Here is a 253,308-nt window from a genome sequence, read left to right on the forward strand (position 1 = left end):
TTCTAGGGAACCCACACCTAGATGCAGGACTCCAAGTGGGACCTCACAAGGGCAGAGCAGAGTGGCACAACCACCTCCCTCCCCTGCTGCCCACCCCTCTGTTGATGCAGCCCAGGATGTAGTTGCCCTTCTGGGCTGCAAGCAGCACTGCTGGCTCATGTCAAGCTTTTCATCCACAAGAACCCCCAAGTCCTTCTCTGCACGGCTACTCTCCATGAGTTTTTCTCCCAGTCTGTGCTCGTGTCTGGGACTGCCCTAGCCCAGGTGCAGCACCTTGCACTTGGCCTTGTAGAACCTCATTAGCTTCACATGGGCCCACTTCTTAAGCTTGTCCAGGTCCCTTTGGATGGCATCCCTTCCTCATGTGTCATCGGCACCACTCAGCTTGGTGTCATCTGCAAACTTGCTGAGGGTGCACTCAATCCCATTGTCTACGTCACTGATAAAGACGTTGAACAGCACCGGCACCAAGACAGATGCCTGAGGGACACCACTTGTCACCAGCTCCCACCTGGACATAGAGCCACTGACCACAGCTCTCTGGCTGTGGCCCAGACATCACCACCAAAAAGCTAAATCCCTGTTGTGTTTTCCCTCTATTTCACATGTAGATAATGTATGTGTGTGTTTACATAAAAACAAAACTCCTTAATCAATTAACTTGCATAAAACACACTGAGGGAAGATCTCATTAGAATCAAGGAAAATGATGTTTTGTAATGTATTGATAACATGCAAATTAGGAACTGATTTATTTTAACATTAAAGTGTGTGCACTGTAATTAGCAGCAATTTTGCAATGGAAAATGGTCTCCCAGGATACTGTAAAGCAACTCCTTATGTCTGCATTTGCAATAAATGCTACTCCAAGAAAAGAGATTTAAGTAGGGACCTGCCTCTGTTAGGCAAAAGGAGATGTATAAACTTGATCAAGGTAGAGCGTGTGCTGTGAGGAGGAACTGCTAGGGTAATCTTTCAAGATCTCACAGAGAAAGGTCTACTTGACCTGCATTCAGTGCTTGCCAAAAATAAGCAAGGTTCTCTTTTCTTTTACAGCTATTCACATTGCAGCTTCCCGTTACTGTATGGAGCTCCCCCTGGCACTAAAGATATAATTTACATACAGGGCAGGCTTTGTGGCCCACCTTCTGCACTCCATTTTCCATTTAATCAAGAAATACTTAACCAAGAACTGATTTTTATGTGCAGCCCTCGCAACACTTTGACACCCTTGTTTGGCACTTTTTTCCCAGACATGACCCAGTGCAAATGTACAGAGATTCAAACGTTCCCTGGCAGAGGAGCAAGTGAAATGCTGGTGGGTGCAACAATTCCCTGGGGATGAAGCTGCAGGGACTTGGGTCCTAGGAACAAGCAAAGCTTCAGCATTTTAATTCAGGTGCCATTCCACTGCTTTGTTACCTGTATTTCCCTTGTGTCTGTACATGGCAACAGAGGTAGACTGCAGGAGAGACGAACTGACTTCTTGAACACTGAAGTTTTTATGTTGCAACTGGTGACCACCATTTAAATCAGACACGTTTTTCTCCACGTGTAGGATTGGGTCTTTGACAGCCACAAATCATCTGAACATGCAGGGGCTCAAAAGAAGATGCAGACATTGGTTGCATTATTAGGATGAGGCTGTATGAAGTTAGGGCACTGAGGTGAGCACTGCCTCACGAGAGAAGCATTTTGGCTCCCATGAACTGCAAACTCCCACCTGTCTCGAGGCAGTGACCACATGTGGCTCAGAAGTGCAGAAGATCCCCCCGCTATTTGTTTCATGCAGAGGCATTCATACAACCCTGACACATGTCAAGATAAAACGGTTAGATAACACGACATGCCTCTACATCGCTAAAAGGAAAAATATTATGGATAACATAAGTGAAATGCACACAGCTCGTTCCAAGGAAGCAAACCCAAGGTTATCACGTACATCTGCTGACAGTAACAGATGGCAGCACTAATTGTTGTTCACAAAGTTCATGTTGTTTTAATTTCCTCAAGGGCAATGCCTGGACGTGGACATGATGTGTTTCCATATTACCACATTTGTGCACGGCATAGGGAAGCGCTGCTGTTCCCAGCCCTTGCTGGGGTGTCCTCAGGCTTCTGCTGCAGGCAGAGGGGCTCAGCTGAGATCCTGCCCCATGGCTCCCCTCTCCCCTGCCTCTGTTTGCTCTTGCTTGGCGTGCAGCTATCCCTGCAGCATCAAACGCTGCCTTGACTCCTCAGAAAGGTAGCTCAGCAGAAAACTATTCCCTTTTTTAATTTTATTTTTATTTTCTGCACAAGGTTATTTTGCTGCCAGGCAGCTGAACTGAGCGGTCCCCCTGAAGGGGAGAGGATCAGTCCTGATGGCAGAGGAAAACAGGAGACTGCATTGGGAACGAATGTGGGGAGAAAAAAGGGGGAGAATAGGATTGCACTCTCCAGATAAGCACACCGTCGATGCAACCACAAGAATTCTTTTAATAGCGGAATACAAATGGAGCAAAATGCCAGTAATCTTCAGTAATGATGCTTGATGCTTCCTCGTAGGGTGGAGAGCAGCTACAATGGCATGGATGCAGAGAGGTTGCCAAGGAAACAGACGTGTTTTTCCTCTGCTGTGCAGTGAAGCACATACTCCAGACATCCATACAGCCTCATTACCACTGCATCTGAATACCTCACAGTCATTAATAATGAATTTTACCCTTGTAACACCCCTGTCATAGAGAAGCATTTTGTCCCATTTTTAAAGGAACAAGGGTGAACGGAGTGACCCACGTGCCCTGTCATGCCTCCACTCTCAGCTGACTCAGACGCCTGAAATCTGAGCAATGTCAGAACAGTTGTACCGGCCATCCCACCAGTGTTGTGACTTGCACATGGGCCAACTCTTAGGGAAGAATGGGTAGATAACAAAATGTCAGCTCCTGGTAAACTTGGAAGAGCCCAGTCACAGGTAAATACATGTAGATCACTCGCTGTGTTACCTAATGCTCAGGCTGCATTTTCCTCACTCTTTGTTTTCATTGTATTTTCTACACTATCACATGCTCTGAAAACTTTGTTCTTATTAGAAAAAAAAAAAAAAGTTAGTACAAATATGATTTCTTATTATTCTTACAGTAGAAATCGCTGTGCTGATACATGCACTGTTTAGATTCCTAGTGAAGATGAAATGATGGGGATCTGGTGATGTAAGCTGCAGAGGAAACATTGTACCATGAAAACACAGGCTCTCGGTCCCTTTTAGGAAACCTAGAGTTAAGTAGCATGAGCACCAGAAAAAAGTAAATAATGTTCCACAGTGAGAAAAGCAGTCCATCATGGTTTCAGGAATTACGATAGGTTCAAAGTCGCTGCCTTGAGTTCTGTGTGTCTAAGCATGTCTGAAAAGCTGCTTTAAAAGCCTACCAGCGTGGCCACAAAACAGGAGAGTTCCCTCAGATGAGGCTGAATTGCGTACTGCGAGCTGTGGAAAGGAGGAACAGCATGTTACGTTCTGTCAGGATTGGGCTCGTTTGTCAGAGGTACATTAACGAGGGTAGATTGTGTGGTTTGGACATACAGGTAACTAAGCCTTGATTTGCTTACGTGGTTAAAGATGGCACTTTCATCATTATTACCACAGACTTGACTTCTATAGGCCTCAGAAAGGGACAATCACTGCTTCTTAAAACCATCTTTGAAGATATCCACTGTCCTATCCCACCTTTTTGTATAAGTGAACTTATTCACCTGCCTCTAAGATCTCAGGTTGTTCTCAAATTTAAAATATGACCAAGCTGTAAAAAGAGAAATAAGTAAATAAATAAATGTCAGAGAACAGAATCACATCTAATTTGCCTTTAGAAACACTTTTAAATACTTCTGCCATGAAAGTTTCAGCTCCCAAATGTTTTCAAATAATATGACGTAGGAATTCCCAGATTTGTTCCCACATACGCACATTTTTCTTCTAATAAAACTGACCAACATATCCCATTGTGTCAAATTAGGTTAATGGTTTAGCTAGGATCCACAAAACTGGAGGGGATACTGTGACTGTGACCTCCTCTGTTTTCCTTCTTATACCCTCAGTGTTTGCAATATTTTCTTATGTCAGATAACTCAGTCTTTGAAGACTTCAGTGTTGACTTCAAGGCTGCTATGGTAAGTCAGTGTGGATGTTCAGATTCAGAAATTAACTGTAGTCCAAAAGAAAAGCCATCTGAAACACAGCATGCATTTTTACAGTGATTTGATCATTCAGAAGTATGAGGGGAGAAATATAACAAAATCTTTATTGTTCACAGCTTTGTATAAGGCAAACTACAAACAGGCTGTATTTCTTTCCATTTGAAAAGGAGTGTGTATGGGGGTTTAACATTCAATTACTGTTCGTCTAATTCTATACAGAAATATCTAACAAATGGTTACAGTGAATATCAGCTGATTCACATTGTGAGACACTTAAGGAAACAAAAAAGACAAAAATTTTTAAGAGCAAGGACTGAAATGAAAATCTATTATGAACTAATTGCAAATCAGAAGCCCATGTAACTTGCAACAAAACAATTTGGAGCAAAGACTTGTCACAAACACAGCTGTTTAATGTATGGCACAAAAATCAAAAGACATCCTTTTCTTTGTGCTCAAAGAGCTCATTCATCTCTCTGGTCTCTGAAGAGCTCTTTAAAAGAAAAATGAGTTAACTATGAAGGCAAAGATGCCAACCGCAGATGAAGAGATTGTTTTAACTACCTCAACTACGCCTATAGTAATTTCTCTGTCATTTACCTGCCGCATTACCTACATTCAGCTGATGAGCCCATCTGTCTCCAGGCCAGCAACATCTCCATTCTAGTGAGCAGCCATTTGTCAAAACCTTCCCCGGGGTTAGAGACCTGCCTTTTTACTTCCCTTATCAGCTAACTATTATTGCCACTTTTATGACTGCTAAGCCAAGGCAGTGATAACTAAGACCTTCCCCTGCTCAGAGCTCTGCACGCTCAAGAAAAAAAGAGACTCTGTGGTAGTCAAATTTGCTACCAGCAGCAGTGAAGGGCACAGAAACACCAGGGCAATATGAACATGGGGCAATATGGGGCTATATGAACATGGTCAGCCCTCCTGGTGTTGTAGAGACAGTCGGTGCTACTGCCCATCTACTGCAATGGTGTTGTTAATAGGGCTGCAGTGCTACCTTGGTGATCAGTCTGGGTATTTCAGATAGCTGGAAAGAAAACAATGATTGCAGAAGAGACTTCATAAATTTCATTCCCTAAATTCAGACGCATGTGAGTGAGAGCCCTTAGCACTTTGCCGTCGGCGAGACCCAGTGAACTCAACTTGCTGCTTTCCTGGGAGGCACCGAGGTATGTAGTACATGCTGCCAATGTGGGGAACTGAAGCACACACGGGGTGGGCTGTCTTCATTGACTTTTGTCCCAAGCAGTTTTTGTTTATCATTCATGAGATTGAGGACTATATCCACACCATTACCCCAATCCTTAACACAAATTTAGGACTGGATGCTTGCATGGTTCAGTATGCCATGCTCTGTGCTGCACCCAAGGCAGCTCTTGGCAAAACACCTTGCAGAACAGTGAAAAACGGGGATTCAAAGAACAGTCAGGAGGCTGGACAACTCTTTCTTTAAATCTGGTCTCTCGGGCACCTTAAACAAGATTACACGTAAACAAGCACATTGCCACAGATGTGTCTACATAAAAACTCAGAACGACAAAATGTCCACCTACTAGCTATTTCCTGGTTCAGCCTCAGAGGGCACATCTATACTACCAAATAAAACAGAGCTCAAGACCAAATGGTGCAGATGGCTTTGTATTTGCAGTGCTTCATGTGAGCTTTCTCTAGTGAAAGTGGCTGCAGTCACACTAGATGCACAATGGTAGAGATATGGTCGCTGACCTTGGGTGTGCCCTGGGTGTTGTGCAGGGTACCTGTGACCCTAAGAGAGGTACCTGTTGAAGGCTGAGTTACAGTCCCCCAGAATTGCATTTTTAGAGTACAAACGTGGAAGGCATATATTACAGTCCCAGCCTAAGTCTCACTATTGTCAAATGTCCCATGTCCCCAGTGACTTGTGAAAACTCAGCCCACTTCAGGAAGATCTCTGTGCTATCTATTTTCTAGGTGTTTTTTTCAGACATTCAGACCAGGCTGGGAACAAATTTGCCTTAAGTTGCAGTTAGACAACACTGACTGTGGGCAGCCTTCCAAGTAAAGCATTTCTTACCCTCAGGGGTACAACAATCAACAACAGAAATGCTACACAGAAAAACAGCCTAACACACCCCAGCCACGCCTAGAGCTTAGCATTTTCTGGAGGTTGGTCAGATCCCACCTACTTCTGCTCCAGGGAGAGCCATGCCACAGGAGGTGATGCCATCTCGCCAACTCCTGAGCTCCAGCAATGGGTCTCTCTTGCAGAGCCAGCCTGGCCTGTTCCCTTGCTGTGTCTACGTACTCTGACCTGTTTCTGATCAAAAAATATAGTGCCCAGATTGGACAGAAACAAAACTTAAACAACATTCATACTTGGCTTGTCAATTAAATAATGCCTGAAGAGTTCACCAGCTCTTGTGACTGCAGGTGAAGTTACAAAAAGTACATTAGCACTTTGGTGCCTTTTTGGAAATAACCTTGTCAAGCCGATAGATCAAGGGTCACAGACCAGTCATTAAGCATCATACACCTTCTGTATTCGCTTTATGTACATAAAATGGGAGCACTTCCAGCTCAAGTCACCCAGATCCTAACTAACGGCCACATTTAATGTACATATGAGTTTCCCTTTACTTCTAGGACTTACACTTCTATACTTCTACAAACCGATACCTTTTATGTAAACAAACTCTTCATAGAATCAAGGTCTGTATTTAGTATCTTCTTCATAACATGAAGTTCACTTGAAGGGACTTTGCTCAGGGCATATTTCATGTGAAATAACTGTCCAACCACTGTTGACAGGTACCAAGAATTGTTCTGTTTATTTTGCCCAGTGGAAATCTTAAATCCATTTCAGAGTCTCATAATGCTGTCAGATTTATACCAGATGAGCTGTGTGGAGCAGCACAGGTTGGTAGAAAGAGAATTTTAATCCAGTTATGCACTTCTGTAGCCCTAAGAGCAACTAGAAGTAAAATGGCTTCTGGCATAACTTCAGAAAAAGCCATAAACTGTTCTACATTATGTAGCTGCCACAATCCCCAAGACCACATCTAAGTAAGTGGGGTTGGGAGAAAGGGCATCTTTATGACAGTTTTCACCATATTACCTTTTTAAAAACTGTGCCGTGAGCTAAAATATTGTCCATTTCCTCAACTGTGTATTGCAAATCTTAAAGAACTTGTATTTCTTATTATTCAAAATATTAACATTAGTATTAGGACATTTGGAGTGTTAACCTTAGAGTCATAATTAAACCAGCTGAAGTACCTGATGATTGGATTATATTTAACTTAAAGATTATGAATTTTGAAATATTTTATAAGTAGCACACCTACAATACTGTAGGTATTTATTAAAATATTATATGCAGAATAGCAAACACAATGCTTTGTGTTTGGGCCTCTGGAAATCAGTTGCCAGGAAGACTGGATGAAAGATCTTTTCTGTATAGTTGACTTTTGGAGCAATTGAAAAGATAAGGAAAGAAATGTATCCGTTTGGTTCATGTGCCCACACACAAAGCTGAAAGAAGTTTTCACAGACAGCAGTTTTTCCGCAGTCTTGGAGCAAAGATGTGCAAAACACTGAAGAGCACTGTCATTGAAACAGGTCACTTCTAGGTAGGAAAAGCAGAACTGTGGAGATCTGGTATGAATTTATATACTTCCAGAAGTGGGAACTGAGAAAACGAAAACCTCCACTGAAAACAGCCTATTTGTGAGTGGTGCACCCAAGTCCACTCTGGATGTTACTCCAAGCAATGGAGTAGATATGACTGCTTGCTTTGTCAATCAGCAAGCACACTGTAGGCTCTGGATTGACCTTCACGCTTTCTTCACCAAATGTCATTTCCATAAAAACTTACTGCTTTTAGGAGCAGAATTAGAAAATGTTGATGGATAACCTTAAATTGTGCATGTGATTTTTCCCCATTTCATTTTGGACTCTGACTTCTTCATTGCTCCCTTTTAACACATTAAGTACCAAAATTCATAATGCCTCAGCTGGGAACACATATGGCTACAGACGGATTCTCCAAGGTCCACAGCAGGCTGGCAGGATCAAGCTTGTCAAAATGTTCTCAAAGTTTGCAGCATGGAGCACAGTGACACTTTACAGAAGGAAGTAAGCTGTTTGCTGCCTTAGGTTGAGATACACAATTGTTAGAGAGGAAAGCAGAGAAGAAAAAATACATGTTTTTTCTCATCATTAGAAGCGTTTTTAACCTGTACTGGTGCACTTAATTCTCTAGAGTCACTAAAACACACAATATCAAAATCTAACCTTGGCTGGAGGAGGGATTTTGCGTGGCTTAACCACCATGTGCTCTTCACAAATGTTGCTGTAATGACTCCCACTGTACCTGAAGAATGCCACCACCCTCATCTTCCAGAGGTGTAGGCAGATCCAAATGGGACAAAAAGTCTCTGGTTACTTACGTTTCAGTCTCTCTGGGGTATGTGGTGTGTATGTGTATATGCTGTTTTACAGGTGAAAATCGGTTCAGCCTACAGACAACAAAACAGTTATTCAAAGTGCAGTTATACACCGAAACGTGACAGCAGAAGTGGTGGTGCACATTGGAGGTAGAGCTGTGGGAACAGTGGATTTTCAGTTGCATGCTGAACATCAAAGGAGCACGGAAGGCAGAATAGCAGAAATCAGAGGAAAAAAAAAAATCTGGCCAATACAAAACAAACACTTGCAGTTTCCCAGGTGAGAAAAGCTGTCACTGCACCCCTCTAGCAACACCAAAAGGTGAGGGAAAGTTCACCTTGAGACAGGGCTTCAGGAGGATGAAGCAGTCGAGGATAACAACTGCTACCTCAGCTGGGATCACAGGGCTTGTGTCTCTGGGGAGCCTGGCAGTACTGGGTACTATTTTTGAAAAACTGAACAGATGTGTTTGAAATGTATTATTTTTGTCTGGGATTTAAGCATATGATGGGAAAATATTCTTTAAGAGGTTTTCGCATGAATCAAGTCTATGTTAAGTCACTGATACTAGTCTGAAGTAATTGTTTAAACAAATATAGGTATGTGTTCAAGAAAAAGTGAAGTGCAGATCACTTTCAGCCATAAAGGCATCTTAAGCAATTTGTCTTGCCTACTTGGCATAAGGCACACGTTTTTATTCTCCTCTACTGATAAAAACAACAAATGTACTTCTTCAACAAACAGAATATTTTACAATATATACTAAATCTTTTACTTTTTTGACCTTCTGAGTAGAGTAAGGGGCTTTTATTTGAGTTTTTGATGCAAAGCATCTCCAGCTCTTCACTCAACACCTGCATTTAATCTATGAAGTCTCAGAAGTCTTTTATACTCTGCAAAAAAAAAAAAAAAAAGGCTGCAATCATGCATCTCAGATGTGATTATCAGTTTAAATCACTCACCAGGTCACATTTGCTTTGAAAGCCCGTATCTATCATATGGAGTCCTGAAAAAATTTCAACTTATAATTTAAAACACTCAAGCAAGTCAGGAAAAACTAAGACAAGAACACTCTGTTGACATCTGACACGTACAGAGGTCCTGAAGACACTTAGTACAGGTCTGTATTATTCACTGCAGTATAATAGACAAATACCTGAAGGTAACTTAAATGAGCAACATTTGGTACCATCAGCAGCCAGGTCATGATAACGTGGAGCTCAGAGATGGCTCATTTATCCAATGAGAAGTAGTTCCCAATATAAACATACTTAAAAGGTAATGATGAGTTTTGCATGCCAAAACCCACAAATATATCCAGAGGTTTCACAATATATGTTGTCGTGTAATTACTCAATTACACAACTTAATGTTCCAGCTCAGCAAAATATCTAAGCATATTTAGCATACTCTAATGTTACTGAGGTTTACAGAAGTTTGTAGATGGGAAGTGGTTTAACAAAGAGAGACAGAAATGAAGACAAACACGATAGAATTTGTTTTTAATTGAACACATTTTCAATTACAACTGGTTAAACACAAACAAAAAACAAACAAACAAAAAAAAAAAAAAAGAATTTCTTTCAGAAGGTTCTGAAGAAATTCAGTTTAAAGTCTTCTGCATTAAACACTAGAGTATGTTTCTTCCTTCTCCCACTTTTCTCACCTTCTATCTCCATTTTCCCTACTTTCACTTTCTAGTGTTCCTTTCTATCTTCTACTTTTCCAGTTGAAAGATGGCAAAGTGGAAAGTTGGAGAAATTGAAGAAGAGGTAGGAACTTTTGAAAATCCTTTTTCCACAATTGCTCCTTTAAAGAAACTGATATTTAACCCAAGGACATATATATATATATAAAAACATGAAAGGCTTTTACTTCAAGCTTTCGCTAAAACCAGGAATTAGCACCTGGTTAGTGAGGAAATTACATCCAGCCTTTTAAGGCTACTTTCAAGAGATGCCATTTAGCAAGACTGCACTAGACTGAGAGAATGATTAGGTTTTATTCTAAAGAGTCCATAAACAAAAGATGCAATCCTGCAGGTCACAACATGACTGCAGAGCTCCAAGGAAGGACTGAAGAAAGCTACACAAACTGCAGCTGGGCAAGAAACTCTTTCAGCAATAACAATTCAGCTACTTAATGCAAACAAGAGATTCTTGAATCCCTCTTTTCTGGTCATTCTGTTTTCGTGCAGCTAGACTGTGAATCATTTCTATAGATAATAGATACAGAGATCATAGAATCACGGAATGGTTTGGGTTGGAAGGGACCTTAAAGTCCATCCAGTTCCAACCCCCTGCCATGGGCAGGGACACCTCCCACCAGACCAGGTTGCCCAAAGCCCCATCCAGCCTGGCCTTGAGCACCTCCAGGGATGGGGCATCCACAGCTCCTCTGGGCAGCCTGGGCCAGGGCCTCACCACCCTCTGAGTGAAGAACTTCCTCCTAACATCTAATCTAAATCTCCCCTCTATTAGTTTAAAACCATTCCCCCTTGTCCTATCACCACAGCCCCTGACAAAGAGTCCCTCCCCAGTTTTCCTGCAGGCTCCCTTAAAATAATGGAAGGCCTTCGTAAGGTCTCCCCAGAGCCTTCTCTTCTCCAGGATGAACAACCCCAACTCCCTCAGCCCCTTCATAGAAGAGGTGTTCCAGGCCTCTGATCTTCATGGCTCTCCTCTGGACCCACTCTAACAGCTCCACATCCTTCTTGTGCTGAGGGCCCCACACCCAGACGCAGGGCTCCAAGTCAGGTCTTACAAGAGCAGAGCAGAGGGGCAGAATCCACTCCCTCCCCTGCTGGTCACAGTGCTTCTGATGCAGCCCAGGATCTGGATGGCTTTCTGGGCTGTGACCACACATTGCTGGCTCATGTCAAGCTTCTCATCAACCAACACCCCCAAGTCCTTCTCCTCAGGTCTCCTCTCAATTTATTCTCTGCCCAGCCTGTATTTGTGCTTGGGATTCCCCCAGCCTAGGTGCAGGGCCATGTGCGTGGCCTTGTTTAACCTCATGAGGTTAAACATCTCAGGCCTGTCCAGGTCCCTCTGGATGCCATCCATCCTTTCCCTCCTGCGTGTCAAGTACACCACACAGCTTGGTGTCAGCAGCAAACTTTCTGTGGGTGCACCCAGTCTCACTGATCAGAATAACCCCGCACAATGCTGTTAAATTTCCCATAAATGACAGAGAGTCTATGAAGTATCAAGGCAGTACACAATTCTCCTTTAAAATACTGTATTCTCACTTCTCATCTCTGCATTGCTAATGGTGGTTGTGATGGACCAAGACAAGCTGTACTACTTTTCTGATACAAGTATTTATTGGTGTAGTACCATCAAACGCAATTTTCATCTTCTCAGATCTACAGTGACAACAATGGGAACAGAAAAAGGGTAGACGATCTCTAGAAATGTGCATTATTGCTCTTGTTTAAAGTCACTTCAACAGACATAGGTAACTAACTCAGATAACATGAAATCCTGTCTCCAAAAGTCAGTGGTAAAAATTGCAATGGCACCAAAGAAGCCTTATCGTTTTATTTATTTCAGTAAAGTTCTCTTAAAACATTGCAATATAATATTAACAGAGGTGTCTAAGCAGTATTTTTAACACAAGGTAATATTTCAAAATAGGAAATTTCATAAAAAAGCACCACTTGAAACTAGTGTAGTTTTCACAGTGTACTGCAATCTGCAGAGACCACAGAACAAAGGAATCATCCAAAATATTAAATTAAAATAGACTTGACATATTCTGCCCAGTTTTGACTTCATAGAAAGTATAAAAACATATAGGAAATGAGAAATATTCAGGTAAGATCTTTGAATTTTCAAAATGTCTCATAATACAAAATGATTCATTTTTTGTAAACCAGATCCTTTCTCCTCTCACAATGGCAGCACTTTTCAACCTAAATTATTTTCCTCCTGTAATGGTCAAGTTTTTCATAACCACCTGTTGCTGCAGGTATCTGCATCAAATAATTGAAATAACCACCTGACTTTCTAGATGTATTAATTGACTATACGACTGGATTTTGCTAGCCTTATACTTCCTCTACAAAACCTTACTTTATAAGTAACCCCATTAGAAACACTGTAAGCAGTGGGGAAGTGGGAAGACTATCTCCAGGTTTTTAAAGCATAATCATAAACTTGGTATCAAAAGATGAAAAAAAAAGTTTTAAAATGACTTCTGTACTTCACAGCATTATATTGTGCTACTAAAAGAAAGAAATGGTATGAAAACTTGAATAAAAAAGTTCAAAGCTGTAAATATAATTAATAGGATATACCTGTCAAGAATAAAGCATGCAATTAATTACAGCAAATGGGATAAGTGCCATAAAATGAGCATTCATTGTAAATTGTCTGATTCCTTTTGAACTTTATCTTACTCAGGATCGTAGTGCACCACTTAACATTGCATGGTATGAGGTAATATATATCATTTTCATAGAGACAAAGGCTATATACTATGCTGTTAGTTAGACTACCATAAATCAACACTGATTCAAGCACACTTGCTCCAAATTCATGTTACTGTAATCAAGGTCAGCAAGTGGCTCTGGATTCAGGCTTCTTTTTTTTTTAAGGGAGAGATGCAAAATAGGATCAAATAAACAGCCTTTTCTTGCTTGAAATAAGGCTAAGCTTGCTGTAAATTGCAATTTATTGCAATTTACATGTATTTAGTAAGAATTTTTTTTTCATCATGTGAGTACCTTATCACAAGTGACAACAGCAAAACTGTATTAGATGCATTACCATTACCAGATGGGTCCAAAATACCACGTCTGCTCTTGTGAATCTAAAAATCTACTCTTAATTTAAGGGCAGTTATGGACACTCCCTCAAGAATCCTCAGAAAAGATTTACTGCATTTAAGAATCCATAGACTGAATTCTCTCTTAGCTGTAATAATGTTCACTTGTACCTCCCCAGTAGTTTCTGCATCCTTTAATAATGGTGAATTTAAATGCAAGTACCACCAATGTGTGCATAATACAGGAACTGAGCATCAGTCTCTTCTTTATTCAAGCAATTCCACTAGCCACTCAAATCAAGCATATATAACAAATCTAATGGTATGATTTGTATGTATGCTATATATAGGCAAATGCTTATTATATTCAAGTAACATCTGCACTTTGCTGAAGATGTATTAGATTATGTCTAGCATCAGATTCTGATTATCTGCTACACAGGTTTAAATCGAGAATGACTCTTAAGTTCTCATTATACTGGGGGCTGACAGCCTTTGAAACAACTGCATATGGCAAAGCAGCAAAAAAAAATAAGGGGTTACATCTGTGAGAAAGTGACTTTCTTAACTTTTTCTAAAACAAAAATACAAGCATATCATTTCAAGCCTTCTCTAACATTGTATTCTGCTGGAGTTTTATCTTAGAAATGCCTTGTCCTGCTCTCTGCAGAGCTCCCCTTACAGCACATGCATCCTTTATACAGCAACGAGCTGCCTTCTGAGAGGAAGAAGCCCTTTGACCCACTCCTCACAAAATCACCTCTTTGTAGGGTTGGGTTTGTTAGAGAAGATATGATGGTTTTGATACCTCCTAGGAATTATTTGATTAGTTTGCCTTACTAAGCAGTCAGGCAGATCAGAAAACTACAACCCCTATGGTATTTAATCTTTGATCAGTCTCACTAGACTCCCAGGGTAAAGAAATCAGAAAAACTGCTCTGTTCTTTAGTAAGGCAGCCCTTCAAGCACTCTAATCTCAGTAATCTTCCTTTATCACTATAAAATGTAATCTGTAATAATACCAGTATTTTGCAAATGTTGAACATGTTCAGTATTATCTTTAATCCGTCCTTCCGTGTGTCCTTGAAAGTATGAATGAAAAAGGCACAAAAAGACCTCTGTCACAGACTTCAGTGACACCAGGACTGATCTTACTGTGGTTTGCAGTTATGCTGGCCTCAACACAGCATCCAGTGAGGTATCTTGTGATGGGCTGCTTGGACCTTACAGCTGAAAGCAAGGAAAACCAGTGTTCTCCGTTTGGAGCAGGAGAACAAGCTGTCCAAAGCCTGCACATCTTTGAATATAAACCTGAAGAAAAAGGATGAGGGAAAGGTAACCACAGGTCGTAATGACAGAATTGGAAAATTACAATTAAAAATGGAACCACCAGATAGAATTCTAGCATTAAGGTTCATGATTTTATAGAAAAATCTAAAAAAACTCTAGTACAGGTGAAGTGCACAGGAAAGAGCATATATTTAGATACATGCTCAGGCAGACACCTACAATAAAGCTGTACCATGCACAGTAGTCTCACTTTCAAGAAGGTTGATGTAAGGCAGCCTGTGAGTGCCTCATTAATCCCTCTCCCATAATTACGTGTGTGACATACAAACACCCACTCTTTAGCAGGAATGGTGAGGGATGACTGGAAAGAGTCGAACTAGATGCCAGAGCATGCTACTTGCTCCTAACAAAAGAAATAAGAACAGAGAGTGAAGCAGTATTGATGGAGAAAGGATAAAATGAGAGAAAATGCTCTTCACAGATCAGATAGAGCAGTTTGCTGTAAGAGTTGGTAGAAGAAAAAAAATCAGTGTCATTGAATACATTGTTTCTTTTTAGAATTAATGGAGTGATTTAACCCCCCCCCCCCCCAAAAAAAAAAAAAATAAAAAAATTAAACATTCAGCAAAATAAATATGCTTGTGAATGGTGTTCCTTTTTGGTCAGGAAAATATTTTGCCATTTGTAATAAATGGAATAAATATTTGTTTCATTTCAAAAAGTTTAATTTCTAACACATTATTTTCATACTTCATTCCTTCTTATCATGCACCCTTTCACTGGAAAAAAATGGGAAAAAAACTTTCCCAAATTACTTAAAAGCAGACAATTTCAAAATTAAATTAGAATGATCATTAGTTCCAATGATTTTGTTGAGAAAAAATATTATATTTTGTAAAAACAATGTTCTATTTTTGACCCAGGTTCACTTCAAGAATACTGTGCACGTATACTTGAATGTTACCATACTATCACTTGTAGCCTGTGGCATGTTTGAGGCACTTATAGAAAGCACATTTTATAAGATGTAGACAAATTAGCCTCAAAGTGCATTTAGTCTTCTTGTTAGCCTGCTGCAGTGAAGAAAGTGAAAGCAGGTTTCCATTACTTGGCTGTGCTGCTTTCAGTTCCAGCACTAAAAGGTACGTGTTTATCCTCACCTGCAATTTTTGTGGGTCCAGAAATAACTGATTTTAAAAGACAGCTTTTTTACAAATAGGTTTTGAGCTGAATTCATGGTTCCTCTGACTGAAGATGTTAACAGAAGTAACATCTTGGAACACTGAAAGCTCTCTTTTCTTTAAATACTGATCATTTAATTAAGATTATCTTTAAATATTCCTAAAATTTAGTGGGACGGTATGTTCATGTCAACACACAGTAAAGTGTCAAATACAGACATTGAATCAGAGCAGAATCCAAATCCAATTTAAACCCCAGTTCTGTGCTAACACCACTGTACAGAAATTACGATGAAATCCATAAAATCGATATGCTGGTTCCATGTTCATGAGTGATCTGATTGATCCTTCCACGCACGCAGTCAAGAGAAACTGATATCAGCGTTCCGTTATGTACTTCAAAAGATGCACGGAGAGACACACTGGTCCATATGCTTCCCTCTGGCATCTGACCTCCAATCTGCTGGGCTATTGCTGTGGGTTGCATGTGATCCATGGTCAACTGGTTGAGAGTCAGTTTAAGCATGTTGCATGAATGGATTAGCTTTAAGTTAAATGCAAGGCTGGCAACTCCCTTTTCAGTAAAAATGAAGTACTTCTGAGCAAGCTGTCCAGAAGAAACCAGCTGTATCTGTTTCTCACTGGATGAAACCTGGGTGAAATCCAGTAATTTGTTTCTCACAGCTCCAGTAGGCAGACCCGTAACAGAAACTGTGGCTGATATGGCACTAGAAACTGCTGAAGGTATCCAGATGAGGCTAAAAATGCTAATTCCAGAACTATCTCCAAAATACCGAACATTACATTGTGCAGGAGAAAGTATCTCAAAGCTAATCAGATCTCCGGCAGCAACTTTTGTGGCCCCAGAAGCAGATATTGACGTGTCTCTGTAGTTTACCCCAGATTTAAATACATTCATTAATTCTCTGTTGGTGCCATTCCTGTTTATGTAAGAAATTAAGGAGAAACCCTCCCGGACACATGTATGACCCATGGAATACAATGCTTGGTGGAACACAAATTTGACAACACCGGTTTCAGTGAACTTTATAGCTCTGCCATCATGAGATAAACTTAGCATGTAAGGGTCGGAAACAGAAATTATTTTAAAGGTAGGCCGATAGTTGGTTTGGTAATGCATTGCTGTTGACATCTGTGCACTGATTGCCACAGCACCCGTGTCATGAGACAACCAAAACAAACTTAGTGGTGTGTTAAGATCATAAATATGTAAGTCTTTACTTTGATTGCAGAACTGATTTGGGCTCCTTAAAAACACAGAAAGAGTTTGGCTGGGTTCCACTTCAGCAGCACTGCTTAAACTAGTGCTCTGGAAATATTTTCCTTCTGGTTGTTCAATGCGAACACCACTCAGTTCATAGCCTTCCTCACTGCCATTTAGCTTTAAGGAAAGTTGCAAAAAATTCCTGCAGTTGTGTTTTACTGCAAAATTTAGGTCAGTCCACAACAAACCATGTTGCCTGAATACCAGGCTGGTATCTTCAATGGACAGGATTTCACGGTGAAGCTTTTCCCTTATTTTCAAGTTCAAACCAGAGTAGACCTGAGAGATGCCAGACTTTACAGATGGTAAAACGATGTTTGCAGCCCAAGACTCTGAGAGCTTGTTTTCAGTGGTTGCTGAGCAAACTGTATCACTGACAGTGGAGCAAGGCATGGCCACCATTCCATCTTCACATTTCAAACACGCCTGGCATTCCTGCATTTCCTTATTAAAGAAATACTCCTCGCCACACAATCCCAAAGCGGCATCTTTCTCAGCAATTCCAAGGCATCGGAAGCCACCTGTTCACAGGAAATGGGCAATTTTTATCATTAAACCTTTAAAACAATAAATATAAGAACTCTACAGCTCTATATATCAAGTAAGTTTGATAACATGTCTAATCGTAAGAGAGAAAACAGAAGACAACCATGATGAAAATGAAGATAAATGAAGATAACCAGGAAGAAATTCTGTACTGTGAGGGTGGTGAGGCACTAGAACAGGTTGTCCAGAGAAGCTGTGGCTGCCCCATCTCTGGAGGTGTTCAAGGCCAGGCTGGATGGAGCTTTGAGCAACCTGGTTTAGCAGGAGGTGTCCCTGCCCATGGCAGGGGGTTGGAACTGGATGGGCTTTAAGGTCCCTTCCAACCCAAACCATTCTATGATTCTACGTTAGATCAGTTTGCACTACTAAAGGATCCTTGCTAGCAAACAGAGGAAACACTACAGGTAACTCACCTTGTCCGAGCTGAATCCAGTGGTTTTGAGTATGAGGAGCAAGGAGAGAGAAGGGACTGCATAGGGGCAATTCTAACCAAAACCTCTAATGGGTCAGATACAACGGCACTGCTCCAAAGACACTCTTTCTCTTAAGTAAAAGGCATAGTACACTAAGCAGATAATATACTTCCAACAACACAGAGTTCCTCTAAACAAGAAAAGCCCACTGTCTGCCCAGTCATGTTTTGGGGCAGCGCTGCTATAGCTGTGATTTCTAAAGCAGTGCTTTTCAACCTGAGGGATGTGGACCCCAGGCATTCTGTGTACTGTTTTTAAAGAACCTGCAAGAGACAAGTAGGAAAAGCAAAATGGCAATCAGCAGGCTTAAAGTCAATATGCAGATGTCCATGCTGTGAAAGGCAAAAAACTACAGCCTTAAGACACAGGACAGCAGTGGTCTTGATAGTTTAAAGTTAGAAGGAATAATTAATTTAAAAGAAGGCAATTTTGTGCTGCTGGCCAGCATACCATGACCTCGGTGGATCAAAGAATGCACACCCGAAGAGCAGGTTTTAAAAACAGCCTGTAATTTTCTATGGCAATTTTCCAAAGAGCACTGCCAGCTGCCACTGCCTCCAGCTGGAGCAGCTGGTGCCCAAAACCTTTGTGCACAGGGCCTTCAAGACCTAAATCATTGCACATGATTTGAGACAACCAAAAGAATAACCACTTGCAGTTTGTGCCTCAGTTTAATCACCAAGGCACTTGCTTCTGCTTTTTGACCACACATAATCAAACTCAATAATCGTCTTTCTTATAGCTCTTCTTAAATATCCTTCACTATCTAACCACTGTGCTATTTTATTCACAAGCGTTTTTTAATCATATACATTTGCTATGCTCCTCAGCTGGAAAGTTGCTGTATCTGAGCAGGGATTTGCTCCAAGACTGGGACTACAAGCATTTGACACGGAGCCCAGCAGGCCAATTTTCTCCATTGCTAAACCCAGGGTGGAGCTGGCTATCACCAGACTGCTGTTGCAAGCAGAAAAGCACACCACACATACTGAGGACTGCAAGACAGAGCAGTACCTCTGCACCTGGCACATGAGGAAGGTCTGAATATTGGCTAAAATTCACTTCTGATACAACGTTATTCAGCTGAGAATACCAGACACTGTATTAATTTATACAGACTTCATATATTCACCCTCATATCTTTGCCTATTCATGTTTCATTCACTGAAGAGATGATTCTTCACTAACACTGATATGTAGGACTACATAATTTATGATGTGAGAATATTCTTTCAGAGACCCTGTATGGTTTCCTCGAAAGAGCTTGTTAAAGAAAAGTAAGATTTTTTCCATTTGAAATAAGTTAAAAGAAATTTATCGTTTTATTCCCCCTGAAAGTGTTGAGCTTTTATTTTTACGAGAAGCAAATACCAAATAAATAAGATCACATTTTTCAGCTATGAATATTCAATGGGGAATATAAAAGAATATCCCTTTGCTTTGCTGTTGAAAATAGATCAGTGTACACCATAGCATAACTATTCACATGACACCTTTTAACCAGTTCTACTGCTCATATCAATGGCTCCCACGACAGTCAAAAATACAGGATGAAATGCTATTGAATAGACAAACACAACTGTTTCATAGAGCAGAGACCTGCAGAAGTGCCTAGAAATACTTTTCTTGCTATTTGCTTCTTTAAAATATTTGCATTTATATTTAAGGATTTTTATAAATACAGAGTTTTACACATATATGTGGTGACTACCCTTATCAATTTGCTGTCTAGTTTTTGTCAGTTGAGGCTGCAGCTGGTGTTCCCCCTTAATGTACTTTAAATAGGGGACTTCAAAGCAGCACATGGGCTCCTTTACACTATGGACACAGTAGCAAGAGCAGCATCCTACCCTCTGCTAGCCCAGAAGAGGTTGAGCAGCAAAAGATAGCCCAACATCAGAAAGCCAGCAGAGCAGCATGCTGTGACTGCTTCCTATTTCTCTCTGACAATCTCTCCCATGTCTTTCTGGGCACTGCTGGTTTTATTGTGAGCAACCCAGCTGTAGTCGAGCTGTTTTTGTGAAATTGGGTATCTCTGTAGCACATCCACCAGCCCTCACAGTTCCTGAGGGCCAGGCAATTGCAACACAACTAGAGTAGCCATGCACCTATGGTGCTGCTGGGACTATTCATAGCTGCAAACGTGATATTCAAGCAGAGTACAGGAATCCATCCTCTTCTTGAACCCTCTATGTCAGATTTCAATCATTACAATTCAGCATAGATAATTACAAGTCAGCACTATTTAAGTTCTTGTTATTCACCACTTGCATTCACATTCCTGCTTTTGCAGTATTTCATCAGTTTCCAGGGTCTTTCCAAGTGCTGTCCTGCAGAAGACAAACCTGCAGTGTCTCACTTGAGGGGAGGACTCTACATAGCCTGGCTGCCAAGCTCAGATTGACTTACTCTGAGAGCAGAGCTCTCCTGTTAGATCACTGAACCTGCTTTGAGATCCAAGGGAATACACCTCTCTGACCCAGATAGCATGACCCAGATAGTGGATAGCATGGATGGTTCAATCCTGTTCCTCTTCTCTAGATGCCTAGGACTGAAGGCCACTAGTGGAATATCCACACACCATATGGGTCACTCCAATAACTGGTCCTACATTGTCTGGTCTCCTCCAGTTGCTGGCATCTGAACCTAGGAGCTCCCAGAAGTCTAAGGTCATGATATAGTTGCTGGTAGTCAGACCTCTTATCCTACTCACCAGCTAGTCCAGCTTGAATTTTGCTAGCACTCACTACCTTCCCCTAAACACCTGTAATAATTTTTGTATATTCCCGTATCCATTTAAAACACTGCATAATAGGTCCCGTGCAATTCTCAAATCCTCTCCCTGCATCCCACAGTAAGTTCCATTGCAAGTCCCCTTTAGTTTGCCTGGCATGGTGGGGAGAGTGCCTTTGGTCAACTCCACTTAGTGGGATCACACCAAGGACAACAATCTGTGAAAAAAGTGAACGGGTGAAGAAAGAGAGTCTCCTACTTGCATGTTTATTTATCATTATTTGCTGTGCCTCCCTTCACACTGTCAAGGGAACATGAGCTGCTTCAGATCCAACAACCTTTGCGTGCAGCTCAAGAAACCACATACAGCATCTGGAACTCATACATCAGATCACAACCCCATATACCCTCTATTACCCAAAACAGACATCCAGTTTCAGCCTCCCTTTTGATAAGTTGTATACATGTAGATAATGAGCTACCATGAACAGGCTGAAAGTAGCAGTCTTCTCTAATAAAAAATAAGAGAGCGCACTCTCTTCCATGACAGATGGGAAAGACAACAGGACACTGAATCCTGATCCAAGTGACAGAGAGAGCTTGCCTTTGCATCTTTATAAATTACCATTAAAAATGTGAGAAGAGAAATCAGGTCTTGCTTCTTCTTTCTTAAGTCTGATGGTACCTCATCTACAGCATCTGCCAAGTAAGGCAGCACTAGGTGCTCTCTTCTAGTCATTTCCAGTTTCCTATGGTGTTTTTGTAATACCATGCAACCCACCACAGTTCCTGCCCGGATAAAGGACAATGTACACAAATACAAGTCCTCTTTTAACCCTTTCCTAGGATCAGTTCTCTTCCACTTTTTTCTTTACCAGTGGTAGGGCAGAAATAGTACAAAATCACTCATTAAGAGCAGAAAACAGCCTTTGCCTCTCAGAGACACCACTTTTTCAAGTAAGAAGATCAGAGGAGGAAAAGCATATAAGCTGATGAAGTCTTCTTTTGGTTATTCTACTGGGAGCCCTACAACCACTGAAATTCTTTGTTTGATCACACAGTTCCTTTCAAACTTTTTGGCCAACCAGAAGTTAGACATGTAGAAAGAAAACTAGCACCTTAATACATTTTGCTCAATACATCTATTAATTTTGCTCTTGTGTGTCTGACTGCCATGAGAAATAATGAAGCCTAAGCCTGAAGTGCACAATACCATTCAAATCTGTGCCTGAAAGTTCCCCCGTGCACCCACAAATGATGACAACTATTGGTCGTTCCTCAATATTTGACAATATTATTGCTAAAAGAGAGTAAGATTGATGAAGAAAGGCTTTATAAGAACCTTCATTAGATCAAATCAAATATCTACCACAGCACAGCAGAAGGAAAATGACAACTATTTTTCTCCATTAGGAATAATATCTGTGATTTTCACCCCATTTGCACCAGCATAAACAAGGTCAGGTCATCAGTGAAAATTAAAATCAAAGCATATAAAAACCCATGAAAATAAGGTTAAGAGGACCATCCAAAGGTCCTAGGGGATATTGTGTTCTAAATAGACCATATTATGTTCTAAATAGCACACGAGAACTGCTATCAACTTAGAGCTGAGTGTTTTTCAACCCCTTTGATTCCAGCAAGCTGAGCATGTCATTACTCACAAACACACAGGCCTAAGTCTTTATCTATCTCTTCAGCCTGTTCCCGAAGATCTAATTATCTTCGTTCTTTAATTACTGGAGAATATAACTTACCTGGAGTATTCAGACACTTTATCCTCTCACCACAAATGCTTGGAGATTCAGTACATTCATCTCTGTCCTGTAAATCACAAGAATCATATTGAAACACTTTAATGCCATCACTTGAATTTGAAACAGGCACTTCTTCAGGCTCTGTGACACCCAGACATATGTGGGGAGGAAGAGAGGAGTGATTGCACAAACATGCTGGAGCAAGACAACCTGTTTTGGATTTGTGACCTGTTCTAGCAAGGTATAAAACAGACTCTGTGGTCTCCACAGAAAGCTAGCAGCATACAGACCACAAACTAAATGGGTAGGTTGTTCTATTAACACTTTTTACAGCACATAATCTGTGACACAGTACCAACTCCATCAATCAGTTGACCTTGAGGACGTTGTAACAACCAAGAAAGCATTAGGAAAAGCTCTTTAAGACATTTAGTCTGGGAGGAAGGTGCTAACTGAAAAACATCCAAGTGAAATAAATTAATCTTTCCTGCCAACAAGCCCTACCCTCACCCTACAGCAGGTAGAAGGGAAAGAACAAAAAACTAAATTTGCCTTCAAACACTCACATTAAAGACAAGTGAGACTAGCAAAGGGAAAAGCACAGATTTTCAGTTTCTTCTCAACAGCATGGGCTTAGGTCTCTAGCTGTTAAGGTTCACATTAAGCCAAGGACTGGGAGCACCACTTGGCAAAGATACTGCTTTAAATATTAAGATCCTCACATATCCTAGGACTTTTAAATAGAAGTGACCAAAGAGCCATCTCATTTTCTTTACATTCTGGTTTTGTATAATAAAATGTATTTAATACTAAAAATATCAAGGTTAAACATATTTCAATGTTTACATGTTGTGTTTAAGCTAGAACTAGATTTTACATTTATTTTAACTGACAACTTTTGTTTGCAATTTAAAAACAACCACCTGACCTTTCTTTAGTTTTACTTAATAAAGCTTTCCTCTGCTTTTCCAATGTGTCTAGCACTTCATGTAGACTGGACTGCGATTAAATAAACAAATTTAGCATGTATAAGTGTATGTGCTTTAGGATGTCTTTTCCTACCAGGATGAACAGAATTGACCAGCTCTTAGCCTTGGGAAAGCTTTACATCCAGCACTCACAAACTAGTGCCCATTTACACCAGCAAATGGTAGAGAAAACCCACAGAAAACTCCAGGCAAACTTTGAAGTGCCACAGACCTATTCAATAAAACACAGTAACTAGCTCTCTGACTAGTTACTTCCAGAATGTCACCCTTGTTTGTCCAACACAATACTTCATATACAATAACTGAAAGATACAGAATGATATTTCACCTGGCAAATCCGATCAGAGTTTGCAGAACACTCAGCCATTTGGAAAAAACCAGCAGGACACAATGTGCATTTTTCACATTGTGAAGGTGTCTTTTGGAAATTGCAAAATTCATCACTTTCACAAAGACCACAGTCCAGCAAAGACTCCCCAACATTAATCACTTTTGCATCCACTTCTACTTTATGGACAGAATATGACTTCTGGAGATGATTCCTGACCTGGTTCTGAAGTCCTTGAAGATGACTTTCAAAATAATTTTGAATATCTTCTTGCAAACTCTGAAATGACATTTGTTTCACTGTGTCAAAAAGCATGCCATACTGGACTTTGATCAGATCCATTTGCTCATACATTTTTCTTTGCTGTTCAAGAATCTCCTTTTGCTGGCTAACCAGTATGTGCTGCTGTTCAGCAAGTTTTTGCTGCAAATCCACAATGATTTGCTGCTGGCTTTTTAGCATTTCAGTAAATTTCTCGTGTCCTTTTGCAAGGTGCAGCTGTAGTATTAGGGCATCTTCAGACGGAACTTCGTTTTCTCCTGAAATACAATTGACTGATTATTATCCAAGAAAAATGATTTTCCAGGTTGCTGTATTATCTCTTCAAAGGCATTCACATTTTAATAAGTTAATGAAAAGTCTCGTTAAATTCAGGTCATGATTGTAAGGCCAATTCCTTTACTATCTTTATAGCTCCTTCATGAGACTGCAAGCTGTTCCATTTCATAAGCAACATTTATAGCCAGAGACACTAAAAAAGTCATAATCAAACCCCATGCTTCAGGGCATAAATTAATCATCACTTGGGGTCAATAACAGATTAATCATTTCTATGTACATGTTCAAACAGTAGAGAGAAAAGGGTCAATTTTCACTGTAAAGGTGATAAAATGAGGTGATAAAACTTGTTGAGAACACTAAGCTATTTAGGGTAGTAAAAATAAGGGTCAATTACAGAGAACTGCAAAAGAAGTCTATGATACTAAGGACCAGTAATAAAATGGCAAGAAGAAACTCAAAGAAGATAAAGGTAAAATGATGCACTCACCGGGAAAAAAAAATATCTTATTCTTTCATAAAAAAAAATGCTGTGCTTGTATATGATTATTAGCACTCCGAAATGATCTTGAGCTAATATAGCAGGTCTAGATACAGATCTTGGGCTACAAAGCCCAAGCATCAGTTCAGGGTCCAAAAGAGGTTAAAAAGGCAAATAAAATGTTAGGAGTAATTAGAAGAGGAATAACAGAAGAAAACATATAATTACAACATTGTATTAATCAATAGAGCATCTTTAATACAGTATACAGTCCTGGTTCCCCGTGTCAAAAAGGGCACAGAAAAACTCAACAAGGTTCACAGAAGGGCAATAAGGAAAATTTAACATACAATACCCCTACAATATGAGACAGTAGATAGGACTTTTCAGGCGGGTAAAAACAACTGTGTTATATTACAGGAGTCCTAAAGAAAGCAGATATGGAAAGACACTCCACTCTGTCTTGCAATACAAGAATTAGGTGGCATTAAATGAAGGCAGCAGGTTCAATACATGGTAGTAGTTCAGCCATGTCAAGAAGTTGTTGACCTCCTATGAAGTTTATACAGCCTTGCTTATTTTTAATACCTCTACCCCTTGTCAAGTTTGCATGAAACCAGCCCATAGGTTCAAGTTACTGGGCAGCAAGACAGTTACATGCATGCTGTGATTGGATATCGGGAATTTTCATAAACCTATATGGATTCCATTTGTGCTTGAGGCTGGGAAGACATACACAATTTCCTTTCCGTAAGACTTGTGCTCTCAGAAGTCTGGCTTACATTTGTGAGTATGGGCAGAAAAGCACAGATCTATGCCAAGTATTTTGACCATGCAAGTGACAACACGGTGCCAATGGACCACACCACATAGAAGCAAGAGGCATGCCTTCAAAGCAAATGGAAAGGTAAAGGGCAGCCCTGACCCGGGCAAATGCATTCCCCTAGGGAACTGCTTCATAGATTAACAGCCATTGGACTTACTGTCAGATGAGTTTGCGTACATGTCTGCCTTTATCAGTAACTACAGAAAGAGATGATCTTGACTTTATGCTTAACAAATAACATTAACAAATGCAGGTTTGTAAGAAACAAATAGGAATGAAAATTAACTATACAAAACCGCCCCATTCTAGGCCTTTTGACCCTCTTAATGGAAAAGGAAAGAAGAGGTGAGGAAAAGTCCAACTGCATCATTTAAAAGTCAGTCCAGGAAATTGGGAAACTATGAAAGGCAGCGAGTTAGTCAAGGATGCATTACAAAACTTCCTTTTTTTTTCACAAAACTACTTTTTCTCCAGCTCTTGTTTTTAGCCATTACCAAGCTATGGACAGGAAGAATACAGACTCTTCTAAAACAGGGTTATTGTGTTGTAACCTCCCCCTCTTTGAATCTGGTCTTTCATCACAAATATGAGCAGATCTATCAATGCAATGGTTAACTAAAGCCCTGATTCAGTAAAACACATCATGTACAGCTTATGTTTAAGCATGTACTTGGGGAGCATCATCTCCAGCCAGTAACTGGCAAACTTGCTGACTGCACTGAAACTATTCTTGTAATTCCGTCTCCCCACAACAGGCTTACAGAACTCCGTAACAACAGCAACAACAGCAGCATTCCAGTCTGTCAATTTACCTTTGCTCCTTTTGGTTGTCTAAAGCTCAGCCGGTGACAATATGAGCCCTAAGAAATCCTTCATGACTGTTTTTATCCTCATTTTAATTTTACAGTTCTATGACAAAACTTAGTTTTATGCCAGTACAAGAGACCCTCCACTGCACATTAGCTGGTGCTACAGGTAGTTCACAACACCAGAGCAACAAAGAGTATAATAAAACTCTTGCACAAAAAAGAAGATTACTAAAAAGAAATGAGAAAACATTAAGTGGAGGAGAATCGTGTTTGCCAAAAGAATTCTGAAGTAAAAGTTTAAAATAGCTCAGAGGTTCTATGCCCTAAAAATGGCCCTGTTTCTCTCTGTTAACTACATAAAGGTAACCCACAGTGAATGTCAGATGGGGATGTCTCTATCACAGTCATCTAAAATTATACAAGAATTCCAGTGCAAGAGATCTTTAGAAATTGGTACACTCCCACAATCCTACTGAACTACCTTTCCCCATTCCCCAGACAAGAATCAAACAGGTAAACCCCCTTGCAACATCCAGACGTTCTCATGACCACAGACGTAATATTATCTTTCTTACACACACACGCTATACTCAACCATGGTAAGGTCTATTTTGCAGCCACCTGCTCCGCACTTCCAGGATCCATGGTGCAAACACAGTACCTACCTATGACCTGCTGCTACATTTCTCTAGGATGCCTTGGAAAGGACATGTCATCCTGAGGGTGTGTGCTGCGAGGACAATGTAGCCCTCAGGCACAACCTGGCACTGCAGGAGGTCAAAGACTAAAAGCAGGCAGTCTGTAAGGAAGGCCTGCAGAAAGACTAACCCCTCTGAGATCTTCAGTGGGTCCCAGGGGCACGGAGCCACCTGATGGTGCCACCCCCTCCTGGTAGCCACAGGAGATGAGAGCAGAGGGTTGCAGGCACTGCTCGGAAGAGTGCAACAGCATGAGAAGCTACAAACTTGTTCACTGGGCTTGGCAGGTATGAGATATGGCAGCCGCACATGAACTGCAGAGAAGTCTGTCCAAAAGAAAACAGAAAGATGGGTTGGATGGGAAAAATGAAGGATTTAATGGCAACTGAAGAATGAGGGGAGAAACACAGAGGAATACAAGATAAGACAATGAAAACAGGCTCTGTACAGTCCTTCTTTTGGCATGCCTGTCTTTCATCTGGAGTAAGGTGTACTCAGGGAGGTGCTGAGGAACAGCAGTGAAAATTCTGCAGTGGAATGGTCTCATCTGACTGAAATGGGAGTTCAGGTCTGCACTCTAGTATCTTCCTCTCGCCACAGGAGCCTGGCCAACAGAAGTGGTGGTTCAGCTGCAGTTCACAGGAGCCTTCTAGATCATATCTATGGTGCTGGTGATATTGGATGGAGAGATGATGAATATGTTGGTGTGATCTCCACAGCAGGGCTGTGCCTGCTCTGTCAGGCAGCTGGTGAAGAGTGAGAGTCACCTGCCTCATGCAGATCAACCTGCAAACACAGACATTGGGCTGGGAATCAGCTAGAGCCCCTGGTACTGGCCTTTATCTTGGACATCTGGTACTAGGCACTGTCTTCAGCAAGCATTTGAGTGCACCTCACATGAATGGTCACCAAAACACAACCTTCTCTATCAGGCAAACTGGAGGGAAGATTTCTCTCAGTGAATGAAGAACCATTGTAAATCTGCTCGTGCACTGTTGTAGAGCTGGCAGTCATAGGCTGGGGTGGGCCAAGAGATCTCCTCCACCTGTGGATGCTGACAGTACAGGCAGAAAATGGCCTTAGGGTCACCTGGGTATTCCACGTGTATTCCAGCTCCCCTGCTGTTTGAGAAGAGGTCAATGGTAAGCACCCCATGCTGCTGGTCTCAAAGTAATGTGCTAGCACAGTAACCAGACAGGAACATTCTCCTAAAAATGAAGGAAAGACAGAAACAGTCACTGATCCATTTCTTCTTGTATGGATGGTTTCCTCAGTTTTGAGCTACACCATCTCAAATTTGCACCTAAAGGGCCAGACAGCTTTCTGTTTCTTTCAAATTATACTTTCATACTTGATCTAAAACTGACAGAAATCTCCCAAGACAAATTCTCTGCATGTATCTGACAAAGAAACCTCTTTTAGGGTGATTAATTTAGGAAGAATCAGGAGAATGGGTGAAGCTATAGAAGTGGCAGATAATTTTGTCATACGCCTGTGCTCTTTCCAACTGTGTTGGCGAGTTCCTGGAGCCTATGTAAATGTGTGATCACCTGTGCTGTCTGCAAAACGTACAGACATCACCCTGTAGTTATGCAAAAGTTGTACTTACAGAAAAAATACTTGGTATTTTCTTTGCTCCCTGCTAAAGCCACTTGCTGAGCACATGCAGCAGCCTCATCTCAAGACACTGAAATGAAAACTTGGAACACAGCAGCTACTCTGGTACTGGATGCAACTCTGTATACTCTAACTACTCCTGGAGCTCAGCCAAGCCTATATGCAGTATATTCACTGCTGCACTCAAGAGGTCCCTACATTTCCTCCCGAGGCCTTCTTTCTGACCACACTATTGACCAGCATGGCTAATTCCCCCTGCATCTGGTCCTTCTCCATGAAGTCACATCTGTAGTGCACATCTGTAAGCCTAACTGAGACAGGTTCCTGCCATTCCTGCACAATAAGATTCACTCATACAATTTCATGACAGGAAAGCCACCATCTCCACCAAACAGACTGGGCACACCTCTTGCATGAGCTCTCAGCCTCCTCTATCATGGCTCTTTAGAAGACTAGAAGCAAAGGATGTTATTCATGACATTTACCTGAATTTGCCCCATCATGTTCTCTGCGTGCTGTTTGAGTAGCAGCTCTCTCCATACAATGGCAAATGCATTTCCCCAGCTTCAAGGTGTGATTACCACACTTCATTGTTCTTTTTTTTTCTAGCAGGCAGGCCATGCTGGAATTGCTATGTAGAACCACGCTCGTTTCCAAGACCCAGCTACAAATGGGAGTTGAAGAAGGCATGCTCTGCACTACTGCAGAAAGTCCACTGATCTGGCCTCAAAAGGAAGGTCTCAAAGGTCTTAGGCATACACAAAGAATGTTAGAGGCACAGCAGAATGCTAGATGCTCGCCTGTACACCAGCTTGAAGGAAAACAAAGACTGTAGATATGGCTTGTTTTGTTGCTCCTGATGCCAAGTGCATGAGATTTCTGCTAGACGTTGATGAATGCAGTATGATTTTTCTTCCACCTTTGAGAAAGAAAGCTGCCTTGTGAAGGACTGGGTCCAGCGTTTGGAATGGACAAAACATGCATACAGGCCCTTGGTGCAATCCGGACAGAAGTAAGTCTTCAGCCCAGGTCTCATCCACACCAATTGCATGATTGCTGCAGTGGTCTTGGGAGTGGGCTGCTGCCAACCTATGTCACTCACAGGATGCGAGACAAAAGCAGTGAGAAGGGAATTCCTCTGTGGGTGCAGTTGTCCTCATCTGGAAATTCAGACACCGAAGCTCACGTGTTATCACAGGTTTGCTCACTGTGTGCTTCCTTGCTGACAGCGCCTTCCACTGTACTAGGTGGTTTAGTGGGCAGTGCTGTTCACTGCTTTCCCTCCAACATACAGGATGCTGGTCTCTGCCACAGGTGAGAATGGCTGGGACCAGCGAGGCACGTGAAGGAGGTGAATGCACAAATCCATGACAGACATTGGCCATAATAAGTATAATCCATTCTTGATGGCTTGAAGAGCTTTAAGGGAAAAATGATACTGCTGTTCCTCTCAGACTTCACCCAGCACCATGCCTGCAAAGAGCATAAAACTGAAAGATTACAGTGAACTCTTGTGTCAAGTCTCAAAATCCCCAGTGTCTTCACCGTCAAACCCCTCTGCTTTACCTTCCTTTATTCTGTTTTCCTCTGTCCTGTGTCAGAGAGGACAGAGGACCTAACCCTATGGCCTAGGAGATGATGGATAAATGCAACTCACCATGTAAGTTGATGGCACTGGAGACCGGGCAGCAGAGACTGATCTCGGTCCTCTAAAAACCGCCATGGAATAAGAGGATGTTTGGAGAAACAGGTTACGCTGGGCTGGATTCTCTTTGTTAGACCTTCAGGAAGGTATGGTGTGTCTGCTTTCAGCACCATCCAAGAAGTGTGAGTCTTTTCTGCCTGTGCAGAATGACCTTATCATTTACCACAACTTGTATTACATGGAAATGGATCTTGGTGAACACAAAGAAAATGCAAAGATCCTAGGTCCTTTTGCAAAAGGGAGGTATGGTAATCACTATGAGTGTGTAAAAAATATGCACAGAAGCAGAAAAAAAAAAAAGGTTGAGCATACTGTCTTCTCAGTTTTCTGCACACCTTTGGTCAGGGGGCATACAGAGGTTCTGTAAGACATCTGGGAGCACTATCAGGGAAGATGAAGGCACACAGCATCACGGTAATATGCAAAGGGGGGTTAAATCTCTGCCCTGTGTCTGGGATCACCACTAAGTGCTGCAGCCTAATTAAGAGGAGGTGACGCTTCACCAATTAGTTGTCCAAAATGAGGCTTGACATGTGCTCTGCTGTCTGGAGCAGCCACTGCCCTCAGATTGGCCACAAGGACGTGACAAAGTTTAAGTCTCCTTATGCTTTCCATTAGCTTTGACCACCAATCAGGGATTAAATAAATCACTCTTCCTCATAAACTTTATATCTTTCAAATAAGGCATTAAACCAGAACCCAAACTGCTCTGCGGTCATTAAAGTTTGGCTGATGCTTTTAATGTGGGTAAATCCACATATCCCGGGCAATTACACAGCGTCTTTTGCTGACCTGTGAGTACAACCATGGACATTTCTGGCTTTCTACAGGGATACCAAACTGATGAGTGCTGTACCATGCTCTGAATTAAGTGCAATAAGCAATGCCCTGCGATTCTTTTTCTGCTGGCTATCACCGTAAGCCAACTTGTCAGCAGCAGCAAGTTTCACAGCACCAGCCCATTCATTCAGGGTGCACCTCTGAGGCCTCGTAGGATGCTGCTGTAAACCAAAGCCCTGAGAAACACCAGGCTGTGAAGACAGAGACTTAGTCTTATGCTTGCTTTAAAATAGCACTAAAACGTCCCCGTTTTGCCATGTCCCATCCATTGCTGGAGTCTCATGAGCGTGCACCCACACCTGTGTGTGTGTGCGGAGGGGGAAGAAGGGGCCGCACACCCCCGACGTGCCCCACAGCCGTGCCCCAAACCTTCCCCCCGAGCCCGGCTCAGCACCCGGAGCTGCTCACTCGGGGGGAGCTCCCACCAAACTCCGGGTGCGAGGAGCAGCCCCCCCCAAAACCCACCTCCCCCCGGTCCCCTCGGGCCACCCGCACCTGGCTTCACGTCGCAGGCCAGCTGCACCCCCAGGGCGCCTCCTCCGCCCAGCTCGGGCCCCCCGTAGGCGAAATCATCCCCGGCGAACTGCGCTGCCCGCTCGGCGGCTCGGAGCAGGGCGGGCTCGGGGCAGCCCTCGCCGGGGGCGGAGGCGCCGCAGCCGCCGGTGCCGCGGGGTCTCGGCCGCAGGCGGGGGGGCAGGCGGCACTCCAAGCCCTGGCAATCGCGGCGGGTGCCGTTGGAGGAGCAGCCCCCGGCCGGGCAAGCCTCCGGAGGACCCCCTCTGGCTGCGGGGGGTTGCGGCTTGCCCTGCGGGGCCCGCAGCGGCGTGGCGGTGTGCGGGAAGGAGCGGGCGGGCCGGCCGGCACGGGCTCCGCAGCGAGCCCCGCGGCAGGGCGGCGGGGGAGCCTCGGCAGGGCACGGGGGCAGGCGGCAGGGCTCGGAGCCGCCGCCACCGCCGCCGCCTCCGCTGCAGCCCCCGGCGCCCAGCAGCGAGAGGCAGACGCCCAGCCAGCAGCGTGCCCACCACCGCCTCCTGCCCGGCATCTCCGGCAGCGCCTGCAAGGGAAAAAATAAATAAAAAAATAAAAAAGTAGCCAGAAAGAAAAAATAAGTTTTGAACCCGCTTCGCCACCCCCCTCACGGTGTCTCCCGGTTGAGGAACCTGCGGGGCAGAGCCCGGAGAGAGCGTGCGCGGCCTCGGGGCTCGGCGGCGGGGACTGAGCCGCTCCGAGAGCCGGAGGGGAGTGGGAAGGGGCAGCAGCATTCCTGGGGCTCCTCAGCATCGGATTTCCCAAGCGCCTCCCTTTAACTCCTTCGCTCCTCCGGGCCCCTGCCGGCGGGGCGGCGGGCGGGGAGCCCGCGGGGGCCTTCCCGTTAAAAAAAAAAATAGGGGAAAAAAATCATAATAATTACCCCAAAAGTCTAGGAATAAAGCGCACGCACCGCGCGGCTACCGATAAGTAAGTTTGGTGCAGTTGGGCCGAGCTGGTTGGATTTCTGGCTTCCCGCTTTGATCGCCAGAAACTTGCATCAAAGATAAAAGCAAGCTCACCAGCTGCCGCTTGCTCTGATAATACCTAAAGCCTAAGCTGGAGCAGAGGGGTGATTTTGACTTGAGTGCATTACTTTTTGGTAAAGTGACTTCCCTAGAAGTGCTCACAGTGGTGTGTGAGAAGCAGCATACCTTCCAGGGGCTCCGGAGCAGGAATAAACTCCCCACAGCAGGAGCCACCTCGCTTATCTAATCTCTTCCACATGTTACTGGTGGAAGGCGACACCACGGACGTGGCCGCTTCAGCACTAACTGCAGATGCCGCATTTTGTCTTTGGGAAGTTGGCCAGCGCAGATTCAACAGTTATGGACAGACGAAAAAATACTGAAAATATGATTTATTGATTCATTATCTTCGGCTTCCTTCCATCCATCAGCTCACACACATGTAACCTCATGCTCATTATCTTTGCAATGCTCTCACACAGTGCTATTTGCTATCAGTTGTGCAGAAAAGTGGAGAAACAGCACATTTCCCTTCCCTTCCCTTCCCTTCCCTTCCCTTCCCTTCCCTTCCCTTCCCTTCCCTTCCCTTCCCTTCCCTTCCCTTCCCTTCCCTTCCCTTCCCTTCCCTTCCCTTCCCTTCCCTTCCCTTCCCTTCCCTTCCCTTCCCTTCCCTTCTCTTCCCTTCCCTTCCCTTCCCTACAACTTTTATGTTAAACTAGTTGGGAATCTCAATTTTTTGACCCAGTCTGGCTTATCTGATCTTTCCCCTTGCTAACGAAAAAGCATACCAAATGCACCACTTACAACTGGCTGGCCATTTTTTGACTCATCATGATTTCATTTGAAAATGCCAGCTTGTTAGAAATGTCTTGCAGCATCAGCAGCAAAGGCTCCAGGAGTACAGAGGCATGGTGTCCCCAGCTGATTTCTGTGGGGCTAGTGATCTGCCACATTGCAGGGCTCAAGCCTGGGAGAGGGAAATCTGAAAGCCCTGCCAGACCAAGTCCTACATGAAACTCCCCACATTTTCTAGAATCTCTACCTTCACCTCCAACTGAAGTAGGATTCCTGGATCAACTACTTCTCAGAGATACTAGTTTTCCTTCCTATGGTGTCCAGTACCTCTGCCACAAAGGGCCATGGGCTAAATGGCAAGAAACCTCCAGGATCTGTCCATCCAGGAAATACTCATCAGCAGAGTGCTCTTGGAAGAGAGTTGAGAAGAAACAGGTGTTCAAAACAGGCATCTATCAGGAATGACATGGGTATAATTGTCTTTTCTCGAGATAGGAGCCAATTGACCTCAAAGTCTCTTCTTGACCTGTTTTCTACAACCATAGCATATGTTTCTTCCCAGTCACACTACGCGGCTGTCTGAGCCCTCAGGAACATCATGCATAGGTACCTCAGGGACATATTGGAAAGCAGTTTCCAATTCACAACAAAACTTCAGTGCAATAATTTATATCCTTGGCTATAATTAGAACAGAATTTGGCTGTTAAATTTATTCTTCAGCAAGATCCTGTAATTAGTGCGGTTCTACATCTGTTCCTGTCCCTGCTCCATCAAAGGGGATATATACATATATACCATCGTGTCCATGACTGTGCAAGTAAGAGTACTGCTTCATGCTTGTGTTTTGACTTTGGAAGTGCCTGTACTGCAGAGTGCAGTAGGGTGAAATTCTACCATCAGTTTGACAAGCAGCATAAAACCGTGTATACACTCCTTATGACTGAAAAAAAAGCATGTAGCAATTAAATAGACCCCCAAAACAAACAAGAGAGCTATTCTGCTGATGTCTAGTTGCCGATGTCTAGTACACAGTATACAATCTATATGACATTTGTAGATACTGTCTGTAGAAGTATATAGGTGCCTCAGAGTCACCAGCAAACCTGCCAATGATGCATACCTCTGTATGTTAATAAACATAAAGCAGTAAGTACCCTACTCTTGCTTTTTTCATCAGCATGAGCTCTGTGTAAGCAGGGAGAGCCAGTCCTTCATGTGTTCGCAAGATGGTTTGGTGCCGTGCGTTTTTCTTCTCTTCACAGCATTTTTCGGTTTGGCTGTGTTCACCAGCACAACAGGAGTGGCTCAGATCAAAGAAGTAGGTGAGGAGGCCCTGACATCTATACTACGTGCAGTTTGGAGCGGGTTACCTCAGACTTTATGGTGATTTGAATTCATGCAGAAAACCAGCCATTGCACCCCTACCACCACACTTGGGTGCCAGTGCCCATTTGGTGTCTGTCCAGAAAAGAGTTTATGTTAGGTTCCTAAGAAAAGGACCTCATCTGCAAGCACCAAAACTGACCGTCATAAGAAGAGGGAGATAACTGCTTCAAAAAACACCCTGCTGCTCTGAACCAGCACACAAACCCAGGAGAAACCCCAAATCGTCACACCACCTTCAAGGAGCCACAACAACCCCAGTGCCCCCCTTTGCTCAGCCCACATCCCTCTCCCTGAGGCCATGGAGCCCCTTCCCAGAAGCCCAGCAGCTCCTCCAGGGCTGCCAGAGCTCGTCGGGGGCCGAGGGGTCGGGGAGAGGGGTCGGCAGCCAGCAGATGGCAGCAGGACCCCGTGCCTGGCCCCGGCCCCACAGAGGGGTCGCCCCCCGGTGCCCCCCGGGCCCGGTGCGGCAGGGTCCCCGCGGGCCGCACGGCGAGGAGTTCACCCCGGCCTCCGGGCGGGCGCTGCTCGCCGTGAAAGTCGGGTTGTTTTGCCAAAAGCTGACAAACGGCACAAATTTTCCGCTTTTGCCTTGTTTTAAACCGCTTCAGGCAGTTGGATGCTTTTAAGGACTTTTTGTGTGTGTGCGTGCTCTCGGCATGAGCCAGTGCTTTGCAAAAGTCGGGACAGCCCGTGGTTGGTGTCGGAGAATTTTGTTGTATGTGTGATGTTGGACAATATTTTGTGATGTGGCTAACAAAAAACACACAACACAGGTACACCTAAGTATGATTGCTTAATATGATTCATGTTTCTCAAATCCCTAGTTTAACCATGCTGCAGCTTTGGAAAATTTCCATGGCAGGTGCGATCTAAGCCCCGTTTTGTTTTCCTGACTTTCACAATCTTTTATGAGAGATTGAGTCCTGCGATTATTTGATCCTACAAGCTTTACAGACGTGCTTAGATAGCAATCTGTAGTACTGCTACAACCCTCAGGACTGCTTACAGTGCATAACTTTCAAGAAATGCATTTTTCTTTAATCAACACTCAAAAGTATTTCTTTTGTCTGGTCATTTTCAATTATTTATTTTTTTCATGACTTTGTTTTTCAGGCTAAAAAAATGCTTATTACTGTCATTTTTTTGTAAATGTTGATTCCAAAGAAGGATTGATCAGTTAAGTAAAGAAATAATTATAAACCAGATGAAAAGCACTGGAATAGCTTTGAGTTTTTCCATTAAAGCTATTGTGAATTTTGCATGGTTATTATCTAAGAAAGGAATGGAAAGAAAATAAGAAGAAATAAATCCTGCTGTAATATAAGTAACTCAGTACCAACCAGCATTTTACTCAACACTTTGTACCCTTCACTGGTTTTCAAAGCATTATCAAGTTCATATTCCAAGGTGCTTTCGGATTTGCTGAGTTTCCTGTTTAAAAATCATTTTTAATGTCCACAAACCTTCAGTTTTTATTTCTTGATTGTCTTTCAAGCAGTGTATTCTGTACATTGTAAAAGGATTGCTAATCAAAGTACTTTTGAGATGATTAATGGTATGTGCTTAGGGATTGACAAGTTTCTTCTGAAAGAGCCATCACCTAGAGTTGCAGTGTGGATAGACTTCAAGCTGTCATTCCTTCTTTCCTTGAATGATTTTATGTCATGCAAAATGCCACGCAATGATAGCTGCAATGACTAATTTGCCTGTAACCATGCCTTACAAGACTGAACAAGTAGATAAACAGGGGAGAGAGCCACATCAATGAAGCGGTGCTTCTCTCTGTTATGTCCTCCATAAAGAATTGTCATCAAATTTTACGAGATAGCCAACTTCCCTTAGACGTGGAGACTGTCATCGCCTCATGGCTGACAGATCACTTCTAGTTGGTATAGGGAAAGAAATGTAAACTCATGAGTGTCCAAAGGGAGAAGATGCAGAAACCCCCTACTGAACAATGACAGTAATAAAACAATAGCTCCACAGAGATGCTAGGCTTTCATGCAAATAATAAAACCAGGAAATAACATAGTTCAAAGGATATACTTTACCATTGCTCAGTCACACACAAGAAGTCAAGTCACCTCAGCATTTGGGTACTAAGAGTCAGAAAAAGGGAGTGTACAGTTATTTTGTGTTAGAAGGTCAATGCCATAGACCACAGATGAGCCGTATCTACACAGAAGCAATAGCATCCAATGCTGCAGCATAGGTCCAAACGAAAATGAATCCCCCTTTCTAAGCAATTTTGAGAATGATATGATTATTAAAACAATTTAAATGAGCATCTAAAATATTATTTGTGTAAGTTGGTTAAAAAATAGCATCATTCAGATGCTAGTACATGTTTAGTCTTTGTAAGTTATATTTCTTTTCAACACAGCGTGGTTAAAATACTACATAAAAAAAATGAAATACAAACTTTCTTCTTCAGTTACTGAGAGAAAATCAAATCCTATCAACAATATAATTCTTTCTTGTATTATAGTTGAGTGGGCAAACGCACACACCAGAGCTTGAAAAGCAGTAGATGCAGGTGCTGTTTATCAGCACAGCACCATACCGGAGCCAGTATGCTTTGTTAGGAAATAGTTACTGCAAGCACAGTTCTTCACTGTTACTATTTCAGTGTTTCCGTAACCCTATGTAGTTTTTCTGCACAACAGCGTGCTGCATCATATTGCTGTGCTAATTTGCTCAGCACTGGCTCACCAGGCTGCATACAGCTTCACAGACACGCTCTGTGTTGCAACTGCTTCCTCCAAGCAAACTGCACGTGCCCTGTGGGAAAGCCTTCAGGCTCTGAGACTCTGCCTGTACTAAGATCTTTCAGTACTTAGAAGTTGCAGATGGTTAGAACAGGTTACAGATCAGAAATCGCATTTTCTGAGAAATCTCACACACATCTCAATTTGCTCCCTTTTAGAATGAAAACTATTATAATACTGCCTGGGAAATAGGCATTCCAGTAACAATTTCATTTGGGAAACAATGATTCACAGCACTCCAAAAAAGTAACAGTTTTGTCCAGTGCACTGGAGCCCTGAGCCCCAGGAGGTCCCTGTATTCCCTGGGTCCCCAAGACAAGGAAGAGGTCACCATACAGGAGAAGAGCTGACAAATGGAAAACTGGCAGCCAACCCACCTAACAGAGACCCATCAAAAGTTATCTGTATTGCATTATAAGGCTTTCTAAGATAAGCTTTCATGAAATGTTTCATTCTCAACGAACCAGCAACTTTTGACAGAAAGCATTCCAGCTGAATGGCGTTTCCAAAGAGATGCATTTGGAGCTGATGAAAGCATCTCAGGCTTGGCTAGCTGATTGGCACTAGTTAGGTACTACAAATCACCCTCCTAATACAACAGCCCTTGGGTCACCTTCTTCTGATCTCCCAATTGCAGCTTGCACTTGCTTCAGCAACGCCACATGTGAACACTATGATCACAGCTACTTGTTAATGTATTCGTGCTTGGACAGAGAGAAGCTCTTGGACTGAGATTTTTGCCTTCTATCTTGAAGGCTTATAGTTAAATACAGATTACCAGGCTGCCCAGAAATTCTCCTGAACTAACAACCTCAACAAGGATTCTGTCTTTTTCCGCACAGTCCCTACATCATGGCAGTGGACACTGTGCAAGCTGTAAGAAAAGATTTCCCCAGGCAATTCAACAATTCAGTTTTGGAAGACCTGTTCTTTTCAACAGCCTCATACAGGTCTTTTCTTACCAGAGGAAGGTGTGCTTTAGGTACATCACATCAAAAGTACTTTTGGACTACTCTGAACTGTGGAACAGGGTCCCTGCACATCTTTTAAATAAACTTTATCTAGTGCAGGAGATACCTAACCAATCCTTATTAACTCTGTGATTCCTCCCATATATTTACTCTAACAGTCATCCTCAAATCTAGACTGTTGTCTTTCTTTTTCATTACAGAAGTAGCAGACAGTATCACTTACTAGTAAAACTGTCTCCCTTTTTTTTTTAATTTTTAGATCTGCTTTGAGTGCTTTGTACTTTTGCCAGTTTTTAACTGTTTGGGCTGATATATACTATGGTAGGTGTTTGCCTCTGGCAGTGGTTTATGGAAAAAAGTATAGAGGCTATATAAAAAGCTGTATACTGTATGCAAAGAATGTGACAGAAATGAATTCACATAGGCAGTCTTAATTCTGGCATTTTCTAAGTCATGAAAGTTTTATTTTTCTGCCTTAATAAAGCTTTGATTTTGTGTATGCTTATGTGTTAAATATTTCGTACACAATAAATCACTGGCAGGTTACCACCTACCAAAACTCCATGGCCCCTACAAAGGTAAACATTTGTAAGTATGGTATAGGTTGGACTAAAATGTTGCAACTACTCTTGGTACATCAAAGGGCCTTGAGGGAAATAAGATGGTGGTTAAAGAAAACATTTTTAAAAGCTAACACAAGTGAAAAAAAAAAAAATGAGGAAAAAGTTCTGGATACACTAAAATCAATGGTAAAGCACACAGAGTTATAAATGGTGTAAGTATTTCATGTAGAAAACCAAAGTAGGAAAAAAATCTGGAGCTAGTTGGGTGCATGTTTAGATTCTTTACCTTTAGAAGTCTTCAAATGTTTTTATTTTTTTTAGAACAAAAAACATATTTGGGTTAGTAGAGTGCATTTGTGTAGAGGTTTCTGATTTGTGCTATAAACAAGATCAGAATAAGAGATCTAACATCTACTTCCAAGCCTCTTCCTTGTCAATATGGAGGTAGGAAAAAATGGGCAGCTTTACATGTTGCTTCAGTTGCTGGATTCTGTTAAGATTATTCTTCCTGAAACAAACAACAACAACAGAATTATATCAGAAATCATGTACTGAAGATTTTGGAAAGTTTTGAGGAAAGTTTCTTCCCCTTATCAGTTTATGTCCACCAGTCAAAAACAATATGTCAAACACTGGCCAACAATGAAGAAATGAAATCTAACCAAGATAAACTTAGTTTTAGACAAATGTACAGCTACTGTTAAAAATGTGGACCTGAACATGAAATTCAAAATTTCAAAAAATTTAGTATTACCTGTATTTTACTAATGCTGAAAAAATCACCATTCAGTCTCGAGGCTGTCAAAAAGAACAAAAAAAAAATATTTTTTTTTCCACACAACTTATAGTAATACAAATCCAAAAAGAAAAGCTACAGAATTGTAAGAAAGACAGGAACGCATCTTGGTTCTTTTGTGTTTATTTATTTATATATATTTTTTAGGGCAAAAATAGGAATAATTGCTATGGCCATGCTTTTCCTCTCTTTTAGTTCATGAGAATTTCCTGGTTTCCAGACTAACAAAGGGAGAAACAGCACAAGAGTGATACCATGGAGCATTTATGTGTTTCCAGTTCATCTAAGAACAACTGAACACACCATGAAGTGCTTCTGCAAAGATAGTCACCATTGTACCAGCTGACAGGTAAGACCTGTGCATTTCTGAGTACAAGCCTAGATGATGATGATGATGATGATGATGATGATTATTATTATTATTATTATTATTATTATTATTAAATAGAGAGTGAGGGCTATTCTGGAAAAGACAAATAAATTAAAACTATTTAAGCTGCTAAATACTGTAGACTTCATCTTCATTTACACCATGTGAAGGAGGTTTACTACAGATGTGAATCAATTGTTTTGAAGAACACAATATATATTCTACAAAACCACTTGCAACAAACAGATCTCGTATTAGCTTGTCTTAGTGCCTTTCTGTCAAGTAAGGAGAATTCAGTTTTCTCTTCTAGAGACAAACTACACTCTTGCTGTATTAAAGAAAAGCAAATTAGCTTCCTCAGTTAGTAGTTTAGATTTCTGCACAGGAACTCAAAAAGTTATTCTCAATAATGCTCCAGTGTCTGGTGGTCTCTCAAATACCCTTTGTAAACAGTTTACATTGATCTTTGCTCCAAGCTGTGAGATGTTTATGGATCTTTTTTCAGTATGGCTATTTGCCCACCATCAAGACCCAAGGCCTTATTTTGGTAATCCTAAAAATAGTCTAGGATCAATTACAAAGACTTTTCTCAACAATGTAGTTTTAAAATAAATTTAAAGGCTAGGATTTGGGAAAAAAAAAAAAAAAAAAAAAAAAAAAAAAAAAAAAAAACACATTAACAGTCAAACTGGAAATGTTTCAAACACCGATTGATCAAGACCCAGCTGAGTTTATTCTACTCAAGATAGATTTTCATCAGATAGTCCAAGAAGAGTGTTTGTTTTGGCCTCTGTTTCTAGAAATAATATTAACCTGGCAATAATGCTGTTTCTATAAAGAAAAAGGCCGTTGAGCAGGCTAAGTATCTATATCTTTCCTCTCATGTAGTACATCAGTTTCCCTTACATCCTGTGTTTGGTCTGTATTTTCAGGAGATGTGTTACAGTTTCTGTGCTGTGGTTCAATAACCTATCTAGTCCTTAGAGGTACTTCCATGGCCAGAGTTTGTAAGAAGGTCATCGTCTTATGCGCATGTGCTCAGAACACATCTCTGACCTGCAGCAGTGCTCCCCTTCCTCTACTTTTCACCCATAAGGATCTGAATCATAGGCAGCTAAGGCGCAGATTTCCAGGAGTTTGGGAGACACATATCCTTTTACACTCTGAGTTGACATTTAGTTCTTTTGATATTTTTAGGTGGCTTTAAATGTCTAGCAACATGGTTACAAATGTCCAGTGGCAGACTTGGAAAACCAACTGAGATCTTCCAAACCCTAGTTTGACTCCTTCACCTCACTCTCCATTGCTTAAATACCAGTCTTTGTAGAATGTAAGACCCACGGTTACTAGAGGAAAAGAAGCCTATAAGAGAATAAACCTATGGAAATTTTCATTTTTAATGTAAGAGGATTACACTTTTTATTTCATATGAGCTTTAAAGAGGAAAAGTTGAATATGGTGTTGTAAAACAAGACTATCTTTGCTTTATTAGACAAGAACATACTCCCAAAATTGCAAATGTTCCAGGTTTCTGAAGTGTGTTCACATAAATGAGACATTCCTTTTGTATGTCTGCATTCTTGTCAATGAATTCTTTCTGCATAGGAAAGAAAAAGAAAACAGAATATGGGGAAAAATATGATGATTAAGATACTAAATTATTCTCTGAAAGTTCTATTACGCTTTCAACACTTCTTACCACTGGAACAAACCGTAGAGTTGGGTTTTCACTAGTAACAAATCAAATATGTATCATGTAAGTGAAAACAATGACTGCTTCAAAAATCACTGCATGCCAGTTGCTGAATTTACTTGGAATGTATATTTATATGTTTCAGAATTGCTTTCAATGTATGCTTTTCAAATTGTCTCTCTTCCAGCCATCAGCGTAATTTCAAGTTGTCTCAGTTACGAGAAAGGTGAACTAATGAAGAGATTTAAGAAAAAATGTGCTTTTATGTGCTTTCCTTCTGTGTTGTGAATTGGGCATAATCTTTGACTCAGTCATACATCCACATCCTGCCAGATCAGCTGTATATAGAGCTTGCTGATTCATTCTTTGAAATAACTCTAAAATAGATACCATTTTTCTATGCGTCAAAGCTTGAAGCAAGGCTCTCACTTTGTATCCTTATCCTTGGTCTCAAGATGTGGTCTTTCCCCTGACATTTATTCCTTCTGGCTCAGAAGTTGGTTATTGCTTTGTTTGTTTGTTTGTTTGTTTCTAGGCCTGATGGTAGGTGATTTTGTTATTGTTACAGCTGTTTGTTTGTTTTGTTTGTTTGTTTTTATCACTATGTCTCTGCATTCCTCAGCTGGCACTGGCTTCACACTTATATCTAACACAAGCTGTTCCTCTTCACTTTCAGGACCCTCCAGGGACTCTCCATATTTACCATGACCTCTCTTTATGGCCTCATCAGCTCCCACCCCCTCTTTGCCCATTTATTAAAATTTCCAAGAGCCTTCATGTCTTATTCTTCACACCTGAAACTTCTAAAAAGCTTCTTCAAAAGTTGTTACTTTTTGTTGTTGTTTAATCAAATACAGCGCAGTACACGTACTTACTATTCTACTAGTGCTACCAGTATTTAGAAAGGTACTGTCTCTGACAGCTGGGGATAATCTAAAAGCCGCTGCAAAGAGATTTCATTTGAAAGTGAGCAAAAATAATACTGAAGAATGAAAAGAGTACACAAAGAATTTGAGCTGTGTTCAGAGATAACGTGAGAGACAAGAATAATTTTAGAGGTAAAAAGGGAGCAGAAACAGAAACCTCAGCATGAACAAGAAAGCTCAGAGTATAAACACCAAATTTCTTTCAGATACATTCACTTTGACAAGTACCTTATTTTGTAATTGTTTTTCGTTCAGGGAAAGGTCATGAATGAAAAGGTCAGCCTACACATGTAGTCAAGTGCTATGAAGAATAAGCAAGGGTACTGAAACATGGACAGGAGTAAGAAGATATCCTCTGGATCTCACAAAAGAGTCCTGAAATAAAATGCAAAATGGTAAATCAAGCAATTTTGTGTCACCAGTCATGAATCTCTATGTATGGAAAGGCAGCCTCCTCTCCTTGCTACATGTGCTAGTCCCTAGCACTGACATAAACTGAATTTACCCACAGCAAGTCTCTTACTGCTCTTTTGGTAGTTCTGACACCCTTTTATGTCGTACCTGAATGAAATACATCTGCAGTCTTTCTAGTGTCTCTCTTCACATTGGTCAGTAACTTTAAGGAGAACAGGTGCTCATTTGCAGGTTGACAGCTTCTGGTCCTTGTCCACTAGGGGCTCCAATGTACGAGAGCCCAATGTACAGACTCCAGCTCTGTTCCATATTGGAAGTAAAAAAAGAGAAAAAAGAGAGACAAACACAGAAAAACTGTTTTTGAATAGAATTAAAAACTGAAAATATAATGTTTCTTCTATTCCAAAGGGTAAAAAATAGCTTTTTTGTTTGTTTTTCTCTTTTTGTTTCTTCATTAATTTTTTCATATGCACTGAAGAAGTTTTTAAAATTTTAGTGGGCATTTAGAATGTTTCTACAAACAGTTCAAGAATAAAGGCAAAGTCTTTTATTTCTTTTTTAATTTTTATTTCTATTTTGACATTAACATTGCAAACCATTTTTGATAGGCTCTGTTGCTTTCAGAGAATAGAAAACCCTTCCTAATTCACAAGCCCTCTCATTTCATTAAATGTACCTACACTGTGTTTTTATGGAGACCAATGAGAGGTGCTCACTTTTGGTTGTTCCAAATCTCCAAGCACAATCACAGATGTAACTCTGTCCAAGCACTACGGTGATTTGGGACACCACCTGGACCAGGCGTGTTTTAAAAAGCAGGTAGGTGAATAAAGTAATTGATAACATTTACAACTGCTACCACAATCACGTATCAAAGAATATTAATACTAAGCTTCAGTCTAAAGAAGCATATTGAACTGAACACAGGTATGGGACAAGTACTTCCTTAAATGCTTTGCTGAAATAGAGCCATAAAACAGAACATACCCCTTTTCCAGAAGGTCCTGGACAAAATTGGTTAAGAGCTTCAAGCTATTTAAGCCTATTTGAGAAAATAATCTTCTCACCTTCAGAGAAAAAATACCAACCAAAGGGTCTATCATGCCTATCACATTTTTAAACTAGAAGAAACTTTTTTTTTTTTTTTCAAAGGTAAACTACGCTATTTGAAATACTTCCTGCAAAAAAATTCACCGAGAAAACCAAAGCCACATCCTGCCTTAGTGTGTCCTGCAACAGCTCTCATATTACTACTGACATAGCTAGTACATGGGAACCCTCATCCCCAGGAACACCAAAGACTAGTAAAGCATTTTTTTCTGGCTGATACACTTTAGCTGTTGAATGATTGTGACTTCTGCTGATGAGTGAAAGCTTGTTTTTCTTTGCTGTCACAGGAAGCCCTATTGTAGCCAGTGGAAGGTTGTGTCACTGGTCAAGAATACAAATGTTTTTTGACAACTGGACATTCAAGCTATCATATAAAGAAAATATGACAGTATTTAATATATTAATTATAATCATATTCTAAAAATAATATGAACTGTACATTGCAACTGTACAATGTAGAAACTTGAGTTATTCAATGGAAGGGGAAGTGAGAATTCACTTCCTCTGACTAAAGTTAAAAAATACTAACAAAGCTATTCTAAAGTTCCTCTTTCATATATTATTGATTCTATTAAATTCAAATACAGCTTATATTCAACTTGTATTTTTCGGGAAACTGTACTGTCAACATCATCTGGAAAACATTGTTAGCTTAATACATCTATCTATCTATCTCAGTCGACCACTCACTGTCTTATGTTCTTGTAAATCATGTGAGATGCTAGTCTTGAGTAAAAGTGATGCATGCAGCCAAAGGTGGGGTGATATCATTCCTCTGCACAGTGGAAGGAAAGTCTCAGCTTGGCTCTTGCATGGCTCACAGACATTTTGTTGCAGTCCAGCACCAACTACAGGCCATGGAGGGCTGCAGAAGAAGAGAGAATAGGTCAAGGTCCCCAGATTTTTCATAGCAATATTCAGAGCTCAGCTGTACCGTACTTGAGCAGGGTATGTACTACCATTCAGATAACCTACAGTTTCATGGAGGAAAAATTGTATGGACTCAAGTGAAATTTAAAAGTTCCTCGGGAACCTTATTTATCAGTAGCAGTGTAGACTGCGAAGCATGAGCTGAGACCACAGCTGCAGTGTGTTAAGCTCTAACACGAAGCTTTTATTTCAGAATTTAACAAACATTGTGGTAGGGGAGAAATTGATGAATGTTTCTTTGTTTAACTATTGCCCTTTCTCTTACACAAACCTAACACTGTGTTCTTAGCTGGCCAATAAAGGATACCTGTATGGTATGACAAAGCCCTTAGCCTCAATTTTTAATATTACGTGGACCTTTTCTGTTGACTCAACTTGCACTGCTAAGCCATAAGTTGCTTAGGCTCATTGGGACCTATGAGAAAGGACTGTCTGTGTACCCAAATTCCAAAACACTGATGCTCGTTTCAAAATACAATGTATTTTAATACTAACGGAGATCTTAAAATAGACATATGGCTTCCACTATTTGTTGCAGATATTTATTCTAAGGTATCATGAAACAGATACGTTTAAGGTTGAGCAATCCTAGAATATATTAAAAAGCAATAGTGTGGCTAAAGTGTTGTGTTTGTTGTTGTTGTTGTTTTAAGTTTGTCTAGCACTGTACGAGCTTTAGCGTGGTTTTTAAATATCTATATTATAGCAGAATTTAAATGCTTCATACATTCAAAAAACTGAAGGTGAAGTTATAACTGTGCTGCCCCCAATTGTAGCCATGCTAGGAAGAGGTTAGTAAATATTTTGCTTTCTGGGGTGTTGATATTTGTGCTGTCTCCACGCACACACCCCCTCAGAAGACAAGAAGCCTCACCTTCCTGCCTTTTTGCAGAAGCCTTAAATAAGGCCTGAAGGTATCTGGGTTAAGATGGTTGAGCAATCTCCATCTAAGTCTGCACTTTTCAGAAGCGTGAGCTGCTCTCTGAGTGCTCCAGACACTAATTCTGGTACTTCAGAGACAAATACTATTAGCAGCTTCTTTGGTTTCCATGAAGGTTAAAATTAGGACAGTGAGAATCATGATGGTGAGAAAATTAGGGCAGCGAGAATCATGAAAGTGAGAATCAGTCTGGGGGTTGAAACGGGATGATCTTTAAAGTCTCTTCCATCCCAAACCATTCTGTGGTTCTGTGATGGTCTCTGCAACCTACTGACTGACTGCTTAGATGGATACAAGTGGATGGGCATGTTAAGATCACTAAATACTGTTTTCAAACAGGACAGAAACTCAGCAGATATCTCACGTTTACTGAAGAAAACCAGTGCCATGGAAGTCCATGGGGATATCTGAATCCTGCTCAAGAGAGTCATCAGAACTTCAGTTTGTGTCCTCTGTGTCATTGCTGTCTACCAAAAAGCTTTATTCCATCGTCCTGTGTAGGTTAAGTTGATGTGGTGGTTGGCACTGTGAGACACGTGCTCCCTGTGAGTCTCCCTTCCTTGTGCTGGATTTCTGTCATTCCTTGGAACAACTGATAAGCAAGAGCCAGGTCACAGAGGACAAACAGCTACTAATTATAGCGGATACTGTAACTGCATATTGTGTAACTGTACTCTTCTGACTGTAATAATCAAAACTTTAAAGCTAGCAGGCAGAGTGGAAGACACATTAAAGGAAACAAAAAAACAAACAAACAAAATACATTTCTTAAACAAGATCCTGATGTCTAGAGGATGTCTTATGGCCATGTACCACTCCAATTCAAGCCCTAAGTATGAAAAAAGCCTGTTGGGAAACCAGTTTCTACACCAGCCATGTCTATAGTTTTCCATCCTCCAATGATCAGAGGCACAAGCTCTTGGACTGGCATTGGATTTGGAAGGTAAAGTAACAGCATCAGCCAAAATTACCTTTCTCCATATTTACCTCATCAGAATACTGTGCCTCTACCAAATGCCATGCTAGCAATAAATATTTGCTTCGGTCATCTACCAAGAGGGATCAATGCAGCATATCCTACCCAAAACAAATCCATTAAACAAACCAAATCACTTGTTAAATTCGTATGACTGAGCTAACTTCATATTCACTTCCCTTTGAGATGGAGCAAGAAGATGAAACTCCATCCATTTTCCCCAGTTTGCTTCCAGATTTAGTGAGGGACTTGAGGCAAGTTCTGTTCCCTACCTTGGACCCTTCTGAGAAGTAAGAGCCATACATCTACAACACACTCTGCAGAAACTACCAGGATCTTCTGCTGTAGGAAAAAAAAAAAAAAAGGTCTAAAGACTATTTCTTAAGTTTTCCATCAGTTTGTTAGACACACAGTTACGCTGATGGGAAATAAGTTGAGATTGTGCAAAACCTCCACTTCTCACTTCTTCATGTTATAAAAGAAAGCCCAGCTGGCATATAGTGCCACTTGCTTCATACTGTCCCTCACCCTGCACACACACTGCAACTGGCTGAATGCAATACAGTGCAGCTCTAAGCAACAGACATACTCACATAAACCACAGAGCCTCCTGTTGGCATGCAGTTACAGAAAAGCAAATGTATGTGCAAAACGATGCAGCCTAGCATCTGCACCTGAAAATGAAGGACAAGATTTTACCAGCTGCCGGAGGATTTTTTGGTACAAATGGCTCTGCACTGCACTTTATACTTTGTCATGTGGTTATTTAAATTACTGCATCTATAAATTAGTCCTAAGTTAAGGAGAATTGCCCATCATTAATAGTCCTTAGGAAATGTTAGAGAAGTATTCACAGCCCTAAAAGTAAAACACTCTTCTCATTTTACTTACAAGGCAAGTGTTGGACTAACTACTGAGAAAAAAAAAAAAAAAAAAAAAAAAAAAAAAAGAGTAAATACACATTTGGACATTGCAGATACTTTCTGACAAGCAAAAAATCATGACAATTATTTCCATGAATCTTACTGTAAAACACTGTAAAAGTATTTGGGAGGGGCAGGAGGGAGGATGTGGACAGATTTATTCTGAATCCTTAACAGCAGGGGGGGAAAAAAAAAGTGAAATCTCAAAATAAAATTATGAAGTTGCTTTCTGACTTTTCAGTCATTTCAGCTTGAGAGATACAGTGTCTCCTCAGAAGAAGAAATAGTTTATCTACTATTATATACCCAAAGTAAGACCACTAAGAGTTTCAAAGTCTTTTGATAAGCCTCCAGGCAGTGGGGTAAATATTACTGTTCATATGAATGCAAGCAAACAGCCAACATGGATCAAGTAAAGAAGAAAGTTTAACACAGGTACAATCAGAAGAGCTGTGTCAGAAAGGGCTCACATGCAAGTTATGCAAATTCTCACAGCTTGACTTTTGAAGGGAATAAACCTCAAATGAACATTCTTCTGTGTAAATCACATCTACAACTTTTTAACAATCAGGAAAAAAAAAGGGGGGGGGGATGTAGAGAAATAAATCATAGAATAAAGAAATGAGCAAGAAAAGGATTAAATGGCTAGAAATGAATAAAGTGCATAAGTCATTTAATTCTGTTAACAGAGCCAGGTAATCCCATCTTCTTTTGTCTTCAGATACCCTTTATATTCACTTCAGTAAGAATCTTTGCTTATATCATGCTCATTTTGTCATACATGTGAAATCTAACACACGGTATTAATAAAATCAAATGTCCAATTTAAAATGATGCTTCTCATTAAGCTGACTTTTGTACACACTGCTCTGAGCAATAGCAAAAAGCCTGTCCTGTAAAGTTGAAGAAATAATGTTAATAATAAATGCTGGCATTTTCAAATGAAAACCCTCAGGTTACCATTTTTGTTAATAACAAGTAGCATTCTCAATAAGTTAGATGATATTTCAGTTTTCTATTTAACAACATTTACAGTGCAGACAATTTCATTTTATCATAAGATTAATAAAACTAATAAACAAGATATCACTGTGCTTTTCCTACCACAGTTGGAATTTTTGCTAGATGCCCAGCTCTTGCTGGGAAGAAATGGGCCAACCTGAATAGGTAATTCTGAAGAACAGAAAAGAATAGGTAACCCCTACGTATCAGCACTCGCAAGAAATAGGGATGTACACAGAGTGATACTTAGATGTGGGACCTGGAAAATTGAGACCAGATCAAAAACTCATTGAACCAAGGGAAAAAAAGCATCACTGGGTTAAATTAAAGCCTTGGAAAAATGAATGGCATAAAGCCTAGACATGTAAATCATTGCCTGAACATATGGAGAGGGAAGCCACTGACTAACATGAGCCTCTACTGTACATAAAGGAAATACATAAAACAAGAAATTATCTTCAAATCCTCATAGTGTGCAGAATTGCAGTAATTAAGCTGTGATCATAAACTTTTCAAAGGTACTTCTGTCCTAATTTTCTGCAGTTAAAATTGTGAATTTTCTAGCTCCACTACTGACATTTTCAAATAGCCTGAGAATCTATTCTTCAGATTTTCATCCATGTACATGTTGTGTTTTGCTTTTGTTTTTTTTATTTTAAGAACAAATTCATGTAAACTTTCCTAAAAAGAGTTATGGAGAGTAACTCTCAATTCTGAATGACCAACAGAAACCATTTAGTTGCTTTAGAAAAACAAACTTGCAGAGTAGCTCTACTGCTTCTTATACTTTCTTGTCTTTCACAACACAAGATAATTCTTGACTTTAGCTCACTCTGATACCACTAACTGCATCTCAGCTTCAGCATTCCTGATAACGCAGTATCTCTGTAAGTGGATTTCTCTGGTTAGCTGGTGCATTGTTCCCTCCACTAAGGCAAATAATTATATTCCTCTATCCGTTTAACTGCGGTCTCCTAAATTAAAAATTGTATATAAGAATCAAAAGGACAGAAAGATAGATGGACAGAAGGGCTGTTCTTCAGCCCTTGAGTTTCTACTTCTTCCTTATTTATTTAGTTGGTTGTTGTGTTGGTTTTTTTTTTCATTTGAAGATTTATATGATGTACTTGTTAACAAGCTTCTGCATCCAATCCAATCCAATTTACTTAAATTTGTTTTACTGTGATTCTTCAAAAGCTATTTCTGGTAATTGCTTACATACAAACTCTCAAATGAGAGCTTTCCATCTTTCTCATAGGAAATTTTAATAGTTTACAGTTTCTCTGCATTACTGCATAATCACAAAGGAATATATATATATATATATATATATATATATATATATATATATAACTGCAATAGAATTAAATCCTAATGGAAGAACACAAGACCTGTACTTGCTACTTGATTATCTCTATACCTTCTGCTTTATCATCTAGGAATATCCCAAGCAGAGATACAAAAAATTCCAAATGCTCTTACTTGACATCACAGTCTGATGTGGTGCTGTGATTCATTTTGCACAAATTGCAACCTCTTCAAGGTTTCCTGAAAAAAGAAAAAAAACTGCTGTCTTAGTGAAATCTGGTATACTCCAGAGGATATTCCAATCACCATGCTAAAGATCTTCAACATGTCTACAAAGGGTTACTTCAAAAGAGGATACTCCATCATTTAGATGATTAATGTATATATATATTTTTTTATTTTTATTTTTAAATGTTGGCCAGTGGCACAGTGGCTTGGCAATATCTTATACTTTTGCAGCCACCTTCACATTGATAACAATGAGGTCTATGGGCTGATCATGCATTACTCATGGCAGGTAAGATCACAGTCAACACAGTGTCACATTTGCCCCGTGAGAAAATGAAGGTCAGCCTGAAAAGTGCAAAAAGTGACGTTAATGAAACTTAAAGAAGTGCACCTACACTAAAATATTCCATTTTTGCCAGTGGAGTTTTGGTTTCCCAACATTAAAAACATTTCTCTTTGTTCCCTTTGAAAACAGATGTTCTGCTTTAACTCTAATTTATCTTCTGCTTAATGGAAACTTACATTACAGTAAATGCAATCCACAAGGACTCTGCAGATTAACAACGCTCCCAGAGCCGAGGGTGTATAATGACAGCATATCTACCCAGCGATCTGCTCTCCAGTGATAAGAAAAGGAAAAGAGCAATTTGCAATTGCATGCGTTAAATCTTGAGTCATGCAACTGCTGTGAAACACACAATTGTTATGTGGGTGGGGAGCGTGCCTCTTCTTTCCATTACAAAACAAAAAGCATTTGGAGAAGAGCAGAAGGCAGAGTTGGAATTCGGGGGAATGATTCTGCTACGTGTTCATTTTAGCTGAGAACAGAGAAAACAAATTAGGAAGCATTACATATCTCCACCTGCTCTTGCCACAAACGTTGTCTTTCTCTAACCATATCATTAATCAGGTCCATATCTGCTGCAGCGTTTCCCTCACCACATTTCTTCCTTATGAACACATGATGGCCTCCACCCATCCCACTGGAGCACGATGCTCGTGCTCCTGAACGCAGCCCAAAACCTCAGACAGCATTCAAGATTTTCTGGGATTTCTATTATTTTCTCACTGTTCTCTCCTTATTTTTCTTTTCCTTGTGCTCTTCTCATCTCCACTGTTCCTCTCAGGGAGAATGATGCTCATCTGTCATAGCTAGGTAAAAGTAGAGCAGGAAAATACTAACGTTTGGCTTTCTCAGCTGTATTTCATGACACTTAGAGAAGGTAGCAATGAACAAAACAACACAGAGAGGAAACAAAGGCTCATTTGCATCACCAGAATAGATTTTTGTACATTATCATACAAATAACTTGGTCGTGTATCTTGGGAAGATTAAAATAAGTGAGAAACCACTAGTACGGTCAGGGTGTGGCCATATTACTGCTAGGTCACACGTAGAAGTGAAGTAACACTTTTTGGCAACAAAACGCACCATCAGCTATAATTCTAACACATGCGAAGCGTTTGCTCCAAGGTGCAGATTCCAAAATTGACCTTGGGATGATTTTAAAGATAAATATTTAATTGCCAATCTGCATTTTTAAATTACCTCTTTCCTTGGCACCGTAGTGATCCCAACAGGCAAAAGAGCAACTGCGAAGAACATCAGCAAAGAAAAAAATAAAATATACACTATCCATGGGATCTTAGACTCCAAAGCTGCTGAACTTATATGAGTTTATTAACTTTGTGCATGATTTTTCATATGCTAGTACGTTTGCAGATTTGGATGTATTTTTTGGCCTGGCCCAAGATTTAGTTCATAGTTCAGCAAAGTCTCTGGTAAATTTTAGCCAGCTTCTCAATTAAACAGTGCATGGTGGTTTGTTTGTTTCTTTGTTTGTTTTTTGGGGGTGGTGTTTTTTGTTACTTTTTGCTTGTTTGTTTTTAAATAACAGGAGTAGAACAATGTGCTATTCCTTAAATGCATTCTTAAGTATGGCTGAACTGTCTCAGCTGGATTTTTTCAAAGCAATTACTCCTTAAAGCATTGACACATATTCACTGTGCAGAAGTGGGGGTAATTTAAAATGCTACCATCTTTCTGCCATAATTATCTTACCTCCAGCAGTACTGGAAGAATCTAACAAAGGATTCCTTCACTGATTTGGAGCAAAATCTGGTGTTTCAGTATAAATGGCTTCGGAATTATTAAGCTAAACTACCTGACAACAAAGATTAAGCTAAAGTACCTGACAACTTTTCTAAACTGACTTTGAAGTAACAAGTTCAAGATGGAGACATTCCCCTTTTTTGGGAGGGGGTATTTAATGTGGTATACAACTATTCCTACTCAGTGAAGGAAATTTTAGTACACCTCAAAGCAGCACTTTCACAATGCCACAGAATGGTGCAGAAATGCCATTAAAGCAACTTTTTTGGCTTGAGGCAGCATTATTAAAAAAATAAGCTAAAAAATAGACGGTCTTTCCAAACGCAGGGGGAAGAGAAGTCACCTTTCTGCCTGAGCACCACCCGGCCTCGCCGTGAGGTGACGAGGGGCAGGAGGGGAGCGGGAAACGCGGCGCCTCCCGCCTGGGCTTTCGGGCTCCATTTTGTGGGTCCCCCCCCAGCCTCCAGCGGGGACCTCGGCTCACCACAGCCCTCGGGCCGGCCTCTGGCGGGGAGTCCCCGCGCGTCCCCGTCAGGGTGAGCCGGACCCGGGCTCTGCGGGCCGGCTGCCCCCGGCGGGTGAAGGCGGAGGGCGGCGCTGCGAGCCCCGGGGCGGCTCCCGCTGAGGTGGCCGCCCCGGGGAGCCCGGCAGCCGGCCCCATTTCCCCCCTCAGGCGGTGCCGCGGAGCCCAGCACGCCTCAGCCTCCTGCTCGCAGCGCCTCCGGGAGCCGGCGGCTGCCGTCGCCCTCCTGCCAAGGTAAAACCGGGGGGTGAGGGAGGCTCTGGCCCTAACGGAGCGGGGTGGGTGCGGTGCTGATGGACCAGTGATCTAAATACCCGTCCCCACAAGCTTGGGGTGTTGTTTCAACCCAGCGCGCACCGAAAAGGAAAGTTCCTGCATCTGTTCGATGTCGCGCTGGGAAGATGTACCTGGTAGGGGCTGCTGAGCCTTCCTTCCAGCCCGGTGCTGGAAATTTGGGTGCTGAAATACAGCCCTCGAGCAAAAGATGTGGGATGCCACCAGTCTGGGACAGGCGGCTTGGTTTGGCTTGCTGAGGTGCCTTCTGGCGCAGGTTTTGCTGATTCTGGGGCTGGCAGGGCTCCAGCTCGAGTCTTCCCCCTCATAACCTCTCTTTTCGGTTTTCTGGCAGTAATTTTTCCTCTTTGGTGCTAGTTCCCCTTTGTGAATTACATGAAATCCGTGTTTTCTCAGCTGCCCCTAAATAACTTCTAAACAGTACCCGTTTCACATAGGACTCCTGCAGCATCGCTGTCCATCGATTGCCCCGTAAATGTAGTGTTTTTGGGACTTTGGTTAGCACACCTGCTTCAGCACAGACAAACACACAAACCCCAGTGTTTCAGAGGGCTGGCTATGCTACACGACCTGCTTCACCTGTATATAGCCTCCTACTCATTTGACTTCGCTAACTTTACTTTTTTTTTCCAGAAACTTTGTAAAGAATGTGAATCTAGGTTAAAGCTCTCTTTAATTTTTTTGCTGAACCTCTTGTTTTCACCTTTGGGCTTGCTAACAAGACTATTAGTTTAATTGTACCTCATGCTTTGTGCAAGGATTAAATGGAGACAATTTGGCTTGAAATATGGCTTACAAATGTCTTTGGGAGGTTTAATCACCGGAGCATTACAGATAGCTGAGTGATCCTTGAGTGATATTCTCAGGGAATTTGGATCTATCTGGGAGAGTACGTAACTGGAGAAATGTACTGCCTCTGAAATGGTATTTTTAATCATTCCCTGCGTCTTCTTTTTCTTCTTTAAATATCCCCTGTGGGTACTATAGATACTTCTGGCATTTGGAGGCAAATATGACCTCAAAGTAATAATTGAATAAATCGTGTTTTAATTGTTCAAGTTGGAATTCATGATTATTTGGTTTGCTGTATCTTCAAGCAGAATATGATGCCTTTGAAGTGCTGATTTATATTGTTATCAAATGTTTATTCCAGTTTAATTTGTTTTTTTACAGATTAAAAGACTGATTCTTACTATAATTGAGCAGTGTGTACCAGATCACACGTTCATGCATCTGTGAATCGATATAGAGGCTTGGTCCTGAATAAAGCTTTAGAGACTAAGATATTTGGGAGTGCAGTAAGCTGCATAGATGGGCAGAAGTATGGACACAGGGGCCAGTTGGGTCTTGTAACCTCTTAACTGAGCACATGTGAACATGGCCTGAGATTTCTTAGGTAGCAATGAATTTCCCTAAAGCAGTAAAATGTTGTATTTGCTGTGTTTCATTTTTTTTCTGTTAGCAGAAAAGGAACTGCTGTCTTACAGCAGTGAGAGGAACAAGAAGTAGAAAGCCTTCCTTCTATTCTTCTGCAGTATGTAGCAAAGGGGGAGGTAGGGCTGGTGGAGGGATCAGCAGTTACGTCTGGCCCTACAAAATGTCTGAGAAAACCAGCAGCAAGGAGTGCTGCTGGGGCTGAGAGGAGAGAGAACCTGTCTGTCTGCAGATTCACAAACATCTGTCTTTCAAGGAGGAGATGTGTGAACATGGATTTTCTCGAAAGAACGGTTATGTTTCAGTGGGGGCTTTACAGGAATGTAGCCAAATTTGGTTTTACCGCATATCACTCAGGACCCTGTCCTTTCTCGCTGTCTCTGTGAATACAGGTGCTTTTCTTTCCCACAGACCTTTTTTTTTTTTTTCCATCTTTCACTTCAGTGTGTCTTGAGTTGTTTTGTTTTAGGCTCATCTGACTTGTTGTGATGACAGCTTCTCTTTGTCAGGTTTTGATTTGGAGCGAAAGTGAAAATCAGACCTTTTGTTTGCCTGCAACATTATAGAAGCTTTAGCTTGTCTCTTTTTGAAGGTTTCTAAGGATGATGACAACTTGCATCCATGCAGACCTCCCAAAACACGTGGACTTCAAGGCAGGATCCTCCTCACTCAGCTTTAAACACGACCATTTCCGTTAGTCACCAGAGGTTCTTAGTCACCTTTGTCGTCAACAGAGAGAGATACTTATCAAATTGGTTCCACTGCCCAGTTTTAGACAGCTACTCATCATGCTCTATAAAATTGCCCTTCTTTCTCTTCATTGACTAAAAAGAAGAGTCTGGGATGAAGTCAGATGCAAATTTCACAGAAACTCTGCCATATGTCTCTTCATGATTAGGAATGACCCATGGTACAGTAAAATTGCTCTTGGAAATGAAAATGTTTTAGCCAGTTTTCCTTATCATCCAGCCTGTTGATTCGTGGCTACCCTAGATACTACCAGCTCAGCTGCCAGAGTAGAAGGTAGCAGCTGCAATTTGAAGGAGACCAGGGTGCCTATGTCCTCCCTAAGTTTCTGTGGGAGACTTCTGAGCATCTGCATGAACATCTATTCCTCGCCACCCCTTAATATTAATTTATAGAATTGCTTCTGACCTGTGAATGAAAAGGAAACAGAAATAACTTAGATCTGACTTAGTACTTTAACGTGGGAATTCACAAACCAGCTTGATAATGACTGTTGCAAAAGTGTAACTCTGTCATTAGTTTCAAAGCCTTTCTTCCAGTAAAGTGACCTTTTAGATCTGTGGCTAGCTAATTGTTATCATAACTTTTGCTACCAGAAGTTATGTCAGACTGTCAGACTGAAGACAACCAACACTTTTTTTTTTTTTTTTTCAAGCATGGATCCAGTATTTCAAGAATTTGGCTTCAAATAAATCAGGGTCACAGTTATTAAAGTTAATAGGAGTATTTGTGGGAGTAGATGCATTATGAATCCTAGAAGAAAAAGGAGCTTCAATAGATATGAACCCATTTTTCTGTGTTATTCTGTTTAGAAAATATTGTTTAGAAATGCCTAGAGACATTTCTGATACCAGTTTTGCACTGAATGCATCTCCTTGGTGTATTTCCATTTTTACTTTCACTCTGTGTATTTGCTTGTAATCTAAAGCAGCGGATGTGAAAGCATGACTTGTAGCACTAGTATTAAAGGATGGAACTCCCTGTGTAGCTGCTATCAGCCGTGGGCAGACCCCATGTGGCTGACATCACCAACAACGGAAAGTTCTCAGTTGACCTCAGACAATCAAACTGATATCATAAAAAATTTGGTGAAAATTTTGTCATCCTACCCACTCATACCAGGAAGAGGGGGTTACACAGGGAATAAATCTGTTTTTAGCAGCACTGCTGGTCTATCAAGCATAGAGAGAACAGATAGGAGTCAAAATCATAGTGGCACTAACTGGATGCCTTTGCTATAATAAAAATTGCAAATGACCTTCTGAGTCTGCTGATATAGGCAAAATAACATGTCTGCTAGGAGGCACCCCACCAAGAGAGCAGACCAGCTCCTCACAACTGGCCACCTCTTGGTTCCCTGCTGGCATCATGCAGAATCAAGAAGGATGCTTCATCCCAAAAAGTCTTTTTGAAAGTTAATGTGTTATTTTATCTGACTGCAAATTTTAAAAAATGTAACTTAAAATAAATAGAAAGTAGTCAAGTCCATATCACTGTTCTCTGTGCTTTTCAACAAAATCCTGTATTTGGAAGACGTGCTGTACACATCACTTGTCATGCTTGAGTTGGTGAGTTGACCCTGAGCAAGTGAGACTACATGACAAAAACATTCCCAAATATTTGCTGTGGTTACAGCTTAGTTTTGGACTTTTCTGACCACATCTTCAAGACTTTGGGGCAGATGTCAGAGCATTAGAGAGCCAGTTGGTTTTGGTGTCAGTCCTAGGAGGAGATTTCGCATAAACTTTACTGCAGTTTTGTTCATGGTGGCTCTGATCTTCCATGCAATTCAGCAACGCCTTTCATATTTGCCACGTGACTGACCTCCTTTGTCTCCCCTGTGCCGTGATGGAGGCGTTATCTCTGAGCAGATCAGTTGTTCCATCCCTCCTCCACGTGGTAAGAAAAAAAAGAGAAGAAGGCGGTAGCATTTCCTTTTTGTGGAAAACCATACAGAAATGGAAGAAATACGCTGGGAATGTCACAAGATTCTTCTCATCCTGCCCCGTTTTCTTCCCGTAACTGTTTCCTTTGTGTGGTTCAGGGCTTGCCGGGCTGTGGCGATACAGCATCCCATCTGTGGTGACCCCAGGCTTTCATCTTCCTTACAAATCTTCATCTGAAACTCATTGCTTATTGCTGTTTCTGCTTGCTGTGCACTATACAGACTGAAGGAACCAACTCTTTTTAGGTGCAAAGTAACAGGCCTTGAAATTAACTCTTCAATCAGCAGTAACCATGTAAAAGGTTTAAAAATGTCTTCACTTAATTTTTACACTACTCACGGTGGTACCAAGCACTGCGCTTAGGTGAAATACTAGAAATTCAGGTAAAGCATTACTTGATTTGTTTGATTTTAATACACAAGCTGTGTACGAAACAAACACGTGGGTTCAAACCCATTTTACAGGTTTGTTTTTACCCTTTTTCTCCACTCTTATCTGTTAGAACGTTTTATGGTAATGTCTTTTTGTCTTTCAGTCTTCCTTTCCCATGCCACGTGTGCCCTCCCCTAAATATTTCTGGCCATAATAAGAATGTGTGATTACAAGAGATAAGATAGCTCTAATGGCACACTGACAGAGCGTGAATATTGGGACAGATAAATCAGTGATTACTTGACACAGCAGCTCCTGCCCTTAGATTTTGTACTGTAACTATTCATTCATTTTTTCCTCTTCCTAAGTTTGTGCTTGTTTCCATTTTCTGACGCTTGGCATCTCTTGATTCTGTAGGTTATCAGGGAAGATGGCACATGGATTTTCCCACTCTGTGGATCCATGTATTCCTTCATCTCTCACATGTGGGCTTCCTTGTCTACCGTTTGCTGCTGGTTAGACAATCTGTTAGTGAAAGATCAGCCTGCTTATGGAGTTTGAAGCTAAATAGCAAAATCTTCATTTAGTGGAGAGCCACAAGACAAGCTCCCATAGCTCAGGGACCTGAGGATTAGGGGCTTCTGGAAATAGTTTAGAAGTGTCAGAAATGCTTGGAGCCCATCTCTTCCATTGCAGGCATTGCTGAGCATCCAGTTATGCTGGATCCAGAAAGTAGCAACAATTTCACTCCTCTCATTTGCTGGCAGTTTTTTAAAATACAGGAGAGTGCTGTCTCATGGTGCTAGCTCTGTGCAGCAGCGTTGGGTAACTGGAGAAAACAGGAAGGAAAACATTGCACCAACATTAGCAAGCTACAAATTATGGGAAGGAACGTGGGAAGAGATGGAACCAGTGTCTGCTATTTGGACTTACCACACTCTGTCAACCTTCTGCTCTCCCATCGTGGCAAGGAACAGGCAGAACCTAAGAGATGAGATGCATTCTGGTAACTTGGATGTCTACTGTCATTTGTATTTGTTTGTATCCCCCCATCTTAAGGGACACACACTTACTTCCATCCAGCTTGCTACCTTTCCCAGAAGTTAACCTGGGGAGTGGAGGTCTTGTTCTGTGTGCCAGCAGTCTGGCATAGGACTGGGAGTTGTTTCTTCAGCCAATTCCACGTGAAGACATCGTGTCCTCTCCTACCACTTTGCACCCTGCAGAGAGTTTGTGCTCTCTATATGGCTTGTGGTGAGAAGATCCCCAAATGGGACCATTCTGTTGTAAAGAGTTGTGACAAGGGAAAAATGAGATGACCAAGCCTGGAGCTGTACAATATTTCTGTAACGTTCTTAGACCCACGGGCCAGACTGAAGCACGTTATCTGCCAAGAGGATATATAAGGAGCAGACGTGGCACTACTTTCAAGCTCCATCAAAGCAGTTCATTCCCTTCAGGAGTTGACAGTGGGCCCTAAAGCGAAGTTCTGGAGGATAAAAATGTCTCTTTCCTCAGTTTGTGCTCTACATCAGGGTTTCTTTTCCCCTTGCATAACGTGCTTTTAACTCAGTCCCTAGCTGCTCAAGTCCTCTGCTGTGGGATCCGTTTTCTGGAGCTTGATATCCAGGCTTTGTCTGTGCCTGGGGGGGTGGAGTGGAGCCTGGTGAATGAGCTGCCTTACACCAGCCTGCACCTTGGTGAAACAAGGGTAAAACATTGCTGCGCCTCACTGGTGACAGCAGTTGTATAACTCCCAGCTCTGTGAAATCTGGGTCTTTTGGACTAACACAGACTTCTAAAGTCAGTCCTAACTGCGTGCTTGTTCCTGTCATATGTGCAAATTAACTGAATTTCCAAAACATCAACAAGGGAATAAGCTTCCAGGAGGTGTGACTGTGTATGTATTATGGTTACAATTTCTGTGTAACAGAAGTAGGATCTGTGAGTTTGTGGTTCTCCTATCTAAAGGTGTTTGTATTTACATTCTGGAGTTAGTAGAGTATGAGTTAGAAGTTTAATTACCGTGTGTACTTTGAGTATTGTTAGCGCCAGTACGAGCAGTGTGATACAAGATGACCAGGCAAGTGGAATGAAAATTGGTTCCACAGCGTACATAAAAACATGTGTTTGGAGCAATCAGTGGAACATGCTGTGACGTGCTGCCTGTGCCGTGGTCACCTGAAGATGCTCTGGTGCCCGAGGTTAACATTAGAAAAGGATTCTTTTATTATTGTATATATACATGTATTTGCTGTTTTGGTTTTGATCCGAAGCCAAATGTGACTTCTGAACTAGTAAGGGTACTTTGCCATTTCTACTTTTTCCCTCTTAAACTTGTTCCCTTTCTTAGTACCTACAAGAATTGGTAACTAATTGGATTTTTCTTCTGGGCTGAATTCTGCAGAGATGGATGTTCCCCCATGTTCTACTTCATAAAAACTGACCTAAAGGGCTGTTAGGGACTTTTTACTAGACACAATGCAGTAGGTGGTTAAGGAACTTCCCACCTTCCTCACTGAAATTTATAAGAGACATCAGAGTTGTCAAAGTTTTTGTTGATACCCAGCAGTAAAACCATTGTAAGAAACCTAATTAGATCTGTTTCAGACCTGCAGTGACTTTTAGCCAGCAAGTTGCCTTCAGCAGTGGCTGGCATCACGTGCTTCACGAGAAGGTACAAGAAATCCATTGCTGAGAGGTATGCTGTAACCTGTCTGTCACGAAGGCTTTGCTCTGATTCCAAGTTGGTGGAGCCTTCTTTTTAGGTCTTGCAGCACGAGGTTCATCATCCCTACCTGAAATTCTCAGGAATACTAGCACTCCTAGCTATAACTGCTAGAAGAGAGCCAACGTGGTGGCTTTCCACATGGATGTGGTCCTCTGACGTTTACGTGTTGTAGTGCAGGTAGTGGGAGGTGAAGATCTTTCCATGTGACTTGTAAAGCTCTACTTCGTGTATTTTTATCCTTGCTGTTTGCACGTGTCACAGGTTAAGAACAACAGCAACACTCTGAATTCAGTGTCAGTAACTTTTATCAGATCTCTTGGTGGGCTGGTTCCTAATTCAGTTCCTCTCACAGCTCTGCTGTACGTCCTTGTTCTCCTGATACCGTGCTGTTCCTCATGCCTCTTCTCTTTGTAGCCATTAGGTTGATTAAACTGCATCAACTCAACTGAGACAGAGTTGAAGAGATGGTAATCTCGTTGTGATACCGTTGGTGTTTCCTGTTCGGTATTGCACAAGGCCTCCAAGCTTGTTTTCAGATTGCAAGCACAGAAGCCTCGTTACCACGTGCCTGAGACCACTCTTCCTGTTGAAAGGGCCTTCCTGTAGGTAGTTCTCACAGAGCCATCAGGTGCTAACAGCTCCAACTCTGCTTAGTGTAGCACCGTGCCTCCTTTAAGAGCTGCACAGTGTGATCACAGTTAGCTTTGGGCCAGTTTTTATCTTTTATCTCTTTTTAGTAGTGTGAATTTTTTGTTTTACTGCTAGTCTTACCTCCTTGCTGATGGATAATGATTCTGTCCAACAACTTATTCCCGATGTGTTCATGGACATAGTGCAGATGTCTTATCTAAGTATGCAAATTGTCTATTTATTTGCCTATTCATTTATATACGCTGACCAGTGACAGCATCGATGGACAACGGAAGAGCAAACGATGCCATCTGCCTTGACTTGTGCAAAGCCTTTGATACAGTCCCACGCAGCATCCTTGCCTCTAAATTGGAGAAAAATGGATATGATGGATGGATTTGGGTGGATAAGGAATTGGCTTGATGGTCACATCCAAAGAGTTGTGGTCAATGGCTCCATGTCCAGGTGGGGATCAGTGATGAGTGGTGTCCCTCAGGAATCTGTATTGAGACTGTGCGTAGCATCTTTGTTAAGGACAGGGACAGTGGGATTGAGTCCACCTGCAGCAAGTTTGCTGCTGACACCAAGCTGTGTGGTGTGGTCAACACGTAGGAGAGAAGGGGTGGCATCCAGAGGGTCCAGAGAGGTGGGCCTGTGCAAACCTCGTGGTGTTCAACAAGGCCAAGCACAAGGTGCTGCACCTGGACTGGGGCAATCCCAAGCACAAATACAGGCTGGGTGGAGAATGGATTGAGAGCAGCCCTGAGGAGAAGGACCTGGGGGTGCTGGTGGATGAGAAGCTCGTCACAAGCCAGCAATGTGCTCTTGCAGCCCAGAAAGCCAGCCATGTCCTGGGCTGCACCAAAAGCAGTGTGGCCAACAGAGAAGGGAGGGGATTCTGCCCCTCCACTCTGCTCTCGTGAGACCCCACCTGGAGCCCTGCATTCAGCTCTGGGGCCCCCAGCACCAGAAGGACACGGATGTATTAGAACAAGTCCAGAGGAGGTCCACGAGGATGATCAGAGGGCTGGAGCACCTCTCCTACAAAGACAGGCTGAGGGAGTTGGGGTTGTTCAGCCTGGAGAAGAGAAGGTCCCAGGGAGACCTTACAGCAGCCTGCCAGTACCTAAAGGAGCCTACAGGAAAGCTGGGGAGGGACTCTGTCAAGGGGTGTGGTGATGGGACAAGAGGGATTGGTTTTAAACTAAGAGGGTAGATTTAGGTTAGATATAAAGAAGAAATTCTTTATTATGACTGTGGTTGGATACTGAAACAGGCTGCCTCTCTCCCCCCTCCCCAATCCCTGGAGGTGCTCAAGGCCAGGCTGGATGGGGCTTTGGGCATCCTGGTCCGATGGGAGGTGTCCCTGCCCGTGGCAGGGGGGGTTGGAACTGGATGGGCTTTCAGGTCCCTTCCAACCCAAACTATTCGATGATTCCCTGATTCTGTGAAATCACAAAACTTTCTTCATTCTTAATATATATATATAATTTGTGGGTGTTTTTCTTCTCGCTAGTATCTTGACAAATGAAGATGTTTGCAACCATGCAGAAAGCCAATCTGGATGTTAGTCACATCGTTCATGTTATGGACCAGCAAAGGCAGCTCCTGCTCTACCTGTCAGTGCGTGGCACTAAATGATGCAGATGAGACTAAGCTCGTGGAGGATGGTGTGCTGGGACACTGAGTGCAAGGACTGTTTCTCTGGTCTTGCATGTGAGCAAGGAGTTTCCCAGTCGCTATTGTTCTTTGGTGCCCTGGGACACTGGGCTAGCCCTGTAGGAAAACCATATCCTTCGCTGTCAGCAAAGTCTGCTTCTCACGCAAGAGCAACAAATCAGGCAAGGGAGTGTTTCCCTTCCATCTCTGTGGGTAGCTTTCCCTGCATCTGCAGAATTTCTCTGGTGTTAGAGGTTAGATAATTAAATTCCAACTTCCTAGCCCATAGCTAAAGAAATACAGATGCTTACATCTCACTTTAAAGTAAGAGTATGTAGGGAGTAGATAGTTAGAAGATGGAAAAAGTTTTGTGTGGCTCTGTTGCTGTTTAGAAATGCAGCAGAGAGAGTTTTGGTGTCAGCCAGGGCTGCAGGATGCTTCTCGTCAAATGGCTGGAAGCCCCCTCTCAGGGCACCTGGGTGGGTGTACGTGGGTCTTTGGAAATGCCAGAAAAGCCTCTGACAAAGAAAATTGACTGTCAGTTAAGGAGAAATAGGAACAAATAGACGGAAGTCATATTTTTTTTTCATGGGGTGAGCTGAAATACAAAGAAGTACAAAGAAATACAGAGAAGTACAATGAATTCTCTTACTCACAGGTCTCTTAATTTAGATTTAAATGTGATTTAACAGCAAAGAGGCTTCTAAATCTGAAATTGGGAGGGTTAAAAAAAAAAAAAAACAAACAATAGGCCTAACAGGTCTGGGGGACTTCTGGTAAGTGGCGAGGTGAATACATGTATTGGTGAGTCAAAATGCAATGAGTTGGTATTTCTGTTCTAGGTAAACTTGTGAGAGTTTAATATCTATAAACTAAATAGTGAGACTTAGTGGTTAAAATAGCCAGCTGAAGAGGAAATGCACCCACACCTTATTTATAAAGTGTGAGAAATGTGGGAGTATTGAAGAGAGAAGCTTTCATGAGGAAATGGGCGCTCAGTGGAGATTTGAGAATTAAATTTGGAAGGAAGAAAACAATAAGGAGTACCTTTTCCTGTACTGTTGGTGTTAACTAAAAAAAAAAGAGGTTTAGAAGGCATCAACTTGAAAATTAATCACTTTAAAAATAGGTTAGGTTTCAGATGCATGCCTTCCCTTGTGCCCCCTGTTATTTTTATGTTTTACAACCACAATTTCCTCTTTTTTATTTTAATTCTGATATTTTCTCTGCTTGAAATCTTAATGCATCACATACAAAACATTGTAAAAGTACTGACTTTTCCGCTTAGTTTATAATGATTTTAAGAGTTAGTAGTGGTAGTAGTATGTACAGGATAACTGTACAAAAAAAGTTGCTTTTTAGAGGATATAAAGGAGGACTGAATTTGAAACTCGGTATTCTTCTGGGGACATAAGAAAATCTTTTCCCCTTTTTTCCTAATAATAGCTTACACACCTGCAGGTTTCGCTTTGAGTTTCTGGTTTGAATAAATTTGAGGCTATTTCAAAAGAAAGATTTTGCTGGTCCAACATCTTCTTTGAATGGGATAGTTCCCTATAGGATTTGCCTGTCTTAACTGTTCCTGATGTGGCATTGAAAGAACAGCAATGAGGATGGAGAGGAGTCATGAATGGAATGGACCAAAGACAAGAAGAGTGGATGGGACAGGCTTTGGCCGTTCCATCTTTGGGGGATTCATTTTGCTACCTTTTGCTTTTCTAGCTCTTGACAAAATCCCCAATGAATTTTGAAAGTTCTCAGAGTAGTTTAACAGATTGTTAAGAGATCGTTCATCATGTTTTAATGTGAAAATATTTTCCTCATGGGATCTGATGATGTTTGGTTTGATGGTTGTTAACTTTTCTTCCTAAGACCAATCTATAAAAATTCAAGAGAAAAAGATAGGAAGATACCAGTAGGGAGAATGGCTTGGTGACAACTTGCCTTAATCAGCTGGGTGAGCATGCTGGATGTCTGGTCATGGAAAGTGACACTTGAAAGGGACACTGACACACATCCTTCTCAATACATATGAGAACGATGGGTACAGCTGATCAGATGCCCCCAATAGATAGTTTTGTTCTCCTGTATCAGAGAAAACAGGAACATGTTTATTACTTTAGCACGGAGGAGATACTGTCGGTATGAGCTGCAGCTCCATTTTTTGGCATATAACAAGTCCAACTTTGCTCTTCCTGATCATATAAGTGCCATTTTGTCTATCCTTTTTATGAAAATTGATTTCTGTGCATCTGGTGTGTAGGAAGCTACTACAAGGCTATTGATTCAAATTCCCTAAAGCAACATTCCCTAATTATTTACCAAACCAGGCTACTGCTGAATTTACAGAAACTGACTTTTATAGAGAAAGCTCTGCGTGATAGGTGTGATGCATACAGAGGGAGTGAGCCATCCAGGGTGGGTTTGTCAGCTGGAAATGAAGCAGCCCAGATGCCTTTAGCTCTCCATTTGCTCAGCCATGTGTGATGTGCGGGCCCTGTTATGAAACGTGGGCATAGCAGCGTTGTCTCCACCACGAGGGTTACATTCAGCCCTCCTGACAACGTTACAACGCCTTCAGCAACATCCTGTTTCCAAATCTGTAAGTCTTGGATTGCCAGGATCTAAGAGAACTGGCAGGAGAGGGGGAAAAAAAAAAAAAAAAAAAAAAAAAAGCTCTGTTCCCAGTTGCTTGCACCTTGTTGAGTTATACCAGCTACAAAAACAGTCTAAAGCAGGTAGGGTACACACTGAGCCTGACTGATGGGAGCTGTATGTGCCTGCTCCTAGTGAGTTCTGGTGTCAGTGATAACACAGGAGGTGAGAGGACATGGAAATGTGGTTGATCTTGCCTATGTAGATGCCTGAAGGATGAAGTTCAAAGGAGGCAGAGCAGCTCAGATTGCTTCACTGTTCCACTATTAACTATCATTAAAAACATGCTACCAAATAATTTGCAAACAAGGGATGTTTACTTTAGTGGTTCAGTAATATTTAATATTGAACTAAGGAATTATTATATGACTTTAGAAGTTCTATTAAAGGAAAGACTGAAAAAAATTGTAAAGATTGAAGAACAGGGTAGTTGTTGATCTTCTTTTCTTGCCAGTCTTTCCAGTCATTACAGTTGTCCCTGTCCTCTGGTTGTTGTCTTGCATCAAGTTGGTCCTCATCCTGGAAGACACACACAAACTTAGCATATCAATAGTACTACTTGTGTTTAAAGTGTGATCATTGTCTGAACTTCTTATGCCATCAGTAGGAGTTTGCAGTCCCTTGCAGGCTTGAGGCTCTTAAGAAAATTATGTTTATACATCTTGTCTTCAGCAGTATTCTGTGTCAGACACCCTTCAACATCACTTCACTCCTTGCAAAGGAACAGATTTATGAGAAGGAGGAAGGGGATTGTTACAGAAGCTGTATCACCCCATTAATGTCATCTGGTGCTGTCCTCACACCATGCCTCTTGTGACAGAAGTCACCATTTACTGCCACACAGGCTGTACATGCTTTCCATGTCCCAGTGCTGTCCCTCAGATGCCTTGACATTGGGTAACTTTAGAGTTCTCTGAGTGTAGTAGAAATAGAAAGAAAACCGGGAAAAATATTGAGACAAGAAGTTGGTTATGTACTAATCATAACCAGGTCCTGAACCAGATAATACCTAGTAAACCTCTGAGATGTACCTCTGGTTGTATCAGCCATCTCAGCCAAAGAAGGAAAGCTTTCAAGACAAAGCATTCAGCTGGAAGTTTCTCAACCTCAAACTTTATTTCCCTTTCCATCTCTCACTAGTTAGATTTCTTTGATATTTAAGATACAACCATGATTTATTTGCTAGTGGCTTCCTCTGAAATGTAACTAATACAAGGACTGAGGTCATTGGAACTCATGAGTGTAGAGCCGGAGCATATGTTTAAGCATGTACAGGACTGAGCTTCTGATCCGTCAGTCATTTCTAAACTATGGATGGGGGTTTCTGCAAGTTGCCAACAGCTGTTTTAAACTGGGAAAGAATTGTAAAATAATATCGCGTATCCTCTTTTTGACTATTGCTGCCTTTGAAATGAACTCATGATAATTTGTTGTCTGTGTATTTTTTTTCTTTCAGATGGAGCAAACATGTGATGATATAGATGAAATGTTCAGCAATTTACTTGGGGAGATGGACATGCTGACCCAGGTAAATCTTTTCTTTCCAAGCAAGATTAGAAAAAGAGTGGTTATATATTAGAGAAAAGGGGCAACTTTCAACATTTTTCATGTTCTTTCACTCTGAATACACACACACCTAAATTCTTCTTGTTAGATTGTTAGATTGCGCTTAGATTGCAGATTGTTAGAGAGCGCTAACTGCTTATGAAAGATGCTTTCTACCCCGGAAAAAAAAAGTAAATAAAATAAAATAAGCAGTTTATATTCTTCTTGGACTCAGTCCCATGAAGTTGAAAGATTCCATCAAAACAGGAAGAGTTTGAGTCTGAATTTTCAGGTATGAATGCCTTGCATACATGGGTAAATGGGATGTAGCCTGAGTTTCAGATGTAAGCTTTGGAACTAAACCCAACATTTTATATTATCTTGAATGTATGAATATAGCAATAACAGGCATCTTTAGATATGCCAAAATATTACGTTACAGCTAGAGTGCAATTCAAGAATTTATAGAGATGTTATTGCCAGTGCAGAATACAAACTTGAGAGGAAACTATAAAACAGCAGGAGCCTATTTCTAAAGCTACAGTTACAGAATACTACCTGCAAAACCTGATAAAGGGTAATTTCTGTTTCTAAATAAAACCATAAACTTAGTAAATTTGTTGTATACTAGTATACGCCTGTTAGAAGACGCTTAAGCTATCACTTGGGTTCTGTGTGAGTTTGACTACTTACAGCATCTGTTTTGAGGGGTCTTTCATTTTGGTGAATCCTAGTGCTTGCCAAATTAAATACCAATAATTCTGAGCCACGTAATGGGGATTGTGCTTAAACAATTGAGGTTGTGTGAAAACCAAGATTTCATGTTACGGTCTTAGCTGTCAAATCCCAACACTTTGCCCCTCGGTAGCCTTTCTCCTTCTCAAGAGCTTTTTATACATGTAGTTGTGCAGCAGCTCCCCCCCAGACCCCCTGCTCCTGCGTGGGCTCCTCTCCACGGGCGGCATCTCCAGCCTGGGGCCTGCTCCTGTGGGGGCTCTCCACGGGCTGCAGCGTGGAGATCTGCTCCATGTGGGACCCATGGGCTGCAGGGGGACAGCCTGCTCCACCAGGGGTCTCTCCACAGGCCGCAGGAGAACTGCTGCTGCATGCCTGGATCACCTCCTGCCCTCCTGCTGCACTCACCATGTTGGGGGTGGCAGGGCTGGTTCTCACTCCCCTCTCCCAGCTGCTTTTGTGCAGCAAGTTTTTTTTTCCCTTCCTTCAATCTGCTCTCCCAGAGGCCCACCCAGTGTTGCTCCCTGGCTCGGGTCTGGCCAGCAGTGGGTCCCTTTTGGAGCCATCTGGAGCTGGCTCTGCTCTGACATGGGGCACCTGCTGGGCTCTGCTCACAGAGGCCACCCCTGCAGCCCCCTGCTACCAAACCCTTGCCACATAAACCTTGCATCTGTTAATTCCTTTAGATTCTTGATTTCCTAAGCCAGTTTCTAGAGTTTTTTTACCCACTTTTTACCACTCCAATTGTCTGTTTGTAAATGTGAATGATAGAAACATGTAGTGATGCCTTTACATTGTATGAAGAGTCTGAAAACTGAATGCAAATTTAGAATTACACTTTTCTGCTGTTTTTATGTACTTTGCTTTATTTTTTAGCATTTTGGTTGTTAGCTCTTTAATTTCCATTTCTTTGTACTTTCTCAGTTTTCATTTTTCATTCCGCACTTTAATAGACATTATGAGATGTTACAACTTCTTGTTCAATTACTGATTAGAGTTTTTCCTTTATATTCTTAAAGTCTGTTTAATCAATACACTTTAAGCTCTTCATTTTTCTTATCTTCTTATTTTCTCCAACATTGTGAAAGTCATATTAGCTTCGTTTCTCCTCTCCCGCTACTTATTCCAAGTCACTTTATATGAGATTTAAGCATTAACACAGAAGCTGTGTTAAAGTTGTCACTGCTTTGGTTTCCAGCTCTGTACAACCTCAGAAGAAACCAACATCTCTTGGGTGGGTAATAGTTGAAAGGAGTTGCCAAGAAAAACATTTGCATTAGCTTTCCTGAAAAATGCCTGTCAGTTTCAGGCAACTTTGTGCAATGTAAATGCCTCTGCTACAAGTTAACAGAGAACAAAATGTCATACTGTTGCACCTGAAGACCAACATCTCACATGAATTTATGAACAAGGGTATACAGCTTGTAGGATGAATGAAGTAATCCTTCCATTCTGTGTAGCATTGCTACAACCTCAGCTGGGAAATTTTGTCCAGTGTTAGCACTGTGTTTTGAAGAGAAGGAAGGTTGGCTGGAGAAAATCCAGAAGAAATCAGTGGGAATGATGAGAAAAAGAAACATGACCTATGAGAAAAGATTGCGTGGAGGTTGTTTAGTCTAGGGAGGAGGCTGATAACAATCTTAAAAGTACATAAAAGGCAGCTTCAGAGTAGAAAGGAGTACTTGGTTCCCCATGTCCACAGAGAATAGTGCAATGGGGAATGGCCTTCAGCTGCTGCAAAGGAAGTTTAGGTTAAGCAGCAGAAGAAAGGTTTGATGGCAGGGATAGCAATCTACACGGTGAAGCACTGGAGCAGATTGCCAGATGCTGGAATTTATCTGATCGCAAACTTTTAAAAAGGGGTTAGCTATACATTTGTCAGATACAACCCAGGTATAACTTACTTGTAGTAGGACAGATCTAGACAACCCCTTGAAATTCCTTCCAGCCTTGTCTATGCTGTTTGCTTATTAGAGCTATCACCTTTCTCGCTGGGGAATACAAGTGGAATTTATCTGCCCTTTATGCACTTTTCCTAACTGAGGAAGCACTGTTTCTCTGCCTGCTTCCTAAACAGCAAGCCACAAAGAAGGAATTCTCTACTTAACTATGCAGATTTGCAGTTTCCATTGAAAATGAGATGTTTTGTGTTTTGTTTTGTTTTGTTTTTCAGGGGGTGGTGGTTGTTTGTTTTTGTTTTTCAAACAACAGGAGAAAACAACAGCAAAGTTACGTTTATACTAGTAAATATACCACTGGAGCACATGGCACTGCATAGCTCAGATCTGTACACATACACAGCTAAACGCTTTCAAAATGTGCACCCCTATTCCTCACCCCCAAAAAACACAGAAACCCTCAAAACCAGTCTGCCTTTATTCAATGTCTCTATTGGAGGCTGAAAGAGTTGGGGTTGTTCAGTCTACAGTAGAGAAGGCCCCAGGGAGACCTTATAGCAGCCTTGTAATATCTAAAGGGGGCCTACAGGAAAGCTGGGGAGGGGCTCTTTAGCAAGGAGCATCATGACAGGACAAGGGGTAATGGCTTTTAACTGAAAGGGTGTTGATTTAGATTAGACATTAGGAAGAAATTAACTATGAGGGTGGTGAGGCCCTGGCACAGGCTGCCCAGAGAAGCTGTGGATGCCCCATCCCTGGAGGTGTTCAAGGCCAGGCTGGATGGGGCTTTGGGCAACCTGGGCTGGTGGGAGGTGTCCCTGCCCATGGCAGGGGGTTGGAATTGGGTGGGCTTTCACGTCCCTTCCAACCCAACCCATTTGATGAATCTGTGAAACAGCCCAAGCATCTACTGTTTCCCAAACCATGCCCAGCTGTTCCCTAACAAGAGTTGTCATTTGCCTAAGTCAACATTGTGTTGGGAAGCATGCAAACCATGAAATACCTGGCACGAGATGGTGCTTGAACCCTTTTCCAGGCTCCGTTTAGTTTACCAGTCTAGGCATAATCCCAGAACTAGTGTGTGGCATTCTGCTTCTTGAAGAAGAATTGATTTCATTAGATGCTTTCAGGTAACTGATTGACAAATGGTAATGTCTGTAACAGTAGTTATGTCATTAAACATTTCTTTTTCTTTTACCTTAACAGAGTTTAGGAGTGGAGACTATACAACCGCCATCCCCCAACATGTCTAACAAGGAATGTAGCTTTACAGTGGGCTTTAAGGATTTAAACGGTAAGTAGTGAATGGACTTACTCATGCTTTTTACGCTTTTTTAAAGTACCTCACAGCAACAAATGTAAACAAACAAACAAACAACTTCAAATGCTCCTGATCAAAAATAAAGTTTAAAAAAAGAAAAAAAGAAAAAAAGCAGTTTTACTGGAGGGGGAGGTATGTGTGTGTTTCAATTTAGTAAACTTCAGAGGAGCCATATTATTTAAAAGGACGTTGTTCAATCTTATACAGAAGTCAGACTTTTTAAGATGTCCGAGTATAAAGGGGAAACAAAAAAGAAGTCCCCCAAATTACTTTTTAAAATGCCACCTTTTTACATAAAGATTTAACATACTAGAAAATGCATAAGCATTTTTTTGCCATTGCAAGTACTATCTTCAGCTGCTTTTGCTTTACATTGCTTATTCTCATTCTGGCTTGCACTGTCACTTTTGGATTTGCAGCTGCTTGCTTCCCTGACAACTGAATCAGGGAATTGATCTGAGTTTATAGAATAATGCTGTTTTTATGTTGGTGGTATGTTTGCTGTTGTTATTTTTTTGTTTTGTTTTGTTTTGTTTCTTGTTACTGGGGGGGGCTGGTTATTTGCATTAAGCTGAGCTGGGAAAACCAGTGTTTTTGTCCCAGAATGAATTCACCATTAATCTATCTAATCCCTCTACCAGCAAGGTGGTTAGAGGTATGTAAATTGAAGGGGTCACAAGTCAGCTGAAAATAAAAGCTTATGAAAATATACTGTTAGCGTAAGAGGTAAAGCAGAGGAAACTGAGATAGTCTAGTGACATACTCACTTAGTCTTTTGAATGATCTATTTTTTTTTTTTGTTGGACTATATTATCATTTTTTAATATGTAGTTCATGGCTCTCTACCTCTTTCCAAAATTCCACTTAAAAGAATCACAAGTTGGAAAAGCTTTCTTGAGCAAGACTCTTCAAAGAGATTTAAACCACTGAACACAGTGGTTCTTAAAGAACACTTCTCTTCTAGAAAGCTAAATCATCCTACAGGATGTTATTATACTGGATCTCTTATAGCGTGTCCAGTTCAAACAACCCAAGAAGAAGTTGCATATCAAGTTCCAAACTACAGTATAAGATTTTGCTTTATACTCTGAAAATATTTATATCTGGTTGATAAAATGCTTTTGAAAAAGACAGTCTTGTTTGTTCTTTTGCTTAGAGGATCCTCAAAACCCTGCATATTACATGAGGAATGTCACAGAGGTTGATCATGCAATTACTGATGTGCTGCAAACAATACTGTACAGTTGGCTGTGTTTTAGAACTCTCCAATTCTGATTTCTGCTTCCTCTTAATTTTAGATCTGTAGAACAGTAGTAATATATTAAAATATTCTTGATCCAGATATCAGTTACGTAGTTTGCTGTATATTATACCAAGAATTTGCTGAGCATTCATGTACATATACTTAAGTTAAGATGAATAAATAGTCTAATGGGAGCTAGTGGAATTTCATGCATCCATATCACTAAGGATATGCCCATGAACTTTGCTGGATCAGGACCAGATTTCCTAATATCATATGGGCCTGAGACCATATCCCTGAAAGTGAAGCTTCCTGTCCTGTTTAATTTGTATTTGTAGAGTTCCTTGTACTCTAAACTTCAGTATGACCAGATCAATGGCTATTCCTAAAACATGCTTGTTTTCTTGAACACATTTCAAAATTTGTTCCCTTTCCTGTCATCTTTATATCTTACAGTAACCATTAGTGCAAATAATCTTCCGTGTGCTGGAAACAGACTTCTGCATTGCATTTGCTCTGACACATTTTTTGATTTTATTTACAGAATCCCTAAGTGCCCTAGAAGACAAAGACCTGGATGCTTTAATGGCTGATCTTGTAGCAGACATAAATGAAGTTGAACAGAGAACTTTACAAGCCCAGAAAACTTCTTCTGGCAACCAGCAAAGTGTGGTCACCCAGCCTTCAACAGGCTTGGATAGTGACATTTATAGTAAATCAAGTCCCTATGTTACCATCACAGGACGGTTTGGGGATGACTTGCCTCCTCCACCTCCAGTCCCTGATTTAGACCTTCCACCACCACCGCCGCCACCTCCTTCAGAGCCACTCAGCCAGGTAAGTCTGTGTGGAATCTCATTCTAAAATCTTCAGTAGCTCATGTAATTTTACAGGTGGTGTTTGACATAGGAACAATGAGGATATCTAGTGTAGAAACGTCTTGGGCAGGTTCTGCAGTATTGAAACACTTAGGAATGGTGGACTGAGAGTTTTCTGTTCTAGTGGCCTTAGCAGTTTCTACCAATTCCTTGACCTGTTGCTCATTCCTTTGCCTTTCTAGTTGCCATTTTGACAGCCCAAGTCAGGCATTCATCGCTGGAAATGGTTTACTATAATGGAAGACGTGTTACTATTTTTTTTTAATAAGCACTGATCGATTAGTACCTTCTTACAGAGAGTTTGGCTTTGGCATCTGTGCAAAGCATGGCCAAGTATCCCACCATTTTGTGAAGATGCCGATTGGTTATTTTCAGCCTACCCTACTACTAATGATGAAGAAGTTCTGTGGATTTTTCCCACATCCATCTCTGGCCTAAATGATTTCCTACAGGAAAAGGAATAGGAATAAATAGGAAAAGCTGTTCAGTTTTGCAAAACTTAGCATTTTCTTGGAGAACAGGTGAAAGGCTGAGCACAAGAACTAGTTCTCTTCTGATCATAGTGCAGAATCACTCTGCTCCTCTTGATCTTGTCATTGAAGTGAAGTAGTGAAGACCATCTGCAATGTGGGACAAAAGCTCTTTGCTTAGCAGTTGCCAAAATTATAAGTAGGTACTATTTATAAACGATTGACTTACTGGTACAGTGAAGAATCAGTTATCACCACCTCCTCCATGTTTGTGCTTCTTGCAAATCTGATTTAAGAACTGAAGTCAAGTGTGGTATGTCTAGCAGGAGCATTGGAAGTTCAGTTCTTTGACGTAAGGTTGTGGAGAGGGAGGTAATGTAAGAAGAATTCTGCCCTGTCAGCCCTCTGGGGAGAGTGTGTTTGTTAGAAGAGTGATGCAGTCCAAAAAATATGAGTCTGAAATGCTGAAAAATCTACAGGTGTCTCTTTGAGTATTAATGTACATAGTGACTATGATGGAGAGGAGTTATTGACATTTACAGAATGGAAAAATTTTAGGGAAGGTGAGAAGAGCTCCGTCTGCCAACGTAGAGTTGTAGTGGTCAGTTTTGCCTAAAACCATAGACACTTCATTGCAGTTTAAAAGCCCACACAAACTGATGATGAATCACCTCAACATCACTGCTGCCTCTGTGTTTAGCATCATATAGCAAACATATTTAGCAAAAGGAACTGAAATTCTGTTAGGAAGAGGACCTTTCTGATCATACAAAAATAGTTCACTGGATAAAGCTTCATCTGGTGTCTAGGACCTCTCAGTGCTCTGTCTGAAGAGTGAAAGTTGTAAACATGTGGGAGGAACTTCACCATTTCTCTGTATTTCAAAGATAATAGTTAACTTCCTATCTTACGGGAAAATCAGCATTTGTAAAAACAGCTAGACTCCTTCAGAAGCTGAAGGGTTTTTTATTTAACTGGTATAATTGATACAGAAGAGATGCTGTAAGATAAGCTCTTTCGATTGACCTACAAACATATCCCCATCTTGGTTTACACTGGTGACCTTTAAGGAAGTATCAAGTTTCTAAATGGTCTGATTTGGAAGCTGAGGAGGTGTGGTCTGGACGAGTAGGTGGTTAGGCAAGCTGAAGAGTGGCTAAGCTGACAGACTCATGGGGTAATAATCAATGTGTTGATGGCTGGTAACAAGTGGGATCACCATTAGGGCTCACATTGTTTAATATTTTCATCTGCGACCTGAATGACGATGTGAAGCATCGCCTGTAGATGTGCTGAAGATACTTTTAATTAAGCACACTGACTGGCAGGACGTGACAGTGCAGAGAGACCTTTAGAAACATGAAGACTGGCTCAGCAAAGCCCTCAGAAGGTCAGCAAGGTACAAGGCTCTGCAGCTGGGGTGGAATAACCCTGTGCGTTTGTAGAGGTTGGGAGGTGGCAGGCTGAGGTCCAGTTGAAAAGGAGCTGGAGTTCTTGTGGCTGCCACATTGAATTGTGGTTCTTGTGGCTGCCACATTGAATATGGAAACTGAGCTGTGGTGAGAGGAGCATGGCCAGCACATTGAGGGAGTCATTATTCGTTTCTCTTGGCACTGGTGTGAAGCCACACCTGGAATATTGCATCCCATTCTGGGGGGGGCATCTCCAGCAGAGATGCTGCTGGGCTGGTGGGCATGGAGTGAGGAGGGCTAGCACAGACGGGTGGAGCTGGGCTTGCTTAGTCTGACAGAGGCTACAGAGTGGTTAAGTGACAACCTAAAACATACAAAACTCTTCCATGGTAGTGATAGATTGTATAACAAGGGGTAACAGTTGTTTTGTTGCTTTGTAACTTCAGACAGAACATAAGGAAAACCTTTTTTGTTTCAGGAGCCAGTGTAGCACTGGAACAGGTTGCCCAGAGAGGTCACAGGTTCTCTTTCTCTGGAATTTTTGCCAACATACAAAAAATTACCTATAGGGCTATTACACAAGTTACAGCATGAGTGATGGAGGTAATAACCGTTTAAGATACATATGGAAAGAACTGATTTCACATTGTTTCCTGTCTTTGTTAGTGAATATTTGCTTAGAAATGGCATTTCTGCTCAGTAGATGAATTGCAGCTGTAAGTGGAATATCTTTTCTTTGATCAAAATCCATATCTGTTAGTCAGGATTCTTGATAGGTGCTCCTGAGCAAATCAAAGCTGACATTTTGTTTAATACTTCCTTTTTTCAATAGTCAAATAAGCACAATTTCATTATTCCTATTGCATCTGTGATACTAAGACTCTATTCTCTAACCTTTAACTGTACCAAAATGAAAAGGTACAACATTTCTTTCAAGGAAGCATACAGCCGTCTCATATGTTTCCATTAACTCTGACATTTATTTTTAAAACTGTCCTTAAGCTAAATAAAGTTTCTACATTTTCTGTGACATTATCTGGATGACTTTTATGTGTTTCTATTTAAAGATACAGAAAATGTGGTGATTATATTGTAGTGGGAGAATGAATCTTTAACCTGTCAAAGAATTTCTTTAAGGGTGATAGAGTTTTGTATCTGGTAGCTTATTTACTTTGTATCATTTCCTTTTTCTACATTGAGAAAGACAAAGTTTATGACAACGTGACAACTGTCAGGAGAGACCTTTGCTGCACAGATTTGTACAATGTGTGGACTCTGTTCAACGTAGGTCACATGCAGGTGAAGCCTGAGTTATAGCTGCCTAAACTTTTCAACAGAAAGTCTGCCTGCAGGACACTCAACCACTTTAGTTAAGATGCTTTTCCTGCTTCTTTCAGAGAAGTGTTTTGAGATGGTAAGACAAAGTCTGAGAGGCTGTGTGCACTTCCCTCTGTAGAACAGCCAACCTTATTGGGAAGCCTTTTCTGTTCAACCACAGAAACTATTTTTGGATTCCTGAAGTTTAGTATGTCTGAGCTGTAGCAAGGCACATTTCCATACCTGAAGAGGAAGAAAGACATTTGTGAATTGATTGTCTGGCTTGCATTGTGGAGCATTTGACAACAGCAAGGACACTTGAAACCTTCTCTTTCAGGTTGTACATCTCACCTTGTATTTTTGACAACCTGTGGGTTGCTAGTATCCAGGGGAAACAGTGATAAAACAAAAGATGTTTAGTGCAGTGAGAAGTCAGTCAAGACACATAGAAGAGTCCAGTCTTCCTACATTCCTGTATCACTTGAGGGACAGATCGTGTAGGAGCTGTATGTCTAGAAAACAGAAGGAAACACTGCACTTGTAACTCAAAGCTTTGTTGAGAGGATCTTAGCTCAAGGAAAGGTGGGGATTCCCTGTAACTATGAAGTTTCCCATGGCAATCCTTATGTTCTGGATATAAATAACAAGAAACAACTCTTTTCAAGTGAATGCAATTTGCTGGCCTTGCTTAAGTCTACCAAATGTCTTGTGTCTTTACAGGAAGAACGAGAGGCACAGGCTAAAGCTGACAAAATTAAACTTGCATTGGAGAAACTGAAGGAAGCCAAAGTTAAAAAGGTGAGCCTTAGAATAGTGAAATGTTACCACAAGAGCTATCATGGCTGTTATCATTATTCTCAATAATAAAGTTCTTACTAAAACATCAGACTTTTTCATATCTTGTCTTTAACTTGAGACATCAAAAATATTCTGTGGAGCTGTCTTGCCATCTGCCAGTATGGGAGTATCTGTGAGAATGTTACCTCTGAGGGACTTACTTCTAAGAGGATCGAGAAGGTTGGTCCTCTTCTTTCCCCCTCTCCTCCCCCAGTGTTGGGGCAAAGCCCAGATTGCTTTAGAGAATGTGGAAGGTACATAAAAACATTGCTTACTTGTTCTGTGCTAATTCCAGAAGTATTCAGTTTTACTTCTATAGTGGATATAGATTTATCTAATCCCGATTGAATTAGTGAGGGTCTTCTTGGTAAGTCCTTTCATGGCAGTGCAATAGCGTACAAAGATAAAAGAAATTTTACACCAGTAAAATAGAAGGGCTCCAGCCTGTGTCTGCACAGTGCTGCGGTGCATCATGTAAATATGCCTACTCATCCCAAGTTAGTGTTCCAGCTGAGCTCAACAGAAGCTACAGATGTTCAGTAACTTAGAAAATGGATGTAAGAACTTTCCTTAGAATATATTTGCAGTTCTTTATAGTATTTTACTTTGTCATTTTCTTGTGTTGCTCCTCTCTGAAAAGGTGCACGCAATTTCTCATTTAACAAATAGTTCACAATAGGAAGGAATAAAGAGTGTCTTTCAGGTTAATTTGGTCAATGTAAGTTACTCATCTATTTGCTTTTTATCGATTTCAGGTTAGTCTAGCATGGCAAGATACCTCCATTCTTTTTCTCATTTAAAACTAAACTACACCTTTCCATATTTCTACTCTTCATTTAGGATACTGTCTTTTTGTATTGGTTTCCCTATCAAGCGCTTTCCTTAATTGGGTATCTAGTAGATTTAGAGAAGAGATTAGCTTCTGCTTTTCTCCATAGGAATTTCACCTTTTCTGAAATAATGTACAGGATAAAGCCCAAATTCCTTTTCTGAGAAAAGGTCTTTATTTTGGTGGCAATGTAATGTCACAGCTTCCAATATGTTTTATTCCCTCAATTTACTGTGGGACAGAGTGCTTTTGAATCAGTAATAACCTTCAGCCTTAATTTTTCTTATCTGCATTAGCAGATTCAGGTTAGCCCTTTACTTGCTTCTGAAATTAACTGCCTCTTCTGTGACTCTGTCCTCAGCTTGTTGTGAAGGTGCACATGTATGATAACAGCACAAAGTCCATAATGGTGGATGAGCGCCAGGTTACACGGGATGTTTTAGACAATCTCTTTGAGAAAACTCATTGTGACTGCAACGTGGACTGGTGTCTATATGAAATGTACCCAGAACTGCAAATTGGTAAGTGGCCTAGCACAAGGGATGTTTTGGGATGTATAACAAATAGATACAGTGCATTCTATGTTACTGGTAGTCTTGAAACACAATTAACGTAATTTCTCCTGTCCATGCATCCAGTGACATTAAACATCCCAGTCTAGAGGCTGAGAGACACTGCAGGAATGTACTTGGGCATCCTTGCTGTGGAATCAATGCTTTCAGTTGTCAGTGGTAGAAGCTGTCGTAGGCACCTTGCTCACCACCATTTCCATTATTCAGTTTTATGTAATGTGAAGGGGCCACATTAATTTTATTGTATTTGCCAAGGCACTGACAGACCCGAACACAAAAGTACTCAGTTCTACTCTTTGAAGAGAGGATGCAGTGCTGAAGTGCTGTCAGCAGGCTGTTACATACCAGCCAAACAAATGCAGTGATTAAACAAGACTGTCTGAGAAGTATTTCAGTCTTTTGTAATGCGTTTCACTTGTGGTGGTGGTTTTCTTAAGCAAAGTTGTGAACAGGATATTTCTCTTCAGCAGGACTGCAGCTCTGCTGGTGGTACCATATGACTCTAGAAAGTAACTAGCCCTCCAGGTCCCTAGGAAACAGCTGTGCAAAACTTGTGCATTTTTTGTTAGAACTTAATAAGTTTTATTTCAAAAAGACTTTAAGGCTTAATTAAGGACAGAGTATTCTCTCATTATAAGTTAATTCAGAATCTTTTTATTGTCCAGGCTGCAGAGGTATTCACAGCACAAGAAGAAAATTGCCCCAACTTTCTTTCAGGGTAGCATTTGACCTACAGAAACTGGAAAATGTCGAACAGTCTTTAGCATTCTCAGTTTACCGACTCACAACAGAAATGCAAATATGCACAAAATTAAATATCAATATTGCACTTAAAAAGAGCCCCAGCAGTAACTGGCCTGCTAAACTAAAACAAAGAAATGTAAAAATAGCTGGAACAAGCCTGACTGCTCATAAGCAAAGGAGATACTCATCTGCTTCTAAGAGCAGCGGGGAAAGTAACTGCCAATCTGTTCTTTCTACTCCATTAAGATGATACATGAAGCAATATTGCCACATTCTTTTGTACAAGCTTATCTTAACTGGAATTGGCATTAGACCCTAGAGATGTCACAAATGTCACTTTGAATAGTTTTAGTGTTTTGTTGTCTTCAAAAGTTGCTCTCTCTGGTCTAGTGTGAATTGGACAATCATGTCTGAGTGTTAGGATGACAGCACTGATCTTGATACATATATTTTGATAGCTATATTATTATACGTACATTATGAATTTTAAAAAGAATGTTCTTGGATTTCTTCATATTCTGAATAGACTTTTTTAATTCAGCATCACACAATTAAAACTAGAGGTATCAGGGAGAGCATATGTTACAAATATTGGAGTTAATGGATTATTTATTTTTTTTAAGTAAAAATCAGTTGTGTTACTTTAGTCCCAACTAAATCAGGGTGCTTTGCACTGTATTAATATAGCAAAGAATTGTTCTTGTAATGAGTAAAAACTGTTTCAGAAGTGAGGACAGACTAAGAGTAGAAAAGGAAGTAAATCAGTTGTTTCAGGAAGAAAAGTCTGAAAACTCCTGATGCAGAGGCCTCTCACCAGGTCCCAATGAGCTGGGGATGGAGCCTTTTTGTTTGCAGAAAGGAATTTTGATATGGATGCAAGGGTACATGTTCTTTTGTCTGCTTCGAGTGCACAGTGACATGAAGTTCATTTTGTTCAGAATCATAACAATGTGAACTATTCTTAATTCCTGTCAGGTTATTTCGTGGCAGTTCTAAATAGCTCTATTACTATCAGCATGCTTAGGATACAGGCTTTCTTGCCCTTTATCTTTCTGCTTGCTTTCCATGTTAGAATTCAAAAGAATAAAATCACATTTAAGAAACAAATCTAAGCAACAAATATTTTAGTCTGAACTGATATTCCAGAAAGTCCAAGTTGTTATCTCCTCTTACACTAGGCCAATCAAGGCCATTGAAAAATGTGATCATCAAAGACCACTGAAATTGGGGTACAGCTGTTCCCAGGGAACTCAAACTTGAAAATCAGAGCTGGTTGCATTCCTCACCCAGATGCTAAATTTGTAGAAAACTGCAGTTTGGGGCCTTCCAAAATTATCTGTCAAATTGTGCTGAATTCCGTTTCCTTCTAAAGGGGATTTATGTGTCTGTTCAGCCGCTTTATATGAGTGAAACCCCAGAAGGGAGAGATCAAAAGTTACCTAACCTCAGAATAAGTTGGTGGCTTTTCTGGGTGGAGGTTCTGGGTTCAGATCAGATTAGGAAGGGAGAGAGCTGACAGTAGGTCTCCCATCTCTCTGGTGGGTTTAACTGCTTAGATGCTGAGTGAAACAGTAGATTTTCACATCAGTTCATAATCTGTCTTCCTACTTCCTTTGTTTTGCCATTTCTGTTTTTAAGTGTTTGCCTAAAACTAAACATTTTATTCTCAGTGCATAGAATTCTTCCTGCTGACAAAGAGTAGTTTTTCATTTGTTTCAGTAAGTGAAATGACAAGGATATTTTTTTTTTCCCAATTCAGTAGTCAAAGTGAAAATATATCCCCAGTGATACTGCAAACTGTAAAAAATAAAAGCAATCAAAACAAGAAAGGCATTGAGAAACATGGGTGTAACCATCCACTCCTAGTGGGTCACTGGTTCCAGCCTTTGGTCAACAGCACCGAGATTCAGGGGGACTCTAAGGGTGTGCCTGAGCTACATAAGGCATCTTCTGTAGCTGATTTGAACTTCAACATGACACTATTTTCATGTGGTTTTGCTCCCTTCTGTGCAAAGGAAAAGAGTGCTGGGCTCTCCAGTTCTGAATGAACATCAGCTAATGATTACATTCCGACAGAGGAATTTCTGCAGCCTCAGGAGAGGGGAGAGTTTGTGTGTCTTACATTACCTTTTTTGTCTCTCCAGAAAGGTTTTTTGAAGACCATGAAAATGTTGTTGAAGTGTTATCAGATTGGACTCGAGACACTGAGAATAAGATTCTATTTTTGGAAAAACGTGAAAAATATGCTTTATTTAAAAATCCCCAGGTAAGCTGACGTGGTAGTTGGATAATTATGTCATTTTATCTGTGCACTGCCTATTACATTTTAAATTTGTTTTCAGCTCTGTCAGCTCTGAATTAGAGAAAGCCAGCTTCATGTCTTCAGGGAAAAAGAATGTTGAATGCAAGGATTTGAAACCCAGTGCTTTCTGTTCTTTGCTGATACTATTGTAAAATCATGTCTGCAGTATATGTGAAACCTCATAAAAAGTATGCTGAGTACTAAAAGTTTATCTGTATTTAATTTAGACTGGGAAGAGGAACTGGAGAAACAGTAACCTTCTGTGTATACTAACTTTGTAAAAAGAGGATCTGTACACTGAGCTGCATTATATTATTTCCCATAGGTGTATTCACGAATCGTTTCTTTCTTGTAATATGTGGTTGAAACCATGTTTACAAATACCGTACTACATACAAGTGATGGATTCTGGAGCACTAGGTCTTTTCCCCTTGTCTATTAGTTCATTGAACACCTGGTTTGATCCTGAGGGTAGCAAGAGAAAAATGAGCAATTCAGCATTGCTGAAAAAATGAGTCAAACATATACTTAGGAAGTATTTTTTAGAATGAGCCAATGTTTCAAGTAAAACCTGCAGAGAGGAAATTTCCTTCATTGACATAACAAGTATCCACAGTCAGGGAAAGAAAACTTACCCTGCAGTGTACGTGGTTGAATGTTGATTTTTAATATGGAACAGCAAAGCCAAGTTTGGAAGTAAAACATACATGATGGCTCAGGATGGCATACTTACCCATGCACATAAACATACTTAACAGCAGAGGTAAAATTGTACCTTTGCCTTGTACACTAGTAGCGTTGTTTGCTGTGGCTTAGGGCAGGGCCTTCTGGGAAAGAAATGTTTTGATGAAGATTCTAGGTATTTTGGTAGCAATGACCTTTAGAAATAAACATGACCTAACCCAAGAACAGAATAAGAGTCTAACTCTGTCCTCCCTGTCGGGGCACACTGAGCTTGACCTGGACATGTGTGTAGTCCTTGACCTCTGCACCTCTGTGATAAGCTGTAAGATGAACAGCCTACGGAAATTGGATCAGTTGTAGCTATCACACTATTGGAGTATTTTGACAGTAATAAAGACTAACCATATGCCAGGCTCAGTAAATTCAAACACTGTGGGACAGGCAGAACAGTGCAGGCATACAGAAGTACAGAATAGTTCATTTGGAAGGGACAATCAGAGATCTAGTCCATCTGTCTGACCATTTCAGAGCTAACCAAAAGTTAAGCCATATTATTGAGGAAACCAAAAATTAAGCCATATTATTGAGGACAATGTACACAAGTCTCTTGAACACTTATTATATGATTATGTTTGGTATGTAACCTGGAGTGAATCCCTGGAATGGTAAACCAAGCAGAAAATGCTCAGTTGGTGGTGAACAGATATGATAGATGATTATGTAGCAAACTACTTAAGGAAATTATGATATAATTTTTATATCATCTTTTTTATATTTATTTGTTTATGACCAGTGGAAATGCATTAGCAGCAGGATTCCTTATTCCTTGTGGTGTTCTTATTTAGTGTTCTTTCTGCCAGAGATTACCTGTGAAGATCTGTAACTTGCAGTATTTTTCTGTAAAAAAAAGAGACAAATTCCAAATGCAGCCAAATGCCTACAATTTATTCTTAGATGAAATAGTGATACTAACTTTTAATTACAGAGGTTTGATACAATGAAATTATTTTAAAAATCAAATAATTTAACTGTCCAGAGGCATCGCTAAAACATGCAGACCTCTGGAGAATATCTGTGACCTGTGCTAATATTCATTGTTTCTTTCTGTGAACTGGTCACATATCTGTTATGGATTAAAAAACAATCTATAGATTAAATAAACATATTTCCTTTTCTAAGGAGGAATTGAAGTTTGCAGGGCTTATCCACTATGACAGGGTTTATCTATGCTAACAAAGTACTGCCTAGCTAATGCCATTGGCTGTTTTTAAAGACTGTGTTGTCATGCTGTCTTCTCTAATATTTATCTGCAGCTTTGTTCCTTAGAACATTATTTGAAGTCTTTGGAACACAATTTGGAAAAAGCATTTTGCAAAATACTCAGGTCTCCCCTTGTTCACCGAGACAGGCACACTTTTGCTCTTTCCTCACAGAGAAATCAGAGTGAGAGACTGTTCTGTGAATGGCCTCGGTGACTCATCCGGAGAGACAGCATCATGAGTCCATGACTAAAGAATGAAACAAAAATGCATACTAGTACGTGTACAGATAAAGACAGCCTTTTTAATAGAGGAAGTGTGATGCATTGCCATGCAGTTGAATGATGCTGTGAGTGATGCTGTGCTTGACTTTTGAAAGGGAAGTTTGTCAGGTCTCAATGCTTTTTTTTTTTCAAAAAGTTCAAGGAATAATCCCCAGCTAACAGAAATTTTCATGTAGGAGTGTAGGAAATATTTTTACTTCACCTAAACAAGGTTATTTGTAAGGGGCAGCTGAATCTAAACTGCTGACTATTAAGTGTTGGCCACACCCTTAGACCATTGCATTTGGTTTTTTGGCCTCTTAGTGGTGGTAAAATCCACTGCTTACATGGATTTTGTTTACCTGTGTTTCTCTGTTGCTGATAAAAACAGCCAAGAAAATTTCAAGTGGTCCAGGTGATCAGGTGATACCACAGGACGATTTGGGAAACTAATTGAATCTGGGTTCAGTAAGTACTTCATGCTTCTGCACTCTCATTGACAAGCCAAAAGCAAAAGCTTTGTCCTCCAATGGAGAACCCATACGCTGAATTGACTCTTTTTTTCTCCCTAAAAGCAAGAATACTAAGCAGCAGAAGAGGGTGGAGTAAGAACTTGTGATGTCTTTCATAATGGGACATCTGTAATGGGTTTCACTCTTGAATATTTATTTTGAAGTCAGTGAAACTGGGCTGGTATCCACCAGGTGACATTTCTTGTTTTAACCACTTCGGCCAGGCTTTATGAACCATGTATTTGGTTCTTATTTTGTTCCCTCTGCTGTTACAGTGCGAAGGAAACAGACAGGTGGTAGGGAACCTGACTGTTCAGTGTGCTGGCAAAGGCACAGGGAAAAAGAAGTAAGAAAAGGGAAGTGCTTTTCACTGTGCTCCCAGTGTTTAGTAATCTTAATTTCTTTCTCTGTTACTATATCTCAGAGGATGGTATAATTTCAAGCTGAAGATGTTACTTGGATAAATATTTTTTTTCTTTTTCTATCGTGGGACAGTATCACAAACAGTCTTTATATACTGTTTAAATGTTTTACAGGCAAATTTAATCAGCCTATTAAGTGCTTTGTTGTTAGCTGCATAAGCTCCTTGCTTATGCACGTCTTTTGTTTTTTCCAAGTTTCCCCCCTCCTAAAACACTTTAAAACTATCATCCTCAAGGCATGAAAAGTAAGCTGCAGCAATTTCTTCAAATACTATAAAACTGAGGAAGCAGAGATCAAAAACATTTTTTCAAAAAAAGCTTTGCCTTTATTTTCTTTATCTTCATTTGTGGTCTCCAGAGCAATTATAGGTATCTTGTAATATTTTTAATGTGCATTTTTTTAGGGGACACATCATGATATGGTTTGCAGATATGACCGCGTTCTGGTTTGTTTGTTTTTGTTTTGTTGTGTTTTTCTGCACAAACTATGCTGCATTCTGTACACAGTTGAAATGGGATGCATGTAGCACGTGGGCGTGAGCTGGCCAGTTTTTGATTCATTCCAGGTGCAGTTTGGATGGGGGTAATCAGGCAGTTCTTTGCACGAAGAAGATAAACTCATATCTATCTCACTGCACAGCGTTTGGTCTGCACTGTTATGGACTTTGCAAGTCTGGAAAAACAGTTTCAGGAGAATGAAAGCAAAAATGCAATCTAAGCAGAAGTGAAAGCCAAAGGAGGATGCTGCCTTGAAAACCTATTTTTGCTATGTACTGGGAAGTAGCTGCTGCATTCCCACTTAAATGGAGACATTGCCACTGTCCTGCATGAGTACAGGGAGAAATGCAGGCATAACATCTCTTAAAGCTGTCATACCTATGTGCCAAAACTGCCACTGTGGCTTTGCATTAATCTGACCCAGGCAAAATGGCATGGGAGAGAGCACTGGCTTTGTGTTAGTTTCAGCTGGTCTGGGGTGTGAAGGCTTGGGGAAGAATTCAACAGAAACACTCGGCTGCTCACTTCTGCTGCAAATATTAGGAAAAAATTCTTTACTACAAGGGTGGTCAAACACTGGAAGAGGCTTCTTAAAGAGGTGGTTGATGCCCCATCAGATGCTGACAGTGTTCAAGAGATGTTTGGATTAATGCCCTCAATAACATGCTTTGATTTTTGGTTAGCCCTGGAGTGGTCAGGCAGTTGGACGTGATGGTCTTTGAAAGTCCCTTCCAGCTGAACCATTCAATTTTAAACAGCCCAAACAGAATAAACAAAGCAAACCCAATGACAGTGTGCCAGCATACTTTGGTTTGTTAAAATAATCCTTTGTGTTTGCTTTCTTATGTTATCATCATAAGAGGATGAATCTGTCCTGTTAAGTAGGCTCAGCTCTCTATCAAGAGAAAGACAGTGTCTTTTGAAGTAAAAAATAGTTCATTCTCAAATCTGTAGACATATGCTGAGAGCTGCCCTGCAGCCACACACATCTTGTCCCATTAAAGACCTGACATCCCAAACCAAACATGCTTTTCCCAGTGGTGTTCTCAGCCCCACAAGATCTTGCCTTTTATCATGACCTTTGACTACTGGACTTGGAATGACCTCTCTTGGACACATGTGGTTGCCTCCCATAGGATGAATGCTTCTGATAAAAATAGGAGACCACACAGTGATAAAACAAGTACAGTGTTCAGTCTGCTCCCCAGGTCTTCAGCCACTGACAAATAATAAGCACTGTAATAATCCCACATTTCAGGGCAGAGATGTAAAGGAGGTAATCAGTAATAAATGAAATGTGTGTTGACAGGTGAAAGATGACAGTGTACGTCTGTGTAAATGTGGTTTAGGTGACAGAGCCCTGCTTCCCTAATGAACAAGCTGCCTTGTGAGAGATCCAGCATGGATATCGTTAGAAACTTTCTCTCTTTACCATTGATTATGTCAGCACAGGGTGGTCTGTGTTTCTTCTAAATAAATGCCAGATGCCTGCATGTGATTCAGCTGTAATCAGAGGAGCTTTGTTTTCTTACTATCAGTGCACTGAAGACTGACTGAGACAGATGAATGCTCTCCCCGCCCATAGTAAAGTTGATGACTCAAGGCCTTGTTGAGACAGTGACAAGGTGCAGTTACCTTGATAAATCGTCCCTGTGTATGGTAGGGGTTGTACGATGTCTTTATAATGACCTGAAGAAAGAGGCTTTCAGCTTGCAAGTCTCTCCACTTTCCATACCCATCCCAAAGTCTGGAGGCCCAACCCAGCCTCACAGTGCCCTCTGAGGTTTCTCTTCATACCTTCCTCAATAAAAAACTGTGTGTGCCAGCATCAAGCCAGCAGTGCTATGGTAAGACCCTGTCTGTCAAAGAGAGCTCTTGCACATGTACAGAGGACTTGGCTGCAGCAGCTCCCAACAGTATCTTTCTTCCAGTAGGTTTTGGACATCATAGGCAAGACTTTTTTTTTTTTTATTTTTTTCTGCTGTTGATGGTATCTTCTGATGTAGTCATGCAGCTGTGGTCCAAAATATGCTTGCTTACCTTCGTCCATGGATTCAAAATGTGCCTAGGTAGTCTGGAGCCATATAAGTGCTACTTCATAACCTACAGAAAAAAATGGAGCTGTATTTCCTAGACTAACTCATATTGAGTGTTCAAGTTTCTTTTCTGATGTTCATACCACAGACATCAGCATAGGCCAAATTGCAACATAGCTGTGGTTTTGATATCCCCTGCCTGACTTAATGTGAACTTTTAATAAAGCATTTTTTTTTTTTAAGAACTGCCTTTGAGATCATCCACACCTCTTCCTCTCTTGGTGCCCCTCCAAAAGCCATCTGCTATGAGGCTTGCTTTCTGGCAGACCGGTCTTCACAGCACTGCTTGAAAAAGAAGATGTGGTTGTTTGAAAAGGCAGATAAATCTTGTCACTGTAAACATGTTATGATGGTAGGGTAGGTTTGCTACTTGTCTGTGTATTTCTTATTGTGTGGGAACAGCATGTTCCTTCACGTATATGTTTCTCCTTTGTTTTTCAGTAACGCTTTGCATTTGTGTTGTAGTTTACTCTTTGTTGATTTCTAGCCATGTAAATACATTGCCACATTCTCATAATCTTGAGACGTGTATCTCACTGAAAAAATGGTGGGGAGAGAAAAGAAGTCTGACAGATTCTTGGTTGTTCAGCATTTCTATATTGCTGCAGAATTACAAAGTTAGGAGTCATTTTTAAATAGATAGCTTTCAAAAATTTGTGGTGTTTTATTCTTTTATCTGTCTCTTTGGGGAAAAAAAAAAAAAAGAAAAAGATTGTTTTATGCCCTTTGTCCTGAAAACTTAACTTTTTGGTTATTTTCAGGGAAATCAAGACTGTGCATGTGAATAAGACTGTCACATGCACATGAGGTGACTGTCACAATCACATGAGGTGATTTTCAAATCCAAGCTCCTGTTCTTTCTGTACTTTTGCTTAGAAGGTGATAAAACACAAGCACTTTGAGCGTTATCATTCTGACTTCAGGCCCATGGATCCAGGCTTTGCTTGATGCATGGCTTAACTCCATGATCCATCTGCCTGCTTCATTCACAACTACCCCACCATCTGCAGGCAGCCAGGGGCTCTGCCATGCTTGCTGTTTAGCAAAGCCACTGGATGTGCTGTGGCATGCAAAGCCTAGCATTCTCCAGAGCTACCTTCCCAAAGTTTGAAGTTCTGCCTTGTACAATGCAATTGGATGCAAAATTATTCTGCTGTTTACCAGTGGGTGAATTTATTTTTGCTGGTAACTGCACGTGAGGTGCTGTGCTTCCTTGTTTGCAGGGGCAGGATGGCACTGGGTCCTCTGAGGGCAGCTGCAGCTTCATGTAGCCACTGTCACAGAGGTGGAGGGCTAGTTTCAAAGTGTAGGTTTGTGTTTCAGTGGTCTGGAGAGCTTGTGCCAAGATAACATGATAATCATTACATACGCTGTTTTCTTCTTGATTTTTGAATACCCTTTCTATTGTTTCAAAAACCCTGCAGGACATGAGCGGGGGATTAAAAGTAGAAAGTAGTAATTTTTGATAAACGTTTTGCATATAAATACTTATTAAAAATTAAGAGCTGAGTCTATTGAGTGCTAGATATGAAGCATGCAAATTATCAAATTGGGTTGTTAGGAAAAATGCTTTCTAGCCTTTTGGTGTTGCATTTTCTTCATCTTACATCATCACGCAAAATATTATGTTCTCTGCTACCATAATAATATAGGAAACGGTGAAAATGGGAATGATAAAATCAAACCCATTGATCCAGAGAAAGAGCCAAAGGTGTTTTTAAATTTTGGGAGGCTGTAAATACATAGCCAAAAGTAATTTTGAATTATTTTTCTATTATATTCGAAATGAAGAATCAAAACTCATCAGTAAGCAAAGATGACAGAGGTTTTCTATAAGAATTCATATGCAACTGCTTCCTACATTTGTTAGCATGCATACTCTGTATCAGAAGACTGAATAACTATTGAATGAGTTTGTAGTGATCTAGTTACTTGTTGTATTGCTATCTTTATAAACAACATCCATTTCTTTTGTGTCTTAATCAGAATTTCTACCTGGCCAACAAAGGGAAGAATGAAAGCAAAGAAATGAATGATAAAAACAAAGAGGCCTTACTGGAGGTAAGCCAGCTTTCTAGGTTGAAGTTGTAACTGTCACCAAAACTCTGCCACCGTCTGCATCTGCTCTGTAACAACAGGGTTCAGTTCTTTGTGGGCAGAAGTGCAACAACAGGAAGTTCTGTGATGGTTGCTAACAGCAGCTTTGTGTCTAAGGTTTAACATTTGGCTTTTCCTCTGCATCTGCTGCTCACCACTAAAAATGCAGGGTTTGTACCCTATCAGAAATTAAATGATGGAGAATGGGTTTATTGTTACAGACCGCAATGTGAAGAAATGTTTGTGCTTAGCGTTTCTACAAAGGATAATAACACGTTACCAATCAAGGCAGTGTTGTGCAAACACAAATATAAGAAACAACTGTGCCACACCCTTAGCTCAGCTTTTGTGACTTTGTATTAGGAAGACTGATCAGTAGCAAACAATTCTATTTTGTGTTAGAAACTATTTCTCACTACCTCAAATCGTTAGCTGTACTGCAACAGAAAAAGAACCTTTGCACTTTTTCAGGAAGTCTGTGTAGCCTCTTGCCTTTCCTGCTAAAGTTTTACTTCAGCTGTATGATTTGTGAGACAAAAATCCAGAGTTATGTTGAAGTTTTGTGAAAGATTATCACAGTTTTCCTGGAAAGCATTTTGGTAGAAGATCAGGAAAGGAATACCTTTCTTGGGTGCCTGAGGATTCCTATTTTAAAATCACTGCATCATCACGAAGGCAATAGATGTTAACCAGCAGAAGTCCTGGTAAATTCTAAACCAAAGTATTAAGTGTACAAGAGTGTTGGCATTAAAAATTGCCCATCACCAGGTCCTTCAAGCAAACAGTGAAGTATATTTGTTTAAAGAGTGTTGCAAATGCTAGCATGTATTCAGAAGTGAAAGTGATGATTAAGGGGAATTTTTCTTCTAAGCCATCTCTAAAGATTCTCTCTACAGAACCTATACATACAGCAACAGAGAAAAAGCAACAGCAGCAATATCAAGCATTCTGTTTTATTGCCTTCATTGGGTAAATCTATTTTTTGTATTTTTTTTGTAGTAATTAGATTGTAGTAAATCTACTTTTTGTATTTTTTTTTCCTTGACCCTTTAGAGAATGGAGGGTTTGCAAGCCTTCTTTTCCAGTGTGAGCATCCAGCTTGCATGTCTGAGTTACCACATTAGCTTGGAAAAGTTTCCTTTGCCTATCTAAGGTGTTTATCCCCCTGGTAACTGCATTCCTCATGTTAATGTGTTTACTATCACAGGAAATGTCTTTATTTTTCAAGGGAGCATTTTTCTGCTATTTATTAGTAGGGATGTGCTTAAATCTATTTATTCTGAATTATATTATTTTTGTTGCACAGGAAAGCTTCTGTGGGGCTTCTGTCATTGTGCCAGAGCTTGAAGGAGCCCTTTATTTAAAAGAAGATGGAAAAAAGTCCTGGAAGAGGCGTTATTTTCTTCTACGAGCTTCTGGAATTTATTATGTACCCAAAGGAAAAACCAAGGTCAGGAAGCCAAATAATACTTTTAGGAATAAAACAATTCATGGAGGTGAAAGTGAAGAACTCCCAAGGCGACATATTAAGAGCACTGCCTGACATATCTGAGAGTGTGGCTTTTTTGCTGGTTTTTGTTTGTTTGTTTTGCTTTTTAACTTTGTCTGCACCACTTGTGCAAATATTAGAATGTAGTCACTGAATCCTGTCACGTTTCCCTCCTTTTGATTTCCATGGAGAGATAAAAGCATTAAAGAAATTTCACTCCTCCGGAAATCAGTAGGGGGAAGAAAAACAGCACAGCATCTTTCAGTTGGTGTTATGTTGCTAAAGTACTTCACTGTTATATGGGTTCCCTGTGGAAGTATATTTAAAAAAAAACTCTGAAGTAAACTAATTTCTGATCACAAAAAATGCACAATCTGACTTTGTTGAATGCTATTTTCCTGTGCCAATAACCAGCATGCAGAAATGGCATGTTTTTTTTTTTCCTACAGTGATCTTCACCTAGAGAAAGTGTGGTGCTTTTAAAGTATTTTAAGACTATCCTTTGAGTAGAAAGAAGTGAGACAGAAACATCCATCTGATAGAATCAAATGTACTGGCATCTAGTATTGCATAATATTTAGAGTCTGAATTGCCAACATTGGAGAAGCAAAGTGGTCCTGGGTATGTTGCACAAGAGGACAGCTGGCTTCTTATTTTCACAGTGATGAGGGAAAATGGTGGCTTCTGAAACTAATGTTTTTGGTGTTTTTTTTTTATATATTTTGAAAACCAATTCTGTTATCACCTGCAGCTCTGCTAATGCTTCATAACTGAAAAAAATGAAAATTCTGATGTTGAGGATGGAGCTTTACTCTTATGATTTGTGTTGTGAAACTTAACTGTTTTGCCATTCCCTGACTAAATTTGCAAAGGAAGAAAAAAAAAAAGATAGCTTCTAAAGAAAGTGTCACTGTTCCAGTGACCTGTGTTTATAACCAAATCTCAGTGAAATACAGACATAGATTACCTTGCTACTTTTACAGCAATTTAACGTGACTTTACCTGACCCTGAGATAACAGTTTTCAGTTCTCCAGTCATCTAGCAAAATCTTGTTAAGTGGAAGGCACTTAACGTAGAAAGAATATAAGAATAATGAAATGAAAAGTCCATTTGGATACTTTCCTTTTATCTTGCCTCCAAGGATAGCCAGCAGCACAGTGCCTAAGCAGGGCACGTGTATACTTATAGATTCCCAACCTTTTTTTCATCTTCCAGAGATGCCTGTTTTAGTGACTTTCCTTTATAGAGCAGATGAGGAAAGTGCTTTCCTTTTCCAGATGATGAACTCCAAAAAAGCTGAGGACATTTAGATGTAGAGCTTAGGGATATGGTTTAGTGGGGACTGTTAGCGTTAGGTCAGAGGTTGGACTCGATGATCTTGAGGTCTCTTCCAACCTAGAAATTCTGTGATTCTGTGACTGAGCCATACCTTCACCTTGGAACAGTTCTTTTATTTTAACACTTCATTGCCTGCTGATTGTTGCAGCCTTTCTACCACTTTGCCTATAACTGAGCCACTGTTAAAAACTGTACTCAGCCAGTCACTCACAGTGACTTAGGACCTTTACTCAAACTATTTAGGAAAAAGACACAGCTCTTTAAGAAGGTACCACAATCAACTGTTGCTCCTGGTTCTATAACAGATTCAGCAAAAGGTTCCATATGTCCATGACTCAGCCACTGCAGAGAGTATCAAGTCTGTTAGCCCAAATCAATGCTTAATGGTGATTTAAGTTAGTCACTGGACTTGCTATTGGAAGAGCTGAGGCTCAGGTACGTGTCTCTTTGTGGAGACAATAGTCTGTTAGGTGAGCAGCATGCACTGAGAGTGCTAAACATCTGAAAACACTGCAACAGTATTTCATAGAGATTTTCAGTCAAAGCCCTTAAATTAGGAGAGTTCATCCCATGTCAAGGTGGTAAGAAGAGTGTTTGTGCAACTTGCTGCAGTCATTCAGTGTGAGTAGAGTGATCTCTTTCACTGAGGTACAGAAAAAAACTATTGGTGGGCAATACTATCTGCTACTGCTGCAGTTGGTTTGAAATTCATCATGTAATCATGTTTTCATGTGTTACAAAAAAGCAAAGAAGTCTGGCATACCTTTTGCACTTCATATTGGCTGTAAAATACAGGGCAAACCTATAAAAACACAGGGATATTTCCAGATGATTTTATACACATGCCTTTAGTGGTTGTTTTTTTGTTGTTGTAGTTGTTGCTGAACAAACCAGACACCAGTCAGCACTATCATCTTCATTTATTTCCTCAGTGTTACCCTAATTATACCATTCAGAAACGTGTTGTTAATGGAGAGGGCCACAAAACGGCAGAATTGGAATTGCAGATATAAATTTAAAATGTTTCTGTTAATGATGTTGTTTCATCTAGTCATATTAACATTGGAGAAATATTAGCAATAAGTGTCTTTGTGCCTTACATGAAAATTTGTTCTTTCTTAGAAGAAAATAACAACAGCATTCATATTGGTTTTAATTGCCATGACCTGGTTCCTAAAGGGAAAGGAAACCCCTTATTATACTGCATATATTTGAGCATGTTTGGGAACTTGCAGTGTCAGAAGATCTTAGGTTCATATACTCAATGTCAAAATCCCTGAAATGAACTTCAGAAGAGATGGGGGAGAGAGAAGCCAGGTCTACATACCATATGGAGTGTTTCCCCCAAAAATCTTAGTTGCAAACTCAGTTTATAAATGCAGTAGCATAAATAAATCCAACTCAAGGGCATATTGTAGTGAAAGTAGCACTAAGAGTGAAAACAATCTAGAAGAACCATCATATGTGGAAATATAACCCCATTCTTAGAGGAAATGAGGGGTTGTTTTCATTTTTTTGTTGTTTTGTTTTCACAATTTCCTGATATCACAGTTTAACCAACAGTGACCATATGACATAGCCATTTCTGCATTTCCACTCAAAGGATTGCAAAACGTATTGTATGCTTTGTATGCAGAATTCTTCACAAAAAAAAAAAAAAAAAAAAGTCTGCCAGTAACAGAAACCTTGTTACTTAAGCAACATACTGTGAATAAGTAAATGTTATGATAAACAGAACAGGAATGTTGCCAGGAAATTTGAGAAGATTCCAAGCAAAGCAGATGAAATGTGTGTTCATTTTCTGATGGGAGTTTACATTTGTTACATATATCAAAGAGAGTCAAGCTCCCAATTCAATTTAGAACCCCAGGCCATCATTTTCTAATCAGAATTGTAAGGGTGTGGTTGCAAGGCCTGTATCTTTTTACAAAAGTTATTTCTTTCTATGGTCTCCTCCTTCTTTTTTTTTTTTTTTTTTAGCCATAAGTCAAAATCTCCACACAAAGCAATAAAGCATAACAAAACTAGAAAAACATCAAAATATTACACTGTTACATATTATTCCTGATCTGTACTGACATTCTTCCAAATGTTGAAGTACACACATTCTTCTTTCTGTAGTCAACTTTGTAACAGTTAAAAAAAAAAAAAAAAGTAAAAAACATCAGCACTATACACTTGAAGATACTCCTTTATTGAGTCTCACATCAAAATTTAATTTGTTCTAACAATGCTGTGCTTGGTTTTTGTTTGTAGACATCCCGGGATTTGGCATGCTTCATTCAGTTTGAGAATATGAATGTTTATTACGGTTCTCAACACAAAGTGAAATATAAGGCACCTACAGATCACTGCTTTGTCCTAAAGGTAAGAGAAAATGTACAAGAAAAACATACAAGAAAAATAAGTTCTGCAATTATGATACACAAATTACTGTATATGCAAATGTATTTAAGGTTCAAGGTCCATGGACCCTTACGAGACAGAATACGTCCTGCAAAATCATGTTTTTTTCTTCTTTATTTCATTCTTGATTAGCAGCATACCTTGAGAATCTTCTGAGCTTATAGGACTGGTAGTCCTATGATGAATATCTACACTGTATCTATAAAGTTTTCTTCAGAACAAGGCCGAGTATGCTTCCAGTGACTCCTTAGGTGACTGGACACATCCAGACAAATGGCACACAAGGCAGCACTTTCATGTCTTTTTTGTTTTTGTTTTTGCAGTGTAGTCATACCTGTTGAATAGTATGTTGATGCCAAATCTTGCCTGTATTGAGGCAAGGCATTTTGTGTGGCATATTTTATTGCACAACTAGTTGTGGCATGAGTGCAAAAGACACTGCTCACACAGTCATTAAATTCTTGTTATGGAAATATGTGTTGCACTGCTGCCCCTCCAGGTAATGGCACTGCAGCTAGGCTGGGAATTCCACATTTATCTCGGGAAAGGAAAAGAATCCCAGGCTCTTCACATAGTTCAGGTAGCAGAAATGAAGCTTTGCAGCTTCAGTAGCAAGGCTTCATTTCCAATCTTTCTTTAATACAGGTTTTAGAATACAGTGGGATTACTGCATACAAGAAAGACAGAAAATAATCTCTCTGATTCTTGTCTATTTAAAAGTCTGTGTTGTAAACAAGATATGAGAAAACAGTATTTTGCCATCTCAGTAAAAGGTACAGGAAACATTCACATCAGAGGTCACTTATAATACCACATTTCCAGCTGTAGCTGCACAGTTACAGCACTCTTTTGTTCAGTTTCAAAATGTCTACTAGCCTAATTTACACATGGCCAAGCAGAAGTGGTTTATAGACTCTGACTTGTTTTCCGTAGCAGATGTAACTAATTAGCAGTGCTAAGAAGTTTTAATAGTAAAGTTCTCCATAAAATGCTTGAGGGGGGGGGGAAGAAACTTCATCCTTTTTTTTTTTTTTTTAAATAGATATGATCCTTCTGAATTCAACAGGTGAGCATTATTTCTGAAAACTACAACTCTCAATGGAAAAATTTAAAAAAAAAAAAAAAAAAGGAAAAGAGAAGGTGATTAAAAAAAAGAAGGAGAAATAGATTTTCTAAACCATTGAGACCATATGTGTGTGTATATATATCTACCTATCTCAGATCTTGTTACAAGATCCAGTCCGAATCAAATGACTGGTCAGAGGAGTATCTGACTAATTTAATAACAATTATTCATTTTCTATTCAGATGAGAATAAGAGCATGATTTCTGAGGTATATGTAGCAATGTATTTAACTGTTAACAGTGAGTGGGAAAACTTTCCGGATTTATTCCCATATCTTGTGAAAAGAGGTATAAATAAGAACTTACAAAAAAAAAAAAAAAAAAGGTCAAAAAGTCACCATTAGACTAAAATACTTGCTTTACTAGATGTGTGATGTTAGCACTGTACCCTCAACATGAGATATGAAGAACAAGATCAAGAGCTCACTAGGGAAAGTTTTATATATAATAGGCCTATAAACGTGTGAAACATACTCAGCAAAAATGTTTTCTCTGATGCTTCTTAAATGTGTTTGTGGTATGCTAGGACAAACATCATGTTGATGAGATCATTATATCCAAGCAACCCTGCTTTGTGGTGAATAGATTATGTTACACTGATTGTTCTTCATTTTAATTCCCACAAGTCAGCATTTGGTAGATTCCTGACTGGCTCAGCTTCAGACTTGGCTTCTACTACCTTTTGCAGTGGCTGGAGTTGCCAAGGAAGAATAGGGAAGCTTTGGTATCTTCAAATCTTCTGTTGTTTATGGAAACCTCTCACTTGGAGTGGCTTTCTGAAGGTGACGCAGTGGAGATTTTGGTATTTCTTATAAAGTCCATGCAGTAGTTCAAGTTCAATATATATCATTTTGAAGGCACACAGCTGAGATGAGTGCTGTCATATCCTTCTTCTCTTACCTTCAGTCAGAGTTGAGGTTATAATACATCTTGAGGTCTGTAGGCTAAGGGAAAGAACAAAGTTAAATGTTGGTCTTTCTGATTGGATGTTTGGTGGCACACAAGTGTGTGGAGAAGGATGTAAAGCCATTTATTACATTTAGTCACATTTTGTTCCTGCCCATTTTCACATGGAAGACTCCCAGAAGAAAATATTTCTCTTGCTGGGAGACACTTACTTGGAAATGTCAAAGGAAAACAAACCGTCATCCTTGAGATATTTCTTATCCTGTTGTATTTTGAGAATAAAGTCCGCAAGATGGAATGACAGTAATTCTGCAGACAGGTGAAGTGAGCAAAAGGCAATAGATTTAACAGGTAAATATTTGTCTTCATTATCCTGGTAACCTGGTGCTTCTGGAGGAATGTGGATGCTCAGCTCAGCTTTCTGAGCATCCTGAGGAGCTCCTTAGGAACGGAGGAACTGCTCCCTCAAAGTGGTGAGCAGTCATCAGCCAAGTTACTTGCTCTGCTGTGTTTCAAACGTCACAAAAGAAACTGCCCAGCTTAGAGGCAAAAGACCAGTTTGTACTTTGCAGTGCAGAAGAAATACAGGGATTTAGCAGCTTCAGCAGTGTCTTGCTTCTGTGCTAGTCCTGCTGAATTTTAAAGCAGGCATAATTTCCCTGATTTGAGCACTGAGCTGAAAAACTCTCCTATTTACTTCTGACTCTACTTCTTAAATCAATTGACATCCTTACTTCAAGAAAGGGGGAAATGCCTTTTGTTCCTTCAAAGGGCAGCAAATGGCCAGTGAGATGGTCTGATTTGGAGTTAAATGTGACTTCATCTTGAAGGAAACATCCTTTTTTTTTTCCTCCAGTCCCCATTTGAATGTTGAGCCCTCTAAACAAGTAACTAGCCTAAAAACAGTAACATTTGTACCACCTACAAAGGTCCTGTCTCATATTGTCAGGGAGAAAAAACGCAATATTCCTTTCTGCGAACTCCTAACCTGGTCATTTGCACATTTAGGGAGGAAAGAGCCTGCAAGAGATATTTTGAGAATGAGCAGGGCATTTCCGTCATTTTTGCGTCTGTCTGCAAGGAATTATCAAGAGTTTGCTGGAAAGAGGAACCCCAGAACTATCGTTAACTGTAACCAGCACTGGTGACTTGGTTTTAGCTAGAATGAGATCTCTCAGGTTGTCTTGACACTGCCCTGAACTATATGAGCTTTTGCCGCAATGTCTCTGGGACATTTCTTTGAACACTGCTTCACCCTGATCTTTCTAAATAGGATGAGGACTTTTTCTCCAGTTTCTTCTCTTAGGCTAACAGTCAGGTGAGGGACTTGCAGACATGGTGAGCCTTAGTGGTCTTAGTGCCTGCCCCAGCTAACACACAGAGCATGCATACAATGACAAAGCCTGTGAACAGGCAGCTCCTTCTGTCCTGTTGTTTTGTTGGCTTTTTATTGTTTGGTTGGTTGGTTCTTAATCTAGCCATTTAATTTCAACTTCAGTGGTCACACCTGGGTTAATTAGCTGCTGCTGGCTTGGGTACTGATGTTAGTGTAACAACAAGATCATACACATCGCGGATAGGTTGCTTTCATACTTAAGACAGAAGCCAGTGTAGGTTTTGCAGCCTGTGATGTTGGCAGCTGCACTTAGATGATGTATTTTGAAATAGGTCTTACAAGTGTTCTGGGCTGCAGGTCCATTCTGTAGGATGGTGTCTTTATGTACGTATATAGGTACACACTATAGCTAGAGTAGTGTGATGAGTTGTGAGTGTTCCTTGCCTACCGTTTTGTCCCGCCACACCAGCACCCTGTTGTATGTATTGTAGCTCAGATCTAAAATGGGGAGGTTTTTGCTTGTTCATTAATAATAATGAGATAACGAGGAAAAGAGCTGTGTGTCAAAACCAACTCAGAAGCACTTCGCAGTGTCTGCCAGCAAAAGACAGGACACTTTGCTGAGCTTATTCAGGAGTTTCTTTTCAGGATGATTCAGGAGACAATTGCAGCAACTGAACAAAGCAGCTGCTTCCTCACATCAGCTCCTTTCAGGCAGGGGAAAGCCCAGCTGGGACCAACTGAAACGAGCACAGCTGGCCCGGTGGTGTCAGAGAGCAGGGTCACCCTTAGCTGACCTGTGCAGCAAACCAGAACAGATGTGGCTGGGTCCAGAGGATGAGAGAGAGTACAGCCTGGCAGAGGCCCCAGTGGACTTGGTTTTCAGGAATCCTTAGGCTTTGGGGCAACACTAAAGCTTGAAAAACTGTGTTATTTCCCAGTAACTATTTGGGCTGTGGTGAGTTACAACCTTCTTAAATTGAATTGTTCTGTACTGGTGCTGAACAAGCCTTCCTCTCTCAAAGGAGGAACTTAAAAAACTCAAAACAAAAGAAAAGCCCCTCAACGTACTGAAAATAGAGCCCCTGAATAAAATAAGCACTTTGGGAGCATAAACTCCTGCAAACATGCAGCTTCTTCCTATTTATTTCTCAGCCTAAATGAAACACTTACAAAAATTTAAAGATTCCACCTTTCACTTTGAGATCAGATGAAATGGGTCTTTTCGTAGTAGATACCACTGTATGCAGAAAGGAGGAAAGGAAAGGGCAGCCACCTGAGAAGGAAAACCCTCCCTCAAAACTGCATCTGCCAAGCTCAGAGCTGGCAGAGGAGGCAGGAGAGTGAGGGGAGCAGCACGGCTCCCCCGCCACCCTGCGGAGACTGCTGGCCTCTCCCAGGTGAGAAGCAGAGAGGAAAGAGAAATCTCTGCTTCACAGGCAAAGTAATTTCTCATGCTGCACACAGCAAGTGTGCAAGTTGGAGCCATTTGGTTCCTCGCAGTATCCTGTATGCATTTAAAAATGGCAATTTTTATACCTAGACTCCCTATAGGTCTTCTCTTTCACCGTCTACTGCATTATGTGGGGAATGCCAGGGAAATGGATGAGACCTTTTGTGATTTGTTTCATATTCTGAAGCTAAAAGCTTCAGGAAAAAAAAAAAAAAAAGAGATTCCAGCACGAGGGAATGGCTCTTGCTAGCAACAGCTTTGGCTCCACCGAGCAGAAATTCTGAACATAACATTTATTTTGTGCATTGTGTGTGTGTGTGTACGCTAGTCCAGGAGCTGTTTTTGTCATACCATGTTGAAAAATCTTTCAAAGCAGACAAATAGCAAGGTAATCTATATGCAAATTTGCTGGTTTAGTCAGTCTGATGTGCCTGTGACAAAGAGTGAATTTAATTATAGTTTATTGGTGCTGGTTTTGCTTGAGTAATCTGGAGGTAATGGTGCATAATGCTGAATTAATCTAGGATGAAAAAAATTGGTTTCCTGGGGATAAACTGAGACAAAGGCAAATCATCTTCTTTTTCCACAGCTGGGTACGTTTTCCTGTACAGTCTAAACAGCTAAGTTTTCCTGGTGCCATTTGGAAACTACCAAATTAAAAATAAATAAATAAATAAAACGATCCAAAGGACTTGGGAAGTAAATTTTCAGGAGGAATAGCTTCTGTTTGCAACCGTGGCATCATTCCAGCAGGTAATTTGATGTTTAGTCACTCCAGTGCTGATTCCCTCCTCCCTCACACCCAGCGTGCTCCGTCGCAGGCTGAGTCACATGTACCGTGCATTGAGCACAATGACAATTAAGAAGGTAGAAGGTGAACATTAGCAATGGTGGAGACAGAAGACATGGAACAAATGGTCAGCAATAGGAAGCAAGGAGACACAACAGAAAATTGTCTAGTTCTTCATGTGAAAATTTTGAACTGTTATGTGCATGTGACTGCTTCAGATACTTCAGAGTAAAATTAATTGTTAGATAAAAAAGCAGTATTTTTTTATTACAGATGACCCTCAGATACATGGAATTATAGTACATACACACAGTTTTGTAAGATAAATATATAAACAATAGGAAGACTAAGACCAGAGGAAGGACCATGAGAAAAGGGATATAACAGGTTTTGATATTTTTATTTGCTGCATAAAGCAGTACTCTTTGGTTACAATGGCTACACGACGTTTTTAATGAACTAAAAATGTTGTCTCAGTCATTAGAGAAGTGGAAGTCAGAAGAATAATTTCCTTACAGCAGAGCAGTTACTCTTATATTTTACAAGTCACGCAGGTCTTCAAAAGATCAGCTAAACCTGGTGATCTTAATGTAAGGAGTGTGTAACGCCAGAAATAGGCCACATTTAACAGCAGACAGCAAATTTGAACCACTTAGCAGTGATTTTTGAAAGGGTGCTGCGTATTAATTCTACTTGCAGCCCTGGGAGTCAGATAAGTCTCAGATTTGCTGAGAATCTAGCTCAAGATAGCACAAGTTCATTGTCAGGAGATAAGCTATCAAATAACATTGACTATTTGGAGGAAATCTAGACAAAGCCAAGGCTTTTGATCCAAAGCTAGTTGCTGTTTTTATGCTTCTGGCTATTGTTTCTGCCTCAAAGACTGAGCAATGATCCATATATTTTGGCACAAGAAATCCAATGAGATGCCTGAATAACTTCAGTTCACTTTTCATCTTCGGTGTTGGGAGAAGGTGAAAAAAAAGAACATTTTATTGGGATAATCTCTGATTTCATGCACACGCGACGTGATCGCTTTTAGTCATTTATTTTGGCACAAACCATAGAAACCACATCTTTCAGTTCCCATTTCTTCAGGTTTTCAGTATGTTCTTTTTTTTTCCCTTAGGCAAAGAGTTTACTTTATATCTGAAAATGTATCTGTGCACAAATATATTTTTTTAAACCTCTTCAGAAAATAAGCTTGTTATATTCAAGAGCTTCTGCTTTCTTTATCTCCAGGCAGTTGATACTTGTAAAAGAGACAGCAGGGCAGAGGAGAGCACCAGGTTCTGTTCCAAAGCTTTTCACTGCTTTCCTGGGGGGAACCTGGCACATCCTTTTGCAGCCTGACATTTCAGGTGCTCAGGCCTTAGTAAGTGACTCGAGAGGTGTCCAACACTTGGAAAAATCAGGCCAGACTTCCACCTGTGTCTGTTTCCCCAGCCATAAAGCAGTGATGATGCTACTAATTTATCATTATTAAGAGCTTTGACATCAACAGAGAAAAAAGTTCACTAGTCAAACTTACTGCATGTCAGCGCACCATGTTATTTTCCAAGCACTGTACTATGTACATTTCTGTGAGAAAAATGTTGGAGTCCCTTTCTACTTGCTTATTACAACTTTTCATTCAAACTGTCTTCTGGGGTGGTCGCTTTTTAAGCAGTTCTCTTTTGTAATTCACTTTGGTGCTGCCTGTGATAAACCTTTCCAGGGGAGATGTTTTCCCTTTGCTGTCAGATGATTTTAGTGACCTTTTCAGGACACGGCATGCACCATGTAACAAAGCAGTTTATCTTCCTTTCCATGTGAAATATGTAAGCTCTGGCATCCTGAGGTTAGTTTTCATTTGTCTGGAGGTACAGTATTTCTCACATGACTGTGCCATGATTGATATTGTTATGGCCTCTGCTAGTTTCCCATAGAGGTTATTACAGGGGCTATGAATCTAGTTTAGGAAGAACAGGGATGCGCAGTGACCAGAGCTCCTTACCTCTGTGTGCTGTATTAAACAACTGTCCAGAGATGCAGGAGCTGTGAAAGGAGGTAATTGGTTTACATGGATCTTCATACCAGGTTTTCATTCACAGGATGTCCTTATTCTTTGAATTGATTATACCGAGTCAGCATTTTTTCAATCATCTGATAAATATGGCATGCGACCTGAAGTTTTCAATAGAGATTTGAGTCAGTGTCAACAGCAGGGAGACTTCTGCCATTTTGTGTTGCCAAATTTCACTACCCAGTACTTCCCAAGTGAGCGAGCTGCTGGGGTGGGGATGTGTGCGACAGTTCTTGGCTGAAACATCAAGCATCCATGTCCAAAGTTGCATGCTAAAAACACACTACAAAGTGTGTTTTATGGGACATCAGTAAAGTTACACGTAAAAAGAGAGCCGGTGCCGAGAAACCTCTTCTGAGACAGTGAGACCATACAGTTCTCAGCTGATGTTATAATGCTGAGATACAGGCTGCCTGCAAGGCTTTAAATGTTTAACCTTCTTCATGAGACCTGGGTGTTCAGCAGCTTGCTAGTTTGGACCCTAATTGCCAGAATATACTTGTGATCGCATTTAATCGTGGTCACTGATCGGAGTAATTTAATCAAGAAGCTGATTGGGGTAATTTGGAATAGGCCCCCAGTGGTGAATGTCAGTAGTTAAGATGGATTGCCCAGTGGAGATGATAACTAGTAAAGAAATAGGGAAGGAAGTAAATAATCCCATGTGGTTCAGCATAGGACACTCTAGCCTTCTTTTCTTAGTCCCTTGACTTCTCAGAGCAGTGATGACCCCACAGCCTCAAAATACTCACAGACAGGATAAGCGGTGAGGTGAGGAAGATTGCTGATGGTGCTATTTTACTCCAAGCATCAAGGCAAGGGCAGACCAAAGAATTCCAGAAGGACCTTGTGAGACTGAAGTTCTGGACAGGAAGACTGTAAATAGCACAGTCGAGGTATGCACACGGTGATGTGCATAGGGACAAAAGCAACCAGAACTTCACCTATGAAATTACTAACCTTGTGGTGACCTGTACCATTTGAGAGCAAGATGCTGCTATCATGGTATTTAACTTGATGAAGGCATCGTTTTGGTGCTCAGTAGTGATTAGATATGTAAATAAACTGTTAGGATGATTAGGAAAGGTGTAGATGATGAAAGAGTGCCATACCGTGGCACAAGTATATGGTTTCCTCTCACCTGTGAAGCTCCAAACCTCTCAGTTCAAAGAGGATATAGTAAACAGTGAGAAGGGTCAGGGAAGAGCAACAAGAATGGGCAAAGGTGAGGAACAACTGAATTGAATGACTGTGTAGGCTAGGAGACTGCAGGCTGGAAAAGAGATGACCTGTGAGGAATGTAATGCATGCCTCTAAGCTCAGAAGTGGCATGGAGAGGTGTGGATAGAGGTCAGGCACTGAGTGTCTCTTCCTAAATGTGAACAATAAATGAAACTAGAAGCAGTCAGGTTCAGGGCAAAAGGAGATGTGTGGCGTGTATGGCAGATCTGGGAAAATCATTGCTAGAAGGTGTTATGGATGCTAAAATTCCATCTGGGCTCAAGAAGAAGCTGAAGAAGCACCTGGAGGAGAAATCCATTGAGGGATCTAAATATGGAGAAACCACCTCCTGCTGAGAAAATCCCCTGATCTGAAAATAGTTACAGAGAGGGAGAGTCTGGAGAAAGAAGTATCATATATGTTTGCCTTGTTCATGCTCTTCCCTCATCCATTTATGGCCACTGTCAAAGTCAGGATACTGGGCTCGGGGACATTTGATCTGTTAGTAGGGATATTCTTGTGAAACTGGGATTTTGGCAGGGTGCCCCAGGGGAGAAGATTGTTAAAATATAGATGTCTATTTTTTTCTTTTAATGAAAACCTGCTGGTTACATATGGTGCTTGAAAATGAGGGGAGGTACATAGACCAATTGGCCTGAGCGGTCGTGAAAACAGAAGGAAAAAAAAAAGCTTTTTAATTTCTGAAAGCTGTGGGTGCCCTCTGCTGGGTGTAGTGGGACCTTACACAATGGGACAAAATTGCTAAATACTTGTTAAAAAGTGCTGGAAGAATTGAATTTATTGAATTTACCCAGGGTTGCAGCATCGTTTGCATCTCCTGTTCCTCTGGGCTCTGTTGGTGGCAATGTAACCCAGGTACATGGGATGGACTGTGCCAGACAGAGAAGTGCCTGCTTACAGTTCCCTTTTAGTGATGCTGTTAGGGCTGAGTTCTCTAATGGTTTCACTGCAACTGATCGTATAATAGAGAAATGTCCTGGCCACATAGTGCAGTAGTGCAGCCTGCTCTTCCCTGGGCACCGTGGGCATGTGCCTAGTGCCCCTCGTCCTCACGTGGTATGTGAGGCCATGCTGTGTACTGCTGGGGAAAAAAAAATAAAATTAAATTAAAAGCTGCATCAAGATAAAATGTGTTATATTTAACCAAGATCAGTTCCTTTTTTTGAGTCACCCTGGGGCCTCATACACGGTTGGGTCAGCACACGCCTGGTGTCTGCAGTGCTGAGGCAGGAGCAGGGACACGTGGCTGCGGGGTGAGACCTTTGTCTTCAACTCTGCTTGTGAACCCCTGGCTCACCCGGCCATGGCCAGGGTTTGGTAGCAGCAGCGGGGCTGCCCCAGCCACCAGCAGATGTCTGTGAGGAGCCACCCGCCTGCTGCATCAGCACCATCTCGGTGGCTCACCAGCCTGGGACAGCAGCTGCTGGCAGCTCTCGGGGCTGTAGGGGTCCCATGGAGCCCCCCAGGGCCTGCACTGCTCTGCTCCGTGGGCTTAATGATGCATGTATTGATCCGGAGTCCTTGTTGCTAGCTGGGCTTTGGATTTTCTACTGCCCAGGCCAAAAAGGGTGGGTTGGCTCTAGTGAGTCCACAGGGTGTGTTTGGCTGCACTTTCATGTGTTTGTGAGATTTCACTGACTGTGCACCTGTAATTCATGACAATAGAAATAGAAATGAACACGTGAATGAGGGAGAAAGAAGCCTTTTCCTTTGGTTTCATTCTTTTCCTTACATATCAGGAGGTGGCAGTATAATGTTCCATCCATGCTACTGAAGACCTGTAGCGGGGAAGGAAATTCCTTCAGAGTCCTGGAGAGGGTGTTCAGTCCCAGGCAGGCAAGGAAGTAGCATGGTATTTTGTGGACTCGTCACTGCCTATCTCTACTATGTTGAGCAGTTAGGGGAAGAGTTGGTTTTGAATTGTTTCAAAAAGAAGAAAAAAAAGGCTTAGAAATTGTGAAGGTTTCTGGTACAAACAAATGAGAAAGGTTATTTCCGATGGTACGTGGCAGTTTTACAAAACTGTTGTCAAACAACAGCAAGAGTAAGGCAGAATCAAAATGTGTATGAAGAAAGCTCTGACCAGGCCCAAAGAAAGGCAGTGAATTTGAAGGAAAAATCTGTTTCAGCTGAGAGGTTATGCTTATCCAAATTTAACATGCTCTTTGAAAGTAATTGTGTTCAGCTTTCAGTCTGGATGCCTTACATATGACAAACCACAATGAAAAACATACTCCCTTCCAGCGCTTATACACCGAGTGTTAGACCTTGAACCATGACACTTCTAGACTTCACTGAACTCCAGATCACTATTAGATTTCTGTAGCCTTTGAATTCTTATTACAATGCATTAAAATTACTTCAATCAAATGCTGCCAGTGGTAACACATGTAGTTCATAATCATAATCTTTTTCATATTTTCTTATATTTGTTTTTTGCTGCTTTTTTTTTTTCAAGTCATCTTCATGTTAACAGGATGCCCATAGGCAGTGTTCTCACCGAGGTCACTTGTGCAGTATCTTTGCACTCTTGTATTGTGATGTGATGTCTATGTTTGTCTCATACCATGAATTAATAATATCTTACAGCATCCCCAGATTCAAAAGGAGTCCCAATATATCAAGTACTTATGCTGTGATGATCAAGCAACCCTGCATCAGTGGGTAACAGGAATAAGAATCGCCAAGGTAAGATTAAAAGTAAATTTATTTTAATTATGTTTTCTATGCAGTCCTGTCTACCTCAGGTTACTGACTGTCATCACCTCAACTGGAGGTACTGTGACAAGAACAGACACGTATATTCATGCTGATCTTACCATACCAAGAAAGAGCAGAAGGGCACGACCAGCATGGGTTTGCTGGATGTTCCTGTACCCCAGTGATCAGTGTGTTTTTCTCATTAACACGAGGGTGAATTCTGTAGCTATAAAACCCCTACTCATAAAACTCACTCTGCAGTTACCTGGTGTCATAATAACAGGCTGTGGCTAAAGTTGTGCAAGCTCTGTTCCGTCCAGGTGTGTCCTTTTTCAAACAGTTCTACCCAAATTGTCTGCCCCACCGTCTTCAAAAAGATCTGGATTCACAGCCTGTTTTGTTTGGCACAGAACATTAAGGAAGGTGGGTTTGTACATAGCCTGGTGTACTGGCTGGCTATACCTGAATACACAGACCTGCTGCTCTTAGGTATATATTATTCTCTGCCAGTTTTGCTGCAGGGTGACGTCTAACAAAGGTGTGGGGTGGAAATAGACTTTTTTTTTTTTTTGGCTTACACTGCTAGAGCTGTTTGCTGTAGAGCCCAGGATCCAGCACCCCAAGTCTCCAGTAATTATTAAAAAAAAAAAAAAAAAAAAAAAAAAAAGTAATACTTGGAAAGCACTAGAAAAAGATAATCTATTGAATATGGCTGGCTTTAAAGCCAAGTTTCAAGATGTTTACAGATACTGAAATGAACAAAAAACAGGAGAATGATATCGGTAGGACAGCATTTGGTCACGGGGATGGGGATTCATGTGTTATTGTGCTATTATGGAGACGCTTTCCAACTGGTCCTGTACAGAAACAGGGAAACCACTTGTAGAAAGCTACTTTTTAGCCAAATGAGGCAGATGGTGGTGGAGTCAAAAAAGCTAGCTAAGAGGAAAATGAATGGCTGGCCTATTTCAAGATTAACACCATGTTTTTTTGTATTGTTTTAATTGTTTTGCAGTATGGCAAGACGTTATATGATAATTACAAATGTGCAGTGAAGAAAGCTGGCTTGTCATCTCGGTGGACAAATCAAGGGACTGTGGAACCAGCTGCCCCCACAGGATCCTTATCAACAGGTACTAAAGCTGTCAGAACAATTGAAATCACAATTATTGCCCTCTTCTGTCATCATCAGCATTGCACGTAGTCTTTGTTCAGAAAAATGTCCCACGCATTCAGCAAGGTAATGCCTTGTTCTAAACAGACCAGAGTAGCTCTGACCTCTAACCAGCTATCTGCCAAGGCTTTGCTTTAAAGTTTAGATTGAAGAATACAGGCAGCCCTCCAAAGGTCAGTTTAAATCTGCACACTTTAAGAAGGTATTTTTCTGTTGACATCTAAATACAAATCCATTAACCTCCTGCTGCATTTTACAGTCTGATGGTCCATGTCTTGAACTTTCCTATTTGTCCATCTCTAAACTGACAGCATCAGCGCTATTCTTCCAGCGGGTAGAAGGGATGAGTGGGCTATTCAGAGAACAGTAATTTCAGAAAGGGAGCGTTATAGGGTAAGCCCTTCTCTTTCCTAGCCTTTCGCTCATTTGCAGGGTAGCAGTGTGGGTGTCAGGAAAAGGAGACAGAGGTTAGAAAGAGTTGGGTTCTTCTCTAACTTTACTTTTACAATAGCTTCATCAGATTGCTGTTATCCATCTTATTATTGTACAGATGTGACAAGAATGAGCAAAGAAAAAAATAAATACATTTCCAACTTGTGATGTATACTGCTACAACTCAAAGTCTTGCAAATATCTTTCCAGGGCTTTAGTTTGCCTTTTCTCAGCACATATAAGAGGATGGTCTTTCTACTAAGCTTTGGAGTGAAATCATGATAATAAATGCTTTTATAGGGTGGGGAGAAGTAGTAACAAGCTGCCAGTCATGTGCAGGGGTACTTTAATGAGGGTGGATGAGACAGGGTCATGGAGCGTTTTGTGTCCTGATGGCAACAGAGAGGTGGCCAGCGGGGCTTCGTGCTGGTGCTGCAGTCTGTACTGGGTAGGGGCAGGTTCGAGGACTAATAAAGTACAGGTACTAAATTTGAGATCCTGACTAGAATCCAGGGAAATTGTTTGTGGTCATAAAATATGCTGCTAATCTCAACTAATGGGTCCCATTAAATGGTTAAGCAGCCTGGAAAGATTTTAGCCATGTATGTTGTCTCTGTTGAAATGTCTCTGAAGGATCATTAGTGTTCTAACTGAGGCAGGTGATTTTAATTCTTGCTGTCTTGCAGTTGTCAGTACTGCCTTTTATGAAACCTGGGGCCCAACTACAGTATTATAATCTTAACTGACTGACTGTGAGTAGTTGTTGGCTCACGTTTTAGAAATGGAACAAATCAGCCATTTGTGTAGGCTGATTTCAGTACAAGCTAAATCCTGCTGTTGAAAATGGCAGTCCTGTATGAGCTTAAAGAGGGCTGTACTCTACCGACTTCAGTGGCAGTCAGAAGAAATGCTCAGGAAGGCAGGTGGAGCTTCTGTTCTCGCGGTTCATACAGCCTGTACTCCCTGGTCACTGCTGCGGCCAGCATTTGTGTGTTCACATTTACCCCAAACTCTACAGTCTGTGGTTCTGACATGTCCCAAGTGCAAGGTGCCTCTCGGGCGCGTTAAGTTGTCTGCATCTCTGTCTGTGTCTTTGGACACTCAAACAGCAGCATGTGCTGTGTGCCAGCACAATACCACGATGTTCAGAAGAAGGATGCTGGTTTTTGCAGATGCTCTGTACCTCTAGTAGGCTCTTGGTTTTCAATATTTTGCATTGTATTTGGACAACTTTTTTTTTTTTTTTCTTAATTGTTATTTCAACGTAAAATTTTGGAGAAAGTGACTTGCAAAGAGTACTGTAACATTTAAATTAAAAATAAGTCTTGACATAAGAATGCACGAACTTACGTATTCGGTTGACTGGGGGTCCTTTAAGTGGCTGACTGTGTGCCATATGTACAGGCATGTGGCAGGAGCTGATACAACAACGTGCTTTCAAGTCTTTCATAGCTTATGAAATCCATTAACAGAAGAAGAAAGAGGTTACCATTTATCTGTGTCCCAACTTTCTGGTATATTGTATTTGCCAAGTACACAGCAATATCTAGAGTGGATCTCTCTCTGCCCTCTTTCACTATGCTATTAAGTTTCAGTGTCACTGAGGGCAACAGTGTCCTTGAGCATTGTGGGACCCAAGCTCCTGCTCTGCTACGGACAGCAGATGAGCTGCAGATAGATGGTAGCGTGCACTGAGTGACAGCCTGGCCACAGAACCCAGGGATTTACATCACTCTCTGCTGAGCACTCACAGCCACAAGACTGGTTTAATCTCATTATTAAACTTCCATGTCAGTCTTTCAACAAACACAGGCTGTAGTCTGAATGATCTGAATGGCTTTTAGGATTAAATATGCTGGATTGCTTGTAGGCAAAGACATAAAACACAAGGACTTCAGACCATTTTTGGTCAGCCCTTGAAGCCTAAATAACCCTACTAAATTCAATACACTGCGGAGTTTGTCTTACTTCTTCATCAGTTGTGAGATTTGCAGGCATGGCAATGAAAAGATTTTATTTCTTATCATAGTCATGGAATCTCTCTGCTAATCAGAAAAGTATGTGTTAAGATTAAAACCATCTTTGTGCTTAGATTTATATTGCAGGCAGCTAGGGGTTCATTTGTATCCAAAAAGCACAAGTGGAACTTTACAGCATCTCAGAACTGTAAATTATAATGGAGTTAAAGCAGTCACTGAGGTTTACAAATGTCTGTATCTGGGCACCAAACACTATCTACTACTTTGACATGTACAGCTTCCAAAAATCCTAGACTAAACTGGAGAGTCAATTTAATCCTCATCAGACTACACAGGGGCTGGGGATTTCTTTCCTAATTAAAACCACAATTTTTTCCTTTGGTTTGACATTCATTTATGCCATTTGACAGTACTGGGCTCTTTGTGTATATCCATTACAAACACACGAATGGTGAGCAAAAGTTTTGCAGAGCTTTAGCTGAGCCAGCTAGCAGAGTTTTGCTAATCTGAGAATTCAGTAAGCTTCCATGATTCCAGACGAGGGAAAAGGTTCAGAGCTAGTAACTAACTTATGGGAAAAAAAATGGCTCAGCGCATGTGTAGTACTTCAAACCTTCAGCTCTTGTGACTCTTACTGGTATGAAACTATTGAGCTTTTAGTCTCTAAGCTACATTAAAGGGGAAAATGTGCAATAAAACCCGGGTGTAGTTAATATTACATTACACCACAAATTTTAAAATGCTGTTAAGAAAGACAGGTATTTAAACAATTCAAGGCCAGAGAGTGATCTTAACTATGCCAGTTTGATTTCTTTGTAGCTCTTCTTCTAAAGCCAGCTCCCCTTCCTTTCTGTGATCACCATTTCCAGCAGTCAGAAGAAAAAGATCTTCATTTGCTGCCACCTTTATACACACGCTGATAATTTCTGCCCAATGTCTTCATAATTCTACCACTTGCTTTTCCTGTAGGTTTGTCAGCTACAGTCATGGAGTTATGTGGACAGGTATTAGTTTTAATGCAAGGTATTGTGATTGTTTTCCTCAGGTAATGAACTGAATATAGAAAGTCACAAAACAAGCCCAAAGTAGAAAGCAGGCATCCTCATGGATTTTACTGAAGTACTTATAAAACCTGTAGTGAGTGGTGCAAGTTGTGAAGGCTTTTTAATTGCCTCTTTCTTAGTTTGGTATTCCCTGATCTGGTTAACACCACAAAAATGTAACCCTCTTTCCCCTCTCTCCTTGGTATTTGTCACAGGTGCTGTTCAGGCAAATGGACAGATTCCCCAAATTGTTCCTCCATCCCGTGCAGAAGTTGCAGAGACTCAGAAGCAAGTGGATACATCAGAGGCACAGGTCAGTAGACACCAGCAGTGCACTAGCTAAGCGTCACCTTAAAAATCATTTCTCTAAGTTTGGTTCTCTTTACCCACTGTCTTCCCCTCTCAAAGTGCCCGTGTGCTGTTGTGACAAGGATTTGGCTTTTGGACAAAGCAGCTGACACCTTGCTGGTCCTCCTCATGCTTTACGCTCTGCAAACTGTGGCTGCTACACAAAAGCCTAGGAGCCACAGACAGGATGGGAAGGCACAGCCGTAAACCACTTCCATTCTGCAGACCAAGTAGCTGTGAGTTCACATAGCAGAAATAGGAACACACCTTCTGGGCTTGTGCCAAAGAGTCTGTGCTGCCAGATTCTGGGTGCCATTTTGTCTCTAACAGAAATCAGGTCGTGCCCCAGTAACACCATGGCTACGTAGTGGTTTCAGTAGGAAACGCTGTGCACAGCTGAAGATGTGTATGTTAGAAAAGGAAGGAAGTGTGAAGAAATAAGGGCAAACATTGTGTTTTTGTTAAACACTAAATGCAGTCCTTTGTTAAGCTCCAAATTTTGCATACCTGCTCCATCTCTGGCTGTAAAAATACCAGTCAGATGGTGTGAGGACTTCAAAAACATACACATGTCCTACAGAAGAAATAACATTCGTTTGCAACTCATCAGTTGTGTCCCTCCATCTTCCATTAAGAGCACACGACAAGCGAAACTAAATTCCTAGGATTTTTCTTTCACATGCACTGTGTGTCATACAGTTCCTGTTTCTATCTTTGGGTTTCTCCTTTAAGATCCGTTTCTCTGCTCTGAACCTGACTTCCTCTGTAATAGATCATGTTCTCAGAACGCCGCCGATGGTTCCCTCCTCCTGAATGTCTTATTCACTTGCTGCTTTTAGGCAAGGAGAGAGCAAGAGAAGGCGAGCAGGTTATGCTTGGTTAATGGCAAATCTAGTGCTGCTGACTGCAAGGTTGCAGAGCTCTGTTCTCTAACAGAAGCAAGCATGTTGCCTTTCTCATCTCAGAGCTTCCACGTGCCTGGGACCAAAGAATCAATTTGAAATCTTCCAGGGTACACTGGGCTACGGCTAGAGCACTAGGCTTGCTGGATTTAAACTGATAATTCAACATAACTAGAAATTAATCTGTTCAAAAGCTTATGTTTTCAGGAGAACAGACTGCTACACAGGTTTACAAGGATAGATAGCATGTTTGTACAGTAACTGTCAACAGCTACCAACTGCCACCTAAAAAAAAAGGAAGAGAAAATTATGCTCAGATATTTATCTTCAGTGTCAACAAGCAAACACAACATAAAAGAAAACCCACCTGAAATTTTGCCAGGATAAACATAACTGCACTGAACTGCTATCCTAAATTTTTTCGTAACTTGTACGATGGATCCTTTGATTATTTTTTTCTTTAAAAAGTTTTCAGAACGTTTGAACATCTACTGACCTTGCAAGCATGGCTAGAACTTAGTGGCCTCAGGGGCTTGTTAGCCATGCTGTTCTTTCAGCAATGAAGGAGGAGTGTGCGTATGCTTTGCCCAGCAGGCAGAAAACACCCTTCTCCCACCTTGTCAGTGGTCCTCGCCTGTTCACCACCAGAGTATCCTTCCTCTGCTGTGCACGTCAGAGTGATGGGCACAGTGACTCCAGACACAGAAGTTTAAAAACCCCAGATATCTTCACCTTCTCCATTCGCTGGTGTTGTGTGCAATGAGTTTGGCAGAGATAGGTGACTTCGTTATTTTAGCTTTACCCAGAGTCCCAACAGTCACAGCTAGAATGGGAAATTATGGCAACGAGAGCCAAAACTATATCTGCTTTTTATGTCCTCAAATCTTGTTCAGCACATTTTGGATGTAAAAACACCACGGATTTTTTTTTAAGGTCTTCATGTTCTTAGGAAACAAACAGTGGGATAGGACATCAAGTATCTTTATATGTCTTACTAACTGCAATTCGTTACAAGTTTAAAAGCACTTGTTTTCTGAGGACAGCACTCAGAAAGCACTGTGATACTCTCATCAGGGAGGTTTCCACTGTCAAAGCTCTGTGGGCAACTCCAGAAAGAAAACAAAATGCTGCTTGCACGCTTCAGGCAAAACGTACTCACCCTCCTTTCCCAGTCTGTGTGCTGCACGCTGCCATCTTTTCACCGTTGTTAGGCAGTGCATTAGTTTACGTGTGCACTGACTGTCTCGTGCTTTTATTCCTTCTGCTTATTAAAGGTTAAGCCAAATGACCTCAGCGCACCTGGCCTGGCACAGCCAGTGTTGAGGCCCCAGAAATACGTGAACAAGAGGAACTCACTGCAGCCTCCTCCTCCGCCTGAGAGGCGGTCGTCCGCTATTAGCGCCTCGCCCATTCTACCCTCCAAAGTCAAACGAGACAGCGGCATCTTCCTAGCAGACCCCGAAACCTTTCCAGCACCGCCACCTTCCCTGATGGTTGGTTTGCCGCCGCCGCCACCACCGCCGCCGTCTGATGTCTGTGAACCCCCTCCCGATTTCGTGCCTCCTCCGCCACCTTCTTCCAGCAGCGGCGATGAAGACCTGCCCTTACCCCCCCCACCTCCACCTGTCTCCAGCAAGCCACCGCCTCTGATGAAGAAACCCGTGCCAGTTCCCTCAAAAAGGCATGAAAACGCCGTACAGGATGGAGAGCCCAGATCAGCTGGGCCACCCCCAATTGGGGGTGGAGGCAGGCAAGCAGATTTCATGTCTGACCTCATGAAAGCGCTCGAGAAGAAAAGGGGCAGCAGCTCCTGAACTCTGGGTGTCGGTGGACTACAAGCCATAGCTGCTGTTGTGTCACAGGAGGTTGTGCTGGGTCGGGCCTCACTGGGAGGAATTCGCAGAGTTCCTGCTGGGGGGGGCCCAGAAGCGAGGTGGGGTGCCCTCCGTCCCCTTCGCTGTCCCTACAGTCTGCTCCTTCCTCGCCCCGCACTCCCTTGAACAACCACTGCAGCTGCAGGCCGAGGGAGGAATTTGGCTGCAGAGTCTTGCTTCACTCCATCCAGACAGCCCGGGATGGTGGAGCAGGACTCTCCGGGCTGGCCAGTGGGTCAAACACAGCTGTGGCTGCCTCTTCAGTAGAATTATGGCTAAGGAAACAATACAGCAGCAGTGCCACGTCAATTTTGAGAAGTGGGAAAATGCCTTTTAACAGAACTCCCCCAAGGGTTCTTTATCAGAAAAGTCCACGTTATTTTTTTTTCAATCAAAATATCCCCTTTTTTTCTTTTTTTTTTTTTTCCCCAAAAAAAGTAGTCTTGTCCTAAGAAGAAAACCCTCAGCTGGACTATTCTGAGATACGGTGTAAGACCAGAGCTGGTTCCAGAGGGTATCACTCCAGGTGTTAACACACCACAGTTTGCATGTGCAACTCCAGTCAGCACTCACCATTGCTGTCTTTAAATCTTGTTTATTTGGTTAATTTTAGACAAATTCTTATCTGAAAATATTGTATCCTTCCCTTGGTGAGCAGGGTCTTTTTCTGTTGGTTAACATTTTGTCTTCAAATTGTACCTAGAAATAGTCTGTCTTCATAAAGACTTCATAATTATCTCATACCTGATATAAATATGTCTCCTCCTACTTTTTTTTTTCATTTGTTCTCCATTTTAATTCTCCATTGTTCATTTAGGCAGCATTCACTATTAGTTCTCAAATAAAAATAGCTTCTATTTTGTAACTGCACCAAGTGTCACGGTTGATGAGCAGGCATTTTACTGGGAGTTGGTACCACTTCAACAGTTTTTGCCTTTGCCAATGCCTCCTGGATTCCATATTTATTTCTTCCAGTCTTTTCTTGCACGCACATCATCTTCTAAGTTTCCATAAATAATACATTTCTGCATTTTCCAATACAAAAAGCATAAAAAGCGAAGTATGTGGTCTGAGCAAATAAATAAAAGCAGCTGACAGAGCAGGAAGAGAAAGCGCTGCAGTTTGTCAAAACAGGGTCCCAAGGGCCAGTGCCGAAGTGGTGGTGGGAGGCAAGGGAACGCCGGGCTGATGGCAGCGCCGTGGCCTGGGAACCTTTTAGGTCATCTGTAGTCTCATTTTTGGTGTCAGGCTGCTTTGCCAATGCCTGTGTACCTGCATGAACAGGCTGGCAGCAACAGGAAGCACCTTTATTTTGAAGCGGTGATGGGATCTGAACTTGACTACTTAAAAAAAAAAAAGTGAGAACAGTAATGGCATTATGAACCACACGTATTTCTGCCTGCCACTCAAGCGACTTGACTTGAAACTAGGCACAAAGCATGGTGATTGCTGCTAGAAGTGGCTGCTTGAGGCAGACCCATAAATGCTACTGCAGAGGGCAAAGGCCTTTAATAATCTGCCTGGTTTTGAGATTGAAAAAATATAAAAGCATTTTAATTACAAGGTTTTACAAGATCGTGTGGTGATGCTAAGAGCTGAATATGTCTGTGCACAGCCAGCAGGGAGCTAGGGTGATGTCTGCGGGGACCTGTGGAGTGCAGACAGGAGCAAAGTAAGGGAGGCCACGCGCTCCACACCCATGTCACACCTCGCTTACAGAGGGTGAGTGCGCTCCCCAGAGAGGCTGGAAGCAGCCAGCGGGGATGGAAGGATGGACGCAAGGAACTTGGAGATCACTCAACGGGGATACTTCAGTCAGGGTAGAGCCAAACTGAGTCACCAAAAAACGTCTGTGACATCCCTCAGCTGCTAACATTTTCAGCTGAGACAAGCTGAAGAAGCTAAGGCATGTTTTTTTCTGCAGCAAGCATGTGCATCCACCCCCACAGTTACTCAGGGACAGCCAGGGGACAGCCAGTCCCTTTTTCCTCCTGCCTCTCTTTGGCTTGTAAGCTCCTAGTGGTCTTCTAGTTCCCTTGCTTTCACCAAACGGAGCAAAAAGCCTGCAGCTGGAGAACTGCATTCACTGATACCACAACTGCAACCTGTAAGTTCTGAATTGACATGCAAGAACAATTCAAAAGGTACCTTACCATCTCCAGAGAGCCCCTGAGACATGCTCTTGAAACCTGTGCAAGGATCATAAGCTTAGCCAACTAGGTTGGAGCTTGAGCTAGTTTTAAGTGCAGGAGAAAAAGTACTAAGTAGCTAAAAGTAGGAGAGTTAAAATTAAGAGCTTAACAAATGAAAAAGGTTCTCTGTCTCTCAATTGCTTTCCCTATCTACCTGATTTAAACAAAATGCAGAACCATCAGATGCAAAAGAGCTGGGTGTTGGTCTATGAATTATTAGGAGTGCTCATCTTTGAATCACTTAAGTGACAGCTGTCTGCTACCCAACTACTTATATTTCACAAAAGAAAATACATTTGATTTATGTAGTCAGCATCAAACTAAAGTGGCATATGTTCTTAGACAACTGCTGCACAATGAGCTATTTTCTCTGAGTTCACAAAGCACTAAGATTTTTATATAGCCTTCCTCACATGAATGCCCAGCCTCCTGCCCTATTTCATCCCTCGCCTTTGTTACAGCACAATAAGCTCAATTTTATACATTTTACAGCCCCAGTCAATCATAACTCATGTACTTAATGTTACACACAAAAAAAAAAGAGCTTTCTTCAAGAAGAATCGAAGCCGACAGGAAACTCCAGAGATCGATTAAAATGCTGTGATGATTAGACCTCTATCAACTATTTTGTGTATGTAATGGCGGCACTGAATTTCTGAAATGTAAGTACTCAAACTTTCCATTCAAATAACAGAGCTACCAGCTAAATGATACACAATTATCTGGCTTTATTTGACACCAGAAGAGATGCTACAAAATAGAAAAAGATCTTCAAAGCATTTCTAAAAGAAAGTAGAAATCAATCCTTCTTCCCCTGTCTAACCTTTTGCCATATGAAATTGTCTTACTCCTGCAGTTAAGTACATCAGCAGAGGCTGAAGTTGCAGCATGCTATTCTTAACCTTTCTCCAGATCTCAAGTGGAAGCAGGCTCAGCAGCTGTCTTTTTCTTCGGACTTTTACATCACTGGTACAGAAGGACCCACTCCAAGAGACCATTTTTTTCATGTGGAAAAAGAAAGTCCACACGTGGGGGATCACTGCTGACCCTCATAGCAGTCCTCCGATACAGAGAGAAGACGGCACAAACACGTAACTGCTTAATCAATATTTCTATTCCACAGCTGCTTTTGCATCACTGCTGTGTTTATATAACATGAAGGAAGAGGCAGCTCCAGAGCAGGAAGCAAAAGCCCACGTAAGAATTTTAGGACTTACATCATGAAACACGGTATTAATGTTTACATTGTAATCATAAACCATCACTATTAAAATCTACAAGTAGAAAGTGAAGTGGTACAAAATTCTGAGCATGATGTGATCTCACTTCTCTACTTTGACAAAACATAAGGTAGTGTTGAGATAACTTCTTCATGTATTTTTCAAGTACTCTTTTTCAGGCACTTCAAGCAAAAGTAGAAATTTAAGTGGGCCTTGTGGCAAAAGTACAGGACAACTATTACGTAGGGATTGTTGACAGTCTCCTACAAACTGGGATACATGCTTATTCTCTTTGAGGGAAACAAACAGAACAGAAGAGATTCAATAGAACGAAGACTTACAAATCGTCACGGCCTTGCAGAACACCTGAAGGCAGCGTGATTACCCATAACGGTCAGCAGCACTATTATGAAATCGGAGTAGTCAGGATTACATTGCATCACAACACGTTATCTTGCAATTACCAGAGAACAGGTATCAATGGCAATGCTCCCACAGGTTGTGAACAGCCCACGGCTGCAGGGCTTTTACAGAACGCCCCCATCACCCCACTCCTTTTTTCCTGGAGGTGCTGCAAGCACAAACACTAATCCCAGTGGCTGCAGGATAGCACTTACTGCTCGCACAAGGAATGTTAACTCAGGCTGAGCAACTGTACATCTGAGGGGAAACCATCCTGAATAATTGCACTGATTGTATGTAAGAAGCAAAGGCATTTGTGTATTTTTTTTAGTCAGTGAAAGATTTCTAATAACATAGATTTATTTTCCCCCACTAATTATATTTCTAGAAATAGATTTGTGAAATGCTAATCATAGCACTTAGCACCACTTCAGAAGCATTCCATTTCAGAAGCAAGTGAAGAGATCCAAATCTCTTCAGAAGAGATTTGGATATTCTGAACCAATCCGTTTTGGATTTTGGAAGGGCGGAGGTAACATCAAGAAATAACAAAACCCCAGATAAGTAAATTTTGCTAGCAGAACATTGCACCTGAGAGCCCGTGTATTAGTTTTAGCTTAATTATACACAAAGTTTTGTGATGTGGAATTGGAGCGTTAAACAAAGATAAATAACAGGACCCTGGACTCAAAACAAAGACGAGTCCCACTCTGTTACAATCCAAGGCACTGCTATGTAACAGCTTCAGTTAATTTTAAATATTTTCGCTGCAATATTTTTGTCAGACCAACAGCATCAGGAGGCCGACTGCAAAAGGTACACTGTCCTGACAATGTACCTAAGGGTGTGCAAGAAAGTCCTTTTCCACGTCCAACCAGTGAACATTCCCTGAGTCATTACATCCACACACCAACAATCCCTCTACTACTATCAGAAGATAAACTTTCAAAGAACAGTAAGCCAGGCTTAACAGGCACCTGACTCTGCCAAAGATACCAAACCATATTTTGGGCCAAGTCACTCCCAAGACAGGTGTATTTGCTTACAATTTAATTTCCTCTAAATCTTCATTGGCAGCTTAATGGGACAAAACAAGGTCAAGGACAGAAAAGGCAGTAAGGCGGTACTCTGCAAGACATAAATGTTAAGTCTTCAGATAAAACTACATTTGGTAAGTGTGTAACAATGAGAACATTAATCAAAATTGGTGATTAAAACCTATTTAGATGTATTTTAAATTGACCAGCCCTTTAGTCGTTACCACCTGAGTAGACGTGAATTCTGTGATGTTACGTGTAGCAGTTTGGCAGAACTTAAATATTGGGACTCAAATTAATGCACAGCTGAATTCACAGGGCAGAGTTATTAAATGTCAATATGAGCTGTTGATGCAACCATACGTGGTGGTCTGTTTCTTTAACCTTTAGACTTTATCAAGTTGGTCAAGACCTTGTCTAGCAGCATAGCAGATTCCAGTCCACAAAGAATAAGAGGGACAACTTCCTTTGGCTTGATTCTTGTGTGAAGACCTGAGCCATTTTTCCAATGGCCAGGACCTCAACCATTTTTCTTGTTTAACTTCCTCTCAGGATGAACAGCTTACTTTAAGATCCTTGGCCCAAGCTGGTGGGCGTAGGGAGTAGCCTGCTTTCTCTGCAGCCTCCTGTCTCCGAAAGGGATGTTGTAAAATCTGTTGTAGAAGGTGAACCTAGAAGCAATTAAAATGAGTAAGTTTTTATACAATATGTTTTCCTGCAAATAAGAAAAGTCTCTGCCACTTCGTATTATGCACCCTCCTGGCTCCAGAAATTGTTCCACGAATTGTTTTAGGATTACTATTAGAATAGTAATACGATAGAATAGGATTATTATTATTATAATTAACACTATTTATAATTAATAGTTAATACTGCTAATATTATTGATAGCATTGCTATTATTAGTAGTGATTGGTATGACATGGAACAATGTTGGTCGAAGTGTAATTTGGGTTCAAAGTGCAAACTCAACAATTGTTTCACTAACATTCAGATCAGTTATTAACAAACATATCCGGGAAAAAAATGACTAATTTTACCTCTGAAAAATCATTCAAATTGGCTTTTTGCACTGCTGATTCTGCCATCCAATTTCTAAGCACGTATCTGGGATTAACAGCTGAAAGCAAAAGTAAATCATGATCAATTCAGTTAGACATATTCAACAAAAACAGACCACAGTCATAGAAAAAAATCACTGAAACCATTGGGATGTTTTAATTTGCAGATCAAAAAACATATGAGAAGGAAAAATCATAAAATTATGATTATTATTTAAGGTAAAAAGGAACTATTAAGATATTCATAAAACCGTATGTACTTAGTTTTCCTTAATTCTGTAAAATGAATCAAAAAGTTACCCATAAAAGCCTTCAATGTTGCATTTAGGCTTTTTTTTTTTTTTTTAAGAAACCATTTTTCCAACTTTGTTGTTCCTTTTTTTTTTTTTTTTTTTTTTTTTTTTTTTTTTTATCTGTAATTCACAATTCTTTCCACAACTGTCTGCTGTATCTTTTTTGAAACACCCGTGACGACTGCTCCCTTCTCTGACATGTTCCTGGCTGATTGTGTCTAATTAGTGGTAGGGAGATCATAAGGACCTTGAAAATGAGAATGCTGAATTAGTAACCCCGGCTACATCTTCATGGATGGTAAATAACAGCTTATAAAAAAGGAGCTCTGCCAACCCGTATGCCAAGGAAAATGCTCATAAGCCTACATGCTTTTTATTATCAATTTGCTAGCAGATTGAACATCAACACCACTTTTATTTTTCCTCTGCAATTAAAGCAAAGGATTCTGCTTCAGAAACAGTCTTCCCTTTAATTAATGATCAAAACAATGTTACAGATTAATTGTAACAAATATTTCCAGCTTGCATCATGCATCTTATTTTGACACTAGTCTGCATATTTTCCCAAATTTAGTAGCTGATTTATCCCATGAAGAGATTAATTAGTAATGTCAGAGCCATTAGCACCTATGGCCCGTGATTTATGGGCATAAAAAAAACCCTCATCTGTTCCTTCCCTTTCCACTGATGTCCCAGTAATGTTTTGTATAAATAGATGTTAGTTCAAGCCTCATGTTTTATATAATATGAAATATATTTTTTTTTTTCAAAAAATCAACGCAGCTGTATATTCCTCATGTCCTGGTTTTGGCTGGGAATGGGCACGTGGCTGTGTGGGGCTCAGCTGCCTGCTTGGGTTAAACCTCAACCCTTACAAATTCCCTTACAGATTATTTGAAAGAGAAATTAGAAAAAGCAAAGCATTCATGAAAAATCTCCACCCCATATTTCCCTCTATTAATTCCTGTTGTCAATTTGTTATGATCTTATTTTATTTACAAATAATAGCATATTAAGAGGGGGAGGATCAGAAAAAAATATAATAAGATTAAACTTAATTTATTTCTATTTCTCAACTCACTCTATTCTTGCATCTCCTTGTACTGCTTCTTCAGCTTGCAGACATAACTTGTTTATCCTACCAAGACAATTGACAGCTTTGAGGAAAGCTATGACAAACCTCCTCCGAAGGTTTTGTGGTCAGACAATCGCAGGATTTAAGACTGAAAGCTCCCTGCAGAGAATTAGTGCCTAGCTCAGTGAACGGACTCCTCTGTAATATGCATTGTTTCTTAAAAAGGACCATTTCACCAGCTGACAGACCAGAATTTACTGAAGCTACGTAATCAGTGAAACAACGCTTGCATGATTATTTTATGTCTCACAATGCAACTAAATTCTTTATGTTTGGAGCTGAATGATAGCCGTTTTAAGCCACAGGACTTGACATAAAGCAGCATTGCACAATGGGTCTTCATGTTAATTAGAAAAGTAAAGGGCAGAAATCACTCTCTGCTCAAGTCCTGTACCCTGACCACTCACATTCCTGCCAGCAGAGGGAATGTGAAGCTCTTTGACAAGACGAGATGCGGGTTGAAACCAGCAGCACTTCATCTCAGATGACACTGTCACTTACTAAACAAGCACAAAGCCAGACAAACGTCCTCCCTTAGAATCACAGAATATCCCAAGCTGGAAGGGACCCACAAGCATCATCGAGTCCAACTCCTGGGTCCCCAAAGACCACCCAAAAAAAATCAAACCATATTTCTGAAAGCATGGTCCAAATGCTTCCTTATCACGTTCCTCCATCATAAAAGCTGTCCAGGTCATATAATAACACTCAGGCACTGTGTCCAGGTTAATTGCTTGAGAATTAAGAGTGGAGTGAAATGCAATGCATACAGATAGAAGAATTCTTATTTTACATGTTAGCGTTGTGCTGTATGACCTTACAGAAATTAAATGCTGACAAATAGGATTGGCCACTGGGAACCCTGATCACCCCTCACATAGCCATAACAACACCCTGCCCTAGCCACCAAAAAAAGTCTTGGCAAAGTAATTTGCTCTGGCTGAGCATTCGATTTAATCCTGTACATGGATTTTCAGTAGTTAAGTGTGACAACAATGTAAAAAGAATACTAAAAGGTGGAGAAGTGAACATATGACTCATACAAAAATGGTAACTCACATTAAAACCATAACTCATATTAGTTAAGAGAATATTTGTCCCAAAAATACATTCTTAAAAATTGCAAATTGAGAAGTTTCACAGTGGAGTTAAAAATACCTGTAACTGACACAACTGACAAGATAATTATGAAAGAAGAAGGTAAGTCAGATTAGAAAAGGACAAAGCATAAGAAATTTGGTGCCCTAACAAGTATTTTATGATCTGGCCTACACTTTTTTTATTCTCTTTTTAATGTATTTCTTTTGTATTCCATTAAATACAATGACAGACTTGTATTGGGACTGAGATTGTCAAAACTTTTTGATCAACTCCTAAGGAACTAATTGTACGTAGTACACAATAAGGTGCTACTAAACTAAAAACTAAGTGAAGAGAGAAAAAAAAGAATTTTTTTCAGACTGGGCTCTGCTTACAGAGGCCAATACAGGAGGGCAGGAGGTGCTCCAGGCACTCAGCAGCAGTTCCCCTGCAGCCTGTGGAGAGGCCCCTGGTGGAGCAGGCTGTCCCCCTGCAGCCCATGGGTCCCACGTGGAGCAGATCTCCACGCTGCAGCCCGTGGAGGAGCCCCCAGTGGAGCAGGTGGATGTGGCCTGGAGCCAGATTTGCCACGCATGTTGTATTGACAAGGGGTAGCTGGTAATAAAAAAAATCACATTTCAAGAGACCGTAACAGGTGTCTAAGAGATCTACATAAATGTATGAATGTAAAAGAAAATAACTTTTTAAGAAACTTCAGTCACACTGTAAAATGGAGACACTAGCAAAAATGTAACAAAGTCTGTTGATCTTTTAAAAGAAAAAATACAATTTTAAAGAAAATAATAACAAATTGACCTCAGTAGCCTGTCAGGAATTTCTGCTTGCTCTGTTGCAGGAACATGGAGTGATGACAGATTATATGGAACTTATCTAATTTAACCATGAATATTTGCATATCAAGCTTCAGTCTGCTACCAAAGCTGAGACCAGTAGCAGAAGTGTGGCCCTGGAGGGAAAGTCTTTTTCTTGTTTTGTCTGTCTCCAATGCCATAAAATCCTCTCAGATGTGTGTGGATAAATGTGATGCTGGTTTGCAGAAAATCTTCCCAAACTGGGAGTCCTTCTGATTTGGAATGAATACTCAGAATATCCTAACTTCTCTAAAAGCAGATTCACAAAAACATAGAAAAAGAAAAATAACAGAAATTAAAAGTGTGTTTAGATGGCTTTCAGCATTAAATTTTAGCAAAGGTAAGCAGGGAAGCTGGGAACTTCAAAATAGTAGTTGAGCTAAAAGCTTTGAGTACCACAGCTGAAACTTCCCAACCATACCAAAATACAAATAATAAAACAAGCCTTTCTTCTTGTTATTTGTTCTCATACTAACTTTGTAAAAATGCACGTGAAATTGTAAGAAGCATTCTTAAAAACGTATGGAGCATTAGGTAGAAAATGTGCACGAAAACAGTTTGTTACTATCTTATTACTGAAACTCAGTGCTATCTCCTGCCATTTCCTACAAAATCAATTACAGCTTTTGAACAAAGCAGCCAATCAATATCTAATGAAAGAGTGCAGCCATTTCCATTACAGATGTGAATAAAGTACCTGCAAAGTAGAATAACAATGAAGCTTATACTACCTCTTGTGAAGAATTTGACAGATTCTGCATTCACTTCACTCCCCTTTGTCCAGAAATTTTCAGTTGTCACTGTCTATTGTAGGCAAATTTCACAAGTTCCCCACAGCTTATACAAATCCAAAAAAGAAAAAAGCCTCTCTCTGGATAACTTCTAGAATTTCATATTCGCTGTTTGTGCTGTGATAGACAGATATATATCTTTACCTTTTTGCATTTACAGTAACTTGGTGAATTAAAGTAAATGGGATATCTAATCATTCAAAACCACACCTTCCTTTCTTGATTGTACTTTCAAAAGTATGGAGTTTTTTTCTCCAGGTGCACAAAAAAAACAACAGTGGTTGTCTATCAGAAACATTAATTCTTTGTAATATGTAGAGAGGATATGCACATGTTTGAACTTTTGGATAAATCCTAGCCCATTGAGCCAATACAGGATGGCTATTGACTATTTCTTGATTTTATCAAAGTTTCGTTATTGGAGAAGAACAATGTTCTCAGCAACGCAAACTGTTACGATCACAGACTGCTAAAGAAAGGAAGATTCAAGGAAAAGAGAATGGACTCAAGAAAGCAGATCTAGCTGAAGTGGAAGGGCATCTCTCACAAGGAAATAAACCCTAGGGGTCTTTTAACAGAGCACCCTATGTTGCAATGAAACATTAAATTTGGATAGCAGCCAGAACACATCCACCAGTTCGGGACACTAAGGTGAAGCCAAACTTGAGACATCACAAAATACTGACAATCAGGTCACATTTTAGTTCTCCTCAAAAGGAAAAAAACATTAACATTAACAGTAAAGCAACCTAAGTGCGAAGTTAGTTGCCACCTCTAAGCATATGACTTCCTCTGGATTGTTTTACTTACCTGTCATTCTTTTTCTTCTCTTGACGTCTGTATCACCCTTGTTACTAAATATAAAAACAAACAAAAAAAAAGTAATTGTGAGTGTTGCTCATTTACATTTTTCTCATTCACATCACTCTTCACCTTTTTACTACAATAACCATCTACTATTAACAGACAGTAAGTCAGTAATTCCACTATTTGAACCGCAAGAACTGATCAAACACTAACCGGTGTATTTATTTTTCTCTTGTGTTTCTTCTTACCCTTTTTCAAGGTATTAGCCATGAAGTATTCAGTTTCCTTTTCAGAACTTTCACACATACTTCTTCTGTGTTTCCTCAAAAAAGTTCTGCATCCATTCTGCAATAGCTGTCTGCAATTCCCATAATGAATATATTCCAAATAGCTTTTGTTTCCTACTGCAGGTGTGTGTGTATATAGATAGATAGATAGATAGATAGATAGATAGATTTACCACATACTCTTGAAGTTGTAATATTAGGCAAATAATAATAGGCAAATATTACGTAGTTACGTGTCAAACATAACTGACACACGTGCTTCCAGTGGATTTTGTAATTATTAAATCATTAAGTACAGCTTTGATAACACTGAACATGACTAACACATTAGACTTGGGAAAAACTGCACTTTCTTGTAGGTTTTGTATATTGTATTAATGTTTTACTTAAGAATTGTATTTACTGACTAAAATTTCCAAGTACCCAATATGTACTTCTTTCCACTAGTCAGCCATGCATAGCATATATGACTATGAAGAACGCATGCAGTCTTTATGGATTTAAGATACAAGAATTGGTAGGAAGTTCTAACATGAATGTCCTTATCCACACAACCACAGTGGCATCCCACCACAGTCTGCATATTCACAGCTATGCAACTTCCACCCCAAGTCATCCTAAGGCAGTAATAGTATACAGTAAAAAAAAAAACGTATTTCCAGTAATGAAACACTATCCACTCTTCTTTATTTGCACAAACTGAATTTCATATTCTAAGAATTTTATAGAACAGGTATTTTAACAAGAGCAATTAACTCAAGAAATCTGATCAAATGTTCACCAAAAGATGCCAAAAACAGACAACTCCTCCCATATCATTTTTATGTACTTGTGTCAAATCAGAACTATAATGGTAATTGAAGAAGCTAGCATAATCTAGAACCATAAAGACAAAAAAGGCATTACAAATCATGTCTAGTCTAGCTTACCAGTCCCAATAAGGACTACAGAAAACACTGTAGATTCTGGCATTCTTGCAAATACACAGTTGGTGTCATTTTTAAACATGAAACTCCAGCAGACTTACTGTTCTAATCGCAAGAGGTACATAGAGACCCATTCCGAAAATAACTTGTGTTTACCCAGATCCTGGAGAGCCCAGAACTCCTGGAGAGAAAGAAAGAGTTAATCACAGATAACAGAATTTTGTTACTGTTAAGCAAAAACTGATGTGAGCAAATTTTAAGAGGATATAAAGGAGAATCATGTAATGAATCCCCAAGGATTTCTTTGCCCAAAATTCTACTAGCATCTTTATTTTCTATTTAGATTACTTTATTTTGCCAGCATGATGTATCTGTATTATTCCACCTCTGCTACAGCAAATTCTATGTTAATACCTCCAGCTCTTAGCCCCTATTTTTCTTTAGCTTATTTGCTTTATTTTCCTTGCTTTTTAACTATAGGTATCACTCCCTTCTGTGCTTTGTACGTTAGAAGTTAGGGAAAGGCAGTGGAGCTTCCCAGGAAAAGTAAACATTCCCCACATTATATCAGGGCTCTGTCTAACCTGTTTTACTCACTTGATATTGAGTGTTCCTAAAATGGGGTGCCTGTATTAATTAATACCTCAGGGATGTGGAGCTCCTTTAACTGGTCTTCAGTGATTTCACTCAGCTCTCGAAACGTCATTGTAAAGTCAGCCCTCCTATCTTCCATGAGCTAGTGAAATAAAGATATTTCTATCAGTGTTTTTTAAAGCACGAGGTATAAATTCAGATGTTTGCCAACAAGATTAGCAAACCAAACTCACTTTTAGGAGGAAAGCAATCAAATAGTTGTCATTCTCATCGTCCCCAAGGAGACCCAGTTTTGTTCTGAACAATTCTGTAGAACTGAACATAGCAACACAGTAAGGAAATTGTCACATAACATGATTTGTAGTATTGTGACTACAGGGAGGGAAGTTCTAGAACTGCGTACCGGGTATAATAGTGTTGACCATATCCCTCCAGAACCTGGGAAGCTCTGCAAGAATAAACGAAACATCAAATTCTATGGAATTACAGCACTACTGTGGGTGCAACCCTACTGTACACTAAGCAATAAAAACTTCTGTCTGGTATCTCAAAAACATCAATATGCTGAATCTGAATCAACTGGGATCTGTAGTGGGAAAAAGACTGAGGGGAAACAATTTAACAGACAACGAATATATCAACAGCTGTTGCAAAGAAAAATGCAATCTGTCTTTCATATGAGCAAGAAATATCATGAGTATAAACTGCATGAAAGAGTCGTATCAGGAATCTTTACAAAAGGATATTAAAATACTACTCCATAATTTCAGGAGGCTGTATGATCTTCATAAGTAAGCACCTTAAAGAATAAGCTAGATGAACCTATAAAAGAAAACTACAGGCAAGGATCCTGCTTAGGGGAAGAAGAATAGCCCCCACAATATCTAGGATGTCCTTCTAGCTGTTTTTTGCTATTATTTATGATTACTGAAAAACTTTCTCCCCTCCCTCTACCTTATTCTGAACAATAATTAATTCAGAATCAATTTTCACTTAGAAAAAAATGACTTAGAAAAAAAAGCTAATCCCTTTCTTTCCTATGCATACAGTGATTAGGTGTCTCCCATCTCACTAGTTCTTTTAAGCGTTTAGATATTTTAACGATTACTTACAGCTGCTTTTGCCTGGGATCCAATAAAGGTTTTAGAGCTTGTAACAGCTTGTTCAGATTAAAGAGCCCAACATTTGCCTGGTTTCCTATTTTATACCTCCCTTCATCATCAGATGTGTTTGGAACAAAATCTGTTTCAAACAAAACATTACTTTTCCCCAACAGAGTAATTACAAAAACAATCAATGTTAAAATATTGAACTACAGTCAATCTTATCAATCACAATAAATTAATAAAAGTGCTGAAGATATTGAAATATTTAAACTTAGATCACAAGGATACTTATTTACAGTGGATTAACTCAGGATCTAATATTTGCAAATCTAGAAGTACATACTTCACAGACACATTTCCATATGTCGTAGGCGGCATTTTCCAACTTGAATATACAAAGTAAATTCAGATGTTTAAACATTTTTAACACTAAAAATGTATAAAAACATATGCAATGTTTTCACTAAATCTAGTGCTACTATTAAGTACAAAAACTAAGCAAATAATTGTACAACTAAATTATGGATTTACTGATAATTTTGTAAAAGTAACACATACAAACTTGTATTAAAAAAAATAAGCCACCTGAACAGGACTTTGGTTGAATAAGCAAGTTTTACGTATTCATTTATGAAAAATTACAGCTAACACATTCAAGAAAAGAAATCCATATTTGTGAGATAAATGTGTGATAGGTCAGCTACAGGGTGTTCAGAAGTTAAATGTACACATATCTACAGCATCAGTCTCAGAACGGATGCAGTATGAATCGCCTGTCCAGATCAAAAACAGATAAGCTGATCAATGCATACTGCATTGCCTGAAACCTCAGAGGACATCAATACCAACCAGCATTAAGGAGGAGACCTGTGACACATCTGTCAGGTCTGCAGATCCGTTCAGATCTGAATCTGAACGCTGTAAAGCATTTCATCCAGCTCTAGGGTGTAGTGGGTCTGGCTAGGATGGAGCTCATTTTCTTCATGGCAGCCTGTCTGTTGCTGTGCTTTAGGTTTATGACTAAAACCGTATCGACAACACACCAAGGCTTTAGCTACTGCTGAGCAGCGCACAGCATCAAGGCCTTCTCTATTCTCACTCTGCCCTCCCGGCAAGTTAGGCTAGGGATAAGCAAGAGGCTGAAAGGTGACACGGTCAGGCTGGATGACACCAACTGATCAAAAAGATATTCCACGCCACATAATTCATCTCTGCCTATGGCAGTGGGCTTGGAGTTAATTTTTAAGGTCCTTTCCAACCCAAGCCATTCTCTGATTCATGTCATATTCAGCAATAAGAACTGGGGAGTGCTCTTTCCAAGGTACTGCTTGGGGACAGTTTGGGACAGTCTGCTGGTGCGAGCGACTGTCTTGCATCACTTGTGTTCTCCTCTCCTTTTTTTTTTCCTCTTCACTTATTAAACTGTCTTTAAGTTGACCACAAGTTTTTTCTCACCCATGCTCTTCCAATTCTCTCTCTCGCCCTGTAGCAGTGGGAAATGAATGAGTGGCTGGTGGGGGCTTAATTGATGCCTGGGGTCAACTCACCATAAAAGACAAGATCAGAAGCCAGAATAGACCTGTTTTCTCAATACAGTAGAAGTCATATAAAATCTACTCTCATGGGATTTCCTTAATTTGTGGCTGTAATCTCATGAAAACAGATTATGAAATAAACATTAGTGGTTCTGAAGCTTACTCAGATGAAAGTTCCAAACAATAATCAAATGTAACACATTTATGTACGTACTAGACCTACACTTATCGATCTCAGACTGACTGAGTTCATACTTTCAAATAAAAGGGTAGATTTGATTTCTTTTTCTCCAATATATAATTAGCTGCTGTGACTACAAACCCAGAGCATAATGCATACAAAGTTGTATCCAATTTTTGGCATAGGCCCCTTATAGAGGTGCAATATTTTTTTTTTTTTGGGGGGGGTGTCTATTATGGCACCTATTCAAATGAAGAAATCCATTAGGAAACATTCTTCATGAAAACGGGTTTAATAGTGACATTTCACTTTTAGACTTCTAGCACTTGAAACACAACCTGCACAGTGTATTATAAACTGGCCTTTGGTTTATTTTTCCCCTAAAATTCTTCAAACAATACACATCCTTGGGATTTTTCTGCTAACAACAATGGACATTTTCATGCACACAGAAATTACATAAACTAATATGACATTTATTTTAAGTCAAAAATAATATTTAAATATGGGTGCATGCTACACTCACTTGGATCATAGGAGTCCATAAATCCAAACGGACCATAATCTATTGTTATGGATAATAAGCTGAAGTTATCTGTATTGCACACACCTACAATTAAACAACAAGGAAAAACAAAAGTTAACGTTCTACCTGAACTCTGTAGTCTCTAGAAGATTTCCTGTGAAATCAATCCAACAAATCTAGATAACATTGTAGCAGTTACCTTTAAGAAAACAGATTCAGGAAAATAAACTTGTCTCTTGTATTCTTGACCTGGCAGGCATTTAAAGTATGAACACTAGTTTTTGCTACATTATCTTGCATCTGGTTTTTATACCTAGATGGCACTGTTTCCTTCTCCATTCAGCACAACACTGTTTTGAAACAGCATCTTGCACAACTTGTCAGTTAGCTTCTTCTTTCCAAGTTGATGGCATGCTTTATTAGCAACACAATGCTCTTTTATTTTTCATAATGTAAATCTGAAACAAAGGTGGACAGCACTCTATTCTATACACTATAAAAGAACGGCTTTTTATGCAGATGAATCAAATTCCCAGCAACACATGACATCGATACATGGTCTTTGTACATCAGACATCCACAACAATTCTGAGAAGCCCATATGCTTGTTCTGTTCCTGGCTTCTGTCAGATCCAGTCATGCTTTGAAAAATCAGGAAGTTCTCTCTGTTATGAAAAGAACTCTTCAGTATTAATGCACAACAGATACTGCTGCAGGCACAGACATCAGAAGGACTGAAGAACAAAGTGACAAACGAAAGCCATCTTTAAGTATACAACTACAAAGAGTCACTCTCATAAAGCCAATACAGTGACAACATCTACTGCTGCTTACCATGTGCAAAACCCACAGACATCCACAATGCAATCAAATTTGCAGTCTCTGATACGACTGTAGAAAAAAATTCCTAAAATGAAATACACATTTTAATTTAAATAAAACTACGGAATACAATGAATAATGTAAACATTTGATTCACTTTAGAAATACTTAATACATTCTGGTTTTAAACAGGTATCTTTGATCTCTGTCAGTTGGGACTGGTAATTCACATTCTAAATGATATGACTGCAAAACAACCTTATCCAGCAAAGACTATAATTAAATAGCTATGATAAGATATACTAAAAGAAATTTAAAAGACCTAAAAAGAAATAAAGACACAATATATACTATTTTTATATTAGGAAAAATGTAAGTGATCCCATCATGACCACAGCTCACTTGAAGCCTGGGCAGTAAGAGAACAAGAAGTAATGGAAAATGGGAGCTTCCCAATAAACATTTCCATAATCAAAAGTAGTGAAAAAAAGAATGTTCATAATTGATTTTGAGAAAAACAACAAGAAGCAGGTTTTCGTTGTTAGTGGTTTTGTTTGGTTTGGTTTCTTTTGTGTGGTGTTTTTTGTTGTTTTTTTTTTTTTTGGAAGAGTAAAAATTGCTTTTGCTAATAAAACCAGGAAACTTAATTCTACTTTTAAAACCCTATAAACTGAAAAATTAAATAGCTTTGTATAATTTTTGTTCATGTGGTTGTGGAAAATATAAATAGCTTCATACAGCTAATAAAAAAAAGACTTACCAGATATCGATCTGAATCATTCACAGCTATTAATGGAAAATGTTCCTGGATGATAAAATCAAGCAATCTCCTGTAATATGAGATGCAGAATTCATTACATAAAACAGGTACTTTTAGAACTGATCATTCAAAATTCTTACCTTTGAACAGATAATGCTGATCTACAGCCTGCTGCAAACAGGTATTAGAAAACCTAATCTGTTTACTCCTGTAAGTTTTGGATTAAGCCCTTCCAAAAAGTTGAAGATAAAAGCTAATGTTCCAGTTACAAACATGACTGGAGACTGCCACAATGTAACCCCATGTGTTACATTTCCAGAGCACATTAGGACCTGGTTTAGCATACTGTAATATCAATCTTTTAGGAAAAAAATAATTTGTAGATAAGAAAAAAAATGTATCACTACAAGGAATGACTGCAGATCAGAATATTCCACAAAGAAAAAAATTATATCTGAATTCTTAGGAAGTACGGTTACTTGACACATTAACTGGCCATCAACATGTTCATTAAATCCCACAGGACACAAACATTTTAATTAAAGAAAAAGAAAATTACAGTGTTGTGTCACCTTAAATTCAGTTCCTTAATTCAGTCTTTCACTTTACAACAAAACACCGCTGTGAGGTTTCAAAAAAGAGAAAGAAAGACAGCGTGAAGTCATTCAGGAAGTTATCTTGAATTATCTGTTAATACAATATACAACAGCTGCTACTTCTCTTTCTTGATTTTAATCACCCCAAAACAATTTCTGTTGCAAGTGATTATCAACCAGCACAGTACTCCTACGGGGGAATGACCAACATTAAAGGAGTTAAAATAGAACAAAAAAATTGCCTTGCTAATTGCCTGAGATGGAATAAAGTAAATTAATATTGCTAAAAGGCTTAAAGCTGTGCAATAAATTCTTACCTAATATGATTCTCTGGTTATATGTGTTCCTTAAAAGCACAGCTTATACAACAAACTCATGCTAGTGACTTATTTCACAATTCTGCTAATTTAACTTCACAGAAAACTGAGAAATCTAGGGTATTAGTCACCGAACTTACAACTGAACAAACAACTCCCCATTCCTCCCAATGCTTAGTTATCAACCTATTTTAGGTATAATACCTTTCTCATTTTATAAGATCCTGGCCTTAAAAAATAGGTAAGGGATTTTATCTGTGATTTTGTATCTTTTGCATATTTGTAAAAAAAAAAAACATCGTTATCTTTCTGAATTATGCAGTCTTCCTTTCTAAATAACTTTTGCCTAAATTTCAACTGTACATATGCATTCCAATATATATTTAATTATTAAGAAAACTAAAAGAATAGTTACAATGAAGATTAAAATCAAACCTTTGTAAGTCCAGCTCCCCAGAATGAGCTAAGATTTCTAACGATCCTATACGAAACCACGATTTGGCAAGACGTAGCACTATAGCACCTTAAACATAGACACATGTTTAAATGTAAACAGAGTATCAGCAAAACAAATTAATCCCACAGTAAAAGCCATTATATGTCGTTTCTATAGACAAATAATTTATATACGCATAGTTAAACACGTATTTCTGTAAGTATGCTCAATGCATAACAGATGAATACGTAGAATGCTACTTTACTGTATGCTAATGATAAAGCTTAATTTGCTGGAAAGCAATTAGTATTTTTTACTCCTCCACATCTTCGTTTGTTCACTAGGATACACTATACCAGCAAACACAAGCAAAACTCTGATATTAACTTTAGAATTCCCCCAGAGATGCTAGCAACAAAGAAAGAACCAACATAAATCATTTCTGATTTTTCCCCATGCTGTGCCATCCGGCTCCGTTTCAGAACTGGTTTAGAGGATGGAGCAATGGTGCAGCCATGGCAGCGTTCCCATATAGTATTGCTAACAGAATGATGGAAATTTCCCCTAGATTTCAATATCATTTTTGTAACGGCATGTGAAAAAAAAATAAATTCCAGCAACACATATGCCACAAACACAGCAAGTCTGTTCATAGGGCTTCGTTTCTTTATCTAAGTTATGTTTGGGACCGACTTTCTTGGGAAAGGTTTTCTATCTCAATAAATGAAATGAAGACTATTTCACACTTTTATTACACATATATGGCATTAAAGTTGATTTTTGCAATGACAAATTAAATTACAGTATTGTATCATATTATTCTGAAATGTGTTCAATACCTCTCTCTTTCTTAATATTTCCATTGTAAAACTGGTCTCTCCACACTTCATCGTCACTTACAACTAAGCTGTAAGAAACAAGAAATGAAAATTAAAAGGTTACCATAGGAAAGATAATTTTTATTGGCGATTGAGTGATATTTCATATAATATTTTTTTTTTTAGAAAAAAAGATCTTTTTTTTCTTGAAAAAAAAAAAGGTTTGTTTTCACAAATAACACACAGCAAACAGTAAAGCTGAGGCTCACCAAGCTTTGTTAGCAAGATGCATTTCTTTTTTAAGTTGCCCACAGTCGCGTTCAGTAAACGTACTGCATTCATTTGGAACTTCTGTCACTGATTAGTGTGATGATAACACTGTGAAGTCACAAGTCTCTTGAGGACAACAGCAAAATTAGAAAGACAGAGAAATTAGAAGCCAAATTGTTGCATCAGATGGAGGCTGCCCTTTGTATGAGCCAAAACTGTTGTTTCAGTAACCTCGGGCACAGATCTGAGCTCCTTAGCAATCAGGAGCTCTGCAAATAGTATCAACGCACAAAGAAAGGCATAATTTTGATGAAGCATTATAATTTTTCCTTTCATCTTCACTGCTACTTGTACTTGAATTTTTAAAAACAATATCCCCCTTTCAATTGCCTTAAAATTCTGCATATCCTATGCATTTTCACATTTATCTAAATATTGAGATTTGCAAGTGCTTGGAAAATGACCCATTTTGCTTGCTCTAAAACACGTCACAATTTACCCTCATCTTACAAATAAAATATGTAATTTCACTCAATTTTCTTTTATTATCAGAAAAAAAAGAAAATTGCATCAATCAGCACAAACCATGCAAAGGAACTATTTTCTCCTGAAGTTAATGTGTAGGAAGTTTCTCTCCAAAGCAACTCAGATTACACAAACCATTCAGCAGAAGGAATGCTTGGTGCTGTCTTTTGAAGGAAATGTTCTCCTTTCAATAGGGGAAGAATACCTCTTGTTTAAGAGCCTAGCAGCAGGAAAAATTACCTTATTTTGTATAATTATTTTTTGCTTGCTGATAATCAAAAAAGGTCTTTCTATTCAGAATAGCTGGATGGCACAGTACTGGAAATTTAATGCAACTAAGTAAAGGTAACTTTTAGGTAGCTGAAGACCGTACAGAAAACAGAACCAAAACTTCCTTAGAGGAACACAGAAGAGGACAGCAGGCAAATCTAATACTCCATTCATAAATACAACTGAAGACAGTCAAGAGTTGAAACAACTCCCAAGCATTTAATTTCAACAGGTTACAAAATAGTTTTTACAGACTTTAGCATCAAGATTTTGGAAAAAAAATTAGTTGGACCAAAAACGTGGGGTATGCATATCCACATAAATATGCATGAACAAATCACTAGAAGGAATAATTTGTCTGAATTCTTACAATAGTAAGAATCAACAATAACTGTGGCTTTGAAACTATACTGTAATTCTTTTCTGTATTTCTGAAGGCATCTGGTAGCTATCCAAAATGAGCGTTCTCTATCAACTGCAAAGAAAAGGCTGTATTGTTCCAAAGGCAGGAGGGAAGAAAATATATAGAAATTAAAATATCAAAAGTATTCCTCTGCAAACAATTAAAGATATATCAGATAAAATACCACAGGCTGTAGGGTGGTTTGCTTACACTTCCACTCTCGGGTGCTGCTGCTAATACTGGAGCAACATTAGGAAATTTTTTCCAGATAAGATTGTTTTGGAAACATCTAATGATTGGTATGTCTGTAAGAGTAAGTATAAGAAGTGCTGACGTAAGTGAGATGGAAGAATTGATCTTAATTGAGGAAGATTGATCCTAATCAATGAAGAAAATCAAAACAATGAAGAAGATTGATTTTAAATTGATCAAGAAAATAAAAAAAAATCAAAAGAGGGAATGAACCCCAGGCACTAAAACACCAGCATGTACATCAGAGCACTAGGAGAGAGTGGTCAGAATAATAATGTTACTCAGTTCTACTGTTCTGAACAGAACTCTGCCAAAAGGGTTGTTTCTTTTTGACTGTGTAACTTAGCACACTTTCTGCCAAATTCTTACAGAATACCAACACTTTTCTTATTGCTGACAAAAATAAAATAAAATAAAAATCCAATGGGAGAATATAATTTTGTAAGTTACTAATACAAGTTAACGGACGAGCAACACTTAAGAGCTGGTCAGGTAACTGAGCAGCCACGTAAAGATACTTACATTACCACTATAAAATAGTTTTCAAATGGCCCCTGAAATTTATAAGTACCATTACTTGTTCAGCAGCAGACCAGATGTATGTTCAACCACAGGAAACAGAGCACTGAAACTGCTGTTACATCAGAGAAGCTGGAACAGCTCTCACAGAAGGATGGAGGGACTACATCCCACCCCAAGCTCTGCCGAAAGGGTTACACTTTACTCTCCCAAGCATCCTGCATGCTGTTGTGCATGACCACCAAGCATTATATACATATTGGCTTACTTTTTTTGACCTAGCCCACAAGACTGCTAACTAGTAGTCCCAGTATGTGACTAAAATGGTACCAGACGAGGAAGCGTTCTATATCTGGCAGTACAGTCATAAGCTCCAGCACCCCATTGGGAACACAGTACTTGAAATTAATAGAGCAAACCAACCTGCTGGGTGTTCTGGGATAAGCTGTAAGGCTTCTCCCCACACTTCTGCCAAGACTTGACAAGAAGTCTAAGCGAATCTCACCCGCCTCAGTACTACAGCTCCCCATTGGGAAGAATATGGATATCAGCTGGGGTTTTTCCAAATGAAGTCTTGCGAACAGTTTGGGGAGCCTGTACAGCAGTTAAGAGAGCCAGGCATTTAACCAATTTGCCAGCAGAGAACTAAAGCACACTGTGTACTCAACAGAATTGGTGCACTGTTAAGGAGTAATTTCATATTGTTTCACACTGAGCAATTTGTTGAGACGACACCAAAGAAAGGACGCAACCTTGCCAGATGCTTTCCTGCTGATACTCGGGCAGATTTAACATTTTGCATCAATAGCTAACAGCAAAGGGTCTCAAGGTGAAGTCAGTGAATAAACCATCAAAAATGTCATTTACAAACACAGCACTTCAACAGAGCACATGTGTTAGAATTAATGCTAGAGAGATTTGCAGGCACTTTGCAAATATAGAAACCTAGCCATGAGGCAGCTGAGTACTGGCCTTTTCTGAAGAACATTTACTTCTCTAAAGCTTGAAATTCCGGAGTACAGACATGAGATCCCTTGGAACACAAAATAAATTTGGCATTTTAAACACAATCATCTGAAAAATTCAGTTCACTTCATTCTGAGAAGGTCATCCAAATGAGTGAATTTATTAGTCTTCTTTGGTTCAGACAGAATTAGTTTTAAATGAATTTTTAATGCAATCTCCGTCTCTGCTCAAGGGGTGTTGTATAAATAAGGAATTGGGAGCAACTACCTACACTCAATACTACCTCCAATATTAGTATCTATTTACCAGGCAATTTTTCCTACCAATCTTAAAAATTGCAACTGCATGACTATGACAATACAGAAATAGCTACTTTCAACATTTTCCAACTTGGCCAAATACTTAACTTTAGCCTAATAACAGACTCATTGTAAAATGTAAAAGACCATGTAAAATTTTTTAATAGACTCATTGATTATCCTCATACACTAAAGGTGATAGTATTATGTAGAGAGCTGGAATCTAGTCCTGCTGGTTTTACAAGCCTTTCTGGTGAACAAGAAGAGAAGAACCTTTTTTTTTTTTTTTTTTAAGAGAAGAAACTCAGATTGCAGTACCATAAAACCTGGGAAGGGGAGTTAGTGTCAGATACAATCACTCAAACTAATTTTCACTTCTTACTTTCTCCACAAATGAGCTAGATTTCATATTAAGGTAATTTAGTTATGACAGTCTTACAAGCGCACAGCAACTGCTCACCAAAATGCAAAGACAGTACATAATATAGTATTTAAACAAAGTAATATTTTAAAGCATACCAAGGATAAAAGTGAATGGATAAATGGCTGGAGCTTGTTATTACTAGGAAGTTTTCTCCACCAATCTAAGAAACTCTTCTGATTGCATACAGGCAAAAAGAAAGATGAGTCCTGGAAAACAGCTGTCCTGTTTTATGGATGCTCAGTGAAACTGAGAGACAAAATTGCCTTTAAATAAGGATATTGTGAAAAAGAAAAGAAAAATACCTGGCAGCTCTGCTTGTTGGAATTCCAAGATAGTGCATAGCCTCACTACACAAAAATTCTCGCACAGAAGAGCGAAGCACAGCTCTTCCATCACCATTCCTACAAAGAACAAAGAAATAAGAAATCAGTCATAAGATCTGTGCAAATCTAAAAAAAAGAAAACATCTAGTGTCGGTATTTATGAATTAACTGCAACTCACCTGGAGTATGGGGTCTTTCCTGAGCCCTTTAACTGGAGTTCCCACCTCTCACCATGCCTGCAAAAATACCTTTAGAGTTTCTGACAATACATCTTGGGGTTTGCATGAATCAGCTACACAGAATACAGAAGTGAATCAGTCTTTTCAAAAAATACCGCACCTGTTTGTATATACTCCGATCAAGTGAGCTCTTCCATCACCCAGCTGACCTGCCCAGCTACCAAACTGACAAAAATGAAAACCACATCATTATCTTCTATCGATCATGGCTGTTATACTTAACAGTACAAATCACATGCAGGTTCACTGTGATCTATACAATGCAACAGGTTTGCTCGGGTAGCAACTTAGATATTGATCCCTAAGGCTGTATTTCCACACTCACATCAACAACAAATTAGAAAGCCATGGAAAAAAAGTAATATGAGTAATTACAATTTTTTCCCCCTCTAACTTTCAGCTTCCAGTCTCTTTTATATAAGAAGGTTTTTAACTGACATGTTTTGTAATATGTATAAATATATATATGCTTTTTTTTTTTGACTGGAAATTACACATCAAATTCTGTCACTCTTTTCCATGAACAGTTTTATCTATTTCAATGAAATTTAACACTTATTAATCATGCTATTGCTGAATTCAGTGAGGCTCTGACCTTTTTCACTCCTCTGAGCTGGTAATACCTATCACAAATCAGAGCTTGTCAGGCTGCAGGGGTGCAAAGCAGACTCTGCAGGTAACAAAAGTTAAGAGGATAATTTGCTTCTGGGATAAAGAAAAGCAGAGAAGGCAGACATGGTACCATGAAAGAGCATTGTGGTTCTCTTCCACCTCTAGCCCCAAGAAGAGCAAATCCACAGTCTAAGCATCCATAAGCATTTGTGTACTTACAGGCACATATTCATATACTTACAGGTATAGGTACATATATATATATAATTCAAGTATATAATTAAGTATTCCATCTGGATGAAAAGAACTACAGAATTCCATCTGGAAGAACAAGCATTATAGCTACCTGATGTCCTCCATATCTGTGGGCCAATGGAACAGACCCAAATATCACTTTCCCACCACTGACAAACTGCAGAAAATCAGATGTTCCTTGGACAGATATATGAAGATCCAAAATATTTTCAATAACATCCTGGAGAAAAAGGTAATACATTAATGTTTAGTACTTGAATATGATCAAATTTTCAGTGGCAAAGAATGTGTTTTCTATACAGGTTTTGTTATTAAAAGACATCTGACGGTATGTTCTAAATGTTCTATTGCTTTAAAGTGTATATTAAGTGTATATTGTTTATTGACTTTAACAATAAACAGCTTACGAATATTAAAATACATTTCAGTACATGTGTTAACAATCACTATTAATTGGAGAGGAGCAAAGAAAAAAATAATAGCCAACCTCTGAAACAGCTACAAGAAGAACTTTGGATTTAAAAGGTGTAGGATAGACAACTGAAAAAATGCAGTTTCTCACATTACGGACATAATTTTCCTGGATTGGATCAATTGGAAAAGAGTCTGTAAACAAAAAACACATGAGAAATGTTTAAAAAATAGGAATTAACCATATTATTCTTGATAACTTTCCTCTTAAACCCAATCAAAATACTTCAGAAACAATGCATGAAAAATGAAATGAATGCATGAAATGAAAAATAATTCAGAAACAATGCATGAAAAACCTGCATGAAAATCAAGCCCAAATAGTTTAGTCTTATTCTGTTTGGGAAATTTGAAAAGAACTGAGTCCTGCAGTTAAAGTAACAGGCAGAGCATTCCAGTTTTAAGGTCTAAAATTTATTTTGGAGTAGTTTCAATCAATAGTGATTAGAATAGTCTCAGGGCAGTTTTATAATGCAATTATTTTCAACTCTAAAAGGTATTTTCAGTCAGTAAAGTCCAGCCTAGCTGCTCACACAGCTGAACGAAGCAGCCACTGTGTACCCATAACTGGGTTGTACAGCCCATTTGCAGCAATGAACACCAAGCAAACAGCTTGAAGTCTTCTCTGAGTAACATAAACAGCAAACAAAAGGAGCAGAGGATGCATTTCTTGTTGTAGTAATGTACTTCATCCTTCCCCCAGAGCTACTCTGTGTGATGGTAAAGGAGGACAAACATTGCTTTATACCACAGGACTAATCTGGGGGTTTTAACATCTTTCTGGAATTTTGCTTGCAATATTCACACAGTTCCACATTAACGATAAAATTTCTATGCCTTGCAGACACCAATTTGTAAAAACACTAAGTTATTATCTCTGGACAGTTGCTCTTGGCCATGTTCCTCAGCACCTCTAATGACAAATCCTGTTTTAGACAACTGCCACAAGGTTTATCCCTGGTACTTGTTAGCAATCCTACCACCTGACGAAATCATTTATCTGATAGCAATAGATACAGGCAATTCTACATGCCTGAGCACTACACAGCCTTGGGCACTTCAAATCAGGTGCCAGTTTATCAATTTTGCTTTGACACATAACTGGGACTCGTGCATGATGATAAAATGTCAATTTGGGGGGGGGGGGGGGGGGGGAGAATCAACCAACCTCCGTATGGCCAATCTATTTTTAATACTGAAGGTAGCACTTAACCATCTTTGTCATCACCACAAATCCTTCCAGCTCTTTCGAAACGAGGCCTTAATGACTACTAATGACTTAATGACAAGGCAGGAGGCAGCGTACCTATGAGGCTATCTGAGGAGAGCCCCCAGAGGCTGAGGCCGGCGGCTCCCCACCACGTCTCCCCGCAGCCCTGCCATGGGGGCGATGCGTTCAGGGCGAGGGGCGACCGGCAAAGCCCCCAGGAGGGGCAGAGCGGGTCCAGGTCCCCACAGCCGACCCCACAAGCCCAGACGAAGCAGGCGACAGCCCACGGGACGCGGAGCCGCGGCATGTCCCCCAAAAGCCCCCTTCAATAGTGGGGAAAGGGGCATGAGGGGCGCAGCCTCCTAAGATGGCGCCGCTCCCTCGCCCCGCGTAGCGGCGAGACGAGGGGCTAGGGGATGCCCCTCTGTATCTGTCTGTCCGTTTGTCTATGTGTCTGTCGGTCCGTCCTCCGTGCCGCCCTGCCGGAGGGTGGCGGCGGAGTCGAGGTTTCCGCCTCCGGGTCGCGGCTGGGGCCGGGAAGGCGGCGCCGGTGCGGCGGGGCTGGGGGACGCCATGGCCTTGCGCTGGGGGGGGTGGTGGTGGCGGTGGAGGTGCGGAGCCTCCGCCCGCCGGGCGCCGCCACCGCTGCCGCCGCCTCACGGCTCCGTGCCGGGACCCGGCTCCCGGTCCTCGCCTCCGGCCCTCGGGGGGGCGGTGAGTGCCGGGGGGGCGCCTGGAGGTCACCGGCAATGAATGGGGTTGGGGGTGCGGGGAGCAGCGGGGCGGCAGGGCTGAGGTGGGGCTGGGCGGCAGGGGGCTGGGGGGAGGCTCGGAGCGGGGTCCCGTGGGGATGGGGGGCTGCGGGTGCAAGGTGAAGTGAGGGATTTGGGGTTGTTGGAGCCGGGGGTGCTGCTGTGGTGAGGGACATCGCGGGTGCTTCTCGAAATGGGAGCCCAGGAGGCGATTTATGTTGATAGGGCTGTAATTAGCGGTGTGGGTTGCGGTCGGGGCCGGCTCCTTCAGTGCCTTGCCCCAAGGCTGCGTTGCGCCCAGCCTCATGGCTGGCCAGGCCCTGGCAGCCTGAGGCAGCATGGTAATGGGGAGAGTCCGGCTGTGACCTCTAAAGAGGAAACACTCTGCCGCTTTTTGACAGAAAATGGGAGATATGGGGGAGCAGGCTTGCAGAGGTCTCAGCCATGGGACTGACACACTTCCCTTTTTGGGATACAGGAGTCAGACACCAGTGAATTGCAAGTCCTTGATAAATTAGGGCTCATTGCTTTCCTCCTCATCTGCTTCCTTCCTTCCTGCTCTGCTTGCCTGGCTCTTTTTTTGTCCCATACACTTGAAGGATAGAAGGGTGCCCTGGGGTGTGTGTGGTACATTTGTTGCTCTCCCTGTGCACAAGCAGAGACAGTTCAAGCCATGTAAGAGGAGCTATGGAGGTGTGAGGAGCATGCTGAGGGCACTCTTCACCTCCAGGTCTTTCCACGTGTCTCTAAACAGGCTTTAGGAGAGAGAGGCGGTTCAGTGGATGTGTAGATTGCAATGATTTCAAGGGTGGGTCAGCCTTACTGGGCCCCTGAGTCAGTGTGCACACAAAGCAGCAGGGCTGGGCAAGTCTTGGCAGCGTTGCCGGGAGCACAAAAAGAAGTGTTCCCTTCTCACCTTGTCCCTGTTGCAACAATGTACCTGGGACCAAGCCTTCTGCCAGGGTCCTGGTCTCCATCTCCAGGGAAAGATCTTTGGAGAGATCGTTGGGATTGGAGGTTAAGTTCTTGACATCTAACAGGGAACAAGATAAGCAGGTGTAAATTATAATAAGAAGTGAGCCAAGTTATAATTGCTGCAGGGGAAGAAAAAAAGGATACGTTGTGTTAGTGTAGTAGTTTACAGAAAGCTTTTGCCCTTTGCTCTGTGACTGGTGTTATCTAGATTTATCTGCAAGGCGGGAAACATTGGAAAGCCACCTTTTGTGAGTGCAAAAGCAAGATTTTGTTAGAGCTGTTCCTTGGAAGTGAACTGATACACTTTGCTGAAAGGGGTGAAAGTTCACCGTGCTAGAACAGAAGAGTTGGTGTAAGTCAGAAGTTAACGTGCACATTGGCAGTCACACCTCACGTGATACAGAAGGAGATTATGAGACTGCCTTTGCTGCTGAGTTGTTAAAAGGGAGAAGTGGAGCAATGTCGATGAAGAGTCATACTTTTGTAATCAAGATTTTCATCAGTTTAAAATTCTGTATTTTAAATTAACCCTGTTTTTATTTTGTGCAGATGTGTCACTTTGCACAAAGAAGCTCAGTGTTGTCATTTCCAAAACTATGTAATATATTTTGGCGGTAAGTTGGAGATTCCTGTTGTGCAATGGGTAAAGACACAGTTACTGGGTGAAGTGTGTAGTTACAGATGTGGGCTGTAAGCTTAGACTGAAAATAAGGTTATTTGCTATAGTACGCCATTGGATAATTCATTGTAGACCACTGTTACAGTGTGGAGCTGGAATCTAAGACCTCCATTCTGGAGAGCAGCAGGCAAAACAAGAGTACTCCAGGAGAACCCATAAAACTCACTTTGAAAAAGGAGATATAATAAGAGGTATAAACTTCAACTCCAGGAAGCATATAAAAGGCCTAAGCCTAATGCACCTTGATTTATACAGGTAGAACTTTGACCTTTTATTGCTGATCATGGAATCGTTATATTTCCTGGAAGTATTGATTTTAATTTATAATGTAGATAGGGCCATCTGATATAGCTGGGTGTGTAAAGGTGAATTTTCAAATCCAAACCAGGAATATTTTTCTAGGAGGGCCCAGAACAAGAAAGAAAGCAAAAAAAAAAAAATTGTGTTACTGGAAGATGAAGGCTTCATATAAAAATGTATACTATATTGACAAGGGTATATTCAAAAAGGAATACATTGAGAGCAGCGTAGTTTGTTTCCCAAAAAACTTCTGTAATCAGTCAAGTACAAGAGTGAGCATGGGGTTTGGTTGATACGTTTTCTAAATGCTGTGCTTTGTCAGCTCCTAAAAGTCTATGTTCATCAATATGTAGCTTTGCAGTTCTTGTTCATTAGCTGGCTAAAATCAGTATTTTAATGTCGTGTGTTTATTTTTTTTGGCTAAATTTTGAAAGAGGGGAAAGGAGAAGGATGAAGATGCTCTTTGAAACATTTTTGTCTGGGGAATCGAGGAAAGTTTACTTTTAATGATGTTACTCTTTTGAAAAACACTCACCAGGTTTCATCATACAAGTACATCCCACATGTGCAGCTGCAGTAAGACAGTTAGTGATGAAAAATACCAAGACCCTTTTCAACTTGGTAGAAAAGACTTGAAGAATCTCTATGAAGATATTAAAAAGGTAAGGGATTTTATTGCCTGTCCTGGGATGTTGTAATGATTTTGACTTTAATTGCAACCTTGCTTTGGAGAATGGTTATTGAAGGAATATTCTTCATGCTTATGAATAGCTGTGTGAATCCTAAGTGAAGATAAAAAGAGAATTTCTACACATCTTGTAGAACCGGAACACAATTTTTGTTTTATCCTGATTTACACTGCTGGAATACATCAATCGTGTTTCAGGTTACAATAAAAGTAATTTTGAAAAAAACTTCAGCTTACATTAGGTGGAATGAATACTGTGCATACTGCTTACACTAACAGATTGGCGTTGTGACTTTTATGCTGATATATTCTTTTCCTTCTTATAGGAATTACTTGTATCTACAGCAGAACTTAGGGAAATGTGTGAATATTACTTTGATGGGAAAGGAAAGGCCTTTCGACCAATGATTGTGGTGCTAATGGCAAGAGCTTGCAACATTCACCATAGTAATTCCAGGTGAGTCTGTTGCTTTTAGGTACATGGACATGTATCATACTAGAAGTTAGTCATTCCTGTGTTCCCCACAAATATATCTAGTAACCTTATGAAAATAAAAAGTTCCTTGGTAAAACACAAATTTAAATTCAGTTTTGAAGCTGCATTTTTGTACTTAGCAGTGTGAAAAGAACTACTGGTTTCACGAGTAGTGTAAAACGTGTAAAATTGTTGGCTATACTGCAGTTGGAACTGGTATATGATGTTGCCAAATTCTGGTATTTGTAAGAGGTTTAGACAACTCTAGCTTCTTACATAAATGCTTTATTAGAACTTGTATTAATCCTGGAAACTCTATAAACTTAACTAAAACTATTTTTCAGTTGTAACCATTCCTGTAACTATTACATTCTTTGAACAGGTAAGAACTATGTTGCAAGAAGAGACTTTCATAACATTTCTGTAATTACACAGAAAAGCCATGAAGCAGGTGGTATAATTATATTCAAAGCTGTGAGACATTCTGAGGTTTCACCCCCCCACCCCAGGAGCAAATTTCTATGCCTTCATGTAAGATTCTAAGCTTAGAGGTGCTGTAGTCCTCACGTTCTTCAAGTTACTTGTCTCTTGAAGGCAGTTTTAATAGAGTAGAACATCATATTGCCCCTGTATCTCTATCATCCCTTGCTCTGGCTGATTGCAAATGCTTCTTTCCACATGTTCCTATCAGTTATGTTTGCGTTTTGAAGGAAGATGTTGGCTGGAGTGCTTTCCACATTCCGATTATGTTTCCAGTCTTCCCTCATATAGAATTTCAAATATGAAATTTTTGGTCCCTTGCCAGAAGTGTTTCTAGACTTCTTTATTAGTTAATGTATCAGTCTTAAGGGATTTCCCAGCCATAGCATCATTTTTTCCTTAGTGCCTTGCTGAACTTTATTTCTATACCTCAGAGCACAGCGTATATTTTGTGGCTTGATGTGGCACAAAGACCTGTATACCAGCAACATCCTATTTTTTCCCTTTCTATGTGAATATAATTTCTAAGAAGAAAGAAAAACCTAGTTGGCAGTGTCTTGTCCTGTGTGTGCCAGTTCATCTTGTTCTAGGAGAACATTGTCAAGAATTAATGAACTTCACTGCAGCCTAATTCAGTTACCCACACAGTACCACTCTTTGTCATTGTGTTAGAGGTAACCAAAGGAACAGTATTTGTGAAAGTCCTCAGGGATGTCCTTTGTCACAGCACTGATTGGCTTAATATTTTTATGACTGATCTTGGGATGAGTGTGGTGATGGCACTTTGCAGTGACAGAATTATTCTTGATGACTGGACATCTGTGGTGGAATGAAAGGTAGAGCAATAAAACAAAATTTTCTGCTTGAGCTTGGAGGCTCATGAGTGCCCCATTAGGGCATAACCGCAGTGAGATTTGCACCCATCTTCTCTGTGAAAAACCTGAAAGTGATCCTTGCATATATTGTGCATCAATCATAGAATATCTGGTTCAGCTAAGGAAGTACCAATACCATTGTATTGAGCTTTGTGAAATCGTCAGTATCCATGATTTAAGTGCTCAAAAGAAGATAACTGCAGCTAGCTTCAGGAATGGACTGCAAGGTTAATCAGGGAGAATGAAGGGCTTGTGATCCACAAATGTATCACGAATGGGAGAGCAAGAGATTTAAGACTGCATTGGGTTTATGTGGCAAGGGTTCAGTAGCCGGGGGCTGCAGGGGTGGTCAGCAGCTGCCCACCCCAGAGCCCACCCACGTCAGAGCCAGCTCCAAAAGGGACCCACCGCTGGCCAGAGCCAAGCCAGGGAACAGCACCCCCTTTTTCTTTAGGGAGGGGGTCTGAGAGAGTGGTTGTGGTAGAGTTTAGCAGCCCATCAGGGTAAAAGAACCACAAAGATAATGTACAGTGTTGATAAGAGAGTAAATACAAATTCAGGGTAGAAATTTAGGAGACTTTTAGCAACGGAACAGTGAGGTTTTAGAAGATCCTCCTAGTCAGAATAATGAAAAATACAGTTTTATCTCATTCTAATGTGCAGCATGAGATGCTTATGAACAAAATTAACGTAAGTGCACATGCAATACCAAGAAGCCCAGAATTGATGTAAGGAATCATACAACATCACATGTGAGCAGTGAATCAAAGGGAAGAAGTAGCCATAGAAAGAACTGAATTTGCCTTTATTTTCTCAGAGCGTATTTGCTGCCTTTTGACATGCAGATGCTCATGGAGGTACTACTGTCCATGCATTATGCTGAACTGAAAGAGTTGGGACCAGTTTTGAGACCCGACCCATGCTGGTGAGGAAGTGTGATCTCAGAGTTTGAGTGTTGCATAAAACTAAGGCAAATAGCCAACCCTCAGCACGAACACTCCGATTTACGGATACCCATGTCATTTGACAGCTTTTGTACATCTGTTGCAGTTTTTGTCAGCACCTCCAAACTATGCTTGGTGTTTGAAAGTCTCCTCATTAATTTGAGTGTTCCTTGTACAAGGACAGACTGAGTCATCATCTGTCATGGTTTTTTTTTTTAGAATGAAATTCTGAGGGGGGAGAACAGAGATGTTTTAACAAAAGAAGATAATGAAATCCCAGGGTATTTACCTTCCTTTTTGCTTCGTGACACTTTTCTCAAAGTCTGTAATGGGAATTGAAATTCAAGTATGTTTATGCAAGTCTTCAATATTCTGCTTTGGGTTCATGCATGATGACCAGTGCCTTTTTAGGATTGGGTAGGCCACGCCAAAGAATATACTGTCTTATTTTGCATACCTGGTTACTGAGGATTGATGAAATTCCATATGTATTTTTTTTCTTTGCTTTCAAGTTTCTTGAAGCAGGCTGTGTGTTAACGCCTGATTTATATAAATGTATACCTCCAGTTCACACTGATTGTAGTCTCATTATTGTTGCTTCTTAGAGGATTGTGGTTTCCAGGTGACAAATTGTTCTTCCAACTTTTTACTGTTCGTGAGGGAAAATGTACATGTAGAGAAGAGAACACTGTGTATTTGTCACTCTGCTACTCTGCTGTAGACCTAAGGGGGGAAGAAAACAACCCTTCCTTCCCATTCTGCCTCTCCCGATGTTTTTTATTATTATTGTGGGCTTTCTTTTTTTGAGATGTTTCCCCTCTTTGAACTTGTTGCTTCCCTTAAAGCATTTTATCATTCTTTTGCTCAGTTTATATTGATTCTCTTCTCAGTCTTGTTTCACTTCGGTTCCCACACATGTACTCAAATACACTGGCCAGAACATCTGTAGACTTGTGGGGTGAGCAATTTCCTGTGCTGTTCATCCCTAGCATTTTTATTATTTTTTTTTTTAATTCTGCCTCTAGGGCTTGTGTTACTGCTGTTGAATTTCTGCCTCATCGTACTGCCCTTCTCAACTGTCACAGAATTTGCTGGGTCCAGCATGCTTTTGCATGTTTTTTTGTCTGGTTTTGTGTGTGTTTTGGTTTGTTTCATTTTGTTTATTTTTGTTTTGTTTTCCTTTGTGTGCAATACTAGCAGAAAAGGTAATACTCTTCCTTGTTTGGTTGTTAAAATAACAGGGCATAACTTTGTAAGGGTGTAGATCCCGATCTTTTGAGGCAGTCTGCAGACTTTTCCCAGAGCCCCTTGGAATGTAAGAATAGCTGAGACGTCTTAAGAGTCTCAGGATAGGAGGGGGATACCCAGGTAGCACTGCTTCCAGATTGGGTGGCTCAATCTCTTGTGTTTAGATTTGATGAAGGCAGCTATTTAGAATAGCTGTCTTTGTAGAGTAAGGTCACTTAGTTGTATTCATTATAAGGAAAATGACAGTTGCATAAGGACATAAAGAATCCGAAATATTATCAAAAATTGTCCAAAGCATTCAAATTGTTCTGTGCTGGTATGACTTTTTTTCCTCTTGAAGATCCAAGTGCCAAAAGTCCATCCCTGCCTGAGTCCTTATGCCCCTTGTGCAATGTGTTTTGTTTAACAACTTAACAATTTATCTTCGTGTGAGAGTGAGAATTGTTGTAAAGAGATCATGCAAGCCCTCAATTTCACACATCCTCTGTCATTTCTTCACTCAACGCCTGTGTGCAGAATTTCACAGAATTAGCCTGACTGGGTCTCTATTTCTGTTTCGGGTATATTCTCCAGAGGTGTTTGTAAATGGGAGTTTTTATGTCTATTTCCACAACCAAAATGAGAGAGACAAACAAAGAGAAGGTCAAAGAAGTACAAAGACATCTCAGTAGAGAAAATAGTGAGCACAAAAGATTTAGGGAGGGAAATAAGGGAAATAAATCATCAGAATGGTGAGATAAATACTTAAATATAATGACCTAGCTAAACTACAGAGTATTTCCTAATCCATGACGACCTGCCAGCAACCTTAGCCCTTTTTTATGTCCCTCCTCCAAACCACAGTTGTCAGATGCCTGTACTGTACATTGTATTTCAGCTGTTCTGTAATTTGCTCCTGGTTAATACATCACTTCTCTACGCTTCCCTTAGTTTGCAGTGCCCTTCTGTGTCTCAGACCATGTTTCTGAACTGTTCATTCCTTTCAGCCGCATGGACTTAACACCAAGAATGCACTCTGAGGAGTGTGGTCATACCACAAATTTTGCAAGCTGTTTTGCAGGTTTCCTGTCTTTTAACTGGCAATGTTTGCTTACTGACAAGCTCATTGCAAAGCTCTTGGTTGTGTCTGTAAATATTGTTTTGTGTTCTTTTGGAGGAAAAAGGTTGGGTTGGTTGGTTGGTTCTCCTGTAAGATCAGCCTTGGTCTTGTTCAGTGCATTTGAAACAAGTTTTGTTACAGCAAAGACCCTGGGATATGCTGTGTCTATAAAAGCTTATAAAATCAAGCAGGGGGTCCTCGTGAAAAATCAAACATTGTCAAGGACTTAAACATGCAGTATACTCTTTTTTAAAAAGACAAGGTGACAGTTACATAGAATATTTTTGTAAATATATATCATCTTGGGGTGTCTGAGAATGACCTAAAAATGGCATAATTTCCCTAAATGAACTTGTGGTGATCCAGTTATCTATTGACTTGAGTTACTGCTGCTACTTTTTGCTCTTGTTTTTCAGGCGAAGCAGAATGAAAAGTGGCAGGGAATGAAAAGGATCCTGTTTCTTGTGTGTTTTCCCTAAAATAGGCATGCTTCGATTCAGAATTTTTCTCACAAGATGTTTGTAGAGAACTCCTTGCAAACTTTCTTGCCAGAGATGGGAAGAACGTTGCTGGAGACTTTCCAGGAAGAGTAACATTAAAAAAAAAATGTTCAGGTTAAATTACCCCATTTGATATAACATCCCAGCAGCCAGACACATGAACTGTGAGCTCTCCTATGCCATTTTTGGTCATTGTCACAGATGAACTGCACTGTGAAACAGAACTTCTCAAAACCTGCTTTTGAGAAGTCTGTCCTTGTGCTGCCTTCATACTACTGAAAGATTTTGGTGTGTCTGTGAGTGTTGCCATTTACTGCTACTTCCCAGCAGGAAGTCCAGTCTGCTGACATAATTAATGAAAAAGGGAGTCCCCAAAAGGAGACCAGTGCATGAAAGAGGCTGGAGACCTTTACAGTTGTTTGAAGGTAAGTTCTCCTACTTAGTAACAATAGGTTGTTTTATGAAAACTACTTACACTGAACTAGCATTTGACTAAATTACTAGTCCACAGTAAAACTTACCTTCAAACAGCCAGGAAGGTTTCCAGCTCTTATTCTTGTGTTTTTCAAAAGCCACATTTTCACAGCCTGTGAGCCACACATCCTGCTATTGTTCAGGATGTAGAACTCCCACTGACAGCAATGCATACTTCTGCATAGAGGTAGGTGTCAGAACACTGTGTTATGTCAGCAGACTGCAAGATGTTCTTTCATTTTGTGATTAATCACTAGATTTTAATAGACCAGGCAATGCAAGATTTTAAATTTCATTCAGCTGAGCTGAAATAATTATCTTCTGCTTTCTCTGAGTTCTTTTTCTCAGTTCTTTTTCCGCTCTGATGGAAAATAGTATGATTTGCTGTGTTACCTGTACACCAGAAGTAAGGTATCTATATGTCAAAAGTAATCTTATTTTATTTTTATTTTATTTTTTTCCCTCATTCATGTGGGTTGGTTACAGCTATAAGGCAGGGCTGACTGGGATAGACATTTCTGGGATCCTGCATGCAACTCTTGATGAAAACAGGTAGAAAAAGATAAATACTAGAATGAGGCAGTTGCAATAGGGTACTAGGGTAGATGGTCTTTTTTTCTGAGCTAGGATGGCTTTTTTTTTTATTATTCATTTTGCCAGCCTGGATCCCTAGATAATTGGTTTTATGTTCTTCCCTTACCTTTTTTTGGTCTAGTTTAAAAAAATAATGTAGGTGTGAACTAGGGAGGGTTGAATCATCAGTGTTAGATCTTCCCAAAGGCTGAATTTCATTAAGTGTTAGGTAGTTAGTGTTTACAGCCCTAAAGTGATTGCAGTATAATTCCAGTTAATTCCTTGGGCTTTTGAGGAACCTCTGAAGTCTTAAGATAATCAGATAAGGTAAAGGATAAGATCCACGAGTTATGTTTTCAAATGTTGAATACAGGTTTTCTTTGTCTGCTGACTTCTCCAGCTTGCTGGTTAGTAGAGTTAGCAAGGTCTGGGGAGTTTGTGACGCTGCATCTTACAGGTAGAGCAGCACAGAGGTAAGGAAAACTTCAAACTCCTCTACAAAACTACTTTTCTGTGCCCTTTTCCAGATTTCTCTCTGCTTGGAATGAAGCATCCTTAATGCTGTGCTATTTATTGCAGTCTGGATTTAGAGGGATTAGAGTTAGTAACTCAGGAGTTTCACAGTACTAATAACGCAGCAAGGCAGAAATAGGCCTAATAAGGATGGAAATATCCCACGGTGCTCACTGTACTAACATGATCTTACTTCTCTCTCGTCTTGCTAATTTCAGGTTTGAAAGATGGGGTTCAGACCATGGAAAAGCTGCAAGAGCTGTTTTCAGTGAAATACTGTTTGGTTTTCACAGAGATTTCTGCTGGTGTACCGCAACACAAAATGTATTTAATTAAATAACAGTTCTTGTTTTTTTATTTTAGGGAGGTGCAAGCAAGCCAACGCTCTGTGGCCATAATTGCAGAGATGATCCACACAGCTAGCCTAGTACATGATGATGTTATCGATGATGCAAATTCTCGTCGAGGCAAAATGACAGTCAACCAAATCTGGGGAGAGAGGAAGGTGAGTTTTTCGTCATGTGCAAGGCTTGCCATTGAGTTCTGGAAAAGCAGAAATACCTAGGGAGGGTTTGTCATGTTACTCTGCTGGGGCACAGTTTTACTATGCTTAGGCATAGTCTTGGGATATTCCAGAATTTTGAAGCAGTGCTTGTGGACTGTAGGTAAAACAAATGGATGTCTTCTTACTGAACTTTGGAAGCATTCAAGAAGGTATAATTGCAGTGTGATTCTTAATGCTCTCAGCTTCCCCATGTGGTGCTGCTGGAATGCTTTGTTCTTGTACCTCATCCAGAACGCAGTAGGTTAGCCTGTTTCAGTAATAAATGCAAAAAGGTTTTAATTCAGCATGAGGATTTTTTGAGAGAGGCATTTCTTTATGGAGAGTCTTAATGAGCAAATGCAAGGAAACAAGTAAATTGCTGGTACGTCAGAACTTACCGAGGCAATTTAGAGGTGATGTGACAGAACAATCAAATGGAGAGGCAGTGTTTTAAAGTTCACAGGCAAACAGATTCCAATATTGCATAGAGGGAGGATGCTGCTCATATGGAAAAGTCTAAACAGCACTATAAGATAGGGATTCAGAAATGGTGCCTATTTTAATATTCAACCATCTTCTGTTTTCTCTCTATTACAGTGAGGAATTTATACTTTATATAGGAAAATGATGTGATGTGAGTAGACCTGCCAAATAAAGGAAATGGTATTGTCTTTACTAACACTTACAGGAAAAGACTTAAAAGGTATATTTTTCTGTTTTGTTCGTAGGCTGTTCTAGCTGGTGATTTCATCCTGTCAGCTGCTTCCCTAGCTTTAGCACGAATTGGAAACACTACTATCATCTCTGTTCTAACTCAGGTGATTGAAGATCTGGTGCGTGGTAAGGTCTTTTTCTATTTTTATCCTAAGACTTGTTTGCCGAAGCAGTAAACCCACAAATAAAAACTCCTATCTGTGCACATTTTTAGGTGAATTCCTCCAGCTGGGTTCCAAGGAAAATGAGAACGAGAGATTTGCTCACTACCTCGAGAAGACTTTTAAGAAGACTGCGAGTCTTATAGCAAACAGTTGTAAAGCAGTATGTACGTCTGTCTCTTCTAACGTTAACATACCATACTGTAAGCTTCACAGCTAAACTCCTAATTATTTCTGCTTCCTCTGGAGGCCCTCCAAAGTAAACCCTTTAATTGGTGTTCTGCCAGAATGGGTTTGAGATTGTGAATTTTATCTCAATTCAGCTGTGTAGCCTCCAATATTGGTTTTCATTTTTTCCTGTTTTATATTTATAAAGAGATTTATTGTTCTCCTCACTTGCATCAGAACAAGGTTCACAACAGTAACCTCAAATTTATGAAATTCTGCAAGTTTGAGACAGTGTTTTTTAATGTCAGTTGAGAATTCTCAAGCCTGTAATTTGATTTTAAGACATCTTTGACGTCTGGTCCCACTCACTGGTGTAGAATGAGACCTTAAATGATAACAGTAGGAGGAAACAACTGCTTGCATATACTCTGCTTTACATTCTCAAACAACAGAAGTATGTGCTTCTTGGTTTGTCTGATGTTATTTTTTTTTGTTGTTTATTTTTTTTTTAACATCTTGCTATATCAAACCCTACCTGTCATTAAGTTCTGTTAATTCCTTACAGAAAGATCTCATTCTAGACAATGTCCTTATTAAAAAAAACTTCAGTCAGTGCAGAAAATAGAGAAGGTAGACAACAGGCTTATCCAAAAAATTGTAACATTTACTTTTTCTTTTCCTTTTCCTGAAGGAGGTACAGATGGTGTATGCCATAGCAAGAGGGATTTCTAAGGGAATTAGATTAAAAACATATGCTAGTGCTCATCTTCATCCTTTGTTCTCAGAAAACTGGTAGTTTTATACAATAAACAGCAAGTGTGCATTGCTTTTATTAAGAGGACTCATGCAGAGTGAAAGACAAACTGTTGGGATGCTATCTTATGTATAAAGATGTCTTTATATATCTTTCATTATATAAATTCTTCCAGCTGGAGGAGAGAGCTTAAATATTCTGTATTGCACATATTAATGGCAGTATGGCCCAGGCAAGAATTTCCCTTTGCAATTCTTCTTTTATATTAGTGGGTAGTTGGAGTAGTAAGGAGTAGTAAGTGATTTTTTTTTCCTTTTCATAACTCACAGAAGAGTTAAGGACTTAAGCGGTTACCTCCACATTGTAGCTGTGATGCTCATGAATAGGAAGGATGTGTGTTTGGCTGCTGTTCTTCAAGTAGTTGTTCTGAGTTGTTCCAGTGCTGAATTTCTGGGATTTCGTATGAAGTAGAATTTGTGTTAGAAATTAAAGCAAGGGAGAGGCCTGTCCTTAAAGCAAAACCATGCTCACTGCCCAAGTATCAATGATGTGTCTCCTCATGTATCAGCATATCTCCTTCTGTTTCATGGATTGGGGAACTCTACTGATACTTTTATCAGTGAAAAGTTTGTTTTTGTGGTTTGGATTGTTTGTTTGTTTGTTTTCCTTTTTCCCTCACTTCGATATTCTTGACTACTTGAGGAGAAGGATGAAATCAGAAGGGAATTCTGTTCTCAGTATTGAAGATGATCGGTAGGATCATCAATTCTTGCTTGAAAGGAAAATCAGCTGGAGAATAAAGAGTATTCACATCTGATTCTCAGGCACAAAGCTAAGGAGAGAGATCACTGGTTTACAAAACATCAGTTGTAACCAGGCCGGTGTGCCATTAGGTGCAGTTCAGTTCCTGTTAATGACTGGAGAAGACGTTTTCAGTGCTGAAGTGAGATACAAGTATTCACTAAAATAAAAATGTGAAAGTAGATCAGGAGGCATCTTAGAACTCTACGCTGAGAAGGGGGAGTAGAGTATGCCTCATAAAATGTCTGAACAAGGCAATAGCTTGTCTATCAACACTAGTAGGTATGTTCACTGCATTCGATATTTTCTGTATCTCCAAAGCATGTCTGCGTTTGAATCAAAAGTCCCTTAAGATAGCAATTATTTTTCTGTAATGGACAGAACAGTCTCTTGAAGATATTAGTCATCCCAGACCACAGTTTATTTCTAGAATAGTTTTAAATTGGAGAACGTCACCGAAGTTGCAGTGAAAGTAATACAGTGCAAAAGTAGATGGTGGCAGATGGCCCGGAGGGTCACTGAAGCCTTAGTTACTTATTTATGAAAGGCCTTATTTCAGAGAACCATTGCAGGTGACGTTGGTTCAAGACTTAAGAAACAATAAAGCTGAAGTGGAATTTCCGTCTGTCATCAGTCAAGCTGGAGATAGCAAAATAAGCTTAGCAGGTTCTCTTTCTGTCTTTTTTTAATCTTACTGTAATGTGAATTCCTAACCCCGGGAAAGCTATTTAGAATTTGCATAACATACTCTCAGAAGAGGGATTAATCATGCTTGTTTTGAGATCTGTGTAAAGTTGCATTAGAGATTCTTGATTTCCCTGATAGGGAGAGAGCACGCAGCCTCTGTGAGCAAGACGAGGCTGGAGATGGAAGGTCTGCCTTAGGGACTGAAGAAAAAGAATAGCCTGCAGCTCTGGATCTGCCTGTGAGCTTAACAAGTTCATGGTTTCACGTGTGCACAGAGCTCCACCTGAGAAAAACATAGCAGGGTATGGAACTGCTGTGACGTCTGAAATATTAGAAGCTGGAACAGCACCACCAAAATTGATCTGTGCCCCACCCTCAAACTAGGCATGCAGACTACAATGAAGGCCAATGACAGATGTAGGCTAGCAGTATCAGTGGCATCAGAGGGTCAGGCAATAGCTTTCCTTGCTTCTTACATAATACAGTAGTTCCTCTGGCGCTGTTTCTTCTTCATAAACTGCTTACTGTAGAAAAGATTCCCACAAAAGGATTACAGATATTCAGGCAGGTAACCTTCACTTCTGTAAAAGTTCAATTCTTCATGAAGTACCTGGCTAACACGTTATGACAATACATGAGTTAAATAAAATAGGAATTACTTGAACAGGTAAAATGTATGAAAATGCAAACTCTGCAAGAGAGTCATCTGCTGTGTGGGCAGGCTGCTGCTGGGTAGATATCTTCCTCTCTCAGGGAGGCCTTCATAACCCCCCTCCCAAGAGTAGCTACAAAAAAGGGTTTGAGGAGGCTGGAGGATAAGGTAGCAGCGAGGGCTAAGCACATACAGGGCGGCATCACTAGCAGCACAGCTCGTGTGTCAAGGGCTGTGGGTTTTCCTCTATCCAGCTTGTGATACCTCACTGGCAGTGGTGTGCCCAAGGCTGGTTCCCTCATACAAGGCAAACATTTGTTTTGTTGAGTGAGTTCAGCGAAGGGCCAACCATGATGGTAGGTGGCTGGAGCACACAACGGTCCAAGAGCTGGCTCTAGTCTGGAGTAGAGAAAGCTAAGGGGGAATCCTCCTGCTGCCTCCAGCTGTGTAATGAGAAGGTGTAGGAGAAGATGGAGGTGCACAGTGAAAGGAGTAGTTACATGAAAGAATTAAATTTACTGTTAAGAAAAACTTCTCCGTGAGGTTGGTCATACACTGAACCATGTTGCCCATACAGGGTGTGGGGTCTCCATTCTTGGAGGTGTTCAGAACTCAACTGGACACAGCCCTGAGCAGCCTGTTCTGACTGTGCAGTAAGCTTTGAGCAGATGACTTGACCAAATAACCTTCAGAGGCCCCTTTCAACCCAAACTATCCTGTGATCCCACTGGATAGAAGACAGTGCCATCTGGAACCAGTGCTGGATGAGCCACAACTGAGACAGCAGGATCCTGACTGCTTCTGACTGCTTCTGGAGAAGGGGCATGGAAGAGAGGCTGGAGAGTAGGCAGAGGGGAAGATTTCAGAGCCTCTTCCTTTCCAAGGCCAGCAGCCTTGGAGAGGGAGTTTGAGGGCAAACATCTCTTGTACTATTTATACAAGCGTATTTCTGCCCCACAGTGGGTTTTTCTATTGGGCCTACAAGTCACTGGTGTGCAAATGCTTTAAACACCAGCTGCTGTATTCTCCCATGATAAGAGAGCAGGATGTATCCAGAGCTGATGGAGGATATTTTATGGATGTGAAAAATCAGTAGAGAGGCATGATTAGTTTATAGGCTCCCATGTAACATAAAAGATCAGAAACAATTATTATTTTATTTATTTTTTTAGTTTTAAAAAGCGTGTTTGAAATAATACTAAGCAGATTGGCTTGCTTTCCTGAATTTAAAGAACCTTTCTAAAGAATTCGTTCCACTTAGTATTAGGGTTTTCTCATCAGGATTTACTAGAGACATAGCTGGATTCTGGCAAGATTAAATTTGTAATCAACCAGTCATACCTTGGGAACTATAGGATACTCTCAGAGGGTGAGCTTTATCATTTAAGCACATACAATTTATTTATATTGTTACACTGTTCTTTATGTGTAAATGCATGCTATTATCCCAGCATGGCTTCAGTTTCCATTCCGTCGCTGCAGAGAGGCAGGCTGACTGGGACGAGCCTGCCTGCATCCCAGTGAGTGGCCATGTGGGGGCAATAATCCACAAGAGCAATTTCAGAAATCGGTTCCTGAAGGATCTCCTTGGTAGATGAGCCCCAGTCATGTTGCAGTTTTATGATGTGGTCGTGGTAAGAGAGTAGCTCACCTGAGGAACAATAGGTGTATAAATCTGCTGGATTTGTTTGATTTTGTTGGTTCTCAGGAATGTTCATAACTTGAAAAGGAGTTACGATGCTCTTCTCTTGCGAAGATGCAAGAATTCATTTTTACATCGATAAATTTTGTTCTTGTAAAGACATTCTATAACCCATGCTTATGTTTTTTAAATGTACGCATACTGTAATTATATAGGTAATGACACTGTCCCCAGAAAGCTGTCTCCCTACAGGGATTGCTCTGCTCTGACCTTTCAGGTTAAATGAGAAAGCTCTGCTCTGTACATGGCATTTCCCCTCTCCATCTACCAAGTTGTCCTCGCTCTGACCTTTTGCCATCAACCACGATCTTGTCATTTAGAAACTGTCCTACTGAATTCCGTGTTTTAATTCTTCCCATTAAATGCAGCGATAGGTAAAGGTTTCATTGGAACAGGGTAGGTGCACTCACCCTGCCTTGCTGATCTTTACTGGTATTACAGAAGCAACCAAAAGTGTGCTGGGCGTTGTGCAGCAGCAGATGCTGTTAGCTCTTTGGGGCAAATACTGCTATTTAAGAGACAGGCATCAAAAGGAGGATAGAAGGGCAGGATATTCTATTTGGATAGTCCTTAGTAACTTGTATTTAAACACCTTATATTTGAAGTTCATTGTTATAATGGCCTTCGGGATTTCATATGAACAGACACACCTAGCATCGTTTCCCTGTCATGCTGCCCTCCTAAAATTGGGAAACACAAGATGTTAATGACTAAGGGATCCAGACCCCTGGGTTTTAACTGTTACCTATTCAAAAAGGTTATGATAGGAAGTTATGATAGGTGCTTAGTTACAAAATGCACTGATGCCTGAAGTAATCTCTAATTTTAACACAGATTGCATCATATTAGGGTATATCCTTCAGAATCTAACACTGTTTGTATTTACATCTTTGTATTCACCTTCAAAGCTACTCTTGGGCTTGCTTTTAGGTTGTTTGCTTTTTTTGCTTTTTGTATTTTTAGTGATCCTACCTTACATACTCTTTTTAAAGATGATTTTTTATGTACTTATTTTTATGTTGCATGGCTCTCCTAGCATGTATTTTTAGTCTGACATTAAATAAAATGTACCCTCGCTCCTTCCGCTAGTCACAGTAGACTTGGATGGATTTCTGTCCCCTATTCCTGATTGCTTTATTGAAGGCTGAAATAAAACTGAGTCTTTAAATGTAACCAACCTCCTTTTGCAAAGTGTATAATCAATATGTAAGTGCAAAAGTGTAAGTGCCCTTACTTTAGGGCAAGATATTAATTCTCTGATCTTACTCAGCATCCTTTATTTTAGCTTTATGGAGTTTATTCAGCAAAATCTTGTCTCTCAAGTAGTCAATTCCTGTGTCTGTACTCAAAATGTTTAGTTTAGTGATACTTTTGTCTAGCTTGGTGTGCTTTTTTCATTCACTATCTCTTTTTCTTTGCCACTAATTATCCCTTGATACTTCTGTCTGAAAACTTATCAGTTGTCTTCCCGAGCAATTCAGCTTTAGACAGTTAACATCACCTTAAACATAATTTTCCTTATCTCAATTCCCTTCTGTATTGGGTGCATCACTTCCAATTTTGTGGATCTTCTATGAGGCATGTAATGTCCATTTATCTCTTATCTGACCTCTAATTATCCCCTCGCTGATTTAGGTACATAATAAATTTAATTTCTCTTGTCTCCGGACTGTATATGACTACTAGCCTGCACATGCAATGCATTTGTATTCCTTCCCTCCATCCTTGCATTATAATTTCCAGCTGATTAATATTTAATAACGCTAATATCTTTCCAGAGGTGCATATATTTCTCATACTGCGCTGCTGTTCAGCCTTGTTTTCCAATGAGCCTGGCTATTTGTTGTGTATCCAAGAGATAAGCAAGAATGTGTGCCTGACTCAGCTTTTAATCCTTTCCCAGATTCCTGCTGCCTGTGCTTGCAGCATTGCACCTCTGGTCAGAGACTAGAAGGGGATGCTAACTAAAGCTCTCTATTAATTCGTTTTGTTTTTCTTTCCAGGTTTCAATTCTAGGCTGCCCTGATCCCAAAGTTCATGAGATTGCATACCAGTACGGAAAAAATGTTGGCATAGCTTTTCAGGTAGTGCTTTTATTCAACTAAAAGGAATCTAAACTCTTCCCCAGTTGCCTTAGAAATCAAAGTGGGTTGTCTTCATTCTTTCTATAAATTTTAACAAGGATTATTCTGTATCTAGTTTTAAGAAACCAAAAAGAACCCTGCCTTAAATTAACCTGTATGTTTATCTTCTTCCAGCTAATAGACGACGTGCTGGATTTTACATCATGTGCTGACCGTCTAGGCAAACCAGCGGCAGCGGATCTCAAGCTTGGATTAGCCACAGGCCCTGTCTTGTTTGCTTGTCGGCAGGTAGGTCAAAAGGGACACGTCTCTCCCAAACCAAAAGCCACATGCTGCTCCTGACAGCCACACAGAAGTCTAGCTTGAACACATCAAGCCTGCAGCTGGGGCACATGTGAAAAATCAGTGCGTTCAGGATCAGCTGGATGTAGAGTGCACACACATGTTTTTTCAGATTGACAAGCACCTTCCTCCACAACCCCTTTTACCATTAGGCCCTTTTATCAAGAGAAGCATTAATCTTTTGCTGCCCCAAATGCCAGCCTTTGCAAAAATTCAGAAATTCTACGTGCTTTCTGCAGGTTATTCCTAATTGGCTGCTTTCTCATGTTCTTTCTGGAGACATGTTCTCCCTAGGCTCTCACTATGTACCCCTTTTGCCAAGGTCTAGGCTTTGTATCCATTTTGGGTCCAAGCCTTAACCAGTTAAAAATATGGAAAGCTTTCCCTTCTTTACAGTTGTGCTACCAGAGGTAAATATAACAGTAGTTTGGATAAGAGAAAGGAGTATCATAAATAAGCTTAAAAGATGGTCATGATTTTTAGTGGCTTGAGAATGATTTGGAGTAGTGCAAAGTAAACAGAAGTGCTAGCAGCACCAACAGAAGCATTCAAGCTTCTACTAATCCTTAAAATGGAAAGTTTAATGCACCTTGCTCAAGTTCACCTGAGGAAAGATTTGGGACTTGCAAAGCCATCCTTCTGGCTAAACTTCATGATATGAAAACTGGCACAGCTAGTTCAAGTGAGGGCTCTAGTCTGTTCTCTCATTGGAATTGCTCAGTGCTTGAGATGGGAAAAGTTCAAAATAATTAAAAACAACATCAAAAATTTTATAACAGTTACATCTCTTTCTTAACAGAAAGAGCCCGGGGGAGGCTGGAATATATGCATGTTTGTTTCCTCTTCCTTTGGGCACTCACAGGGACATGCATCTCACAAAAGACAAGAAAGTGAAGATTATCAGCCACTTAAGCATGCAGACTGATGCATGCTGAGAACAGCCTCCTCCAAGTTCTGAGTTCCTCCCCACAGGCTAGTCTGGGGGGGGTTGTGAACTTGTTCTTGAATCATTATTTCAGAATTTGTTGATGCACAGCAGGACGTTGTTAGTCATCAACAACTGGAGTTGTCTAAAGGAACAATGAGAGCCAGGTACTGAAAGAGGATGCATTTTAAGATACCTGAAGGGAGATAGGAGGACATAGCACAAAGACTGAACAGGGTTTGGCAGAGAAAAGGTGACACTAACTGACTTGTGAATGTTGAATATTCCATTTTTTTATAATTAGAACTATTATTTTATTCATGTATTTGGGTTGGTTGTTTGTCTCTGACTTGGAACAACCCCCTATTCGTTTAGTTAGTTTGATAAGATAAATAATAATATGGAAATGCAACAAAACAAAAACATCAATTTTATTTTAAAAATCTTACTTGAACTTCATAAGTCACTTTTAAATACTTTTAGTCATTTGTATTTGATAGATAAGAAGTGGAAGCTTCCCATTCAATCTTTCATTGAAAGGTAACCTGATCATCTTGCATTAAATGTAAGACTTCTTAGCTGAACATTTCCTGCCATTTTCAAGGAACTGGAAGAACAGCACTACAGACTTAAATGATATATAAACAAAGTAGAAGTGCTAAAAAAAAATCTGGAGCTTCAACAAATGCTTATCTGTGTTGCTACTAAAAGATGTTTCATCTATTTTTATCTGAGAATAAAAGGTCCTGAGCCAAGGACTTGAAGATAGTCCAAAATGTAATTGTTAGTTATAGTCTGTCTTATGTCTCAGAATTAATATTACTGCTATCCTACATACCCTTTAACTTATCTGGTAATCCCCATATTTTCTTCCTGACAACCATACTTCAGTTTTTAATGTTGTCTGGATCTTAAGTGATAGCCTTTTCTTCTTGTCCTCTACCCTTCCTCTAAAAGACATCTTTTTTTGCATTGAAATATTGAGTGGCCTTTAACCAAAATTGTTTAGCTTGACGTAAGGCCTCTTTGCTTTGTATTTTAAGCTCATTCACATTATAAAAAAAAATCCTGATTGTTTTTTAAGAATTATACTACTGCATGCTAATTCTAAAGTTACTCTTTAACTAGTACAGCTGAAGAATGAGGGTTTATGTTTATTATTAGCATTGCTATCAAATGCTTACATACTACCCTTTAAATCTGTACAACTGTTAAAAATAGCTTTTCATTACAGGTTTGGGTATTTTTATATTCTTTGGAGCTTAAATGTAAAACATGAAAGCATGTACCTCGTGTATCATTGTAAATATGAATAATATGAGCATCGCAATTAACTTGTCATTACACGGGAAGAAAGCTAGAATCTAAAGAAAGCCAGGTATGAGTCACCAGTAAACTTTTAAACCTATCTGCTAAGATGACTACCTCTGACTAATAGAGAAATGTCACAACAAAGAGGAATGTTGCATGTTTGTTCGCCAACAAGAAGTTTGTAGATCTGTGGTTTCAGGCCCAAAGGTGTGTGTGCAGGGAAAGCAGATCATTGTTTATGAGCGTACTGCAGTGTAACTGTGTTTACTGGTATCTGTAGTAACAACAACGGCAGGGAAAGGAGGCTCTACCTCAGTTTCTTTTTCACCTCAGCATAGCCAGCAGCTACATGGAGAACAACTCATAAGCAGTACAAAAAAAACTTCTCACTTTGTGCTTAGTTTCCAGAAATGAATGCAATGATAATGAGACGATTCAGTAAACCAGGAGATGTTGAACGTGCTCGGAAATACGTGTTGCAGGTAGGACTGGTACCAACTACTTCATTCCCAAAGTGCTGTTCCCACTGAAGTCGGTATGAAATTCATTGCCTCTGAAGTAAAACGGCAGGGTTGCATTTTTCAAATATATATTAAGTAACAAGCTGTGTGCAGTACCAAGTTAGTACTCTACAATTGCCTTACTGGCACTGTTTTAAAAGTTTCTGGTTACTGGATTTAATAGCTTTTTCCCCTTCAAATAGCATTAAATCTCCATAATAAAAACAAAAAGCTTATGCATAAACTCAGTTCCTTCAGTTGAAGAGTTCGTGCGTCCAACAACTGATGAAAGCAGCAACTAATTCTCGCAACTGAAGCACGCACTCCAGTTTTAATTGACTCTGATGTGAAAAGAGTGAATAATTGTCTGTGCAGAATTAGTACATATTTAGTCAGCATAGCATGTTTGTGAATTTTTGTTGCATGCCTTTATTTTGGGTAGAATGGGGAGGGGTTGATCAATTAGTTTCTAGTCCTACTGAATCATATCTTAGTAATAGCAGTGTTGTTTTATAAATATAATTAAGTTTAGCATGGATGAGTTTTAGTATTTCAGAGCTTTGGGGAAGAGATGTAGGATTCAGCGGGTATAAAATGAATCCTTTTCCCCTTCAGCGTATAGGTAGGTGTTCAGGGTACTTACTGACTTTAAAACTGCCCACTGTATCTGCCAAGAGGCAAAAGGGGGCTGATCAGTTACCCGTTCTGTTGTACTGTCTTCCAACATAAGAGTGATGGTGTGCAGCAAACGACCTACCTCGCCCAGCGCTACTGCCATGAAGCTACAAGAGAGATCAGCAAGCTGCGACCATCCCCTGAAAGAGAAGCCCTCATCCAACTGACAGAAATGGTACTCATGCGAGATAAGTGAGAGAACTCCTTCCACTCGTTCTGGCAGCTACTTACCAGACTGTGCCTAAATTTACTTCAAAAGTTACCTGCTTCCAACACAGGCTACCAAAAATTATTTTTTTAAGAAGCTTTTTTTTGGGGGGGGAAGTTCTACTTTTTTTTCTAAAAATATAAAATTAAAGTGTTTTATTGTAGGAAACCATACAGATTGTGCTGTACAAGTTTTAGTGGGGGGCTATTAATTGTGGGGTTGGGAAAGATGTTTACATGTTGATGCACGGAGGCCACAAATGAGAATAAAAACAAATCAGTGTATGGAAACTGAAGTGGCTCCAAATTTCATTCATTCACAACAATAAATAGAACATGCATGTGGCTAGTGTTAAAACATCCATGAAAATAGGTGGTTTGAATGCTTTCCTGGCTGTTAGATTTCCAGGTACTTCTGTAGTTTATGTATGTGAAAGTTTTAGAATAACAAACTATATGTAGACATTAATAGGTTATATTTATTTCATGAGCCTCCCTGCCTGGAGTACTGTGTTCAGCTCTGGGGCCTGCAGCACAAGAAGGACATGGAGTTCAGAGGAGGGCCATGAGGATGATCAAGGGACTGGAGCACCTCTCCTACATGGACAGGCTGAAGGCATTGGGGTTGTTCAGCCTGGAGAGGAAGGGAAGCTGGGGAGGGACTTTGTGTCAGGCGGTGTGGTGATGGGAATGGCTTTAAACTAAAAGAGGGGAGATTTACATCAGATGTCAGGAGGAAATTCTTCACTCAGAGGGTGGTGAGGCCCTGGCCCAGGCTGCCCAGAGAAGCTGTGGCTGCCCCATCCCTGGAGGTGCTCAAGGCCAGGCTGGATGAGGCCTAGTGGGAGGTGTCCCTGCCCATGGCCGGGGGTTGGAATTTGATGCTATTTAAGGTCCCTTCCAACCCAATGCCCTCTATGATTCTATTCTATGATACAAAGGTACGTTGTCAGTTGTTAACTTGCCAGTAGTTAATAAAAGGCTTGGTATTTCTAACTCACTCCAAAATGAATGAGTCAATGGCCAGTCAAAGCTTCAACTCCATCATCTCCCATCACGCATCTATGGAGTCTATTCAGTCCCCTCCCCCTACAAGACTGCTTTGAAGTCCCAGACACATTCCTATGGCAGTAACTAACCGGTACTACCACATTCCTTTTCCAGGTTATTTCAGCCAAAGAATTTGTAGACCAGAGAAGTCTCACCTCTAACCACCTCTGCTTGTTAGCTCTTAATGCAAAGGGCTAAGTGCCTTGCTCCATTCGCTGTTAAAGGAAGCCACATCCTGTTGTGGTTGTTTCCCCTGTGTCACATCTTGAGAGCAGCCTCCCTCTCTGCTCAGCTGGGCACGCAACCAAGTCCAGATACACTTTCTACTGAGAAATGTCAGTCACAGATAATGTCCAAATTACTGCATCTTGGTAACTAGATTCAACCAAGAATCCTTGCTAAAATTTATTTTGGAAGAAAAGAACTTTTAGGAGTTTGTATAATGTGTAATTCAGGTTTCATATCTAATTTATTTGCCCTCTGTCAGTGATAAAGTCATGTTACAAACATTTGCTTTTTAGTACATTGCCTGGGATAACACAGCCATGGTTTTGCTACGTTAGCATTCCAAACTTCTTTGCCAAGCCAACCAACAAAGTAATGGACAAGACCTTTGGTTCACTTATATATTTATGAATGGAAAAAGTCATAATGTAAATTTACTTATTAAAAAAACTTGGGTACAAATTACACATACATAAGACCACCCATTTTTTGATTCACATGGACACCTTAGACCCAAACAACTCATTATAATAGACTTTAGTGAGAATACTCCAGGTAAAGATTACAACAATTGGAAGCATCTTGGATTTTTAAAAAAGTATATTTCAATACATAAGTTTGTATGCATGCTTTAAACAAATATAGTTCAAGAATGAGCAAAGAGTCTAAACAAAAAGTAATATGACCAGCACTAACATTAAACTTCTCATCCAGATTTTAATATGTTAGTCTAACGTAGTGTTAGTTACCATGCTGTACTGAAAAATGTAATGGCACAATCTGAATCATGGTTCATTAAATATTATACCCTACTTCCCCAGAATATTTAGGCTGGTCATAAAATTAACAATGCATAAGTAAATAAGTATAACCAGTTATAGACAGTTGCTTGTTTTACAAATTGCCATCAGGTTAAGACATACCGTCTCCAGAGACTTAGAGAGATGGACATTCAATCATACCATTAAAACAGTATGGCCTGAAGAAATGGGCACATTTTCTGAAAGTATATTAAGACAATTCTGTTAGCTTTTAGTTACCCCTTGTAAATAATCATGGTATGACTGAATACAAGACCCAACTTTGAAAAGCAAAGGATTTTAATCGGCATAGTGCATGATTGATTCGACGTAATTCCCAGGAAACAAGCCAGTTACTCGATTGCAAACTCCTTCATACCAGCCGTCATCGTTCTTCTTTATCACATAAATGATTGCACCCTCCATAAACGACAGCTCATCGTCTTTGTCCTTTGTATAGTCATATATAGCAACAACTGCGGAGTGAACAGAGGAAAAGTTTAGCATCACGCCAACAGCGCCAGTCGGAAATTCTTTTGAAGTACAATTGTATTTTGAAAAGACCAGTTTGCCATGCTGGGGCTTTCCATTCTGAATTCACAGGGTTTTCCTGATCAACATCCAGTACACAAAGTGACGTTTCCCTTTTCTTGCAGTACTGGCTACCAGTAAGTGGGCGGTGACTGCACTGGATACTCGGTAAACTTTCTGGTGTGGAGAGGTGCAGTTGGCTGGGGCCCAGCAGAAGAGTGCACACGGACTCTTAAATTTAAAACTATGAAATAGGTGGTCCACTAAGGTGGCAGTAATTTCTGGTCAGAGTACCTCAAGAGCATACAGATCCCTGCACGGGGATCTCTTGACTAGGAAAGCCTAAAAAAAACCCCACCACTCTATAAAAAGGGACCTATAGGAAGAATTTTTACACAATGGCCCCTGCAACTATGCAGTGAGTGCTGCAATGCCTGATTTTGTAAACAGAGCTGCTTAAGGCCCCTCTACAGAAGTGAATGATTTCCTGTCTTTTTCTACAGAGTTTCTATGTGATGGGAAGTTTTGGCATTTCTTCTAAAGGGCTGCAATGAGCGCAAGTACTGAAGTTACTGCAGGAAAAAAGTGCAAGTGAATTTACAGCAACATCCGCTATATAATGGTACCTGCCTGGTAAACGCATTGCTCTTACCAACCTCCCGCTTACTGTGGCAACTAACAAAGCAGAGATCTCCCTAAGGAAAGGCAATGTCGCCACCTCTAGCACTGGAATTAAAGAATACCACCACGAATACACAAGCTGTGGACAGCACAGCCGCACCCTCTAAAACAGTTGGTATGAATTTATGCAGTCGGCTGTACAGATTCCAAGAACCTACTATATTATATGTAGGTAAAATAATCTTATCAGAAACAAAATCTTTTCAGAAACCCAATGCCTTAATGCCTAGCAAGTAACGATGCAGCGTGTCAGTTATTTTCACCCCATGAGGATGCCCTACACGGAGCACAGCCAGCAGGGAAGGTGGAGCAGAGCAGCTCTGTGGCTGCTGCCGTGACAGGTATCGCAGACGTCCCCTTCCATACGCCCTGCAGTGCTAGCCAGGTCCTGAGAAAGCTTGTCACACTGCTGTTGACAAACTGGGCACTGTCCTAACACAGACAGCTCTACAGGCACGAAATCAGCACCTCAGCTATTCATGGGATGAAGCATTTACTGCAGGAGTTTGTGTCTCAGCATAGTTACAGTCTGCTGATCTAGGCTCACTGCAAGTCCCCATGGAAGCCTCACTACATTTCAGAGCAAAACGTCCACTGATCCACTCTGGCCAGCTCTCTGGTTTGACAGGACTGAGACTTCCTGGCATTTCTGCAACACTTTCTAGATGATTGCCCAGCAATCCTGAGGTAGCTTCAGACACAATCCAGCAGCTCAGCAAAGATGAAAAAAAAATGAAAAGCCGATTCACATCTGCTTCTCATAACTGTTTTTTTTTAATCCCTTCATTCTAGAATGCTTGAAGGTATTTCATAATCCTTCTAAAGAAGGATTATATTTTATCACATCAGGTGTAGCCACTGACAAACTACGAAAAGAACGGCTGGAGTTCCAACTTAGCAGGGAAAATGGTTGTTTTCACCAGACCCAAGCTAAATCCTTCATCCTCTTCAGACCCCGTTAATCCTCCAGCACTGCAGTACCACAGAGTTGCCACACTTCTTACCTTTCTCTATATAGTTTTTAGGCGCCCAGGCAGGATCTCCATCCGCGTAGGGATCGCTGTACTGCACAACAGCAGCCTCCTCGTCCTCGTAATCCACAGGGGGTGGGGGCGGAGGAGGAGGAGAGTCATCGAACATCGGCATCTCGTCGGGGGGCGGTGGGGGGGGAGGAGTCGGGCTATCAGCAACTGGAAACGTTGGGAAATCGTGATTTTTTTAATCAAAACCAGCGTGCAGGCACAAACCAACCTGAGGCTGTAGCACTGTAAATAAAAGGGGTGGGGACGACGACACACACACAGCATGCACTATGATCCCATGCACTGATTAGAAACAGAGGCTCCGTATTAAAAGCTACGACATACAGCTACGTTCGGTATTAGTGGTCAGATCTAGGTATAAATGCTACTAGAGTCGAAGCACATGCTGCAGGGCGTAAGCTGACCACCAGCAGAGAGGAAAGCTTCCTGCCCCGACGTCCCCACGCCGAGGGCTAGCGGCAGCAGCTATGGGAGGACTCCGAGCGGCACCCTCTGAGCCAGGCAGCAACAGGCCTCTGGACTGCACCAGCAGCTCAATTTTATAACAGATCCTTTGCCTAGACAAACATTTTCATTTGTTTCCAAACACTACTGCCTTGGATTCCTTCTCTCGCAGAGCTAGCCTTCAGGGGGCAAAAAGATCTGGAGCAGATCACGAAACCAGGAAGAGAGCAGAGTTTGAGGTCTAACCAGGTAAGAGAAAGCCAAATAATCCTGCAGAAGGAAAGCTCTGTACAGATCCTTAGCTTCCAGACTAGCTTGTGCACATGCACACATCCAGGATTCATCTCATAGATGGAAAACTACAACAGGCAGCTGCTGTTCTGGGGGGGAAAGTGCTCAAGGAATGAAGTGTGTAATCTAAAATGTCAAATCCCTGCCCTGAGATTCTCCAATCAGCACAATCACAAGTTGCTTTGGGAAAGGGAAAAAGGAGAAAGGCATTCTGGTACAAAGCACTCTTCAAATTAGCTCATCAAATTAATTTTCAGTTCCCAGCAGCTGGCAGCAAAAGGGAGAGGGAGAGGACTCAGATGCGAGCCATCGAGTCACCCCTCGCACTGCTCACTACACATCAACCTAGGTGTGAGCACCACGAAACCACGAAGTTACCAACAAGAAGTTACTGGCACCGAACGCGGCTTTTTATACAGGAATACAGATTTAATTACGAGCAATTTGGGAGCTTGCACATTGAACACAGACACAGGGTGAACACCCTTGCTCTTGAAGGTTTGACTGAGGGAGCAGGGCATGTGCTCCACAGGCTGGGTGCGTGCTCCCAACCACGCCACTAATTTTAGGGAAGCTAAGCTGACCTGCAAGGAATCAACACCACAGCACTGAGTGGAGGTCCAGCTATTGCTAGTTACAGCAGCACTGAGAATTACAAGGGTTTGTAATTACCAGGGTTTCCTTGCTTTAATGCTCTTTACATCTGCCTGGCTTCTGCTCCAGCAGTGCCCAACCTTTGGGCTTCGGCCGCGTGCCCCTCACGAGGGGCTTGAGCTCCGCTGCCACATCCCGGCCGTGCTGGTACAGGGGAAGCCAAATCCCTCTCTGCAAGGGCCAGGAGCTGCTGGGGCAGCAGCCCTGGCACCCAGCCTGCACTGTCCCCCCTTGGGGAGCTGCTGCTCTTCCTCACCTGCGGGCCCAGCAAATTGCAACGTGACCAGCTGGGCCACGCAGCCCACAGCCCCGCATCAGCAGGCTGCCTGCCACTGTGTCAGGGATCCCTCGGCCATACAGAGCCCCATTTGTGTCGCTTGGAGACAGACTAACAGAGTCTCCGGCCAGCTGAATGCTGTGCCTTGCCTGCGTTACTGAGCAGCACTCCCGGGCAGGCTTCATTAATCCACCGCAGACACACGACAACACGATTTATAAAGGGGCCAGGGCTGTGCAGTCTTCTCGGCACATCTCTCACAAAATGTATTTCTAGCCTTAATTTTCATGTGCAGCCAGGAAAAGAGAGCATCGAGGCAATGCTCCTTTGGGATGCTGGGAAATCCTTACCTCACTGAATGCAAAAAGTTGTATTTATTCGACAACGAGTTGCTTATTTGAGAAGAACAAAAGAGGGGAGGAAATGCAAGCGTGGAAGTGCCAACACTGATAGACCCTAACCGAGATGCAGTGCTGAAACTGCGTGCTTCACGGGAAACATATACAACGATTTAACTTCACATTAAAACAAGGGGAGAAAATGGAACAGAAAATTAGACAAGTACCACCCCGTGGACAAATCCCCACCTCTGGGATTTTACCCTAGACGTTTCCTGGCTCTGAACATAAAACAGGCAGAATCTAGAATAGCATTAATTTTCCTAGGAGGGGGAAGAAAAAAAAAACAGGGAGAAAAAAAAAAAAACGCACAGAAAACCACTCTAAATGAGAAAGGGGGACCGGACCAGTATTTATACAGCTCCAAATTGAAACATCCTCTCCTGTATGTGCTCACATTCCTGTTCTTTAAGTGGGTACCAGCAGGGTCCTCTTTAAAGGACTGGGTGTGAACGTGACAGTGCAGCAGTCTACATCCGATCAGAGGTCTCTGGGCACACCACAAAACCTCTCTGAAGGAGATACCCACAGGTTGGGCACAGGGCGCAGGAAAAAAGGAATAGGCGTGGCGTGTTTTCTAATCCATCTGCCCTAGAAGAAATCTGAAAGACTTCCACGTAGTGGGGGGTGTTGCTTTCCAAACCCACGGATCTTCACGATAAGGAAGGATCATTTTCCCACAAAAGACAAGCCTACCCACACATCTCCTAACTCCACTCCATGTAGACATCTGGTAGAAAATGAGGCAGACGAAGCACACAACGCCAAAACTCAGCAACGGCCCCTACAGCCAGTTTTGCTGAGCGTATGCTTGGACTGCCACATGCACTCCCACCTCCAAGATGCAGCTCAAAGCTACGCTCATTAGGTAACTTTCCAACCCAAGGGACTATTAAAGAAGGAAAATAAACAGAACAATTCCTAGACCAGATTTCAAGCTTCAGCTATTTTTGCTGCAATCTCGTTCCCAAGCCAGCTTTATTTCTTGTTGGGACACACACAGGTAAGTCTGTCCCTTTCACCTCGGCTCTCCCGAGTGCTGTGTTACCTCCAGGAGGACGATACGTGGCACAATTCAGAAGCAGGTGCCAATTTTCTCAAGTTTATCTGCAAGTGAAGACATTCAGCAACCTTCATCTTTAGGAAGTCTACCTCTAGGCCTGGCATTTTGGGATGGTTTGTCAACGCATTTTTGTGGCATGCTGTTCTACATCGTGATTCTTAGCATTCACCTGGCAGAACACCAAAACATCTTTTTGAATGGGAACCATAGAGATGCCTCTTATCTCTAGGGGAATGCTCAAACATGAGCACTTAAAAGCTGGTACGGGAAGCTGGACGGCAGCACTGATTGCATCTGAGGGCCCCTAAGTACACGCTGGAGCATCACTACGTAGTAAGAGCCTCCGAGGCTCTAGCAGGCTTTGCCACAGTTCCCAAACACTTTAAGAAATGTTTTACACTCATTATGTATGTTTTATACTCATTTCATGCCCTATCTACATTGTATTTGCTCTGTTGTTTATAGAACTACAACATTCTCCTACAACAGAGATGTCCCCGCAGCAGGAGTGTGACTTTACCCCTGTGCTAGCATTCGGGACAGAGCAGCCACCTGGAAGGAATCAAACAAATACAGTAAGAGCAGAGAGACCAGTGGAAAACACCTTGCAGCACAGATCATAGCCAGGAGGCATCTCTTTCACAAACCTAACTGGCCAAGCTATGCTGCAAGAAGCTCTGCAGGGAAACCTGGCTAGAGGACACAAAGAAATGGAGAATGAAAGGCTGACGAGAGGAGAAATACCTTAGGAGCTCCTTTGTGGTGGCATTAGATCATAAGACTGCACATTTTCAATTGACTGTGTAGGTTCCTAAAAACTACTGAAGGATTAGAGCCAGTGGTTACGCAGTGCATATTTTGACAGTCTGCATAAGCCTTTCTAACAAAAACTAATCAATTATCCCTACTGAAGAAGCCTCAGGCAGGATGAATCAACATGAAATTAATATTTTTAATTAAGAACCGATTCTATATTCAGACCAAGCAGATGCCACGCATTTCACGCTGTATTTCTATGATAAATTTGCAGCTCAGATCTTAAATGGGTCAGTAATAATCATGCACGTTATAAAATATTGAAGAGTGTGCCCTTCAGCTCCGATAGCATATCGACACTAGAATGCAAGATGGTATTAGCTTCTGGAAAAGGAAACAAAATAGAGTCTGACTTGCCAGCCATGCATGCTAGAAGAAAGTAGGCTCTACCCTTTAACAGCTCAGCTTGTCCAGACTTACTGTTTTCCTGCACCCTGGCCACGAAGCCTGTGAGAGGTATCTGTGGAGTCAACTGAGGCATAGGGGGAGGGGGTGGAGCAATAGAAACTGGTAGCAACGCACACAGCATTTCGGGGGAAGTCAACGGACACGGGGGAAAAAAGGAAAAAAAGAAAAAAAAAAGGAAACAAACAAAAGCAGCCGTCAGTAACGAGGACCACAAAAAACAAAGTATGTAAAGAACAACAAGAACACACACACACGGAAGAACCTTCTTCAAGCTTGTGTTTCCAACAAGGCTGAATTCGTGGCTAGCCAATTGTGGCTTGAAAAGCAAAATGTGCCCGTGCCCATCTGCGCAAAAGGCAGGGCACAGGCTGCGTGTCGGGGAGCTGCGTGTGCCAAGGGGACTGCTCAGCCTCGCTCGGGCAGCACGCAACATGGGGCTTTCCATCACACTGCTCAAACGTAGGAGTTCTCCTTAAAAAGCGTGCTACCAGAAGAGGAGGTGATGCTGTAGAGGATGCTGGACTCCTCCTCTAACATAAGAGCAGGGAGCTACACCAAATGCAGCGAAGCAGCCCTGCCACAGAGCAAAGACGACTGCTTTGCAAAGGCAACGATGCTGTCATGTCAATGCTCCGTGTCTGCACAGGGAGCACCTCCTGTCATTTTGCTCTGCTCAGGCTTACGAGCAGGGCAGTGGAAAAATGGGAAAAGGGACCTCGTTGCTTGTTGGTAGGAAAACGGGAGCTCTATTTTAAATGATCAAGTCTTCTCTGGTTAGAGGCGCTCAGCAACTTAATAATCTGGCAAAGGCTTGAATAGCTACCACCGACTACACTGGTGCCCAGAGCTGCCCAGGAAGCCACAAGCTCATCTCCTGTGAAGTACGGACCTCCTCAGCGAGAAATGAGGTGTGAAACACAGGCACCAGTGCTCAGAGGTGCTGGGCTGACAGCTGAGGTGTTCAACTCTTTCCTCTGCAAGTAGGAAAGAGGCATGGTGGTGGCAGGATGTGCCATTTATAGTACCAGCTCTGGTGGGACATCTCCCAGTGAAGGAGGGGGGGGAGAACAAAGCAAACAAAACAATAAATAAAAAAAAAGAAACAGAAAAAGAAACAAAAGAATATAACTCATTTGTTCATATCAAGCCCCTTCCCAGGAGAATTTCTCTTACACTGAAATAGAGAAGTTCCTGTGAAGGTGGGAATTCAGCAGTATACTCCAGTTGGAATCAAATTTGAAAGAGGTTCTGTACTTCCAAGTATGCAACAGTTTTAAATAAAGCCATAACTAAGATTAATGTTTGATGAATAAAAACAAAGCATTTAGTTCATTACAAAACCAATAATCAAATCAACTGTATGGGGAAAACAATCAATAAAAGAGGGACAACAAACAGGTTTCTCACAAAATTGAAGTAAACATCTAAGAAAAAACAGAATATTTGTTAGCATGAGAAGTAAAATCTTAAAGAAACATGGAACCTAGATTTAATGTCAAGACAGTAGCATTAAAAAAAATCACCAGTTACAGAAATGGAGAAAAATAGTTTAAAGTAGAAAAACACCCATCAAAATACTGTTCAAAAAAAATTCTTTACAATCAGTATTTTGAAAACACCAGAGAGGCTAGACTAAGGAATAGCACCTGCATTTGAGCAAAAAATTGCTTTGGAAAACTACAACTGTTCAGAAACAGTGGTGTGCAGAGCATTCGAGGCAACTGAACTATTTTCAGGAGTAATGCCCTGTTTGTTCAACAGAATACGACTGTTTGAACAGGAAGGAGTTTCTATTGCTATGGTGAATTAATTGCAGGGAACAGGAGTGTGGAGGAAAATGAAGGGTCAGCGTGGGTCAGGGAGAGTAGCAGGAAAATTAGGATTGGAAAGAAAGCTAGATAGGTACTGTGCCTGCATACAAAGGTGTTTTTGGATAAATGTAATACTTATGAACCTCTGAGAAAACTCTTCACCTCAGTGTCTCAAACACTCCGTATCTATTGTTTCCTTAAGAGTAAATATACTAACAACCAGCACTCGTCTGTAGTGAGCTTTAGCCCGAACATCTACATTTTGTTTTAATGAAACATCACTTTGAAGTTTAAGGAGTTGGCACACCACCAGAAGCCACTGGAGTCCTATCACTCCTCTACGTATATTTGGTCAAAATGATCCTTGCTGGAGTTCTTCCTTGTGAAGCAGCAAGGCAGAAGTTCCTGATCTAAACCTAGCTTTCCACCAAGATCATTCTATTAGATCCCTATTTTTGCAGAGCTTTCTGCAGTCAACCTTGCTTGCCTTGCTAGCTGGTTAGGCAGAATGTTGATGACTAAAACTAGCTCAGTTTTAGTCCCCAAACTAACTCCACTGCATCCCATCCCTCATCCATCCCCACCTATTCTACTTGTGCAGATGCACAGAGGAGTTGTCTGCTGAGAAGAAAAGAGGCTGAACTCTTCTGTCCTTTCTTTAACAGTAAAATTTAAAATGAAGAACAAAGGAGAAACTTGGAATCAGGAATAGGATTTGGGAATGAGACAGAGACAGGGAGAAACTATGTAATGGGAAAAGCTTGTCATAGGGGCGCTGTGCTCTGACAGCACTCTCTTGCCACTAGCCCAGTAGTGGAGGGAGTGTGCTACAAGCACATTAGGTCTCCGGAAAAAAAATCTGATTTTAGTTTATGTTCCCCAAGCACACCTGAAATACTAAGTATAATGTGCCTATAATTAGATAGGCAATCATAATAATTTCTTGCCATGAGTAACAGCAAACAACTCAGGGGAAAAACAGTGTAATTGCATACAGTGCAATCACTTTACAACTTAAAAAGGGTTTTTCTTGTTTGTTTTTCCTTCTATTTTAGGAAAGAAAGCAATAATCTTATTGATGCTTTTCACAAATACGTTAAAACGTCATGCATGCTTTTACAATCATTTTGCTCAAAACAGTTTGTGATTTCAGAGCTCAGAAGCTTACTTGAATTTTGAGAATAAAGAGGCCCGCCATTAACATGAGGTTGAGCAGAAAATGGGGCAGTCACAGAAGGATTCCGTCTGTATCCACCAGAAGATGCTGAAGAAGTGGTAGAGTTGTGTCGCGAGATTTGCCTGGTCATTGTGCCATACTGGGAACCAGGAGCTGAACCCGGAGCAGCTGAAAAGCATTAGCCAGAGGAACCGAGGAGAAGACTTAAGCAGAGAATTACTTGGGGCAGAATGCAGAAAATAGAAAAAGCCCAGAACATGGGAATCACTTGATTACAGACCACCAATAACTTAAGGCAGTACCAAGAGATTAATAGAAAACAAACACCCCTGTTATAATCAATAATGAGAAAAAAACACACAGGACATAAAATAACATTGATATAAAGGGCATTTGAGAAATGCTGGGAAAACTACTTTGACAGACTGGGTGGGACTGGGAAGTTGAGCCAGCTTCCAGCTGGTAAGCATATCTCAATAATTCTACATGCAATACCCTTTATTAAAAAGCACACACAAAAAAATCCACATTCTGCTCAAAGCAAACGTTCTCCATTGTGAACCAGAACTTGTCTCCAATCTAATATCAAAAATTGCTCTAACTAAACAGTAAATTAAATGACATGAGCTTCAGACACTTGGCATGTTTGCCAATCATGTTTGCTACTTGTGGTTTTGTATTCACGGAATTTATACTTCTACCAGATCAGTCACCAGTGCAGGCTGTCAGAAAGACATGTCACTCACTCGTCAAGACGAACACCCATTTTTACCTTCCACATGCTCGCTGCACAAAATTCAACGTTAATAAAAACAATTTAAGCGCTCTTTCTGCATTAACCTCTGACAAAGGAAAGAATCAAACCTTGCAAACTAACCAATCTCACACGTTGAGGTCACATGGATTCAATGCACAACTTTGCAATGTTTCAGTGCAAGAATTGTTTTGCAGTAGAATGTTCTGTGCTTTTAAATGCATACGTATATATCTTATATAACCATATAAAAATATATACAGGAATGCATACACACACACGTACACACACGAACTGTGTGTGACCAGAAGTTTGCAGTCCTGTAGTGCCATCCACAGTCACTTTCACTTAAACACTCCGGTAAGAGAAAGTGTAACAGGTTATGTGGGTCAAAGCCTCCAAAGCTTGTCTCTTAACAAGATCAATGAATTTTGCCATCAGCCTGTGATAGGAAAGGGGTGGTGGCGTCTGTCTTTTTATACTTACTACTTTTAAATCCATTCCTAACAGCTGTATGTAATGTTTGAGGTAATTTTTGAAGAACTGTCAGCTTGTATCCACAAGTCTTCCGGTTTGGCATCTGCCTGCTGCAGCACAGCATCAAACCCAAGCCACTGTGACAGACACTACTGCCTTTCAATCACCTTATCCCCACGAGATAGATCACATACATCGCACATCAGCTTCCATTTTTTAAGTGAGAGTGCAACCATAGTGGCTTATTTTCAACTGCAAGAGTGATACAGCAGAATACCAACATTCAAGCTGATTTGGAATTATTATAGATCAGACTAATTAGATCTCAGCTTTATTGGGAACAGAGATTACAAGCAACTAGCAACCTCCCCCATACCTTGTGCGTTTACCTTCAGAGGCTTTAACCACGGAAAATTAGTGAAGATTAGATTGTTTAAAGAAAACAAAAATCACCCCAGAATCGATTTGTGTACTAAAATCATACAGCGCCCACTACAAACGAAAAAACAGCTTCGCTAAGTCCATTAGGAAGAGATGATTATTGATTATGCAGCACGACTGCAATCACTTCAGCATTGACACAAGTCTCACCTATCAGACTGCCCATCGGGAGAGGTGGTGGCAGTGGTGGTGCTGGCGGGGCTCCAGGAGGAGGAGGAACAGAAATGTGTGCTAATAAAATAGTTTATATTCCCAATTAGGCCATATATTAAAAAAGCAAATAAGAAAGCATGGGCACATGATAGGCTTCCCAAACAAATACAAAAATTCAACTTGAGTCAACTAGTAATAGCTCAGGCCCTGATCCTACACAGGGTTCTGTATCTGCAGATCTTTATTCCCATTGATTTCAATGGGATGACAGATGATAGTAAGATTCATGCCTATTTGTACCACTGCAGGGTCTGAAACACCTGGGAAAAAGAAAGGAAAGCCTACATGTGCATAAAAAACTGAAGACTTGCAACCAAGGAACAATGATTTAAGAGGTGCAATAGCATAAATACATTGCACCAAAATTTCGCTATTTTCCTGTACAAATTAATTTTATGTGCTTACAAAGACACAAATGTAAGCAAGTGTCAGAGTTGGTTTATTATCAAGATAATCCTGCAGTCTACTAATAAAGAAGGATTCTACACAATCACACAATTCATCATTATTAAAAACAGGAGGACATGTTTTTGGTGATGAGAGATCCTTCATGGTTCTCTTTTATTGCTGTCCTCAAGTATAACACTTGTTCTCCTGCCTCTCACAGTGATCCCCCTCATAGCTTAGCAACTTCAGACTGTAACAGAATAAATGACACTCGTGGATGAGTCTGAATTCTACCACTGGCAATTTTTTGTAGGTCATCTTCTGTTTTTTATTTGAGGTAAAGACTTTTATTTAATTAAGAACACACACAGAAAATCATTGGCAGATGGTAAATTAGTAGACTATTTTGGAAAAAAAGATTTCCCATCAAATATGTACTGACAGTTGCTGCTGTTTCTCAGGACACTCGGAAATGCCTACTTGTAGGCATGGCCCTTGAAAATGTACTGAAGCTTTAAAACGTCATGCTCTTCCCCTTTAGCGTCCCCTATCCCATGATTGTCTTGTCAAAACATGGACAGACAAAGGTGTTTTAACCATCTGTTATTCCACGAGTGATTGTTCTGTAAGTACTTCTGGTAAAGAATTAAAACTTTAGATGTCCCTCAGCACTCATAAGTGATTTTCTGACTATGACTGTGCTTCGGGACAGTTTCTCCTCCATTGTGTTCAGTAAAAATTCCCTCTGCAAACACATGACTGTCATTACAGCCTAAAGCTAACATGAGAAGAAGAGCCCCTCATACCTGGTCCAATGGTTGGCGGTGAAGGTGTAGGCACGGCAATGGGAATGCCAATACTGCTGCTTCCACTGTTCTCTCGACTGCCACTTCCTCCACTACTACCGCTGTAAAACAGAGGAACATTGAGTATTAGCACAGCATTCCTACAATTATCAACAGTCACATTCCTCGTGTGAACTACGCTGGCCTAACTCAATTAGAGACTTGAAAAATCCACTTTAAAAAAAAAAACCTGTCTCCACCTACAATCTCATACAGCTAATCAAGTCAGGATGCATTGCACTCCTAATAAATGGAATTAGCTAAGCTGATAAACATCACTACGCATAAAATGTCTAATTAAATGATTTCAGAAATAAAAAGGTAAGCAACCATACTAGTTCTAGGCAATGGAGTAACAACTGCAGGAATAGTTCAAGGGCCTTGTATTAATTAGAAGTATTAAGCTGGGGCTGGAAGAGTTCATGCCTAAACTGTAAATAATTTTTTAAAATTAGTTACACTATCAGCTGAAGGAATCTTCCCTCTACTCAGAATAGCGCTTGAGAATAAGAACTTTTTAACTGAAATCAGCCACAATAAACCAAGCTGAGCAGACAGGAAATAATTTTCTGTGTAGCCAATATACCTGTTCACATACACGTGCACATACTTTTTATGTACAAAACGTTTGTTTCTGAGATAGTCTGTAAGGTAACAGTACAGCCAGGTGGTAATTTGTCTTAGTACTGCATATACGATATTCAAATTCAAGGCCAGCAATAGAGATTTGTACAGAACATATTTCTAGTGAACAACTGAATAATGTTTCTGCACATCTTTCAGAGGCCACATCATCTCTTTTCATTGAGGGAGCCGAAAAGGAATCAGTCGAGGCTCAGATGGAATCTCTCCTTATTCTTATCCATGAACATTCCTTAGGACAAGACTTGAATCTACACGGATTAAATGGATAATACAAAGAAAACTAAGTAGTCGATATGCCTTTAAGCCAAAACACCACTTTAACCCATTCATGCTAATTAAGGAGTACTCAGTGATTCTATAGTTTATTTAAAACTCCTGAGTAGCTACAAATCAATGCTGTCAAGCGCCAAGAACAAATCATTCAAATATATCTGAAGAAAATAACACCGTTACAAAAAGAAAAGCAGTGATCTGAAATGGAAGCCAAGATAATTCCTTCAAAATCAGTGTTCTGTCTGCTGAGGACCTTGATCTTGTCACCATGGTTGCGGCTGAATTTCTAACTGCAGTCTACATAAAAAAAGATCTTGTGAGACAAGAGTAGGGAGCATTCACAGTAGCCAGCTAAACAGATTAACAAGATCTTACTGCAACCTGATTTAGTTGTCACTTAATTCTGATAGTATTTCATGAACAACTGTGTCCAAAATTCTCTCTCAACCCCTCAATTACAGACCTCCTGTGTTTAATTGCCTACTGGGAGTTAAAAAATAAATAAATAGGGAAGAAGCTGTCTGAAAAAAACTACTGTCTTATTTTTAACTACACTGAACTCTTTTATCTGCTTTTTCCCTGCAGTTTGAAGCCTCTGATACAATCAAATTGAAGAAACTAAACTTGCTCCAGAGGCTCGGAGAAAAATCTAGCTTTGCAATTTGAGAAGAAATTTACATATTAAAAAAGAAAAGAACAAGGTACACATGAACACCTTTCTCATCCCGAAACACACTGCTCTTTCAAAGCCCTTAAGTATGTGGAAACAACAGGCTAATGCCAATACCTGCTAGTAAGGTTAATTTTCTACTTCTATCATGCTAGCACTGATTACAAGCATTTAAGTTTTAGCCAAAAGAAAGCAATCAGCTCTTTCTGACTATCTTCATCACAGCATTTCTAATCAAGAGAAACTTCTCTTTGCAATTAGTGGTCTTGAAAACAACAATAAAAAAAGATATTCTATAAAGCTTAACTATATTTAGGATAAGATTAACAATGTACCTTTTAATTTAACCCAGTAGGAACCATCATCACCCCACTTCTCAACTGCATAAATTTTGAAGTTTTGCTTATTTGGGGGAAAAAATAACACCGAACAAAACAAATCAGGTCTGTGCTTATGGAATTATGTTGTTAGATATAATGAGGCTTCAATAGAGTGCAAAAATGTTTCTGTGTGTTAGAGAAGTCAAACAATAACTACGGCGAAGTTCTGTGCATTAACAGAGTGGTAGAGTAACTCACCTTTTGCCTTTTAACAAAAAAACAAAAACAAAAACAAAAACAAAAAAAAAAAAAAAACAAAAAAAAAAAAAAAAAAACAAGAGCACAGAAGTTCAAAGCTTTTCTGTGACTTCAGTAAGCAGCAGCATGCCAGACAGGAAAGAGTTTGAGTGAGGAAAAAAGTGCTCTACCTGTGTGTTCTTGGTCTCTGGTTCAAGGAAGCTGTCCTTCCCGGGCTGTGCTGGCTGCCCAGTCTGGCAGGACTGGTCATGTAATCATTAGGAACTGTTGGCGGTTTGACCGGCTCCAGGGTTTTGTAAGGAGTATTTCGTCTGGTCATGGAAAAAGATTTGAAGACAAAGATAAATGATCAGAAGAGCAAAAGGATAAATGCATGAAGTACCGATGCCATTTGTTTCCTTCAGTTTCCATGTGAGACCACTGCACAACGACCCGCATTACAGCATATTAAACAAATCCCACCAGGGAGAGGTGGGGTGAAATCACCTTTTACTCTTTATAGTGCTCTTGGGTAGAAAGATCCACACAAGTTGGCCTAGAGCACAGAAACTGATTTAAGAAGCCTAAGCTAAATTTAACACCAAAAATCTCTTTGTTATCTACATACCATACAATAGTTACACCTGCATACTATTCCAGGGTTATCTTTTAATCCACTGCATGTGACCATTTCTTCCACGGTAACAATGGTAACAACGTCCTCTTTCTCTTCCTCCCCTCTGAACGCTTAACTGTCCTAAAAGCATTCTTGGCTAAAAGGTATTCCACTCATTAAGACAGGAGCAAGTCTGAAAGATTTGCAGACCAAGTTACATTTGCAATCACCAGGGCTTTTCCTAGCAGCATTGTTTCATGCTCTAATCAAGCATATCACTTCAGCAGATCTTTAAGTGCTTCGCAGATCAGCTTCATTGTCTCCATCTTACAGACAAAGAAAGTGAAGCTCGGAGACTTCCAAGGTCACGTAACAGGCTGCATCAAGTCAGGAATATAACACAGATCTTTCCAGATCTGTTTACCCGACCCGTTGCTGCCTCAGGAGCAGCCTGCGTATTGTGCTCAACTGCAGAGCTCCTCGGTTCGCGCTAGCAACTGAGAGATCCCTTGCAAGACACAGGATTTGGCAAAGCACCAGCTAAGCAAAAACAAAAATAGTAAACTACTGGCATTTAATCGTTTCTTCGCTTACTGGTTATGACCGAGCTGGTGAGTGCCATGGCTTCACAGTGTTTTAAGGAATGTATCCACTTCCTTTTCACAATACGGAACAAAACAGCGCTAAATTTTAACTACGAAGTTTTATTATTAAAACCTCTCTAAATAGAAAAACGGAAGCATCATCACTGTTTGTACGAGCTATGGTGTTTGTAAATTAGTTTGCCTATACAAAGAACTGCAGATGAGTTTGATGTGCAGACTGCTACCACCTACGGAGCTGCCAAAAGAGATCAGCCATGGGAAAAATAAATTTCGTAATCCAGCTGTAAGAGATAGAGCTCTAAATGCCACCAAATCAAATGGTAAGCATGGAAGATTTTCAATGTGCTTCCAACAAAAACAGCTTTGAAAACTAATGTTTTAAAGTGTTGTCAGTGGAAATGCACTGGCAATAGGAAATGCAGCCCCTCGGCACTATTTATTTTGCCAATCGGATTAAAATATCCTATCAAAAGCAACCCCCTGCTACGTCCTCCAGTTCAGCCAAGCTTCAGTTCCTCCTCGCTCTTCTCAACTTCACTGAAGGACTCAAACTCCCAAGCACCAGAGAAGCAAAAAATAATTTATTTCTGCCTCCTGAGTCCAATCCTTGCCTTTGTTTCTCTGTCTGCCTTACACGGGGGAGGACAACAGCCCTGTCCTGGCACAGCCCACAGCTGCCCACCTCACCGTCCCCTAATTCTTGCCACCAGGGAGCTGAAGGCAGCCCAGGGCCGTGCTCTGCTCCAGGTCCCTCACGGTGCAACTGCAACTACTCCTTCCATCCAGCTCCACTCATTTTGTCCCCCGGTGGATTTCCAGCCTGAGCAGCTCCGATGAAGACCCCCCTGCTGCCATTCCTTTCATTTTGCAGCTCAGACCTGCGAGCAGGGCTCCTTCCCTCCCCACAGCCCTCCTTTGGACAGCCCTGCCTTGGAGGGACGAGCTGTACAATAGGCAGCACATACTTAAAGGCCCGTGTTAGACACCAAGCTTGTTCTGATTTTACACGCTTATCTCTGGTTTTGCGGATCAAAGGGAGAGGAGTAGCATCCTTGCGGTTTCTAGCGATTTTTCCTGCATATGTTAGGGGAACCAGTCATGCCGATGATATTTCGTGCCTTGGCAGAGCGTGGCTGCTCAAGACAAGAGCTTCCTGAACAAGAAGGGCAGATAGGAATCGCTGTACGAGCCCACATTATTCCTCCCCCTCAGCCAACTGCTGCCTCTCGTCAAGCTCATCTGGAAATGACGTTCAGCTGATTAATCCTTATCAGGCAGCAGCGGAGGCAACCAAACAGCTCCGGCTCGTTCGGGGGAGCAGGAACGAGGCAGCTCACCAGTGCATCAGCGCCGCTGCTTCACTCCCAGCGTCCAAGAGGACATGAAAGCCTTCCCCAGCTTCCCGGGGCTGATAAACAACTCTCTCTCAGCCGGGATAAGAGAGACAATTGGAATACTGATTGCATGCCCTCGAGCAATGGGAATTTTCACAAAACATGCCGAGGAAACCCCTAGGGTAATTTCTCTGTAGAATACACAATAAACACAGCCATCTTGAAGCAGCAAAGCAGCAAATCAGGATTAAAAATCACTAAGTCTTTGACAAAAGCAGTTGCTGCTCCTGATTTTCCTCGACCGCTGCTCCTGTTCTGTCTCATTATTCCTCATTTTTCCAGCTCCCCACTTCTTCCAGACAACGTACCTGAAGCCAATACAACCACACCAGCCAGCTTTGCAGCGCCTCAGTCTCCCACAGCATCAGGGAAATGCTGAGAGGGACAAATAGGTAGATCTTGGTTTGGATGGCTTCTGGAAGATGGGCATACAGAACGGCGTGGCACATGCTCTGAGCTTTTCAGGTATTAATGCTTCGGTCCCTAGCAACAACTACTTGCTGGCACACGATGATAAGCAGATTTCCCTCCCCACAGGTCCATGGCAGTGAAACTGATGCTACAGTAGGGAACTGAAGTCACAGGGGGACTTGGGGAAAGCAGCATCTTTCCTCATTTAAGCATGCAAATAAAAATTCACCAGCCAGTGAGAATCAGTGTTGTCCGTGTGTTAACAATGCCATGAATTTTGCTGAGATAATTTAACAAATAGGGCATCAACAGCCACTTCTTATCTCTGTAATATTGAGAAACAAGCAGACAAAGAACTTCAACAATGAAGTCCTTCCCCCACTGAAGTTAAAACCTTATTGATATTCTCTCATGTCACCAGAGATTTCTGTCCAAAATTCAGGAATAACAACAGTCTTCTCATTCACCCATATCTGTAATAAATCCTCTCCCTCATGAAAAGTGGCTCTTTCGAAAGGTCACCACGAAAATAAGAGGCAGTGCAGCTGAAAGGGTTTATACAAAAAAAAGCAATTGCGTTATTTGCTGAAGGCAATCAGAACCACCATCCATTCCACCTATTTAACAAAACCCTACCACGGGCACAATTAAAACTATCTATTACGCAGGAGGCACCAAGCAGCTTTCATTCTTACCCCAGAGTTCCCCGGCCTGACATGGGAGGACTTGGTGGTTTTTGTGTAGGCGGATTTGTTCTTGACAAGGTGCCAGTTCTTGCAGGCTGGTTATTTCCATGCTGAAATAAGGGAAAACATGATTTTATTTTTATAACGGAGCAGCTCTATTATTGACAGTTTTTTTGTGTGTTTTTTTTTTTTTTTTAAAGTGTAAGAATATGAAGTGAGAATTCCCAGACAGCTGTCAAACAGCAAGTTTTTAGCTATACACAAGACAGATACCAGTATATACAACGAGTCTAAATACAAGCTTAATGTTATTTTTGCTATTAATTTACAACAGACATCAGAAAGCTAGGCAGTTGACAGGTTCATGCACAAATCTCTTATATCTCTTTTCTTTAGGGAGAAGCCACATTTGTGTTCATCCCAGTTCGAGTGTTAATAATTTAACCCAAACTTTAACGCTGACGGTACAACACAGTCAGCATGGGCCCAGAATTTCTCAGTTTGCCCCTGCTATTTGACTAGCAGAGTCATTCAGGTTGTCTGGGAAGTCTCCTGCAAAAAAAAATTATAAAAATGTAAGTGGAGGGAATCAAGGCAGCTACTGAATTCAGAGCAAAGCACTACACGTGTTAGAGAAATTAATGTATCTATGTGTGAATGCAGATGTCAATGTATCACAGATAGATTGACACACGCTAATCGCTGTAAATAAAACAAAAATCAAGTACAGCACGTTTAATCTAAATATCCTATGGAAAGCAGAGGAGAGCGTAAGAGCGCGCTAGTTTTCGGTTTTAATGGCTCTGCAGCCTCTACTATCAGTCACATGAGGCACTGTGGGTCAAAGGAGAAATAACACTTCTTACCTTGGCTTTTAGCCACTTAACGTTGGCAAAAAAGGGGGGGAAAAAGGCAGAAATTAATGGCAGGTCCATCACAACTGGCAGGACAGGTTAAACTACAGATAATCACATTCAAAATATCATTTGTGCCTACTGATAATTAGCTCCATCCCAGTACACTAACAAAGATTTTACTGGCTCACATAGTCCCAAGGCAGAACTTGCAAAGATGAAACGACCCAAAGGAAAGGAAAAAAAAAAAACAACAACAAAACAGTGGCATCAAAATCAACTTAGCTCAGCTTTGATGGATTTGTTTGTCAGATTCCTCATGGCCAGGAAAGGGTTGAAGGGCCCTCTGCTGACTAGTCAAGTCCAAAAGCAGATCAATGCCATTGCAATGGCAACGTGCACTTAAGGATTTGCTCACAAAACCACAGCTGCAGCTATAGGGTGCAGAATGGGCTGGCCTGTTGTTTTGACACTTAACCTTCACGTGTTTTGAAGAAATCCTAGCTGCTGTGCTGAATGGTAAATAAAGGAAAGGGAGTCCTCGGATGGGATGAGCAGCAGAGCCTTTCACCTCTGCTTTATTGATGGAAACCTGCTTCAAGCCAGCACAGCGCTGGCTGCTCAAATCCGTGCTGGCAGTGCTCTGATGATTGTTATTCTGAAATTTTAGCTCTTAGCATCGAGTCATTATGTGACTCCGCTCTATCATTTTTACAGCCTTCGTGACTGCAGAGGAGAAAAAATTTGAACACTTGGCCTCCGTTCCCTAAGCAAAACTCGAGTAATTTTTTTAATTCCAAGTTGCGTTTTAATTCCATATTGAGTTACTTAAATTTATTGAGGGGACAGGGGTGAAGATTCTTCCTTTTTGAATGGGAAAAAGGGGTAGTTTCACTGATTAAATAAATACATACATACATACATAAATGCATAAATAAATAAATCCTAGTGCTGTTTTGGAGAGTGTTTAGAAATAAACTCTCCATTCCAGGACAGTCCTCCTAAGGCACAGCTTTACAAACTGCAGTTTGCAGACCTTCTTCTCCTCCAAGATGCACAGACTAGTCCAAAGCAGTTCATGCACTCAGAAAAAAAAATAATTACTCTTTTTAACGATGTACATATGTGAGATGGATTTCTGACGGGGCCCGCACAACCAGAGAGGAACAGTTGGGATTTTACAAATCAAGAGGTGGGAAGCCACTGCCCTGAAGTTATTCATATCACAGGAGCAGAAGCCCAAAGCCCAGTCCAAAACCCAAATGAAAAAGCTTAGCTGCGGTATGTAAACGTGGAGGGCATCCCATTCACTCCCAGTCTGGGCAGAGGTTCATCAGCAGAGTGGCAGAATTAAAGCATTTCAACCACTTCTGTCCCCACATGCTTATTTTGTGGATAAACACGAAGCTCAGTTTCCAGGATGCCTGGGTACTCTCTCAAGTATTATATTTTTAACTCAGGCTCGCAGCGATTACATTTGCTTTCCCTTCTTTCAGGACTATGTGACCCTTCCCCTTGCTTCACCAGTTGCCAAGGGCAATAGCATAATACCAGGAATTTGTTAAAAGAAACCAAATAGTGAAACTGTCGCCCTGTTCCCCCGTCCTCCCTCCCCCAGCAGCCAGACAAAACCCTCACGAGGCTTACAAGGAAGAGTGGCATGGTTCCTTACCCAGCCTCTGCTATTACAAATAGCAGAGAAAAATTTAAAACCCCAAAGCTTCCTCGCTTTCCTTCCCTCATGCGGTGCCGCTCAGCGCTCACGGTGAGTCTTTCCACCCCCTCCTTAATCACTGCTACACTCTGCCTCCACTGCCGCAGCACCATGGCTGCATCCAGCACTGAACCTGGCATCCTCATCTCGTCTCCTACCTTCCTCGTGCTAAGCACTGCTCAATTCACTAAATGTGCATCTCGAGTCCACCTCCTGGCCTTTGTTCCTGTCCGTACGGCTCCGTCAGGTGAGCTCTGTCGCCTTTGCTACCAATTAAATAATACCCAGATACACAAACACACAGACTTTTATTTCGTTATTGTGCAGAAGAGTTGGTAACCGCTGTCCCCCTGCTTGCAGTAAGAAGCTCTGCAGAGCCCTCTGTGCTGCTGTCAGTATAAACAGGAGTCACAGGGGCAGGAAAACACAGAGGGAAGGAACACAAAGGGAACGGGGACTCTGAGGGGAGAGGAACTCCTGATCCAGAAGAGAGAAGTATGGGAGGAACGCAAATGAATCAAAGCGAGATGAGCCATATGGCTATTTAATCACGGTTACTAAGCTAATTAATTAGGAGGAGCCATTTTCTTGTATTTATTGGCTGAGCTCACGAGGTCAGCCTTGCTGCCTTCCTTGGTCTGAAACCCAAACTCTGTGCTCTCTAAACAATCCAAAAAAATTGCTTAGATCTGGGAATGGTTTAGGCAGCAGGGTCTAGACTTGCTATAATCTCAAGAAAAATGGGGAAAAAAAAGCAGAAAAACGAAAGGAAAAGCAAGCATATGCTCCGTGTGGGTTCAGGCATCTCTCTCCAGCTGCCTCCAGGCCAGCCAGCTGGCGGAGCACGACCAGCACCCCCAAAGCACCGCATCAGCATCACGAAGGTCAGAGGCTGGAAGGAAGGAAATGGAGGCAGGGCACGAGGAAGGTTCACAGCTTGAAAAAGGGAGAGGCTGTACCGAGAAGGAGCTGTAAAATTAGAGACAGGAGGTGCAAAAGGTTTCAAAAAAGCTTAGTGGGACAAAGAGAAGCACTGAGGACTCCTGCAGAAGCCGTAAGAAGCTCGGCTCCCTTCTCCTGCTAGCTGTATTACCAGAGAAGGTCTTGAGGCAGACACCATCATCCTGGACAACGCACACATCAAGACAAGAAGAGTGCACAGGTTTACTGGGGGCGTTTGTGATGCTGAGGCAGAGAACAAGACGGAGTAGGATGCTCCCAGAAACAAGCTAAGTGGTAGGAAGCAGCAGTACTGGCTGGGGTTTCTTGCGAGCATCCTGGCAGAGAGGCGTTTTCAAGACAAGAACAGGGCCATTTTGCTGTTCCTGGGAAAACCTGCCAAGCGTGTGGATGAAATTTTAAGGTCTGACACAAATTTAAGAGACAGAAAACACAGGTTTAGGTTCAAGAAAGAGGAGCCAGCCCCCTGCATTTCCATATGAAGCAGCGGCACACCTGCAGGGTTTTAACTACTAAGGAGAGCAGGGTGGGCGAGGACGGAGAGCCAGCAGTGGGCTGGGAAAAAATGATGTACAGTGGGCAAAACCAGGTGTTTGTAACAGCCATGGAAGGCATTTAACAAAGGCAAAAGCACAGCTGCTTTTGTAACTGATGCAGGGACTTCAGAGAACCTGGACTGGGAGTTTTAAATGTGTTTGGACAGGGCAAACAATGCCCTGGGACAGCCAAGTGATGACTCTAAGTAAGAGGCTGACTTGCTTAAGGCAACTGTTCGAGCCTGCTCCGTTCCGACAGGCCTAACAGGCCAAAAATGAACTGCAGAGAGGCAGGACTGCAGGGCTCTGCTGTACACAGCCAAAGGGACAAGGCCACGAATGGCCCGAGATTCATGACCAGCATAAAAGGGCAGGGGTCTGAGGCCATCAGAAGTATTTGGTAGCCAAAGGATGTCCAGACATCTGAAGGGCTCTGCTGGCTGGCCTCAGGAGGCAGCCATCTACAGAACTGTTTTTAATAGTTTCCATGCCAAGCAACAAGTCATGGGGGAACATTAGTCATGATTCAGGGAATCAGAAAGCTATTATTTGAGTTGCAAATTGTGTTTGGAAAACTCCAGTTATGAACACTGCACATAACTCACTTATGTGAGCAAACCTATCTGCAAGCACAGAAATACAAAGGGCCAGTTGCAACAGGAGCAAAACTCTCACCACACTGAAGCCCAGGACCTTCTTCCATACACTTCAGGTATGAACTCTCCAGTCCAAGACTGCAGCAGCTTTAAATTTCTGGGCAGGTCGGCTGTACCTCCCCTGCTGTATGCTGCTGCTGTTTTTCCAGCTCCTGAATTTCAAGAGCCAATTTCGCTCTGTACTCCGCCATACCTAGCCTCTCTGGAAGCAGTCATTAAAGGCTATCCAGGATAAATGCTGACAATAGGGAAACAAAGGTTTAGAAACTGCTGTCGCTCTAATCTGCATTAATAGAGGGTGTATGGCTAACTCGGAGCTTTAATATGTATACTCTGTAAAGGCAATAACCAGCCTTAGATCTGTTGTTACCTTTGGCCAGTAATCAGTCACCAGCTGCAACAGAAAAGCAGGACTGCTCTTGATGACTCTTTAGCCAACCTCCCCTTTTCCTTAAAAAGTTATATCCTTTATTAGCCAAGGAGGAATCATCTGGGACATCCCTGCAACAACGGCAGCGGCCGTACCACCTTTGAAGTGCTGTTATGTCGCTGCAGCTAGGCAATCCAATTGCCCCCCAAGGCATCCTCGCAGGTTTTTGCACAAGGATTGCCTCCTGCCTTATCAGTGGAGCAGTTTGGGATGTGGAGTACCACAAGATAACACAACCGGAGCAGGAAAAGCAGCAGGAAGGCTAATTGTACAGGAAGGTTTGGGATGCTTCAGGAACGGAGACAGTAAGGCACTAGTCTAGAAGTTTCCCCACAGAAATCAAGATACGGACTTAAGAAGAAGGGCATTTGTGATCAAAGATGCTTCTCAGAAGGCAGCCTGTACCTGGGCATCAGACACTCAGGGTAACACACTTCTACCACTAGTTCTGGGCACTAGTTCTTGTTTTTGAAGAAACCATTCCTGTGTCTGTTTCCTTACTGGAATGGTTCAGAAGTTTGTGTTTGTTTTTAATTTTTTTTTTCATTGTTATAGTCTATTGTAAGGCAGCTATTTTGAGAAAAACTTCAGCTCCAAATCAATATTTCTTTCAAAAACGAATGTGAGCAAGTAAAGCTTCTGCAATTAAATCTTATTTTCTATCTGTAGCATCACCTAGTATTATTTGCAACTTAGTAATTACATAGCTTTCTGTTAACAGTAACCAGATGTAGCTTGTCACTATTCCTTCTCACCTTTATTTCCTCCTTTTTTAATGTCTTTTAGTTTCCAAACTAAGCAGGCAAAATTTTTCAAATCATTTTATTTTAAAACGTTTGAACATATTAAATGGCTGTTAACAGAAAGAAACTACTCATAGACAATGGACAAATTTAATATTGTTCCCTCAGCAGTTATCAGTAGTCTTGTTCTGAGAAAGATACATCACATTCCTGCTTTGAAATACCTCAAGCTCTTTGAATTCTTTTAGTTGGTAATGTTGAGTAGCTACAACAAAATAAGGCTAATAAAAAAATATTTTCAAAATTAGAAAAGAAAGACCTCATAGCATTAAGTTTTCTTTGGAACTAGAAAGGCTTGAAACCTACATCATATCAGATTGCATGCTTCTGAACTTGAACTCTGCACGCTTCTGCACTTCCAGTAGCAAGTGCCCGATGAAAAGCGCTCGCTGTCAGCACTCACCCCAGTCACCAGAGCTGGCAGCAGGAAGGGTTACTTGTTCCCCCAGAGAAGCTTCTTTACCCTACAGCAACATTTACTGTTTGGCCACAACCCGCTGAGGGATGATGTGACAATAATGAAATTATGGCCTTTGAAGCACGAGTGTCCGACAGCGGCTAACGCAGGAACAAAGGCAGCAGAGGCTCAGGTTCAGGATCCCTGCCTCACTTTATTTTTATTGCAATGAATTATTCAAAAGTTAATACCCACGTGACCAACACAAAGTCCTATCCTAAAGGCAGGCATGATAAGGTGGCCTTCCACCCTCACACCAGCACCTCATCTGCATTTTTGCCTTGCACAGAGGTAAGCACGAGGACTGCAGGTGCCTGGAGCAGGCTGCGAAGCACGACACGGGTGGGAGCAAGACTCCCTGCTGGAAGCTCAGTATTGTTTTGGCGAGCTTGGGCCCCATCTCTACTTTAAGGGAGTCCTTCCAACTTCCATACGTGCATTTTATGGTGAGGAAGTTCCAAATTTTTTCTTCAAACAGCTGAATACAGCTCAAGGGAGTTGTAGAAATGTTTGTTGCGTACAGCAAACTCCATCCAACTACAACTATTTGATGTTTTAATTTAACGTGTATTCCACATTTTTATCGCCTTTACCATAAGTTATCGTTTCAACTTCCTACTTTGCTGCCATTTTACAGATTGCTGCAATTCCACCTGCCTCCTATCAAAAAAAGGCATTGGAACAAAATCTAAGACCATCACCAGGGCTTTCAAGGCAGCTTCCAAGCTTCCTCCTCCTTCTCCCCCCTCTTAAACTGAGGATTTTCTGTATGAGTAATTGTATTTGACCTATTTATTTGCTGGCACATTGCTTTTTTTTTTTTTTTTTCCTCCTTTCACAAAAGGGGAAAAGAAGGAAGGAAACGTTAAAGCAACCTCTGCCTAAATTTCCAACCAAGCTGTCTGCACAGGAAGGTGGACTCTCACATCACAGCGGTTACTCTGATTTACCAAGAATGACTTCAGTTACATTCCCCTATCCCCAGAGGGTGACAGCTGAGCCACTGCTTTGCAGACTGGCACAAACACTTGCCTCTGTGTTTCTTGGAGCTATCTACACACAATATTTGTGTAGTAAAGCCTTGTCTCTAGAAAACAAATTATAAAATTGTTTTGTCCTGACTGTGCCTGATGCTAGGCTTGACTTCATAGGCACACATATTAAAAAAAACCAGCTTTACTCCCTATGGAAATTTCATCCATATCAGGCCTTCCAAAAGGAAGGGTAGGGAGTGAGGAGTCAGCACAGCTTGGGGCTGCCGAGGAGTTTCGGACTGAAGGAGAAAGCACCTTAGCAATCCTAGGATAGTCTCTAAAAGCTTTTTTGTCAAGATGCTACTGGAGAGGGTGCTAGGAAACTGTACTGCCTTCCAAGGTTTCCCACAGCAGGGCAGAAATCTGCTACACAGAGCAGCTGCCTACCACCACCCGCCCCTCTCCCCATCAGCTGCCTCACAAAAATTGCTGCCTGCATGCAAGAGGCGGGCACACAGAGCCCTCCTCCATGCCCCAAGCACAAGTTTCTGCTTTTGTGTACCCTCTATATAGCCAGGAGAAGCATTTCATAGAGACAAGGAAAACAGAGTGTTCCTACAGAAAATGTACAGGGGAAGGAGGTATTTACTCTGAAGATTACATTTTTTTAAAGTCTGAGAGTTTTTGTTTATATTTCATTTATTATTTTTACATAAAACAGTTCCAGATCACTCCTTAAAACATACTGCATATTCTAAAGACATTTTCACCATCCAGGATCAGTATTTCTCGAAATAAATAAAAGCAGGAACAGGATACAATCCAGCCTGTATCTTTGATCCCTCTTCCTTGTATTTCCTCCTTTCAGTTTCTTTATCAAATCCCATACCAAACCACCAAAAATAGAGTCCTATTAACGGCAATAAATCATCATCTATGGATTTCAAAGTGCTGCATAATTTCTAGTTAATACTAAATGTCAATGTATGTGTTGTACTTTATTGACTGTTGCACAGCAGAGCTATAATCAAGGACGTGCAATTAGTACAGCTGAAAACTCAAACATTTCTTTCCCACCTAGAAAAAAAAAAAAACAACATGATTTCTAAGGCCTTACTGCAGATGTTGCTGCCTATCAGCTTGGAGAGAAATTTTTCTTAAGTCTTACTTTCTTGACCATAGTCTGAAGTATCTTCTAGGACCATTCTTGGCACAACAAAGCTTACGGTGCAGTTTCCTGCATGCTTCTAATTTGTATGTGCAAGAAGCAACCCAGCCTTTCAGCATCACTAGTTATTTGTGCTGACTTCCAACAGGACCTGATCCACCAGTTTCTGAAGTTACTTTGGTTTGATTTTCTTAAAACAGCACTGTCTACATCTAGGTTTGCTACTTCCTTTAGAGCTTTGCTTTCCTTTAGAGCTGTGACCTGTGTCACACTCTAGTAATCCCAGTAATATGCCGGCTACATACATGTAATTATGTTATTCACTGTCTCAGCCCAATCTTCTCAACGATGTGTCCAGTGAAGGTCAAACTGATGAAGGTGTCAAACATGTGACAGCCATCTTAAACTATCTACCTGAGGCCTGATGAGCAGCTTGTTTCATTTGTTTAAGATGTCTACATACTAAATAGCAACATCATCTTTCTACTCGCTGCTTCATGCTCCCCACAGTAGGAAACAGGCTCAGGCATATCGCTCAGGCAATCAATGTCACATTAAGACTCCAAAATGGGAGGATCTGTTCACTCTGTCAAGAGTAAAGAGGCCTTGCAGAGATCTTGACAAATTAAGAGGGTTGTGCAATCACCAACTGCATGAAATTTAATGAGAGCAAGTGCCGGATTCTGCACCCGGCAAGGGACAACCCCGGCTGTATGCACAGGCTGGGGGCGAGAGGCTGGAGAGCAGCCCCGCGGAAAGGGGCCTGGGGGCTGTGCTGGAGGCCAGCTGGCCACGAGCCAGCCGTGTGCCCTGGGGTGCACCAGGGAGGGCATAAAGCTGGCAGAGAGCCTCCACGGGAGGGCTACAAAGATGGCAAAGGATCTAGAGGAGAAGACATGTGAGGGGCCTGGGTTTGCTCAGCCCCGAGCAGAGCAGGCTGAGGGGAGGCCTCATGGCGGCCTGCAGCTCCCTCACGAGGGGAGCGGAGGGGCAGGCGCTGAGCTCTGCTCTCTGGGGACAGCGACAGGACCCGAGGGGACAGCATGGAGCTGGGACAGGGGAGGGTCAGGCTGGGGCTTAGGGAAAGGTTCTTGACTGAAAGGGTGGTCAGGCACTGGGACAGAATCCTCAGGGCAGCGGTCACGGCACCAAGCCTGCCAGAGTCCAAATGCTTCTTGAACAACGCTCTCAGACATGTTGTCTGATTTTTGGGTGGTCCTGTGTGGAGCCAGAAGTTGGACTTGATGATCCTTGTGGGTCCCTGCCAACTCAGGATTCTACGATTTTATGTTTCTGACTCAAAGAAACAAGAGCAAGATATAATTTCTAGCTGACTTATGAGTTGCTCATTTGGTTATTACTGGATACTGTTTCACTTCTGAAAAAATCAAGTTTGTAATACAGAATTAAATCACTGAGAGTTAAAAAAGCTTTATTAAAAATATTCCATAAGACCTGCCCCAAAATAGGTAAACAGCACTCTTTTCTACCCTCTGAATAAAAAGGGTCACATTAATAAAGATGCCAGTACTCCTAAGAGCAGGTAGTCATATTGGAAAACGCAAGCGCTACAGCTTAACAACTTCAATATTTAGGATCAAGTAGCTTGTTTTGAGCCTGCACAACACAAGTAGTCTTTGAAGCTGATGAGTTGCTGCACTAAGAATAATTATTCTATTAAAAAAAAAAAGTCTTTTACAGCACCTGAACCCTGGAGCACTTAAATGTCGAAAAAAATATCCTGATGTTGAATTTGTGGATTCCTGCATTCTCTATTCATTGAGCTCTCTCCTTGCATACAGGCAGAAAAGTCGGTCTGACTCCAGTATTTCTATTCTAAAGCTATTCAAGAGGCTTGTCTTTCGGGTTTCTTCAATCCACTCCCTCTCAAATTAATAGTGTGAAAGATTCCTAAGAGTTACAGATTTAGTACAGGTTTGGCTACCAAAAAAATAAAACTAAAAAAAAATTTAAAGTCAGGTAGTTGAAAGACACCACATTAATTCATAGCCTTGAGCTGTCATGGCACAGAGATGCTTTTTAAGTTGTGTTGGAATTAGACTCCTCTAGGCATTCACAGGGTTACTACAATGCAGGAGATACTTTGGCACTCTTCTGTGTTAATTCTGAAAGATCTGTTCCTCAAGAGCTCAGCCATTCAAATGGCACTTGAAGGGCTGATCTAGCTGCTCTGACTGACCAGAGTACATCTAGCTTTAGAGGACACACAGGTCTTGAATAAAAGCTTTTTAATTCTATTCAAGGGAAGACTGTTGTGAACTGAATATACCTGAAGGCCTGCTCTGGGGGGAATGCAAGGTTATTATTTGCTATGAAAAGATGTCCAGGGAGCAAAGGGTGTTACAGTAATTCATTTTAACCATGGTGATTTCAAAAGATGTATACATTAATTTATGAAAAGTTTGATTTAGAGAGAAGAAAAATGAGGCTGCCAAAAGCACTAATGGGAGAGAGATATCAAATGCCACTGAAATGTTAATACCAGCTATCTGTCCCCCCTGCTCCCACTTCTCCCTCTCCTCCCCCCCAAAAAAAACACTAGCCAGTTTTCCTGTAACAGGTGACTTATTTGTCTCAGTACTTTAAGAAATAAAGGGACTGGCAGAGACAATTTAATCAGGGGAGGAAGTAGTGAGGATTTTAGCAGTCAGTCATGTCCTTTTTTTGACAAGTCACTAAGCTAAGATCATGAGCCAGTATTTCCAGACACTGACTACCATAGACAGTCACAGGGTTATGGCAAACATTGCTCAAAAAAAAGTCTTATTGTAAAACAATCCATTCTGTTATTGAAACATTTGCATGTGGGAGCGTATCAAACCCACAGTCCTTCCTACCATAAGTGAGCTAAACATTTTTATGTCAGTAACATTCTGCCCCAACCCTATCTCCTGGTCTGTACTACTTGGAGTCCTGAAGTGTCCAAGTATTCTTACCTTTACGCCATGGCCAACATCATCCAGCACCGTGTAGTCTATAGGTTTTCGAATATACCTTACAGGACGCTCCATGTTCGCTGGCGCTATAATTTTGTGAGTTCTCGATGTGTTCTTATTGGTCGTCAAAATGCCTATCTCTCTGCGAGCGACCTTTTCTTTATGGATGTCCACAGTCTAGATTGAAAACAAGAAAGTATGGGTTTCTTTAGGCATTTGTTGTTTTTCTTTTCAGAGCTATCTACATGTTTAGGCTACGCTATTAGACAAAGATTCTGAACCGAGTTAACGCTGCTGGAAGGATGCCAGGTTATTGACGAGACGAGTTTAATCTACATGAGCATTTTTTGAAAATTACGCTTTAATGAAATAACCAATATTAATAATAAAATTACAATTATACATTACTGCTTTGATGCTCTAAAGACACTACGCAGATACAGTATGTGCAGATTAACCCTCGACATTCTTATGAGTGACAACAGCAATAAATTACTCCCACTCCCCAGCTGGGAAACCAGGACAGACAAGCTCAGCAGTTTGCCCAGAGCCCCCGAGGAGGACTGGGCTTGGGAAGTCTGCAAGGTAATTTCTTTCAGCAGAGCCATCAGTGCATATTAAAGTAACAGCGTGCAAAGGGAAGGACCAGTCTCAGCCCTGACACTAGTCTCAGTCACACTGTTTAAAGCATGTTTACCGAAAGAATAAAATGGAGCCTTAGAGATGCAAGGAAGGGAATATAACAGCCACACCCCTGTTAAGCTCCATCATTATATTAGGAAATTCCTAAAGAGACAAAGAAAGGTCAGCCCTGCATTGTGTGAAGGATCATACTAGGCCTCGCACACCAGATGAGTGCTTCTACATGCAAGATAACTGCTGCTTAAACCCTCCTTGAGGTAGAACAAGTCCAGATCAAGCATCAGATGGACATAGCAAACCCCACTCCTAGGAAGCCTATTTCAGTGCCCAGGGATTTAATTTACTGGTTTAAGTAGTTACTAGAACCTCAGGATCTCATTGCAGAAGATGGTAGCTGACAAAAACCACCACTCTAAGTCGCTTTGAAGAAAACCTATTAAACCATCACTTTTTCCACTAAGGAAAATAATTCTTAGTCTGTAAGAGTCGATTTCGCCTGAACAGACAGAGTGTCAAAGCTCAGGAAAAAAATAAAAAAAAAATCACCCATCAGTACTGGTTTGGGTACATCTCTAGAAATGCCCTAAGCTAAAGTGGGTATTAGCAAGAGCAAGGTTTTGTTTAGTGAAGCAGAACCAAAGATGAAGCATAAAATTAGTTTGTGTTTCACTCCACATGAGGCAGGATGAAAAAGAAAAAGGTAAACATCAAGGAAATGACCATTTCTAATTTCTAGAAAAGCCAGCACTTGGTGTTTGGAGTTCACTGTCAAATTCCTTCAATTGATAACTCTTCTACCCCCCTCTTTACCAAGTGTATACTCTCTCATACTGTTTAATTTTCTTAAGTATAGAAAGAAATTCTTCAACAGCTTTAGGACGTGGCATTGCAGATTGCAAGTGGGAACACAAGTGGAGAAGCATCTAAAAGCAGTGATATCGAGTAAGCTTGTTTTCACAGCTTAAAGCCAAATAATAGACAGCTTGTAACGCTGCAAAAGGGTCTTACTTTGAAAGGTAAGGAAACATAACATAAATAAAAGTTCTGATTTTTCCAGAGCTATGCAAGACATTACGTGTGTATGTCTGCATAGCTTATTTGGAGTAAGTTAATTACATACCCCAATGAAGTTTTGGAAGCTTTGGGTCAAGCTTCATTGTTTTAAATACTCATACCCTGAAAAAATACCAGTCAGGATAGGAAAAAAAAAAAAAAAAAAAAAAAAAAAAAAAGGCACCTTTCTAAATTAGACAACCCTAGACATGAAGCATTTGTCATTACATCAGTATCAAATACATCAGCCACTGCACCCACGTTTGTTCTGGAAGCCAATTTCACAGAAGACAGAGCAAAGACTTAAGAACAAGACTACCTGTGTTTCTTCAACTCCAGCTATTATTTGTTCTTTTCCTTTTAGAGACTGAAATGTGTTAGTGCTGTCTTTTAGTTGGCTTTCAGCAAGATCAAGAGCCATTATTTGAGTATTCTGCTACATGTTCGTAGCTCATCCCTCCTCCAATTCCTCTGTACAGCTTGAACCCTTTTGTTCAGCGAGCCACTAAAATGCAATGCCTCAAACTATCTTGCAGAACTCTAAGGTGCAACTCCTCACATTTTTAATACATGAGGACTGCACAGGTAAAAAATAAACACTTCAACAAAGTCACCTAAGTAACATGGGATGCCACAGAGAACGTCATCATAAGGCACACGCTACAGGGTCTTAAAAGAGGATGTTTTAAAATACTACTGTGCACAATTAAATTCATATTTTTACTTTACTCTTATGAGCAGAACCTGTTGCTACTAATAAATTAATTTTTGTTCAGTGTGGACAAAAATGCATCTTTATACTAGCAGTTCTCTTAATGTCGATGACAAAGAAAACAACCGAAGCTCGTCACAGTACAAAAACACGCATCTTTTCCTAGCAGGTGGCTCATGAAGACTCACTTTTCCTCCCTGCAATGAACAATGAATTCCATAAATTACTAGAGCAGAGAATAAGAGATTTGCTGTTCAAAGCAACAGAGACTGCAGCTCTCACTTCCTACATCTGGCACACTAGGAAAGCAAGGTGGGGTTTTGCCCTGTGCAAAGCCAAGGCTCCAAACATATGCTTTGCACATAACAATGCACGTGAATTGTTGTGTGCTCAGCAGACAACACAAAGCACAATAGCTGCTCATTTTTATATTTGTATGTCTATTAATTTGCTTGATGGTGATGTGGAAGTTTATCGTTTAGTCATCGGCAACAGAGCCTTGATTATTTCACTTCCAGAAAGAGGAAAAAGCCATTTCTAGCAGGATAGCATAGCTGTCCAGCCAGACAACAGCCAATTCCCAAGTGAGACAAGCCAAACACACCGGGTAACAGCCAAACCTGGCCATCCTGAGAGCCCTGGCCACAGCTGGCACCTGCAGCTGTGAGCTGGTGCCCACTTGGATGTGATAACAGGACGGCTCAGGTGGCTTGCCATCGCATACACCAGACCTAATTCTAACCTTCAGAGATGAAGAGAAGCATCTCTGGTGTAATTTAAGGTTTGGGATATAGGGATGGGATTCTCACTCCTAGACAACATCATCCAGAAGGAACAAGTCCAGCACTGTACTGATTTGGAGAAGAGGAAAGGCAGCCCTTCCAGAAGCACATGTGTTTTTTAGGAAACAAATTGAAGCTAAACCCTTTTGCCACTGTAACTAGGTGCTAGGGAACTCACCAGCTAATCCCAGAAGCAAAGTTGGGCTTGGAGGTTGAAGGGACTGTTAATGATTAGCTGCCTCCGCTGTCTGGCTGCTTCCAACCATTTGAAAGAAGCAGTGGATCAACAGGATGTGGAGTTAAACTTTAACTGCTTGCTTTCTCAGAAGTAGCCTCAAGGCCAAGTGGAATGCAGCAGTGATGCAGCAAGAAGTGAATTTTTTTCCTTTTGTGTGCCCCTGACACAGCTCTACCCGTGCAAGATGCCCTCGACAAATCCTTTAGAGACAGAGGCTGCAGTATACGTGGCCAAGCTAATCTGGGGAAATATCTCAACAGTTTAACGAAGCCCACATATATAAGGATCAGATTAAAAAAACAACTTCAAGCTTTGGTCATCTTCATAATATTGAACCCCGGCATCTCAAACCACTTTCATGAGCCACATACTTGCACAGCCACAGCTTTTCTCATTAAGTGTAAGCACACTTGGTAAAGAGCAGGCTTTTTTTAATCGATTCATCAGCTGTTGCCAGTATCAGGCTGTCCTGAACACCAAGACAACTCACTGCACCAACACCACAGACTCACACCAGATAAACGCCTGGCAAGGAGATGAGGGGAAGCAATTTGTGGCACTGGGAAAAGCTGCCAGGCCTTGGGGAAGAGTGGGGTAACAGCAGAGGGGTAACCCAGCCCTCAGCAATCGTGGTTATCACATAAAAAAGTAGACAGATGAACCCCCCAAAAATATGTTAATAATTTAGTTTAAGAAACTACAAACTAATTTCTTTTTGTAAAAGTCAACACCACTTTCACCCATGTCTTCAGGGGTGAGTGAAAAGGCACTTCAAGGGCATTTCCTTGATTTAAAAATGTAATGTTCAACATACATTAGACAGAAACAATCCTAAAATTATGCCACCATTTTTAATGATAGTTTTTCAGGCCATTTCATACAAAAATTTCATTTTTTTAAATCACATCATAATTGTCCTTCAAACAACTGCTCTGTGCTGCAAAGATCTGCCAGGAGGTAACTTTTCAGTTTGGCTCCAGGTTCATTCAGACAAGAACAAACGTAGGCTCAAACTCCACAGGCCACCTGAAGCTGCTATTTAAGAGAAAACAAGGAGAAAAGGAAGGCAGAACTGCTTGTTATTAGCCACAGCGCTCCCTAATTTTGACATTGTTTTCCTTTTTCGCCTTTTCAGTTTGTGGTTGAATATGGGGTTGAGTTTATTACTGAAACTTGATTTGAAAAGAAGTAAAACCTTGATTACAGGGCAAATCAGCATTGCACACATCTAGGTGTTAGCAACAGCAGTTAGGATTACTTTATAGGAGCAAAAGCACAGACACGAGACGGCAGCATGACCCCTTACCACTTCCCAGCCCCATCTTGCCAGCATATTTGGTGCAACTACAGATCACCTGCATTTTGTCTTGGCAAATGGACCTGCACAAAGCTGGTGCTGGACTTCCTGCAAGTCATCTCTACAAACTGCTAGGGTTTGTGCTTTTAAACAGCAAGTTAACAGGGAGAACAGGACTTCATTTGTTTCATATCTGAGAGCAGTGAAATCCCCGTAATCAAAAACTGTATTGCTGGCAATATAAAGGAAAAGAATGCCATAAAGATAAAAGTAGGATTTCTGCTCAAAGACAAAACAATTGCAACACTAGATTTGATGTGTCAAGTCAGGCTAGCAAGCCGTCAAGTGTGCTTTCAGCAGAAATTTTGCTTGATGTTATAAAATACTGGGCAGACGCACAAGCTTCAGACTGAGCCCAGTCAATAAAACCCTGCAATGCATGCGGCAGGGAGCGGTGCGGAGAAAGGAGTTTCATTTCCTTCCTGGTACAACTGTCTTGATTCCAAGCTTACTTGCTTGTATTTGAATATGAAAAGGAAGATCTGTTCTACTATCTGTAATTCTATCTACAGCTTCTGACGGCTTATAGCAGTAAAATACAGAATCACTGAATCATTAAGGTTGGCAAAGACCTTCAAGATCATCTGGTCCGACCATCCCCCTACCAATGTCACCCACTAAACCATGTCCCTAAGCACAAGGTCCAACCTTTCCTTAAACACCCCCAGGGAGGGTGAGATAACTACACAGATAGGTAATTCTACAGATTAACAAGCATCAAAATAAATATTAACATGTTCTAGTAAACACACATTTTCTATTAAGTACTACAGGCTCATACACCCAGCCTGCCAACTGTAGTGTTAACCAAAGGAAACTTAAGAAAAAAACACACAGAGATGCTTTCAGCATCCCCTAAATAAAACAAGAAAAAAAAAAATTACTCTTTAGTTTTGTTCCTAGATCCAACTTTAACATTAGCCCTTACTGATATTCTCCAAAATGGCAGATTTTATTTCAGTATCTTGCTACATAGTCTACGCAGTAAATTTTCCTGAAGTTAAACAATCTGATGAGACCAGAAACATTAACCTGTTCTGGTTTAGAAATACTTATCCCACTGCTACTTCCATAAAGCACATTTAATGAGACTTTTTAAATAAACAAGTTACAGTTAATCAAATAATGCCACTGAAGGGAGCCAGGACAACACACATTGTACAGACTACCTGCAATGAAGTCGTTTGACCTACAAAAAAGATTAGTTAAATCTCCAGCTTTAATGAGCTCAGACAGTTGACTTCAGGCAGAGCACATCTCACACTATTATTTTGTGAAGAAAATTCAAAATAAAGCTTAGTGTATTCAACAGATGGAAACATGAACATACACTGCAAGAGAAATTCAAGAGAAAAGATCAGTCAGGAGTTCAAGGCATAAAAGGCATGAAAAAGCATGAATGGTTTGGGGATTTTTCCTCCTCCTTGGAGACACCACCTATAGATATCTACACAATGTTACAAATTATATCTTTCATTAACTCTTGATCAAAGTGCAAGGAACAAGTATTTGCCTTGATTATCATTGCTTACATGTTGTGTGATACCCATCAAAATAGTGTTCAAGAACCTCAGGAATGTACCTACAGAAATAAAAACCTTTCATCTTGCTTAAGAATGAACAAACTTTGATAATGATTATTAAAAAGGTCAGAACTAAGGAGTTCAGGACATGTCTACCTGTTATCGTTTCTGACTATCAGTTACCAACTGGAGATGAAAGATGTAGCTAAGGTAAGCTAATAATCAAACACGAAGATTTCCTCACACGTGCAGATTTAACTGTCTGTCAATAAGCACACAAACGTACAGGTTGTATCCACAAAGAGCAGAGTCCTCCCTGGTTTGAGGTCCTACTGGAATCCCAATGTCAAGCTTTGACGAGGGATACCTTGAACACCCCGTCTATGTCTGCACCGACCCAGTTACAGAATGGAACTGGGCAAACTTGGGGGCATCTGCCTCTTCCCACCCCTCTTCTAAGCCTTGCTCAAAGAACGGATCAAAAGCTTGGTCAAGTCCTACAGCCTCATTCCCTTCCCTGAATGTTCTTTAATCAACGATGTTTAAAGTGAACAATAATCCTTAATAACCCAGAACCTCTTGCCATGCTTTCTGAAGCCGCACCGTGCAAGACAGGTTGCCCGTAACCTCCAGCAACGTAGGAGGCAACTGAAATAGATTTAGGAGTCACAGTTCCCGAGCTGCAAACCCAGCAAAGTTTTCTTGTAGGTTTATAGATAGAAGTTTCTCTCACATTCCCTTCAGCATACAGACAAGTTCCAGCAGTAGGACAGCCCTCTCCAGACAGCTTCACCTCCTGAAGCCCTGGGAAATCCCGGCCTCCTAAGGTGAAAGGCTAGAGGACCCAGATAAGCCTTGCCTCTTAATCTGATGTATCACCTCCCTTTTACCGCAGGCAGGGTTCACAATCAAGAGATTTTATAGATTAACACAACGAACTGAGGTCATCAACATATATACAGCAGCTTACAATCTCTATAAAACGTTTACATCCTCCTGAAGGGGAAAGGCTATAGATGGGGCAAAGGAAGAATTATGAAAGAAATACCAAGTCCCATTTCCAGAGGTAACACATACATAAGTGAATACAATTTTTTATGTCTCTGTGGATACACACACTATTAACAATGCCATTTACCAACATCACTCAGTGTTGGGGAGGAGAGGATGCTGAAGATTGACGATTGTGTTTTATTTTCACAGTTTCAGTTCACTGCTACAACTGGACGTCATCTGTGTCTGAAGGCAGATTGTTTTTCAGTTTATCCTACGAAGCTGGCCCTTGACTTTAGAATTTAAATCTTTTTCTTTATGCACACCAGCAGATTTGTCTCAGGTTCTCCTAGCAACAGTCACCAGCATAAAGCAGACCAGATTTTCTGCAAAACTGAACTAAAACGTCAGAAATCTAAACAAATGTTCTACCTTCACATAAATATTTTGCCTGGGATATCAGGAAAACTGGAGATGGGAGGCAATGGGGAAGTACACCACAGACAGTCCACAGCACGTCCTGCTCAAGAAATTTAACTTGATGAAGGAATATCTGAAGCTGGAGCAAGTCAGGTGAGGGGCAAGCTTAACAGAAAACTGATTTCTGACCAACAGAGCGTGTGCTTGCAAGTGTTAAAGTACTGATATATATTTAGGAAAATGGGGAGTGGGGGTGTTTGCTGATACACTGATGAGCCTCATTAAAATCAAGAAGCTCAAAACAAGAGAAACAGGCTTAAAGCTTAATGGCCATAGACAAAGAGCCTCACCTTTGGCCCTCCTGCTGTTCTGAAACTAGAAACCTTCCTTCCTAAAGAAGAGCAGGGTTCACTATTGGACTGAAAGACCACAGACTGCATTTGGGAAGTTGGGAAGTTGCACATACAGCAGCCTTGAAAAGGAGAGAGAAGAGCTTTGTTCAGCAGAAGGATTATTTATATAGATCCTTTTCAGAGTACCCTGTTGGCAAATCTAGTCACATACTTTGCTGAAAAAAGTAAGCAGAAAGGGGACAGAAAGCAAGGACACGCTGGAGGGGCCGGGAGCGGGTGCGTGACATTCTAGGACAAGAATCAGAGCAAGGAAAGCAACCCACTCGTCCAAGAGCTGGACTCAAGTTCATGCTTGACTTTTCTCTCCTGGTGCCAACTGGAAATAGGAGGGCTGCTACGGAGGACACACGCTCATCCTTCACACGGGACTGGAGGAAAGAAAGGAGGCTCCTCATGTTATCTTCCAACAGCCTGCTTGCAGGAGATGCTGAGCCGAAATGGGGCAGCTGAAGGAACTCAGCAGGTCCGGCCTGTGCAATGCCACCTTGCAGAATTAGGCTCTGTAAACGAGGAGCATCTCCGAAGAGTCACGAGGGCACCTCACCACATCCTCACCGCCGGCCCCGCAGCTGAAAGGAAGAGGATGTTAACGCAGGGCATAAGGAGAGGGGATCTGCAGAGTATTTCTGGGAACGAGGAGAGAGCTGTGGGAAGGCAGGCTGGCAGATGGCGACTGACGACAAATGGAGCTGAAGTCCTGCAGAGGAAGAGATTTCAGCAGCCCTGCGGAGACCCTCGGTGTGGAGAGAAAACAGTTAAGGCAACAAACCTCCCTCCTCCCCGGCTGCATTGGTGACATGCCAGAAGCCCTTTGCTCAAGTTCGCAGAAGCATGGGGGAAATGGAACTTCAAACATCTGGAGCACGGGGGTCAGAAAGTGCCACGAAGGCAGCTGGCCCCGAATGCAGGAGCAGGCGGTCTGCCGGGATGTCAGCGGAGCGAAGGGAAGAGGTGGGATGGCTCCGTGGCTAGGAGCAAGAGGCTGGAAGACGGCAGATTGCAGCAGCTCTATTCCTGGCTCTGCCAGACTCCCTGTGCTGTGCCAAGTCCCTCCGCGGCTCGGGCCGGCTCCGAGGCCGCCCGCGGGCATCTGCACCCCGAGCCCACACAGGCAGAGCTCTGAGGTGCTCGTGTACGGGCCGGGCTGCCTCCAACCCCTGCCCCAAGCACTGCCAAAAGCAGTGACAAAGACACCAGGGGTTCCTCCGAGTTGCTGGGGACAGCAGCAGCTTCCGTGGCGTTTTTCCCTGCTCTAACAAAATCCCCCATCCCTCCAGAAAACGCTTTCCAGTATTTGTGGAGGTTGAGCAGCAGCTGAAGGCACACCACCACTTCACAACTGTTTTGACACAGGAAGCACAGAACCAGCTCTATCAGCTCAAAACCACAGCTCCTGGCAAGTTACCAACTGCTAGCCATCCACTTGAGTCCCTTGCTCTGCAACAAACCCCTGTGGGAAGGACAGTGCCCGTTTTGGTCTATTCGCCCACGTGCCCGGTGATAGGACAAGGGGGAATGGGCTGAAGTTGCACCAGGGGAGGTTTAGGTTGGATATTAGGAAGAACTTCTTTACCGAAAGGGGTGTGAGGCATTGCAATGGGCTGCCCAGGGAAGTGGTGGAGTCACCATCCCCGGAGGTCTTTAAAAGACATTAAGATGTTGAACTTAAGTGACATGGTTTAGTGGAGGACTTGTTAGTGTTAGGTCAGAGGTTGGACTGGGTGATCTTGGAGGTCTCTTCCAACCTAGACAACTCTGTGTGTGACTGTGTGTATTCAGTCATCCCTGCTCCCCTCATCCTTTCTTAACCAAGACACGATCCCAATAAAGGAACAATAAAGGTACATCTACAGCTGGCTAGAGGAGGAGAGATGTTCTACACCATCAACAGAGTACACATTTTAATGATTAACTAACACCAGTTGCATTGCTAGCACAAGTTTCCAGAGAAAAACCCACCTAAATGGAACCAATGGCTTGTTAATTATATTTGAAAACAAGCCAAGAACGCAACAAATCTGCTGATTAGAAGTGGTCTTTAAAATAGAAGACACTTCAAAGGAGAAGTGCTTCAAGCATGCAGCCCTCCTGATTGATGCTGACAGAACAACAGTTGGGATGTGCAGTCATAACGTGTTAACTTTGTGTTCAGTCTTCAAAAAGCACAAAATCAGATAAATGCTTGTGCTTATGCAAAGTCAAAATCCCAACCGTATGCATGGGTTTATTTCAGTACCTGAAATTGGATTTTAGTCATTCTGAATTGCATTTTTGCTGGGTAATCCTCAAGATATGCATGCATGAGTAGGTTCATTTGAAAAACAAGAAAAAAGATGCTTATGCAAGCTCCCACATGAGAATTTCAGCATTTTAAAGTGGCTGAATGAGTCCTCCTTTCCTTACTGGAAGCAATGCACTTGTCTAGAATTAAACAAAACATACAAATCTAAATATAATCTTGACTGAAAAAAAACACAAGGACAGAAAGGAAAAATTAAAAGGCTTCTTCAGTAGTTTGGACTCGCTAAAGAACCACCATGGGAGTAGAACAAAATTGTATGTCAAATGAAAAGCATTTTGTGTGCCAGAAAAAGCAACTTCATAGGAGATGAACATGTGCAATTGCAAAGAGCACTGCAGGTGGCTGAAAAGGAAACCATCTAAAAAAAGCCTATAAAAAAATAAACTCAACAGAACAAGTTTGAACTTTCTGAAAGTTTGTCAGAGGTGAGGAACTGAAAAAGCTGGAATGACAAGCCAGAACGTTAATGCCTAAAGGGAAAAAAAAAAATAAATGTAGCCCCCCCCACGTCACCTCCCCACGTTTATTTGTAACCTGGCATTTCAAAGTTTAAGGTGGAAAAATCATAAAAAGTGACCTAACACAGCCTCTGTTTTAATTACTGTGGTTTATTTTATCTCTCATAGCAAAAATAAAAGATTTTCCAAATACAATGGTATGTTATGTGGTTAGGAGAGTGGACTTACTGTGCATAGCATGATTATTATTTTAATAAAGAACAACAAAACTCCCACATAAAATTTATTATTTGTCACATGTATGTACTTGAACGTTTTCTGAATTAATTTTTCGGATGTTTACTTTTCCTAAGAACACACGAGAAATCCCATCACCCCACAAAGTCACCCCCCTTGCCCAAAAAACAGAGATGAATTCAGGGCCTAGATGGTGTCTAAGACTGACAGTCCTGGGACAGACTGTTTCCCTAAGACACAAAAGTGGTGCCATACAGGTGGAAATGACGTAGAGTATCCTCCAGCCACCTGCCAATGTAGTTTTGATTACAAATCATCCAAGGGACAAGTTATTTTCATACCTCTTTCATCCCACCTCATCTGATGGGGCCAATTTTTTCTCTTAGGCCCAGTGCTGGGGGGTACTGTAAATAAGATGGCAGAAGCAACCCGTAGCCACTACAGATCCCATTTAAAAGCTCTCAGTACACTTATTTCGCCCCGTAGTTGACTTCCTACCCGTGCTACTACCTTTGGTGTGTTACTGCAGCAAAAAGCACTCCCGTGTCACTTCAACAGCAAAACAACGAGTATCTGACAAGCTCTTCATTTTTGTTTTCAGAGACAAATATAGAATAAGAGTTCAACTCTCTAATCCAGTCTCTCCTTTCTCAATCCCCCTTCTGTAAACAGCTCTCTCCTGGAGGTGTATCAGAAGACAAGCCATATGCTTCAAAGCATCGTCAGCTTCACTCAGCTCAAAACCTCTTCCAAAAATCCCAGTCTCCACAGCACTGGGAGCGAATGAAGACATTCGAGCAAAAAAAGGAGAGTTAGCAAAATCCCCTGACAAGTATCATAAGAGAAGGAACTATTTTGGACTGAGTCATACAGACGACTTGCAATTTGGGATAAAAAAATCAGAAAACAGACAGCTCAGTCACGCATGTATGACATTTAGGAGTTCAGAGGGAGGGGGCAGGGCAGAGAGGGAATTACTAAGGCTGCTGCACTTCTCCATTGCCATTGTAATTTACACACACACACAACTAAGAGGAAGTTACACACTCCTGTAGGTGGATTTCCTTCAGTCTCCTGCTCTTGGCCGCCACCCATGTGAAATACTGCTGTTGTATCTGCTGGGAACATCCGCGTGGCCTTGGCAGTCCCAGCAAGCAGCATGTACGCCTACTGAGTCACAGCCTTCCCCAGCCAAAATTCTTCCAGGCAAAGCCAGGGCACTCCAGCAGAGGATCCCAGCCTGCGAGGAAACCATCCCAGCACCTGTCCCCTCCTGCAGGATCACTGCTCAGCTCCATCCTGCCTACGGAGGCTGATGGCAAGCTGAGAGCAAGTACCTACCAGTCCTGAAGACAAGTCTTGAGTGTAGGCACAGTGGGTATCACTACATCCCCCTGCTGAACATGTCATCCCAGCACTGTTACCCTAATTTCATTACCCAGACTGATTATATACATGTTCAGAACTGGGTGGTCAGTTAAATATCTATGCTCTGATTGCCATAAAGATTTAATGTGACTGCAAATGCTTGGGGAGAAAAAGAACGCCAGCCTTGGGAGATGATGTGTCGAAGGCAGTCTGCGGAAGAAGGGCAAAGTCTGTAGTTTTCATGATTTTGTCTCCAGGATAACTGATCCCATGGCTGGGGGCAGGCAGAGAGAACAAAACGCTGCCTGGCGCAGGAGAATGGCAGGAAAAAAGCAGATGGGACATGTCTTCAGTGTCACTTTAGGCAATGTCAAATGAACGCCATGCAGATGCTGGCCAGCAAACTGATCAAAGCAAGCTGAGGAACGCACGCTGGTGTCCTGCAAAGATATTCCTGTTCCTCTGGTGGGTTAAAGGCTGCAGCAGCATTTCAAGAGAAAGCCCTGCAATAAGGAGCAGCACTGACTCATGCACAACTGGCCTTTGACCCAGGCAATAGCACGTAGCTCAGCACACACACAAATTGCTGAGCTCCCGTAACTGCATGGCAAAGCAGCTGGGATCGATTCGCTGCTACACTTACCTGAACCGGTGGTGGGCAGTGAAATACTTCTCAGAGATAAAGGGGCACATCAGGATGCAATTTAATGGACTGCAGAGACACAGCTGTGCAAACTTCGGTGGCCTGCTCCTCCTCCTCATTGTTTTGGTAAATCCTGATCTCCCTGAGGTCAATGTACTTTATGGATTTAAGTTATGTATATCTATCCAGCATTAGTGTTTACTCCTAGAAGGATATAGCTAGCATAAACAACAACTACACATTTGTTTTTAAAACTACCATGATGAAGAAATCTAGGCAAATGAGCAGCAGGGGAAGAGTACACAGAAAAATTATTGAAATCTTTTGTCTAATAAATCTGTAGACCGTTCACAATCTGCTTTTTTTTCCCCCCAAGATGTTTGCTTAAGTCATGTAATTGTTTGCAGAACCTCTGCTTTCTAAAAATGCATTTGGGAGAATTCACACCACGTTTTCTTTATCTGTTCCTACCGATTAGATAAGGCTGTTGAATAATACAGAAGTAGGTGGCCAGTCACTACCCAGCAACAAACAATCAGCAGCATTCTCTCGGTCTTACGTCAGGCAAACCTTTCACATGAAAAAATAGCGTTTAAAAAGTTTTGCAAGTACTTTGCAGAAAGAAAAAATGTTAGGTATGTTTATTCCAAGTAATTCAGCCAGCTCTACTAGAGAGCATCTCCAAAGTTTTTATGCGCTGTCTGAAGAACTACACGCTTAAACAGCCCAAAGAAATGCAATTTTGTAAAACGCTGAGAGATAACTTCAGCTCTTTGAAAATAAGATGCTACTTGGAGTTATGGCCACATCAAGCTCCTCTTGCTCCCAGCTTTGGGGGTCTAGGAGCAAGAAACAAGCTAAAGGGGAATGAAGCTTGCTATTCTCTGCCAGTCATGAGGCATGCTGCACTAACGCAGGAATGCTTAAAGCAGCAAAATGCCAAGTGATTTAACTTCAACTTCTCTCACAGAGAACTTCCAGAAACCATCCCCCCATTTCCTGAAGTCCCACTATTTGTTAGCGTGCCACAGCTTGTACTAAAGAAAAGGAGAAAACATTAACAAAAAGACCACAAACACCCCCAGAAGTTCCTTACCAGCTTTAGCAGCCAGAGTGGCACCAACACTATCACTACAGCTGGGGTGCTTCCAAACTGTGTTATGTGAAGGACAAGTACCTCTGTGCTCAGCTGGCTTTCTACTGTCAAAGTAAGGCTCTGATGGATGTGTCTACAGATCACATGGATGAATTCACGTACCAGAAACAGATATACTTCAATACATTGATTTAGAAGAAGACTAAAACAGTGATTTGTGAGGGGTGAGCACAGCATTCACAGCATGCAGAGGGGAAAATAAAACAAAGGATGGTTTGGCTCCATCAGGTTACAGGCTGATAACCCTGTCAGTGACACATTACATTGCTGTCTCAACATGAGATTTAGGGTGTATGAGGAAACCAAACCCAAATGTAGTGGCACAACTAAGAGATTACGTAGTTGAGAGAGTCTAATTTGTTTCAGGCTGTTTGATTGCACTTCTCTCTTTACCTTAATGCCCTGAAATTACATGAAGATAGTGATATTTCTGGCTATGACTTGCAGGTTGCACCTCCCAAATGGAGATCGTCCTCAGTTACTTCAGCAACTCATCCATCACCAGCAGGTCAGGAAAACAGTGCCCGGAGCTGCAGCACTGGTGTAACACAATATTGCTACCTGCTCTCAAATGCCATGTTTTACCTGCCAAGATACACATGTAGATCAACTGCATAACTTTAGGTTCTGTGTTTTTGTTGTTGTTGTTTGTAAGAACATCCAGGTTTAAATAGCATTTGATTTCTTTTTCTAATTAAAAGGAATGAACAATTTGTTTGTCCACAAGCTGGCATGTTATCAAGTTAACATGCACTACCTATCAGTAATTGAGACACCAAAAACACGTATGTTGCTCAAAAAAACAGCAACACCTCTCCTAGCCTAGCTCAGGAGATAAGCCTTATCTACAGAAGAACTCATCTCATTTAGTCCTGTACTATAACTGGCCATTACTGCATTTTGCCCAATATTTGTCTTAACAACACATACAAGGAAATCCTATAAACGCACAACAAAGGATCAGCTTCCCAAAGATGACGTTTATCCCCTACCCAGTCAGATAAAGGGTGATTTGTGGTTTGAAGGCTTTTCTCGCATCCTCACCCAGCCTAGTTCTGTTCAAAACCATACCGTAAAGAAAAAAAATCCCCTAAAACACTGAGCTCAACAGGGAAGCGGAATTTCCTACTATCAAATCAAGCCCTTTGGCCATTATTCAATGCTTCATTGTTCTTATATTTGCAAGGGATGGCTGAGTAGACCTCTCCCAAAGCACTGATATGTTCTGTAATTTCCATCAACATCACTCTAAACTGTAAGGTCCCTATCCTACCTGCTCTCACGTTGTACAGAAGCCTGACAGCTTTTAATCATACCCTTGTTGCTCCTGTTTTTGCCATGCAGAGGAGTTCCAGATGGCTTGACAAGATCAGACCTACGCTTGACTTACAAAACATTATTTTCTACTGCAAGCAAAGAACAGAGCAGCAAGTTAGAGAAATCACAAGTTGTGCTTCTGTCTCCATGACGCTACACTGAACTGTGCTGATGGATCCCCTGTAAGTAACAAACATCCCAGGGCAACACATGAGGGAAGAAGCAAATGCTTTTAGGCACAAACAGGTGAACCTACAGGACCACTGTACATTAGTATTCATAGAAGAGTTTATTCGTGAAAAAGCCATTCTTATTTAGCAGATTCTCAAAGAGGAAACAAAATAGAAGCTCTGCGATCCTGTGCTCCTGCACTACGTCCATTTTCATGCCCATATAATATAATTAGACACAGTTTTTAAATAACGTAACCATTTGCTGGAACTAGAAATGAAGATTAGGCTTTCCTCTGCTCTCATAGCACCCCACCTGGAGTGCTGCCTTCAGCTCTGCAGCCCCAGCATAAGGACGTGGATGTATTAGAACGAGTTCAGAGGAGGGCCACAAGGATGATCAAGCTGCTAGGGCACCTCTCCTATGAAGACAGGCTGAGGGAGTTGGGGTTGTTCAGCCTGGAGAAGAGAAGGCCCCAGGGAGACCTTACAGAGGCCTGCCAGTACCTAAAGGGGCCTACAGGAAAGCTGGGGAGGGACTCTGTGTCATGGGACGAGGGGAAATGGTTTTAAACTAAAAGAGGGGTTAGATTAGATTAGACATTAGGAATAAATTCTTCACTCAGAGGGTGGTGAGGCCCTGGCCCAGGCTGCCCAGAGAAGCTGTGGCTGCCCCATCCCTGGAGGTGCTCAAGGCCAGGCTGGATGGGGCCTTGGCCAACCTGGTGTGGTGGAAGGTTGGAACCAGGTGGCCTTTAAGGTCCCTTCCAACCCAACTCATTCTATGCTTCTACGAAAACAACAGCTTTAACAATCTATTTTTTAAAACTGAAGAAGAGGCAGACATATTTTATGGTGGTTACTTACACGCAGCCAGCATTCCAAGTGGAAATGACTGAAAAAGCAAATCATGGCATCTAGTAGTTGTTACTCAAACTGTGTTAGTCTAAAACATATTACTATTTTTCTCAAAAAAGAAAATCCCTGCCTACAGCACAGCTTTTAGTCAAACAAATCTTGATCTCTGTTTCCTCCTCACTTTCTGTCATGGCACTAGCAACAGGGTCAGTTAAGAATCACAAATATTCTCCAGGGGAATAAATAGTTCTGAAATAATATAACACATAAGCCTATTTATAAGTCGCTGTTTTGCTATAAAGGATGTGAATACGTACAATTTCACACACATTGTTTTTCTATACATTAAATGGAAACTTTCGTGCTCTGCAACTGGCCCCATCATGCCCAAGCTTGCACTGTCCCACTGGTGCTGGAAAGGGATGCTCACCTGGGCACAGCAGCCACACGACAGGTATTTGTTAAGGTTAACAGTCTGACACGCTTCCACACTCAAGTTACAATAGGATCTGTCCCAGCTTTAAAAAAGCAGCTAATAAGTCTTTCGTATACCTCCCACGAACTAGTCCGCAGTGAACCAATTCTTTCCTATGTAACCTGGAGAAGGTATTTTACAAGACGTGCACAACTGACACATAAACGGGTCCCTAAAGGCTGTTTGGAAAGAGAAGAAAGCCAAACCAGCAGCAGTATAAGGAGTGTCAGAACGTTACCACGGCCTTATAAAATACTCATGTGAACCATTACCTGGTTCTCCATTTACAGATCACCATTAACGAAGTACTTTCACCAGCCAGCAGAAAGTGCTAGGCAATTCCTGTCCTGGCTGCAGGAGAAGCCCAGCCACAAGCACCCAGCTCGTGTGTTTCAGTGACACCATACAACCAAGACACCAGCTCTGCCATACAGCACCTCCTACTTACCTTCTCCCTCCCTTTCCCCAAATATTGTTAGTTTAGGCTTAACACTACCCAGCCAACATCAAAGATAGCTGCGCTGGATGGCACAGATCTTTAAGTAAGTAAGTTAACATTTTGTTAAGTAAAAAAAATGTTAAGTAAGCAACTTAACATTTTGGCAGCTTGTTACCTGCTGCTGCATCTCACCCCTATCTCTTCCTCCATTTCCTTCCTCCTCTGCCCTCGTGCTAGCAGAGCATTGGCAGAGGTGAGAAAACCCTAATACAACATGAAACAAGAGCTCCTTAAACAAGCGGTCTGTACGTGAATAGACCTGAAGTAGAACGAAAATTAATTTTGGCCAACAATCTAATCAGGTGCATCTGAAGGGAAAAAAAAGCCAGACTCCTGAACTTTAATATATGACTTCACAGGAGGTTAGCGACACGTTTCATTTATGTGATGTATCTACCAGATACGAGAGGTTTTCATTAAAAAAAAAAAAGATTGCGCAAACATCTTTGACTCGTTTGCTGTACAAGTCATCAGAAGGAGCCTTCCAGAATAACATCCACAGTCCTGGGATTTTTGCTTTGATTTCAGAAAGCAAGAGGCTGCATCACGCCTCTTAATTCAATATCTAAAGCTTATGGCCAAAACCCCACAGAGCAGAAACGAGGCTTTTATGGTCTAAAAGAGACTGAATATGATATGTTCAGACTGCCCTTCGACCAGAGTGTGGATTAACAATGAGCCTATGACGGATTTCACTACGGTGAACAGCTATTCCAGTTAGCTATTCCCCAAAACCACCTTCAAACCCAGTACTCACAAAAAAAAGGTGGGAATAAAGAATGACAGGAAACAGAAGTTTCTGACTCAATTTCTTCTTCTCTGCCAAAGCAGCTGCCCTAGAGGAGTCACTGTGGTAGTCACTTGGTCATCACAGAAAGGGTTACAGCTGGTTTTTCGCAGCCAGACATAAAAATAAAGCATTCCCATGACAGTTAACTCATCAGCCGAATGGCACAGGAGTTCGACGGATCCTCTGTGTGCTTGTTTGTGGTCATGAGGAGGAGAATTTCCCAACAGAAGAGCTGACAGGGCAAGCCTCTCGTGTTATGTTACCTTCTGAGCAACTCATACATAAGGCGTAGAAGCTGATATGAACAAAGTTAACAATTTTCTTAAGGAGAGAGATAACCAGAGCAGGCACAATACAACTTCTGAGAGCCTTGGCCTCTATCATGGAGAGTACAGGAAGAACAGGATGTGAAGCAAAGGCCACAGAGATAACTGTCAGCACTTTATTAGGAAAGCAAATGCCACCCAAGGCAAGGTTAATTTAAGCAAAGGGGGCAAGTTTCTTCACCACATTAGGAATATTTGTGTCTGCTCGCAATGAAGGCAGTGCAAGAAAAGCAGAAAGATGCCATTTTCTTCCTAAGACATACATTAGATAATACTCTTGTTCCTGCAGAAACAGCGCTTCCTCATGCACTTTTGGATGCGTGGAAGGGAAAGTTTGTATGGAAGTGGAGCTAGCAAGGATTTGTAGACACTGCAGGGCTGTGGCTCAGTCAACCCCCAGTCTGCAAAAACACACGGGGTTACTCCACCTTGGGTACATGGCCTTGCACCTCACCAGCTCTCCTAGGGTAGTTGCTGGCTCCATCCTCAGGTTTCTCAAGGCTCCTCTGCCCTGAAGCTCAGTCATTCAGCACATGAGCCAACTTTCCTAATTTAGAGTTATCCCCAGATTTGCTGAGGACATGCTTTATGTTCACAGTGGTCTCTAAAGAATGTTCTGAACAATGTTAGTAGCACTCAACCATTTCCCAGATCTGGCTAATTTTCTTCCCACTTAACAGTCTTTGTCCAGCCCATACGCTCTTCACATCAGAGATCAGAGTTTTATTTATCCTGTTCCTTTTAAAGAGGCAACTTTAGGGTGAAATACCTGAAGCTGTTCCTTGGAACCATTAGGTGGAACTGAAGAGTACCATCCACAGGCATACCAAGAGTACCTGAGTAATTCATGCTTGCTCCCAGGCATGGCCATCCACAGACATCCCCATAAACTAAAACACTAGGAGTCACCACTGTATGTGCACTACCTTATGCCTCTTAATATCAGAGACCTGCTGACCACTTAGCAGCTATTACGCTCTTTTTTCCTGGCATTGAAGACCAGCCAGCCTGCTCAACTTGCTACTGTTTACAAGTTCATCCCTCTAAGCCCCAGAGCATCACTGGCAGAGCTTCCCTGAAGCCTGAATCCACAGGAGTTACCAGACAACCATACTGTACAAAATGCATTTGGCTTTCTGCTTGCCAGAGTTGTGTTGAGTTACACGTGCAATGGATTAGACATGGGGGTGACAGGCAAGACTCTTCTAAACCAATTCAGTAATTTTCTGCTTCTAACCTTTAGTGGTGACAAAAGATGCACATATATTTTCTTGCTGAGAATTATGCTTTCAGAACACTTTTCTGTAATAGCCCTCATTTTGCACTGGAGAACAGCTTCAGATGCAGAGGGGAATGTTAACACTGAAGATTTTAAGGGGTGCATTGTTTCCTGGTGTAAAACATTTCTTAAAAAGGAGTCTATTCCTTTCTTCGTGATTCAACAGGCATGGACTGAAATACTGAGCTATTAAAAAAAATATTTATGACCAGGAAAAAAAAAAATAGTTGCTACACCCAGTACTGCAGCTGCTCAGACATAAACATTTGTGAGAGCTGATCAGTTCATTTTTCAGTTGGACACAGTAAACAAGGATGTCCCTGTCAACATCTCTCTTCTCTGACAGCTCTGGCTCCATCACATCTTCATGCTCCTGAAGCTTGTGGAAATGAAGCAGCAAAAGCGTATCTTAAAGTATGTTTCCTAAGTTAGCTCTTGTTCCTAGGGGGAGGAAAGAGGAGATGGGAGAACCACCAAGAAACCTAAGCCACAAGAGCAAAAAGGCGTAGGCCCAGCTTTCTAGAGGGGCAGCTCTCCCCTGTCAAATGTTTATGAAGAGCTCCCATGTGAAAGCTATGAAGAGATAAACTGTTGACTTCTCTGCTAAATGACAATTTTTTAGAATAAAGGGGAAGATACTACAGAATTTATTCATTTATTAGAGAATTCACTCATGGGCTTGGGGACACATGCAGGAATGACACAAATGAACAGTATCAGTGTAAACAGCAGACTAGAAATTCATTTAAAAGCATAAATTTCATTCAGATTACAAATACAGTGTTTAACACATCAGCAAGGAACATGAGGAAATGCTTCATTTATTCACTGAATTGGCAATCACCTTAAGAAGTGTCATATACCAAATGTTAAGGTCTTCATTCCTGTCCCACTTCGAAGTCCAAAGTCCTTCCTGCTGTCTCCCACTGCAGGCTGACCCTTTTACTCTATCACTGTCCGGACTATGCATTCATCCACCTTCCCTAAAATCTCTACAAAAGAAATCAGTACCTGTTCCTGACGTTTCAGATGCTGCAAAGAAAGCTAAACACTTAGCTATTGCTGTTTGGTCCTCAAGGAAAGTTTCTTTTGGTTCGCTGCAGCTGAAGACAAACAGCTCCTCCCCAGCTGAACCACTGCTCTGCTAAAACCCAGCATTTGTGGGTGCACAAGTCATGTGGGGCTCAAACCTTTCCCCTGCTGCCCTTTTCACACCAGTGTCCCATAGGGGAAGTTCAGAGGCCACACCACGACAGTACTTCAACCAGGCTGGCTCTGTCTTTGTACCCTGCATCAGAAGTAGCTGAACTTCTACCTGAGGTTTCCTCCCCAAGTATCAGAACAGCTTAGAAAGGTCAAAGTCAGTAGCAGTGGTTTAAACCAAAGAGCTGGGCTGTATATGCACAGCTCTGTATCATGGGTGTAGTAAATAATTATGTTGCAGGCCACCTCAGACCGCCACATTACAGCTGGAAGTCAACTCTGACTGCAGAAAATATAGATGCAGCTGAGCTGGCTTTCATGTAGCAGCCAGAGTAGAAGCCTTTCCTGGAGCTGTTCGCTGTCTGTTCAGAGCAGTGCTCCCTCACCCCAGTGTGATTACTCATATGAAGCCTCTGCTTGCTCTCAACACACACAAAAGAGTTGAATTCATTTTTTCCTATAAAAGCAAGAAACTTTTCCGTCTGTACGATTAAGTTCCAGTAGCCAGAACAGAGCACACCTCCCCATTTAACTTTTCATGAGTGCTTTTTCCACTGAAGGCGGCACATAGCTAGGAAAAATGTCGAGTGGCTACTAATCAAGATTAGCTGTCCAGTCGTTTAGGCCAGAGTCATTCTGGAAAACATGCACAGAGAACTGAAATAGCGTGGCAGTACTGCGTGACGGAGGTGCAAGGGAACAGAAACTGCCCTTTCAGAGCGCTTGTTACCAGAAAAGTTTTAAATCAAATTGAACCTTACCCCACAGGTATCTGCTCTGTATTGCAAAATCCAGAATTGAGTTAATTGACTGTCAGTGCCTTAAATTTGTGTCTCTAGGTAATACTTCTGTGTTGAAGAATTCCATTTTGAGAACAGTCATCCCCATGCTTCAGTGGTATAAACTATTCACGAGTGATACAAGCATGGGAAAAGATGCTCTGGAAACTCAGATTTTAGGAAGTCCATCAAGAAACAGCACAGCAAGTTTAAGATATACAGTTTAAGCATTTGATCGTGTACATTTGAAAGCAAGCAGCTAAGCTAGTGCGTATCACCCATATCTAGTTTAGTTCTACAGAATTATTCCACAGAAGTTCATTTATTAGCAAGGATTACTCTCAGGAAGGAGCAACCAGCGACAGAAACTACAAGTGACCTTGCTAAACACTGCTCAGAAGCTCTACAAAGCACTGATTGTTCCCAGTCTTCAGCAAACAGTTCATGTATCAGGTGACCCAATAGCTTTCAGCATAGTGCCTTCAGTTCAAGCAGCAAACAGGACAGAGGGTTACCAGCTTTTGTGCTGGTATCAAACATTTGGGGCTTTTTCCATGGTTAGTCATATCAGCGGGCCAATGAGGATTTAACAATAACCGCCTCACACACTGAGGCTCTGAAACACAGAGGAAAAGATGTGTTCAGTACAACAGGACACGCAATGTTTGTGAAGGCCTGCTGGCTCAGTCCTTTGTGCAGTCACTTCTTTGGAGGTAGTCAAAATCTGAGCACCACAAAACCTCTGAATACTACTTGACAGAGCACCAAACTCATCTCCAGCAACTGTACTTCATCCTACTTCACTGTTTCAGCAGCAACTGCTTTTTAAATACTTGTTACTGCTTTTAACTCTTAGTTCTTCACACACACAAAGTCAAGAAGTGTTTCAGAAAGGTTTGTTACTAGGAAGGCCCTTCCACACGCACTGGAATCTCCTCCCTGCTGACACACTTTCAGGGGAACCACTGAGCTGCCATTTCACAAAGTTTTTGGAAACCATAATTACTCTAGGAACAGTAAACAGAGGTTAGCAGGGCCTACAGGGATACAGACAGCAGAGGCCATGAGAAGCATTTTCTTTCAAGTTCAAGCAGTTCGGTCTAAGACGTACCACTAGCACAGGATTGGCTGACCGACAAGGTTTTAAATTCACTGACCGCACTGAAGAACATTTTCATTTGAATCCTCTGAATTCCTTTCCTTCAAAAATAGAATACTTTTCCTTACCCCTTCTTCCTCAACTGCAGCTTCTGATTCTGGAATCTTAATTATTAAGTCCAGCTTTAAGCCAAATATAGTCCTAGTGCTTCTTGATAAAGGATCTGTTTCATTTCAATCGTGACCTCCATCACAAAGTGGTTTGTATAAATATTAAAAGAAGAAAGTCTTACCATTTTCAGTCGCATTACTCAGAGAATTCAAAGAAGACAATGTAAACTATGCAGCTCTCAATAATACAGGAGGCAAGATAATGCCTCTATTAAAAAGATTACCTGGGAGATATGGTTGATTGAGGACTCCATCCTCCGTAGCTGGGATGCCTGGATGTCCAGCAGTTGTAATACATTGTTGGCCAGTGCATTGATCTGATAAGCAACACTGGCTAGAGATTGAGTTGTGTAGGCTTTGGTCTCTTCTAACGCTTTCCTTTTATCTGGAGCCTGTAAAGCAAAAGAACAAGATGTTTGCTTAAGGCCAGGAAAAGGGTGGGGGTTGGGGGAAGAGAGGACAGGAACAAAAAAAATACAACCTATATTTAGAAGAATCTGTAATCAAGAAGATCTGACTGTGCAGTCAGACAAAGTACTCTATATGCATCTACGTTAAAAAATTCTCAGTAATAAAGAGCAGATAAGGAATTTGAGAAATATTTAACCATAACATCACATGCCAAGAAACAACTCATTCAGTAGAAAAAAATAACACTGTCGTGATTTGTTGGAGCTGTGTTTCTGAAGTCTGCCCATCCTTCTTTTCCAGAAAAATCTCCAACTCCCTAGGAACACTGAAGCATAGCTTTCGCCATCCCTTATGAGATCACATAACCCAAGCCACTTAAATCCAGAAAATATTTTCCCACAGTCGGGTATCCCCTGCTGCACACGCTGCCTGCACAACCACCCCTCCGGCTGTGCCGCGCTGGCTGCTGCTCCTGCAGCCCGGGAGCTGGGTGAGCAGAGCATCAGGAGGGTGTGCAAGGGGCTCCTGCATGCAGCAGCCTTTCTGACATTGCTGCTCCTCGTGGGAAAGCTTAATGAACACTCCTGGATGACTGGGAGCTTGCTGCTGCCCTCGCTTGCTCAGGTACCATTAACGTGGAGCAGCAGGCACAAAGAGAAGAGCTGGAAAATGTCACTGTCCGTGACCAGCAGCTGTCTGTGCCTTGAATCTCATGGCCCAAGCCTTCTTGTGAGCAGAACAGGAGGGACCAACACCACCTCCACCTGCAAAGCACACAAACCCCACTCCAAAGCGCTCGGTGTATCACAGTTTGGGGGGTGGGTGCTTCATCTGCTACCCAGCTCGCAAGCTGCAGCTACCCAGAACTCTTTCCTTGGGAGGAAATGTGCTGGGCACGAGGAAGGACTCTCAGGTGATGGCTCAGTACTAGCATAGTTTCTGCTGCATTTTATTTATTTGCACTGTAGTCAGCATCAGCAACCGAAAGGGAAGGTTCACGTTAATAAACAGCCTCTTCAACTAGACTTCTGTTTTTATTGTTGATCCATTTGACCAATGTTGCAGACAACTGTATACATCACAATATTGAGCACAAACTCAGCGAAGTTTGCATTCAAGTGAGCCCTCCTGCTTGAAGGAGGCTACTTGAAGCCTCCTGGCTTCCACACACTTACCACCCCTGTTCTTGAATCCTGCCTCTGACTTCATCTCAATATTTTAGCATCAGAGTATCCAAGTTGGAAGGGACCCACACATATCACTGAGTCCAACTCCTGGATCCCCAAAGGGCCACCCAAAAAAAAAAAAAAGCATCAGACCATGTGTCTGAGAGCATTGTCCAAATGTTTCTTGAACTCCGGCAGGCTCAGTGCCAGAGTTGAGTTAAATTTTAGTTTAACATCCATAAGTATTTAATAATCATGCCCCTCACTTAAAGGGCTGATAAGGCATCCTTGTCTCTTGCTTTAAGGAGAGAACCGGGAGGCAAATGGCTTGGATACATTATAAAGTCGCAGCATGGCAGAAGTACTGCAACCCAAGCTATGTTATGCTACCTTTTAATTAAGGATGATTTCAACCAGGAGTGAATCCCACCCCCCAAACCTGGGAATTTGTTTATATTCATGATTAATGTTCCCAGCAGTGCTCTGACACGCACTAGAACACCGAGTTAAAGCCACCCTTCAGACAGACTCACGTACAGATGCCTTCCACAATGCAAAGCAGGCAGCACAGTTTATTGCAATCTGTTGCCAAAAGGTAAAATAGCCTCGCATGCGCCAAGACCATGCTAGGCAAAAAAAAATAAAAAAAAATCAGTATTTCTGAATGCAAACAAAGCTGCCTTTTTAAGGTAGCTTAAAAGAATGTTGATGTTTCTAGATGTCAGAAAACTTTGTTAGCAGTCACTTACTTTAGAAAAATTTCCATGGTGAAGGACTTGTTACTACTACAAGCTCAAGAACCAAGTTTCCCTAACCACCCTGGTTCTCCAAAAAGGCGTTTTAAATTTCAAATCTCTAGCAGCAACTTAAAAAAAAAAAAAAAGCTACCACACTGTCCTACCGGTTTTAAGCCCAAAGAAAACAACAGATTATTTATATCTGAAGGATGGTGAAAATGCAGGTAGCAGAGTGAGATATCTAAAAGGGAAGTTTCACTGAATCGGACAAAGCCAGTAAGAAGCCAGTCAGCATAATTCTAACTTTATATTCAATGAAGCATAGATGTAAAGCCTTCACTCATGCATTTTATTACCAAGTTTTAAGTAAAGAGTGTCGGACTAAACACTAACTTGTTACAAAGCCACAGCACTCTATTACTGAGTGTTTTCAAATGAGAAAACTCCAATGTATAAAAAGCTTATTTTATTCTCTAATGATTTATTGATCAAATGCCTCGCCCTTATTTGCCTGAACACCTAAAGTTTCGGTTATTTGCCCAAACGACTGGTTTGGCAACAAGATTAGATGCACAGTCTATTTCATGTCCTAGCAGAATTACTTTGAAACATTTTCAAGCCCTGCAGATAACCCAGGCAGTTCACTGTGCAGCTTCCATAACAGTTTTAGTCTAAACTAGCTTGACATCCAGCCTTCTGCACTGCTTAATTAGGACTGTCAGTACCTGTGAGATACAAGCTAAAAGCTTCACAGTATGCAAAAATCAGGAGTGGAGATGGAAAAACCAAGACCATCAGCAGGAGGGAGCAGGGATTTCCGATGTTCTTCGGCTGGTATTTTCATCCGTCTCTAAAAAACTGGAAGTGGTATAGATGATAGCACGTTTACAATTCTTTCAGGTACTTTAGTACAACACATGAGCACTGGTTAACCATTCAGAGACGACACAACACGCTGTCAACTGACTGGGTATTCCTGACAGCTCAATTATTTTATGATTTTGTATTAAGAACTTTAAAGACACTGTTGTTTCCCCCATAGTTCTAGGTATAAGCAGAAATTTTAGTGTCATTTAATAGTAAATTGAATATTCGTTAAATCAAGATCATCACAGCTCTTGAAGTTTCCCTTGTGAAAAGCTCCCACTTGTATCTCCAGCATCTCCTTAACAGCAATATTAGTGTTGCAGGATCGCAGTTTGAAATTGCTTTCACAGAACTGGGCTTAATATTAAACACAGAAAGCTTCTCCTACAATCCAAGTGAACACAGAGACAGTTGGACCAGCATGGCATTCCACACTGCACATCGCGTATTTTTGTCAAACTGGTATCATAATACTTCCTAAAAAGCGTTAATTATTGTATTCAAGGCTAAATTGACTCTGCACCCAAGCAAACTACCACTTGTCTACTGATTCCTCAGTTCAGCAATGCTTCAGTGTCAAAAGATGAGGAATCTGTCCATCAGTCAGCGACTAACCTTTACAAATGGCATTTTCAGCCAATCCTACCCCCAAAGCACCACTCACAGAGGCACATCCCCAAAACAGCGTCTGCGCAGTGTACGAACCACCTGCCCTCCCAACTCTCTCACTCCCAGCTCATCCCCACCATTTTCCAGTTCATACAGCACAGAGCTAACTGCACGTAGCAGCTTCCTCCAAAATCACATCAGCTCACGCTAGAGCATCTCTGGAAGCCAGGCATTATATTGCAAGCACGCCGATCCACATCCTCCATACCTTTTCTCCAGCCTCTGTTTTTCCTCTTTCCACTTCAGTCCCACTTACTGCTCTGGGAATTCCCTGCAAGATGCCCCACCAGAAAAGCAAGCTCCACTTGCCAAAGGTCAGAAAGCCCTCATCAGGTTGCATCACCCTAAGACGAGCTGCCCTGCCAGGAACAAATTACTTTGCCTCCTGAGTGTGTGGCATGCATCATTCCACATTTTTCATCAACTGTTGAAGCAAGTGCAACCTCAATTATAGAAAAAATCCATCCATGAAAAACTACTAATAGAGCACTGCCCTAAAGCAGCCCAATGATCATTGAACTAAATGGAGCTGTTACTTATTCAGTGCCCAATATCCTTTCAGATGCTTGGCATCCTGTTCAAGGGCCTGATCGCTGCACCCAAGCTCCAGGAATCATTTACAGCCACTTTTCCGTGCCTCTGCTGTTCTTGCTCAGGATACACTTAATGAATTCAGCAGCGTGGTACGTTTGTTTTTGCTTCAAGGTAAGCACAAGATAATTGTTCAGTTTTGCATCTTGGTCACCTGATTGAAAGAAAAATCATTACTATGATCAGTTGCCACATGGGTTTAGCAGTCTGCCACCTATCAGTATTCACCAAATAAAACTATGCCATTCAACAAAGTTGTCAATATGCCCATTTTACTCCCTTTTGTTCGTGTCATTTCTCTAACTTCCAAGTTTATAGAGCACACACTTCCTGGTAAGACAGGTCCTATGGTTGAGGTTTCAAAGTTCTGGTCCTGACAAAGACTACAATGAATTTTTACCAAAAACAAACAGCCCAAACTTTCAGCTTAACCTAGCTATAACCTACAGCACCTCGTTTTTCCAGTCAATTGGAAATACTTTTACAGAATGGTGAAGACGCATATCCAAGTAGTAGCTCGGAGACTTGTTATCGGTACTTAACCTCCCTGAGAGCCAGCTGGTGCCACTCAAAGATAGAAGTTTCTGAACAGTGGCTTCCCCACTCAGAAAACAGGATCACTTCACCTATCTAAAGCAAGAGCTAGTGACATTACATGGATCTTTTAGAGGCAGCTATGAGCTTAACATTGCTGCTTCACTGATCTGAAAAGGCTTTTAATAACTCAAAGCTGGACCACAGTCTTAAGGGCCTGTTTTTTTAAAAAAACCTTCTGATTGCTATTGGCAAAAGGTTTGGACATTTCTAAACTATGCACAACATATGTTCAGCTTTGACCAAATATTCCACATTCAGCTGCAGTAATGTCTCAAATATTTAAGTACGCCAAGTACACGAGATAAAGTTTATCTGTTTAAATCCAGAGGTCACTGTAAATACAGGTTCCCTCTTACCTACAGCTCACAAAGGTTGCTTATAAAACACGAACACGATGTATTGTGGTAGACCTTTCAGGCTGTTATTGACAATTATTACAACAGATCAGTTACAAGGAAGGGAAGAAAGCCCAACTGGCAAGCCCCAGCAGCAGGTGCCATGAAGTTGCATGTTCTGGAGAACTTTCAGGAGCCAACAACTTACCCGGGAGCCATCCAAGGAAATGGGAACAGCCTGGTTATTACTAGAAGGTGCTCACCAAGGACCATTCAAGGTTTTTCTTGTCACAGGTGTAGCCGTAGGGGACATACCTCATTCCAGAGTGGCAGCGGATACCAAGGCTTTAAAATTTACAAGTAGGTATTGCTCACAGTCTTTACATACACCATCCAGATAAGGAATAGAGTAGGAACCAGGTGTGTCAATGCCTCCTGGAACAGCCTTACTTGATGCGTGTCACAAGCACATGATCTACAACACATGATGCTAAGATGTACTTCAATGGGACGGTGCATTAAGTCCTCCCCAATACCCACAGAGCTATGCTAGGCCTGGTATTTATCTGCCAAAAGTTACAGGTGGTTCCTCACCTCAATTCCCTCACTGGAAAACGGAGCAAGCCACTAGGAGACGTGGTTCAGAGGTTGAAGCTCAACCTTTGCCCAATATACTAGCATGAGACATCCTAACACCCCAGGTAAGCCATCAGAGGGTTACCAGTAGGCTTCATCTCCTGTCTTCAACATAGCCAGCCTCAGACCAGCCACCTTCCACGTTCTTGTTACTAGTACCACCTGCTTTGCCACTCATATCATTGCTACCATCAGTAAAAACAATCGTGGGAAATATAAAAAGAAAGCACTTATGACAGGGAACAGGACGGGACTTGGTAAAGCAAACCCGGTCTCCATATGAAGAGGAGCTGAAGCCACAAGCACAGATTCCAGAGCCCAGGCAAATCTCAGCTGAGCTGCCTCCCGAAAAGCAGCACTACAACGCGTGCAGCAGAAAAACATTCAGTGTTTCACAGAAGTGACTTGTCATAACTTGTCGTTTTGTTGTAGTTTTCTACTGTTCCTGAATTTGTGTGGGGTGTTGAAAGCTCAGGATTTTAGAGCCCAAGAGCTCACAGGCTATGAATAGTAACACACTGCAGCCGCTGAACATGTCCGTCTCCCGTCCAAGGCCTTCTCTCCAGGGGACTGGCAGTCAATCCTTGCCCTGACAATGAAAACAAGAGAACAGGCTGCCCAACACACCTCCTCCTCCTACGCAGCGGGGAGTAGCGTCAAGCAGGAGTACTGAAGCTCTCAACCACTTCACTGACTGGTTGGTCCAGGAGCACGAAGGAATTTAAGACGGAGGAGGCAGGGAAGGATGCTCAGCCACTCAGAACAGCTCTAAAAACCTAAGATCCCTCACACTAGCCCCGAAATTAAAACCAGGATGATGAAATGCTTTCAAGTCTGTTCAGCAAACAATTCCTCCTATCTGCTGAGGCAGAAATCCTCAAAGGCAGGGGGACAGGCATCTACAATTCATGCAATCCATCCAGCACAGGCAGACGAGCACCTACAACCAGCTCAACTCCTCTCCAGCGCCCACGAGCACTATTTCAGTGGTATGAAATAAGACTCGGTCTGTTCAGTTTCCCCAAAGATAAGGTGCCGTAACTCAGCCCTACCAAGTGCAGAGGAACTGGCAGAACTTGAATCTCCTCTCCCCAGGTAAACACCTTGCAAAACAAAGCTGGCGCTGGTTCAAGGCACCAGACGACAAGGCAATTACCACCACAGCAGCAACCACACCACAGCCCACAAGCAGGGTTTCAGTCTGATCCTCTTTAGAGACAATATTTTGGCAAAAATCACCGACTAGCCAGCTATTCCCTATCGAAGGTCAAGACACACTGGATTATTGTAGGGTGACCACCACACAGGACAGCCTCCCAACCCGTCTGCAGCTCATCAGCTCTGCCTCAGCCAGGCCCTTCCCCCAAATCCCGTATATGCTAGACAATCAACTAGAAGCAAATCCTTCATTTCCATCAATAATATTCCCCTGACCAGTCCTGAATAGGCTTGATAGCAAATTAGCATCTCTATGGGCCGAGACCAATTTAGCCAATCTGCCCGTGGCCTTGCAGATTCGCTTTCAGCTGAAAGTTGCTCCTAATCCTGGGGAAGGACTGGAAGAAGAAGAGTTGCGATTTTTCTCATCATCTTCTCTTTGGGGGAAGGTAGAGGGAGAAGAATTCTTCATTAGTGAGAGAAATTCATTCCAAAGGAGAGTTTAGGGGACAAGCATATATTGGATGTACTCACAACAGTGGTCGAAACTTCGGAGTCTTGATAATAAAAAATATGCAAGATGAGTACGTACATCAACATTTCTAGAAAATGTGTTCACTTTTCTCAGATTCAGGTTATCAGGTCCCAGCCCCTCCTGACCTGTATACATGGCACAGAACTGTGTCTCTGAGATTAAGCCCTCAGTAACTACCTTACTCTCATAAATGATTTTACCTCAGCTGAGACAAATCCGCGAGATGTGACGTTCACAATACCCTGACATAGACTTCAGTAGGGCAGAAGCAGCTTACAAAAAACACACTAGGATCGCCCTTACAGAAAATAACTTTAAAAAAAAACAATTGAGGAATTCCATTTTAATCCAGGCTGCGAACATCGTAGCAAGAAACTAATCTATCCAACGGGAGAGGGATTCACAAAGCAGGGCCGGCTCTGACAGATGGAGCCCAGGCAGATATGTGCCAGCTGCTCTAGCAGTGCTTTCTGCCCAGCGCTGCAAGCAGTGCTCGGGCTGGCTCTGGACTAAACCACTCCCCCTTATTTAAAAAAAAAGGGAGAAATATATATATATAGCATTAAAAGCACAATTTTCAGTTCTCCTGCCAAATCCAAGAGAGATGTCATAGTAAACACGCGTGTTGGCAAAACACATTGTTAATATTTCACTAGTTAGTGGCTGTGTGTACAACAAAAATAGCACAGCAGTGAGCCAAATGACAGAGGTAGCCGTGCCCAAGCGTCATTTTCACACAACCCTTGTACAATAGATAGGGCTTCAGGACCGCATATGCAGCAAGCTTAACAAATTTTGTCTACTGGGTCTTATTTCTGTGTTTTACATGCTGCAGACAACAAGCTCCAGGGCAGAAACTGCATCTTCCATGCCTGTAAAGCACTGCACGGCATTAGTGCTCGCAGGTGCTTCCAGATTATGCTCCTGACTTCCCTGCAGTGCCTGTGATTTGCCTTATGACATCCCATCATTACACACACAAATTCCTTTAGAGCTAACCAAGCCGGCTCTGACACCAGAGACATCAACCACGGCTCTACACACAGACTGCCAGCCAGGACGAGGAGCCTTGGTGCTTCCACAGCAATCTTCCCTCTGTAATGCCAAGAGAGCTACCCAAGGCTTTGGGGAGCATGCTTATTTTGGCATGCTAAGCAACAGATAATGGGGAATTAGAGACCTTGTGTTCCATTTGTTTCCTTATAGACTGTCTCTCAAATATTGATCTTTTGTTTTCTGGTTGTAATGGGGCTTGAAATTAAAATGGCTCTCTGTTGACTTTGCTTAAGTGCCAGCATCCACCCACAAGTTTTAGCTCCTCTAGCAGAGACAGGCTCGCTGGCAAGCCAGAGACCCAGAGGAAACTACAGGTAAAGAACTGCTCCTGGTGTAGGTTGGTTTTGGGATTTTTGGTGGGAATATGAGGGAGACACTTTAGTATTCACGAGTTACCTTAACCTCCTCTTTCTAATAAGAGTGGCAGCAACACAGACCCGAACTGGAGTGAGTTGTCCAAACCAGGGGAATTTTTACGTCGTGCAAGCCTCTGAATCAAGGCAGCTCCGAGCATCAGTCCAGGGGCAAAGTTCTTTAGTTCACGTCACACAAAAAGTCACTTTTAAAAATAACAATCATGATTTCTTCCAGGGATTTTATTTACCTCTTTCAGTTTACTTTCAAGTAATGGTGGGTGCTCAGGCAGTTAAAAAATTTTAATCTCAGTTTTGACAAATTAGACTGAAGAAGTAAGCCTAGAATATCACAACAAATCTATACCTGAAGACAAGCAACGTCCTAAAACTCAACAACCTTCTACAAGAAAGCTTCCAATACCACCTTTTCTTTCCAGATCCTCGTTTTCCAGCCCTCCCTACCTCCAGGCAAAGGCCTGGAAGCACACCAGACCGCCTTGAGCAAGCAAGGTTAAGACAACAAGATTTAGCATCAAGGGTCAAATAACAGCACGGCCTCACCATGTTCAGGTAGCACAGATTGTGTGTCAACATCGCTCCGAACTCATACACCAGGGTACCTCAACAGCTGTTTGAGGGATAGCTGCATACAAGGCATAGCACCTGCAGAAGCATTAGGTAAAAGCAAGGCAGCTTGAAGCTATGCTCTACCCTGCTCAGCTCCAGGAAGAACCCCAGCGTGCCGAAACACAGAGCCAGGAGTCAGCCAGGCCTTCAAATACCGGCTGTTAAAGTGCCCCTACTTCAGGAAGAGCTGGTATGTTGCAGAAAGTCACTGAAAAACAACCTCCGTGACTGTAAAATCTGGGCAGCTGCTGCGAAGGCAGCCTACAGCCACCACCATATTTTTGAAACAAAGAAGAAAGCCATGACCATTACAGGGTCAAGTTCTCTTTGCAAACTTTGTAGTACTACATGCTCATTTAGGTCTTTTCCAGCCTGAGAAGATATTAAAAATAGCAGGCATCTCTCTAACCATGGTCAACGTTCAGCTGGGCTTGTGGCCTACAGATGTTTTTAAGTTTAAGTTCAGACTTTCTCTTCCCGAGATGCTTCTTCTCTCAGAGAGATTAGGAGCATGCCCAAAACCAACATTCAACACATTTTGGAGGTTAGGAAAAAAAAAAGGAAAGAAAACCTGAATGCAGTAACAATGACTCTCAGATCTAAGGGGCTCTTTAGATACCTCTTGGTTACGGCACTACAGAAGTGAGCCTACCTGGCACAGAGCTGCTGCTGATCACTCAACGTTTTGAGAAACTGGCACCCTCCCGCCAGCAGGCAGTCATCTGAGGGCTCACACATCTGATACAACCCCCTTAGACCAGAAACCAGCAGATCCTCCCAGTTCTGCAGTAGCTTGCTTCCCAGCATAACACATCCCCTCATAACACACAGGTCCTACAGTGATCTCATGGTGATAAAGTAGTGGACTGCAATATGAGGACTGATTTTTTATTTTTTTTATTTAGCAAGAACTTAATGTGCAAGTGGAAAAAAAAAATCCCATAAACAGCTGTTAATATTCCTTCAGCTTCTGTGCAGCCTGAGCCTGGCTGTGCACTTTTTATCTGATAGCACTTGTAAGCACATTACATCCAGCCTCTATTGGAAGAATCATTTCCTATAAACATTAAAATTTGAGTCTACAGTTAGCAGCAGCATTCCAAACCCTTACATATGTAAGCTCATTTGAACACTGGGGTGTTTCAATTGCAGCAAGCAGGAATTTAACTTGTCAAAAAACACACAACAGAACAAAACAGATGGCTCAGGAGAACAGAGAGGAGGAGAGAGGAATGGAGAGCCGGGAGTATGCCACAATTTCTTTCCCAAGAAAAAAGTGAATAGGCCAGCACGTAACTATGAAATAAAAGTGAATGTGGTCATCTTCACATCCAGCAACGTAGAAAACTTAGAAAAAACAACAGGAGACAGAAAGTAAGCTCTTCAATAGGACATAAAATACCAACATCAGGCGAGGTACACAGAGGAACATCGGCCACAGCCGCCCTGCCGCAACCTGAGGAGGAAGCACTCCAAGCAAGTCCTGTGCCTCTCCGATCTGCTGGCAAGGCTTCGCAGGGATCTTATCTCCTGGTAGCTAACTGTGATGTGAGCAAACACAAGCAAGGCCAGGGCTGAGACAATTGCATTTCGTAAGCCCTGTTTGAAACTGGTTAATTTAAAACAGTAAGCAGAAAAAAAAAAAAGTTGTGCGCTATAAACGTGCACTAAAATTTACCTAAGAATTCACAGTATTTACATGCAGATGAAATGCTGCATAAATAGGGGGATAGAAGAAAGACTTTTATAAAATACAGCTTACACACGGAAGATAAGTCCAAAGCAAAGCTAAGATACACCTACAGAAAAGCTGGAGACGGCTCCTTTTACCACCTCCCCTCCCAACCTGAGAGCAGGTTAGCTCTTAGAAGAACTGCTTTTCAGCTTCCCACCTTGTCAATCTTGAAAGGAAATTGAAAAACACTTCTGTTTTCCTAACCACAATAGGATAATTTTCTTATCAATCCGAACGGCCACATCTTTGCACCCATTACACTTAATGGTGCATTTTTCTTCACTTGCGCAGCGGTTAGTTTGCATTTAGTCATTTTCTGAGGAGGCAAGAAGCTAAATGAGTATCTCCTGCTCATTATTTATGCTCTCTATTTGCATAGCTCCTTCGTAACTGCTCCATTAAACACCTCTTTCCCTCCAAGGCCGATTTCCAGAAGCCTCCAGCCTCCCGAGGCAGCCGGGCTTGACACAACACGGCCTTCCCCACATGCAGTCCCCCGGGCCAAGGACGCCGTACAGCCACGACGTACCTGCTTCAGTTCACACCCCCCCACTCCCACCAGTGGGGATATAACCCCTTAAAGTCATCTAGGATGAAAATAAAGCTACCTTTCTAGCTATCTGAGGTAGGCAGCAAGGAACTAGGAGGGGTATTTGCTTTTAATGCTGTCTGCCATGTCGCAGCTCACAAGACGGAGTGGCTGAACAGGGGCCCACACCGAAAGGGGTTACGCGTGCTCCCATATTTTCCTTGTGTTTTATTCCTGTCAGAGCTGCTCAATCCCTTTCCAACCATTCCCATTTATTATTTTTCACCACAGATTGTTCTGTATCAACCCTTAAGCCTTCTCCCCAACGTGCTGAAGCTCCCCCACCTTCCTCATTCAGGACCAAAACCAGCAACTTTCCTCTCCCCGGCAGAGGAGCAGCAACTGGTTTGCTTGGCTCAGCCTCTCTCGGTCCCAGCAGACACCTCTCAGCCTCTGAGCCGTCGATATTCCCCGCGTCGTATTGACAGGAGCCGATTCCACAGGGCTAGTTCAAGGGCAGGAGGTTTCCAAAGAGGGACCGGGTGCCAGAAAGCTTTCCATTGATTGCTATTCTTCTCCAGCAGTTTAAGAGACACACTGCCAGAGAGGGATGTAATACACATCTAGAAATGACACAGCCACTTTTCAAGCAACACGAGACTTCTCACCGAGCGAGATGCATTGTACGAGCCCAAGCTTCAATTACAGCTATGGCAACAACAGTTTCCCCCAACGCTCAAAGCGAAAGACATCTTAAGAATTAGATAGAGAAAAAAAAAAAAACTGTTGCCATTTAAAACAGCATGTTCTTGCAAGGCTCCCAGACAAGTCTCAGGACTACTGCAGCAACCAGATCATCTCAGTGCTGTGAGAACATACGGTATGCTGCAGCAGGAAACACACCCACGGTATTTCAGAGAGCCCTTCCAGAGCCAAGCACTTCCAAACCAGACACACATTTTTATCTAATGCAGCTGAAGCCAGGAGTTTGCATCACAGAAACAACAGCTCCTCCCAGAGATTTAGAAATCCTGCAAGTCAGCCAGAAACTCAAAAGCCGATTTCCAGCCAGGTCTCCAAGGATCTTGCCAACCTAAGTGCATTGATCCATCATACCTCTATTTGTTAGCCTGATACTCCCTGGGCCTTGGTTGAAGCATCATCCAAGCCACTCGCCACAAGGACTCACGGGGGAACCCCGGAGGCTGTAATCCTTTTTATAAAAACCCTTCAGGATTAGGTCCAACCCCGCTTTATCAATACAAACCTACTAATGTGTGTTAGAAGAATACCACCCCCGATATCACTGGCTTTCCCTCGGTGTTCCAGGATCCAAAGCCTCCAACCAGAGAGGTTTTAAGTCCTCTCCACCTTTTGGTCTCACAATAACAAAGGGACCAGCTTCCTAAACAAGGCAGATTTCTTACAAATGAAAGGCCTGGCTGTATATATTTGAGAGGCCCCCTAAGAGGTTTCCTAGTAGACAGAATCACAGAAGTCTCAGTGCTCACAGCATCTCTCTCCTGAGCTGCCTTGTGTTTCTCTGTACTCTGCTCATCCTCGCATCCCCAGGTGGCTACAGACCACTTCAGAGCCAAAGCTTTAGCCCAAACTTCATGCCAATCAAGATAATCTAAAAGAGAAATGTATATAAATGCCTTCAGTAGCTGCAGTTTGATGAGATAAGCTAGTATTCAAACCCATGCTGCTGGAAGCTGTTTGTCTGAAAGGCATCATGAAAAACAGCCGCATAATTTAAACTGTAACAGTAAAATACACAATTAAATAATAGAAAGATTAATTACAAGAAACAGGCAAGGGAGAAGAGGTTTTCAGATGAGAGCTGAAATGAGACCGAAAGTCAATGAGGTAGAGAGCAAGCGCGAGAGAAACCGTCTGTTTCAGAGGCAGAAGCTGTGATGAGAACACTTGGCATTAACGGCAGCGAAACAGAAAGTCCACAGCACTTGGCAGCAGGAGCAGAGTCAGACAACAGATCTAGGAAACAGCCTGCAGCAAACAGACCAGAGACTTTAACGGGGAGAGAAAAAAAAATCAGCAAATTCATATTAAGATCAGAGCCTAGCAGAAGCACCTGGAAAGAAAGAAATATTGTCACCGGTAACTTTTAGCAATGCCCTAGTGACTAACGCGACTTGCTGTGGGGATGTGTGGAGACAAGCCGTGGCATGGCAATAGCAACCATGTCGACATTATTGCAGTAGTCTGATGCAACTGCCTGGACAGCTCGTCCTTCTCTTGTCTCAGGCGTTTTCTTATCTCAGGCTCCAGAAATCGTGGAATTGTTGCACTGGGCCCACGGTTCAAGTATTCATTTGCAGCACACCTGCTAGGATAAAGTCAAGCAAGATGCTCAACTGACAATGATTGCCACAGGACAAATACTGGTTGGCAGATTTGCTGACCCACCCCCCCGCAGTACAAGGAGATGAGATGATGAAAGTGAAGATATGCATCTTGTGAAAGATTAGCTGGAGAGAAAAAAAACACACACACTTGCCTGATAAAGTATAACTTAGAAAAAGCATTATCTTGTGAAATACCAGCATAAAAGTAGCCAGAAGAGTTGACACATCAGGTTTTTTCCCCAAGGAAATCAAAGTATTGTTACAATTCAAGTAACAAACAGGCCATTTTTCCTTGGAACTATAACTTGAGACTACCCCATAAGAACATTTCATTCAACTCTACAGATATCAAATCAGCATCTGCTTTAGTAAGCCTCCTCTATCCAAGTACCAAGAAAACTTCCTGCTTTCTTAAGAAAAGTCCTAATAGCACATTTTACTCCTAGCTGTCTCAGAGGTTACAATTAAATTAGGAAAGCAGTTCTAAGTCTCTTCTCCACGAGTTCTTTAACTGCTCAACACCACGCTGCCAGAGCCTCCTTGCACACGAAGCAGCACGCCTGCTCTTCAACTTCTGCTGTTCGAGGAGTACGCGTAGTTAGTGGCTTGGGGCTTTTTGGAGAAGGAGGAAGGAAGAGGGAGGGAAGACACAGTGTCACAAATATATCTGCTATCTTAACGTAAGACCTAGTGAAGGCAAGTAATGCGCATGCAAAAACCAAAGCATAAGGTGAGCAACAGCCCCTCTTGGGGCAACAGTTATGTCCTAGCCCCCAGAAGAGACCACCTTTACTCTTCTTTTAGCATATTCTACCATGTCAGAAGATGGCACATATCTCCTGCAGCAGCTGTGACGTGACTATCGGAGGAGAAGGCCAAACCAGCAGAAGTTTTGATTTTCAGATCCTTTTTCTGTTTGCCAGACCCAGCAGTTACTAATGGAAAACGTTTTATCTGGAATCTCAAAAAAAAAATGTTATTAAAAATAAAGTCACCGTGTAAATGGTCGATCTTTTTCAGAGTAAAACTAATCTGTTCTGTGTGCTTAACTGACAGGTTGGCTAGCAATTTCATCTCCCGTTAATACAGAGTGCTGAATTGTACAAGTTCTATCTCAAAATGTTGCCCTCGCATTTCTTAGTGGAAATTCTCTTGCAGGAGGTCCCCCCCTCTTTATAAAACATCTGCATCCTAATAAGAAATCTACTCTCTGCAAGGAAGCCTTCTTACATGGCTGCTAACAGCATTAAGGGCTTGCATAAGCAATGAGTAACAGCATTTGCATAGCACCAAGCAGAGGTGGCGCTTACATTCTTATTAACCATCGAAAAAAAAATGCATTCCCTCTAACACCGGGAAGAGAAGCTTTGAGTTCTGCTTTCGGCAATACCTGGATTCCTCAGAGAACCCACCTGGCAGAAGCTCTCTATTTTTATTTTGCTACCAGGCACAAAGCAGATGAAATGTCTGAGGCAGAAGGGGGCCTGCCAGGCTGGAGGCGAAGGGGGAAAGGCACGGGCAGATGCCACCTTGCTTACAGGAGCGCACCGGGACCTATTCCACACAGAGCCCTGGTTTTGGCTTCCGAGTGCCCCATTCAAGTTTTGAGCTGCAAGGGGCTGTTTGTACAACCCCTGTGAGACACCACGTCTGTCTGTCTGTAGCTGCTGCCCTGCCGGCGAGGTCAGGAAGAGGGAGGAACCGTGCTGAGGCACCCTATCTACCACTACAAACGCGGCAGTTACTTCCCTTTTCTGCGGGGTGGAGGGAAGGGAGGATCCCTGGGACCGAGCCCACCCGTCTCCGACACCGGTGCTCGGATTTGGCAGGCGAGGGGAAAGGAACGGCCTCACACTAACACCAGTGCTAAGGGGAGCAAGGAGGCTGCACCTCGTAGCCAGCCCGCTCGATAATTACAAACAAGCCTGGGCACTGAGTAACTGGGGGCCCACGAGTCCTTTCCTACTGGGTAACAACAAATAAAAACCACATCACAGCCCTTCGACTCCCAGTCACTAATTAAGGACTGAGTGCTGGCACTGAGAGGGATAAGACACCCCCTTATCCCTCAAGGATGTGTCACTACATCGGCGCTGACGCTGCCTGCACAGCTACCACCCCGCTGCTCTGCGGATAAATAAGATTTCAGAGCTGCCAAACACAGGCTGCTTTCACTACAGGGAAAGAAGAGCGACATCTTCTAGATCCTCTGCCAAGACAGCAGTGCCCACCAGCAGCCAGGCAGCGCCGGGAGCACCACGTAACTGCTGAAGTTTACGGGACTGAAAAATCAGCATCCAAAGCTTCTCGTAAGAACAGATAAGCAACGCTCCGAAAGGAATTGCTCCTAATGAATTCAATGACAGTTTCAGGCGTGCGTTTTCCCAAGGGATTCATTCATTGCTCTGTCTCAGGACACTGCGTCCCTGTTTCTGGAAATCCGCACTTTCTGCTGTGCTGTAGCGTAACGGAGGCCATCCGGGAGGCACTGCACTTCCCAACAATCGGGGTCTGTTCCCAAATCTGACAGCACGTCCCTACACGACCTTCCAGGAGTTGGTTATGAACTCTACGCCTCTATTTATGCTTCTGAGAAATGAAGACAGTTTGAAATACTACACAAAGACATTGGGAAGTTGAATCGTACTGCTTCAAAGGTTGGTTTTTGTTGTTAAACTTAGACCAGCAGCACAGATTAATGGGAACTTTGCCCTCGGAGGCGCAACACTTCCTATTTGTACACAGCCCGTCCCTCCGCTCTTATCTTCCCTTACATGTGATCCACTTCACAACCCGTCCTGAAGGCCCAACCATTTTCACTTTACCATGAGTTACTGACCGCACCGAGCCCCCAGAGCTCTGGAGGAACAGAAATATCAGACAATTGCTCCTCTTACAGGTTCTCTCTTCCTTGCAACAACTCCACGTGCCTGGTGCAGCACGAAGATCACGCCTAATGTACACCCACCACAGACGACCTGCGAGCATCTTCGTTCCAGCACAGGAGCAGGAGGAAGGGAGCAGCACGAAGTGCAGGATGCAGTACTCACCTCACACACTGAAATTAATGCAAACATTTCAGATTTGGAAAAGCTGATTTCCTCTCAACCGCGTCTTCTGGACACAAAACAGACGTACGCTACTTTAGGATCCATTTCCTGTATGCACAGGGCAACCGCTTGGCCATGTAATGAAGTTGTTCTCCTGCCTTCTTGCTGTTTCCAAGCTCAACATGCAGCTGTATTTTCCAAAACAAAGACAACACGCTGGCGCAGAAGACCCATAACCCAAAGCCACCAACCCGTACCCGAATGACTAGAAAACAAAACACACACACCTACAAGCAAACAGTGCTTTTAACCAAAACATTTGCTGTTAGCATAAAACGACCTTAAAAGGGAACAGTGTTTCAAGTATAAGCGAACATTTTTTCTTAATTAATAGAAAGAGTACGATTTAAACCTACAAGGGATAGCGGATGACACGTCCATATTTTATCTTACAGAAAGAGGGCTGGCTTCATTTGCTTTTTCCTGTAAAGCATTCCAAATTCAGCAAGGAAACCAGAAAAAAAATAGCCCTTATTTACTCTCTTGATACAAACCAATTAACCTATGAACATAAAAGCACGTAAGTTCCCACAGCACGTAAAAGATTTGTATTAGGGACAATTTAAGAAGTTTATCCTTTTAAAGCAGGCCATTTCCTGCATCAGACATCCTGAGTGAGCCGCTCGCTTTGCACTGTGCTAAGCTACGCTACGTTCCACACCCCAGGCATGAAACCGAGTGTCAGAGTTGTTACCAGCATTTAAGGAAAAAAAAAAACACGACAGAAGAAGTTACTTCCCTTCCCCGATGTCCTATCTACTGTAGAGGAAGCACGGAACATTCAACTGACTGAGCAGAAAGGATCCTTATACGCAAACTGGAAGATCACATCAGCACTTGTGAAACTTCTTGCATGCAGCATTTCCCCTCCACAAGACGCATCCATTTCTCTACCAGCTGGAAAGAGACTTTTAATTTTTTTGTAATAGCCAACCTGAAATCTGTCTCTGCTTTTGTCTGTGTCACCCAGAACACCTTGTTAACTCTCCATTCAGTTTCCACATACCGGTTGGAGGCTACAGAAGGAAATAACATGACAACAAAAACGCACACGTTTGGGCAACACGGTACTTACTTCCTTAATACGCCTTTCACTTAGTTTATTTTCCACAGCTGCTGAGTCTACCCACTGGAGACCACCAAGAGCAGAACTGACACGAACAGTACGTATTCCGAGCTATTCGTTTAGAGGGTCTCAGTAACGTTAAAACCATATTTGAGCTTAAGAAAAATTCCAAGTGCATCAGAAGTAAAGAAACTGGTGACAACTGATGATTATGCACAGGCAGATTCAAGGCTATACAAGATAGCCAATTTCAACCGTAGGGGACAGTAGTAGGGGACGTTTTATAGGCAAGGCCTCCATGCTTGCATCAGCTGAAGTTATTCAAAAGGAAGTCATCAGCACGCTGACACTGGAGACGCTCATTTCCTGTGCCATTGCTAACACTCTTTAAGCTAGCTATTTAAAATGAATTCATTAAAAACTGAAAACAATTCAATTCAGCCTGAAAAGTGATTGGAGAATCTCTCCAGTAGCTCGTATTCTCAGCTGAAGAATCGTAATTAGAACCGCAAGTATTTTAACTCCATCTGTTATTTCTGTCTCGTGCTGATAAAGTTTTCATACTTTTCAGGATACTGATAATACAGTTCCTCACTACTATCTTCAGCTTTATGCTACACATTTTCAGATAAACTTTCACCATTCCACAAACCCCGAAAGGGCTAGTCTCAGATTTTATTCGCTGACAAGAGGATTTGGAGAAGGCTTTAAGCACTTCAACTTACATGTGTATGGCATCTTTTTTTTTTTTTTTTAAAAAAAAAAATGTTTATTTTATTTCCATTTTAAGATAGTTCTACCACTCTCCCCCCCATCGCTGATCTAACTCTATGTTATTATAAAAGTAAGGCTCCGTCACCAAGATAGCAGTTGGACCAGTATTCTAAAGAGCGCAAATATAAAATATTTTAAAAAACATCTAGAAAAATGTAACTTCTCTACCTTTAACAAAACTTACTTAAGGAGATGGAAAATGTACTTTCAGTTAAGTGTTCAATATTCAAAACCTGCTCTTAAAACTATTGAGTTGAAGTCTGATCTAAAAGCAAATAATCTACCTACTTGTCGCTGAAGCTTCTGACCAGAAACATAACAGACGTAAAGTATCTGGCTACAAATTAAATCCAGTAATGTACCTATAATTTCTTTTTGCCTTGTAGCCAAAGCCAAAATCCCCACTAATAGAATCACAACTTCCTTCGATTACTACTTCTACATTTGGTTTCTTTTCCCTTTTTCTGTCTCCCTCTCTTTCCCCGTGCTTCCCAAGACTGCCATCATACTGTGGCACTGCAGTGCTTTAAGAACTTATTTGCTTTGCTTCTGATTTTCCCCCCCCCCTTACTATCAGATAAAATCAGATTCTAGATAACCTGAATACATACGGTCTGGGGGGCAAATTGTGTTACCGCCTGGCACTCTGATATATTGGCAATTTGCCCTAGCAAGAAACTGCTTCCCACTTTTCCAAGAACAGTGATTTTCACCTTGAGAGGCCCAGATGCTGTCATCTTTCCTAAATGCTTTAGTAAAAGGATGCTTACTGTTGACAGCTAGAGTCACCATCAGGGAAGCAAGTTCCACTGAGGAGAGTATTTTCTTCTCCCCACCTTTTTTTTTGAGGGATTCCTAAAGACACTGAAGGCAAATTTTCTTCAAGAAATCAGCACAACTCTGAATTCTACCAGAACTATTCCTAGATTAAGTGATGGAGATAAAGATGATTTGTATGTATTCTAATATTATAAAATATTAGAGTTTGAATACAGCAATATCTTATGGGTGGGTGGGGATAACATGACTTACCTGTTAAAGCGAACAAAGAATAAAAAGCATGAAGGGGAGATTAACAAGAGTTTTGAATAAAGAGCCGAGTGCAGTTACTGTAATTTGTTAATATCACACTTGGAATAGTCAAACTTGTTCCACCTCCACGCCACAAGGCAGCACAGGTGGTGGTGCACAGTAACAGTCTTCCTACAGAGGGGCACATAGCCTTTCAGAGAAAACCCAAATTCAAAGCTATCCAAGCTCCAAGAGGCCAGATTGACTCAATTACATGCTACAGGCTCAGATACGAGGCACAGCCTCTTCATATCTACTTTAACACTCACAGAATGCTCAGATTCTCTGTTCCAGCCTTTTAAAATATTATTATTATAATAAAATGCTCCCTGACACATTGACCAGCTCAACCCTTCAGCGGCCCCACCATGGGCACCAGGGCCATGACCTGTTGGGCAGTCCAACTGGAGAGCAGGTGGCTTGGTACAAAGCACCAATTAAAAGAATAACACCCACCTCTGTCATTCAAACAAAACAAACAACAAAAAAGGACTTTTACTGATATCTCTGCGATTTTTACTGGGTTGAGTAAATGCACAAGGGATACATTTTTCAAAGCTACTGCCTTAAGTCCTTATTAGGAACTTTAGCTTCTTTCCAAAAGGGGTAAACACAGCTGTACGTGGATAACCGAACTGCAACAATCCCACATCCAGCTGACCTTGATACCCGAGGTGAAAATGAACTAACAATTTAAAAAAAAACAAAAAACAAACACTCCACCCCAAATGACTGGATGGGAACTAGCTTAAGTGCTGGTTTACTTTTTTCTTGATTTAAAAAAAAGGCAAGTTTTAGGACCCTGCAGAAAGTGATGTAACCGAAGAGTCTCTAACTTTCTGACATGGGGAAAAAGTCAGGAGCAGGAGACAGGTCAAAACTTGTGCCGCAATTACCATGCTCATGTATTTGTCATATTTCCCATGAGTAAAACCAAATGAACCTCGCCTCTCAGAAGCATTTGTATCAGCAGCTTTCTTTGGGTGGAGCAAACAACTCGGAAGAGTAAATACACATTAACTCATATTACCTCACATACCAAAATTAAAGGAAAAAAAAGCCTTAAAAATATGGCTTCTTCATGCAGTTTTAACCCAAGTACCAGAATTAGCTCATTAAAAAAAAAAAAAAAGGACTTCACAACACATTATTAAAGCTTTATTTTCAAATTTGCTGCTCCATGATTACAAGTAGTAAGGCAGCTCAGCAGCAACAACGGGGGCCAAAGGTTTTAATAACCTGTATTAAGGAGTCATCGCAGGTAGCCTAGCATTACGTTCAACAAGTTCACTGTACAGGCTGCCTAGCAAGGAGTTTGTTTGCTCTTCCCCTCCTGTTTTCTGTTCCTCAGGAAGGTTTAATCCGAGCATCTCTCGCTGGCTCTGTATCCACGCCATGGCTACACCTACAGACCTACACTGAGCGATGCGCGCTGCAAACCCTGCAAAAAGCCTTAACAGCATGAAGTAGCTTCACAATAAAAACCGACTGAAAGGCCAAGAAGGAAACCAGGGTTAAAAAGAAAAGGAGAAATCCACACCGAGCGGTATGGGCAACGGAGCCTCCTCCAGCATCTCGCTGCAGGATGTGGGAATCGCCGAGCCCCCGAGAGGCACCGATTGCCATTTTGAAACACCGCCCCCCGATAGTGCCCGGGCAGCTCCCTGCTCCGGCTTTTTAGGGCTGCGGCACACCGGGAGGGCTCCCGGGAGGAGGAGATGGGGCTCGGAGCCCCCCCGGCAGCCCCGTCAGGGGGCCGCTGATGGCGGCGGGGAGGCGGCGGCCGCCCGTGAGGCGCGGAGCCGCCCGCCCCGAGCAACCGCCGCCAACCGCCGAGGGGCGACCGGAGGCAGCGGGGGCCGGGCCGGCGGCACCGGGAGAGGCTCCGCCGCCCGCCCTCCGTGCCCAGAACGGGGAGGTCTCCGGGATGTGACTCATAATGAATAAATACAGAGCTGGGGAGGGGGGGGGGAGAGAGAGAGGAAAGGAAAGAAAAAAAAAAAAAAAAGACACACCCTCCGAGCCCGACTGACATAATACCCCCCCCTCCTCCCTTCCCCGCCGGAGCGCGGAGGGGGAGGGAAAGCCGGTGGCTCCTCGGTTGGGAAAGTTGAAAGAAAAGGCAAAGCCGGGGGAAAAGGGAGCGGGCGGGCGCCGCGGTGCCCCCGAGGCGGCTCCGGCCCCGCAGAGCCCAGCCCAGCCCCGGTGCCGCCGGGCGGGCGCTGCCCCGCCGCCCCTCACCTGGATGTAGTTGTTTTCGCAGTAGTCGGCGACCCGAGTGAGGTTCTGGTAGCTCTCGAGCAGAGCCCGCTTGCCAGAAGGGATTTCCTCCTCTAGTAACATCTGCAACTCTGCCATTTTCCACCCCTCCGCATCGCTTCCTCTTGCATTAAAGAGACAGCGGCAGCGCCGGGCTCGCAACCCGCCTGGTATTGTGGGATTCCTCCTCGCCTCGCTTTCGTGAGCTCTCGCTTTCCCCACCCATCCTTCCGAGGGAGGAAAAAAAAAAAAAAAAAGAAAAAAAAAGAAAAAAAAAAAAGCGCTTTGCAAAGCAAGCCGGGAGCTGTAGGCGCAGCTGCTCCTCGCCGGGCGCCTGCGCGGGGCGGGAGCGGCTCATGGCGGCCGGGCGCTGCCCCGGCGGGGAGGGCGGGTTGACATGGCGGCCGCGCGCTGTGGTGGCCGGTGGGGCGAGCGGGCAAGGGCGAGAGGGATCTCTTGTGTCTCCCCTTTGTCCCCCAATAAAAGTCCCTAAATAAAAGTCCCGCTCGCAGCCGTGTTGCCCTCAGGTAGCGTGGTCTCCTCAGGAGAAGGCAAAAGGATTCGTCAAGGGAAGCGCTGCCCCGGTTATCCGGCGAGCCGCCGCCTCCTGTCAGGCTAGGGGGAGAAATTTGGGAAATGACAGCAAATGGTGGCAGGAAATTGCTAAAACAATAGGAGCAGCGCAGCTAAGCCGCGTTCAGGCCAGTGGGGAGTCCCTGGCCATGTGGCTGTCCAGAGGGAGAGGGGAATTGAATGAGCTGTGTCGAGCTTTGTGAACGTCTGCCCAGAAGTAATAATTGACAATTCGCATTTGTCTATTTATTAATACCAGAAGAAGAACTTAAGTGTTTGTCTGAGGTAAATACATTTCTCCTGCCACTCTCTTACCTCAGCCATTACTCATCATTACTCATCGGCTGTGGAAGATAAGGGGCTAGTGATTTTTTGGGACAATTTTTTTTTTTTTTGGAAGTGAAATGCTGTTTCTGTGGTCATAGCAGAAGAAAAGCCAATAACAGCAGGTGGTTTCTATGCTGGGATGGCCAAGCCTGCCTTTCCAGTGAGGAACGGTCTGAGACGAAGCTGTTTCCAAGGCCCGTTACTCATGCCTTGGCTTTGCCTGCCTTTTTTACACACTTTCAAGTGCAACTGGTATCAGTCCTTGCATTTTGTTAGTTGTCCCAGAGAAACCCACAGCAGTGAAATATCAACACATTTTGGAGAAGTACTCTCTGACTCACCATAGTAAGAGCAGACAGCCTCATCTCTCCACACGATTAATTGTATGGTATATTTTATGTCCACTGCCCACCAGAGTCCATCTTCTGTTTGCAGCCCTGAAAACTGCTCTGGTCCAGACCTTTTGGTGTACCTGCTGGTGTCTCTACATCAAGGTGGAGAGAGGAAAAACAGATCATCCCCCTGTGAGTGCAGCGAAGTCCAGCATCTCAGTCTTGAACCATGGAAGTGAGGATGAAGAGAGGGAGCCTGGAATGGACTGCTGGGCCCAGGAAGGTCTTGCAGCTCCCCATGGCTGGCAACAGCTAGACAGATGCTGGGATGGGTATTTGAGTGCCATCTGGGACAGCAGAGGAAGGAGCTGGTACCTTCACAGCACTTGCTGTGGGACAGGGATGCATCTATATCGCTATCTTCAGATGGCTAATTCATTTGGCAGCTTAGCAAAATTGTTTCCAAAGTGATTTAAATAACTCTTTTTAGGACAGCATGTAATTTCCAATAAAACACTTTATTTTGGATTCCAAGTGCCTTTTAAAAGTGAAATAATTAAATGTGATCTGCATCAACATTGAGATATAGACAAGCCTTTAATAGGTCCCAGGGCAAGTGTGATTACAAACCGTCCTGGGCATTGACTTCTTGTTTTCAGCTATTACAATACAAAGACAAATTTGATTTCTCTATTCAGTCAGGCTGCAAATTGCTGAACGCCCAGTGGCTTGGATGAGTCTGTAATTGCCTACAGATCACAGACTGTCTTCATTGACACTGTTAGCATTCTCAAACATAGCACAACTGTTGTCAGCTATTCTTAAAATGTTATTGCTGCCCCTCTACCGAGAGACTGCAGATGCATGGGACCTTGCACATCAACTTTTTTCAATACGTGAAAATTCATTCGTGTGTGCTTTGTTAAATACATCGTGCTTCACATCAGCAGGCAGCCAAGTCCTACAAGCAGATGGCAGAGCAGCAGCTGAGCAGGGCAGTGCTGGCTCCCAGGCAATGCACCCACCTCAAGCAGTAGAAGAGAGGCTCCAGGAGGGCTCACAGCCCCTTGACCTCCAAAGGATCTCCACCCAAAAGGCCTTGCACGAAACTAAATACATGATCTGCCTCCAAATGTGCTCGCAACTCAAGAGGACCTTTGAAGACCCCATCAAAGAGCGCCACCTTGTGACATCTCTGGCTGCACATTAACCTTCCTGGCGCAACCGGGGTGTATCCCGATGGTGAAAGCTAGGTACGACCTGTTGTAGATGAGGATACACCCAAACTGGTTCCACGCTGAGCTAGGTCATCTCTGGCAAAACTTTTTAACCTAGTGCCATACAACCCCGGCAGCAGTGCTGCAAGGGCCAGGCAATACAAGACACACTAAGATTCATGGTACAGTCATGCTCAACTGTTTAGATAGAAAGCAGCCTTGTAAGTTGCTGCCCCGTGCTAGTCCTCCTTGGTTTCAGAATGGCTCTGTAGGGTCACTCGAGCGTCTTTGCGATGAGTTCTTCATGTCTGAGGTTCTCAGAGGTTTTATTGTCTCAGACTCAATAGACCCAAGCTGTCTCCATCAGCATGCATGGTGCATACGCCAAGCGATTCCAAAACACCTAAAGGCATAGGGATATTTGAGTAGCTATGCCAATATAAACCCTTGGACTTGAGCTGACCTTGTCTGAAGACACTAATGTGTGTCTAAACTACGTTCAGTAGATTGTCCTCTAGAAATTGTTACTTAAGTTACATGCAAGTGTGCAAGAGAGCTGAGAGCTAAACTTTTCCTGGCTGGAGAGGGTGAAGTGAGAGAGAAAAGAATGTAATGATGCTCCTCAAGCTCTACCCAAATGACCACCTAGATGAGATCCCATTCAAAGTCAAATGAGCTTATATACCTCTCAACCCTTTGCCTGAGGTTTGCTCCTCCTCAGTGGGCCAGACTGATTTCAAGGGGCACTGCTGTCCTTATGGGACATAGTCCATTTTTGACTGGAAGAGAAAAAATGTGACTTCTAAATGCATCCATTTAGAATAGCATCAGAGTAGTAGTATCAAAGCAACTTCTGCACTGTAATTTGTGTAGCTCTGTAGCTGTCTATTCGCTTTTCTAGGGCACAAATTGACATGTGTCTTTGTTTTTCCCTTGAAAGCCGTACTTCCTTCAGTCGTGTTGATTGGAAAATAACCATTTATTTCTTGTTGGGCTGTTTCTCGGCTGAATCAATTCCTGATTCAGCTGTTTCGCTGCACAAGCACTTTTGACAGTGCAATGGAAAGGGAGATGAGGGATTTGAGGGGGCAGCTGGAAGCACAGAGGCCACAGGGCCTATTCAGATCAGCCACATCAGCTCTGCTGCCAAATGCCAAGCCTCACGTTCCTGCAAGAAAAAAAAAAAAATGTTGATTACAGCGATACAGGTATGCAAGTGTATCTGTACTGGGACAATCCTGTGTGAATACGTAATTTTTTTTTTTTTTATTTTTTTCTTTCTGGGGCCAAAAGTTGCCTTTTTAATATTTCCTACAGCAAATTAGAAGTAACCACACAAGAAAGCAGGTAGCTGTGTCAGTTTGCTTTCCAGTGCTTTGGATCTAGCCCAGAGAGCCTTAAGAACCTGAATAATTAACCATATTGATATTTCAGTAATCATCAAGGGGTGTCTGACTATTTCAGAGACAAATGGGGCTGTTAGCACTTCTCAGACAATTTATCAGGCTCTCTGCACTCCCATGAGCATCTCCACATGTGCTTTTCTTCAATTAATATTACTAAGGCTTTTGTCACAGCCGAAACAAGTGGCGATGCTCCCTCCTGCCTGGCCAGGGCAGCGGGGTGTTTGGGGTTGGGCTGTGTCCCCGATCCCGGTCCAGGGCCCCCTGGCACCCCCCTGCCAGTTGCTAAGCAGCCGGCGAGCTGTGCGAGGCAGAGGCAGCACACAGCAGCCAGGCATTGCTAGGCAGCCCGAGAGCACAAAAATAATAAGATCCACAAGTGCTGCTTCCAGAATGCGCAAGATAAGAGCAGCACAAAAATAAATAGTTCTGCTGTATTTTGGCGCGACCTATCGTATATTTGCACTTGCAGGCTTTCGCCTTCTGTCTCAACCTCGTTTTTCATAAAGCTCTCTCCTCTTCATCCCTCCTGTGTGCTTATCATTGCTCCTCAGCAGTGCTCTGATGTCAACAGGCCTTCCTCTGCTCTCACCCCCACGACCCTTTTCTCAATCTGTCATCTCAGCTGTTTCCCTCCCGTGCTCTGCTGGATCCCCTGTTCCTTTGGCCTCTTTCATTTTGGTTTTCATTCTTTCATCTTTCCCAGCTCGGCCTCCAGGCACCTGCCTTTCCATTTTCACTGCACCAAAGAATTCCTCCCATATCTTGTGTCCAGCTCCTGATCTTAGCCCCCACTTCTGCCATCCCTCCCAGCTGTTCATCACGAGGTAGGCTTTTCTTCTTAATCCCCCAAAAAGCTGCATGCCATGGAGGGGAGGGCATCCACTGCCCTAAGAGCATAGGAAAAGTGGATGGTCCAGACTGTTGTGATGCAGTCATAGGTATGCAGAACCTCAAGAAAGTTCATTTCTTCCTTCCCAGACCAAAACAAAGTCACATAGATATTGTGTGACAAATGACAAGATGATCTGCTTCTTACTCTACTAACAAATAAGGCTGAACTTTTGAGGAAGACTGGCTGGAAAGCTGTGCAGAGGAAAGGGATCTGGGAGTGTTGGTCGATGCTTGCCTGAACACGAGCTGACAGTGCCCAGGTGGCCAAGAAGGCCAAAAACATCCTGGCTTATATCAGGAATAGTGCAGCCAGCAGGACCAGGGAGGTGATCGTTCCCCTGTGCTCTGCTCTGGTGAGGCCGCACCTTGAGTGCTGTGTCCAGCTTTGGGCCCCTCACTACAAGAAGCATGTCCAGAGGAGGGCTACAAAGCTGAGGAAGGGCTGGAACACAAGTCCTATGAGGAGCGGCTGAAGGAACTGGGGTTGTTGTGTCTGGAGAAGAGGAAGCTCAGGGGAGACCTTGCTGATCTCTACAGCTGCCTGAAAGGAAGGTGTGGGGAGCTGGGGGTTGGCCTCTTCTCGTAGGTAACTAGTGATAGGACCAGAGGGAATGGCCTCAAGTTGCACCAGGGGAGGTTCAGGTTGGAAATGAGGAGACACTTCTGCTCAGAAAGAGCAGCCAGGCATTGGGACAGGTTGCCCAGGGAGGTGGAGGAGTCACTGTCCCTGGGGGTGTTCAAGGAAAGGTTGGACATGGTGCTTAGGGACACGGCTTAGTGGCTGACATTGATAGTAGGGTGGTGGTTGGACCAGATGATCTTGGAGGGCTTTTCCAACCGTAATGATTTTGTAGAGCAACCACATAAAGTAGGAGGTGGATTTCTGGCTGTGATCCTTTTTACTAGCATTTTTTTTTTTTTTTGTCCTTCTGTTATATAATGGCTTTGGGGGTGGTTAGTCTCAATATGAAAAGAATCAACCCCATTGAAGAGAGAGGCTCTGAGTGATAGTCATCTTTCTGAGTGGACCCATGCAGGTTTGGCTCCGTCATTAGTGAGCAGGTTGGAATTTCCTAATGAAATACCTGTTGGAGGATGACAATGATTGCTTTAAAATGGAAGCTTTTCTTTGATATGTATATATCCAATAAAACTTTCCCTGGTTTCTCACCCTGCACAGAGCTTCTGAAACCAGAAAGACAGATACCTTGCCCAGAAAAATTAATATCCTGATAATTAGCAGTGATATTTAAGGGAATGTAGCAGATCCAGAGGCAAGTCTGCCATGTCCCTGACTTGAAAGCAGGCACTGGAAGGTTGATGCCTTATGTCAGCAATGTCCTACTCACTCGGCTCTTTGGAGTGAGCATTCCTAGCAGGGAACAAAAAAAAAACAACAAACACACACATCTCAAGGTCTTGAGAAACATTTTGAAGTCTCAAAACATCATTAGCATGATTTCTGTTCCGTTTTGCACCACTTAATAACAGCCATGAGACTAACACAAGTGAAAATATTCCAGAGTGCAATGCCTAAACCTGTAGAGCCACCCTAGGCTTAGTGGGGCTTATTGGATCAGGTATTATTTCCAGGGTCATCAGGAGTGTAACTGCTTCCTTGAGACACGGAGCCTAAGATGGCTTTGCAAATTCATGCAACGCTGCTAACCATGTCTTGGGACCTCTGGCTAGAGGTGAACACAGAGTTAATAAGCTCTTCTGGACTATATTTGCTATACACAGAACTGAAGTGTTTCTGTTTGCTCTACCCAGAGCATCCCTAATACCTGTGGCACCCAGGTTTTTCTAGTGTCATCATTTCCCAGTCTCCCATGATCCTAGATAATGGAGAGTTGACTGTCATAATACCATCGTCTGGTTTTCATATACACCTCAAAGCTGATTAGTTCACTGTTATGGGTACACCTAACTGCAACCTCTAGCCTAATTTATTTTCTGTCTTCATTACTAATTATCTGTATGTTAATTGAATGGGTAAAACCCAGAAAGCAGTAAACGGGTATGTTTCAGTTCTCAGTGTCTCACAGCTAACATTTCATTTCTCTCTGTGGATTTTTGATTTTTTTTTTTAAAATCAATTTAAAATATTTATGTATGTCCATTTTCATGCTAAACAAAAAGAAATCAGAGGCTCTTCAAAAGGTTCTCAGCATAATGCAGAGCATTAAAAGAATATATTAGTGCAAAGACAGTTTAATTGCACAATCGCAATTTTTCATTGTATTTGAGGAAATGTGAGCATGGACAGGAATTGCTTTTATATAGTTTCTATTTGAAAGATTGGTGTTTTTCTAAGGCCCACAGTTTTTTGATGGAGATTAAAAGCATTCATGTTCTGTACTGATTAATTGGTATGCCTCTTTTGCATTTAAATATATACTTCATTGAATTGCAGCTTTCCATCATAAAGCAGAAAAGAAGAAATAATTAAATGATAACATCATGCTACTACAGAAAGAGTGCTATTTTCCCAACAAAAATAAACATTTGACAGCAATTCTGCAGTGATAGTATTTTTCAACACAATAGTAGGATGGCAAAATAAGTCACAGCATAATAAGGGTTTTTTTTTCAGTAAGTAAAAACACATTAGAGTTATTGGGTCTGTTCCAGCTCCCAGTGAAACTGTAACGCTTCAACTGGAAGCAATATTGAGTCTCCAGCATTCAGTGGCATTTGAAAAGGAGCACTATCTTCAATAGGCATTGAAGCCAAAAGTAATGGGATTGGATGCAGAGCAACCCTCAGATGCAGTTGTCTACCAGAAAATCATTTCCACACTAAGATAACATTGACATCCTCCTTGGTATTGTCCCAGTCAGAGTCCAAACACAGACTGTGCAGATAATGAGGGTAAAAAAGTCATTACACATAGACCGAGGCTATTCTCTGTTGGGAACATTTAAAAATAAATCAGGCCATTTAGTGCAATCCAACAGAATTTAAAGGCTAAGCATTGGCTATTCAGAATAAATAGTTGTGTTTTTTTTTTTTCTTTTTTTTTTTCTGTCTTGTTATTTTTCATTTTGTAACAGGAACAATCTCTTGTACCTATGAGATTGATTACATGTCTCAAACTTAGTTTGGATATTAATCAATCTCAGCAACCTCTTATTGTTTCCTGGAGCATAATGCAGTAAAAATTGTCCTTTAATTACCACTAATGAAAGTTACCTCCAGTGGAAGTGAATATATGCCACTGGAAAATGACGTGGTTCAGAGGGCAGCAAATGCAAATATGAGCCATCTTTATGATGCATAGGCACAATTAGAAGTGAATATGCAAATTTCCAGTGGCAGCTTCCTGCAATGCTCAACAATTTGATGTCAACATTAGCTGTGAATGTTTCCATTTATTTGATTATAACTATAATAATCCCGCAGTATTTTTCTGGACAGTGTGCTTCCTGAAGGGCTGGGGACTTTTAAACGCTGTCATGTAATAAATATGGACTTATTCAGAATTAAAAATGCTATTATTATTTAAAATATTTTGGAATGCAGAGCGGATTAATTATGCTTGCCATCTCATCTCTTTAAATAATGGAACTGGCCGATGACCCTTCACTCCCTGTCTGACATTTTTGCGATTCTCAGAAGTTCTTTATTGTGTAAGGTGGTGCCTATTCAGGTTTTTACAGTGATGGAAAACATCTGATAAGTAGGTATCTTTGTTCATAAACAAGGGAAAAAAAATGGCTAGATTTATGTAATACTATTCTGACCACAAAAGAGATCGAGATGCTGTTTTCTGTGGAAGATATACTGTAATGTGTGTGAAATTTGTTAAGATTCCCCTGGTAATGCTTTTCTTTCAGTTGCTTCTACCTTTGTCAGTCATACTTTAACCCTAATAGCACAAATTTCTATTTCAGACAATTTTTTTTTCTTCAGGGAATTTTTAAGAAGGAAACAAGGAGAAATGAATTCTATTCAATCCATTACAAATATTTCAGCCAAGAGGTTAAAGCCCCAGCAGCTGTAGATTTTGAATGAGGACTTTGAAATTTGGCAGAAGGTAATTTCAGGGACATGCTTCCTGCTCCTCCTGATAAAATCTGACATTTGGTTAATTCATAAGTTTCTAAAAGCACTATGCTCTCGGCAGAGTTTTTTAGAGTTAGGATACATCTAAGGAGGAATTGTGTGCCACTGGTGATATTTCACTGTGCACTGGAAGGGTCAAGGGATTTTCTTTGTCTTTATTCTTGCTGAACACACAGTATCACTGTGAAAGGAAAATGGTATAGAAGGATTATATCCCCTGTCACTGAGAACACATATACTGTACTATATATTAATATAGAATTAATATAGAATTAATAGAATACACTATATATTCATACACATGTATATATATTATATATATGACCAGTTATTCATGCTATGTAGTGGTAATTCGCTGTAGATCTGAAGAACCAAATCCTGATTTTGGTCTTGATGTTGACCACACACTGAACTCTTAACAGGTTGAAACAACATATCAACCAGTTAATTATCTAGCAGGCACAACCTATGTGTGACCATCATCTTATGGGCTCATTGTTGATGAGACTTCATAACCTCCTAAGCTGATGTTTGGCTTGGTATCACACATGCATACATACAATAAAGGAGGGGAGTCTTTTTTCTCATAGAGATTTATTTAAACAGACTCACTTTTGAAAGCTCTTTTGGTTTCCAGAGAAAGAAAAAAATGTTTTGTCAAAAAGAATTGGGATGAATACCTTTGCCTAAATGCCTAATATACATAATTTTTGATTAGTTTTATTGTGTGACCTGAAAGGTTCCTTATCCCATTTCATATAAAAGAATTCAGTATTCAAATGCTTTCTTGATCTCCATTAGGAAGAGAGCAGCAAATTTGACATATGGTACCTCATTCAGAAACATTATTTCTTCATAACTGAAAAAGCTTCATTTCAGTTAACTCTTTTAGTATTATTTACAGTAGCCTCATGCTATATATTAGAACAATAAGGTTGCTATAAGGTGATTTTCCATTCCAGTTCCGTGATGGATATAAATTACACCAACCTGTATCAGCAGCCTACAGCTTTAGTTCAGCTGAAAGCCAGCTGGTGTTGGCTGAAGTAGCAGTGGGTCCGTCACAAGCCCTGCTACCTTCTAGTGTGGGCACTACCAGCCATGACACACTGCTGTTAGGCTGGTAGCTTCTAACTCCTGCCTCGGCACATGGCAGACACTCGTATTTTCTGAATCAGAATATCACTTATTTTACTTCTTATGCAGTGTTAGCAAGAGTTAGGAAATAACTCAGAATATTGTACGTATCAGTAGAATGTGTTAATAGGATGGTCTAGTAAATAAATCATCCACTCCCTCTCTTAAATATGGAAAAGTGTCCCCTGTACTCCTGTACTTCGCAGTCCAGCTTTTTATATTTCTAATTTTAAATGTCCCTACTGAAAACAGCCTTGAGCTTCCAATACGTCAGCTGTCAGACATTTCTGCAGCCCACTGTGGTACTGCACAACTTTTGCAATACTAAGGGTGACATTGCCGTATGACTTTTCACAGATTTGCATACAAATGTACTGTTCAAAGGTTTAGTGAAGCCACAGGGGAATATATTTATTTATAAGTGCCCAGGAATAATGGTCAGAGCAACAATCTACCAATTCATGTTTAATCCATCTCTGGGGCTTATTCACAAAAAAAGATTGTATAAATTACCCCGTCCAATGTATAACCATTCTGGTGTGAAAGTTTTTAATCAAATAAAAGGTGGCATTTTGTTTCAAAGTAGTTCGCAAGCTACAACAGATAAAATAAGCAAAAAGGCTTATTCCTCATGAAGTAAGGGTTTCCCTGTGCAGGGTAATACCGAAACAATTATATCAATTTCAAATTCAGTCCTTAATGTATGTCAAAACTCTCATGACAGTAGGTTGGTTTGGTTTGCCTTCCACAAAGCAGACCTCTCTTATCATTTATATTCTGAATTTATGTGGGAAAACTTCAAGCTAATGAAAGAACATGTTTTACCTGCAGTTGGCATGTACATACATTAAGCAATGCACTAGTTCTTTTATGTAGTGATGGCTAAAACTGGTGGAAGTTAAGACTTCTCAGCTATTTATTG

The 253,308-nt window shown here is 41.5% G+C and overlaps 5 protein-coding genes and 2 long non-coding RNA genes across 39 annotated transcripts; 2 read left to right on the forward strand and 5 right to left on the reverse strand.

Moving 5' to 3' along the window:
* Positions 1-11,913: 11,913 nt before the first annotated feature.
* LOC106018497 (uncharacterized) lies at positions 11,914-32,813 on the reverse strand. 2 transcript variants are annotated; one of them, XM_027450616.3, is made up of 5 exons: positions 32,657-32,813; positions 31,992-32,550; positions 24,182-24,501; positions 22,646-22,712; positions 11,914-17,657 (listed from the first exon to the last, which is right to left on the reverse strand). In XM_027450616.3, the coding sequence occupies exons 1-5, from the start codon at positions 32,756-32,758 to the stop codon at positions 16,138-16,140; spliced, it is 2,568 nt and encodes an 855-aa protein (XP_027306417.1). In that variant the 5' UTR covers positions 32,759-32,813; the 3' UTR covers positions 11,914-16,137. The 2 variants fall into 2 exon arrangements, with proteins under 2 accessions (XP_027306417.1, XP_027306416.1); XM_027450615.3 differs by having other exon boundaries at positions 23,963-24,501.
* On the reverse strand, positions 24,508-31,920 carry LOC140001619 (uncharacterized). The gene is made up of 3 exons (XR_011807044.1): positions 30,609-31,920; positions 29,437-30,424; positions 24,508-28,542 (listed from the first exon to the last, which is right to left on the reverse strand). It is a non-coding gene; the product is annotated as an uncharacterized lncRNA (long non-coding RNA).
* Positions 32,814-39,317: 6,504 nt separating the features above from the next.
* On the reverse strand, positions 39,318-53,827 carry LOC106018496 (uncharacterized). Of its 13 annotated transcripts, none has more exons than XR_011807055.1 (12): positions 53,690-53,827; positions 52,642-52,685; positions 51,615-51,704; positions 51,039-51,104; positions 48,225-48,305; positions 47,904-47,973; positions 47,020-47,247; positions 45,476-45,650; positions 43,823-43,975; positions 43,490-43,636; positions 40,231-40,274; positions 39,319-39,984 (listed from the first exon to the last, which is right to left on the reverse strand). It is a non-coding gene; the product is annotated as an uncharacterized lncRNA (long non-coding RNA). The 13 variants fall into 13 exon arrangements; XR_011807050.1 differs by lacking the exon at positions 53,690-53,827 and adding an exon at positions 53,549-53,658; XR_011807047.1 differs by lacking the exon at positions 53,690-53,827 and adding an exon at positions 53,155-53,611.
* Positions 53,811-115,603, forward strand: APBB1IP (amyloid beta precursor protein binding family B member 1 interacting protein). Its single transcript, XM_027450610.3, has 14 exons — positions 53,811-53,962; positions 67,653-67,724; positions 71,581-71,668; positions 73,483-73,775; positions 77,736-77,813; positions 79,043-79,202; positions 82,142-82,263; positions 90,020-90,094; positions 91,437-91,580; positions 95,215-95,325; positions 106,871-106,969; positions 107,997-108,114; positions 111,825-111,922; positions 114,134-115,603. The coding sequence occupies exons 2-14, from the start codon at positions 67,653-67,655 to the stop codon at positions 114,671-114,673; spliced, it is 1,998 nt and encodes a 665-aa protein (XP_027306411.2). The 5' UTR covers positions 53,811-53,962; the 3' UTR covers positions 114,674-115,603.
* Positions 115,604-117,633: 2,030 nt separating this feature from the next.
* On the reverse strand, positions 117,634-141,872 carry LOC101797612 (protein adenylyltransferase SelO). 4 transcript variants are annotated; one of them, XR_003495183.3, is made up of 20 exons: positions 141,662-141,872; positions 140,372-140,490; positions 139,976-140,104; positions 139,118-139,182; positions 138,958-139,026; positions 138,758-138,856; positions 134,549-134,616; positions 133,709-133,796; positions 132,361-132,430; positions 131,613-131,685; positions 130,779-130,862; positions 128,543-128,672; positions 127,834-127,878; positions 127,664-127,745; positions 127,480-127,572; positions 126,938-127,017; positions 125,872-126,027; positions 125,627-125,670; positions 120,625-120,704; positions 117,634-120,255 (listed from the first exon to the last, which is right to left on the reverse strand). XR_003495183.3 is itself a non-coding variant. In XM_027450614.3 (19 exons), the coding sequence occupies exons 1-19, from the start codon at positions 141,870-141,872 to the stop codon at positions 120,133-120,135; spliced, it is 1,677 nt and encodes a 558-aa protein (XP_027306415.2). In that variant the 3' UTR covers positions 117,634-120,132. The 4 variants fall into 4 exon arrangements, 3 of the variants coding, with proteins under 3 accessions (XP_027306415.2, XP_027306414.2, XP_027306413.2); XM_027450614.3 differs by lacking the exon at positions 125,872-126,027 and having other exon boundaries at positions 140,447-140,490; XM_027450613.3 differs by lacking the exon at positions 125,872-126,027 and having other exon boundaries at positions 138,958-139,014.
* Positions 141,873-142,138: 266 nt separating this feature from the next.
* On the forward strand, positions 142,139-164,663 carry PDSS1 (decaprenyl diphosphate synthase subunit 1). 2 transcript variants are annotated; one of them, XM_038173760.2, is made up of 11 exons: positions 142,139-142,279; positions 143,842-143,906; positions 144,810-144,933; positions 145,286-145,416; positions 152,504-152,645; positions 153,413-153,524; positions 153,613-153,722; positions 160,327-160,407; positions 160,582-160,695; positions 163,387-163,467; positions 164,216-164,663. In XM_038173760.2, exons 1-11 carry the CDS (start codon positions 142,139-142,141, stop codon positions 164,354-164,356), a joined length of 1,242 nt encoding a protein of 413 aa, XP_038029688.1. In that variant the 3' UTR covers positions 164,357-164,663. The 2 variants fall into 2 exon arrangements, with proteins under 2 accessions (XP_038029688.1, XP_021131141.1); XM_021275466.4 differs by lacking the exons at positions 142,139-142,279; positions 143,842-143,906; positions 144,810-144,933; positions 145,286-145,416 and adding an exon at positions 150,908-151,005.
* A 1,366-nt stretch (positions 164,664-166,029) lies between these two features.
* ABI1 (abl interactor 1) lies at positions 166,030-242,696 on the reverse strand. 16 transcript variants are annotated; one of them, XM_027450595.3, is made up of 12 exons: positions 242,418-242,695; positions 220,006-220,173; positions 196,520-196,696; positions 185,877-185,891; positions 185,020-185,120; positions 181,490-181,630; positions 179,115-179,215; positions 177,859-177,939; positions 176,028-176,204; positions 173,061-173,147; positions 168,659-168,844; positions 166,030-166,918 (listed from the first exon to the last, which is right to left on the reverse strand). In XM_027450595.3, exons 1-12 carry the CDS (start codon positions 242,532-242,534, stop codon positions 166,743-166,745), a joined length of 1,527 nt encoding a protein of 508 aa, XP_027306396.2. In that variant the 5' UTR covers positions 242,535-242,695; the 3' UTR covers positions 166,030-166,742. The 16 variants fall into 16 exon arrangements, with proteins under 16 accessions (XP_027306396.2, XP_071889817.1, XP_027306403.2 ...); XM_072033716.1 differs by lacking the exon at positions 185,877-185,891 and having other exon boundaries at positions 242,418-242,687; XM_027450602.3 differs by lacking the exon at positions 176,028-176,204 and having other exon boundaries at positions 242,418-242,687.
* Between the last annotated feature and the right edge of the window lie 10,612 nt (positions 242,697-253,308).

This window comes from Anas platyrhynchos, chromosome 2 (genome assembly GCF_047663525.1).
Source record: "Anas platyrhynchos isolate ZD024472 breed Pekin duck chromosome 2, IASCAAS_PekinDuck_T2T, whole genome shotgun sequence".
Classification (NCBI taxonomy): domain Eukaryota; kingdom Metazoa; phylum Chordata; class Aves; order Anseriformes; family Anatidae; genus Anas; species Anas platyrhynchos.

Bases quoted from the DNA above. Each gene is read 5' to 3' on its own strand.
- LOC106018497 (XM_027450615.3), bottom strand. From the start codon at position 32,758: ATGCTGCTGCCCCTTCCCACTCCCCTCCGGCTCTCGGAGCGGCTCAGT. The intron at 24,502-31,991 runs GTGCGGGTGGCC...ATTGTATTTCAG, and splicing joins GGCCTGCGACGTGAAGCCAG to GAGAAAACGAAGTTCCGTCT. The intron at 17,658-22,645 runs GTAAGTTATATT...TCCTGTGAACAG, and splicing joins AAAGTGTCTGAATACTCCAG to GTGGCTTCCGATGCCTTGGA.
- APBB1IP (XM_027450610.3), top strand. From the start codon at position 67,653: ATGGAGCAAACATGTGATGATATAGATGAAATGTTCAGCAATTTACTT. The intron at 73,776-77,735 runs GTAAGTCTGTGT...GTGTCTTTACAG, and splicing joins CTTCAGAGCCACTCAGCCAG to GAAGAACGAGAGGCACAGGC. The intron at 95,326-106,870 runs GTAAGAGAAAAT...AATATCTTACAG, and splicing joins ATCACTGCTTTGTCCTAAAG to CATCCCCAGATTCAAAAGGA.
- LOC101797612 (XM_027450612.3), bottom strand. From the start codon at position 141,872: ATGCCGCGGCTCCGCGTCCCGTGGGCTGTCGCCTGCTTCGTCTGGGCT. The intron at 140,491-141,661 runs GTACGCTGCCTC...TTTTGTTTACAG, and splicing joins CTCCTCAGATAGCCTCATAG to ACTCTTTTCCAATTGATCCA. The intron at 140,105-140,371 runs GTTGGCTATTAT...CTTTTTCTCCAG, and splicing joins TTCTTGTAGCTGTTTCAGAG to GATGTTATTGAAAATATTTT.
- PDSS1 (XM_038173760.2), top strand. From the start codon at position 142,139: ATGGCCTTGCGCTGGGGGGGGTGGTGGTGGCGGTGGAGGTGCGGAGCC. The intron at 142,280-143,841 runs GTGAGTGCCGGG...TATTTTGTGCAG, and splicing joins CTCCGGCCCTCGGGGGGGCG to ATGTGTCACTTTGCACAAAG. The intron at 153,525-153,612 runs GTAAGGTCTTTT...GCACATTTTTAG, and splicing joins GATTGAAGATCTGGTGCGTG to GTGAATTCCTCCAGCTGGGT.
- ABI1 (XM_027450595.3), bottom strand. From the start codon at position 242,534: ATGGCAGAGTTGCAGATGTTACTAGAGGAGGAAATCCCTTCTGGCAAG. The intron at 196,697-220,005 runs GTAATCTTTTTA...TTTTCAATCTAG, and splicing joins CAATCAACCATATCTCCCAG to ACTGTGGACATCCATAAAGA. The intron at 168,845-173,060 runs GTAAGTCTGGAC...CAACGTTTCCAG, and splicing joins GGCCAGGGTGCAGGAAAACA to TTGCTGATAGCCCGACTCCT.